This window comes from Tachypleus tridentatus, chromosome 2 (assembly GCF_004210375.1).
Source record: "Tachypleus tridentatus isolate NWPU-2018 chromosome 2, ASM421037v1, whole genome shotgun sequence".
NCBI classification, from domain to species: Eukaryota; Metazoa; Arthropoda; class Merostomata; order Xiphosura; family Limulidae; genus Tachypleus; species Tachypleus tridentatus.
The window spans coordinates 92,276,491-92,545,979 of record NC_134826.1 but is presented as its reverse complement, the minus strand read 5'-3'; the positions used below and the strand labels follow the sequence as shown (position 1 = coordinate 92,545,979).

At 33.0% G+C, this 269,489-nt stretch overlaps 3 protein-coding genes and 1 long non-coding RNA gene across 20 annotated transcripts; 2 read left to right on the top strand and 2 right to left on the bottom strand.

The window, feature by feature from the left end:
* Positions 1–1,635: 1,635 nt before the first annotated feature.
* Positions 1,636–6,915, bottom strand: LOC143244548 (uncharacterized). The gene is made up of 2 exons (XR_013025185.1): positions 6,652–6,915; positions 1,636–2,016 (listed from the first exon to the last, which is right to left on the bottom strand). It is a non-coding gene; the product is annotated as an uncharacterized LOC143244548 (long non-coding RNA).
* A 6,914-nt stretch (positions 6,916–13,829) lies between these two features.
* Positions 13,830–101,535, top strand: Vps51 (vacuolar protein sorting 51). 7 transcript variants are annotated; one of them, XM_076489456.1, is made up of 21 exons: positions 13,831–14,516; positions 20,881–21,026; positions 21,947–22,090; positions 32,083–32,238; positions 33,418–33,491; positions 47,119–47,251; positions 50,105–50,193; positions 50,898–51,021; positions 52,407–52,522; positions 53,443–53,542; positions 57,157–57,257; positions 58,602–58,821; positions 69,024–69,146; positions 69,299–69,406; positions 77,787–77,879; positions 81,819–81,866; positions 85,175–85,407; positions 90,774–90,897; positions 96,105–96,217; positions 98,940–99,018; positions 99,872–101,535. In XM_076489456.1, exons 1-21 carry the CDS (start codon positions 14,504–14,506, stop codon positions 99,899–99,901), a joined length of 2,367 nt encoding a protein of 788 aa, XP_076345571.1. In that variant the 5' UTR covers positions 13,831–14,503; the 3' UTR covers positions 99,902–101,535. The 7 variants fall into 7 exon arrangements, with proteins under 7 accessions (XP_076345576.1, XP_076345571.1, XP_076345574.1 ...); XM_076489454.1 differs by having other exon boundaries at positions 13,832–14,516; positions 50,898–51,024; XM_076489457.1 differs by lacking the exon at positions 13,831–14,516 and adding an exon at positions 15,125–18,365 and having other exon boundaries at positions 50,898–51,024.
* Positions 101,536–119,161: 17,626 nt separating this feature from the next.
* Positions 119,162–188,621, top strand: LOC143244545 (lysine-specific demethylase 2A-like). Of its 4 annotated transcripts, none has more exons than XM_076489451.1 (17): positions 119,162–119,483; positions 121,334–121,472; positions 121,890–121,968; positions 130,092–130,138; positions 139,543–139,715; positions 143,442–143,548; positions 156,159–156,252; positions 159,075–159,228; positions 162,625–162,740; positions 168,007–168,501; positions 168,827–168,919; positions 172,278–172,358; positions 177,073–177,300; positions 178,196–178,441; positions 183,785–183,982; positions 184,185–184,301; positions 186,079–188,621. In XM_076489451.1, exons 1-17 carry the CDS (start codon positions 119,430–119,432, stop codon positions 187,618–187,620), a joined length of 3,963 nt encoding a protein of 1,320 aa, XP_076345566.1. In that variant the 5' UTR covers positions 119,162–119,429; the 3' UTR covers positions 187,621–188,621. The 4 variants fall into 4 exon arrangements, with proteins under 4 accessions (XP_076345566.1, XP_076345565.1, XP_076345567.1 ...); XM_076489450.1 differs by having other exon boundaries at positions 119,325–119,483; positions 121,878–121,968; XM_076489452.1 differs by having other exon boundaries at positions 119,418–119,483; positions 121,890–121,980.
* Positions 188,622–199,621: 11,000 nt separating this feature from the next.
* Positions 199,622–263,478, bottom strand: LOC143244544 (peroxisome assembly protein 12-like). 8 transcript variants are annotated; one of them, XM_076489449.1, is made up of 5 exons: positions 262,853–263,478; positions 250,851–250,959; positions 249,734–249,877; positions 201,802–201,914; positions 199,622–200,622 (listed from the first exon to the last, which is right to left on the bottom strand). In XM_076489449.1, exons 4-5 carry the CDS (start codon positions 201,895–201,897, stop codon positions 200,548–200,550), a joined length of 171 nt encoding a protein of 56 aa, XP_076345564.1. In that variant the 5' UTR covers positions 201,898–201,914; positions 249,734–249,877; positions 250,851–250,959; positions 262,853–263,478; the 3' UTR covers positions 199,622–200,547. The 8 variants fall into 8 exon arrangements, 6 of the variants coding, with proteins under 6 accessions (XP_076345564.1, XP_076345560.1, XP_076345559.1 ...); XR_013025183.1 differs by lacking the exons at positions 199,622–200,622; positions 201,802–201,914 and adding exons at positions 241,465–242,119; positions 242,325–242,509 and having other exon boundaries at positions 249,835–249,877; positions 262,853–263,464; XM_076489445.1 differs by lacking the exons at positions 199,622–200,622; positions 201,802–201,914 and adding exons at positions 241,465–242,119; positions 242,325–242,509 and having other exon boundaries at positions 262,848–263,450.
* Between the last annotated feature and the right edge of the window lie 6,011 nt (positions 263,479–269,489).

Here is a 269,489-nt window from a genome sequence, read left to right as displayed (position 1 = left end):
TCCTAATTTCTTAAAATTGAATATTTCTTTCAATCTTCCAATACAACTGTTTATATCGTATCTGATTCAGGATGCACCAATGAATGAATTACAGTAGTATGTCAAAATTGTTGTTCGTAGATAATATTTTACTTTGCTTAATTTCTTTTGTTTCCAGATGTAATGAAAAAAGAAGATATGTTTTGATTCAGCTACTCATATGTATATCTTATAAAGTAGAAAAGGTTAATACATTGAATACAAACTCACTTATCGCCAAGAATAACTGTATTAAAAAATTGTTTTTATCATATTAAACTATGTATATTCCCAGGCCTTTGAGACAAACATGGCTCAAAATAACAAAATAAACAAAAAAAAACAAAAACATTTACCGTTAAACAGTATTCAGGTGTATGATTATATTTAAATATTTCTCCTTAAGAGTTGTGTTTCATTTAATTTTACTTTGTTGCCTAACAACATTATGTAATGTTTGATACTGCAACAAGTAATGGTTTTTTTCAATTGTATCCATGTAACAATGCTATATAAACCTAGTGAAATGATTTTTTTTAGATGTATTACTTATTTCATCCACAAACAAACTTTAATATTTTAGTCATCCTTCCAATAATCTGACTCTTGCATTATTACCAACATGTTAATATCCTTTCTGTAGAAAAGACATCAAACCATACACAGTTCTCCAGACAATATCTCCTCAGTTTTGTATAGTGCTACAAAGACTCTTTGTAGCTCTTAAGGCTCTTACGTCATTCACTGTAGCTAGGACAGATATTCCCCAATAAATAAAACAGAACCATCTATTTTTTACTCCTTTCACCATATTTAAATACCAAAACCAACAATTATTTTAATTTCCAAGGGACAATGAAAAACCACATGGTCCACACAACTTTTTTTTTTCCAGTTATCCTTTACCAAATGACAAAGTTTTAGTGTCTTATATTCCAAATTTTATTAAACTACTACTTGTTTATGTTATACTGGTTAGTTTGGCATAAAATCTTAGCTAATAATCCATATTTTAAGAGTACAAGTTTTAAGTTTCTAATTCTATGAGAAAGTATTTTTTAGAAAAATCTTGAATTTCCCCTTGTATGACACATTATATTTTCTCTAGGCATATTGTCTTCTCTCTTTTTCCCATCACACCTTAAAAAAGAGTAGGAATTTAAATGAAATTTACTCACTATGGAATCATCATTGCTAAAACAAACCAAAATTTTTATAGCCTTCAATTTTGTTTGGTTTTAGGGCTATCAACAGAAAAATCAGACCCCTCCTGCCACATCCTCTCTTTCAAGATGTATACTTAGTCCTCTCTTACATTTAATTATGCATACCTAACGGAAAGTCGAGGATTTCATCCATCAAATGACATATCACATGACATTGTGTTCTGAACAGATAACAGTCAATTTCACTTGGAGTGATGATTACAAGGTCAATCAAATCAACCAATCCCATTTTGAGTTAGGATAGAGAAAATAACAGATAAAATATAAAGTTTTACTTAAAAAAGAAACATGAAATGTATTTAGGGGTTCTTATGGATTATACAAAGGATATTTGAGATAAGAAAATGTATTTTTAATCTTCACATGAAATATTCAAAACAAATACTCAATATATTAATGGACAATTCTTTATTTTAGTTTATTACAAATACTTCACTAAAAATATGTGTTTTTATGTGAAAAGCTTATAATATTAAATGAAAGACTGACAAATTTTGTGAGGGCATGTATACTATATATTGAAAATTATAAAAACCAATACTGAAGATAGAAAGGTTGTAATCCAAAAGCATACACTCTGTGGAATGATTCCTCCCATCAATATCAGCACTACCTCAGAGGGGATTATGTCCTTTAAAGTACCTAATAATTAAAGAGGGAGATGGCAACTCGGCAATATCAGTAAGTTGAGTTCCGAATTTATAAGAAACTACAGACTTTCTTCTTGGACATCACAAACAACTATCTTGAACCAATGCTGCATTTAACATACCTAGTGACACAGAAAAAAACGATCTTTAGGATTTCTTTTACATTTGCTTTCAAATTAAGAAAGTAACTCATAAATCATACTAAAATTTCAATTGTAATATAAAATTTTATACTAACCTTACTGACAAGCATTCATAAATAGTAGTTAAATAAAATTTTGAATGCAAGTCAACAAATACAATATGACATGGCCTTTGACCTGTATAAGACTCCTGTGATCTCTTTTTTTTCCTTTTTTTTTGCTCACAGTTGCCAATGAATTTTAAGCCTACTTTTTCAACTATTATTATTGATACACTAAATTTCTATTTACTTGAATAATGCACCTAAGAGCATAGAATAACAACATGCACAAAGAACACAATGTTGTATAACTATTATAATTTTTCTGACTTTCTAACTTTAACATAAAAGCCTTTAAATATTACATTGCTTATCAATCTGAAGGCTACAATGGAAAATTTAAAACTCAAGATGAGACAATTCTATACAGTAAAAACTGTTGATGTGTGTTTATTCACTGACTACACATGTACAAAAAACCTAACTACAGGTGGCAGCACTTATTTCAATATTCTTAACACTCCTACTTAATTTGAAGTTTTACACAAACGTACAGTTACTGTCAATAATCTTACAGTTATTTTAAATGTTTTACAATTACTTTCAATCTATTATTATAATTGTCACTTTATCTGGTTCATTTATCCGTTGGTGCCAGTCCAACATTATCTCTGAACCTTTCAAATGCATTTCTAGCAAGTGACTTTGTAAGAATGTCAGCAGTCATACTGTTTGTGGGACAATATTCCAGTTTTACTGATCCGTTCTGCACACATTGACGAATGAAGTGGTAATGAATATCAATGTGTTTTGTTCTTGCATGACCCACTGGATTCTGTGCCATGGCGATTGTTCCTTGGTTATCTTCCATGATACGAACAGGGTCATCAACTTCGGAACCCATTTCTTGCAGTAGTCTTCTTAACCATACTGTTTCCTGTGCTGCAAGACTCAAGGCTATATACTCTGCCTCTAAGGTGGACAGGGCCACCGTGGATTGCTTTTTGCTAATCCAACTTACAGCTGCTCCTGTTTGAATGAAGATATTTCCCGATGTGGACTTCCTATCATCCAGGTCTCCAGCAAAATCTGCATCTGAGTAACCAGTAATGACGTCTCCTGGTACCTTTTCAAACTTAAGACTAAGATCAGCTGTTCCTTTCAAGTAACGTAGGATTCTCTTTACTGCTGTAAAATGTGCTGTGTTGAGCTGAGCACAATATTTCGATACTGCTCCCACTGCATATGCAATATCTGGTCTTGTTCCCATTACAGCACACAGAAGACTGCCTACCAACGACTGGTACAAACTGCGGTCAACCTGAGTGCTAACACCATCATCCTTTTGCAGTTTCACATTTACATCTGATGGAGTTGCAACTGCCTTACACTCAGTCTTTCCAAATTTCACCAGCATAGTTTGGATATACTGTCTTTGATTTAACCATACACAGCCATTATTTTCATCCTGAACAACACTGAGTCCAAGGATATAATGGAGCTTTCCAAGGTCTTTCATGCAGAATTTTTCCTTCAGTGCTTCCTGTATAGTGATTATTTCATCATCACTATCACCAACCAAAATAATATCATCCTCATATACTGCAACTATTGCTAGATTTTCAACCTTCTGTATGTAAACACATGGATCTGCTGAACTCTGAACAAATTCCAGTTCCATCATCTGTTCATGAAATGATTTGTTCCAACAGTGTGGTGACTGTTTTATCCATACAGTGATTTTTCCAGTTTACACACAAGGTTTTCCATTCCCTGGAACAGCGTAGCCTTCAGGTTGTTCCATGTATATCTCTTCATCCAGATTTCCATTCAGAAATGCAGTTATGACATCCATCTGGTGAATTTTCAAGTTGTTCTGCACAGCAAATGCAATCAAGGAGCGAACTGATGCATAGCGCACCACTGGGGAGAAGGTTTTCTCATAATCCAGACCATAATTCTGCAAGTAACCTTTGGCCACCAGCTTACTCTTGAACCTCTTACATTTCCAGTATTTCCATACTTAACTTTGAATACCCACTTACAACCTATAGGTTTTCTTCCAACTGGTAATTCCACCAGATCCCAGGTGTCATTTTCTTGTAAAGACTCAAATTCCAGATCTGTGGCTGACTTCCACTCCTTTGCATTGTTACTTGGCATTGCTTCACTTAATGTGCTTGGCTCTAACATACTGCATAAGCTTGCAATATGACAAACTGATTCATCTGCTGCTGCCTTATCAGCATACTCATCATATCCATAGCGGATGGGGGGTTTCCTGTTTCTTGCTGGTCGTTCAGATTTATCTTTAGCTTTAATTTCTGTTTTTTGGTCCACTATCTCCTCACTTGATGAGATATACTCATTTATCACAGGCTCTTGACCAAATTCTGTTTCATTAAAGATAACATCTTGCCGTATGAAAATCTTCCTGGATTTTTTTGTCATACAGTAGATATCCCTTGGTGCAGTTATATCCAATGAAATGTACCTTCATAGACTTCATGTCTAATTTTTTGTCTTGACGCATCTGGCACATGTGCATATGCAAGACATCCAAACACTTTCATGTGTTCTACATCTGGTTTCTTCCCATACCATCTCTCATATGGCATACTACCATCTTTTATTGCTGATGTGGATACTCTGTTACCCACATACGCTGCAGCAGCTACAGCTTCTGCCCAGTACATTCTTGGTAACTTAGCATGTAACAGCATGCTTCTTGCTGATTTCACAAGAATTCTGTTCCTTCTCTCAGCAACACCATTTTTTTCTGGATAATATGCTATTGACATCTCATGATGAATGCCTCTTGACTTCAAATATTGCTGGAACTCATTTGACATATATTATCCACCATCATCTGTGTGCAGGATTTTTATGCACTCTCCAGATTCATTTGAGTACAACTTCTCAAATTCCTTGAATTTCTCAAAGACTTCTGTTTCAAGAAATACACTCTGCAGCATCTTGAGTAATCATCAATAAATGTAACAAAGTGCTTGCTACCTCCAATAGATGGAGTTTGCATAGGACCACAGACATCACTGTGTACCAGTTGTAGTCTTCCCTTTGATCTGATTTCTCCCACTGACTTAAATGACTTCCTGTGCATTTTACCTTCAGTGCATCCCTCTAAGAAACTGGCTTCATCAGACTTCTGGAATTTGATTCCACTTAATTTCCACTCCTGACAAGTTTCTGTAACTGTGAAAAACTTACATGTCCTAGTCGTTGATGCCATACATCCAAACCATTCATGCTGCTGCTCCGGCTACTGAGGCATTCTCAATAACACTGGTCTTACAGTCCAGTTGGTATAGACCATCATTCTTTCTTGTACTCATGCCATAAAGTTGTCCTGATTTACCTCAGATGTAACAGTGAAACTGTTACTGCACAATATTTCCTTTTTCAGTAGCAGCTCCTACTGAAAATAGATTGCTAGCTAATTTTGGTATATGAAGAACACTGCATTGTGACATGCTTTAAATGTCATTTCTAGTTTACAGTTTCCAACTCTACAAGAGCTTCAACAGTTCTCCCATTACCAATCCTAACTTGCCGAGGTGTGCTAAACTTGTGATAATTTGATAATATGTTCCTCTGGTATGTCATATGCAGAGATGCACAAGAATCCACTAACCATATCCCATTTCCTATTCCTTTACCCTGGTTTGTTACAAAGGCAACACCATTGTTTCCATCAGTATAATCTTCCACCACATTAATATCCACATTCTTAGCTTTGTGGACCATTTCCTTCAGTGTTGGACAATTGTGTTTTATATGTCCCTCTCTGCAACACTTGTGGCTGTTACCCCTTTTCTTTGTTTCTTGTGTTCCATGTGGTTTGAAGTTGCTGCAAGTGGCTAATGCAGTTGATGATGTTTTATTCGATGTGGTCTTTTTCTTCTTTTGTTCTCCATTAATCAGTGCCTGTTGCACAAATTCTAATGAGATATCATCAATTTTGGTTTCCAGGGCTGTTACAGTTGTATCATAGCTAGCTGGCAGACTACCAAGTAAGGTAACAATCTGATCTTCTGCTATTTCCGCACCAACTGCAGCAAGCTGATCCGCTAATTCATTCAATTGTTTCAAATGTCCCTGGACCATCATGCTTTCTTTCATCTCACATCAAAAATACTTCTTTTTCAGGAATAGTTTATTGGCTAGTGTGTTCCTATCAAAGTGAGCACGCAGTACATTCCATGCTTCCTTAGGAGCTGTGACAAGATGAGTTGTGCACCTTGAATATTCAGAACAATTGTTGAAAATGTTCTTTCCCTTTTCCTGTTGAAATCTGCCCTTGTTTGATCATTGGCTGTCTCTGCCAACACCTCTGTTTCAGTCACATGATCCCATAGGCCTTTTCCTCTCAATAAATGTTCCATTTGAAATTTCCATGTGGCCCAATTATTATCTCCCAACTTATCAATTGATATTTTATCTTCCATTTTCAAACTATTTCAACCACAACTGTAATATTCCTTTCTTTGATCTAGATCTATTTCTCCCTTTATATGACTTGAGAAAAAAGAGTGTCAATCAATATCCTACTTACAGTTTATCTTGGTATTTCACAATGGCTTCCAGACAAAAGGATACAAATCACCCAGCGCTTTCGATAAAGTATCCATATAAATCCTGTACCATCCAACAAAAATTGTCATCCAAAACTGTTCTACAGTAATCCTCAGTGTCTCCTGGGTTACTTGTACTAACAATTTTAAAAGAGTTTCATCTGTTTAAGCACTATTAGAGCATTCCGAGTTCCATAACCTGTTAATATATATTTATTCATTGACTACACATGTACAAAAAAAAACTAACTACAGGTGGCAGCACTTATCTCAATATTCATAACAAAACTACTTCACATCACACATAATTTGATAGGTTAAAACATTGGCTTTCTATTGGCTATATATTATCATTCTTTAAACTTCAAAATTTTAATTTAACAAGCTTGTAATTTACGCAGCCATCTTGTTTGATCTTTTTTCCATTTATTGACTATTCAAAATGTGGAATATAATACTGCTTAAATCTTCATTTGTAAAAAAACAAATAAAAAGGAAAAATTAATTATCTAGTCATCTCAAAAATGTCAGACAGAAGCCTTCCTTCATAATTTCTCAAAGATCCTACCCTCCACCATAACATTCTGTTTACCCTTACTATTAACTTTTACATTTCCAGTCAACCTTTTCTCATACACCCTTTTTGGTGTCGTAATATCCTGTTTCAACAAATTTCTTGATTTTCTATAATCTTCTAAGTCTTCTGTCATACTAGTTAATTTAAATTTCTTAAACATGTGATACTTTTCTTTAGTTTTATTTCTTAAACAACTGAATAGTATGTTCAGTACACTGAGACAGGACTAACTTCAAGGTGCTGGGCTTGTCTCAGCTTTAACATGTTACACTTGAATAAATCTTCAAAAGAAAAGGAGGAGGTTGGGTGTGTAAGAACTATTATTCATAGATGTTTTTCCTGGCAGTGTAACAACATATCTGGCAACAGCTAAAGAGATATGATGTTAATGTGCTTTAATCACATTTGCAGCTCCTTTGATGATATTATCCATGTAATAATTAAGTCAGCATTTTACTAAATGCCATGAAATTAAACCTTTTTTAATTTTTATACATAAAACTAAATAAATAAATTTTAACTATGGACTTTTTGTATCAGAGTAAGTTTGAAGGATGATCATATACTTTTGTATTTTTATTTCATTATAATGTGATAATTTATTGATTCCTAAACATAAAAGGCTAAACAGCATTAATCAGGAGTTCTCTAAGTTCTTGAGTAGGTTTTAGGTAATATTTTAAAAGAAAAAAAACTAATTCCTTGTTCTACCAGCTCCATATATGCCACATATAACACATGATACTGCTCTCACAAAAATATTACCCTGTTGCTAAAAGTGAAAAGCACATCCTTCATTTCCTCCTTTCAGTAATTCCTAACTTTACCTTCTGTCAGAAAAGGGAATATTCTTTGTTTTCTTCCCTTACCTATGAGACAAAGGCTTATCCATTTTTCAACTTTTCGTTTTCAAGATCCTGGCTGCTAGCAATACAAGTTCATTCTAAATATTTAATGCTAATTAACATGAAGTAACTTATGACTATGTTACTCTCTTTAATATACACAACATGAACAACTTTGATCAATTAAGGCATGAACTCCAGCACTAATAGTAATTGTAGTAAACATTAATATCAGCCCTATTAACGTTATGTTTGATCCATTTCGACTAAAGAGTACATGAGCGTTGTTCTGTAACGTTGATATGGTTCAGCTTACCCTAATTTAGCAGTGTAAGACTAGAAAGAAGGCAACTAGTTATCACTACCCACCGCCAACTTTTGGGTTACTTTTTTACCAACGAATAGTGAGATTCACCGTACATTACAATGAGCGAGCATGTTTGGTGTGAGAGAGATTCGAACCCGTGACCCTCAAATTACGAGTCGAGTGTCTTAACCACGTGGCTGATGAAGATATTTAATGTCCTCGCAGAAGTAATTCACTGAAGTTAAATGGTTTGTTATTATTTGAAATCTATATAAGTTCCTGGTCGAATTCAGTAGTTTTCAGATTAATAGACGTTAATCACAATTTTAGCTTCATCGACTTATAACACACTGACTGTAGCTGTCCAATAATAATCTCTTTTAGTATATCAATCATCTATGTAGATGTGGTGGATAAGTTAGCAAATTGAATAGAAAAGTGGCTGGATGAAAAAAAAAGCGGAGGGTTGTCACAAATGAAATTTAGTCAAGATGGATCAATTACAAGTTCTGTACCTCAGAGCTCATCTTAGGACCTTTGCTTTTTTTTTCATTTACATCAGTGACGTAAGTGAAGGGTTAGTTAATAAATTACTTAAATTTGTATATTATATCAAGGTCTTGGATGTTTCTAGCTGTAAAGACGATGCTACAGCTTTACAAAAGGATTTAAATAAATTAGTGAGTTGAGCAAATAAATGTCAGATGGGTTTTAATTATAATAAATGCAAGACAATTCATGTGGGTTATTATAATTTCAATTATAAATATAATTTGGATGGGAATAACCTAAACAGTGGCCTGGCATGGCCAAGCGCGTAAGGCGTGCGACTCGTAATCCGAGGGTCGCGGTTCGCGCCCGCGTCGCGCCAAACATGCTCGCCCTCCCAGCCGTGGGGACGTTACAATGTACGGTCAATCCCATTATTCTTTGGTACAAGAGTAGCCCAAGAGTTGGCGGTGGGTGGTGATGACTAGCTGCCTTCCCTCTAGCTTACACTGCTAAATTAGGGACGGCTCGGTGCAGTGGGCTAACAACCTGCTCACTTAAATACTTGTTGAAGAATCCGCAAGCACTTGAGGCCCTATGTTCCTAGATGGAATCTAATGGTGATAACTAAGTAACCTGAACAGTGTCGTGAAAGAAAGGGATCGTAACGTAATGTGTGGTTTATTTCATAAACCTTTCAAGCACTGAGTTGTTGCTAAAATAGGATTTTGGGTTGAATAAACGTGTAAAGAGGTTGCTATTATAATTTCATTATGCAAGTCACTGTTTAGGACACATTTGTGTTCAGTATTGGACTTGAGCTAAGACAATTTTACTTTTCTAACAGGGTGATTGATCTTTGGATTGGGTTGCTTTCAGATGTTGCAGAGTCAGTAAAGTTAAAGAAATAGCTTGATAAATGCATAAATGATAAGGGCCAGCTTAAAGATTTTGTTGTTGTTGATTTTAAACGAATTTAGATTTCAGTGTGGAATAACCGAAATGGCTTTTCCTAGATGATAGAGCGATAATATAGCTCGACAGATCTGTTAACTTCAAAATCCACCCATAAACCTGGTCCTTAGCTAAAATCACTACGAAATAAAGATTATACAGGATCACAGAATACTAACGTCATTTATAAAATAATGTGCAATAATTTCCAGAGAAATCAGAATAAAAATGGAAATCATAATCACTAAACATAACAAAATCTCTCCCACATTTACCACACTGCAGCTTTAAGAACCACAGTGTATCTATACAAAACTCTAATTTTAAACAAAGAACCAAAGGAAAAATAAAAGAAGCTATTTTGATTGAACAAAACAGACCTTTTCCAAATCAACATCCCATGGTACCACGATACCTTTTCTTAGCTTCTATGCAATTTCCAGTCATGTGACCTCTTTCTTCCATAATATCTATGTAAACTGCTTGTACCTGATGATCGAATAAAGCTGTATATTTATATCAAAGTTTCGTTCATTATCCATTCAAGCTACCTCCAAACAGCGTATTTTATGCACCTGATAATCCTTTCTTGCAAAAGGTTTTGGATATTGTTTTCATTAACTAATAACTACGTAAGTCAAAGCAGGATCTCTTTCCCTCATGCTATTGGTACCTTCTTGAATCCAACTATTCTTGATATGGTTCAGCTTACTTAAAATCAATTTTAAGCCACGTTTTCCCATCTGGAATCATGGTGATTGCACCCAACAGCTTGGAGCATATATTGCATAGCAGATTCAGATGTAAAATAGAAACCTTCAAAATAAGCTCTGCGATAACTAGGGATAGAAAAAATAGTCATTTTGGTGAGATTTCTAATTAAATATTAATCTTGTGGTGAATCAGATAGCATTTCTATCAACAGATTATCTTAAAATATTATGATAAACATTGCTTGTACATGTATCACACATAATAGTATTAAATTACGAAATAGCTGACTGGTGCTTTCTATTAACTTCTAAACATAGTAGCATTTTCCATAGTACTTAAAGAGTGGAAGCTATGATAGTTACAACACAGATAGTAATTGTATTGCTTAAATAAACATTATGTTCATCTGCTGTGTTGATAGTGTATATCACAGGTATTCACTTTAGTAGTGGTGGGAGAAATAACAAGCACAATCCAAACAACAGTCTCATTAGGTTTTTGCCTAGATTGGGGATGTAAAGCACAAGCCACATTTATTCTAACGGTTATTCAATCGTGTGGAACTGTACAGCCTTGTGTACATCCTTATTAACTTTTTGAAAATCAATGACAAAATAACTACTTTAGTTCTGCAATATAATAAAGCAGTAGCTCAAATTGGGTTCATTTTCAACTATTTGATATGATTGTACAGAATCAAATTGAATATAAGAATACCCTACTTCTTCAATTTATCTCCTTTTTTCTTCATCCATGACCTTTGTTTTAACTCTTTTCTTCACCCAAATATTTTGGTAGTGTTTTTGATAACTTTGTATCAGGAGCTGAAGCTGCCTGTCATAAACTTTAGTTTACTTCATGGGGTTCCTGTTTGTCCTATTCTCACTTTCCACATCTGTCCCCTTTCCTTTTGTTCCTTTGTCCTGACCTATTACCTCTTTCTATACTACTTCTATTTGGCAACTCATCCACCAACCCAATTGCTGGTGACCTTCCAATTGGTTTCGTACTTGGTGAAGCAGATCTTTCTTCGTTTACAAACCTGTGGACAAATTTCTTTGCTTAGATATAAATTGTACAAGTTCTTTCCAATCGTCTTTATCTTCGCATTTTTCCCATTTTTCTTTTTCCTCAACTGGTTGCATTTGAAAACCCATCTGTTCTTGCTTACCTTCGTTGTCTAGAGAGGGATTTATTGGAAGAACAAATTATTTAGAGGGTTCATGAACTCTCTATGGACTATTACGTTTCTCTTTTGTCGAAGTACTGACCTTTCCTCCATCAGTTGTTTCTTGGTCAGCCCATATTTTTGGTTGAAGAGTGTTTTTCTGTGTCAGGGTTTTAAGGTTGTAGATGTCTGTGACTTGTTGACAATAAATTCGAACAATAAATGAACAGTAAGTAATCCACTTGCTTTTAAGATAATATATTCAAAACAAGTCAAACGTATGTACAAAAATTATTTACACAACGGAATATTACTGCTGTATCTAAAGCTGCAAACAATTCTCTTTTCTTGTCAAAAATCCACATAGGCTGATTCAAATACTCTATAACACCTTCTGACAAGACAAAGTATTCTCCTTACCTCTATTAAACTGTGAAAATCATTTTAAAATATTTCTCTTTATGGCTAGTCACTCACACACTGACTAACTTCGTATTTTCTTCTAACTTTTTTTTTTCTGGTTGAACTTTACTGGACTTATGTTCTCCTGGCCTCAAAATTTGCAAGCAATGCAATAATATAACAATACTAACTCCAGACAAGGAGTAAAACACTTGTCATGTCCATCTGTATCTCGAGAGCTGCATCCATAAGGTCTTCTTCATTCTCAAAGTACTTTTTTAACATATTGGCATGGGTGACCATGGGCATCCTGTCCACTTTCACCTTATAGTTCATTATAATTCTGTTGTCCACTTTTTCTACTGTGAAAGGTCATTTCCATTGGCAGGTGAGTTTATTGTTGGTTGTGGGTAGTAGAACTAAATCCGTCTGTTCGAATTTGAAATACTGATCCTTGGCCTTCTTATTACAAAAGCATTTCTAACTGCTTTTGATAGGTTTGGTTTCAACAGTAGAGCTGCTTTAATAGATACAGCTCGATACCCCTTTCTGCTCTTCGTTTAGTAAGTCTATTTTCATTTTGCCTTTTGCTCAATTTTCTCTGATTCACTGAGCCAAAGTTTTTTCCAGTGACAGATCCTTCTTTTTCTATTCAGAAGTCTATTTTCATTTTGCCTTTTGCTCAATTTTCTCTGATTCACTGAGCCAAAGTTTTTTCCAGTGACAGATCCTTCTTCTGTTCTTCCTTAGCTCCTGTGGAATTACAATGGGGATGTCACTTTTAGAGACTTTAAGAGGCTTGATATATTGTTTGCTCTTCTTCCCTTGAGCTCTTGTAGTAACTGTAGATGTTTCATCCGTCTTCTTTCTGACCAGTTTCTCCAAATCCCTACTATTTGATATGTTTCCAATCACCAAGTCGCATATTAGTGCTTTGATACACGCGACTTCAAGGTCCCTTACATAATATGGAATATCCATCTTTATATTTGATATCGGAAACTTTCTCACTGTCTCATCAATTAGTAAACACAGGCATTAATTGTTTCTCATCTGGTTATCAGATATTAGGCTGTTTCTCACTGTTGCACTCTGTTTCATATAACCTTCATTTACTTTTCCTCAACATAACTTTCAGCAACTGGCATGCTGTGATTTGTTGGCAATTATGAATGTTTGTCACATACTTCCATCATTAGTGGCACTGTTGAACCATTTGCTAACTTTAGCTACCCATTAGTTGTGCATTGGCCAATCAAAGAAGTGGCACTTCCTTCTTGTGGTGCGTCTAGTGTGTTTTCTTATGTAATAGATTGGCATGATCGAGGTTTGTCCTCCCGTCCTTTTTCACTTTATATCCTATTCTGTTTATTACTTTCCACACTGCAAAAGGACCTTTTAATTGCAGAATGAGTTTGTCGTTCACTGTAGGCAGTAGAATTAAGGAACTTCGATCCTTGGTCTTCTTATAATAAAGGTCTTACCACCTTTGATGTGTTTAGGTTCTTCAGTAGAGCTATTTTGATAGGTGTGTTTCAGCACTCTTTCTATTATTCTGTTTCGTCTAGTTCCTGTATACTTAATACGGGATGTCACCTTTTGATATTTGAGAAGATTGATGTATTGTATACTCTTCTTTTCTTGAGCTCTAGTAGTGACTGAAAATATTTCATTCGTCTTCTTTTTGTCTAGTTCTGCATGGCCAAGTGGTTAGGGCACTTGACTTGCAATGTCGTGGGTTTGAATCTCTCTCTCGCCAAATATGCTTGCCCTTTCAATCGTGGGGAGTGTTCTTATGCGACGGTCAGTTTCATTTTTCATTGGTAAAAAGAGTGTTTCCAGATTTAATTTTATAATATCTATTTTTTTTACCAATTTTCTGGGGGAGGACATGACCCTGGGCTCCCATAACATTAGCCCTCTGATTATCTTGCACAGTGTATGTTGGCTTGGGCTTCCATGTAGTTGGAGTTTCAGAATTAGGCATCGTGACAAACATTCTGCGACAGAATTCCGTAATTAGAAGTATGTGTGTGTTTTCTTATAGCAAAGCCACATCTGGTTATCTGCTGAAATTTGGAATAGAGCAGGACTATTGACTGGTTGATCATTCTGTATAGTATAAGTCAGTAAATCGATATTTTAATTAGTGAGGCATTGATTATCAAACTAAATTACAAACAAAATGAGTAGAAATGTGAAATTCGTGTGTGAAAATAACGGCTGTTTTCTTGAACTAATAATAAAAACTAATGAACTAACTTTAGCGTGGTATTAGAAGTAATTATAGCATTACTACTGGTCCTGCATCACTGCACGGTATATCTTACACGTTAAAATTACAGTGAACGTAGTTCAGAGTTGCTGCGTCGTTGAAATGGCCACGTCAGGTAAGAAGCAGAATATTATTTGTTATACTTATAATAAATTAAAATATGTTGAACTCTAATAACTTTTGTAATTTCATAGTGAAAACCGTAGGCCTAACAGTAACAACAGTTGAAGTTTTTACTATGTCGATGGTGATTATGGCTCCCAATCTTTCTCTGCATCGAGCCAAAGTGGATGAACTTATTGTCTTTCAGTGCTGGGTTGTTAATCCACTTCTCCAGAAACTTTTAATGCATTTTGTTATTATTATTCTAAAGGCCTTCATGAAAGGTTGTTTTGCTTTTGAGTTTTGTTCTTTCAAACGTCATTTAAAACGTTATCAGTCCATATTATCCCAATCATTCTTGCAAAACATATTTCAGTACCGTGTGATGTCTTCATAACTTCTTTCACTCATGTAGGTGCTGATATACTCTTTAGTCGAAATGGACCAAACATAACGTTAATAGGGCTGATATTAATGTTTACTACAATTACTATTAGTGCTGGAGTTCATGCCTTAATTGATCAAAGTTGTTCATGTTGTGTATATTAAAGAGAGTAACATAGTCATAAGTTACTTCATGTTAATTAGCATTAAATATTTAAAATGAACTTGTATTGCTAGCACCCAGGATCTTGAAAATGAAAAGTTGAAAAATGGATAAGCCTTTGTCTCATAGGTAAGGGTAGAAAACAAAGAATATTCCCTTTTCTGACAGAAGGTAAAGTTAGGAATTACTGAAAGGAGGAAATGAAGGATGTGCTTTTCACTTTTAGCAACAGGGTAATATTTTTGTGAGAGCAGTATCATGTGTTATATGTGGCATATATGGAGCTGGTAGAACAAGGAATTAGTTTTTTTTCTTTTAAAATATTACCTAAAACCTACTCAAGAACTTAGAGAACTCCTGATTAATGCTGTTTAGCCTTTTATGTTTAGGAATCAATAAATTATCACATTATAATGAAATAAAAATACAAAAGTATATGATCATCCTTCAAACTTACTCTGATACAAAAAGTCCATAGTTAAAATTTATTTATTTAGTTTTATGTATAAAAATTAAAAAAGGTTTAATTTCATGGCATTTAGTAAAATGCTGACTTAATTATTACATGGATAATATCATCAAAGGAGCTGCAAATGTGATTAAAGCACATTAACATCATATCTCTTTAGCTGTTGCCAGATATGTTGTTACACTGCCAGGAAAAACATCTATGAATAATAGTTCTTACACACCCAACCTCCTCCTTTTCTTTTGAAGATTTATTCAAGTGTAACATGTTAAAGCTGAGACAAGCCCAGCACCTTGAAGTTAGTCCTGTCTCAGTGTACTGAACATACTATTCAGTTGTTTAAGAAATAAAACTAAAGAAAAGTATCACAAGTTTAAGAAATTTAAATTAACTAGTATGACAGAAGACTTAGAAGATTATAGAAAATCAAGAAATTTGTTGAAACAGGAAATTACGACACCAAAAAGGGTGTATGAGAAAAGGTTGACTGGAAATGTAGAAGTTAATAGTAAGGGTAAACAGAACATTATGGTGGAGGATGATATCCTAACTCAAAATGGGATTGGTTGATTTGACTGACCTTGTAATCATCACTCCGAGTGAAATTAACTGTTATTTGTTCAGAACACAATGTTATATGATATGCCATATGATGGATGAAATCCTCGACTTTCCGTTAGGTATGCATAATTAAATGTAAGAGAGGACTAAGTATACATCTTGAAAGAAAGGATGTGGCAGGAGGGGTCTGATTTTTCTGTTGATAGCTCTAAAACCAAACAAAATTGAAGGCTATAAAAATTTTGGTTTGTTTTAGCAATGATGATTCCATAGTGAGTAAATTTCATTTAATTTCCTACTCTTTTAAGGTGTGATGGGAAAAAGAGAGAAGACAAGATGCCTAGAGAAAATATAATGTCATACAAGGGGAAATTCAAGATTTTTCTAAAAAATACTTTCTCATAGAATTAGAAACTTAAAACTTGTACTCTTAAAATATGGATTATTAGCTAAGATTTTATGCCAAACTAACCAGTATAACATAAACAAGTAGTAGTTTAATAAAATTTGGAATATAAGACACTAAAACTTTGTCATTTGGTAAAGGATAACTGGAAAAAAAAAAGTTGTGTGGACCATGTGGTTTTTCATTGTCCCTTGGAAATTAAAATAATTGTTGGTTTTGGTATTTAAATATGGTGAAAGGAGTAAAAAATAGATGGTTCTGTTTTATTTATTGGGGAATATCTGTCCTAGCTACAGTGAATGACGTAAGAGCCTTAAGAGCTACAAAGAGTCTTTGTAGCACTATACAAAACTGAGGAGATATTGTCTGGAGAACTGTGTATGGTTTGATGTCTTTTCTACAGAAAGGATATTAACATGTTGGAAATAATGCAAGAGTCAGATTATTGGAAGGATGACTAAAATATTAAAGTTTGTTTGTGGATGAAATAAGTAATACATCTAAAAAAAATCATTTCACTAGGTTTATATAGCATTGTTACATGGATACAATTGAAAAAAACCATTACTTGTTGCAGTATCAAACATTACATAATGTTGTTAGGCAACAAAGTAAAATTAAATGAAACACAACTCTTAAGGAGAAATATTTAAATATAATCATACACCTGAATACTGTTTAACAGTAAATGTTTTTTTTTTGTTTGTTTGTCTCAAAGGATAACATTCTTCTAATAACTAATAGATCCATTAGTCAGATCTGTAGAAGCTCCATCTCTCTTTCTTTCTACAATTTGACCAAAAACTCCATTCACCAATTTTGTTGAATCCAGAAGATAATAATTGCCCACTCGCATTTCTGCATTAACTTTTAATATTATTTTATAAGCCTACACTAATTAATTGCTGTCAGTATTGTAATACAACATGGATAATATTATTAAATGGATCATTGTGCATTATGTAGGGTAGCTTATAAATTTATTTGACTAACTATCAAATAATTGTGGCCAAATAACCATTGAGACCCAATCATTATAATGTTGTCTGTTGTTTATATGGAGCCTCATATTGTACTACTTGTCTGTCTATAAAGTTGTGAGCAGGGCATGGATATAATTTAATGTTTGTATGACAAGCATGACACATATACTTATTGTTCCAATGCTATTTGTTAATGTATTAGAGTTCCTACCCTTTTTGACATTATCGATTTTGGCCATGTTAGATAAATGTTGAAAATTAGTTGCAGCTAAAGTATACAACAGAAATGGGGAGGATAAAGACATATTAATATGATCAATTCATAGTTGTTAATTTATGCTTTTTCAACATTGTAGAGTGTGCAGAATGTCAATCTAAGAGGAAAGCACATTGCTTACAATTTTACTTTTTAGCGATGAAGATATTTAATGCCCTCAGAAACATTACCATCCGAAGTTATTCACTGAAGTTATACACTTTGTAATATTCAAAATCTGTAAGCGTTCCTGGTCAAATATCTGTAGTTTTCCGATTAATAAAAGTTTGTCATGATTATGGCTTCTAAGTCTGAGTGTAATGACTCAACTGTATATCAAAATGTCTCCTGGTGTGTTGATTTAGGATCTTTATACAAAGTTCTTGAAAGTTTACTTGGTAACAATACTGGCAATCACTAGTATTACATACGCACATAGTACATTGTTTATTCTTACGCTCAAAAATCTTAACCTCTGTTTGGTAGCCTCACATGAAGAATAAAATAATGAAAAGAAATGGAAATTAGGAAAGCACAATGTGCTCATGTCCACAATGTCTTTCATCTATATTACCTTTCACTGCCTGCAGAAAGTTATGGCAAGGTGGCCGTTCTCCAAAGTAAAGAAGAAGCAAATAAGGTATTACCACTTGGTATTAGTGAAATTAAATAATTACATCCAAATGAAGCCAAATATGTAAACACAATCATGAGGAAGGGCTGCATTAAAAACAACAAATACCAGTCTTTGCTTAATTGTATTATAACCATAAATGTTAAGCCCTATACATAACACATTAAAATTAAACAAAATATGCTGCATATTTTTAAAAAAAGATCCTAGGGTGCAAGTTACAACATGGTATTATAAAATGTATCCTAGGTTTTGGAGGTGACCAATGAAGTAGGACCCACATTGCAGTGGGGATACACCATCTGTCAATCTTAATCTCCAATTTGATAGTCTCACATAAGATTAGAAATTAGGGGAGCAAGATTTGGGTTCTCTAGTCCACAATGTCCCACATCTAGGACAAGGTAAAGGGCTCTTAAGCTTTCTGTTAATCCTTTAGACACTTGTTGACATTCTCCAATGTGAGAATTACCATAGTCTTTATATTTAATTTGATACAAGCATCTAGAAGTGCTTGTCAGCAAATTTGTACATGTTGATCTAATTTTGATGGTGATGTGAAGAATTTCCATCAAAATTCATGTCATATTCTTTTGTGGGTTTTTTTTTTTTTTTACTAAGTTTCTTGAATAGCATGCGAAGGCCTGGGAATATACATAGTTTAATATGATAAAAACAATTTTTTTAATCATCAGTTCAAGCTTCAAATTGTGATTCATTCTGCAGGAATCACAACATTTTATTTATAACTGTGAGAGAATACCTCTTATGAAAGTACATTGTGGTTTTAAGGCATTATTTCTCTAAAAAAATGTTACAAGAAGAGAAATTGTTTTTAGCTGTTTCAAACAAATTCTTAATGATCTCTATTTTTTGTATGGGATCATGGAAAGATTGCAATGAATATAAGTTCTTGAATGTGTATATTTATATAAAATAATGGTTTTGGACTTGCTTTTGCTGATATGCAGAAGAACTGAAGTGGGTTTATAGTTAGGTGCTAAACATTAAAGCTGCATGGTTAGTGAGATTTCATAACTGATTATTCTTTGGGCTTGGTCAGTTACATTAAAATAATTGATTATTCTTACATGATACTTGGATGTATGGAATAATTGGAATTGTTAACTTTAATTATTATATTCATGAGTCATAACACTAATTGATTTATCTTAACAAACTTAAATTAATTAAAAGTATTAATGAAAAATCATAATGCAATATTTTGATTACTTGGATATTTTTAATATTGCAAAACAGTAATAATTGGGAAACTAATTTTGATGAGTTTGTTATTTCCATGACATTAATCAATATATTCATAGTTTTAAAGTAATAAATACTTATGGGTAACCAATTATATTGGTTAACTGTTCAGCTGTAGTATCCATATAACAACTCATGAAAATAACTTTTGATACAATGTGTGAAAACAAAAGGGGTGGGTGTGGCTGAAAACACATTTTTAAAGATTGGGATGATTACTAATTTGTTAGCAGTTTTTTGTTTGTTTACAAACTTTTTTTCCAGTTTATAAGTTGTATCCCAGCTGATTTCAGTGTAGTCATTATATGCTATAAATGTTATTAAGGTATTATACTAATCGTCCTAACAGACATCTTGGAAAGTACTGAAAGTAATTCACTTGTGTAATGTGGTTTTTCTGTTTTTAAATGACTGCTTATGATTTTCATTGGTGAAATGTCAAACAATGTAAATTGCAGGGATGTTAAATAGGGAAAACTGTTATTTAGCCAAATGAACATCTGTTTCTTCAAACTTGACTGATATTATTGTCAGGATTTGATCCTGATGGTCATGTGATGTGACACCATTTCTTGTACTTTCACTGATATTGGGATGTCATGCTAGAAAGTAGTGTTCCATGATTTATATTCAGGGTTAAGCAGGTGCAAAAATTATGGTGGTGGACAGTTCAAGTTTTTTTTGTCTTCAAAGATTTACTTTTAGGACTTTATGCTTGTGAATGTTATCAGGTTCCCTATACATAAATTACAACAGGAAGCATGTGTTTATTTAAAATAATGAATTCATTGAAGTACGATGGAAAGTAGCTAAGTTTTTTACATCAATTTGAATATATCACACAAAAAATTACAAGATGACAGACACATGGTTTACTGACCTCACTGTTTGTCAGAAATCACATATAATCCGTTAAACCTGCTAATGTGTGAACTTTGTGATTTAATAGATGAAAAGTAATGATTAATTACATAAGTTACTAGTCAAGTTCCTGTTTACTGTTTAAAAGAAGAATTTTTTTTCTTGCACATTTACATAATACACAAGAATACAAAATGTTTGTAACAGCATAGGTTAGAAGCTAAAAGTTGAATTACCATGAGAGAAAAAGGTAAAACTCTCCAATGTTAATCTCCTTAGTTTTTGTTTTGTTTGTGTTATTTATTACTCTTTTCTTAGATACAAAATTATCTGTTTTAGAGGCTATTGTAGTTGGTGGTTTTGAACAAAACTTTTTTTTTCTGCCCCATTTCAGGAGATTCTGGACAAAGAAAACACAGAAGAGGACTCTTAAAGCAGTACTACAGTTTGTCCTCAGAAAAAGATAATAATGAAACTAAAGAAGTTGAAAGCTACAATATCAATGCTTCACACTTTAATCCAGAAATGTATATTAACAAAGTAATAAAAATTATATTATTTGTAGATAAATGTACTAAAGGACACTTATAAACGTAAAGAGTATATTAGATTGAACTTTGACAAAAAGGCCTGGCATGTTAGAGCACTTGACTCACAGTCTGAGTGTTGTGGATTCAAATCCCCATCACACCAAACATGCTTGCTGTGGAGGCATTATAATGTGATGGTCAATCCCAGTATTGTTTGGTAAAAGAGTAGCTCAAGAGTTGACAGTGGGTGGTGATGACTAGCTGCCTTCCCTTTAGTCTTACAATGCTAAATGAGGGATGGTTAGCATGGATAGCCCTTATGTAGCTTTGCACAAAATTCAAAAACAAAAAAACAATCTCGTCAAAAAGATTACTATATTTTTTGTTTTAACATTTACCTCTTGGTATTTGGAAGCTAGTTTATGGAAGTAATATTTGCAAATCTATATTTCTACTTGATCATGTAGTAACTCAAGAAGAGAGATGTATTAATCTAAGTGAATTTGAAGAAAAAATTACCTGAATTATTTCTTTGAGGGCCAAAGTATTTTTCACTAGTTAGGGAAAGAGGTATTAATGTTACATTTTTTTCTACTTGAAAATAAATTGTTCAATAATAAAAGAATCAAGAATAGATGTAATGGTTTTTGTAAAAGTTGATTTATCTACGACCAAATGTTTAATTTCTGTATAAAAACTGGTAATTAGACTGTACAAGTTGCTGAATAGTTTATTTTCTGATGAATGAAGTTTTAGCAATTAAAATATGTGTAAGGTTATGATTTATCTTTCTAACATGCTATTTGATTCAAATTTCTTGATTCATCAGAATATAAACTTTCTTTTCATATTATTTGTATGCTTTATTATATATACTTGTCAAATGTTGATTATTTGTTGGAAAATTATACAGCTTTTTCTACTTCATAGCTTTTAAAAGAATGCAGTCTCACAGAACTGATAGACCATGAACAGGTTGTCTACAGGCAGATTCAATCATTAGACAGTGAAATGCAGACTCTAGTGTATGAAAATTACAATAAATTTATCAGTGCAACTGACACAATTCGCAAGGTATGCTGTTTTAGATTAATTTTAATGACATGAAAATATAACTTGTGAAGAGAATGTTGATGTTGTGTAGTACATGTAATAGAAAAAAAGTCTTATCATACTGGATGGAAACAGAAAATTTGGGCCAACAATATGTTATCTATAGTGAGGACAAGTATGCAGTGACAGTTGGCCACTTTTGCAAATGAATTCACTAAGTTGTGTTGTAAAGTTATTTTTATTGATTGTATTGCAGTTTCATATAAGAAATTTGTCACAGATGTTAGTGTGTAAACTGATTATTGTACAGCTTCTTACATATAATTGAATTAGCTAATTTTATTTAAAACATGGTTTTAATCTTTTAAAGAAGTGTTTCAAAGTATCAGAATTACAACTATTGAATGTTGATATGGATGGAACATGTATCTGTACGTCAACCTACTTTATGAATCTGATACAGTCATTCTTGGCGATAAGTGAGTTTGTATTCAATGTATTAACCTTTTCTACTTTATAAGATATACACATGAGTAGCTGAATCAAAACGTATCTTCTTTTTTCATTACATCTGGAAACAAAAGAAATTAAGCAAAGTAAAATATTATCTAAGAACAACAATTTTGACATACTACTGTAATTCATTCATTGGTGCATCCTGAATCAGATACGATATAAACAGTTGTATTGGAAGATTGAAAGAAATATTCAATTTTAAGAAATTAGGAGCAGTCAATTGATATTGCAAAAGGACTTTTCACTTTTCATTATAAAAACTTAACATTTGGAATTTTCCTATTTTATTTACCTTTTGTATGTATACATGTACTATTGATTAACATATTAGTACCTTGAATAAAACTCAAACCATGGAGCATTCCAAAAAACATTGCTAACATTTGTTATGGAGAGATACATTACGTTAAGGTGTGTATCTTCCCCTTTCTTCTTTGGATGATCTTTTTTTAGGCCCTGTTTTGTCATTAAATGGTTTTTGGTGGTCATTCTGAGTCATTGAAGTCTAGAGTTGATGTGGTGAGGTTACATTCCTCTTTGTTATCCCTGGCTTGTCATTTGTTTTGTTCTACTGTTCTAGCCTTTACTGGTCCATGTTCCCAATATCCTTTTTGTCTCTCTCCATCTCTTACCCTCAGTTTTCATGTTCCCATTCTGTGAGAGATCAGTATTATAGGTGATGGAATGTTACTAACTTCTCAACTGTTTAATGACTTTTAACAACAGATCTGTGGTTTTTTATGGGTTCTGAAAGAAGGTTCATACCATCAATTCTGGTCCCTCCCTTCTCTTAGGATCATACCTCTCCAGTCATCTAAGTGTGTTTGAGACTTAGTACACAAAGGAGCTATCAAAAGGGTGGTGTCTTTGATGTTCCCAAAAAGACCTATCCTAGATCCATTCTTGCTGAATATCTGTCTGGAGACACTAACCATGGAGTCCTGCATCTTACTTTTTCCAGGAACTTTCCAAAACCAAGTTCAAGTTGTTGTATATCTTTTTCCATATTTCATTTGTTCAAGTGTCACATCGTTTCTTTGGTTCATTCACAAAGGTTCTATCTTCTAGTCCTGGGCATTGACATTTGGTCTTTCTTTAGCTCCATATGTGTTTTGCCAAGTGGTCTGATCCTTTTCATGTGATCTTCACTCACGTGGTCTTCAGACTTCGCCATTACGTGTAATGACTAGCTACTGCTTGCCTCTTCTCATGCCCAGTCAGTCACTAAAACCCACTTACTTCTTCAAGAAGCTGCTTTGGTGGGCTTTTTCATCAAGTTAGAGATGTTTTGTATTAACCATATGCAGTATCTTATTCAGTGGGGAGTGCTCTTCAATTCCCATCTAATTTGTTCCAGCCTTTTTCACTTTGGCTCAGAAATAGAGAGTTGGTAGTCACAAAGGCCCTACCTTCTCCTTATTTCACAGTGAGAGGCAAGAGGCTCTATCCTTTTTGGAGATATGGACTTCTTTGGATGCTCTCATTCTCTTGTGTCAGGTACATATGTATTCTCTTTAGTGAATGTTTCTTAACCAATGGAACTTCTCCCATGATTCTTTGGACCATATCATCACCCTTTTTCCTGGGACCAGGGCTGATCTTGCTTGGTGGCTCAACAAGGAACTGACCACAGAGAAATTTCCCATTTCTCTGCATCATTCCGAATTTCAGCTGTTTGAAGATGCATTCTTGGTGAGTTGTGGGCTTAACTTGATTCCCAAGAGATTTCTGGTTGGTGGTTACTTACTGAAATGCTGAACTTCGCTTTGGTTTCAATTTACCTATTGAGTTAGATTCATTCAATCAAGTGTGTTTGTGTGTTTTCTTATAGTAGAGCCACATCAGGCTATCTTCTGAGCCCACCGAGGGGAATCGAAACCCTGATTTTTAGCGTTGTAAGTCTGGAGATTTACCGCTGTACTGGCGGGGGGCCATTCAGTCAAGATAGGAGGGGTCTTCACCTATACGTCTACCCTCTGATCAGGCTACTCTTCATTCATCTTCCCTATTTAGACCTGCAAAGATGGTGCTAGCAAGAAACAAGACAAAAGTGGCTATCACCAGTGGATTATGCTGCTAGAAGAAACAAAATAAAGGTAACCCATCAGATTAACCACAAGAAGGGAGTACCATTTCCATGGTTAATTAGTGCACTACTGCTGATCAGCTGAAGTTAGGAAATAATCAATGGTGCCATTAGTGATCAGAGTATGTTACAAACATTGATAATAGCAATCAAACCACAATAGGTGAAGACTACATTTAGAATAAGAAAGTGCAAGTCATATGAGATGCTGGGTGCAGTAGTACAGCAGCAAGAATCAGTCTAATATCTGGCCAGATGACAAACAAGGTACTTCTGTGTGTGCTGATTGATGGAACAATGAGACAGTTTTCCACAGAAAGAATAAAGATGTCACTCCAGATTATGTCAGAGATATTGAGATCATGTGTATGAAGATACCCATTTTTGACTTGATAATTGGAAATATACCAGGCAGGAGTAGTTTGGAGGAACCAGACAAAAATCAGATGGATGAAGCATCTAAAGTTGTCATTAGTGCTTGAGAAAAGAAGAGTAAGCAAGGCATCAATCCTGTACATTATTAAAAAGAAACATCCCAAGTGTAGGTCTGCAGGAAATGAAAGAAACACAAAAGATAGACCTATCAATGCAGAAACTTTGGGACAGCACCAAGGAGAAAGTCAAGAACATCAAGAATAAGATAAAGTGGAAAGGGACTTCCACTATAGAGAACTGGAAGAGAGTGGTGTACTGGGTCTATCATGACAGTTATGCTGGAGAAATTGATGCATGAGTCAGTTGTGGAAGAATGCCGAGGAACAAAGAAGACAGTGGACAGAATTATCAGCAGTTTCCATTGTCCAGGGATCATTGAAAATGTGAACAGATTTTGCAGGTCATGTAACATCTGCCAAAGATCAGTGCTTAGAGAGAAGATATCCAAGGAAAATGCCTCTAATAGGAGTCTTTCAGATGAGTAGATGTGAATTTGATAGAACTATAGGTGTTTCTGACAAGGGCAACCAGTATGTGTTGACAGTAATTGGTTATCGACACATTAGCCAGAAGACATGCCACTATTAAAGATGAAGACAATATGAGAGGCAGAAACCCTCCTGGAAGTGTTTTACAGAGTGGGCTTTCTGAAAATGTCCTGAATGACAGAAGGACCCAGTTTATTTTAGAACTGATGCAAGAAGTGTGTAAACTCATCAGTACTAGGCAGCTCTTTACCATTCCATATAACCCTAGATGTAATGGACTTTGTGAGAAAATTAATAGAGTTTTAAAAGCATGCTGAAGATGATGAGAGAGCATGCTAAGAGAGACTACATGACTGGAACAGCTTTCTGTAAGCAATATTATTTGCTTAACAAAAGTCAGTTTTGTTTTACTGTACAGAAGAAGAGAGAGAATAGGAATCAAAAGTAAAAAATACATATTAGTAGGTATTAGACCATAGAAACCAACTAAAAGAAACGTGTCAGTTCATTCAAAAGAGCTTGTATGCAGCTCAGTGCAGTCAAAAGCATTTCTGTAACAAGAGAACCAAGGATCAGTGTTTCAAGGTCAGACAAAAAGTCTCAGTTTTGCTAACTTACAGACAACAACAAATTGATCATGTAATGAAAAGGCCCTTTTGAAGTACAGGAAATTATCTATATAATGGACTAGAAAGTGAATGAGGAAGACCAAAATATGTCATGCCAATCTGTTGAAGAAGTACTTTGAGACAGAAGAAGACCTAACAGGTACAGCTACTGAGTCAGAAATGGATGTATAGCAGGTGTGGCTGTTATAGATGCAGAACTTTGGTATAGAAGATAGACCCACTAGGCCTAAGACGTTTGAGTGGAGATGAAATGTACAAAGAAGTCAACTTAAATGAAGAATTGACTGAAAATCAAAAGAAACACTTTGGACAACACAACTTCAAAATGAAGACAAAGGATCTTTTCAAGGTGAAGTTTTATCAGATGCCCTATATGAAGAGAGACAAGCAAAGGAAGTGAAAATGTTGGTGCAAACTGTATGAGGAGACTTAGTGTATGAACTAAGAACAGTCTTTGTATATAGTACAAAACATATTCTAAATATTTTTCTTGAAGAGAGGCATGTTGTTGGATTAACAAGGCTGTTTCATGTAAGATCTATGATTTAATTTATTTAGTGATATAATGTTTAATGATTATTTAGTTTTCATAACAGATGTTGAAATTTAACTATTTATAAAGTGATAGTTATAACAAATTTTTTCATAACTTGGTAAGAGTCATATGTTGTGTGTTTTGCTCACTTGTTGCAAATTGATGTCACATTATTAATTTTCCTTAGTGACTATTGTTATAGCATAGCATAGCATCTCATAATTTGTAGAAAGTTGTAGGCCTCAGTTGGTCCGTTTGTATGTATGTGTGTGTAGGCTACCAAATGAGCACAAATTTGACTGCATAATTGTTAGTTTAGCTATAATGGGCAGCATTTGAAGTGAGTTTCCCTGTGGTATTTTAACAACAGAGATAGAGAAGAATAATTTGTCTTGTCAAAGGGTGTTCTAAAGTAATTCAACCTGCCTGTATTGACTTTCATAAAATGGAGGCAATTGCTTAAAGCTTTGGGTACACCTGTAATTAATCCATGACATAATGTAAGTAAACCTATCACATATATATGCAAAAACGGCTCGTTTGGGTTCAGAAAATATTTTACGTAGAAGAGCGAACAATGTTTCGACCTTCTTCGGTCATCATCAGGTTCACAAGAAGGTTGAAACGTTGTTCGCTGTTCTACGTAAAAGTTTTCTCAACCCAAACGAGCCGTTTTTGCATAAATATTTCTCTACAAGTGGGTTTTCTCGACATCACTGAAACCTGTCACAGATTGTACACTAAGAAATAGAGTAGAGAAAAATAACTCACTGGTTGAGTTCTAAAGAAACTGAAGCAGTCTGTATGGACTTTTGACAAGAAAGGAGAATTATGTAGAGTTTTAGATACAAGTGTGATAGCCTGTTATGCAAAGAATTTTTGTACATACATTTGACTTATTTTAAAAAAGTATTTTAAAACAAGTGGATTGTGTTCTGTCCATTTGTTGTTTGAATTTATCACCAACAAGTCACAGATACCTGCTGTAAAGAATATGGCTCAGTAAAATCCTTTCCACTCAGTTGAGAGTAAAGCAGTGGTGTTCAGCGTGTGTAGAAGATCTAAATAACTTCATGCCATTGGTCTGATGCTTTATTCCAGATGCTGCTGATCTGGACTGAATGTTTCTGTTTATTTTGCCATTTGCCCCTCTAGCTGGGAACTCTGTTTTGTCCTGCGGCCTGAATGTTGGTTTCTGGGTGATTGGTTTTTGGCTGAAGGTGAAGTCAATATAAGACCTCATATGTGAGTGGGCTGGGAACTTCCTTCTACTGCAGACTGGATATTACATATCTAATGCCAATTGTTTCTGGACTTTAATTGACCATCTATCTTGACATCATATGGATGTACATTTCTGTTTTTCCAGGTTGTTTTACATTTGCACACATGCTAATTTAAGTTTTTTTGGACAGAAGCTCTAATTCTCTACTGATTCCTAAACCGAGGTGAATTGTTGAGCTCTTCTTCCTGCCATGGGATGGTGAAGTTTTGCCTGATGTCACTTCTTTGAACTAGAATTTACCTCCTAACTATGCACTGTCATACCATATAGCCACTCTGCACACATTCCTTTTTATTTTGGATTTAGAATGGATCACTTACATTATGATATGACATAAGTTGGCTGCACTTGCACAAAAAGTATATCACCTGGTTTTGATGTGGTTTGGTCTCTCACAAATGCATTCCTTCTACATAGAGTACTCATTAGTTACTTTTACTCCAGTTCTTAATTTTATCAGGCAATATTTAAAAAAAACAAACTCCTTAATTCTCATAGTATGGAAATTATGACATTTGGTCTCTAAGTATTCCTTTCTTTTCTAATTTATTTAGTACCCCAGTAAGAAGTACTAAATTTAATGTAAGTTACTCATAACATTTTTATCCTTCAGAGAAAGCAAAATGTTTGCAGACTTCAATCTTATTTAGTTTCAGAGTATGAACTAAAAAAAAAAAAAATCATACCAAACTTTCCACACCCTCTTTCACAGATTGTCAATATTTTTCTGATGTTTAACAAAATTTAAATCTATCAAAGGACTCATTATATTTCATTGTTTTCTGTACATTTCTGTGTATTTCACTTTCAGTTCAAACTTTATTCCCATGGGAAACATATTGAAAAGCTTAGCTGAATTTTTAACAGCTTTTATTACATGGCTAGAGAGCCAAGTAAATTGACTGTCTGTCTTTTTCACGCTATTATTGTGTGTTCTATGGTATATTATTTCATTAAATAAAAATATTTAGTGCAATATTATCATTACTTTAAAAAAAAAGTGGGGTTAAGTTTCATCAACAGTAAAAAAGAAAAAGACACAGCTAAGTATAGTTCTTGTTTTTTATGTATTCTATATCACTTATTATAAAAGTAACTAAAATATAAAATTAGAAATTTACTGCATTATGTATGGTAAAATAAATAATTTTTCATAAGGTAAGTTCATGAAAAATTCATGATGAGCATGTGTATTATGTAATTTGATAAGGTAATGTGAGCTACATGTTCTTTAAATGAATTATAATTTTTATGGGAGGGGATATTGGACATGGTTCAAAGGGTAATAAAACAATAAAATTTACATATAAAAGATGAATACTGTTAGAAATTTAAAGCTGTTAAGGATAAACAAATGTAATAGTTTCATATTACAATTTGATGTCATTGTAAAAATAAAATGGATAATATACACTTTTCATATTTTTTTTATGGTGGTTATGAGGTCAGTCAAATTGACCAATCATATACAGATTTAGGGTGGACAAAACAACAGATGAAATATAAAGTTTTACTGACAATGAATGTTTTAAATTTATTTATAAGGTTTTGGAAATTATGCAAATGAAATTTAAGAATTTTCAGATGAAGGAAAAGTATTATTTGATCTTAATGTGAAAATCACTTTGCACAAGGGCAGTCAACACTTTGACTTCAGATATTCTTAGAGAAACCTTTAGCAAAAACAATTCATTAATTTTTTTTTTTCTTACAGAAGACTTAATGCTTACTGAAATCTTGAAAAATATTGAGAAGATACACAAAATATATTAGAAGTTTTATAGTGTGGAAACTATAAAGGATAATTAGGGATAAAAAAACTCTAATATCCTCTGATATTAGACTATTATCCTTAGTATGGGACTTGTGACATTTCCTCTCTAGATGTTTTCCCTCTTCTGTAATTTATTTAACACCCCTCTAAGAAGTACAAAATTTAATGCAAATTACTAATTATGATATAGATATCAGTCAAGAAAAGCAAAACTTTTATAGCTATTAATATTTGTTTTCACAGATTGTCACATCCTTCTCTTTTTCAAATTGCTAATTGTCCTCTCTGACATTTTAAACTATATTATAACTTTAGAAAGCCAGTATTTTAGTTTATCAAATAAAATATTAAATTTCATTGTTTAATGTCCAAGATTTTATCTATTTCATCATTAACTTTCAAATTTGTTCTGTCAGGAATTGCATTGATAAGAATAGCTGGATTTTTTGACTTTTTTATTGCACAATTAGAAAGTCATAAAGTTATAGGAAAAAAGTATGCTGAATTCAAAAATAACTTTAGTTTTCTAGTGTCAGGTCAGATTTTCCATCAAAAGCCAGAAAACACAATTACAAATTTAATTTATTTTTTATAATTAATTATACAATATTCATATTTTCAATATATCAATTATATTTTATAGTATTGTTTAAACTTTTATTAATAACTAATTTGTTGTTGTTTTTTTCAGACTGAATTTTGAGTTTAACTGTTAAAGTATAGTGGTATAATAGATTGTAGAAAGTGCAGGTATAGTCCAAATATATTCTGCTATATCTGTGACAGTTTTGCAATTTAAAAGCAAAGAAGTAAAATTAATGACTCTGTGAAAAGTGCCTACTATGCATATTTTGGAATGAAGCTAAGCAATCAAGACAAGGATTGGGCTCCTCATTATTGTTTGCCATTCTTGTGTTGAGAATTTGAGACAATGGACAAAAGTTTTGGAATCCCTATGATCTGGACAGAACCCTAAAATTATATCAATGATTGCTACTTTTGTATGGCCAACTTAAATGGAGTCAAAGGCAAAACAAAATCCTTAATTGAGTACCCAGATGTGTCATCAGCCATAAAACTTGTTCCTCATTCAGATTCAGTACCAGTTCCTGTATTTAAAGACTTGCATGCACTCTCAGAATCAGCTGAAGACTCAGGAAAGAATCTTGACTTTTCACTAGATATTTCAGCTGATCCTAAGACACCCAAGTTATTTACACAAGCAGAATTGAATGATCGTGTTCATAACTTAGAATTAACAAAAGAATCTGCAGAAGTTCTGGGATATAGACTAAGTGTAAAAAAACTTACTGGGTCCAGGTAAAAATTTTCATTTTTACAAGTGCAGAGAACGTGCTTTGTTGAAATACATGATGGGTTCATATTTTGCATATATGTCCCTGGCTTGATATGGGTTGTTTATATAGGCAAAATGAGTGGAGACTATTAATTTATAGCTCAAAAGCTAGTTTGAAATGCATTTTGCTTCATAATGGTAACAAGCCAAGCTCTATTCCTATTCTGTTCATTTACACGAAAATTACAAAAATTTAAAAATGATTCTAAATAAAATAAACTATAGAGAACATATTTCAACAGTCTGTGGAAGTCTAAAATTTATTTCTGTGCTACTGGATCAACAGTATGGATATACTGAATTCCCATGTTTCTTGTGCTTAAGGGACAATTGGGCCAGGAGTGAACATTGGATAAAAGAAAACTGGCCAATAAGAGAGAAAGTTAACATTTAATATGACAAAAAACCATTCAAAATTCTAGAAATAGTAATATATACAAACAGTGTAACAGGTAACTACCCTGAGCTAAAACAATGTGGGTTAGGTACAAGAAAACTAGCTTAATGCTTAATTTGAAGCATAGGCTTAATTCACGTTATTCTAATTTAACTTTTCATGAAGAAAAGAAGGTAAAAAAATCAAACTAGAGAAAAAAGTAATTGTACATCTCATCTAGAAAAGTTCATTACTTAAAATGAATTCTAAAGTGGAAAAAGCAGAACATCTGATTCCCATACATATTTTATTTAACTTGTGCTTTAAGACATTTAAGTTCACCAAGTCATCTTGAGTAACAATTTGGTTAATGTCAGTCATTGCAGTATTTGTTGAGTAATAAGAATTTTATTTAAAGTGAACAATCCAACTAAAATAACTATACATATGTTTTAAACTTAGAGTGTGTTTTTAAAAGATGAATTTATATCCTTTTTTATCAGTTTTTCATGACTTTTTATATTTTTCTCAGATGAAAAATGATTTTAAGAAGATGGAAGAAGAAATGGATGGTCTTGCCAGCAATATGGCCACCATCACAGATTTTAGTGGAAAGATTTCAGACACGCTACAAAGTAGACGTGATCAGATCACTAAGCTCACTGGAGTACATTTGCTTTTAAGAAAGGTAGATAGGGTTTCTTTTGTGTCAGATGTTATATCAAAGATGATGTAGGACCCTAGGTTTATTCTAATCATAACAACAGAACATCCTTTTACATTTTTTATTGTGTTTGGTAAATCTAAATAGACCTGTACATCATTTTAATGAGCTGTATATAAGATGTTTCATTTTGGTTTTCTAAATCTGAGTTGTGGATTTATCAGGTGGATTGGGGTTTATCACAACTTAAAATTTTAAGAAGAATATTGTTGCAAATATTATTTTAAAACATTTACTAAAGGATTGTAAAAAGGTATTTTGAAATCTGTTACTATTATAATTTTTAATAAATATTTAAAAGACTTCAGTGAAATATTAGGTCATAGTAAATCCACCAATGGGCAGTGGATAGAGTAAAAGAAAAAAAAAGGATATTTGTGTCTGTATCACCCATTACTGTATTATGTAAGTCAGTATTATTGATTTGAGTGTTGACCAACTTTTTTTGAATGAAACTATGTCACAAACATGTTTTACTCCAGTAGAACTAGAAACTTATCCTGTATTTTTCTAGTACATTTAGTTTTATAATAGTAGCCAAATCTGTGAATCATGTAGCAAGTATTATAGTGTAGGAATTATTTTCGACAATATTCTCATGACCAACTTTAAATGACACACAGAGAAAACAGAAAACTGTTACCAGCCATTAAATCTTAGGTTTTTTTAATATATTTTAGTCCTTAAGCAAATTTGGCTTTCAAACCTTCAGTTGTTTTACATATGTGAGTGGTAAGTATATACAATCTGCAAAATGTTAATTTTTTATGTGTGTGCTTCAGATGACAAATTTAGAAAAATTGTGCATGTTTTTTTTAGCTTTGTAAGTTTTTATATACTCTTTTACATTGATTTTTAATGTCATTTTTTTGGATGACCTTTGGTATAGTTAGTGGACAAGGTTGAATTAGATGTTATGTCTGTTTAAAAACACTAGGACAAATGAGTTTACATTTCCCAAAAATTTAACACAGTACTAATTAATAATGTGTAGTGATACACAAATTTCAACCAAATGATGTCATATGTATCAAATTATTTTATTTTCTGAATGTTTTGTTTTTTTGTTTTTAACATTTCAGCCTTAGCTAGTAAAATTCAATCAGTCTATTGTAATGAGGTTACTTGTCTGGTTCCTTGCAGCTGCAGTTTCTGTTTGAACTTCCGCCAAGATTGAAATCATATATCGAAGATGACGAATATGTCCAGGCAGCAAGGAAAGTTATAGTAAAAGTCATTTCTCTATATCATTTCTATACTATGGAAAGTCAGTGTGATTAATCTTAATACCAGTTTTTAAACTTCTTGTATACATTCAACCAGGTATCCATCCATAAACCTTTTCTTACTCTTAACACCCAGTGTGACTGACCTAGATATCAGTTTCTAAACAATTTCTGTACCATGAAAAGTCAGTATGCAAAGCTTTATACTGGACGATAAAGTTCTGAATTTTAGTTTATTTTTCAAATACTAGCCACATTATTTTTTTGAGCAGCCAAACCAGCTAAATTATGGTCATTAAGTTATTCATGTTTAAAGTTGTTACTCATTATAGCTTAAATCAGGGGTTGGCAAACTTTTTTTGGAAGTGGGCCAGATTATAAATGTTTTTGTCTTGCAGGCCAAGGCAAATAAAAAATGAAACCATGATCATACAAGGCTGTGGAAACAGCTTGTTTTTTGATACTTTAATGTTTTTCATTGTAGGAGTATATACCTACATAAACTTCCATGTATTATCAATCAATGAGAACTATAAAATTATTTTTTTTGGGGGGTGGGGGGACAAAATATTGTAAAATTATGGTTCATGTAATTAAAACTGACTGCGAGTGGCAACCAGTTAACACTGACCTATAAACAGATTTAATATACTTCATCTTTGAAAAAGTTTTTTTCACAAAAATAGATTGTGCCAAATGCTGAAACCCATCCCTGAGAATAGGATTTTAAAGAAGTATATCCTTCTTCTGGAAGGCATTTATAAAATTCAATCAAGTTTTCCCTTTTGTACTTATTTTTTAACGTGTCATTTGACTGCAGGTCAATAACTTCCAGTTGGAGATCTGATGGAAGTTCCTCAATAATGCAGTCAGATGGGTTTTGAAAGGTTTTTAATGCTTTCGCATTTCCATTGAGATCTAAAAAACACTGTTGAAACTGTAGCTGCAGACTAGTGAGAATGTCTTGAACAAATTCAAAAGGAAATGGAGAATTTGTTTCATGGTTGTATTTTTCACAGCAAGGAATGTGGTTGAATTTATTTATCATTAGCTGGGAGTGAAAGAAGGTAAATTTATGTTGAAAAGCTTTCACTGCAGATTATATGTCGCATACAAGCTCAGAATTGCCTTGCAATCTAAGATTGAATTAGTTAAGATGCGTCATTAAGTCAGCCGAGAATGCCAATTTCCACAACAATTCACTGTTTGCAAGTAGTGGCTGAGCACGATTTTTCTCATTCAAAAAAATTTCAGTCTCCATCTGAAGTTTGAAAAATTGTGAGGTAACTTTACCTCTACTAAGACATTTTACAGTAGTGTGGTACAGCAAATCACAATATTCAGCTTCTATTTCTTCCAAAAATGTTCGAAACTGGTAATGATTGAGTGCATGCAATTGAATAAAATTCAGTATCGATAAGACTGGTTCTATCAAACATGTCAGATCTAAATGTTTCTTGTAAAGTGCCTGCTGATGAATGATGCTGTGAAACACTATAGGTTTTGTATATCCCATACTGTCACAAGCTTTGTAGACTTGTCCAACAAAACTTATTCCTACACCACACATATTTTTTCCACCATCAGTTGTAATACACTTTAGGTGTTTCCAAACCAGATTGTACTTAGTCAATGTTTTCTCCACATCTTTGAAAATGTTTTCACCAGTAGTTTTTCCATGCATGCTGCTCACTGTTTTTCTGTTACTTAAAACTTAGCATTAATTCGCCACATTAATAATAGCAACACTGAATTACCAGACACATCTGTTGATTCATCAAGAGCCAGAGAAAACCACTGGAAATCTTGTGCTTTATTGTTTAATTGGCACAGGATGTTGTCTCCTATGTCTTTGACTCTCCTTGTTACTGTTTTTGCAGAAAGACTAATATTCTTGAATTAATCTATGTTAGCTGGACATACTTCTTCAGCTGTTGCTGTCATACAAGATTTAATTAATTCACCATCAGTAAATGGTTTTCCTTTCTTAGCTAACAAATAAGCTACTCTCAAACTAGCTTTAGTTGCAGCTTCATTGTTAGCATTTATCTTAGTGAGAATCGACTGTTGTGATAAAATATTGTGTTGTAAGGCTTCATATTTCTCATGACATAGCTTTCGTCACAGAATGGTGAGATGAATGCTTTGTTTGGAAATACCTACATATATTATATTCCTTTAGCATTGCAACAATCTCACTGCATATTACACACAATACTTTGTTGTTTGTTTCATTTACAAAATATTCCACCCTCCAATATTCTTTAAAGACGCAAGATTCAATTTTTCACCTTTTCTCTTGTGACATTATGAATGATGGGTAACTGCAAGCACAAAATATGTATAAATTAGAAAAATTATTAAAGCAGTTTTGCAAAACATTTTATGATCGAAATAACTGACCACTTTAAGAACTAGTGATTTAAAATGCTTCTTATCAGAAATAATAAAGTTTCCTATAGAAATAATTATGAAATTGTCCACAACATTAAAAAAATTGTTATCAGATAGTATTTTGAATTTACCAATACGTGCAGCCAACCAAATTTTACAAGAAGAGTACTTTATACAAGTTATGGATGTTAAAAAATTAAATATACTGTATTTTCTTTATCGAGTGCAACCATAACACATGAAAAGTATGATGAAACTGCCACCATAAGTCTGTCCACTGGTTAGCAACAAAATTAGTGCAGTTTTTAAAAAACCTACTCATTTACTAAACATGCATGAACATGTCTAGTGTTGTGATATGATGACTGAGTGAATATTATAGTATAAGACATAAGAGTATTTCTTTATTTTTTTTATAAAAAGTATGTCAGAACTCTTATTCAGCTAATAATATTGTTACTTATCGGTAAATAGTCCACAAACACATGAAAAAAGACAATATAACAGAGGTTGTTCAAGCAGCATCAACACAGACAAAATGCGGCAAACGCTGAATGAGTTCAGAACTTATTAACGTGTACGAGATGGCGTCTAACGACACTAAGCGGCTTGTTTTGCCAAATAGTGGCCGAGTATGCAGCTTACCACTGAAAACACTTTAGTTAACGCTTAATGATGTAAAAATCAGTATGTGACATGTATGACACGGCATGCAGTGAAGGATTAAAACATTTATAGCAATAAAACATTGATACATTTGAGGCCACTGCAAAAATGAGACTTTTGCTCTATTTTTTGATACTGAATTTTATTGTTTGCTAACCAGAGATGGATAAGGAAAACAAAGAATTTTTGTATGCAAAATCACATATTGAATGAAGTTGGGGGGCTGGATGAAATGAGGGTGCGGTCCGTAGTTTACCAACCCCTGGCTTAAATCATGAAAGTGCACTTTTGATCACTTCCACTCCATTTATATAAAATGGTAGTTTTGCTGTTTAGCTCTTCTCAACTCCAGGTTACTTGTCTGATTATTTCATGGTAAGCTACAATTTCAGTAATATTTACCTCATCTTGCACGTCTTGACTGCTAAGGTTTTTTATTTTGCCCATCTAAGTATTGGTGTGATGGTACTGTGTGTAAGCATCTTATTCAGATAACGTTATGACTTTTTTTTAGCAAAACATTCACTAACAGGCCTCCCCATGCTATGATTGTTAGGATAACACTAGTTACCTAGTTGATTTTCATTAAAATCCTTTGGCAAGCCAAAATATGGCATAAATTCTCAGATTATTGTTTCTTGCAAATTAGATCTCACCTATCCCACCTCTGACATCCAGCTTCACTCTCAATTTAGACTGAACCACAAAATGGTTACAAGTTGGTCCCAAGAACTGGATCTGTGTTGAAAGAATTAACAGTGAGAGGGAGACGTAGTTTCTGGAGAGGATTTAAATTTGTTTCTTCTTGTACCTTCTTTATTATGTTGCCTTCTTCACTCTCAGTTTAGACTGAAATGACAGTTACTTAATTGTATGCAAATCAATGACAAGCTATTTATAAAAACTTATAGAACTTATAGAATTGCTACTGGAATAGAAGAACAAATACCTTTTGTGTCTATAAATTATAAACATTTCTTTTAAATAGTTAACAGTAAGAACAATATTATAGGGGTACAAAAATATAAAGTTTAAAGTAGAAGCTCCTTTCACTTTAGACAACTTTGCTTTTCTAATGTGGTGATTGGCCTTTGGAATGGGCTGCCTTCAGATGTATTGATACATTAATTTAACTCAGTCATGAAAGATCATGGGTCAAAGGTCTTTTTGTCTTGTTTGTTTACTTGCATTCAAAATTTTTGAACTACTATTTCAGGAATTTGTGTCAGTAAGTTTAGTATCAAATTGTAGATTATAATTCAATTTTTAGTATTATTCATTCTTCAATTTCTTAATTTAAAAGTAAATAAAAAAAACTTGATTTTTGTGTACCACATGGTATGTTGAATACAACACTGGTTCAAGTTAGACTTTTGTGATGTCAAAAATATAAAGTCTATAGTTTTCTAAAAATTAGGACCTCAAATTACCAACGTTGACAAGCTAGAGTATAAAATAAGAACCTCCCATCTTTTATTTTTCTTGAGATATCACTTGTGTACTGAATCAAACTCAATGGCCTTTGTTCACCCCTTTCCATTTTTGGAAACAGTCCCTTAAATAAACGTATTTCAAAATATGTCATGAGAATAATCAGTCAACAGCTTTGAATATTCAACTAATGGTTTTCTCAACCATTTTAATGTGTTAGGGAGCCGTTTGTTTTATGAACCAAGATTTCAGGCAGGTAGGTTGTGTCTTTTGTCTATTCAAAATTTCATATTTTTCTTTGACCGAAATACAACATATTTAACTAAGTTTTATAAATTATAGTGTAATTCTATGGTATTGATATAATAATTTATGATTTTTAGTTATTCAACTCTGAATATATAAAACTTCAAAAACATTATTTCCTTTCGTATTTTCCATGTGCAAAAGTTTAATAGGCTTAGCAACCTACATCAAGCATCATCCAAATACAAAGATCATAGTTAGTAGAGCTAATTATTTGATTAATAACTTATTTCTAAATAGTAATAATGTAGATACATATATAATAATTGAAATGTGACTGTATGTTACAAAATACGCATCCATTACAACATGGCCAAGACAGGATCAGTTTGTAAAGATTAAAGGTCAGTTTTATTGTATTGGATGCCATAACATGAGTGTACATGTGCTGCATCATTGTAAATTGTGTTTTATTAGCCAGTGCACCTTAAAGTTCAATATAATAAAAATATATATAAATGTATAATGTCATCAAATTTAAGCTATTTAGTCTAAATATTATATTTTCATCTTATAATTTGTGATAATTGTATAATAAAATTTACTTATTAATTTTGGTGTGGTGGTCATGAGATTGGTTAAATTTACCAATTCCATACAGAGTTTCATTAGTGAAAATAACAGACAGAAGAAATATATATATCTGGGCATGACAAAAAAATGTACATGTGAAATTTGAAAATGTTATGATCATAAAACTATTTTGAATCTTAAAATTAAACTTACTTTGCATGTTGCCTATCTAACATGCAAAAAAAAGGCATGAGAAAAACATTACATAACAAACCTTGAGACTTAACTAAAACAACATCTGATATTTCGTCTATAAAAATCGTGTAATGTTTTCTAATAATCTGCCAAATTTTGCAAATATATGGTTGCCAGTTTAAAAGTAGCAGCAGGAAAACTATAATAACCACAAAATGGTTATGAATTTGGTCTCAAGGACTGAGTTTGTACTGAAAGAATTAATATTGAGATGGAGATTTGTGGTTTGATGGTGTTTGTCTGGGGTAACTTTGAGGCTGCAGTTGAGAGTTATCTTAGACATTCTGGAGAGGATTTAGATTTGTTTTTACTTATGCCTTCTTTGTTATGTTGGCTTCTCAGAAGGCAAACTTGGAATAAGCTGCTTCACACTCTTTTTGTTCAGTTGGTTTATCCAAGTGTGTCATGTTTTGGATCTTTTCTCAGTTGCTTTTGAACTTGTATCTTACTTAATGGCTAAAAAGTTTGAGAATAAATTTTTACTTTTCTCTCCATCTACTGACATCCGACTTTCTTTTTTTACTAGGATTGTGAATGTCCAAGTTCAATGTAATCAATTCCTATCTGCACATTACTATAATGATGTCACTCACTACTATAAGAATTTTTTGTGCACAAGGGTTAGGTACGACAGTTCAGGATTCTTACCTTTGGACTAGCATCAGCACCACATGGATTGTGCCAAATCATACGAGTTTTCTCTTATCACCTACATTCACTGTAGCCCTGTGCACATGCCATTCCATGGAAGAATGGTTACTGCTGGCACTATCTCGTTGATGTCAGGATGTCACGCCTGGATTCTGATTTCAGAATCAAAGAAAAGCTTTATTATAAGAGCTGAGACATCTATTCTCATTCTAACACAATGTGTTATCAGTATGGATATTTGTTTTTCATGAGATATTTCAGTTGAGCTCAGACAACTCCCATCAGGATCCCCTTAGTGTTGATTCCTGTATGTGGTGAGGGGACCTCCCAGAGAAGGTTCTGTACTTTCACTTTACCTCATCTCAGATATAAACATCCACCCACATGTTTAATGTCTGTGGCAACCCGTGAAAGGGAGGTAAGAAACCTAGTGTTTGAAGGATTCAGCTCTAACGCACCACTTTGGCCTTGAGTTCCTGTAGACGGGTGGCCTTGGGGTCCTCCAAGGTCAATCAGCCAGTCAACTTGGGCTAGTGTCAGTCAAGAATCTCTGTTGGATGTTCTCAATGGGTGTTGTGTCTGATGGGTATAGTGTTCACAAAACCCTGACATTGCTGCAGTATCCTTGTTTGGTATTTTAGTGTGTCCCCTTGTAGGGCTCCATAGTTGGTGAGGTTAGTGGGTACCAAAATATTCTTTCTTTATGATGGATCCCCCAACTCAAAAATAGAATGATAAAGAAACAGACCATGAGTAAATGACCACATTTTGAAGATTCTGAACAACAATTTTCAACTACTTCAACACCTGTACCTCATTTTCTGATATTGCATTCTTTATCAGATAAATCTTAAGGGCAAATGTCTTTCTTTTTATTTATTCAGAGGGGACTAGAGGGGCTTGCTGGTTCTCCTACGTCAGTTAAAAAATCTACGTTCTGGGGACATCTTGGGGGGAACATCCACTACCAAAACAGATTGGGGATGTATCCATGCTACTTTGAATTCATTATGAGGAGTTATTGTTGAGAGGTATTTGAAGAACATCTCTGAATCAGAGATCCTCACTTGTTTCTCCACCTAAGGAGTTTCTGCAATGAGGTGCATCTCCTCTCTCAGAAATGGAATTGTGATGCCAGCCAGTGTCCTAATTTTGATGTTTAAATTATCAAGTCTGCCTGCTACCATCAAGGCAGGTTATCTAAATCGTAAGGTGCATGCATATGTTTCAAATCCTCTCATATGTTTCTGATGTCAGCAGTTCATTCACTCGAGAGCATTATGTTGTGATGGTAGGGACCTTGACGCCTACAAGTGCAAAATGGACCCTCATTGTTTTAATTGTAATCTCTCTCACCCCTCTTATTTTCATTCTTATCTTAGGTGGGTGGAAAAAGAAGAGGTACAGCATTTGAAAACAATTCACGACATTTCTTACCTTGAGGCTTGAGAGGTTCTGTCCACCACTCTTTCTCAGATGTATACTGCTGCATTCCATTTCACTGTTACAGTGGCAGTACAAACAGATCTCTCAGTGTCTCTGACAGAGTCGTTTTCAAACCATGTGAAAAAGAATTTGCCCTCCATGGTTAAGAGAGTTGACAAGTCCTTTAGCTCTGGCTTCTGGCATTTCCTCAGGTCCCTCCTCTTATTCAGCTCCAAGATGCAGAATGATTATTCATTCATGCCCTCAGTCACTGGAATTTTTATCTACCAACAGAGATCTGCCCACTCGACTCATTCCTATACATGGAAAGGGGACCTCCTAGGGAAGGTTCTGTTCTTTCAGTTTACCTCCTCTGGGATCTAAACATACACCCACGTGTTTGCCGTGTGTGGCAACCTGTGAAGGGGAGGAGAGGATCCTGGTGGTTGAGGGGTCCAACCATAACACACCACTTTGGCCTTGAATTCCTGCAGATGGGTAGCCTTGGGGTGGTTCCCCCTTGTGTCAATCGGCTGGTCCACTTGGGCTAGGGTCAATCAAGTACCAGTGTTGGAAGTTCTCAACAGGTGTTGTGGACATTGTATCTGATGCTGGTGTTTGGGTATAGTGCTCACGAAACCCTGGTGTTGTTGCAATGTTCTTGTTTGGCACTGTAGTGCATCCTCTCATAAGGCTTTATGGTGGATGGGGTCAGTGGGCACTGAAATTTCCCTTTTTTTATTATGGATCCTCCAAATAAAAACTTAAATAGAATAGTGAAAAAACGGTCCAAAGGTAAACGACCACATTTTGAAGTTACTGAGCAGCAATCTTCAACATTTGTATCACCTGTTGTATCTCATTTTCTTATCCTACATTCTCTTTTGGACAAACCTTTAAAGCACATGTCCCCTCTTTTTATTCAGAAGGGACTGGAGGGACTTGCTGGCTCTCCAAATTCAGTAAACAAGCTTTGATTTGTTGGAAACATCCACATCTCAACACAGTGAACTCCTCTTGCATTCAAAGGCAATTGGGGATATACCTATTGAGGTTACATCTCATGCTACTTTGAATTCATCACAAGGAGTTATTGTTGAGAAGGATTTGAAAAACATCCCCGAGTCAGAGATTCTCACTGGTTTCTCCACCCAAGGAGTTTCTGCAATGAGGCATATCTCCAATTGCAAAGATGGAGTTACACTGCCGACCAATATCCTTGTTCTGACATTTACATCACCACGTGCACCTGTCATCATCAAGGCAGGTTATCTTAATTGCAGGGTACGTATGCTGCAGCACTTCATTCCACAACTACAGTGGGAGTGCAGACAGATCTCTGTGTGCCTCCGTACATTCCAAACTTTCTCCGATGTTTCCAGTGTCAGAGGTTTTGTCACTCAAAGACATCATGTCATCGTTTCCTATGAGTGTGAAACAGACCCTCATTGCATCAGTTGCAATGGCTCTCACCCGTCTTACTTTCGTTCTTGCCCTAAATGGTTGGAAGAAAAAGAGGTGCAGCATTTGAAAACGATTCATAACATTACTTATCCTGAGGCTCGAAAATTGCTGTTCATCGCTTCATCTCGGATGTATGCTGCTGTACTTTGTTCCACAACTACAGTGGAAGTGCAGACAGATCCCTCTGTGCCTCCAAAAGAATCATTTTCAAAACAAATGAAAAGCCTTTTGACCTCCATGGTTAAAAAGTTGATGAATCAACTTCAACACCCATCTCTTAACCTTACTTACACTCCAACAAACACCAAGATCCACATCCTTTGGTTCTGGTACATGCATTTCCTCAGATACTTCTTTTTCTCCCACCCCATTATGCAAAACGATCATTTGTTCGTGTCCTCAGTCACTGGAATCCGCTTTCAACAGCAAAGACCTGTTCAATCGACCCAGGGTAGGATCCATGGAGGTCGATAGACCTCACTCGAATAAGGACAGTAAGGAAAAAAAGACATCACAAACAGAAGGGTTCTCCACCCAATTCTTTAAAAGGAATTAAAAATGGCCGCCTTGATACAATGGAACTGTCGAGGTTTACGTTCTAATCTAGATAGCATCAAAACACTGATTACTTCCTACCATTCTGTATATATATCCTTACAGGAAACATTTCTGAAATCTACCGATACAGTCACCTTTTGGCAGTTTTCTTTGTGCAGAAATGAATGGGGTTTTTGATGGTTGAGTGCATGGAGGGGTGGCACTGTTGGTTGATCAGCATGTGCCCACCCTGTCTTTGCCATTCTACACACCCATGGAGGCCGTAGTCATCCATGTTTCCTTGGGTTGTACCATTACTGTTTGTTCTCTCTACCTGTCACCTGGAGAGACATATGATCAATCAGACCTTGATGCTTTCATTGAACAGTTGCTGTCTTAATTTTTAATCCTATAGGTCAAATGTACCAAAGCACTGAACATCCTCCATGTCCTCTCTTCCACCACTTGGGGAGCAGATCGATGTTCTATGCTAAAGATATATTGTGCACTTATTTGATTGAAATGCGACTGTGGATCACTGGACAATGGTTATGCCAGACCCTCGGCCTTAAAGATGCTGGACCCCATTCATCATCAAGGACTTCAGCTCTGCATTGGTGTTTTCCGTACTTCCTCAGTTCAGAGCTTATAGAACCTTCTTTGCAACTGTCTTTACTATATGCTTCAAAACTTTTTTTCCTTACCAAAGCATCCCACCTGGGATTGTGTTTTCCTTCCTTTGTGGGCCATACATTTTTCAGAGCAGATGGTCTGCCATTGCTCCCTTTGGCCTTCACATCCAGGCACATTTGGATTGCCTGGATGTTTTTTTTTCCCAGATGTTGGTAGAAGAGTTACTAACCTGTTCCAGCCCTATTTCTCTCACAATAAGTGTGGGATATAGAAACCATGACCCTGTAATTCCAACTGTGAGCAATGAAACCTTGATTGTCTGGTTTGGGTCTGGCCATAGTGATGATAAATCATGTAAGTGCCATCCATAGTACAAAAATTAAGTTCCAGGTGAAGAGGTTACTAGTTCTGTAGGTAGTGACGTTTCCCCATTAGAATGCCAGTCTTGTACAGTAAACAGTTATGGACCTATGCATGTACTTTCTGTAAGATAATTCCCTCACTGATTTTTCCACCTTATTAATGTGGGATTCTAGCTGTAGTACTTAAAGAGGTATGTTTTGAAAGTAAACATGGGAAAGTTAATGATTAGCTTGGATGAACTTGTAACAGCTCTTATTTCACAGTTAGAAAGCCAGAAAAATTTTGAGAGAGAGGGGAAATTGTCTACTTTTTTGCATATTATTAATATATATATATATATATTCTTTGCTGTATTGTTTATTTAAATAAAAATCATTTAGCACATTACTTCAAGTGATATGAAAAAAAAAAAGTAGGCTTTTGTATCTTCAACAATTGACAGCAAGAAAAAAAAGAAGATTGGGTAAGTAGTTTATTTCTTTTTCATGTTTATTCTTTATTTTTTGTTATAAAAGAAACTCAAGTCTAAAAGTAGTGATCTTTTTAGGTTAAATAAGATGAGATTCAATACAATAGATAATAACATAATAAAAATGATTTATGAGATATGGGTGAGCTGCACATTGTTTGAGTGATTTACAACTTATAATGGTGTGGAAAGTGGCTAGACACATTCAAAGGGCAATAAATCAAAATTTAATTGTAAATAAATGTATACTGTTATGAGCTTAAACAACTAAGGATACATGAATGTGGTTTCACATTGCAATTTGAAATCATTCTAGAAAGAAAAAAAGTAATTTTAGATTCTTTTTGTGGTGGTTATGAAGTTTGCCAAACTGACCAATCCTATATAGAGATAGGGTAGAAAAAATTACAGATAAAATATAAGTTTTACTAAAAAAGTATTGGAAATGTAGTTAGAGATTTTAGGGAATACACATACAAAATTTGAGATTTTTCAGATGAGGAAAGTGTTTTTAATCTTAAAATTATTTTGGACACAGACCATTCAAAACAAATACTCAATATATTCATAGATGGATCGTTATTTTAGTTTATTAAAAATAATTCACCAAAATAATTATTTTGTGTGTGGAAAATAGTTATAATGTTAACTGAAAGACTGCATACACACTATATTGAAAGTTAGAAGTATTAAATCTATAAAGACTTTAAATGAGTACAAAGAGGTCGTATGGTCATTCAAATTTACCAAGCTTGTGTGGAGAAAGTTAAGCTTATTTGAGTGTTAGTTTCTAAATCTATAGCTGTAACACAAAGTAATACATTAAGGAAAAAACTGTTTGAGCTTAAATCTACACCACTACAACCTTTTTCTTTTTTTTTTCAGAAATTAAATACGTTTTGTTTATAGACAACAACTTTTGGGAAAAAATACTTTTCTTAATAAAAACCAAAAATATACTCTTCAAAAAAAGAAATGCAAAAGGGATATTTTTGTTATTTTAAAGAGAAATATATGTAATAACGTTACAAGCTCAGAATATGTGACATTACACGTGTTAAGGCACTGATTGTCAGACCAAAATGACAATAAAAGTTGTGTACTTTGAAAACGGAGGAAAACATCGGTTTTTTCGCCAAAACGCATGCGTGTCCAATAAATTTGTTTGAGAGATCTGCATGTTCTGCAAAGGCAACATGTGCAAAATCCCTTTAAAAGTGACGGGTTCTCGGTTTCCATAGCTCAGTGTTAAGCCACCGACACGCAATACAGTTACGCCAAGACTGACTGAAGCACAATGCAACCTCGCCATTGGTCGCTTGGAAGCAGGCGAATCTCGATCAGATGTTGCCAGAGCTGTGAATGTCTACCCAAGCACCATCACAAGGCTATGGAATTGTCACCAACAACATGGATCAACTCGTGACCGTCCACGATCTGGCAGACCTCGTGTGACCACGCCTGCACAAGATCACAACATCCGGTTACGTCACCTTCGGGATAGGACCACCACTGCGATGTCTACTTCCTCAACCATACCAGGGCTGTGTAGGATTTCTGATCACACCGTACGCAACCGTCTACGAGATTCTTAGGCCCCATGTGCAACCAATCATGGTGAACGTCAACGATGTTTTTCAACATGACAACACCCGTTCTCACACAGCCCAACTCACCACTGTCTTCTTGAGACACCACAATATCAATGTTCTTCCCTGGCCCTCCAGATCACCAGATTTAAACCCCATCGAACATCTTTGGGACGAGTTGGACCAACGTCTGTGAAGGCGGCAACCTCAACCGCATACTCTACCTCAGCTTGCAGCAGCTTTGCAGGCTGAGTGGACAGCCATTCCACAGGATGTGATTCGTCATCTCATCGCTTCCATGGGCAGGAGATGCCAAGCAGTTATTGATGCTCATGGGGGGCATACTCATTATTGACGTTGAGTGACGTTAAACTTCAACTAGTGAGCGTGGACTTTGCCTCTGCAGACTTTGGATGTTCAGCAGTGAATGTGCAAAGTTTCGCACATGTCATACAGAACTACCCGGAATAAACTTGTTAACAATTTGTCTCATATTTTGCCTTTTGCGTTTCGTTTTTGAGGAGTATATTTAGATAAACTGTTTTTGAAGAAACTAATATTTAAAGCTGTAGATAGCATTTTGTGTTACTTCTAGTACAAAAATTTGTGTATAAAGAACATTTGGTAAACCAGTTTCCATGCCCTTAAAATAGTTGATAATTCATTGGTTGCTTTTAAGAATTCTGATGGTATTAAGTAAATGTATTCTGAATATACATGAGCATTGTAATCTTGTACATATAAAAATGAAATACTTGTGTAAATAACATTTGTAATCTGTAGCATTAACAATTTATCAGATTTTTTGCAATCAAGATCTTCAGTCTTTCTCAATTTATAAATATATGTTTGTTAGTTATATGGTTGACTTTTGCCTACTTCATTGACAGATGTTGAAATGTCCAATAAATCTTCTCTATAGATATTACACTAAAGCACAGAAAATTCTTCTTCAGTATAATCACATGCTTTCTTTTCGTGGGATACAAGAAGATTGTACTGTTCTTGTAAAAGAATTAAAGATCAAGCTTCGAGAAAGGTTTCATTCTCCTGAGGTATGAAATTGATTTTTACAATAAGAAAGACTGTAGTTTTGTCTCAGTATTTATGTGTGAGTTTTAACTAAATAATTGGTTTACTGAGCTAGGGTTTTCTTGGCATTTAAAAAATTGTCACTTAACTCTATATGAATAGTGTTGGTCCATTGAATCAACCCATTTCCTTTAAAACTATACAAACTATAATATCAAATTTATTACATCTATGTTCATGAAATTTGACAAGCTTTTACTAGACATTACAAGTCTTTTGCACACAAAAATCACATTTTTAATGATGTATTTTTGCTAAAAGACTGACTGTAAATTTAAGAAGCTTTTTCATGCTGAGAATATGCATTTGCATCTTAGAGTTTTAATATTTAAAAAGTACTCTCCCAGGTGAGTATAATTTTTTGTTTTTTCAGTAATATATATTACTTTCTCTACCCTAATACTACCTGTAGAGTAAATTGAAATATACAAATCAAAATCAAAAATACAATTTTTCTTTCTAGAATGACTGCAGATTGTAACAGTCAGTTACTCTTGTTTGTACAGCATAAGTAAATAGAGTGTTCACATCTAATTTCATCTAAACTTTTTGCTATACTTAGAATGACAAATAGTACAAGAAAATTGCTTATCAAAGTGCAAAAAATATTTATCAGGAGAGGGCAGTTTTAGGTAAATGATCATGTTACAATCAAACCATACTATGTACATGCAGTTAATTTGATGTATGAAAATGAGTATCAGATATTTTTGGACTTAATTCTTTTTTAAATTTCCTCATTATGGGCTGTATTGAATTGTCAAAGTTTGTGAACCCACATTAACCTTTATAGTTTCCTTACTATAATAACTTCTAATAAGTTTTGTGTACCTGCTTGAAATTTTGCAAGATTTGCAACTCACTACTGAGACCTCTTGTTGGGCATTTTTTACCCTGTTTAGGACTTCTTTTGGTGTGGTCTTAAGCTTTTTTGACCAGCTAGCATTTAGGCTAATTTCATAGTGTTTACATTTTCCATATTGAATGCCAAAAATGTTTTTTATTTTTATTTTCATCTTCCGAAGTTCTACTAAGTGGTCGTGTCTAACAATGCAAAATGGATATTTTTTCTTTACATTCATTGGCCTTAAGAATTTGGCCAGCAGTGTATATATTATGTAATGCTATTTAATAATACAGGATACTTGCTTATTGTTTGGGTTTAGTTAGAAATATTATTTTTAGCCTTGCATGTTATGTGAAAACATGTAGGACATGATTTTAAAATATTAGAAATAGACAAAATTTACATTTTATGGAATGATAGAACATTTTATAGAGATGTTTTAGAATAATGAACTAAAACATAAAGTAAATAATTCAAATGTGGAACAATCAATAGTATTTTAATTATTTCTTGGAAAAACCATTTCCTAATGTTACCTAAAATTATAAGGTAACTTAAAAACTAAATAAACCAAAATTGGAATACTTTTATTTTTTGAAACTACATACTTTAATAAAATACTGGGTTATCAAGATTAATACGTCGGAAGTAAACCTTACAATAACAATATGAAGGTTTTTTGTTGTTGTTGTTCTGTTTAGTTATTGCTGACTTACCATGTTAAAGTTTGTTTGATTTTATTTAAAATACATATACCATGGACAAGTAAAGTAACATACTTCTCATGTCTTTCAAAGCTTTTAAAGTTTTATTATTTATTTATTTTGTTAGTGTGTGAGTTTCCTTTCATTGATAAAAACTTAACTGTTGACAAAAAAAATTTCACTTTGGTTTGTGATTTACTATCCATATTCTGGTTCTGACAGTGCCCCACAATCCATAGATATGGCTATGATAAGTTTTTTCCACTTACATATGTCATATAAATTCAAAAAAAGATGGCTCTGAACAATTTACAATATCTTTGACATCAGTAGACATATTTGATGCCTAAACTGATCAAATAAAAACGTTTAGATGATTATATAAATCTATAACATTATTACATGAAAAATGCAAATTGATAAATACATTCAATTTAATTAAAAACATATAAAACTCAGTAGATATAGTGTTTTATTCACTAATGATCACAACTTACTTGCATAATAGTCGCTTAACCACTTTAAAAAATGCATGCACTTTCTGTTTTCCTAAGTTATATGTCTCAGTGGAAGATTCACTTGTACAGGAGTTACAGAAAGGTTTGCGTACTGGTTTATAATGAGCAAATCTTGTGAAATTAGGCCTTTTTTGCAATTGTAGTACTTTTCCTAAAACTGAACTTTGCTGAACATCATTACTAACTGGAAGAAAGTATGAAATTAATCTTTTTGATTATTTTTAAACACAAACTCTTAACTTTTCATAAGAAATTTTGTGGATGACCATAGGAAATTATTTTTTTAATTAGTGCAAATATTTGTAGTAAACAAACCAGCATTAACATTAGATCAAAGTTTTTAAAGAAGATTAACTAGTGATACTATATCTCAAATATATGTTTTTCTTAATTGATGAATTCCAGTAAGGTTCTTTCATTGTTTATAAATTATTTTAAGCTTTTATGATAAGTAGTAAATTAACAAACATTAATTTTCAAGCACAGTGATATCCCTATTGGGTCAGTAGTATGTTTACAGATGCCCAGTTCAAATATTTGGAATTTGATTTCCTATTATGGACATTGCATAACCCTGTACTGAAACACCAGTAAACACAGTGATATTTAAAAATATAATTTTGCTTAAAATTAATTTTGTTTGTTATTTTACTATTATATTAACATAATGTACTTCTGTATAAGTGTTTTTGTGGTTAAATGTTATTTTTCTCTTAAAATTTACAATATTCAAATCAATTTTTATAGGCTACTCCAAAGCAACTTGCAGAATGTGTTGACCTGTTGTTACAGTTAAAAGAGCCAGCAGAGAACCTTTGTGAAGAGTTTCTGTCTCAGTAGGTTTTGACATTAATATTCATAGTGATAAAGTATTAAATTCTTATCATAAAGCTTTGCTGAGTTCAAGAAGTAGAAAATTTCTAAAAAAAGTACAAATATTCTTTTTACTTCAAAAAAGAAATGTTTTAAACAATTATTCAAAAACAGAAAAGGTGCTACAAATTCCTTATAAATATTTAGAAAAATAGTATTGTGTTTTCAATAAAAAATGAATTTTTTTTTATAATTTTAGAAATCAAAAAAATAATTTCATTCTGAAGCTTTCTGACTGTTTTTATTTTCTCCTCTGTTGTTAAGTTGCAAGTGATAGAGACTGCAAGTTCTCACAAAATTGGAATCTAGAATTTGAAAATGGTTTGAATAAAATAAAATGAATATAACTTTTTATAAAACAATCATGTAAAGTCAATACCAGATTTTCAAAGTCTTGATTTTAAACTAGGGTAAACATATATTGGTAGTGGTGTATTTCACTCCATGTTGATCTTTTTATAAAGTTTGATATTTCTTTGATTTATTTTTTAATTTAGTTTCCATTGACAGGTATATTTGGTGAAATTTATAATCCTGTTTTAATAGTGCCTTGGAAGTGAAATGATACTCTTAAGATAAGCTTTTCACATTTCAATATAAATATTTTGGCAAAAGCTTCAGGATTCTCTTTTTTGTGATATAAATATTTGAATGTGTTTTTATTTAGTTCACAGGAAAGGCTTAGTGTTGACCTTTTGGAATTAGAAAGACAAGTTAAACTGCAGTGTGGAGAAAATGTTCCAAAACGTGTCGAGCAAGAACGTCCCTCGGACATATACATGAATCTTCCTGTTGTTTGTGTTATATTTCTAATTTTTCATATAATTATAAACTTATTATTTATTTTTCTTTAAGCTATGAACTTTTTTTTTTACTTGTAACTGTTAATGTTTTTATCTAGTTATTTCTAATCATACCTCTCTTAAGACTGAAGTTATTGTTCACTATTAATAGTAAACATGCAATATCAGCAAATAAGTACAACTGAAGTATTAATTTTATTTTTATAATGATAATTTTACAGTAACTTTTAAAGAAAATGTACAAAAATTGCTGATTTTAAGTATACATAATATTTATATAATATTAAAATGGGTACACAAAATACATTTTTAAATAAGGCCACTCTTTGGCCTTCCAAAAGTAAAAATCTTTGTTTTTTGACATTACAGTGTCATCATCAGTAGTGAACTGCAAAACATGATAGTGTCGTATTTATATATCTTTTTAACTGTAGTATGTTCCACCATAAATAAATCACTTAATTGTGCTTATAAATATTTTTTTGTCTACTTTTTATGACACCAGAATACAATGCTTTTTTTTAATTCAAGTACTATAATACTGTTATCAGTTTAACTGAATTCTGTGTCCTGACAATTCTTTTTTATGTGCAGCATAATTGTTTTAGTTATTTGTTTTGGATGACACTTTAACTCCTAGCTTTTCTTAAAATTCTTCTTATGAGTGTGTAATTTGGGATTTAATATTTTATGAACTAATAATAGTTAAAAATCATGTACTTTAGTTTTGAATTTTATGACAAAAATCTTATAAAATGTGTATCACTAACATTGCATTTTAAGCAACTCTCACCAACATAAGGTGTTATTTACTGTAATAGTTGATGTGCTGTAAATTCCTGATATAAATAACATTTTGACTGATACTTTGTGTTACATTCCCACTTGACCTAATAAGCTCTGTGATATTGAGTAAAATTATGAATATCTTATGAGTGTGCAGTGCAGATGATTTTATGCTTTTTTTAACATGTGAACAATAATATAGGGCCAATAATGAAAAATTTGTAGAAAACTATTTTATTGTTATGTAACCTCATGCAAACTATTAAGTAGTAGATCACACTTTGCAAGCAAAAGGTATTATGTACTGTAATAGTTGATATATTGTAAATGACTGGTCACATAGCATTGCAACCAATATTTTGTATGTTGCATCCCCATCTGACTTGTAATGCATGTAAAAGGGCTCATTGACAATGGCATGCTGCACAGAAAATGTTGTGATGAGGTATATTCTTACTAGAAACTTTTAATTTGGAGCCATTAAAACAATATTTGTAGCAAATCATTATAAGGTTTATATAGATATAATGCCAAATTAATAAACTCTAAATTTGATTTGTAAACAATAAATGTTTTGTGTGTGACAGGATATCCTTGAGTTTGTGGACTTAGGATGCAACAGTTTCCTTAGCAACATTTGTTTGGTAATTGCATCATATAATGATATGTTTCTTAACCGACTTCCTTGTGAGGAAGAGGGAACGTAAGTAGATGATTTACTGTTTTATTCTACTTCCAATGAATAAACTAAATTAAAAAAAAACTAATAGCTTTTCAAACAATAATATCCTTTAAGATGTACCATTTAAAAACTTATTTCTTTAAGAATCTAAACATAACTGAAATTACAAGAATTATGAATCTTTGTGTATTTTGCTATTAGAAAAATAATTTATGTAAGTTTACATAACATTTTGATTTGTGCAAACTGTATGGATGTATTTGTTACAAATTTTTTAAAAATAATATATTTTTAAATCTTAATTACTTGATCATGCGTAATGAAATGTAATAACATTTTCAAATTAAAAACATTCCAATAATTTGATGTCTGTTAAAGCATAAAAATATTGTTTGTATACTAATATTAGATTATTCACATTTAATTACTCTGTTTTAAGAAAATATTTTAAGCTTGAATAAATGGCTCAAAAATGAGGCAAAGTTTGTTTTAACTAAGAACTCATTTTAAAAGCAAACTACATTGTAAATAAAAAAACATGTTAAGAAGTGCAATATATACATGAAGCAAAACTTTAAAATAAGTCATAAAGTTATTTAATGATTAGTTGTATGAAAAAATTTATATTTCAAAGAAAAATGTGAATGACTGGGATTTTTTTGTAGTTTAAATGTGGTTTTGGGGATTATAAATTTAATTTGATTCTTATAAAATCATCTGATTGTGGGAATATATGGTTATAACTAACTATCAGTATATATGTGCAATTTAAGAATTATAAAATTAAAATGGAAATTTGTATTTGAAAATCAATAAACATGAATTAGAAGTCTCATGTTTACATTATAATGGGAATACCTAAAGTCAGATATCATTCAGAGAAATAAAGTCATCAATATTTTTTTTCCTATAAAAAGAAAATTTAACAATTTAAATTTTAGGGAAAAGATGGATAATATGGCCCTAACCAAACTTCATAATTTTGTTATGTCTTTGATGGAACAGTACTTTGAGTATGTGGAACAGCGAGTATTCTTGGAGGTAAAGAAATTTTCTTCATTTATTAAATTGCATGTATAGAATTATATCTCAGTGTTACAAGCATACATAGCCTACTGTTAAGTTAATTGGCTGTCCTCCCACAAACTTCCATTGAACCTTTTGTAAGTGAGGACAAAGATTGATGTTTTCTGTTGTGATGTGTATGTGCACTATTCTTGGCAATTTTGTAATCATAACTGTCAGTGCTAATGAAACACTATAATTTTGAATTGAGGCTTCACAACTGTTTACTCAGATAATAATTTTATTAGACAAGACAGTGTCTTCATGCAAGATTTGATTTCTGCTTAATCAGCTAACTCACAGAACGATGGCTTGAAGATCAAGGCATTATTGCTCTCTCATTACTAAATGTTTCAACAGATGTGAACCGTATCATGGATGTGTGATCCATTCTTGATTATCATCTGCAAAAGGGTTTAAAATAATCAACTTCTAGAAACACACTGTAGTTCTTCAGCAGAAATGACCTTGTAAATATGATGTGTAACTGTGTTTATCTTAAATATTGCAAGTTGTAGAACCATTTACCCCTCTATTCTGCACATCACAAGGTTTTACTGAGTTATGTTTACAAATTACTTAAACTACATTACTTTAAATGTAGTTTGATGAAATTAGCAATATAAACTACATCATAATTCAAAGTTTTATGTTATTTACCTTTATAAACCTTTAAAACAATACTGAAAACTTCAATTTTTTTTGTCAAACGATTCAAAAGTGCTCAAAAATATATTTATTTTATTTTCTGTTACATATGTAATACACCATCTGCAGTGTACATGTTTGTTCAGACACAAAACTATGTGTACAGGGGTGTTTACCTATCACTTGTTTCAAATTCCATCCAGTCAGTTAGCAGAAATAGTAAATATTCTTCCCCTCTTACATCAGCTATGCTTGCTTTCTGTAGTAGGAAGAGGAATTCTAAGCTAATGTAAACATATTTGAAGTAGAAGTTTATTAACAATAGAAGAATTTAATTTTAAACTACAGTCTTGATGGATTTTGTTTTAAACTGGTGAGAATTATTCATTCACAAGCTTATCAAACTGCTAAAGCATTGTTGGGGTTCATTGTCATTAGTACTTAATTTTTTTTTACCTTATGCATATTGGTTTAACAGACAATTAAATTGTATTTAAATTTTATAATTGTTTTAGTATAACTCAAATTATGTTTTGCTCCACAAAGCTTATGTAAATAAACAAGATGAAAAACATTTTGCCAGAGACTAAAGTGTGGTGAGACCATTATTTTGTTTGTGGACACTTGTTGGTGTGTGTTGACATACAGAACAAACAGTTAAGAGCAAGAAAGAAAGTAAAACATTAAAAATAAACAATAAGTGAGAAGGTAAAAATATGAAGTTGTGCATACAATCCCAACAAATATTTTAAGCTTATTCATCAAAGAGTTAAAGGGTATGTACATATTTCTGTATATGAATTTTAAACATTTCATTGCACTGTATGTTAATGACAATAACTACAGTCAGTGATATGGTAGAGAAAATTAAAAATATAAAAATTTCCATTAAAAATTTGTTATTCATTTAGGAGGTTCTAAAGTTACAGAAGTGAAAAATTTTATGCTTCTAAGATAAAAGAATTTTTTCTTTTTAGGACGAAAATGACTTTGCATATGAACAATTTTTAGAGTTTGATTGAAAACAACTACAATAAATGATGAGTTTTGAGTAGAAACAGTAGAAAAAAATCACAGTCAAAAATTTTTTTTTTCTTAAATGACATCTTTAAGAAAGGTTATATTAAATTTCAAATTATTTCATCCACAAGTTTTATTTTTGGAAGGGAATTTGAGAAAGTTACATAACCTAGTTACATTGTAAGTAGGCTCTAATGAAAGGGTTAATACAAGTAGTACTTAATAGTAGGAATTGACAATGATTTCAGATAATTTGTGTGCTGAAAACACATTCAGGGTTTTCAATAGTACCAACAGTACCAGGTTGCTGGTATCAGTACCACTGGTCCTGTTACTTAAGCAGTTAGAGATTCAACTATTCTTCCAACAAATTTGATGGTAAAAATTTTTTCACATCAAACAGTAATGTCAATTGCCTGTAAGCCCACATGGTATGATGACTATGGCAATGAATCAGTTGAAATCTAGGCTTTCTATTGGTTATAAATTTAATTGAAATAAGCCTCAGAAAAATATATTAGCAAACTGTAAATTAGAGCATTTCAGAGGTAGGCATGGTAAGTAGTTATTGAATTTTCATTGATTGCTCTTTATCCACCCAAGGTTGAAGAATATAAAAATACAACTTCAGAATATCAGTGACAAAATTAGAGAATATTTTATGCTACATTTTGTAGCTTTCTAGGGGTAGGACAAAAAAACTCTTAGAAACAGCTCAAACAAAAATATACAAATTCTTACACTAGGGAAATTTGAGGATTCTTTTTTAATATTTCATTATATGAGAACTTAACACTTGTATGAGATTAAAATTTAATTTATTATCTGTGGTTTGATGCCAAGTTTGTTCGTATACCATAATAATTAACCAGTTTAATTAAAAGTTAAATGAAGTCACTAATACATCTTGTCATGAGCAGTTTGACCTACCTGCATGCTAAGTTAATTGCTCATGCACTTACCTAGCATGCAGTCAGCCACATAGGCACATTTACATTCTCTTTCAGAGTGTCAGAGTCACCAGTTCTCCATATTTCATACTGTTAACAACTTTCACAATGATATTTGCTTATCAACAAATTTACTACCTCAAACATGTGAAAATCAAAGCTGAAATACCAGAGGAAGCTTTAATTCAGAATTCTGAAGATGGGACATTTGATAACAGATATTATTCTCAACATTGGGTATACTATAAACCAAGATATAGCTATACTGAAAGTTTATAGATGTCGTGTTCGTTCCATGGATATATAAAAACTGAAAAGATAAAGAGGGAAAAAATTAAAATTTTAACATAAAGTACAGATTGTTTGCTTTTCATAGAATTGTTATAAGAGACAATCCAAAACAAAGTAAATGCTACAATAAAAAGGTACACAAAGTAGTAAAGTGATACTAGTTGGATAGATTTTAAAATGATTCTTACTTTACCTTCAGAAAGATAGTATTGTAAACTTACTTTTTTTGGTAATGATATTGGTGTTCAAATATGCAATTTAGAATACAAATATTATTACACAAATAATATATTGCTCTAAAACTGTTATAATTTAACTGGCTTTCTAACTAATATATATTAAGTGGGTTAAAAAAGTTCTTTAACTGGTTGAAACAAACACCTCGATATAGCAAACAATGAAAATTGTACCAAATATTTTATAAATGAACTAGCCTTGTAATGATTTAGTAAGGTAGTATTTTCTCCATTGATTGATTATGAATAATGCAAAAGCTCTCATAAAAATTGTGAGGAAAGACTAAAATGGCTACCATGATGTATAAAGGGTATAGTTTGAATGAATATTTGTTGGAAACACTTAAAAGTAAGAAGTTACATTTCCAAAACCTTAAACTATAAAAAAAAAGTGATAGAAAAAATAGTTAGTTTTATTTTAGTCTTTACAAAATTTTTAATTCAGAAAGAAAGTAGTGACTTCTCTGTTCTGGTGAGAGCTTTAGATCGGTTCCACCGCAGACTTCAGGCAATGAACAAGTTACTACCTGACTCTGACTTTTCAAGGTAAGGCTAAAGTATATGAAAATATCTAATTGTAAAGTCAAATCTTGGATATAAAATATTTTGATTGATTGAAAGCAGAAGGGCACAAGGAAATATTTGGAAAACATTCAAAACCAGAATCTTCATATGTAAAGTACTTGGAAACTGTCTAGTATTATGAAAAAAACATTTATACAGTGAAATTTTAAAATGGTAATGATTATAAGAAGTGTTCTGTCAACTAATGTAAATATGTTTTTTTGTTATTTGCAATTAAATTTTGAAATAATAATCATTGTAAGAAATACTCTGTCAACTGATATAAATGTCTTATTATTCAATCTTTAGTTTCTACAGGGTATTCGGAAAGTCACTGTGCAGTTTTGTAATCATATTTTATGCAGTCTATTTCAAGCCAGCAACTGAGAGCAGTGTTTAGAAACAAAATAAGAAGGACCCAGGCCTGTATTTATGCCAACGGGGGGTCACTTTCAACATTGTTTATAATTGTCATTCATATTTATTGAAACATGTCTGTTTATAAATATATAAGTGCATAGTGACTTTCTGAACACCCTGTATAATCTCAGACAATGTTCGTATTGCCTAAAATTATGCTACACTTTCACATTTAGTTTAGTTTCACATTTTATTGATCATAACATGTTCAAGTGGTTAACATGCTTGAACTTTGTATCTAATGGCACTTGGGGAATGAAGATATAAGAGTGATGGTCAAATCCCACTATTTGGTCAGGTAAGAGTTAGCAGAAAGTGATATTGCTTACCTGCTTTTCTTGTAGTCTCTTAGTTCAGTACAAATAGCCCTTTGTGTAGTTCGTGCAAAAAATGCTGAAAGAAGTATATTTGTATGTTGTGAGTAGTTTAGTCTTTAAAGCAAGTGATATATATTTTTGTTACAAAACATTGTTAACTGTTTACATAAAAGTAAAGAGAAACTTACATATAAGTGAGTGCAATGTGATACTAATCAAGTGTAGCTGCATAATATATTATAAATGCATGACTAGCCAGTAATAAAACGTTCCTTTCTGTTGACAAGACTTGCAAAATCAACCCAGCTATTGCATTTTTTCAAAATTAACATATAAGAGCTTTGATTTGTGAATACTTTGATAATAGGAACTTTCAGTTCTTTGAAGAAGCTTTACAAACAGTTATCTTCAACTATGTTGTCTGTCAGCTAATTATGTTATTCAAATGTTTACATTTTAATGGGTTAGTGTTTACTTACATTAAGTTTATTCAGTGTTTTGTGATATAATTTCTATCAGATTTACATGTGAAACAAGTTTTTTATATTAATGTCATTTGCCCAGGTATGTCTTTTTTGATATTTTCCAGAACAGGACTAGATATTGTATCTCGTGCTGGAAAAGAGTGCTGCATGAAATGTCTTGAAGCTTTGAAACATCACTTTTCAGAGTGTCTTACCACTGTGAGACATAGTTTAGCAGCTTCTGCTATAGTAGGACATGAAGGAATTCCCCAATTAACAGAATTGTTGGCCAGTGTGGAAAACTCTACAGCAGATCAAGTTAAATCAGTTCTAGCAAACCTACAGGTAAAAAAGTTTTTAAAATTCTTTTATTATTTTAAAGTTTGTGGAAAACCTTATTATAAAAAATTTTGAAACAGATAAAAATAGCTTTATGTTTAAAAAATTAGCAGAAAGATTTTTGAAGATTAATTATTTATAATCATATTTAATAAAATTACTAGCATTATTTAAATGAATATGACGGTCAGTAGTTGTATGTCATAAAACAATACTATGTTAAAGAAGTACAGATTGACTTATTACACTCAAAATGCTTACTGTTTATACCCAGAATATATGATAATGTAGATTATTTGAATCAAGTGACTTATTGCTTTTCTGAAGAATTTGTGAAAATTTACAGAATTATTACTGTTTAGAAAATTGTCAGAATCGTGTGTTAAGAACATGATGCATAGTAATATATAAAATTTCCAATGGCATTTATTGCCTTGGAGGTAACCAAATGGATTGAAAACAAAGAACTGTGAGGGTTTTGTCTAAACTTTTTTTTTCACATAGTTTGTTAATACATTATTAGATTCTGTTAAATCAGGATGCTTGAGCAACAGAAATGTGTATATATATAGTTGTGATTTTGAATGAGTTGCTTTCATTGTACATATTAACTTAAAATCTTAAACATTTATTATACAGATTACAACTGTTTAGATTTACACAAGGAAATAATTTTGACTGCAAAACTGTACTTTTCATAAAAACTTTAACTTTTAAAAGCTGAATAAGGTTATATTGAATGCAAATTTTTATTATCCTGACATAAAGAGTTATGAGTATGTTTTTATAATATTGAAGTGTCTAATTAAATTAGAAGCTCTTACAATCAAGATATTATAAGGTAACTGTGAGACTGCCAATTTATGAGACTGTAATATGTTTTCATTGGTAATTCAATTTTGTGAATATATGAGGAGATTTGTTTATTGCTATATCTTAGGTTGAAATTTTAATCGTATTGCTTAATGCAAACAAATTGTGCTTATTAATACCTGGGTTTCTGTACAGTTTGTCAGTTTAAACACCTATGTAATAGCACTTTTTGTTGATATTCAGCTGATAAATATTAATTCCCAGTAGTCTTGTGTATTTTTTCCTTTCATTATTTTACAAGATGAATGCCTAGATATTATGAAAGCTCCAATCAATCTGAATCATAAGTTGTTTTTTTTATATATATTCTAAAGTGTTATCTTCTTAGATAACTTTGAGTTCAACTGTAAACATTCAGTTACAGTTAATAATACAATCATGTGTATGAAACTGTGGGCAGATATTAAAAGACAGCTCTTACATTAAATCACACACTTGGAAACATCACAGTAGTAACATTTATTGTTTTTGGATGCTTGATTCTGAATTTCTATTTAATGTAATAATTCCTTCCTATGAGTTTAAGTTTATCCTACATTACTTCTTTATTCAAGTAGAAGTTGTTTGATGTTATAAAGAACAAATTTGATAGACATATTGTAAAAACCACCAATATCCAAATGAAAAAATTCTCTGAACTTGTATATGTTAGATTGGTCCATTTGACTGAGCCTATCCTGGAGAATTAATGATTACTTTAATTTCAAATGTACTTCACATTTCTTCACAAAATTTGTTAAGGCTTTAGTCATTTTTAAAAGCATGTTCTTCCCAATATATCACATTTTTAAAAACAATATACTGTAGATATGGCTGAAGAATTACTGAGTAAGTCTTCATGAACGGTGTATTTCATGATAGGAATAAATATTTTCTTTTTCATATTTAATTATTTAACTGCTGAAACCTCTTAAATGAATATCAGAAGTTTTTTTTCATAATATTTTGTATCTTGATAGCTCCACACAAACAACATACTTAACTACAGGGTCTAATCATCTAATTGTAGTGAAAACAATGGTTGAAAACATGAAATAAATTGAGTGACACAGTTCTCAGGAGATCAGTCAAGAGGTAGAAGGAGAAAAATTTTAAATGGACAATTTGGCATCAAGCTGTGTCATACAGGGTGTTTGGAAAGTCACTGTGCACTTATATATTTATTAACAGACATGTTTCAATGTAGAATACAGGAGGTAAATATGAATGACAATTATAAACAATGTTGAAAGTCATCCCCATTGGTATCAATAAAGGCTTGGATTCTTCTTATTTTGTTTCTAAACACCGCTATCAGTTGCTGGCTTGAAATAGACTGAATTAATGCTGTTATCGCTGCTTTCAAGTCATCCAGCATGCTCGGATGATCTCGATACACTGCAGATTTTGCTGCTCCCCACAGATAAAAGTCTGGTGGATTAAGATCTGGTGAGCGTGGGGGCCACACGTCTCTTGAAATAATGCTGTCTCCAAAACATTCCTTTATTGCATAGATCTGTGAAATGTGTGGGCAGTAGCACCATCCTGTTGAAACCATGAGTAATTGATTTCATCACTTGTCATCTGACCGATGAAGGTGTGAAGAATCTCCGAACAATAGTGCTCGCTTTTTATTGTGTTCATAAAGAAAATAGAGCCAACAATTCGGCATCTGGAAATCGCAACCCACACACCAACCTTGAAATCATGTAGGGGTGTTTCGTGCAAACTGTAAGGATTATCGGATGACCACAATCTTGAATTTTGTGAATTAATGTAACCTGAGAGATGGAACCATGCTTCATCTGTGAAAAAGGTCACATCCAATACATTAGCTGTATTCTCTTCGATAAATCGGTTAAACCATCTGCAATAGCGTATTCGTTTTTCATTATCAGTTACTTTCAGTTCTTGTACCGCCATTATTTTGTATAGGAAGAGCTTTAATTTCTTTCTGATGGCCTTGTGAGCAGTTCCAAGACCAATATCATGCTGCTGTGCTAACTTTCGTAATAATTTTGATGGACTCTGCATCACACTGTCAGAAATATCCAACAGTTTCTCCTCCGATAGCTTTGCTGGCCTTCCACAACGTTTGGCATCGTCCACTTATCCTGTTTCCCAAAACTTATCAACAAGGTTACGAACTGCATTGCAATGTGGAACAGGTGTATCTAGGGAATTTTTCAGCAAATTGCTGTCCCATCACATCTGTGTATCTACCACCTTCTCGGAACACGTGTTCGACGAGCCATACACGTTCTTCAGTTGATAAAACCATATTGTGATCAAAATCTGAAATATAATAAAATATGATTACAAAATTGCACAGTGATTTTCCAAACACCCTGTATTAAATATTTTCTTTTGAAATTAAGAAATTAAAACATAAAATATTAAAATTTACACACAAACTTTGTTTTGATGCTAATGTTATTGCCATACACTTATAATAAAATTGTAAAAAAAATAATGAGATTGGCACTTTGCAGCTGAATAGAAGAATGATCCATGTTCAGTAGACAAGTTTATATAGTAAAACTGATCTACAAAGTGCAAATCTGTAACTTTATTGTACCAGTATTTTATGAAATGTAGTGACATTTTGATTACCAAATATATATATACTCATAATTGCTTCAGTTTTAATTATTTGTATGAAAAAATTATAACAAAATTTTAATCACTATATAAATAAATAGTAACTAATATATATATATATATATATATATATATATATATAATAAAGATCTGATTGCTTAGTTTCGAAAGGAAATATTTAATATCTCAATTTTCACCTTTCTCTTTAATATGATGCAGCTGCATGTCAAACAATATATTTCAGATTTTTTTCCTTTTATCAAGTACTCCACTGATACAGTGGTAAGTCTATGGATTTACAACACTAAACTCAGGAGTCTGATTCTCCTTGGCGTGGACTCAGCAGTTAGCCTGATATGGCTTCACTATAAAAAATGGACATATCTTTTATCGATGATTTTCTGAGTTTGGCACAAATTACTTACAGATATTGCTAAACCATACTATACATTTTCTTCAATCTGATTGCTTTACTGAGATATAAGTACCAGCTTAACATGTCACACTTATGTTGTCAGAAATAGTTTAGAGGCTTGCCCATGATTTATTGTTTCATTTTTGATATTCAAATGGCACTACTTGAAAGGTTCTAAGTCATAATTATTAAAAAAAACTGATTTATTGATACATTTAGTAAATATTAACAATAATACATAGAATAAATGAAGAAAAAAAACTTAGTAAAATTGAAGTCGTCATTCAGTGTCACAATTTATATGTCAGGATGGCTGGTATGGGTATTAACACTTTTACCAAAATAAAGCAGAAAACAACAAAGAGAGAGAATTTGCAATTGGCCATTGCCTGCCACATGTCTTATGGATGGGAATGTAAGGGGCATTGCAGTTAGATGTTCAGTTATTAATTATTATGGGTATAAAGGTGTTTCTTTAATTTTGGTTTTAGTTGTTGTATAAGTAAGGCTTCTTTGATTTTCCATTTGTTTATATTTGTTTCCCTACTTAGTATCTGAGTGTTTTCTATGGTTATGTTGTTTTTATTTGATTTACAGTGTTAAAAAATGTGTGAAGGTGTTTTTTTCTGTTCTTTGAATTTGGTTTCCATATTTCTGCTTGTTTCTCCAATTGTTGTGTTTGTCAGTGTAGTTTTTACATAGTATGGACTTTAGTTTTGAACATGGTTTTTGAATAAATTTGGTGTTTACTGGAATGTTGTATTTTGTTATAAGTTTTTTTTACAAATTTTGGTTATTTTTTTTGCTGATGTTGGGAATATATGGTATGCAGCAGTGTGGAGTTTTATAGTTTATTGTATCTTGGGATTTATTATTGTTTGTTTGTTTGTTTGTTGATTGTGTTGTTGATCTAGCTGTGTGCATATAATTTTTTCAATGGATTTTTAAGGAAATTTGTTGATGTTGATGAAGTGTTGTTTTATTTTGTTGTTTTCATCATTAATTTTATCAGGTGAGCATAGTTTTGTGGGTGTGTTTATTTGGTTTCTTAATATGTTGAGTGTTTGTTTTATTTCATGTGCTGAGTACCAGGAAATGTATAGTTTCGTGTGGGTGATTTTTCTGTGGATATCTGTTTTGAATTGTGTATCGGTTATTGTGATCTTGAGAAATGCTGTTTGGTTAGTTTTTTTCCTGCTCACAGGTGAACTTAATGTTGGGGTGTATTGAGTTAACGTGGTTGAATAAACTAACTGTATGTTCTGTAGATGTGAATACACCAGTTGTATTGTCAACATACCTATATGAGTATAGTTGTGGATGTAGGGCTGAATTGATTACTTGAGATTAAATCTGTGTCAGAAATGTTGACTGCAACTGGTGACAAGGGATTTCCCATACTTAGGCCATTTATTTGTAGATAGTTTTGGTCATTTAACATAAAGTTAGTTTGTGTTATTTTCATTCATAGCTATATATATCAAGTAACCACAAACAACTAAGTAGCATTTGAGCAGCTGCTGGTGTGCCAAAATTTTGTGCTGAACCCACTTGGGTTCTGTTTGCTTTTCTGGGATTTGTGATATGTTCTTTCAAAATAGCACCAAATTTACAATATCCACACAATTTTTTTGGATAATTCTGATACAAATAATAGAATTAGATTAGTCCAGTACAGACAACTTCTGTTTTGGTTTGTTTAAAGACACCATGAATAACTAGTTCCAGTTCAAGATTAAAACAATGTTCAACCACTAAAAAAGGGACATACCTCCTTAAGAGAGCAGCTATTCCTTTTATTGGCTCGAAGATTAATATTTTCCCCATCTGTACTTTAGTCCTACAAGTTTAGATTCAGAATTAGCACCCACATTTCCTCAATCATTGTGCAAACATCTACTTTCAGATTTTCAACAAATTCATCAGAAACATCTCGCAATAAAAACAGGATTGAAATTAAATTTCCACTGTTTCCATTGAAAATGATATAAACAGGTTTTTTCATAAGCACTAATATTAGTACTATCATACATTAGTGAGAAGAAACATCAGCTGTTTGACACAGCATTAGGAATTTGTTCAGTATATGCTGGCATATAGAGTTTGTTAATTCCCTGTATGCCATATTGTTCAGGTAAGTCCATAGTCCACTACATGAAGTCTTTTCTAGTTTGGAAATGCCAGAAAATTTTAGGAAAACTCTTTCTTAACCATGAAGTATGTGATATCAGTAAACCTATCCACCCTCTCACATTTTTTGGTATTAACATTTTTCATGAAAAGACCTGCACAAACAATAAAATCTTTTCATATACAACTTAGATTCAATTACTATGATTATCAAAATTTACTTAAGTTGACCCAAGTGCTTGGACAGTGAACTTATTTCCATACTGATCCTACCTGTTTACTAAAAAGAAAAGCAGGAAAAAATAAAGTTTTAATTATGCTTAGGCCTTACCATTAGTGATTAATAAAGAATTATCACCTCTTTGGTTGATTATATTTATTTATTTGATATTTGAAGTAATTTTTCATATTTTAGGAAATTTCGTGACTGCTTATAACAAACAAACCATAAACTGAAAATTCAATAGCACAATTATATTGTAACATTAGAAACCTATCAACTGTTTCTTTTCTAATATGCTAAACAAAACCTTCTGTGTTGAACTTGTGATGGATTTATTATTATACATCTATTATAATTTTGATGTTTGTTTCAGTTAAGTATATATTTAGAAATACATGTAACTTATACTGTTAAATGTGTATTGTGAAATTTCTGCCTATTCACTAAAAATTGTAGAAGATTCTTAAGTATAAGAATCAATGCTACATGTTATTGCACAAAAGCAGTACTGTATCTTCAGTATTGTTGTACAGACTGAAATTTGTAGAAACTCTCATGATGCTTATAAAAGTTACCCATATCTCATTTCTGAGAGTGAGAGCCACAATGTATCAGAAATGAGATGCTTACAATAGTATATACAGAAATAGATATTTCCTGGAAAACTGGATGATCTTCATGATGTCATTAGTCATTAAACTCCCTTTATATATATCACCCATTCCATTACACCACCATTCCCACTGACAGACTGTCTCCTGCAGAAATTTCCTGCTTATGTCTCATGCCAACATCATCTTTTGGAAGGAGAAATGAAGTTGCAATTCAAATAGAAGAAATAGTCCAGCACTCTGCATGAATCAATGAAGAAGGTACAAAGAAATAATGCATCATGGATTGACTACAACCACCTGCTTATCCTGATGAACACAAAAACTGAAACTTACTTGGAAAACAAACAGAAGTGAAACTGAATAAACTAATTCCACATAAAAATACCAACAGTCTTGCTTGTAAAGAGGTGATTTTTAACTTTAGTGATATATTCAGTGAATCCTATAAAAGTGCCTGAGCTGAGAGCCTAAAGTTTTAGTTACCTCTTCCTATACATAAATTCTCTGATAACCTTTTTTGCTTTATGAGCACTTATAAAATTTTGAAATCTCAATCTGTTTTCAACAGGAATGGTCCACAGAACCTATTTAACTTTGTAAAAACAAGATTAAAAATATTATTACTTCTCAAATACATTTCACCTAACAAAGAACAAAACATTAGCCTATTTCCTTTGGTTATTGATCACAATATGCATGTAGTCACACTTGGAGATTTCAGCTCAATACGTCCAAAGTTTAATTGCAGAAAAACAATCATAATGATATTTTTTACAACTTAGTAGAAAACTTATCAGTTATGAATGATAAGATGTAAACTTACTTGCATTACAACGAAACAAAAATTCTAGATTTAACTATCATTTCTCTCAACTATATTAGTGTCACATATTGACTAATTATAAGGGCATATTTTTAAAATACTGTATAACTGCATCACCTTCAGCTACTTCAATGAACAAAATACTACAAAAATCAACCTTTAACATGAAATATATCAATAATTCTTTAACAATGAAAAATGTAGAATGATTCTTTAGTATAGAAAAGTGGTAATGAAACATACATGTAAATGTAAGTACTCTTAAACAAAGAATTACATATTTTAAGATCATTTACACTCTTCAGAAGGGGACTACTGTGCAGTCCAAACATATAAGCAAAAATCGATTAACCCTCTAGTTATCCATTTCTGCACATATCACAACTTTTTTAGATTTTCATTCAAATTAAACTCCTTTATATGAATAAACTTTGCATCAAAATATAATTAATAAATCAAATTGTAATATTTATAAGTTTTAAGTTCTTAATTTTATAAGGAAATATTTTAAAAAATCCTTGATCTTTTCTAATATAACAAATATGACATGTTTTTAAATCTTCCTCATTTCTCATTTATTTACCACCTCTCCAAGAAGTATGTAATTTAACATAGCTCACTCATTATAATGTAATTATTACTTATGCAAAGCATAGAATTTAGAGCTTTCAATCTTATTTGCTTACAGAGCCATAAACTAGAAAATTAGAACCTGCTTGCCATGTGCACCTGTCTGTATTAATCTGTGAAATGACATATTTTATATTTGGTTTCTGCACAGAGAACAAGCTGTTGTGCTTCCAGTTCAGATTTTTCTTATGGGAGACAACTGAATTTTTAATTGCACTTATAGTATAGTTAGAAAGCTAGAAAAATTATGGTAGTTATAAAACATTGTTAACATTCTACATGTTACTGTTCTTTACTTCTAGGTGCATTATTTAATTAATCCTTTCTGTATTGGTTGGAATCAATGTTCACGTCATCACGTTTTGTAGACTTGCATTCCAAATTTTATTAAACTATTATTTTATGAATGTATGGCCATAAATGTGGAATCAAATTGTAGTTTGTAATTCAGTTTTAATATGCTACATTATTGTATTTTTCTGTTCAAATTTAAATATCAAAAAAGTTGAATATTAAATTTTTATGTCATACTGTACATTGTCTTCTGTGTTTTCTCACATTGTATTGTCTATTGTTTTTAGTAAATTAGAAACTTAAATTATTAATATTGACAAGATAGATTATAAAATTAGAACCTCCTATCTTTTGTATTTGATGAGATATCATTATTTAGTAAATCCATCACAGTGAGTCTTTTGAAAACTTATTTATTTATGCCCACATGCTCACAACCAAATGAAAGCATTCATTTTAAACTTTGTACTTCTGTCAGCCTTTGTAAAGTATTTATTTTGGTAAAGTCATTGCAGAGTTTGAAAAAGTAGTTCTAGTCACCCTTCACGTGATCTCATGTTCTGCCAGCCAAACTATGATCATAATCTTCCTGTGCTCATAGACATAGATAACTATGAAGACTGAGTTTTCCCAGCTTAACCTAGACATTTCATCCTTCAACTCTGTTTTGATATTTTTCTGTGTAATTCTCAGTTTCTTATGATCCTTGTTTTGTTCTCTTCTAACTTCTTCCAGGCATGGTCAGGGTTATTTTATTTTGCACCCTGACTATGAAGGTGGGTTTTTGGGGGATTCTTCAACACAAACACAGAGCAAAAGTTTACCTTGAACTTTGGATCCATTGATCCAAGCTGTGGAAAAGACCTTTCTGTAAAATATAAAAGTATAGAATTGAGTTTTAATACCCATACCAAGAGGTACTGTCCCATATAGTGTTAATATTAAAATTAAAGATAAATGTAAGTTTAAATCCATTATCATGTGAATTTAATATTATTAAAGTTATAAATTTTGCATCACTGCACCATCACAGGTTTCTTTTAAATTCAGGAACTTGCTGTTTTATCATAGTGTTGGTCTCCACAGCCTGTCAAGGAACACTGAGCCTTTACCAAATGCTGTTAATGCCACCATTATGCATTCCAACATACTCCCACCCTGCCATTTTCATTAAGCTTGAGCTACAGCCAAGTTCAATCTCTCCTTCTCTTGGATTTTTTTCATTTTTGTGTTTTGGCTTTTCCCATTTGCTGCACAATACTTAGTTAATCAGTCTGCTGGAGGTACCCACCTTAATAAGTAATAATAACAATTTGATGATTAAAAATTATCTCACCTGATTCTGACCTCATAAATATTCTTCATATTGTTACTTTCCAATAAACTGACAATGTTGTGTTTAAAGATGTGAAACTTGATTATGTTACAGCTGACATTGATTCATATAAAGCCAATTTTTTTTACTGACAGAGCAAACTGAACAAACTTAGTGAAGCTTATAAATAATGTTAAATACATGGCAGGGTATTTTGTTTATAAAACTCTTTCAAATTTAAAGATTTGTCAGTGTTTAACAGATATACGAATACAGTTAAAAATGCCATATTTTGTTATAATTCTTTTCAGGCTTTCACACGGCCAGATAACACTTTTGCTACGAAACCCAACTTCTTGGAACCATTCTGTCATGATCATGTTCGTGAAGGAGTGATAGTGGCCTTTATCTGTCACATTAACGCTGCAGCAAATGTGAGTTTTGTTGTAATGAAATATAAATTAAAAATAAAAGATATACCATATCTAATGTTTTGAAGAATATTGTTTGTTAATTTTATGTAAATATTCAGAATTAAATTTTATTCAAATTTCAAAAAAATCATGTTTGTGTTTTACCTTTTCAGGAGTTCTGCCAAAATGCTGGAGACAAAGGTGTTTGTCCTCCTCCTTCTTTACTACTATTATTATCACGACTCTGCTTTGATCTAGAAGTTTCTTCAATTGGATTCTTGGTGAGTCACATTTAGATTGAAGATGTATTTTAATCAAATATTGTTTAAAATAAGCTACAAGCCACTAAGCAGTTGTCTCGCTCTTAACTCATTTTCTGCTTTCTGCTAAAGAAGCATTTGCTGCTAATTAGAGCTTTTTAACTTTGGTTTTAAAAAACAGATTTCTATTTACTAAGAATATCAGATCAAAAGTATATGGTTTAGCTGAAGGAGGTGAGGTAACCAACCACCACACTATTCAAAAAGTCTTTAAGGTTTGCTTACCCAATGTTTTTCTAAGACATTTACAACTCAGTGGCTTATTATGTGGAAGTAAGTTAAGATTTTAATTGTTATTGTGTTGTCTTTCATTTTAAGTCTTGAATACTTTTGTTTCATGGGATTCATTTAGGCTAAGGTAAATCAATAAATTTTTTTAATGTGGAAGTAAAATGTCACATCTTGTTTGCAAGAGACCCCTCCACTCTGTAGTGTAGGCTACACTCCAGAATTGGGATATAAATATATAGATCAAATTAATTAACCCTTTCATAGTGGGTGCCATTTTAAATGCTTTTTTGTGCAAGTCACTGTGCTACATTCAAAATTTAAATAAACACCTTTACTATGAATGTTTGTGAATGAAATTAATATTATAATGTATGTTATGATTCAAGGTTTTTTTTATCTAAGTTTATGTTCTTCATTTCAAACTAAACCTTTAAAAATATTTAAAACTTGAGGTATATTGTCATGTGACAAATAAACCATGAAAATTCTCTACGTTGGCTCTCTATATCTTCAATAATACAAGTGTAATTGAGTATATGCATGTATAGACAATAAGATACATACATAATCTTTTGAATCAGACATTTCAAAGTTCTCTGAATGAATACAGTTGAGCAAGTAATACATTTTTTCAACCCCTGACAGGTGCCGTGCTCACTTTCAACAGATGTGTTTGAACTTTATAGCTTAAATGCAGATGTTACATACCTATGTATATATTCACTAGAAAGAGCCCATTTTAAACTATAATCTAACAATGGTTATTTTGGAATTAGCACCTAATTATCATCACAGAGTAAATGGAACTGACTAGTATTGTTGGTTGCTTGTCAACTATAGCACTTACAGTTGTTTCGTACCTCAAAATATTATAGTTAGAGATACAGTTGAGAGTGTATTTAGATCTTTTTATTATATTTTAGTTAATTATGTATTAGTTATGTTTTAAAATGCATAATTAAAATGGTTAAACATTTTTTAAATATGTATTATACTTTGTGACCATTCTTAAGGCTTACAGTATAACATGCTGAACAGAAATTTACCAAAGAGTTGCATGTCTCACAAAGATGTAGTAATATGCTTCAAGAGCATTTTGAGTTGTGTCAAGATGAATAATAAGTGGTAAAGGACATGAAAGGAAAATAAAACATTAAAAGTTAACTAGATCTGAAAAGGAAAAACCTGAAATTATGATTTTAACAAAAGGAGGATATTTAAAAATATCCTATAAAAAATTAAAAGGTATGTACTCTTTTTCTATTTCATAATTTTAATTATTGCATTGAACATTGATGATAATAGCTAGAGTTAGTGATATTGTACAGAAAATGAAAAAAAAAACTTAAAAAACTTTTAATATTCATGAAGGAGATTCTAGAGGTTATTCAGATGAAATATGAAAACTATTAAGATAAAATATATTTATACAGGATGTTCAGAAAGTCACTGTGCACCTATATATTTATTAACAGACATGTTTCAATATAGAACACAGGAGGTACATATGAATGACAATTATAAACAATGTTGAACGTGACCCCCGTTGGCATCAATACATGCTTGGATCCTTCTTATTTTGTTTCTAAACATCGCTCTCAGTTGCTGGCTTGAAATAGACTGAATGAATGCTGTTATCACTGCTTTCAAAACTGCACAGTGACTTTCCGAACACCCTGTACTTAAAATGAAAATCACCTTGCACTTGAACTATTCACAATTTGGGTGCAAATAATTACCATAGCTAAATAACATTTTTAATAGAAAGACATGATTAAAATAATAGCATTCTTTTTGTACTGCCCCCCAGTGCCACAGCAGTATATCTGTTGACTCACACTGCTAGACACCAGGTTTCAATATTTGTGGTGGGCAGAGCATAGATAACTCATTGTGTAGCTTTGTGTATAAGATACTTATGAACTTGAACAAAATCCTTCCGGTTTTTGTGAGAAAACATAGAATTACCATAATATTATTGCATAAATTTTCTTTCCTATTCCAGTGGATAGTAATCACATCTGTCCATGCTGAAAGGTTTAAGAGAAAAATATATGTTCATATTATTTATCAGACTTTTATCAAATATTTATGTCTGTTAGTTGTAAGGCATGATTAAACGATAGACTAATATATATGCAAAAACGGCTCGTTTGGGTTGAGAAAATATTTTACGTAGAAGAGCGAACAACATTTCGACCTTCTTCAGTCATCGTCAGGTTCACAAAGAAAGAGATAACTGACCGGAAGCTGACCACATGTTTGGAAGGGGTTGTGTAACTGAGTGTCAGAATGTAGAGGGTGGTGTTAGATGTTTGAATATATAATTTTATTTATTTTATTATATTAATATAGGTATAAAGGCATTCCTTTATATTGGTTTATTTTGGGTTTAAGTTATTGTATAAGTAATGCTTCTTTAATTTTGCGTTTGTTTATGTTTGTTTCTTTATTTAGTATTTGAGTGTTTTCTATGGTTATGTTGTGTTTATTTGACTTGCAGTGTTCGAAAACGTGTGAAGGTGACTTTTTATGTTCTTTGAATCTGGTTTCCATTTTTCTACTTGTTTCTCCAATATAGAAGTCGTGGCAGTTATCACATTGTATTTTATAAATAATGTTGGTATGGTGTTTGTCAGTGTAGTTTTTACATAGTATATACCTCAGTTTTGTGCTGAAAGTGGGATATGTTAGATGCACAGTGTTTATTTATATTCTGAAAGCCGTCCAGAGCATCACACTTTTGCAAACTATTAAAGTAACTGGACTGTGACCTAGGACATCTTATGTAGATTATGTGGAGGGGAAGATGCAGATTTTTTTATTCTTAAGCTGCTAGAGGAGATTGTTTATAATTCTTAATCATAAACCCTTTACTAATTTATAATGTTCACACATAAGCCCTTTACTGAGGTATTAATTAAAGCTGATCATTTTTTACTTCTGAAGTTTTTTATTATTTATCAGTTTAACATTTGTAACTAATCTCAATTATGAGTATCAGTTATTCCATTTAATCATTTAAAGAAAAATGTTCACAAAAAAGAATAAAAAATGTTTCATGATTAACCCTATTTTAATCTGTTATTTGGATAAATGATGATTTCAAGATTTGAAAATTTATACACGTCCCCTCAAATTACGTCTAAAACAAAATTATAACTGAAATATTGATATTATAAAATATATTTTGGTGTAAGTTATATTAACATTTGTTTTGAATGAAATAATTAAGAAAATAGTTTTTATTTTTTTGTCCGTTATCATAATTGATATTAAAATGGGGAAATTTTGAAATTTCTTGAAGCACAGATACAACTTACCAGTGAAAGAAAATATGCTGCAAGTCTGGTAAATTTTTGTGTATTTGAAGTTTATTTTTAGCTCAAACAGTTTGAAAATCTAATTTTTTAAGTTAGTAATAACAAGAATTGTAGAATTCAGCTATCTGCATATTTAATGATGAACAATATTATGAAACTAACAAATTTAATTTAATCCTTGAATTTTTCAGGATGTATATTCCATCTTAAGCAAGCTATATGGAATGAAATATGAGGTACAAAAACTACCTATTACCTACGCATTCCAGGATCGTGTGATGGCTGTAGTGCCACTTACAATGGCAAAAGTACAAGATAGTTACACCTACAAACATATGAAACTATCAAATGGAAGTGGTAAACATCTGTCAAATCCTCCAAACACTAATTTGCATATATTGTGAAAACAAGAACCACCATGTCTTGATTAAGTCATTCAGTGATTAAGTGATTCAGTCATTTCATTTGGATCCTCCAATATTGGACTTTTAATTAAAGAAGATTTATCTATTATAAATGAATTCTCAACTGTAAATAATAATGCATCACTTTGTATGCAACAATTTTCAAGCTTGTAAAACTGACACAATTATAAATACATCATATGAAATCTGAGAGTTTTCTTTCTCATAATCTATATTACTTAGAGCAGTTATCCCAGCATAATTTTACCGAATTGCAAAAATATAGAATTCCTTACAATCTTTTGGAACACTTGAGGTTAAGTGGGTCTTTTCTCCTTTATGGGAGTAATGGTTTTCTATTATTTATAAGGTATGAAAGGGTAATAAATTATGTTCCCTTCAAGAAGTAATAGAAGTAATTGTCATGGCAGTTTATTATCTATTACAAAACCTTACAAATTCTATAACTGTAGTGCATCATCATTTTGATCAATGTTATGATTATGATTGGCCCTCAGGTAAAGGTAAAGAATCATTCTGTTTTTGAATACACACTGTAATTAGTACAAGGAAAAACACAGAAAAGTTTACGGTGTAAAGTAGAGTGTGATATATACTATCTATTTATGTTTGCTTTAATGTTTTACACAGTTTTTAAAACCCGCAGCCAAGGGAGCATAGTAACCTAACACACATGACATCATTTGGCTTGCTATAGTACATGCATGAATATTGGTTTACAGATTAATGGTTAGATGGGTCAGATGTAATGGTGTAGTAAATAACTGTGTTACATAGTGGTTTTGATTGTATCATAAATTGATAAAAAGTTTGATCTTAGTGAAGATTAGTTTATGGCTATCACATCAGGTTGTGGGATATCATCAAATGCATAGAATCAAACACAAAGTTAGTCACCTGTAAAGAGAATGTGAGTTATGAGGATACTTTGGCTTTTTCAAAACATGCATGCACTATGTGACTGTAAAGTGCTAAGAGATGTTGGTGAAGTTCAAATATTTTTCTTTTGATATTTTTACTTAGTCAGCTGACCATGCATTCTGTCTCTTCAATAGAATGATGCTGTCTCAACAGAAATAAAAATACAGTGGCAACATTGTTGTTGAGTAGTACTATCACTACTGCTAGTTTTGAAAAATGACAGTTTTTGCCATGATTTTTTGTGCCAGTGGATAATGTAAGAATGGAAAATGAAAATTTAATAGCAAATGGTAGTGTTTTATTGTTATGATAACATAATACACTTCTCAGAACACCCAATTCATATTTGTGAATGATGAGAGGAAAGCAGCTATCAACTATACAACCTTCAGTACATTTACTAATAGTGTATAAAGAACACAGTGTCAAAAAATAAATGAATATGATGAAGTTTATACATAAATGGTTGAAACAAACAATGCCTCGTGCATCACATACTTTATTAATTAAACCCTCTTTTCTTCATTATTATGTCCTACATATGAATGAATGCATCATACATTAATTTCCACTATATAGCTCATGGAACAACAAAACATTGTCCAGTTCTTGTTGTATAAGTTCAGCTTCTATGGTGCTGCAGCTCTGTTTGTTCCAAAGCATCTGAGCCCTCGAAAATATCAGTCAGGGCTCTTTCTTGAACACGCCTTCTCTACATCACTGGTTGCTATGACATACTGAAGGTTAATGGGGAGAAAGGAAATCTCACTGGACTCTGTTTTACTACTGATGATATTGGAAATGCTGTGGAAATATATCTCATTTCCCATCATTTGACTCAAGTGTATTTTGCTCTGCTATCACCTGCATAACTACTTACAGATTCAACACTTGATTCAGTGAAAAATATCCTGCAAAAATAAATAGTGAAAGATAAAGTGAAATGTGTATATGATGTGTGTCATAGCACAGTCTAGGTATGGTATTACCATATTGGGATGGCATAATAATAATAATTTACTTTCATATACAGCCCTTCTCTAGTTATTACCACTCTGTCGTGGACTAGTCTCTACGTTAGTTGCAAACCAGGTGAAAGAGCTAGAAATTCAAAAGATTTTTTGAAAGACCTGGAAGACTTCAAATATTGCAGCTCAACAGTAAGAATGTTATAAAGCTTTGAAGCTTATATAGAAAAAGCATGATCACCAAAACAGAGAGAGAGAACCATGTTAATAGTTATGTGACTCGTATTTGTGGTAGTTTTCATACCTGTGCTTGAACTTTCTTTATTCTATCATTTTCACAGCATTTAAGCTTTGTTTTCTTTTAGGCATTAAGTATTAGATCCATTTATCTTTTTAATTTAAATTTATAAGGCAACATTTAAAAACATCTTGAATTCCTCAAGTGAGAGAATTATTGGAATTTCTCTCCAAACATCCTCTCTTCTATAATTTATTCTCCACATCTCCAAGAATTAAGAAATTCAGTGTAACTTACTCACTTATAATTTCATAAAACCAATGTGCTGTTTGGACTCCATCAATAAAGGCTCTTCTTATGAAATTTAGGAATTGATTGGGAAACTCATGAGGAAAGGTCTAGACAGTCACTGCAAATCAAACCAGTTGAATATGTCATGTAATATAGGCAAGACTAATTAAGTCTGAAGTAGTGTGTATAATAATTATACATATATAAAAAACTGCATAATTATACTTTTATAATTATATACAATATACAAATCATTATCATAAAAATGAAGTGACACTACTTGTAGTAGCATCTATCTTCTAGTTGCTTATAATAACATAAAGGCACTTCATAGTGTTCTATTTATAGTGGTTCTACACACACCTATATATCTCAGGAAATTTTTTTGATTTAATTTGTTTTTGGTTTTCATTTAATCAGTTAACCCAGTTTTTTTGTTCTTTAATCAATGTACTTTTTATTGTGTTCAATTAATTGAGGTTTTTATTTATTTAATCTCTACATTGTCAATACAGAGTTTGTTTTGTTTTTTATGTATCACACAAAGTCTTGGCTGTATTTTATTTGCAACAACATTTATCAGATTTAATCATTTTGTTAACTGAATACTTGAATCTCTTGTTATTGTAGTAATCAGGAGACTGCATATTTTGTATATCTATAGTCATAGAATAACAAACTTGAAATTAACCTATTCACTGCAGTTAGGGTGTGGGTTTTCCAGTACATTGGGAAATATACATTCCAGCTGCAGTGAAAGGGTTAAAGATTTAAAATATGTTGCTGGTAATAAAATATTTAACTAGTAATGCTAGCTGCATGTCTGTGATATGATATCAAAAGTTTTACATATGGTAGGCTAATGATTGATCTAAGTTTTATATGCTGTTGTTAATAGTTAGAGGTTTTAATTTGTTACTTGTAACCAGAGTTTTATATATATTGTAGGTAATGTGAGGAAACTTAGATATTTTAATTTTGCATATACACTTGTTTTTGCTACCTACAACATTCCCACTTTTTAAAGGATTAAAGCTTTAACTATACTTATGTACTCGAAGTGTGAAATATATTTTAGTTATATATACTCTTATATCTGTTACCACATCATATTTTGATGAATATCATTTTTATTACCACTTTTCATTGATAAGTAAATCTCTTAATTTGAAGAAACCTTTTTTTTTTTCTGATGAGGGGAAGGTTGGGTTTTAGATTAGGTCAGAAAAATTTGATTCTTTATCAGTGGTCAAATACATAAGAATTTTTTCCAATTTATTGATTTTATACATTTTTGAACTAGCTGTGTCAGTCTTTGCATAAACACTCAAGCAGTATTTGTGATATGTATGTGTGTGTGTGTGTGTGTGTGTGTGTGTGTGTGTGTGTGTGTGTGTATATATATATATAAAACTGGTAAATTTATATTACTACATATTCTTTAAACATTTAAAATATTGTTGTGGATTATCTGTACAATAGGCCAATAAATAAATAAATGGAAGAAAAATATGGTTGTAAAAAGTAATGAGAGGCTTCTTGAACAAAGAATAATCAGGAAATTCTTATGACTGAAAATCTAAAAATACTGTTACATGTCACTACATTTTAACTAGTTTATTACTGATAACAACAGATTTTAATTTAATTGTTTTATATGGTTCAAGTAATGTTTTAAGTTTTGTTCATTAGTAACAAATTTAATTTGAGCTTCAAACAAATTTCATACTAAGTCTTCTTACTGTTTTATGAATGTAACATTTGATTTTGGTTGCTTTTTGCAGTTTTATGTATATCCAAAATTACTTTGGTACTAAGATATTCTTGCAACACATTTCAGTCTTTATTCTCACTGAAGCATTACATGTCATCATGTTTACCTGTATAAGTTTGGCTGTCTTGTGTTGTAATATTTTATTTTTTTTCTATTTTCTGTTATGACAGCTTTCACTTACAGATGAACAGTTCACGACAGATGATCACCACAGAGTGACTTCTGTGTCTGAATTATGTCAAGAAACCAAAGAAACAGCACAGGTGAGGTTTCAGATGGCTTAAATGCACACAGCTTTATTTTGTAATCAGAGATGTGTAGTTTGGATCAAATTAATTTAAACTAATTTTTTTCTAATACTTTCATTTTGAATTTACCTGCTTCTTAAGTGCTACTTTATTGCAAGTTACAACCTTTACAGCAAGGAAAATTATTTTTGGAATAGGTATGACATTTTGATCACTGGTACTATCATTCTCAAGTACACAAGGTTTAACAGTAAAAAAGATTTTAGTATTTAATTCTTTCAACAGTCGTACAATGTTTTTAAATATTAAAATTGATAGTGCTTATTTAATGCATGTGCATATCAATCCATGTGAATTGCAGATTATTTATCTATGGCTGAACAGAAAAACAAAACTGAATAAATATAAAAAATATGAAATATGCAATATATATGCATAATATTAGAAACATCTAGGGGAATAATGATCAGAAACATAAGGAAATGTGCTTGGATATTTGTTAATTGTGATATTGTTTGATTGCATTCATGTTTTAGTACTGTGACATTCTGTTAAGAAAAGCTGTGTTTGTTTCACAATAAAAAGCTTTCAGGTTTTGTAATGTCAAATTCTTTACAGTAGATGACTTACTAGCAATAAATTTCAACTATAAGCAAACAGCAACACAGTCCACTTGTTTTAAAATAATATATTAAAAACAAATATACAAACCAGTGTTTATTAGATTATTGATTATCACAGTTGTATCCAGAACTTTAAATAATTTTCTCTTTTTTTGACAAAATACACAGAGGCTGATTTAGTTACTTTAGAACATAATTGAAAAGACAGATTATTCTTCTCCACTCTGTTGTTACAATAAAGTCTGTGATAATTTTTATTTAAAAATTGTTGCTATACATTCTTTATCACTAAGGTCATGATCATGCAATCTAAAACTAAAGGATTTTTTGACACATATTTATACTCCAAGAAAAATCTAGAATATTGTATGCTGTACCAGATATTATAATGCGATGATACTCAAATCAATGAGAAACTCAGAAAGTTCTAACAACATGACACAATTAAACTGAAATAGTTGTGTATATCTAAGAAAGACATATAGAGATGTGTCTGAGTATTTGTTGATTGTTGGGATTGTTTGATTTTATTAATAAGGCTTCTCTGATATTTGTCTGTTAATGTCATGTTCATGTTTTAATATGGTGACATGCTGTTCAGTAAAACTGTCTATGTTTTTGTTCTTATGTTCATGGACTTAAGAAGAGAGTTTTGGTCATATTTCAACCTAACTTTTCCATTACATCCTGTTTCCTCTATGTAAAAGGCTGGATAGTTATTACACTTGATTTTCTAAATGTTTCCCATTGGGGTGGTTCATTATATATTTTTCTTAACATGTTTAACTTTCATTCCAGGTGAGAAAATGAAATTTGTGTGCTTTAGAATTACCACACCAGTGATCAAAATGTCATATCTCTCTTAAAAAATAATCTTCCATAGTGTTAAACCTGTAACTTGAAATAAAATAATTTTTTCTTAACTTTGTATTCAACACTTGCCACTATAAACACCAAGTAAAAAATTGATTATTAATACAAAAGCTTATAATATTCTTCAAGCTACTGCACAATTTGGAATTTATATGTTCATTTGATAAAATCTAAATCCATCTGTTTTTCTCAGCTTATAAATGGTATAGATTTTGGTTATTAGCTAAATTAAATGTTCTTATGTTAATCAAAGTGACAGGAAAAAACATGTCTCCATGTATGCATAATGATGTTTTGTTATTAAGCTTCTATTATAATAAATTTTATTGTTTTTATTTGGAAACTGTTTGTTCTCTTTGTAAGTAACTTACTTTTGTGTGGAGTTTTGTGTTTAGACATGAAAGTTAAATTTCTCTTACTACTTCTATGTATGATATCTAGGACTAAATAATAAATACAAAGGTAAATGTGTACACAATTCACAGATAGTAAAATCACTGTCTTGTAAATTTTTCTGGTAGTAATAGTAGTTTTCCTGAAGTACATAAAATGAAGCATCATAAAGATAACAGTTTTTGGTAAAATGTTAGAGAAAAGTCAAAGTACTGGTACTGTAGAAAATTACTTCAGCAAACTTACTAGAATAAATAGAAATTTACAATTTTAAAACCAAGTTTAAAGTAACTAGTTTAACTTTTTCAGTACAGACTCAGTCCCAGAGACTGGCCATTTTGTTATAGTTTTCAGACAATAACTTTCAGTAAGCTTATTTTCAGAAATTTACAGATTATCAGTAAACATTACAAAGCTTAGGTAAGCAAAATATCACATGTTTTCATCAAGTTTTATGATCTCTTAAGTAATGTTTTTCACATATCTTTTTTCTTTTCATATATTAAGTATCCGACATGCAAGCCCCCCCAGTGGCACAGCAGTATGTCTGAGTACTCACATTTCTAGAAACCAGGTTTCAGTACCCATGGTGGGTTGAGAACAGACAGCCATTGTGTTGTTTTGTGCTTATCCCAAAAAACAACTAACATGCAAAGTAATTTTGATTTTAATTTCATGCATCAGAAAATCTTCAAATTTTACTTGTGGAATCTTTATAATCTCTATGTAATTATCAAGCATTTTTTAAGAAAACACTTTATTTTATTTGTTATTTTCCCTATAGAATTTCTATATGGACTTTGGCCAATTTTACCAACCTCATAACTACCATAAAAATTATGACTTAAATATGAAGTACTCTTATTTTGTTTAAGAATGGCTGCAAATTATTGCACAAAAACACAAATACTTAGTCTGAATAGTTAAATCTCATAACATTATACATCTATTTATACAAATATATATATATATATATATAATATTAATATTTATTATTTTTATTATATTGACCTTTCTGCTCTGTCTACTTAACCTTACAGAAGTTGCACTGATGCAGCACGTGTGTTCATGTTACCATATGCAAGAATATAAGACTGGTCTTTACAAAGTGACCTGTCTTAGCTATTTTTTAGTGGACTAGTGTTTTATAAGATAGTTACATTTCAATTATTAAATATAATACATATATATATATATGCATTATTACTATTTACAAATAAGTTCAAGTTATTTCTCTTGAAATATAAAACAGTAAATAAACAAGCAAGATAAACAATTATCTGTTATAGTTACAACTTTTGTACTCATTTGCTCCTTGTTGTAGGTTGCTAAGCCATAGTAAATTTTGTATGTGGAGGATATGAAATGAAATAATTTTTTTAGGTATATATACACTTGAAATACCCCAAAATCATAAATTACTATATAATTTGTTATATATTTCAGTTTATCCTAGACAAGCCCCCAGAAAAAATAGGAGGTTTTTGTTTTACATTATGGCTTGTGAATATCATTAATTTGAGTATCTGATTTGTACCAATGCTGCACTCAACATACCATGTACCACACAAAAGTTGATATTTAGGTGTATTTTTTTATATCTACTTTTAAATAAAGAAATTAACTAAAGTAAAATACTAAATTTTGAATTATAATCTACAATTTGATTCCAAACTTATTAATACATTCATAAAAATGGGAATAAACACAAATTAAGACATATTGGTAGAGTTAAAATTATTTCCATACCCATATTTTGTTTTGTTTTCAAATTAATGGTTGTAGATTAAAGTGAAATGTTTTTCTTTTTTTAAATCTGTTTATTACCAGCTTAGAGACAAAAGCTTGAATTAATTTTGTTGAGATCATTGTAACTGTAAGAAAGAAGTTTCTTGGAGAGTTTATTTCTTGTTATGTCACAACTCTAACAAGATGATACTATATTCCAAAGTTAAGAAATTGAATTCCGAAAGCTTTGGATAACTTTGTTTGTTTTTTAGCATGGAGTAATTTTGTTTTATTGTACTCTAATATAATACAGTTTCTAATGTTTTCTTATTTTCAGAAACTGTTAAATCATTTTGTTCGTGTACAGGGATTGAATATCTCCCAGGTATTCCTTTATATAAATTACCATTTTCTTTTAGTATTACATTGTCAAATAAAAGAAACTATTTTAAATTAGTTTATAATTTTTCAGTATGTGTATTTTTAATATGTTTTTCACCTTAGTAGTGAGTTCATGATATATGTATTTCTTATAAGCTCAGTCCTGTGCACACAGGATCCATTAAGAGAAGACTTAATGTTCTTTATAATTCTAGTCCTCCAGTGGCACAGTGTATATTTGAGACTTATACTTTGATACCATGGTGGGCAGAGTACAGATAGCCCTTTGTGTAGCTTTGTGCACAATAAGAAAACAAACAAACTATAATTCTAAATATACTCTGTGTATCTTTGTAAAAGTTATCAAGATTTTATTAAATGTGAAATTCTTTTGTAAAAAGAAATTCAGATTTTTCACTAAAGTAACTCTACTGGAGACTTGTCTGTGAATTTAACAAGTCAGTGTGACTAGTCGTAAGTGTAAAAAGTTTTCATACTTAGAATATAAATATATCTTTTTTTATCTTATAATATTCATATTTCATTTACATAATGTGTAGGAACTTCTGAATTATTATCAAAATTTTTTTCACAAAATGCAATAATACTTTATTGTATTTTCTGTTCCTGAACAAAAGTTTAGCAAAATCATGAGTAGTGAAAGTTGAAAAGCATGAAATAAAATAAAGCTTCATTTGTTTTTTCTAGAATGACTGCAGATTGTAACAGTCAGGTAGAGGTATTTATCATAACAGCTTTAGACCTTTGCACAAATGCTTTCATTAAATTTTATTTTATTACTCTTTTAGCCATGCATCAAACTAAATTATCATAATAAAACAATAGATTAGCTGAAAAAAACAGCTTAAGTTGCAATAAACAGAGTATCAAATTATATAAAGCATAAGCAGCTTGTACATGCTTTGCAGAGAAATGTTTTATCTAATTTTTTCTCACTTAAGTATTTTTTTCTATATATCTAACCTAATAATTTTCAAATTCTCACATTCTAGTTACTTTTATAACAATAAATTAAAAAGCCTGGGTAAAAACAAGAAATTTAGTGCTTGTATGTGGGATCTTGCACTCTATCACTAATGTTTCATCAAAACATAACCCCATTTTATGGTAGTTGTTTGCAGTGTGTAAACATATTTTCATTTTTAATTCAAATATGCAACTTAGAACACAAAATATGAACAAACAACAAACAAATTTCTTAAAACTTTTGTAATTTAACTGATTCTCTGACTAAGTTCTAATTGGATTAAAATAATTCTGTTACAACTTTTATAGTTGCTATCAGGGCTAGCAACTATAAAACTATTGGCCAAATGATTGAAAACTTTTCATCAGAATAAGCTAGCCTTTATACAGAAATCAGCAAATTAAAATTTTCTTCTTCTACTAGTTGTAAATATTCAGTAACAAATATCAGAGAGAATTATTAATACTAGCTGGGGTACCCATACCCTGGATGGAATTTATGTAAATTCATGATTAATGAAAGGTTATCTTCTTTCCTTTATATATTAAAAAGAAAACACCTATAAAAACAACAAAACACAAAATTTGAAACCATAAGTTTGCATGTATCTTGTCATGGACCTAACAAACTTTCATGTCAAATTTGGTAAAGATCCATCAAGAGGAGTAAAGTAGTGCTTAAAAAACACTCATAAAAACAACAAAATGCTAAATTGAAATTTTGTGTGTATTTTCCCTTGGACCTAATGAACCTTCATACCAATTTTGGTGAAGATCCAATTACACCCTGCAAAGACATGCAACAAACAGTACTATTATATTTGTATAGATGGCACCAGTGCATTAGATACACGCCCCTCGGTGGGCTCAGCAGATAGCTCTATTTGGCTTTGCTATAAGAAACACAATTAGATACATATGTAATGTATTCATGATATTATATCTGCACCCTGAGAATGGAGAAAAATAAAATTCTCCATGATAGGAAATGGAAGCAAAATGGAAAAATTGTGACCCCTAATACACACTCGCACACATGATAAAAATTTTGCAAAATTGGGGACTGTATATCGTGTAATTAAAAAGTTTTTCCAGTATCATATAATCAAGAGTTCTGTTATAGTATGATTTTTTTAACAGTAGGATTTGATAGGAGGGTGTGATATCTGAGTTTGGTTTTTTTAATCTTGTCTTAATAAAGTGAAAATAATAGAGGTGATAAATTAATAATATGTCTTAGAAATATGTATACTTTACTTCAAGTATGTAATTTATGTCAAATTCAGAAGGCCATATAAAAGTAGAAATGAGATTTGGTATGGGAAATTTCTAGTGAAAAAGTATTACTGATACAGAGAAGTGAAGATTGAGAAATTATTTAAATTCTTCTCTTTAAAATTAAGAAATTAAAACTTATAAATCATCAAAATTTGAATTACACATACACACACCTAGATCAACAACAAACAATCAATAATAAATTCCAAGAAACAACAAACTACAAAACTTTACACTGTTGCATCATACTATATGTTCCCGACATCAGCGATGAAATAACCGATATTTGTAAAAAACTTAAACAAAACACAACATTACAATAAACACCAAATTTATTCAAAAACCAGGTGCAAAACTAAACTCCTTACTGTGTAAAAACTACACTGACAAACACAACACAAACATTATTTATAAAATTCAATGCAACAGCTGCCATGACATGTATGTTGGAGAACTAAGCAGAAAAAATGGAAACCAGATTTAAAGAACACAAAAAAACACCTTCACACATTTTTTAACACTGCAAGTCAAAGAAACACAACATAACAATAGAAAACACCCAGATACAAGGTAGGAAAACAAATGCAAAATCAAAGAAGCCATACTTATTTAACAACTCATACCAAAACTGATCCAATATAAAGGAACATCTTTATACCTATACTATTTAATAACTTAACATCTAACTGCAATGCTCCCTACAATCCCGTACCCATTTACACTCTCGTTCCTAAGAAGTGCCTAGCAGTGGTCAGTTCCAACCTCTCTTTGTTAACCTGAAGATGATCTTAAAAGGTCAAAACGTTGTTATGTACTTTATTTTAATTAAAGTTTTAATACCCATACTAGCCATCTTGAGAATATATTTTTGTATTTTTATGGGAAGTTGATTAAAAAAAATTGATAATAAAGTTGTTTAAGGAAATTTTGAGAGTATTTTTTTTTAAATATCATAATATGTACTTTTATTCCTACACATAGGGTTAAGCCATTTAGCTTTCATAAAATAATGTAATATGTAAGAAATACATGCATTTGTATTCCTAGATGTTGAGAAAAAGTGTTGAGACACGTGATTGGTTAAATACCATTGAACCTCGGAATGTTCGTGCTGTCATGAAACGTGTTGTAGAAGACTTAACAGCAATTGATGCCCAAGTTGGTCACCTCTATGAAGAAGGAATTCGTAAAGAGAGAAGTAGTGACTCAAGTCGACGGACTTATCCTTACAGCACTGGAAGACAACCCCTTCGTTCTAATTGGAGTGCATATGGTCCAAGGTGTGCTTAAGTTGTCATTTATTTATAGTTATTTATTCCATATTAACATATTTTGTGCCATAAGATGCATTAAAAGTTTATTTATATGGTGTACTAGAAATAAAACACTAAAAGAATAGGATGTCTGTTAAATGTCAGTAAAATTATCTTTACTGAGAATACCTCAAAAAATAATTTTTATGAATAATACATTAACCCTTCATATCTGGGCTTGAATTTTCTGCATCTATCACATTTTATAGTGTTACATTCAAAATCTAATAAACCTTCTGCACACGGGCAGTTCAGAGTGAACATGTCACTATTTTTTATAGTTACTAGTGTAAGTGAATTCAATTATTTTATTAACAGTGTATGTCAATACAATTCAAATTGTAATATTATATAAGTTTTAATTTCTTAATTTCAAATAGAAATATTTAAACACACTCTTAATCTTTACTTATGTGGATCACATGACATTTGTTTGCTCCATAATACTCATTTTAGATATTTTTTACTCCCCTTAAAAGTTGTTCTGAATTTAATGTAAATTGTACATTTACAAGGTCTGTTCAAAAAATACGCAGACTGACGTCATAAAACAAAATGTACTTTATTTAGAAGTTACAGGTCTGGGACCCCTTCAAAGTACTCTCCTCCCCAACGTACACACTTATCCCAACGGTGTTTCCACTTGTTGAAACAGTCCTGGTATGCTTCTTTTGTAATGTCCTCCAGCTCCTTCCTCACATTTGCCTTAATCTCGGGAATCATTTCAAATCTTCTTCCTTTCAAGGGTCTTTTGAGTTTGGGGAACAAGAAAAAATCGCAAGGTGCAAGGTCAGGTGAGTAGGGGGGGTGGGGAAGAACAGTGATCGAGTGTTTGGCCAAAAACTCATGAGTTCTGAGGGCTGAAAGGGCTGGAGTGTTGTCGTGATGGAAAAACCAGTCGTCACTCCTCGACATTTCTGGCCTTTTGTGACGGATGGCGTCCCTCAGACGTTTCAGAACTTCAATGTAGTAAGTCTGGTTCACTGTGGAGCCTTCGGGGAGGTACTCGTGGTGAACAACACCCTTAGCATCGAAGAAAACTGTCAGCATCACCTTGACCTTGGATCGAACTTGGCAAGCTTTTTTGGGTCTGGGGGATGTTTCACCCATCCACTGGGACGATTGGACCTTCGTTTCAATGTCATAACCATAAACCCATGATTCATCACCTGTTATGATTCTTGACAAGAAGTTTTCATCTTCTTCTGAATGATCAAGCAGTTCCTGACAAACCTGGACGCGATGGGCTTTTTTGTTCGTCCGTCATCAGGCGTGGCACAAATTTCGCAGCAACGTGGTGCATCTTCAATTTTTCGGTCAAAATCTCGTAACAAGATCCAACTGATATCCCACACTTCAGCAAGCTACCTGACAGTTAGACGTCGATTTGCCCGCACCACGGTGTTGATTTTGTTGACGTGTGGGTCATCAGTTGACGTGGAAGGACGTCCAGGACGCTCATCATCTTCAATGGACTGTCGACCATCCTTAAAACGTTCATGCCATTTGAAACATGCCATACGCTTCATAGCAACATCACCGTAAGTCGTGTTAAGCATAGCAAAAGTTTCAGTCGCAGATTTTCCAAGTTTAACAGAAAATTTCACAGCAAGTCGTTGCTCCTTCAGGTCATTCATTCTGAAATCTGCCAAACAAAAAATTGCACTTCACTTAAAACCGCGTAGCTAATACACAAATGAAGATATCTGCAATCGGGAAATGGCGTCGTAATCAGCTTATCTGTGCGAACCTAGCGACACCAAGAGGATTCCCCTGGAACCAACTGGAGCTGCGCAATTCAAACAGTCTGCGTATTTTTTAACAGACCTCATATAGTTAAGACATAACCTAAACTAGTAACTTACAGTCTTTTTGCTCTATGAAGGTGTAAACCAGAAAGTTTAATCCACACACTGTATCCTCCTATCATGTCCTTTCTTTCAAATAATATTAGTAATTTTCTCTGGTGTATGCTATTGGGTTATTTATATAATTTTATTGATTTCTATATGAGAATAGCTCTTTCTTCTGATAAATTTTGAATAACTTGGCCTACAGATTTGTATAGCAGCTGTCCCCTAGTTACCTCGACCAGGTAAGAGAATTATTTAAAGTCACTTGTAGCTTAGTTAAAAAAGCCAGGTAAATTATAATAGTTTGAGGTGATTTTTTTTCGTGTTAATATATTGTGTTTTTAAGGCCTGCATGATGCATTTGAAAATAAAGGGCCAGTGTTATTCCAAATGGAAGTGGACTGAACTTAAAAATGCAATTCCCATGAATTCATTGGAAAAACTTTGTGAGCGCATGGGATCAAGCACATGAAGAGAGACATACATCAAATTTGGTCATTCACAAACCAAGCTGGAAAGAGGGAGAGGGGGAGAAAAAAATTCTCCATCCAAAAACTGAGACAATTAAGAAACATATGATGGATGAAAGGCTGCTAATCAGGTGCCAGTCACAAGAAAATTTGTTAAAACTCTTGATGGCCTGTTTCTAACAAAATAAATCTGACACTGGCCCCTCCAGACAAGGTAGGCTGGATCAGGTGGATGTTGAAAAGCAACATTAGAAAAGAGGGCAAAACTAGATAACAAATATCACAAGTTTCATAAGAGAGGAGATTGAGGATTTTTTTATTAATTTCCTCATAAAGTTAAGAACTTCAAACTTTAAAATTAAATTTATTAATTTTGTTTTCTTTCATTCATTTACAATCAAGCAGTTTAATTAAATTTTGATTGTACCTTTCTAAAAAGTTATGGCATGCACACTTTGAACTGCCTGTGTGCATAGTGTCGTGTTTAAAGTTTAATTGAAGGGTTGATTAAAATTATTGAACTTGTATATGGAGAGTTAAACAACTTTATTATTTATGTATGTCAGTAAATTATCAATAAAATGTAGCTTAAATTTAAAATGCTTACATCATTGTAGCTTTAACAACTTAAACATTCTCATCTTTCCTTTTTCTGTGTCATAGCATTTCTTAGTTTTGAGTTCTCGACAACAGAATTTGATAACTTCAGTAATAGGTTTCTGTGGTTTTTAAACAATTATAAACACAAACTATATGTAATTGCAGGCAGATTATTTGCTATTAAACTTTACATGGTTGATGGAGTAACCAGTTGAGTCGATTTTACTCTACATAAATCTTGGGTTGTCATTTAGTTTTCCCTCTAACTGTTAGTTAGGGGAATTTTTAGTTGATAGTGATCATATTTGTCACACCAAGTTCTTAAGGAATTTTTCTATCTATGTATTTAGCTGGATAAAGTATAGTAGCTTTTGGACATTTTGTATTGGTGACTGATATATTTCTTGTGTTCTAGAATACATTTCTGAAATCTACATGATTTTTTTTTTTTTTTCCAAACTCAAATTTTCGAGAGTTAATTGAGCTTATTGACAATTGTTTTATATTTTTGCCTGATTTAACGGGAGCTGTATGAACCAGTAAATACTGCATTCCCTTGTATTATGTATATATTTTATTCACTATTAGCCTTTTTTACACAAAAGAACTAAAATGTAAAAATGAGTAACTTCTCAGCTTAGCCTAAAAAATATCTTGAAAATGAAAACATCCAAAATTTCATAATCTCTGGTATATGTGAAACATAAAGCCCGACCACCATGCATCATTTACATTAGATCAGTGAGAAATAGGTAATGGGTTCCCACTATGACTTATTACTTTTCTTCCCCAAATACAAAGGACAGTAGTAAAACCATAAAATTCAAGGGGGAGAGAGATATGAAAAAGTTAGCAAAGCAGATAAAACTACAACTTGGAACTTTGAATTTTCAACAAATACTGCAGTAATACAGAGAAAGAAATAACATTATTTGTTGTATTTTATATTTTCTAAATTTTCATTTCACTGTACATTGATGAATTCACTGTGGTTAATGTTAAGGTTCAGAAAATGAGAAAATATAAAGTTTTCTCAAAATTTTAGGAATTTCTAGAGATTATGTAAATAAAATATGAAACCAAGAAAAATGTGTTTTGTTCTAAGCATCAGAATAATCTTTCACTCAAATTGACTTGGTAAAGTTTCATAAATCCACAGACAAAGTTTTAGTAAAAATACTTTATTAAAAATCTGATTTTATTGTATATTGACAAACTTGTAATGAATTGTAAAACCTGAAAAAATGTTTTGAAGGTACATAAAATAAATTAAGAATTATGCTAAACACTAACTACTTTACTCATCAGGAAATGACAAGCTGGAATTTTGTGAAAACCCCCATAGTGATTTTCCTAAAAATAATTATGAAGAAATAAGTGTGCAGTCAGTGCAGTGCCTTGGCTTTTAGTATGTATGCAGTGTGTTTGTTTAGTGAGCCATGTACAGCTGTTTTCTTTTGTAATTACTATGTTATTTCGCTAAGGAAAATTGCCTTTTAATCTGATGTCTTATGTTTGTTTTTAAGCAAAGAAGACTGAATACAATGTATTATTAGCCAAAATATTTGTGTCTTTTTGCAATGGGTGCATCCAGCACAATAAGAGCTCTCAGTTTTGATAAGTAGCTGTGGAGATTTTTTCCACAGCATGATTCAATTTCTTGTCATTTTACTGACTGACAAGGAAAGACTGATAATAAAGTGAGCACTATTTGACAGTTGTAATTTCTATAAGAACTGTGAAAGGGGAGACATTCAATTAAACTCAGTTTCTTCAACATGGAACAAAATCATTGTATGCATATAATACCAACATTTGTATTATAAGTGAAATCACGCTTGTTTGCTGAGAACACAATGTTATATAATTGATAGATGAAAACCTTGACTTTTTATTGGTTATAGGTAATGTATGCTTAAATGTAAGAGAGAACTATTAAATCTGAAGGAGGAGATGTGACAGAGTGGTCAAATATTCTGTTTCATAGCTCAGTAAGAAAACAAAATTGAAAACTCTAAAAGTTATGGTTTGTCTGAGCAATTACAATGTTATATTTAATATAATTTACATTTAATTTCATACGTTTTGGAGGGAGAGATGCCTAGAGAAAATGTCTCACCAGGGGAAATTCAGATTTTTTTAAATATTGCTTTGTAGAATTAAGAACTTAAAATGTATATTACCATTAAAATATAGATTATTAGCTATGATTTTATGCTATACTAATTGGTATATCATAAAAGGTAGTTTAATAAAATTTTGAACTGATCCTGTAAACAGTAGTTATGTGGTTTCTGTTCTTTATGAATGTATAAATATATAAAGCATCAGCTCATACCTTTCTGATATCAAAAATAGTTTTAGAATGAATGTCATAGTCAGTTTATTTTTGTAATCAATTTTTTTTCAGCACAATAGACACCAGTTTATTGAGTAATATTCAGAAACTTTTCTCTGAAAGAATCGAGATTTTCAGTACTGTGGAATTTTCAAAAGTATCAGTGATGACAGGAATCATAAAGATAAGTTTAAAGGTAAGTTTTATATCTTTTGAAACCAGTGAAATACTAATGTGTTATTTACATGAGAAACTAATTTTTGCATGAATATAAAAAATACTCCTGCTTTATCTAAGAAGATTGATTAGAAGAATCTGAGGTTAATTAGATGACTGAGTTTGAGCTAAGGAAATGAACATATTAGATATGTGAAACAATCTTCATTGGTTCAAAGCAAATACACAGTTGTGAGTGAACACTTGTGTAGACATTGAGCAGCTGCTTTCTAAAGGAGTGGTAACTCAGCTAATAGCTTTTGTCTCTCATAGTCTTTTCATTGACATATTCATTATGTTGACCAAGCAGAAGTGATGTGAATCCAATGCTTTGTACTTACAGGAAATGTTGGATTTACCTAGAATGTCTTCAGAACTTATTACAGACTCTGAAACATCTTGAACCTGGACTTTTATTATGGTTCAAATGATTGCTCAGCAGTATTCTTTATCCATTAACTCGTGTCAACCATTTAACCATGTGCTAAATTACAAATGTAAATGTATTCATCTGTTTTCAATAAACAGTAATAAAATCAAAAACATTGACTCAGGCTATTACAGAGGCAAAATTACAACATCTAATTTTGAAAATTTATTGGATGTATCTTTTCAAATTACCTCCAAATTAAAATTATAAGTGAAATATTGATGTTTAATATTAGTTTTGTATGAACTTAATAAAAATGGTAGTTCCACCTCTGTGACACAGCAGTATGTTTCTGGAGTTATTTTGCTAGAAACCTGGTTTTGATACCTGTAATGGACAGAACACAGGTAGCCCACTGTTTACAAATGAAAAAGGTAGAAATTATAGGATTAAGTTTTGGTCTTTGCTTTCTATTGTAATTATTATTGAGATGATGAAAGTAATTAAATATCTAGCTTGTGAAGACACAAAGCTTATTTTTCGTTCAGCTAATTTGAAAACAGTGAATTTTTAAGTTGGTGATATCAAGAACTATAAAATCCAGCTATCAACATGGTTTGTTTGTTTTTCACAATTTGCAAGTTTTTGAGGCTGACAAAATTGTAAATGTATCACCTAAACCTGGGATTATTATACTTTTGCAATCTATATTCAATAGAAATACCTTCCTTCCCTCCTTGCTTAGTTGTACTAGTTTGTAAAAAGTTAAAATTTCTGATGATATTTTTAAGCATCATAAGAAAAAGTAGAACAGTTGATTAGTTGTAAGCTATGGAAAGCAATGACATGCCCTTTTTTCTCAATCATAAAAAATTGTTCAGAACTACTACAAGGCATGCTTAATTTCACACCTTGCTTGTTGTGATTTAGAGATAAATATTTCAGATTTAAGGTGAATGGCACACATGGACTTGTAGGTCTTTACAGTAAAAACATAATTGTGATATGTTATTAAATATTAATATGCAAAACTTTACTATTTAATTTAATATTTTAAAGGTGTTTGTAAGACTGAGTGAATAAGAATAAAAGATAATCTGTTACTTATGGCTTTCTACCTTATGTGTACTGGGGTAACATACAAACCCCATAGTTGCCTCTCACACTTCCCTTCCCCCATTAAATGTCTTGTCTTACAGTGCTTGAAAGTGTCTTTTAATGTCTTCTGCATGTTATTGATGGAAAGTAATGAGATTCCCTCTTTTCTTATTTTACTGAATTAAATGTTTTAGCAGTTAATTTTTTGTTTATAAGATCTCACAAATTTGTAACTTGTGGCCATTATCAGGTTGATCAGTGCTAAAATCATATTTGCTCTTGGACATAAATAAAGAGACTTATTTTTTGAATGTGTACATAAATTAGCTTAAGGAATACATAGATAAATTTAAGTATGAAATAAACACTAGCTCTTTATACAAGTTTTTAATACCTTTCTTTGGATAAAATGGCTTAATACTTGATGTCATAAGGCCTGCTATGGTATATTATGAAAACTAACTCTGATGAGTGGTTACATGGGTCTTGCATAAGTGTATTAAATGTCTGTCATGTAGTAGTGTTTACTGTATTATAAAATGACCTAATAAAATAATATTTCAAAAGTTCACATAGGCATTATGCCATGTCTTTAAAATGTTTGTGTTTTTGACATGATGACTTTTATTAGTTATTAATGTTTATTAATGAAAGGTGAGAGATGGTATTATGTCTACCACTGGGTTTTAAAGGTCTTTATATGACATTAAATACTGCATGTATCAATTATTTTATTAGGGTAACAAATCAAAAGCATGGCATAAACAATTTCTTTTACATTGTATGGAATAGTATTTTTAAAACATTATTTATTATGTAGGGAGAGAATGTGGCTGTAGTATAGCATTCAAAGAACCTAATCGAAAAAGAAAATTGTGTTTCAGGAACTGCTCTGATTCTGGGAAAAAGGCTCAACTCCAAAAGTTTAGCACATTGTCTTTCAAAAATATCCACATGACATTTTTTCTTTGATTGGAACTAATTTAAAATTATGTTAAACAACAAAGTACCATTGTAATGAATTTTTTTAACTTTAGATTGGAAAACTTTAAGGAAAAAACTAAGAAAAGTTTCACGAGATGCATTATGATTCACAAGATTTACTGGAGTGTAGATCATGTTTGCCTTAGGAAATTAAGCTAACTACAATAAAAACATTAATAACTGTGCATAATTATGTATTGAATACTCAAGATATAGATAGGATTAACAATATTTACTGCATAATAATTTATATTTTAAATATTTGCAAGATTTTTGTTTCTTATTTTATTTTAAGTTTTTGCATATACTCTAAAATAATTTTCAAGTTCATCAGCAACAACTGTTCATTTCTCCTATGGTTTAATTAATATATACTGTATTGAATAGTATTCTCTCAAGTACAGTAGCCATTCTAAGAAGTTTGTAGTTCACTTAATGTTAAGTACGTTATTTTGCTTATAAATACTTTTTTGTTCTTTTTAACATGTATTTTCTTGTAATTATAATGATTGATTTGAAGGATGGTGAACATTTTCAGACACCTCCTTAGACAATCTAATAAAAGCATAGATCACAACAGGTAGCAGTTCAGTAACAATTTAGCTGTTTCTGTTAATAGATATTTTGGAATTTCAGAAGGAAATTTATTTTTAAAAATGTATTAAAAAGAATAATATGTAAATATATATGATGAAATTAATTTAAATAAATAAGCCATAATCAACCAGAGCATTGTATTCACACTTTAAGAAAAATGTCCTACCCTCTGCAATGGCTTGCCTCACTTGAAATAAATTATGTGGACACTAATCAATATAGATGTATAAGAATATATATATATATATATATATATTTTGTTTACTTTGATTGAACCAGTAATATTGATTTTACTTTATAAAGACTGTCACAAATTCATAAATCTTCCATTTTCTACAACTGCAAACCATTATTTCACCAGTGCTAATAAAAACAGTTGACATGCTTTTTATTTGGTGTAGTGTAAATTAATCTTAGAAACTTTGTCACTCTCCTTCTCTAAAAAATTTTACTCCTAACTTCCAGTATGACTGAAAAATAATGAGGAAAACGTTAATAAGGATATATCTTATGGAATGCAAATTAATTTAGATGTTCAGCATTACAATGGCTCAGTTGATGGTTGCAGGAGTCAATACGGATGGGTAAAATCAGTTCTATGTTCATTAAATTACTTCTCTAGGATTCCAAGTCTATGGATAGGTATGTAGTTTTCTTGAAATTCACCAGTTGCATTGGGATGGTAATTGAAGATCCTGGGTAACTTTTGATTGGCTAAGATCCTAAGGTAATCAATTCAGATCATTGTATTATGTAATGATGCACGAAGGATGAGTCCTGACCAATATGCAACACATAACCACTTTCATCTTTCACTGTCAGAACGATGCTTTTATCGTTGGATTCTTCATGGGACTGCCTTCTTAAATAGGTGCAAGATGACATCAGAAATAAAGTGAAGCATGTCTCATCTGGCTCTGTAACTCATCTCCTTATGCCTTTAGTTTTGTTGTTATTATTGTAAATTATATATATACAATTATCATGAAATGCCATTTTGTTTAATTCCCTCTTAACAACCTTCACAAATTTCAGTATTATTTTAATGTAAAATTGATTTATACAGTGATTTACGGAACTATAGTCCATCATGTTTTTTTCACAGTTTACTCAATGATCGGTGGTTCCTGTCAAATAGGATAACTGATTGGGTATGGTTGTTTTTAACTGTTATTGTTTACTTAGACAATTTTCTTGAAGATACCACTTTTACCATCTGATCTTCCAATGATTTACATTGCTTTGGTCCCTTAGTCAGATAACATTTGAAATAAGAATGCCAAAAGATTGTAGAGAGTTTTGAACAGAATGGCCACACCTTCTCCTTCATCAAAAACTCCTTGAAGAAGACCATGACAAAAAGAAAAGATCAGAAAGTCACCACTACTGCCATCATTTACCTACCATACCTGCAACATTTCAGTGAAAACCTCAAACACATAGCCAAGAAATTCAACATAGAAGTCCAGTGGAAATCCTACAATACCTTAAGGTCCATTCTGGTAAGAAAAACAAACAGCGACCTACCAAAGAGAATCTCAAAAACGTCACCTATGAAATTTTCTATTCCTGCAAGGATACATACATTAGAGAAACAGGAAGAAAACTCGCGACAAGAATAAAAAAACAAAAAGATAGTACAAGACTCATGAAAACACAAAATTCAGCCATTGCAGAGCATGTCATGTCAACTTGACACAGAATAAACTGTGAGAAAACTAGAAACATCGACACAGACAAATTCTGGAAGACAAAATAAATCAAAGAATCATTTTATACTTGCACTATTAAACCTTCACTAAACAGAGATTCTGGATTAGAGGTGAGTAACCTGTGGCTACCATTGGTTGAATCTATAGGAAGTCTCTCCTCCAATCAGAAACAGTGATAATACAACCAGTCGTAACACACTCTCCACAATCCACCAGGACACTATAAAAGACCCACAACACCTGACACACACACACACACTGACCTGAAGACGAATAGCGGAAGACTTTTGAAACGTCATTCTCCACACTTGTGTCTCCACAACAGGCAGTTGCCGTCCATTCTACAAAGTTTCATCATTTTGTTTTGTTTTTTGTCTTCTATATAACTTTAAAAGTATTTAAATGTGTGAATTTGTTTTGTTTCAGACTTTCTTAGAATGTGTTCGACTAAGGACGTTCAGTCGGTATGGACTACAACAAGTCCAAGTTGACACTCATTATTTGCAACTATACTTTTGGAGATTTGTAGCAGATGAAAAGTAAGAGTTTTACTTTATTAGTTATATAGTTTATTATTGAATGTAGTTCCAATAACAAAAATTAATGGTTTTATAGTAATCTACATTTGTTACTGGTGTTTTGGTGTTCCAATTGCCACTTACAGCATTTAGAAGTTGGTACTTTGTGAAATGGCAAGCAATTTTAGATAATGCAGTAGCTAAAGACTATATTGAGATGACTTCAAAAATAAACGTGTATGTAAGTGAAATGATACTTTATGATGAAAAAGATCTTATGTTTTTTTTTTTATTTATTTGTACATATATACTTGATTTGTTCTGTAATCCTAATCAAATTGACAATAGTTGATTCTGTAAAACATAATTTTTACTAAACATCAATATGTATGAAAAAGTCTTCCTTCCTGTTTATTTCTTGGTTTTGGTAATGTGTGTTTTGTTTTCATCAGCAAAATGTATATATCAGAATCAAACAATCCGTTAAAGTTAATAGTTAAGTGAGTCAGGTAATGATTCATGTTGTTGCATTGGGATGGTAATTGAAGATCATGGGTAACTTTTGATTGGTGGAGATCTTAAAGTAATCAATTCATTTTACTATTTAATGATGTAAGAAGGATGAGTCATGACCAATGTTCACTACAGAACCACTTTCATTTTTCACTGTTGGAATTATGCTTTTATCGTTGGCTTCTTCACAGAACCAGCCTCCATAAATAGATCCAAGATGACATAAGAAATAAAGTGAAGCATGTCTCATCTGGCTCTGTAACCCATCTCCTTATACCTTTAGTTTTGTTACAGTTATTGCAAATTATGTATGCAATTACCATGAAATGCCATTTGGTTTAATTCCTTCTTAACAATTTTCACAAATTTCAGGGAAATTTTAACGTAAATTTGGCTTATACAGTGATTTCTGTAAACTTAGTCTCTCATTTGTTTTCTCACACTTTACTCAGTGATATACATTTACTATTAATCAAGATAAGGATGGCTTGTAGAATACTTTTCAGTAGTTGCAAAATACAGACAATTTTACAAGTTCCAGTCTTGACATTAACCCTTTAGGTGTGCTTATTGCCATACGACTATTACATAATGTAGTATGAATTTCCCACTAGAAATGGGAATGAAGTAAACAAAATCAATAATCAAATTGTAATCTGTAAAAGATACATATTTTAGTGCTGATTCATATCCAACTTCCAGCTGAAATTGTTTAATTCATGTGAGAAAATGGAAACAACTCACTACAGTGTTTTCATACTTGAAATGACAGTTGACCTGTGCAAGCTGACAGTAATTCTAGCTCTGAACCTGAATTATCTGATAATAATTTTGAGTGCAATATGACTGATACTGATGCAAATAACTACAGCAGTAATACTGAATCTGGGCCTGTGAGTAAAAGTGAACTTGGTGACAGTAGTTATGAGGCTCCAGTTTATAAAAGGGCTAAATGTCAAGCCAGATCTCATGAAAATGGAGTAGGATGTAATAACAATGTATATGTTTCCATTGCTAATATGTATTTTGAAACAGTACACCCCTAAGAAACTTGATAAATGGGGATTCAAGATTTTAATATTATCTAAGTCAAAAAGTGGATATGCTCTTAAATAGTCACACTGTGTAGGTAAAAATGAAAATATTGCAAACAAGGATGGTGATGATTTATCAGTCATCCCCTATATTTGTTCAGAATATAATGGCATCATACACAGTGGTAAAGGACTTGAACTGTAATTACACTGCACTGTAAGGGCTTGGACAGTTATTACACTTATATCTTCTTGGCTGAAAAATTGTCTAATCAGACAAAGGTATCTAATCAATTACAGTAAATTTTAAAAAACCAATTCCCCAGCCGCCAGGGTTCTCCATCCTCGAGCCAAGGTCTGGCTCACTTCACTTTTCGCTGCTTTCGTCCAGTTCTCCCGTCCTTCCTCTCACTCACAAATATTTTTGAAATGTTAAAAATAAAGTAAAAATTCCATGGATATTTTAAAACATTTCTCACGTAAGGAGACGAAGAGGAACTACAAAGTTCCTGAACACCCCAGTTGGGGAGAGAACTCTTCTGATTTCTCTCTCTCTAAACTGAACCCCTGCCACGTTAGTTTAGTTTAGTTAGTTACTGTCTAATCAGGGTATGACAATGTATGGTATTGTGGAAGTGATTTGCCATAGAATGCTGCCAGTTTTGAAACCTGCTGTTTAACCTGTCAGAAAAGGTACAGATCCTCTGTTCACGAGGAAAGGAAACTGATCACATATAGTTGTTTTATTATTTCATTGTCAGTACTTACAAATAACCTCCAAAAAACTGATTTAGAGACACATAATTTGCATATTCAAAAGGGTTCTAAATAATAACTGCAACATAGCAATAGGTTAGTAGTAACTCTTAACTGCTTATATGAAATCAAGTGATTTATGTGTACCAAACCAGAAGGAAAAAGAATAAACTACAATTTTTTCAAATATGGTAACCATATTGGAAGTGATATCATCAGATATGAAAATTATATCAAATTATCTGCATAATTTGAACCTTCAGGTTGTATTATTTCCATAGGAGTCTTGAGCTGTTTCAAATGGTTGTAGAGGTACATTTGATCAAATTAAACATTTACACAAACCTATATATATTAAAATACGTTCTTAAAGGATTAAAAGCTTGGTTGTTAAATTTTAAATGGATATTTATTCTTTGATATATTTTTGTGCTTAACAGTCTCATTCATGTGTTGCTGGATGAAGTTTTGGGAAGTACACTTCATCGTTGTCTTGACCCAACATTAATGGATACTGGGGTAAGAAATACTTTACAATTTAATAATTAATAAGACTGAATAAATTTAAGAATACATTTTCATCAAACACTGTAATAGTGACTTGTTTGATGTTGGAAAATTGTGCAAGATAAGTTGTTTTTTTATCCTATATGAATGTAATATTACAGTCTAAAGGTCATTAATAGCCATCAACATACCACATGTTGTGGAATTTTATAATCAAAAATGTCTAGTACAATTTGAGATATTACTGAAGTATAAAGAAAAATACACCTGTAAAATTCAGACTTGAAACTTTAAATTCGTGCATAAGTATTGACAACCAAATTTACAATTCCTAGTTTAAATACGACACATCTAAATGTACGAGGTTTTACTTCTTTCATTGTTATAATGTTAGTGGGAGATTTATTTTGCCACAAGACATATACCCGTAAATTTACTTTTATAAGTTAATGCTTATGTCATGAGATACATTTAGCTTGGGCTGGCAGTTACAGATTCTTTATCTTGTATTTTTTATCATGCTTACTAAGCACACTGAAGTTACATTGTGAAAGTCATATTATTGGGATATTCAGAAATATGTTATACAATTTTCACTTACATAGCTGTAATTCCTTCTATTCAACTCAGTAAGAAATTCAAAATATAAAGATATTATGCTACAGTAAGAACTTATGAGAAAAATATATTAATGTTTATTATAATAAGTTCTGTTATCAGTGTAAGAAGAAATTTAAGAAAAAATTTTTATTCTATGATTTTTTCATAAGTATAATACTATAAAAAATTTAGTTAAATGAAAGTAAATTGATAGAAAATTATTACAGAATTGTTTCAATAATTATATTTATGATTTTATTGGCAGGTTGTAGAAGTCATCTGTGACCGAGGATAGTTATTCAGAAAAACAGTTCCCTATTGTAACTAATTTATAAAAAGTGTTAGTGTGGCAAGCAGAAAATTGTGAAGAAATTAGATTTAATAACTACTAGTTTCATAGAAAACCAATTGAACAACAGCAGTTTCATTTTTAAAAAATTGCATATAATCAGTAGAGTAGTTAGCAAAACTTGCCTGTAACAAATGAAATCAAGTGACAGGTCATAAACAGTGGGAGAGAAGTGTTTATGTATTTCTGGTGAATTTATTATTCATAGTACAAAATATTAAGTAGCTTCAGTGAGTTTCCAAGTGACCTGGGCTTTGTAAGGTTTTAAACACTGAGGTACTAAATATATTATGTAAAAATTTGAAAATGTATTTAGCTGTGTCTTGAAGTTAGTCAATTAAGTTTATATATATAAGTAAGGTTATATGATTCTTTAAGATTTGTTTTCACTGTTCCAGATCCAATGTATGTTTGATATTATAAGAAATTAAATCCTGAGCTGACACAAAGTGTCATGAAAAGTCTATTTAACAGTAAAGTCAGGAAGTTCCATTTTAAGTTGATTTGATACTGACTTGAGAAAAAGTTTCAGTAGTAATTAATTTATACTCTCTTCACTTCATTTCATAACTTCCTAGTATGTAAAGGTTCAGGGAAGTAGTAAAAAATAGCAGTATGCATTATATTAATTTTGTTTATTATTATAATAAATGTTTTTCTGACACTTAAGGAAGACACAACTTGTCATTCAGTTTCAAGAACTTAAGAGTGAAAGTAAAGAATACTGTATAGCAATATATGTTAGCATGACTGTATCTGAAATCTCCTGACCATCAAATAACCAATAAAAGTTTTAAATTTCTTTATAAAAATGATGTTTTTGCAAACTATGAAAGACAGTTCTTTGGACTACACTGCACTACCATTATTTCATTTTTACCTTTATTGTCTCTTCCTTATGTCATGTGTTTTGTTGTTTTTGTATGTTGCAATGAAAACATTATTTTTATCTTTTGTCAGAAGTTTGGAAAATATTGTAAGGGTAAACATTATGACCCATCAGATTGCAATCCAACATTTTTTTGCAAAATGTCATCTGGTAGGATGTAGTTTATGTACCTCATTGCATTTGTGTAAATGGTGAATGTTATCACATCTTTACTGCAAGAATGTGCTTATCTAGCATATATCTATTTCATATAGCTTATATGGAACAGTGCACGTACATATACTTCAGCCAGACTTCTGATTGTACTGGCTATAAGCAATGTGCTTATCAATCAGAAAGTAAAACTATCTTAACCACACATAAGTTTTTACACCATTTCACTGTTGCAAAAGCAAAACACTAATTGAAATGAAAGAGGAAGGGAAAACTGTAAAACATTAGCTTAAATTAGTGCGACTATGTAAGATTTGTCTGCGAATTTACTAATTCAGTTTTACACAAATTGCAACAATTTGTTTTTGTATTTAATTTGTTCAACTTCTAGAACCTCCTGAATAAATGTAAAAATGTGTTAGTAAAACTTTATATTTTATTTTGTTATTTTCTCTAACATAATGCTTACTGTAATGACATCAACAGTGTAGAATACAATAGAAGTTGAAAAACATGAAATAAATATTTATTGCATTTCTCTCTTGTCCTAAATGGCTGAATATTGTAACATATACAAGCTATTTATTTTTCCAGCCAATGCCAGTAGATTTTTTAGATCTGTGTTCATTTAGTTTTGTTACTTTACAACTGTATTTAGATCCTCTCAAAGCATTCTAAAAATATCCAAGTTGCAAGCTTTATGTGGACAAATGATTGAATTACAAGCACAATGCTGATGCTTGCACACAAATGTGTGCTGTGATATTGACTATCACATGAATTTTAACTTTTTTATCTAGTTTAATAAGTTTATAACTTTTACATTTTAGTTACTTTTATTAGTAATAAGTTAAACATAAAAACATGGTATTTAATATTTGCATTTGTGGGCCCCCTTTTTTTTTGGCACCTGACTGTGTACTACAAAATCTCATCACCTGTCCAAATTTCATCATATTGTACCAGATCTTTTACTAGATATCTGTTTTTGTTGCATTCATTCATTTCACTTTTTGTTTTAAACAAACATATTTCACAAGCATTTATTATTACAATTTGCAGCTTTTGCAGTAAGATTAATATTTAGAACAGATATGACGTTTTAATAACTGGTGCGATTATTATCAAGTGCACAACTTTTTACATTAAATACTAAAATGTTCTGTAAGTGCTATTTTGTTACAAGTTTAAGCCTTTAACCCAAGGAAATATATTTTAAAACTAGTATGATGTTTAGATCACTGGTGCGATCATTCTCAAGTGCTTGAGCATAATCACACCAGTGATTGAAATTTATTTTAGAAATATATTTCCTTATTATAAAAACCATAACTTGCAATACCAGTGTAGAACCACTAAGAGCAAAGAATAATTCAATTAAGCAATAACTCTTTCCCTATAATTTAGACTATGGTTCATGAAAAAGAGAATTACTAAAGGAGAGTGTTCCAAAGTTAAAATGCAACATAGAATAGTTAACTTTCTATGTGGAATTTGTTCCATCTGAGTTCCTATTTTGAATCCAGTTGCAAGCAGTAATAACACATTTTACTTTTGTCTTCGCCACACTGTTAAGCAACTGACAATGTTCCCTCACTGACAATCTTAAATGCTAGCCAATAACACAATGCATAAAACCAAACTGGTGCTTACACAAATAAAAATGAAAGTTAACCCTAACAGAGAACTTGAGGAGCTCTCACATACAATTTAATGTTATTCAGAAATGAAATATATACTGTGTGATTCTGTGAAAATCCCAGTAAAATATTATCCAAATCTCACAAAAAACTAGTAAAAATCGAATGTGAATATATGTAAAGTTTGTAGAAAATCTATGTGAGTTGTATTTAAACCTTATACAAATCAATGTGAAGCTAGTGACAAGGAGAGCTTTATTGAGTGATATTTTTTGCATCAGTTGTATTGCTGTATTTCCTCTCCACTCAAACTTAATAGTAGAAACCTTTTTCAATGCACAGAGGGTTCTTTTTTAAACTATTATTTTCTGGATTCTTTTGATTGTCAATGTTCTTGGGTAATGTTTGATTTCCATATTATTACATGCATACTTTGTGGGAACTCTTTGTTTGTATTACTTCTGTCTGTTATAGTCACTTAGGGTTGTAGGTGCTAACAATGTAGCACATAGCACCACATAAGACAAGGTATTTTTCCACTTCTGCAATTGTCACTTTATTTAGAATAAAGTTACCACTTTTATCACTTAGAAAACACAGTTTCTTGAGCACAAATTTATTTAGTAAATGGAAGAAAAAAGTTTGATTCTGAGTTGTTTTTTCTTAAGTAATATTTCTGCATAGTTCTCTAACATAGGCGTGTCCAGGTAGTTTCATGATTAATCTTATTCCGTTCTTATTTTTTGTAGACGAAGGTATTTTTGGTTTGATGTGTTTAGTAGAGTTACAAAGCCATAGTCTGTTGGTGCATATACAAATTGTTCTGTATGTGGATATTTTTTTTTTTAGTTTGAAGTGTATTTAGAGTTTTTAGGATATTTATTTGTGATATGGTTATGGCTTTAGCTTTGACATTTCTATTTGTTTGTTTCATGTGACTTTTGAGGTACCCACGACACCTAGAAATTTTGCAGTTTCTATGTCTTTGTTTTTTGTAAATGTTTTTAACTTCTTTTTGGCATTTTCCTTGTTTTCTTCAGCAAATTATGAATTTAGATTTTAGGGGTTGAGTATTACTCTCCATTCAGAGAACTAAATTTGTATATGATTTTGCTGTTTTTGTAATTATTTTGCTGTTTGCATTGGATGTATGTCAACCCGAAAACTGTAAGTCTTGTATGTTTGACCATAGAAAATTCACTTCCAGAATCGAAGCATGTAATTGATTGGAACCATTTATTGAAAGACGAGCAGCACAAAGAAAACTAAGACAAACAGATCTATATATGTAAATACGGTTCTTTGGCTGATGGATAGAAAAACAGAGTGATTTTTTTAAACCTTTTAAAGTAACTGGGTAAGAAATGGAGCTTAACATTTCTACAATACTTTGATAGACATTTAAAAATGACATAACTGGTAAATGGTTATTGAAGGGATAGGGCACTTGCACAACAGCCAGCACTGTAAAACAAATGTGTCAAAAAGTAGAATGCTATGCTCAAAACTCATGGAATGGAAGGAAGTATTGTTTATGCCTTCTGTTTGTAGCAAACATTTTAACATATTCCTGACATTTTAGCAGAGTTCATTTAATGTTTTTATTTTTGTTTAAATTTTCTGGGAGTTTTTCAGGGATTATTTCTCATTTCACAACAGAAGATTATTATCCCTGATAAAATCGATAATTAAATTAGCTTCAGTAAATGCTTAATATATTATTACTTCAACTGTCTAATAAATCTTAACATAAGAAGACACTTCAAAATCAATACAGGGTAACACCTGTCTTACCTTGAAATTTTCAAAGATGTTTTTTTAAATTTAGGAGCATAGTCCTCAGGCTTCTTTCCATTTGCTCATCTGATATTTATCTTTTCTATGCAAAGAATATTCGATGAATTTGAAATGACAGTACAAACTAAAAAGGTAATGTAACATAAGAAAAACCTGTTACCCTTGGCAACTATGTTTAATAAAGCTAATAATGAAACTAAGAAGATTAACATAGCGATTAAAAAAGAAAAACATAAGAATTATATTTAAAAAAAGGCTAAAACTTATTGCAAGAGTGGTAATTTATCAGTGGAAACTGTTAACAACAGAAAACAAATATCTCTAATTATTACTTATAAAATAACAATCTCAGAGAGATTGTCTCTCCAATTCAATATAATCACTTTAAATGTACTGCATCAAAATTTTGCTTCAGGTTATAAATTCAGAATTGAAATTCACGCTAGATATACAATTACAAAATTTCACTGTTCCAATGCCAATTGCACCAAAACTTGTCGATATTTTCAGAAGGTACGAGGCTTAAACTCACTAAAGTCATAAACAAAGTCTAATCATGGCTAATAGTTATACAAAAAAATCTACGATTAATATCTAGGTTTGAGATTGATACAGAAAATCTCTCTTTGAAATGGCCACTCAAATTAAATTAAAACAAACTGCACAAAAACACTCCTCTCCCTCTGTGGACTCAACAGATAGCCCGATGTGGCTTTGCTATAAGAAAACACACACACAAACCCTCTCTCTCACTTTTTGCTAACGGAAACTTGAGACCTTTTATATAAAGAATCAGAAAACAATTATAGAGAACGTGCATGCAAAAAAACCATTCATTACGTCAATGATAGTAAGCTTTTACAAAAACACAGCATTGTAACACTACCCATTGCCCAATAAGGAATTCATATCTGCCACATTGATGGCAATGTTTTTCACTGTTACAACTTTGAACTCTGGATATCCAATTTAGATTTGCCAAGGAAGAATATCTTCTCTAAATGATTTTAGTGTACTAGTAAGAACAGGTATTCAAAACAATTAATTTTCTTTTCTTTCATTCCTTGCAACTAACTGTTTTCCAGTGTTTCATCCTACTCCTCTAATGAGTCTGGAGCAACTTGTTTTCAGTGTGATATTTTAATGTGGATTATTTCTTCTTGACTTAAACCTCCAGGCATTCATTTTCAGTTTTTCAAGCTGTACACTTTATTTTGTTCCCACTTCACATGAATTGACAATCTGTGTTTCATAATGAAAAATATATATAACATAATCCTTACCTCTGAGCCTTCTAACAATAAAAGTACCTGCTTGTCCATTAAGAAATATGCGAGTTTGTTTAAGAAACATCTCTGCTAATCCCTGGAATCCTTTAGACCTGTGACATATTTCTGATTCATCACCCTGGTAGATTGGTTTTTAATTGCCTTCTTGCAAGAATGGAATAATGTCCTTTGGTACAACATAGTCTTGGAGAAAGTCAGTCTCTGCAGGATCTACCTGCATACTAGAATGTTTGTTTATTAGGATAGCCTCCAATTCCACAGCATCTTCTTAAAACTTCCCTGTGTTAATCCAACAAACAAGCATAATGAACAATAGAACACTTTTTTCAATTCACACTGATGGTGTTTCTACAGTCCAATGACACTCACCCTTTTTGTGATTTTCAGGATACTTTGTATTTATCTGCAAACACTTACTTATGAAAATGAAATTTGTTTTAATGATTATACTTGTTACCATTTCAGTTATGTTTCACTTAGATAAAGAGTGATAGTTTAATGTCATTTTTAAGTTGGTCAAAGTTGTTTTTATGGCTTATTCCACAGTTTTTACTTTGATTCAGTTTTAACTTATTCTTCCATCAGTAATTGTGATAAAAGCTAAAAGGTTGATATGTTATTCAGGATAGAAACCGTATATCTTAACTTAGATAGGCAACTCTTCACGTATGTCCAAACTGCCTTCTAGGTAAAAAAAAAACAAAAAAAACTATTTGCACATTTATAGGTGGTACTGCCTCTTCAGTATGATTGTGCGAGATACACAGATTGCCCTTATTTACCTACCTTTGAAAGGCACTGCTGTCAACCTTCATGCACAAGTTGAAAAACAAACTCCCTTCCATCAACAAGAAACAATGCTATGTGAAGCTAAAATATAAAAGTAAGCTTTAAGTTTCTGTTTAGTATCAGCCTTTCAAATGGTAAAACCAACTGAAGCAACAAAGGATTAAATTTAGCCCCAATTTCAAGGATATCACTAATTTTTAAAGAGACAATTAAGGCAAAGACATCAAAGCTGGGTTTTAAGATATGAGAACAGAAGTATCACTGTAAAACAGCAGAGTCTGAACAGTGTTTTGTTCTTGCAATTATTAAATTCATTTAAGTAATTCAAAACAGCAGAGTGCTTATTCATAATCAGAGTACAGGATAACAAACAAATTTTGTGTCTGGAAAATTATTAATACATTAAAAAAGTTGTTAAACTTTTAATTAAAACTTTGAATATTTAAATAAAAGGAATATCTGCAAATGTAAATAAACTAGGTGTAAAGGAAAGTATTCTTACCACCAACCCTAGCTTTATCTGACTATGAAGTATGGAAGAAACAATTTCATAATTAATTATCATATAGTATGTACTGGACCAAGTGTTTGTGTGGTGTATAACTTCCTCACCCCAATAATCAAAAGGTTAAATGGATATTAAAAATAAATAATTTTTTCTCTCTATTTTGAAATCATCTTTAAATGCTATTCTCCCTTCAGCCATAATTTTAATTCCAAATCAAAATTCACTTATGCGGATCTTATCTTCAGCTATTTCTCCCTTACAAAAGGTATGCAGGTTCCTTACGTAATAATTTCCAAACGTCTGCCACATTTTTTCATACAGATTGATTGTAAAATAAATGAAATCATTTTGTATTGGAGTTATAATGGTATGGTTTGTTTGAATTTTTTGAAAAGCTACACAAGGGTTATCTGCACTAGCCATCCCTAATTTAACAGTTTAAGACAACAGGGAAGGTGGCTAGTCATCACTACCAACTCTTTTATCAATGAATAGTGAGATTGGCCATCACATCAGAATGCCTCCATGACTGAAAGTGTGAGTGTGTTTGATGTGATAGGGATTCAAACCTGCAACCCTCAGATTGTGAATCAAGCACCCTAACCACCTGGCCATGCCAGGCAGAAGCTATAATGCAAAACAGGATTTTTATACCGTCTAATCAGTTTTTATAATAAATTAGAAAAATTATGGTGTTTAATTTTTTTTCCTTATCTTTGAAGTACTCTTCATATACTATAACATGAATGTGATTGTTTCTCTACACTGCTGGGCAATGGTTAGATGCAATATTAGTATAAATATAATCTTGTGTTTGCTAGCTCTATCTGTGAATGATTAAAACCACATTAATTAACAAATAATATCAATGTACAAAACTTAAAAGCAAGCTAGATGTTTTGTAGTTTCTTGTGAGAAATACTTTTGAAATCAAAATGATTAATCACAATCCTGCAAAGGTTAGGAAATGGAAACACACAACAAACATATAGCCATTCATTTTACAGCTTATGGTAAAGATAAAAGATCCATTTGTGATAATTGTTTTGAAGTATAAGGTGGCATGCAACAGTCATACAGACTTCTAAAAAAAATAGTAATTGTTATTTTAAGGTTTTTCTGTAAATCTGTTTTTGACCACCAAGACTCAAAAGCTGTTTTATCAAGGTATTATAATAAAATTTGCAAACACCTTTTCATATCAAAAACTTCATACAGCAACAAGAGTATTAACTGATTCAATTATTTTATATCATTTATAATTTTTCACAGTACATTTTACAGACAAAGTGTTTAAAACAAAACCGTAAAGTTACACATCATTCAGTGGAATAATACCAAGTTCAGTAAGTAATCTTCAATATGATCTATGACATATTCACTTCTAGGAATTTAAAGCAATGCACTTCTTCATTTTACCTCTGCAATGTAATTTACCAAATTTTATTATGAGAATTGTTTTGATATTGACTAATTATAATCCAAACATTTTGTGTGTCTTAGTATAACGCTTACTATCTGTACCACAAAATTCTCATTGCAATGGAGAAGGTTTACATTCTTTGAATAAAGTAAGTTTTTTTTCCATCTTATTCATAATAGTAATGATGATGTCCATGGCCGAGTAAATCAAATATAAACTAAAATACCGAGATAAAACACTGTATATAATAAATTCTAAACCTGGGAAAAATGGAAAATGGTTGTGCATATAATCAAGCATCAAAAAATTAGTAAATAGATATCAGTAACTAAAAGTTGAATGTAAAGGCTGTTAATTTGAAAAATAAAATTGAAGTAAGCTAAGATAAACATAATTAAGATTGATCCAATTAAATGTTACGAAGGAAATATTACCAATGCAATGAATAGCAAACTAATACAGCCATTTTTGTACCCTAAAAACATGCATGACATTCACTGTTGTCAGAGTTTAATAGAATCAATGGATTCATTATGATCAGAAGTCGAGTTCTGAATAAACATATGGTTATGTTGGAGAAACAAGTAGAAAAATGGAAACCAGATTCAAAGAACATAAAAAGTCACCTTCACACGTTTTCGAACACTGCAAGTCAAATAAACACAACATAACCATAGAAAACACTCAAATACTAAATAAAGAAACAAACGCAAAATTAAAGAAGCCTTACTTATACAACAACTTAAACCTAAAATAAACCAATATAAAGGAACGCCTTTATACCTATATTAATATAATAAAATAAATAAAATTATATATTCAAATATCTAATACCGCCCTCTACATTTCAACACACAGTTACACAACCCTTTCAAACATGTGGTCAGCTTCTGGTCAGTTACCTCTTTCTTTGTGAACCTGACGATGACCGAAGAAGGTCGAAACGTTGTTCGCTCTTCTATGTAAAATATTTTCTCAACCCAAACGAGCCGTTTTTGCATATAAAATTCAAAATCTGCTTCGCTAGTAATTCAAGTATCCCACAAAGAACTCAATATCTGGTCACCAAATGATCTCTGATTGACAGCTTAATTTATTGCAAAGTTTTCAATAGAACATAAAATTAATAAATGGTTATTACTTAAGCCTCTTCTTAAAAGTTCATATTTTCCTACATAAAAAATATATTTCTATCAGCTTTCCTTCATCTCATAAAACTTTTCTCAATTTGTACTACCCTTTATATGCATTAATTTTTGCTCTTCACTAGCCTTTATACTACCTATATATGGTCAAGTTGCATTATAACATGCAAATAATCCTTCACTAATAGGAGTGCAACACACACTACTAATTCAGATGACCTTCTATGCAGTAGAACCCAATCTTCATTACAAAAAACACACAAGAATGGGTAGGAATGGTGAGTGAAAATAAGTATCTATTCGAAATATATTTTCAGTATAAGAAAATATTAACTTCCAATATTAACTTGGTCTTAAGGAATGGCTAGAATCCACATCAACCAGATAAAGGGATTGGCATAAATGTTAACTACAGGGTGTTCGGAAAGTCACAGTACACTTATATATTTATTAACAGACATGTTTCAATATAGAATACAGGAGGTAAATAGGAATGATAATTATAAAAAATGTTGAAAGTGACCCCTGATGGCATCAATAAAGGCTTGGAACCTTCATATTTTGTTTCTGAACACCGCTATCAGTTGCTGGCTTGAATTAGACTGAATGAATGCTGTTATCACTGCTTTCAAGTCATCCAGCGTGCGCAGACGATCTCAATACACTGCAAATTTTGATGCTCCCCATAGATAAAAGTCTGGTGAGCATGGGGGGCACACGTCTTTGGAAATAATGCAGTCTCCAAAACATTCTTTTAATAACCGCATAGATCTGTGATATGTGTGGGCAGTAGCACCATCCTATTGAAACTATGAGTAATTGATTTCATCACTTTTCATCTGACCGATAAAGGTGTGAAGAATCTCCAAACAATAGTGCTCGCTGTTTATTGTGTTCATAAAGAAAATAGGGCCAACAATTTGACGTCTGGAAATCGTCACCCACACGCCAACCTTGAAATCATGTAGGGGTGTTTCGTGCAAACTGTGAGGATTATCGTATGACAATCTTGAATTTTGTGAATTAATGTATCCCGAGAGATGGAACCATGCTTCGTCTGTGAAAAAGGATACATCCAATACATTAGCTGTATTCTCTTCAATAAATCGGTTAAACCATCTGCAATAGCGTATTAGTTTTTCATTATCAGTTGCTTTCCGTTCTTGTACCACCATTATTTTGTATGGGAAGAGCTTTAATTTCTTTCTGATGGCCTTATAAGCAGTTCCAAGACCAATATCATGCTGCTGAGCTAACTTTCGTAATGATTTTGATGGACTCTGCATCACACTGTCAGAAATATCCAACAGTTTCTCCTCCGATAGCTTTGCTGGCCTTCCACAACGTTTGGCATCATCCACTAATCCTGTTTCCCGAAACTTATCAACAAGGTTACAAACTGCATTGCAATGTGGAACAGGTGTATCTAGGGAATTTGTCAGCAAGTTGCTGTTGCACCAAATCTGTGTATCTACCACCTACCTGGAATACGTGTTCGACGAGCCATACACGTTCTTCAGTTGTTAAAACCATATTGTGATCAAAATCTGAAATATAATAAAATATGATTACAAAACTGCACAGTGACTTTCTGAATACCCAGTAAAAGAGTAGTCCTCTAGAGAAAACATCTGAAGTGTATCCAAGAAATGTAACATCCAAATGTATATAAAATAGAAACCCTATAACCTGAGTGCTTTCAAAAGGTGGACCTTTCTTTCTCAGGGGCAAACTGAAGTTTTTACTCCTGAAGAAGAAAGGCCCATCTTTCGAACTCGCTCGGGTTGTAGGGTTTCTATTTCATTTTTATCAAGACTTCTTGGACCTATGTGTTTTTAGAACATCATGAATCTCAATGTGTATGAAACAGACAGGTGGGAGACTGCACCACATTTCAAACAGGTATTATCTTCACCCCTAATGATTGATTGTGTCATGAAATGGATAGAAAAAGGTACATCTAAAAAGAAAAAAAGTGCCTTTTGTGTAGAGAAGCTAGATATCATGTGATCATAAATAGGAGGTTAACTGCACTCCAAAACCAGCAGCACAAAGATTGAATCAATTAGCCCATGGTAGTAGAAGAGTTTTCCTCAAACTCAAGAACCAGAAGAGTAGAAGTACATCCGTGCTGAGAACCCAAGTTAATATGTGTGCATATCCAACACAACCAACATCGACATCCAGATATGGTAGGAAGGTTGATATGCAGAGTGATAGGTCAACTCCAGTCCAAAACCATGCAGGCATTAAGAATGGTAGTCCATGGTAGGAAAAGGGTCTCAGTCTACTTGTGTGGTAAAGCTCCAACTAATATCAGTCACCTGGGAACCAACATAGAGGTGGTAGTAGTGGGAAGGGTTCCTAGTCAAAGGGATGAAATGTATGTTAAAATGTGATGGAAAATGCAGTTTACACCATAAGGTATCAGTAATCATACACCAGATTTGTGGTAAGAGGATAGTTGTGCCACTTATACCACTACCCTACTCTCAGTTGAGTGGGATTTAGCACCTTCAGGAGGAAGCATTCATGGTCCATCATCCATCTGGAAAATTTAGACCCTCTCATAAGAGACTGACCCATGTGGGAAACTGGAGTTTGGAGATGGATGGATGAGAGAAAGAGACAACAATGGGAACAACTGAAGAGGAAGAAACAGTGGGAACTAAAGTTGAGCCTGCCAGAATGAAGCCACTAAAAGGACTTGCCCTAAGTGTTTTGGATATTGGATTCAATTCTGGAAAGAATACAGATGAGGGACAGATATAAACATCAACCACCATCACTGAATGATCCATCTGGGAAGTATCTAAATAAGATCTGTGAGAAGAATCTAGTTGGGATAAGATAATCGATCTATAACAAGATTTAGAGCACCCAGAATATGACAAGCCAGCAAGCACATTTGATGACTATGTTCCCTGTGTCTTCAAACAGGGATAATGACTGGATGGTCTCTTGCAGGGCCAGATTAAGGGCAAGTGATGCCCAAAGCACAGTCCAACAATGGTATCCCCCTCGCCCCTCCATTGCTAAACTGACAAGACACTAAGACTTAATAAGTGCTGAAAGTGAAATAAAAGTTTGAAAATTTATAACCCTTCTTCAGTTTTCTTTCAAGCCAGACCCCACAACTATATTAAATAAAAACTTCTTTATTTTATTTATTTAACAGATTGGACATGGATCAAAATCAAGCAATAACAGAGGCATTTTATTTAGAAATGATGAGGGAAATCACATCTTTGATTGACGATAATTAAAAAGAATTATTTTTATTGTATATTTGTTTTCACTCTGAGTTAACAGTTTTCACTTTGATGTTAACAAAAATGAAAAAGTTACTCAAAACACTTATTTAAAAAAATTCTCACTTTGATGTTAACAATTTCCTACTTTGAACTTAAAACCCTATAATCAAATTATTTACTTATACTTTAATATTTATCCAAATTTTAAAAAGTTTTCTTCTATATTTTTTAATTGCAAAGTCTTTGATCAAAACTAATTTGGCAAAACAAATCTACTTCTATACTTAGCAGAGACAAGGCTTCCAGCCTGTCCTGTCGCATAGTTGTTCTGTTGAGATTTTTAATATGCTTGAGTTGAGAAAATGAATGCTTAGCTGTGCAGTTTGTGACCATTAATACTAAAAATATACTCAATGCAATGTCTACGTTTGGAAAAGCACATTAAATCTGTCTTCTAGAATAATTTTATAAAGTTCAGCATGACTGAATCTGGTTTTTACACTTTTTGTTGTGCTAAACTTGTGACACACAAATGAGTGAAATTGCTGATGCTCAGCAGGAGAGATTAGTGTCCAAGTCCTCTGGATAAGCATCAATTAGCTTTTGGAACACTGAGAGTACCTTTCAATTTCAGTGGATGAAGTGACATGATTTGGCACATAATTTAGGAAAGAAAATCTGTTTGATATTTCTTTGCACACCTCTCCTCTTCTTCTCAACTTTCTAGTTTGTCAACAGTTGTGTAAAAGGTGGTGATACGAAATTTATCTCTGGCATTCAGATTTACTTCTTGTACATCTCCGTCATTGAGTACCTTCTTTCTGACACGTTTGCAAGGTTGAGCTGTATTGAAATCAACATCTGGTAGTATTTCCTTTGCAACTGCTTCAAATCTTTCAAAATCATCCCTTAAAATTTTGCATAGTTGGTCAACTAATGACCTGTACTAATCAGCACATATTTTTTTATGTTCACATCCTCATTTTGCAGAACTTGACTTGCTTTATGAAATTTTTACAAAATCTCATCCCACATGATCAACATAAAAACAAATTCAAGCTCTTACATCTTGTTTGCAATATTGTCTGCTTCTCTTCTAGTGTCTCCCTTTTGTGACTGGTCTTCAAGTAAACATTTTAAAGCTTCCAAAATCTTAAAGAAAGACTTCAAAATTGCTGTTGTTGCCATAGCATGTGCCTTCCATCTGGTAGCAGAGAGGGATTTTAACACACTTTTATTTTTAAGATAAGCTTTAAGAATTTTCCACCAGTTGATTGAGGCTAATTCTGTATAGAGCAAATGCATTGTAGAGAAAAAATTAACTGCCACTTGACAGCAGTCAACAGCAGCTATTTGGTTTACCAGAGTTAGTGAATGGGCTGCACCGGCCAAATATATGGCAAACTTATTTTCTTCTACTGCATCCCCTTATAACATCCAGACATGTTAGAACATTGTCGTAATACTGACCACTATATTTTGAAAATTTAAGTTTGCAAACTTCAAAGTACTGCAATACCTGTTTCCCATTTGCTCACCGGTATGGTTTTTCAGTTCCAGAAAGGTTAAAAAAACATTCATTTGGCTGTCCATTTTTTACGTATCGAAGTACAAAACTTAACTGATCTATATGTGATAGATCTGATGTCATGTGACACCAGAAGAATTTACTTCATCAACAATGAACGCATAGTTTAGGGCAAGTGAGAAGGATTTCCTTTTCCAGAATTTCTATATTTTGAAATGTTCCCTGCTAAAAATAAATCAAACTGACTTATGAGCTCAAGCTGTCCTAAAAAATTCCCATTCTGTAGTGAACCAAATTTTTCATCTGTTACTCAAAAAGCCAGGCCATGTTCAGCTAACATACAAATAACAGCTATTACACGCTCCAGGACGTTACCAGTAATTGCACTTTTCTTTAATTTGTTTTTCAACTCTTGTCGTAAGCCTAAATCTTGTCTGCGAGTTAAGTATGTTAACATAGAGTCTCGGTGAGTAGTACTTCTTTCATGATGATAAATTACAATAGTATTTTGCCAGTCACTTAACCCTTCTCTTCCAGCAAAACGTGAGGAAAATATAGGGACAAAAAGTTTACAAACAGAGCAGTAAACTGCCCATGTTGATGGTGAATACAATAACTACTTTCTCTTGTATTGCTCACCATCGGTTTTACCCAAAGAAAAGATTTTGCGAACAATATCTCGTTGGTTTGCCACTACTGAAAGTCTGCCAAGATTGGCCAAATGGTCCATTGTGGTGTTGACAGTCAGTGGGTCCTCAAGCAATCTAATAAGCCACATCATCAGCAGAGAAATCAAGTCACAACCCTGGATCTTTTGCTTTAATTTCTTCATCTTTTGTAGACTGAAGCATTTTATCATAGTCCGGTAGATTTTCATTTTCAGCAATTATTTCAACTTCAGACTGTCTTGTAGAGCAACTTGCATCAGCATTAACACGAGAGATATCAGGAGAATTTACAGGCAAAGTGAGTTCAGTTGTGAGACTTGTGCCAGTTGAGCCAGACTGCAACACCTCAACGTCATCATGATGTTCTGATCTTGAAGTGGACAAAGTGGTTCTTGTAGGTATGGAACTTGGTTCAACTTCAATCTTGTCAGAGTCTGATTCAGTACAAGTGACTTCTAATGGCAGAAATGGGTTTTGATTTGGAAGATCATGTTGTGTAAGTCGGCTTTTCAGTCTTGGATACTAAATTTAAAGCCTTTTGTTGGTTCTTTTTTGCCGGTTTTCTCTTTTGTGCACCACTTAATTGAACACGTTTCATCTTGCAGTCTGAAAAATGCAGAAAAAAAAAAGAATATGGATCATGCACAGTTATGATTAGAAGAACGTTGGTAAGACAGTCAAACATACTAAACTATTGGTCTACTTTTAGACAAAGATTGTCAGAAAGTTATCCAAAGCCAATTAACACATGAACATGAATTCATAAATACCTTTATTAATTTGCTGCATTCTGATTGGTTCAAAACCATTCGAATCGATTCGAGACGGGCTTGAATCCATTTTAAGAGAATTAGTTTTCAGTCATTGCTGAGGTCATTTCAATATCGTGAAAGCACGTTTGGATACATAAGTATTGGCAAGGCCCGGCATGGCCAAGCGTATTAAGGCGTGTGCTTCGTAATCTGAGGGTCGCGGGTTCGCATCCCCATCGGGCCAAACATGATCACCCTTTCAGCCGTGGGGGCGTTATAAAGTTACAGTCAATCCCACTATTCGTTGGTAAAAGAGTAGCCCAAGAGTTGGCGGTGGGTGATGATGACTAGCTGCCTTCTCTCTGGTCTTACACTGTTAAATTAGGGACGGCTAGCACAGATAGCCCTCGAGTAGCTTTGTGCGAAATTCAAAAACAAACAAACAAACTTAATTAAATATCTGAAGCAATAACTTCAACCTTGAGCTCACATGAACTCATTTAAGACCGTGCACCCTTGTATTTACCCCGTAAGTAAATTTCAGCTTCAGATCTGTTCATATTATTACATAATCAAATACTCTTATCGGTTACATGTAATCTATGAACGGTAGCATTCCTTTCTAATTTTTTTCTTGGTATGATAACTTTCAAAACATGTACTCACACACAAAGGAAACATTTTAAAGCAAGTTGTTTGAAGCCCCCCCTCCCAAAAAAATATTACGGCTTAGTAAAGCTTCAGTGAGAAACACACTTATTAAAAAATATTACAAAACGCACATGAATAATGCATTACTAACGCAAATGAAACTAAAACAAACGAGACAATAACCCAAATATAATGTACGAAAACAGAAGCCGAAAAAAAACAAACTAGCCACGTCTCTGTACACATCTGTCACCATTTCATTTGACTTGTGTTTCTGTGATATTATACTTTTATTCTTTTGTAGATGTAACTGAATAAAGCCGTAAAAAGTAAAACAAAACAGTTCCACTACCTATAATTTCTTATAAATGGCCATAACAAAAGGAATGATTGGGAAAAATATTTTATCTTCAAGGTCAGACATCATAACATACGATCATCTTTTACTTAAGTTTTATCAACATTTTTACTGCACTTAACAGTAATATTTAGCAAATCAATGACTTCTTACTTCAAATACATAGTTTAGTAGTTTCTTGAAACTTTAGTCACTCACCGAGCCAAACAAAACGTTTCTTTTAACAATGCAGCGTAAAGTCGAACACGGTAGATTAGGGCAACTACAAAAAATCGACTAAAGTTGATTGTGGCTGTGAAAGAGTTAAAAACATGATAGCTTGGAGAAAAACTCAGTGGTGCCCCCTTTCCTTGGTGCTCCAAGCACGTGCTTATTTTGCTTAATGGTTAATCCAGGGTTGGTGTCTTGCCATCAAGTTGTCGGGATGGATCATTACAGTTTTGCCTCTTAAAGCTAGTAGGAAATAAACCATAGTTCGACAAACAACTCAAGGTTCCTGAAGATTGATATGGAAACTTGACTCGACTAAAGATCAACAATACACCCATATTTGTAAAAAAAACACACCTTCAATCTTCTTGAAGGAATAGGGACACCAGCAGTTCTGTTGTCCTTGTCCTGTAACCAGACAAAATTGGTTCCACTGATCATGAAATGCCCACTGAAAAGACCTTGTGAGTAAAGCAAGATAGAATAATAGCTTAGAAGGAATTCCAAATCCTCAGAAGAGAAAGAACCCTCTCATACAAGAAGAAAAGGTGACAATTAAGCCTTCTGAATCACAAGCTTCATGGAAAGCAGTTGAAGGAGAGAAAGGCTGGGCCTGACTTAGATGGGACTTGAAGAATACTCCAAGATGAACAAGGTATTAAGTCAGTGTGAGAAGAAACTTCTCTCCAATTCACCAAGCAACGTTTTTACACATCTGATCTTTGACGTTACTTAAAACCCTGGGGAAACCTTATTTGATCATGGTGCTTTATTTCCTTTTAATATATCGTTGTTTATACATATTACAAATAAATTAATATCTCTCTGATTCAGGCAAATTTTAGTATTTCCAATATAATAATTAAAGTCATGTATATAAGTAACTAGCGTATAGCCTGTCAAAAAATGATTGGGCAAGTACTACCACCCCTCACTACATAGCATACTTTAACCCTACATTTCACAGCTAACTGAAATAAATTAATTTTGCAAAATTAAACTTGACTAACAAAAAGGCTGAAAGTGCGGTAGAGGCAGTCAATAGTCGGTAAATTCCTTTGTGAGTTAATCAAAATTAAGATCACTCCTGAAATGAATTCGTGGTGTATCCACAGAATTTTATTGGTAAAAATCAGTTAGATTAACAACTTATAATGTACAAAAATGCTAGTGTGTTTTAGTAACACCATATTCCAACAATAGTTTTTGTTTTTGAATTTCGCACAAAGCTACTCGAGGGCTATCTGTGCTGGCCGTCCCTAATTTAGTAGTGTAAGACTAGAGGGAGGCAGCTAGTCATCACCACACACCGCCAACTCTTGGGCTATTCTTTTACAAACGAATAGTGGGATTGACCGTGAAATTATAACGCCCCCACAGCTGAAAGGGTGAGCATGTTTGACGCGACGGGGATGCGAACCCGCGACCCTCAGATTACGAGTCGCACGCCTTAACACGCTTGGCCATGCCGGGCCGTCAACAATAGCATTTGTCATATCACTTAGCAACAAAAGTATAACCTTTAAAGAACAAACTAAAATGTAACGAAAACAAATGTAGAAAAATATTTGTTGATTTCTTAATTTAGTCACCGTTGACTGAAGAGGCTTGTTTTAATTTAAAACGTTGGTGATATAACATAATATAGCTTAATTCAGAAACGATTTAAGTTTAAAACTGAATCGATATTTTTATTGTGATAATAAATTTTATTCACTTGACTCTAGACTAGGTGATTCCACACTTTGTCTTTAAGCTTAGTATACGAACACTCACCATGCTTACACAGTTTCACACTCCCTTTGAAGTCTGTTGCTAAAATCGTATTGGGCAGATAGTAATTGAATTGTCCCATCTGGAGAAATGCATTTTGACTTTCACGACTCCTCCTTTCATATAGATTAGATATCCCTTGTAAATTAGAAGAGAAGAGAGCAATAAAAAGCCATTCTAACACTTTCTTTATTTTTAACACAATTGAAAACATTTTAGCTGTTACTTTTGACACTGTCATTCTGGTGTTTCTGATTATTTTTTTCAATTTTATGAACTTTCCATCCTATTTGTCGATTTAAACAACTTTTAAATATTGAACATCAAGCTTCATTGATTTCACAATATAGTATTCAAAATCAATTCGCAGTTAGCGAGCAAGACATGCAACTGCTCTTCTTCCAGCAGTTAGATCCTAAAAAAGTACTAAAGTTTGACAATAAAATATATTTTATTTCTCTCTGTGCACACTGTATTATTTGCTTCTTGGATTATTTTACTGTTGATCAGTTTCGTCTGTATATATCTCAAGACGGCTGGTATGGGTATTAAAACTTTATTAAAATAAAGCTTCGTCTATAGTGAAGTCACTAAACCAATCAAACTAAAGTTGGAAGCAAGTGTCACTAAGTGGTAGATTTTTGACTATGGCGACGAACTCTATGATGAGTGTAAGTGATGGCACTCCGTTGCACTCTAAAGTATGTACCAAAATTTAAGTTTTCAATTTTAGTAAATGATTCTGAAATGATTAGTAGATTAAAATGATTAGAATAATACATACTTCATCAGAACTATATTTCATTATGAATTTTTTAATGTAAGCACATTGTCTAACTTGTGTCAGTTCATTAATCTTTCGTTCGTTCTCTATCTCGAGCCGTAAGCCTAAATAGGTTAATTTTTTTCTTTTGGTTTTAGGCTTAGCAAAATGCATTTTAACTGTGTTATTTATATGTTTTAGAAAGTTTTTAGTAGTTTACATATTTATGAGCATTATATGCATTATGAATTATTGGAAAAATCTTTGAAATTAAAGCTTTTTTGTCTTTTAAAATTAATCGCGCTCTTTAGTTTTAACTCTAAACATTTTAAGCGTACAACTTGTGAATACTGTATGGTGAAGTGTATTGAGTAAAGTAAAACTGACATTGATTGGAACTAGTTTCAAAAATTTTAAATATCTTTCACAGGCTTGACTATATTTATTAATATTAGTTTTAAAACACTTTTTAACCTCTTAGTTTTAAGCTTGTGGAGACATTTGGGATTTGATCTTGGTTTCTCAAGGATGTACAAAAATTTAAGAATGAAAATAGTGGGCTTGATATGCTTTGTTATTACTCAGTGCTTTGGGCAGTCATTCTGTGGGTAGTATGCTGAGTGGTGGAGTGAAAATCTTTGCAATAATAATATCAACTTCAGTATCAAAATTAGGAATAATATAGATGTAATTAAGTATTGGAAGCCTACTTGTAGACTTTAATGCATTTGTTTGTTGTTACAAACTTGTGAATTGGATTAGTTGATGAGATAGTGATTTTAGTTTGAATTATTTGTTATGAATTTAAGTTTTGCTGTGTTTTATGAGAGGGATGACAGTGTGCTAAATGACTGTCACCTTGCTGTTTCTCTATTTGTGTGTTGAAACACCTAAGACTGTTTCTTCATTATGTGCTTTAGTACTTTATTAAGTTTATAAATTTGAGTTCTAGGTTGCATAACATATAATACACATTACATAAAAAACTAAAGATGGCTCTCAAAATAATAAAATATGGTAAAATTGGTCCTGTGGTTTTGCAATAAAAATTGATTTATAATTTTTAAAAATGTGCAAAATAGGTCTCCATTAGGCTGCTAATTACTATTATCAACCATTATTTATCATAATTCTATTTATTTATATATTGTGTAGCATGTTTTTGTGAATTAAACCAGAACAGATGCTACCAGCATCCAGCTGAGAAGTCCCAATTTACCAATTGGGTGGTGACAGCGTCTGATAAAATTTCTCTTTTTGCTGAAAACTAATCCACATCATTTTATTATTATTTACAGTTTATAAATATACTAGGAGTTTTATAAGGTATGATGATAATTATTAAGGCATAACAAAAATAATTCTAGCAGAATGTGCAAACAGTTTTGGGTTTAAACAATTAATAGGCTATATTTGAATATGAAATAAATGTTGTGTCACTGTAATTTTGAGAAAAAGAAATATATTTGTTGCAGGATATAAGATTTGGAAAGTAAAGGATAACCTTAGCTTCTGACAGTTGTTAACTGGGCTTTTTTCTCCAAGTCATATTGTTGAGAAATTAATTTTGGGCAGTGTTGTACTTCATATTTATATTTTTACATGCATTGTGTGCAAATACTGAAAGCAAAAACCTACTACATGATTGAGCACAATAAAACATTTTTAATAATGCATAAAATTAAAATTTTCTTTTTTCTTAGTTTCGTTTCCCTCCCTTATACTCAGGTTGTAATAGTGTAAACCTAACAAATGAAGATCTTTCTTAATGTTCTTGTAATGTATTAGAGGGTTAAAGAACGTCGGCACTATACAGATGATTGTTTGCAAGATGAAGAAATTGAAGGAAGGCGTTTGTTTTCAGTGGAAGAAAAATTGGCGAGTAATCATTTTGGGCCCTTTTTTGTTAAAGAAATGAAAGGAGAAGGTAATAGTTATTTAAATTTTGTTTTACTCTCTCTCTTTTGTAGTAAATGTAATTAATGCATGAATGAAACTAAAAAATACATTTTTTTATTGTAATATTGATTGTATACTGCCCAACAAGCAGTTTAACATTGTTAAAATTAAAAATGTTCAGAATCGCATATAATGTGCGATTATAAAACAAATTATTATACAATTGTATATTTGTCAAATAGTGATATTCTTAAACAGAAAATGAAAAAAGTATTTTCTCAATATTTGGAATGGATATTGTGATGTTAAACTTCTTAGAGAAATTAATAAGTGGTTGGGCTGGAAATAGCATTGTCAAGTACAAAGTAGTCTTTAATGTGTGAGAATTTTTTATTTTTATTTTGTTAGATTATGTAAATAAGTAATGCTTCAGGTTTAACTGCAGATTTTAGTCTGAAGTATCTTCAGGAGCGTGGTTTGGAGTTTCCTCTGCTATTTAAGGAAAAATCTGGACTGGGAATGCGGTAAATATATCTGTAAAGGCTCTCTTAATATTTTGACTGCTCTTTGTTTTCTCATTTGTTCATTTTATTAAGTGATATTCTTTTTAAAAGTGAAGGAATAAAGAGTGTTTAAACATTTTTACTTTTGTTTAGTATAAAAGTTTTAAAACTAGAATAGAGTACTAAAACCTCCAAACTTAGTGTAGAACTGAAACTTGTCCTAAATGAACTTAACTTGAACAAAACAAAATTGAACAGACAGGAAACAGATGAGAGAAGAAATGCATCAACTAAGAATAGTGGTGTGTATATTGTGATGGATTTAGTAAGACATATTTATTTTTATATCAATGTTTATGTTAAATTTATATTTAGAAATGTAAGTAACTTTACTGTTAAAACTATTTTAAAAAATTTCACCTTATCCACTAAAACTGTAGAAAATTCTCGTGGATATAAGAATTAATGATATACATGTATATAAATGCTGGTGTACTGTCTATGTTGTTGTGTAAGCTAAAATTTCAAGAAACTTTCCTCGTGCTTATAAATAAAAAAATGTGACATGCCTTGAGACAGTATACATTATTGGTTTGATATAGTTGGTGTGCTATAAATCTTGGAAGATATGGGCTTGATTGTTTTAATGCTTATTATTTGGAACTTCAGATATTTAACCAGAAGCATTTATATATTTCAAATATTTCAAACAATTTAACTTTAGTAGATTTACATTGGCCATTATTCCTCTCCGTTTTGATGCATGTACATGCTGAGGGAAACCTAGCAGAGAAGGTTTTGTCTTTTTAGTTTACCTCCTCTGAAATCTAAACATTCACCTACATTGTTGCCTTGCATTTAAACTTGAGGAGTCCAACTCCAACACATCATTTTCATCTTGAATTCGTATAGGTGGGTGGCCTTGGTGTCCTCCTTCCCCCATTGGGTGTTCTCGGCAAGTGTTGTGTTTGGGTGTAGTACTTGTGAAATCATGGCATTACTGCAAATTCCTTGTTTGGTATTGTAGTGCCTCCTCTTGTAGGATTCCATGGTAGGCAAGGTCAATTGGCACTGAATCTTTACCTTTCTATTATGGATCCCCCAAATCCCAATAAAAATAAAATATTAAAAACTGTTCATTGGTAAATGAGCACATTTTGAAGACTCTGAACAGTAGTCTCCATTCTGTGTATATATATCTCATTTTCTCATATTCCATTCTATGTTGGACAAACCTTTAGGGCAAATTTCTCCCTTTTTTTATTTAAAAGAAATTAGAGGGGCTTTATGACTTGCAGTCTGTCAAGAAGCTACATTCTGGGTTCATTTTGGTAAAAACAGCTACACTGAAACACACGAAACTCCTCAGTTCTAAGGTCCTTGCTACTTTGAATTCTTCATGAGAAGTTATTGTTGAGAGGGATTTGAAGAACATCTTAGAGTCTGAGGTTCTCACTGGTTTCTCCAGCCAAGATGTTTTTGCTGTGCACCATATCTCCACTTTCAAGGAAAGAATTATGCTATTGACCATTGTCTTAATTTTGATGTTTACATTGCAATATCCAGCTGCCTCTGCCAAGGTAGGTTATCTGAACTGTAAGGTACAGCCATACATTCAAAGGCATCATGTGATTTTTCTTTGACAGGTGCTTATTGTAGTGGCAAGGACCATGATGCCTATAAGTGCAAACTGGAACCACACTGTATTAATTGTAGTGGTTTCCACCCATCTTACTTTTGCTCTTGCTTCAAGTGGGTGAAGGAGAAGGTTTTATACAGTGTTTAAAAACCATTAATAACATTTCTTACCCCAAGACTTGGAAGTTATTATCCCCTGAGATATAAAACAGTTGTTCAGTCTTTAGAATTTACGTCTACTGACAGAGACCTATTGCCCACTTGACCAAGGGAAATATCCTTGGATGTTTATAGACCTCCTTCTAATAAAGAAAAATAGCATGGTTGTAAACCATAGTGTTCTCCTCCACTTAAGTAAAAATAGCCATTTTGATACAGTCAAACATTTGAGTTTTCCATTCTAATCTGGGTGACATTAAGGCCTCGATTGATTATTATCTTTCTTTGCATCTTTCCTTACAGGAAACATTTTTTGGAACCTGGTGATTCAGTTAACTATCAGCAGTTTTTTTTATACTGGAATGACAGGTTGTGGAATGGATGAATGCAGTGGTCAACCAGCATGTGCTCACTGTGTCTTTGCCACTCAATACACTCTTGGAAGCTGTAACTCTCCATGTTTTCTTGGGTTGTACCATCACTGTCTGTTCTTTCCATTTGTCTCCCTGAGAGACTTATGTTATCACTAAACAGTTGCTGTTTTCATTTTTAATCTTGGGAAACATTAGTGGGCACAATCCCCTTTGAGGTGGTGCTGATATTGATGGGAAAGGTTGTTCTTTAGAGTGTATGCTCTTGGATTACAGTCGTTCTGGTTCTTGTACTTATTTTTATACACCTGGTCAGTCTTTTACTGCCATTGATCTATCTATCTGCTCCCCTTTCACTTTTTTCTTGTCACTTGTGGAGGATTGACAATGGTCCATGGGACAGTGATAATTTTCCTATAGTTTTGAGAGAGATTGGCTGTGGCTAATGCTACCTGATCTATGGGCTTCAGTGAAAGTTGGAACAGGCCAACTGGGCTTCTTTCACCAGTCTCTCAGAACTTGATCCTACTCTCATCTGTCTATCATACAGGAAGCTGCTTAATCTATTCTTAAGATCTCAACATATTTTCCGTAGTATCCTTGTCCATGATAGAGTTCTGCCTACAAGGAGGCATGAAAGGCTCCAAAACAGGCCTGAAATACCTTCCTACAGTATCCCTCTCTTTCTTACTGCATCCTTTATCAGTGGACCTGTGCTCATGCTTGGAAGGTGAAAGCCAAAATTCTATGGGACAAGATTCAGAAGGTCAGAGGGAGGTATGTCTTCTGCCTACTTTTCAACTTGTTCTCAAATGGTCAGGAAGTTGCTGGTTTATAGAACATTACCTACACTCTTGGAGAGAGCTTTTCTGATGCATTTTTTGTGTATTAAAATATATTTCTATTTTTAAAAAAAATCTAAATTTAAATTATCATTTAACTCAGTTTCTGGCTTTGTGAAATTATGTAACAAATTGGGAGTCCATCTTGGATCTGAATCAGAGATAAAATTTGATCTAAATTAAAACTCAAATCATAATTCAGTTAAAATTCATCAATGCCAACAAGATTTGATCATGGCTGATTATCAATAATTCCTTGATTCACCCTCCTTGATATTGCCAGAGTATTAAAACTAGAGTTTAAAAAATCAATGAGAAAAATGAAGAGTATTATTGAGATACTACTAGTCAATGATGATTTGTTGCCTGAGGAAGCAGCAGAGGAATATCCTAAAGTCCTCACTGGCCAGTCAGAATTTGAGGGATAAAGGTAAGTTACAGATTAAGTTAAAATTCAAAAAAATCAAGTTTATACAAGCTTGTATTGAAGCTGAAAAAGAAAAAGAACAATCTCTTACCAAAACTGAAAAAACAAAAAAAATAACTCAAGACCAAAAAAAACTTGTATTGAAGCTAAAAAAGAAATTGAGCTGAAAGAAATGGAAATTAGACTCAGCACCAATAAACCAAGGCAGAATGATAGCTTTGAACTTTATCATTATGTTAAAGTATCACCATTCAATGTAAATGAAGTTGATAAATATTTCCAACATTTTGTAAAGGTTGTCTAAACCATGGAATGGCCCTCAAAAAGTTGTCATTATTATTTAACTGGTAGAGTACAAAAGCTTATGCCACTTTCTCTCTCTAGAAGATTGTATGAATTATGATAAGGTTAAAGGAGCTATTTTCAAAGCATTCAAGTTTATACCAGAGGCTTATTGCCAGATGTTTGAAGGTTATTCCTAATAAGATAATCAAACTTGTATGGAATTTGCTCATAAAAAAAAAAAAAAAGATGTTTATTTTGATTGATGGTGTAATTCTATGCACACTGGTAACAGTTTTAACAAACCAAGACAGTTGTCTAATTGTGGAATTTAAACATTGTGAACGTGAAAACCTCAAAATGTAATTGGATGAAAAGAAAGTTGAAACACTACAAGAAGCAACTGCTCTTTCCTATGAATACAATTTAAGACATGAAACTACTTATCTTTAAAAAGAAATTTCTACCATCTTGGGCAAAATTTTATATCTGTTCAGTCCACTAAAGTTGAGGATTCTTCCAAAAAAATCCCATTCCTTTAGTTGAAAATCTTTTGACAGATAATATAAAACTTCATCAAAACCATCAAAGCCTGTCTGCTATTTTTTTAACCCCCCCAAAAAAAAACTAAAATAAACTGGTAATGTTATATTTGACTGTTGGTGTTTAAAAAAGGAGGCAATGCTTAGTGCATTTGTGTCCACATATGGATGTAGCTTCACCAGGTCATTTGACATTGTTTATTTTTTGCTGATACAAAGGCTGATGTAGTCAGGGAGGGATTCAGACCTTTTGTGTCTGTTGGTTCTGTATCTTTGAAAAGTAAGACTTAATCCCATATCCATTCATATTCTACATGATAAGTGTGTGACTCATTTGTTGTTAGAAGGTATATTGCCTTTAGATTTGAGTTCTACTCTGTTATGGCTCAGGTTATTGAGTGTGGGTTTGTTAATGTTACTCTTTGTAATATTTATTTGGCATCACACCTAGTTTTGGGAACTACTTTGCCAAATACGGGTGGATCATTATTACTGGGAAATGATATTACTGGGAAGAAGTTATTGATAAATCCAAAATTGTTAGTGAGTCATTAACTGTTTAATCTAAGGATGATGATTTCATTGAGAAGAATCTGATCGTGTGCTGTGACTCGCTTATTCTAAGGAATTATGCCAAAAACAAATAGTAGACATGTATTCAAATGATGATACTATAGCTTTGTCACACTCATTTATTGGATCCACAAGGGATCTTGTGGATGAGTGTCCTACTGGTTATTCTTTTGTGAGTGACAATGATGGAAGTGAGGGATCTGGTTCACTTTGTGAATTCTTTTTGCTAAAAGTAAACTGATCACTTAGCAAGAAAAGCATCTGCAGATCTTTTCACTATTAAAGTATGCTCTCCCACAAGATGAACCGTAGAAAGTTCCAAATGGTTATTTTTTTCCAAAATAGTGTGCATATGAGGAAATGGAGACCCCCAAATGTGAGAACTTCAGAGTACTGGGATAAAGTTTACCAAATTGTTTTTCCCAAAACACATCATTATTTAGGTATTAAGAATACATAATAAAATGGTGAGATTTCTTTTTTGCAAAAAATTGGGTAAAATGTTTCTCACTTCAGTAAAACTTGTGATATACCTGTCTGTCACCAGGTCAGAAAAACTAATCAGAAAATTTATGTTGCTCCTTTGAAACCAATCCCAGCTTTGAACAACTGTTCACTCATGTGATTGTTGACTATGTTGGACCTTTGCTATAAACTCAACCAGGGAACCAGTATTTTTTGTCTATCATGGGACCATCCACTCAATTTTCTGGAGCTGTCCCTTTGAGAAACATTTCAGCTTAAAAAATTTCAAAGGCTTTGATTAATTTCTTTACTTTTTTTTTTGACTTACCCAAAAAAAATCAGTCTGATCAGGGATCAAATTTTATGTTGTTTCAACAAGATGTTTATTAGCTCAGTGCTCAATAGGGCAAATCTTGTGTGTATCATCCAGAAGTGCAAGGTGCTCTTGAGAGATTTCATTCTATATTAAAAAATATAAAGTAAACTTTCTATCTTGATAATGAAAAGGATTAGGATGAAGGAGTTAATTTATTATTATTTGCTGATGTGAGTCATTTCAGGAGTTGTTTAGCCCATTTAAGTTCGTGTTTGGCCATTCAGTGTGTGGTCCTTTGAATGTGCTGAAGGAACAGTAGTTGGAAGATAACCCAAAGGAAATGCACTTATTGGATTGCATTTCCATGTGTTAGCCCAGGTTTGTATATGCTTGTGAAAATATGAAGTCATCCCAAGCTAAAATGAAAATTGTTTATGACTGCAAGGCTGAAGAGCATAAGTGTTCTGTTCTTGTTACCCACTCTGCAACATCCATTTAGAGCTAGGTATCATGGTCCCTAATGAGCTGTTCTGAAAGTTAATGATTTGGATAATGTTTTAAAAACTTGATTATCAAAAGGCTATCCAGCTGTGTCACATCAATGTGTTGAAACCCTGTCACATCCAAGATCACAATTGCTTTGACTCATGCACTCATAAGTTTGAAAATATTAGAGATTAATGCAATATCGAATTGAGTAATTCTGACAAATTTTTATGTGAAACTCAAACACATGTGTCTTGAAGAGAAAATCCATAATATGTCAGATGTTGGAATTTATGTTGATGATATTGTGATTTCCAGTGATATCTGAGAAGATCATTTATGTGTTTTATGAGATGTTTTTGACAGGCTGAAGAAAGCCAATCTCACTGAAAATTTGGCAAAATGTGACTTTTATAAAGCCAAAATTGTTCACTTAAGGCACATAGTAGGCTACAGCCAAGTTTCTCCAATTCAAGCCAAAGTTGTTTGTATTGTGAATTATCCAACTTCTACCAACAAGAAAAGTTTGAGATTTTTGGGAATGGCTAGTTATTAAAAGAAGTTGTGTAAAAATGTTGACATCACTATTGAAGAAGGATTAAAAGCTCAAGTTTTTTCATGTTCACGAGTCAGGCCATTTTTTTGTATATAGTTCTAGTTGTTGAACATGAAGCTTGTCTTCATTGTGGTGACTTGAAAGTTCAAGTTGTTTAAAACACATTTACCTGCTATTGAAAATGTCAAATCTTTATTGTGCACTTCTCCTGTTGGTGGCACTTTGATAAGTTTTTTGCATTAGCTGTTGTTGCCTGTAATTTTGGTGCTGGTGCTGTTCTATTACAGTCAGAAAACAAAAATATTAAACACTTTTTTTTTTTAAAAGATCACAGTTTAATACACATTTCAATGTGTATGTATCTGCATCGCAACAACCTATTATCATTTACACTGATCATAACCTGTTGACATTTTTTAACCAAATGAAGGGCAAAAACATAAGATTGTTAAATTGGAGTTTATCATGACAAGAGTTTGATTTGAAGATAATCTATGTCATTTGTGCTAATACACTTTCATGCGCTATGTAATTTTATGTTCATAAGGTTATTTGTATTGATTGTGTTATATACTGTCACGGTTATTTAAGTTGTATACTTTTTTGGTAATGTATTGTATTGTTGTCAATGTATATGTTCATATCTATTAAAAATTGTCTAATAGCAAGTTTCAATCCTCTTAAGTAAATAGGTGTGATGCATTTATTGTTATACGTCTATTTTAATATGTTTAAGTTAAATTTATATTTAGAAGTATACGTAACATGCACTGTTGAATCAGTATTGCAAAATTCTTACCTATTTACTAAAATTGTAGAACATTCTTGAGTGTAAAAAGCAACAATATATGTATGTACCTAAACACTGGTGTATTATGTATATTGTTGTGCAGGCTTAAATTTCAAGAAACTTTCCTCACACCTATAAATATAATTAATATGATGCACCAAGAGACAGTATACATTATTGGTGTGCTATAAACATTGGAAGCAAAAACTGATTGTTATAACGTTTATTAATTGAGAACTTCGGGTAGTTGATAAGGAGCGTTTATAGATTTTTAATGCTATAAATCATTTATCTTCAGCAGATTCACATTGACATTGGTATTTTTATAAAAATATCATTTAACTTCAGAAGTGTGTAACTCAGCATGTGGCTGATGAAGAATGAAGAACACAGAGCTAGCTAACTCCCTATTAAATGAATTGTATCTACATCAATTTAAAATTAATATATGCATCATAAACCCTTGATTAGATATAAAAGAAGTTCCAGACCAGATAGAAGACAGGATGTGAATATTTTAAATTTGGTTTTGGCTTCTGTGACAGTTGAAAGAAAAGTATATTCTTTACTGTTCATTTTATTAAATAAGCTTATGCTTAGAACAGTATTTGTTGCAAAAACACCATTTAAATGAGAAAAAAGTGTTAAATGTAATAGAAGGTAGAATTTTTATTATACATTGTACCATGTTTTACAGAATGCCTAGTGATAACTTTACAGTCAATGATGTTCGTCAATGTGTTGGTAAGTTTTAACTTTGAAAGATTAAACAATGTGTTAAAATGTTTATAAGTGACATAATTGATGTTTTAGTTTTAAATTATTTAAAGATTTTAACTGAATATACTTCTATATAATAATAAGAGACTTTGTGTAAGTGTGTGTGTGTGTGTGTGTGTGACTGCTACAGCTTCAAGAGGAAAAAACGAAGAGATCTGAAATTTTTCTTACATAATAATGGGTTTAAGGGTGTGCATCTGGGTATAATTTTTGGGTTTGATTTAACAAATTTTGACCAATTCATTTACCCTTAAGCCTCATAATTGTGCTTTCTGAAGGTCTTTTGAAAAGTATCTTTTTCAAATTCTCACTGACTGAATAAACAATATATGTAGGTTTTCTGGCAAAAGCTGTTCAAAAAGAACAAAATGGTCAAAGAACTGGAAAAATATGGATATATTATCAAAAACTGGACTAAATTCAGTAGGGTATAGGGCTAAAACTTTTTTAACCAATTAAAGGCAACATGGAAGGAAACAGTGACATTAGGACCCATAGAACAGACTCTCAGAATACTAGAAGGGGTTTTACTAAAGTTCAGGAAATAATGTGTACCAAAACAGTTTAAGAATTCCAGTTCCCAATTTGACTAACTTTTGCCATGAGCCATCCACAGGTGCAATCACCCAATGTTATTGGTGTCAATCTGCAAAGACCATGCTTTTCTCATGACCAACATTATGGTGGATGTTCCAGGGTTTATGGTGGCAAGAACATTTTTAACATGACACCAGGTAAAAAACAACTACCAATGTCTATCTCCTGAGACCCCACAAGAATAAAACATTTGCAAAACACTGTGATAAAACGTGATGTGAAATTCTCAATGAAATGATGAAGTATTAAGATGTGAATAAACAATTCTTAACTTGCAGCAGATATACTTTATAATAAAATTGATGACTTCCATTGCTTTTTGGGCAAAATAAAATATTTTGAAAAGCTTTTTAGCTGTATCTCACAACTAAAATAGGTTCAAAATACACACAAAATCAACCAATAAAATATCATTCTAATAACCCAAGTTGAACTAGGTACTTTGGCTAGTTTAAAATATAAATGACGATTTACAATATTTCTTTTATTGTGTATAATTACAAATATTAATCTTATAACCCTTTTGCTACCAACATTTTTAAATTCTCTTGTGTGTATGGAGCTAAGTTACATTTATATTTAATTAAACCACTAGTATCAATGTATGTCAGTGAAATTAATATTGTAATGTATGTTAATTATTTTAATTCCTTTGTTTCAATGGAATTGTTTTAAAACATTACTTCTACTACAATTTTTGTGTCATATTTACATGCTATGAAATATTTTGGCTGTAGCAACAGTTCAGTCTTAGCCACATAAACTTGCAATGTAGATGAATGTGTAGATAACAGTATAGATCTGCATGTCCATTTGACATGTAAGATACTAAGTGTTACAACTGTATTCACTGGGAAAGAGAAATAAATTTTGAAACCTTGATGATTGCCACCTTTTATACTTTGCCTTGCAATCTATAACAATGTAGTTAGTAGACGAAGTGTATATAGTCATCTGAAAGAGATCAATCTACACTGTAGCAATGGTTATTTTTAAACTGGTGCACAGATTTCCTCACAGTGTGCATGTAGCTGCCTTTGGTACTGTTGTCTGTTTGATTGAGTATAGCACTTACAGTTAGGAGAAGTTGTCTGCTTTTTGCATGTTATTAGTTTATATTCTGTGGTGTATTATTTAATGCACTGCTACCATTAGTATACAATATGTAGGCTTAAATGTCTTTGTCAGTTGACAACAAGAAAAAAGAAGATTGGGTAAGTAGTTTTTTTTTTATTTATTCTTTATATATTATTTATTATAAATGTAAGAAATTTAAAAATAGGATCTTTTAGGTTACTTAAGATCAGATTAGGTAAAATAGATGTAATAAAAATGGTTGTAGCAGCATTTAAGTAATGTAACTTCATATCTTAACTAGAGCTGCCTGTGCTCTGGATTGTTTACATCTTATTGTGGTGTGGATAGCAGTTACATATTTCCAAGGGCAACAAAAGGGGGTACTAAATGAAAAGTTAATTATTAATATATGTTTAATGTTATAAGCTTAAAACTACTTAGGATAAACTAATGTTTCATATTATAATTTTTTTCTAGAAAGAAAAAAGTGTATTTTATATTTCTTTTTACTTTGGTTGTTATGGGGCTGATTAAACTGACCAATCCTGTTTTTAGTTAGGGTAGAGAAAATAACATGAAATATAGAGTTTTACTGGATTAAAGCATTTGAAATGTATTCAGGAGGTTTTGAGGATCACACAAAGGAAATTTGAGATTTTTTAGATGAGGAAAAGTATTTTTTAACCATAACAAGAAAATTACTTCACACGCACACACACTATAAAACATTCCATATATTCATGGACATATCTTTAGTTTATTAAATATACTTTTCTAAAAAAGTGTAACAGCCAAATTTTATGAAGATGTACACACTGTATTGAAAATTAGAAGTATTAAATCTATAGAGGCTTTAAAGGAGTATAAAAAAAGTCGTGATTGGTCAAATTGACTAAGTCCATGTTGATAGAATTGATCCCATATTATGTTTGTATAGATGGTTAGAGAGCAACAGTATCTGGAGTAATTAGTTTTGTTTGACACTAGGTGAGGTGCATCCTTGGTTTTTGAGAGCAGGTCTTGTGTGTTATTTGAGTGTGCTAAAATGTGATGGAATAATGACACCAAAATTGTGTGCATAAGCCAAGACAAACTTTCAAAAGCACTGCCCTGTAGTGATACTACGAGTCCTAGTGACATATCCCATTTACATTCCTCTGGTAAACCGTATAATTGTGGAATGGGGTTAGAGTGTTTAAGTTCATCTAGAAGTGTAATGAGTGGACATGTCCATCAACAGTCCAACACTGTGATGTTCAAATAATGCAATATACTTGTCACCTGTACTAGGCTAAAATTATATTACTTGGAGAACCAGTCTGTTACTTTAATAATAAAATTTAGTACTTTATATGTCAAATGTATGCTGTAGATTGGAATTTATTATTCAAACCATTTTTTAAGCTTTGTATTGTTCATTATGGTTTGTTTTAGTGGAATGCTTCTATAGAACTTTTAGTAAGTTACGGTAAAAAATTAATTGAACTATCTTTTTCTCATGGTATACCAATAAATATAAAAATTTTATATAAATATAAAATTAAGAACTTAAATCTTATAAAGAAATAAATCTAGAATATACCCTAGTATGAAAATTGACATTTGCTCTTTGGGTGCTTCGTGTTCTCTATTTTATTTCCCACACTTCCAAGAAGTACAAAATTTAGTGTAAATTACTTACTTTAATATCTTCGTAGCTCAGATAACATATTTTTAGTCCTTAATCTTGTTTGGTTACAGAATCTTGAAATAGCAACCAGAACACCCCTGCCATGCCCATCTTCTTTTTGAGAAACTGACAATAGTTCTCTTTGCAGTTCAATACTATATTATTTATAACCAACAGAAAGACAAGGTTTCACCTGTAAAATGACATATCATATATTTGTTATTATTATTATTATTATTATTTTAATAGTCATTTTCAATTTGAGTTCCAGCTTGCTTCCTGTGGGAAACACATTGACAAGTCTAGATGAAGTTTTAATGGCTCTTGTCATGTACTTAGAAAGCCAGAAAATTATGATAGTTATTGGTCATTGACTGTATTTTGCATGTTAATATTTTGTGTTCTTTGGTGTATTACTTAGATAAAAAAAATATCTGGTGTAGTTCTACCTTTAGGATAAAAAAAACAAGTAGGTTAAGTGCCATTGATAATTGATGGCAAAAACAAAAGACCCAGGTAGGTTCATAATTTCTTGTTTTTCATGTGTACTGTTTATTATTGTAAAAGTAAGTAAAATGTAAAATTGGGAAACCTTTTATGTTAAGGTTATATTAAGCAAAGTAAAATATATTTTTCAAGAGGTATGTTCACAAATAGCTCGTGTGTAATGTAATTTATTAGCATAACATGAGCTGTATGTTTGTCAAGTGATTTACAACTTGTAATGATGCACAAAGTAGTTAAACACCTTAAGGTTCAGAAAGCAATAAAACTCATAAAATTTAAGCGTATATAAATTTTAAACTGGTTTGAAAGTAAAGTTAGTTAGGCTAAACAAATGTTTCGTATCTGAAGTCTTTCTACAAAGAAAGAAGAGTAATGTAGATTTATTTCAGATTTTGTTTTTTGGTGGTTAGATATAATTCAAACTGACTGAATGCATATAGAATTTCATAAGAGAAAATGATAGATTAAAATATAACATTTTACTGAACTTGAATTTTAGAATACGTCTTGTAAGTAGTTTCTTAAAGAGTTGTAGGTACATTTGTCATTACAAAGTTTGAAAGCAAAAATTTGCTATAAAGAATTGTTTCAGAGACTATACTGGAGAAGTTTGACTTTTTTTTTTATGAAGAAAAGTATTTTTAATCAAAACATGAAAATCACTTTGCACTCAGGGCAGTGAACACTCCACTTTTAAATATTTATGGAAAACGTTTTGGTAAAAATGCCAAATTAATAAATCTGATGTTTTGTATACAAAAGCTTTGTAATGTTGACTGAAAGCTTACTAAATTGTGTGAAGATACACAAAATGTATTAAAATTTATAGCATGAAAACTCTTAAGGTCAGTAAAGCTCTATAAAGTTAGGGTAGAGAAAATAACATATGTATAATGTTTTACTGATAAAATATGTTTGAAATTGATGTGGGTGTGAGAGATTACTATGACATGAAACACATCACTCTGTGGTTACAGATTGGGATCCAATTTAATATATATAATTTAATTTTGATACATCACTGTTCTGTGCAGACACTTTCTATATGGATCACATCCTCACTAGCCTCTCCACGTTTTCAAAATGAAATTCTAGCTATATAGTCAATGCATGCAAGTTGATGGTCCAGGTTCATTTTTTGTGCCTCATGGCTTTAAGTAGTTTTTTTCTATAAATTTTGCATAATGTTTGTGCATTGATTAAAATTTTTTGATAGTTTTTCCCTTACAAAGTTAGTGGTTAGTTGTTATTTTCTACATTGTTGAATGAAATAGGTGTCATTTCAACATACTGAGAAAACAAATAAACACAATCATAAAACCATGCTCACCAGATAAGATTAACAACGAATTACACAAAATAAAACAATAGTTCATCAACATCAATAAGTTTCCTCCACAAGCCATAGAAAACATTATACGTACACACCTAGATAAAAAGCAAAATCAACTTATAAAAGTAAATATACCCCACGATTTAAAAAATCATGAAATCATATATGGATGCATACCATATATTCCCGACATCAGCAGAAAAATAACTAACATTTGGCAAAAACTAGTAACAAAATATGACATTCCAGTTAATATCAAATTTATTCAAAAAACCAGGCACAAAACTAAGGTCTATAGTATGTGAAAACTAACTATAATTCTAAAATTCTAGCTATATAGTCAGTGGATGGTAAGTATGTTTTGGAAGTTAACATTTTCCTAAACTGAAAATGTATTTCCAACAATACTTACCTCCACTTACATTTTCCCACCCTGCCTTTCCACTAAGAACTAGTGTAAGTTTCAGTAAAGTGATTACATTAGCTAAGTTAGAGGGTGCATTGATGAGGATGGAAACATTTGTAAACTAGATGTTCTTAATGACATTTAAGTGGAGTATGAAAGACTGGAACATGCAAGACCAATGCTTAGATAAGTAATGCTAATGTCAAAGAATAGCTATATTGTGAGTGGGGTTATTATTGGAAATACATTTTCATTTTTTTGGCAAATGAATTTGGCTAACAATAGTAAGTAAGGTCTTGGGTGTTGCTGGCTGTGCAGAGATTGCTTTTGCTCTACAAAAGGATTTAGATCATTTAGTGAGTTGAGCATTTAAATGACAGATGGGTTTAAGTTATAGTAATTGTAAAATAATGCATGAGGGTTATCATAATTTAAGATAAATAATTTGGATGAGGGATAATCGTAACACTAATGGGAAGGAAAGGGATATTGATATAGTGTTCATCAGTATTTTAAGCCATCCAAGCATTATACTTTTGTTAGTGGTTGGGAAAGTAGGGTTTTAGTTTATTTCTTCAGAAATATTGAATACATGTTTAAAGAGGTAATAATTTTATTTTATAGGTCATTGGTTTGGCCACATTTGGAGTATTATGTTCAGTCTTAGGCTACTTATCTTAGGAAGGACATTGTTTGAAAGAGTTGAGAGTAAGACTGCTAGAATGGTGTCTGGGATGGAGAGCCTTATGTGATGAGATGTTAAGTTCTCTGAAATTTTCTCTTGAAAAAAGAAGCTTTAAAGGAGATATGATTGAGGTACTGATTGTTAAGGGAATTGATAGTTTGATGAGTTATCTTTTTCATATTTAATGAGAAGAATGGTAGGAGTAGGGGACACAAATATAAATTTTGTCAAGGCAGTATCATCTTTAGCTAATACAGTTTTATTTTTCTAACAGAATGGTTAACCTTTGGAACTTTGCTTTTAGATGTTGTGAAGGTAGTCAATTTAAATGAGTTTAAGAGAAAGCTTGATAACTATGAATGATAAGGACAGGCTTGGAGTATTTTTTATTTTCTTATTTAATAGTTTTAGTTTCATTTAGAGGATGAAACAGCCTAGATGGACCAATAGGTCCCTTGTTGTCCCTGAACATTGTTATGAAATTAGACAACAAGCTTTCAGTTAATATTACAAGTCTTTTAAAAATTTGTCCCTTAATATATGGAGTCAGACTATTGACTACACTAAAGTACAAAGTGATTTTCATGTTCAGATGAAAAAAAGTTTCTTCATCTGAAAATTTCCTAATTTTATATGCATAAGTTTTAAAGAGCTCATAGAAAACATAATTTTAGGGTTTTGATCAGTTATTTGGACATATTTCAACTAATTTACATAGGATGTGGTGTAAAAATACTTTTCTACAGATACCATTCATTAACAAACAAAAATAATTATAAGGGGGGCCTAAATGCCACAAAAAAGCATAATTTTAAGGTTTTTTGACAATTTCTTAATTGTGTTTCAGGTAGTTTACATGGAATCTGGAACAAAGATGTTTTTTACAGGTCCTATACATTTACAAACAAAAATGTGTGATATGCCCAGTTTTAGTCATGGGGGGGGGAAGATTAAATAAATCCATAATTTTAGAGGTTCTGCCTTTTACTTGATTCTTCAGCAACCAAACTACAGTGTGGGGTTCATGTGAATCATTCGTGTATGTCAACCAACTTATATGTGTTTTGGCACAAAGATGCCTTTTTTGGGGGTCTCAGGTATTAATATAAACAGTTTTCATTTTTTCTGGTGTCAGAATTGGCCGTGTTGGGATTACGGAGTGGAGACGTATTTGTCTGTGAATGTGTGTCTCTTTTTTTTATTTTAAGTATTATAAAATTTAAAAACTTAAACCTTCTATAATATTAAAATTTGATTTATTACTACATTTTGACGTCAAGTTAATTAATTGTACACATTGATAACAAAGTAGTGAATGAAATTTTTAATGTAAATGTATAAAAGGTTGTGGTGTGCATACTTTGAACAATCCATTGTGAAAGATCTAAACATATAAAACCAAATTATATTCTATGTATTTGTTCTAGCTTGTGTGTGGTTAGAATGTGTAACACCAAGCTAAAATATATATTCAAAAAGGGCTGGTATGGGTAGAGAAATCACTAATAGAGGAGCAAACAACGTTTTGACCTTCTTCGGTCATCGTCAGGCTCACAAAGAAAGAAAGGGTTACTGACTGGTAGCTGACCACATGTTTGAAGGTGGTTGTTGTAATTGAGTGTATGAATGTAGAGGGCATGCTTAAATGCTTGATTATATTTATTAATATAGGTATAAAGGTGTTTATTTGTATTGGTTAATTTTGGGCTTGAGTTGTTGTATAAGTAAGGCTTCTTTAATTTTGCATTTGTTTGTTTCTTAATGGTTTTTAATGAAATTAATGTCTTTTGTAAGGTTGTTTTTTAGTTTTCTGTTTTGTGAAATTATGTTGATGATTTTGTAGAAAATTCTTTGAAAAAATTGTTTAAGATGTTGTTTTTAGGTGTGTGTGGAAAATGTTTTTAATTTTTCCCAGGAAGTTTGGCTGTTGGATGTCAGTAAGAATTGTTGAAGTTGTCTTCTTTCTGTTGGTTGTTTTCTTGTTTTTGTTTTCTGTGCAAGTATCACAAGTCTTCTGGCTAGGTCTTCTAAACATGCTTTAATTTCTAAGGTTGGGATGTACTTAGGTGCTGTTGCAAAGTTGAGTCCTTTGTTAAGTAGATGTATCTCGTCTGTGTTTAATTGTTGGTCAGATCTGTTAATTATGAGATTAGTCAATGGTTTGTCATGTCTTTTCTGTTGTTTGTATCTTAATTTCTCTAGTTTTTTGTTGTGGCAGGTCTTTTTGTCCCTGTCATTCTTAGTGTTGATTTAGTTGATGTTTTGTTGTATAAGTCTGTAAATCTCTGGCTTAATACAGCATGCAAGTTGATGGTCTAGGTTCATTTTTTGTTTCTGTAAGTCCTGTAGTTCTTTGTATTTCGTGTTCAATGTTTAGCAAAGCAAGAACAAGAAGATTCTGTTGAAGACTAAAGTATTTCTGACAACAGTGCCAGGGTTCAACCAGTGATCTATAGTATACAACCAGTCTATAGTATGTGAAAACTACATTGACAAACACCACATGAACATTATTTATAAAATACAATGTGATTACTGCCACAACTTCTATATTAGAGAAACAAGTAGAAAATTGAAAACCAGATTTAAAGAACACAAAAAGTAACCTTTCCACTTTTTCAAACACTGCAAATCGAATAAACAAAACACCCAAATACTAAACAAAGAAACAAACATAAATGCAAAATTAAAGAAGCCTTACTTATACAACAAGTCAAGCCCAAATTAAACTATTATAAAGGAACAACTTTTTACCTATATTAATAAATATATCCAACATCAAAACACACCCTCTACATTCTTACACTCAATTACACAACTGCCTTTAAATATGTGGTCAGCTACCCTTTCTTTCTTTGTGAACCTGACAATGACTGAAGAAGGTCAAAACGTTGTTCGCTCCTCTATTAGTGCTTTCTTTACCCATACAAGCCATTTTTAAATATATAATTTTCTCTACATGTGGGATTTTTCATCATCATGGTTTATGTGTTATATATTTTTTCCCACTAGGTTGGTTTTGAAGTTAAATGATAACTCAAATCTGTGTGCTTTGGACATTTTGATTAATACCCTCTATCTTTATTCTGTGAAGGGAGTAGAAGAATGTTAGATGTGATGGATGTGACCACACAAAAGGATGTAGAAATGTCAATGAAAGAATGGTGCAAGTATTTTGAAAATCCAAACAGAGATAAACTCTTAAATGTCATTAGCCTTGAGTTTAGCCATACGAGGCTCGAACATTACGTAGAGTCACCTACTGTGGTAAGTTTTTCCGTTCTGAATCAAAATTAATGTTTATTTTTAACTTGAATTTTAGAATACACCTTGTAACTTGTTTCTTTAAGAGTTGTATGTGATTATAATGTTTCCCATTGCATAGTTTGAAAACAAAAGTGTGCTATAAGGAGTTATGTATGTCAAAATGGTGCCCAATACTTATATTGAGTGTCAAAAATATGAATACTGTCATCTTTTGCAGTATAAATTTATTTGAAGGACTGGCATTGTCTGATGTTTCTGAATAGATATAACAGATAAAGCTTATTTTTCTTTACAGAACACAAGTCTACCTTATGTTCCAATAATGCACACATACCAGTAAGAATATGTCATTAGACATTACAGGTTACACTTCTCTGTTAAACTTTTCACCACATCTCTCCTCATAAGACACACTTCAACCTTTTGCTTCAGCAACACAAGTATATATTACGCATCAGCAGAATGTGTATAGATAGAGCTATGTTGTTTGTCTCACTTGTTCTCACTGTCAGATAAAGTGACTACATAAAATGAAATATGTTTGTAGAGGAAAACTATCATATGGCTACTACTGAAAAGTAGCACAAAAGACGTTATAGGATTTCAGTGTCATGATTCATATCTGGTTATTTTTGTTAGAATTAGTTGTTACCATTAAAAGCAACAAAATGGACAAAAAATGTTTGTAGATGAAGACTAACCCTACAGTTATAAATTTTCTTTTTTTGAGCATTCTTCCACAATTTACAAGCTTTTACTAAATTACATTTAAAATTTAATTAAGCATCTCTACTATTAATTTAACAGTGAAATTAGTATTATCATGCAATATTTTGATTTATTCAAGTTTTAATTTCTTTATTTCAAAATCACTCTTAAAATTTTTTTAAATGTCATTTTTTGTTGTCACATGATGTGCTAGCTTACTTTCCTTCAATCTGTGTGACTTGTATACTTCTTTGTGTACACTAGGTTAATTACTCTATTTACACATTTTTCTTATAAGCTCTTTGAGCTATGCTTGAAAGAAAGGAGAAATATTTTTTTTGTAACTCTTGAGAGAAGTCACACCTACTTTCTACACATAGGTGCAATTTCTCAACAAGTTATACTTATTTGAGCTAGATGTTTATAACTGACAGACAAATTACATTTTAAAATATGATCTCCCATTATTTATTTTAAAATTGGTACAAAGGATTTCTGTAGACAACTGATTAAACCACACTTATCATTGTTTCTACTTTTGTCCTCATCAGCACTTGGCATTATTTCTCATGTAGAAACATATTAGTTAGCTAGCTAGACAGTTAAAAGGTGTTTTAGTTATATTTTTAGTTCATTATGTGTCATTTATGTTTTAAGATGTGTATTTGAAAGGTTTAAGTGTTTTAATGTATCACAACTCCTTGGTTCATGAGAATGTTTAGCAAATCAAGAACAAAAAGATTGTTGAAGACTAAAGTATTTCTGACAACAGTGCCAGGGTACAACCAGTGATCTGTTGCAAGAAGTAATAACAGTGCTAAAGGACAGGAAAAGAAAATATGTGATTGTGTAAAGATATTCAGTAAAGATTATAATCAAAAGATCTTTTAACATTATTTGACAGAAAATTAAAATTTTAGAACGTTTTTTGTATGTTTTAATTTTTAAACATTTAATTGTACTGCATGTTGATGATAATAGTTACATGATAGAGAAAGTGAAAAGTAACTTAAATATGTACCTTGAAAACTTTGCATAGTCATCAAGGAATTGCTAGGAGATGTACAAATAAAGTTTAAAAACTACATGGAAACCACCTTGAATCTGAGTGCAAGTAACTACTATAAATAAATAGCAAATTTATTGGAAATGATTAAAATAATCTTTTTCTAATCTATGCAAAATACTTGCAATCTTTAACAGAATCTAAACAACTTGTATGAAGGTATGTTAAAAAACTCGTTATCATAATTATTGTTGAACTGTGTATCATTGTTCATAGGAGCAAGTGCCAGTTGGACCTACCCAAACCATAGGGTTAATACGTAATTTGTAGTGATTAGTTTACATCAGCATTTAATCAGAAATATGATTGTATGCCGAGTAAGCGTAAAAATATTGGTTAAAAAATATTGTTGATAAAAAAAATGCAAGCTGAATTATAAGATTTCATCATTTGTTATTATTGTTAGGAGGAAGTAACTTATTTTTGCTCATTTTGAAGGATAAGTATAAACAGTGGGAGTGATTAACGTACTAAACTTTTTTAGAGAAAAGATGTTAACCCTATTGCCACAGGCATCCTTTACTGTGCATGTCACAAGGTTTTAGAGACATTAATTCAAAATTTAATTAAACTACTTTTTGTTTTTCATACCAATTAGTATAGCATAAAACCATAGCTATATTTAAATATTTTATAAGTTTTAATTCCTTAATTTTGTGAGGCAATATTTTTAAAAATCTTGGATTTCTCCTAGTTTGAAAAGTGTCATATATTTTCTCTAGGCATCCCCTTTTCTCTATTTTATTCATAATTCCTCCAATAAGTAAGAAATGTAACATTTATTACTCATTACAAAATCATCATTAGTCAAACAAACCATAACTTTTAAAACCTTTAAGCTTCTTTGGGTACAGAGCTATCAAATAGAAAATCAGGCCCCTCTTGCCACACCCATCTGTCATATCCTCTCTTTCTGGATTTCTTAATAGTTTTCTCTTACTCTCAATACTATAATATGTATAACCAATTGAAAGCCAAGGTTTTCATCTGTCAAAAGATATTGTGCTGTTTTCTGAACAGAGAATTGTCATTTTCTCTATTAGTACAGGTTTCATTCCTATGGAAGAGATTACGACTAGCTTGGATAAATTTATAATGGCTCTTATTGCACAGTGAGAAAGCCAGAAAAATTGTGATACTTTAGGGGAACTTGTTTTTTTGCATATTGTTATTGTACAGATAGGGATTTCTCTAGGTTAGTAATATTGTATTTGATGAAGTAAATAATAACAAAATAATGTTTCAAAACTGCTCGTGGATAATGTAATTTGATATTGTAATATGAGTTCCATGTTCCCCAAGTGATTCACACTTAAAACGGCATGGATAGTAGTAGTTAGCTGTGGTTCAAAAAGCAATAAAACAATAAAATTTAATTGTAAATAGATATATGTTGTTATGGGTTTAAAGCTACTTAGAATAAATGAGTATAATTTTATATTACAAATTGAAGTCATTTTAGAAAGAAGAAAAGGGTAATTTAGAATTATTTAGATTTTAGTGTATGTCTAGTTATGAGGTCCCTCAAACTTATCCAATATTCTATAAAGTTATAGTAGAGAAAATAACATAAAATATAAAGTTTTACTGGAACTAAACATTTGAAATGTATGTAGGAAGTTTTAGAGATTACATGGATGAAATTTGTTAGATGGAGAAAAGTATTTTTAATCTTAACATGAAAATTATTTTGCACTTTTACTAGACAAAAATAAGGCTTTTTTAGTTTATTAAAAACACTTCAGTAAAATACAAATTTTTTTATACATGAGACTTAAAGTTTGCTGAAAGTCTGCCAAATTTTGTAAAGTTGCACACTACATTGAAAATTAGTAGCATCAAAACTGTAAAGACTTTTAAATAAGTAGAAAGACTTTGTGTGGATGATCGAGTTGACTGAGCCTTTATTGAGATAATTAATATTGTGCTGACATTTTCGTTATCTTTAATAGGTTCGACAGGTGGACTGGGTAGACTGGGTATGGCCCCAACATCTGAAAGAAAGCCAAACAGAAGCAACTAATGCTATAGAAGAAATGAAATATCCCAAAGTACAAAAGTAAGAATTGTGTTCTCTTTCTGAAAATCATAATGTTTGTAAAAGTTAATTTTGGAAAAATATAAATAATACAACTTCACTCAAGGAAACTGTTTTATTTCTTTAAAAAAAAACAACTTAAGCTCCAAAAAAAAAACATTTAATTGCTTTATCCTTTCTTTTGGTAAAAGGTATCTTACCTGAACTAATACACTACAGCTATTATAGTAATTGCAGTGCACACGTTGTTGTCAAACACTTTACATTAAGGTAAAGTTTCAAGTTGGTTTAGTAAAGAGTTGTTTTATAGTGTTCAAGTTTTTTATGTAAGTGTTTTATGTTACAGTTCTCACTTCATTACATTAAATCCAAAGCTATCTCTAAGAAAATACATTTTTTGACAAGGTAACTTACTTCTGCTCACATAGTTATTTTCATTCAGTGCTGCCTTCTATTGGTAAAATGTTTATTGCATAAAAGAAGCATTTTACTCCCATGTACCCGTTTTTTCACATAGTCTAACTGATTCACACATGCAAATTGTTATGTGATAGACATCTTCCAATAGATGCACCCCACTCGCACATGATTTATGTGACTCCTGTGCTATTCAATCTCATTATCACTTCTTGTTTAGCAGCAAGAAGTTTTATTTGGTGCTTTCTTCAAATTTTGAATTTTTATGTTGTGTTTTCCAGCTTTCTACTTATTTTTAAAGTTATTATTTATCCCTTATTTTGTGATATTTAATTTTTTATCCAGTTATGGACTTAAAGAAAGAAAACCACAGAAGAATGATTACCAGCACATCTGTGTTTAGTTTTCATTTGCATTATAAATTGTGGAGTGCAAATTACCTCATCAAAGGTTGTAAGTTCTACCGTCACACTTACTTAGGCTTTAGAAGAGAGGAATTTGACTTTAGAATTATTGGCAATTATTTGTAAAAGATTGATCATCATTTAAGACAGTGCACAGGATGACAAAGCATTTCAGTCTTTTTCCTTTGCCTTAATTTGCCATGTTTTTCCATATTGGTATCTTGAAACTTTCTGCTGTATGTCAGGCTTTGGGTCTTTTTTTTTTCCTCTTGCAGAAAATCATCTGGTTATGATACAGTTCTGTGGTGGTGGCATATATCAGTCACCAGAAAAGCACTTGTTCTCTTTCACTTTATTGCCAGATGTTGAATTTCCTTTTTTGGGCCCTGCACACATAGTATTCATCTACTTGCATGCCATGTTCCATGTGCTTTCAGTCTTGTCTTGGAATGTCTATCTCACCCAGATATAGTGATCTTGATCTCTTAATCCTTAGGTTTTCCATGGTTATGTACTTGGGTGAATTTGCCACTATTCTCAGTACCAAGTTACCTAGATTTTGGTCTCCAGTGCCTCATCCACTTGCTCTGGTTGTCAATGTGTTAGTCAGAATTGGGGTGGTCAAATTCCTTTATGTGCATCCTCTAATCCAACTCCTTCCCAGAATGATTTCTGTTACGACTCCATTCCATTTCGAGTCCTACTGATTATCAGTTACTGGCTGTCTCGGCCATGGTTTCCACAGTTGATCCAGATCCAGTCTGTTGTACAGCATTCCATCCCTACTATGGCAGTCTTGGTCCCAAGTAGTTTAACCCATCATTCCTACCTTTCGTCTTCACATATGATTTTTATTATCTAGTCCTTGGTGAGGAGATCAGTTTATCCAGGCAAGTAACTTTGTTGTTAGCATATTCAGTTCAGCTGCCTTCAGTGGAAGTTTATAAATGCAAGTGGAGCAGTTTTGCATTTGGTCTATGAATTGTGGGCTCTTTCCTGCTTGTCCAACTGTTCCTTTTATTATGGCTTTCCATACTTGGTTATTTGAGCAAGATGGCTTCAAGCTCCTCAATCATAGATTATCATGTTGCCTTACATTTTTAGTTTATTCTAGTACCATAGTTTTTGTGTCCCATATCTTGTCAGTATTGTTACATTTCTTCCAGATTAGTTGCCATTCATGGTATGTGGCTTTTCCAGAATAGGATGTCATTGTGGTTTTTCACTGCTTTATTTTGCCTCTGTTTGAACTTTGTTTTTTTTGTTTCGTGTTTCATTTATCCCTTAAGGAATACTTTCCTTCCTTTTAGCCTGTGGATGTTGTTGATTGGATTTATTTGCCACCAACGTTTCATGTACTCTGTGCCATTTCTCTTGTCTTGTCCTTTACTTTCCAAAACATTGCCAGCTTGGGAAAGTAATTCCTTCTCCTTCTTGCTGATTTCTTTTCTTTTCATTTTCCACTTTTTCTAAGTCTAATTCAGACAGACTTTTATATCCATTTCATGACCTTCATTGTTATATCACCTATGGGACTTCTTTTCATTATAACCATTCTTGTCTATTCATTCCTTGGCAACTATCCTCTATTCATGGTCTCTTTCTTTCCACCTCTACTTACTGGAATCAATCTTTAGTTTAATTGTCTTTTTCTTTTCTTTGTCTCCCTTTTTTTGTTGATTACTCTGAGTGTTTCTTTATAAAATTAGGTACGTTACTTTCTTCTTGCAGTCTCTTCTGCATTGTCATTTGGAGGAAATTCTTCAAATGGGCAGCATGAACCACTCCACATACTTTCATCTTTCACCATCTGCGTAGTATTGATGTTTCTTCCTTATCAGGTTATCTTCTTTTTGTGGCAATTTTTCAGACTTCAGTGTTACTATAACTAAGTTTTCTTTTTATTATATATTTTTTTCAAGGGCTTGTACCATACTTCAATCTGGATCCTGCTTTATGGTGAGAGGAGTTTGTCTGGAAACACTTCAGTCACTAAGATTTGTACTCAAATATGCACTTTATGGCTATGGTGATTTTATTTTCATAATTATTGTCACCACTAAATTGACACTGTTCTATAATGTAAGATTGCTTGTACATTATTCCTTCTAATATATTTGTTTTATAAATATGCCCATTCTGGACTGTACCTCAATAGACTTTATGGGTAAAACAAAAGTTGGTTGCTGCTTATCATTGCCATTTGTTAGGTTAAATAAATTTGATTCAGACTGCTTTTCAAAATAGGGTTTCATGGTCACCCATTGTACTCTCTATAGTGTGTACCTTCCTCTGAACTCCCCACTGTGTTTTCTCTTTTTGTTTCTTCCACTGGGGTAGTGGACAATTTAGGTTTCTTCTGGATGAGATATATTCCATATAAACAATGATGAATCCAGTCAGTAGAGAGTAGTTACATGGTGTAGTTGATAGAAATTCTTCTAAATTTTCACCATATCTGCACTGGCTTCTCAGAGGGAATATTGTTGCTTTGGAATGAGCTGGAATAATGACTTAGGATCCTTCATCACATCAAAATCAGTTGCCAACAGTTGAATTTTGGATTTAGAGCTGAATCATTTACCATATTGCTCACACTCATGTTGAAATGGTTGGGATCCCTCATCTGACCTCTGCATGGATGTCAGTTCCTGATGGCTATGATTTGGATTTATAGCTGAACCAAAAGTCCACACGTGTTCAGGGGGTACCTAGGGCCTCACTCATTTTGCCTCAGGTGTATTTTGTATTGTGGGTCACAGTGGGTGCACTTGTTAACTGCTCTGCTTCTTCCTCTTGTGCTAACCCCTGATGTCTTTATGTTGAGGGAGTTTTCTGCTCTTGAGGTATGTTTAGTTTGAGTGGAATATTTCCCTATTTCACTCTGAGCACATGTGCCCTGTACCTCCATTAGTGGTGGAAATCTTTCTCTCCATTTGGCCAGACTTGTGGACAAGACAGTATGATTGTCTTTACTTACCCCCCACATGAATATTGTTTCACAATGGTTGAGTTTTAGATTGTAGTCAACTTAGCAACAGTATGATCTTCGTCCTACCCCCACATGGTTGTCAGTTCCTGGCAATCAAATTTTGGATGCAGTTGACTTGCTTTGTATGGTTTGTTTCTCTCTAGCCACTCTACACCTTTGTCCATCAGGGAAATGCTTAACATTTTTAGGGTGTTATCTAAGCACATAAAACATGCAGTTTTAGGGGCCAATCACATAAATTATTGTGAAGTGTATTCAGTAGTGTAAGTTATAAAAAAAAAAAAAAAAAATCACTGATTTAAATAGTGGATATTACATCACTTGGAAGAAAACAAAAGATATTATATTTTATTTTGTTGTGAACTCATAGCCCTTGAAAAAAACAAAAAGAAGCCAAACTTTCTTTTTTTCAGACCGTTTATTTATTTATTTTTTTCCATAAATGATCTTTAATTTCTCTCTAAAGTATGGTAATAACAGTAACTTTTTGTTCCCATTTAGTTACAAGGGATGATAAGCCATGTGGCGTCCTGCTAATATTGCACTGTATATTAGCTATTGTTTTAGAAATTTGTAGAAGAGCACAAGTCAAAAGAGTGATTTGAATTTAGAATATTTCATTATTTTCCAGTAGGGTTTTTTCAGTTGTTTGAATTGCACATATCACTGTAAGAGGTGTCACCATAAGTTTGAAAGTGGTAAACAGGTATATATAAATATTTGCACAATAACTGTCCTATTGGACAGCTATGGAACATTTCATTTTTTCATTTTAATCTAATAAAAGTTACTTCAGGTGTTAAAAAGGTATGGTCAGAATAGGATTGAACATGCAGCATAAAGAAATGAAATCATAATTGGTTGCCAAATTGGTAGCTACACTTGTTAAGAATTTTGTAGCAATTATTCTTTAAATAGTTATTCAAGCCACTTTTTTTTTTTTTTATTATTCAACTTAGGCATTATGGTGGGTAAAACAAAATACACACAGTCTAACTAAGTAATGACTGAAGATTTGCTGTAAAATTCTTATAAGTGCTATATGTATAGCTACCAGTCTGGCTGCTAATGTTGATATTATTCATTTAAGTTGCATGCTTAATCCTTTTTGGTTGCATTTTTTTTCACATATAAATTACTTTTAATCAGTATGTGCCAAAAAAACCACAGCAAATAGGCCTCAAACATTAACTTTTGCAAAATAGAAAAATATCAAATTACTGTATTAGTATACTCAAAATCCCTGTAATTTGGTAGGGTCTCTAATTAAAATATACGTGGATTGTAAAAAAATCCCATTCCTATTCAGAGCACAGCTTATTGATCACACATCTACAGTTTTGGCAAAAGTCTTTCTTTTGTCTTCAAGTTACTTATAAACAACTGTCAGAATTACTTAGAGGGGTAAATTCTCTTTATATTGGTTATAAACTTGAGCTAGGTGATATTAGTTAAGAACTTTTAAATGATTGATTTGTTTGTATCTCACAAAGGTAACACATGTATCAATCATTTACAAGCCACAAGATCAGTCAGAGATTTTATGTTTCATTCTTTCAAATAAAAAATGTAAAAGAGATAGTATTTTTTTAGGGGATGTGTGTTTATTGATAACTTCAGTCACTTCAAACTTAACCCTTTTGCCACAGGTATCCTTTACTATGTATGACTGAAAGTTTTATTAAACTACTTTTTGTTTGTTATACCAATTAATATGGCTTAAACACACAACTAGTGATCCATATTTTGATAATATATAACTTTTATTTTGTCCACTATCCCTTCAAAATGTACAAAATTAAACCTTAATTGCTCTCTACAACGTTGTTTCTTAAATGATTTTTATAACCTTCAGTTTTGTTTGGTTACAGAGCTGCCACACCTACCTGACTCATCCAAAATAAATTATAATAATGTTTAACAAGGCATGTATGAGAGCAGTATGAATATAACGTAATTTGATAGCATAACATGAGCTGCATGTGCCCTAAGTGATTTACAACTTTTTTTGACACTGATGGTAGTTAGACACAGTTCAAAAGGCAATAAAGCAATAACATTCAATTATAAATATATGTATACTGTTATAAGCTTAACCCTATCGTGATGGGTTTTGAATGAAAATCCATGTCATCTCTTTTGTTGACTTGCATTCAAAATTTTATTTAACACCAACTTTATGAATTTATGTCATTACGTTTGCTATCAAAGTGTAGGTTATAAATCAAAATTTCATATTATAAATTATTTAAGTTCTTAATTTAAGAGAAAATATTTAAAAAACTTAAACATTGATTTTTTTTGTGTCATGTGGTATGTTAATTGCAGCACTGGTTCAAATTAGGTTTTTTGATGTCAAAATACAAGGTTATAGTTTTGTAGAAATTAGAAATTGAAATTACCAATATTTAATAGCTAGAATATAAAATAAACTATATTTTATATGGTTAGATATCACTAATATACTGAATCAAACACAGTAGCCCCTGCTCACCTTTGATTTTTGGAAACAGTCCCTTATATGTGAATAACCAGTTCAGAATGTTATGCAAGTGGTTTTCTCAACCATTTTCAAATTTAATGGTATTGTTTGTTTCTTTTGATACACACCTAAGTTGAGTCTTTAGCCTTTTTTGAAACTTTTTTTTTGACCCACATACAGCTCCATTACTAAACTTGATAAAGTGTAATGGATTTCTGTGGTATTGATATAATAATTTCTTATTTTTTGGTTATTGAAATGTATGTATAGAACCAAAAGAAAAACATTATTTCATTTCACATCCACCACGTGTGAAACTTTTTAAGGGTTAGTAACCTACAATGAGCAGAAACTGAGTACAAAGGTTGTAACTAGAAGAGGTAATTGTTTGCGTTATTTCTTTGTTTACTGTTCCATGTTTTAAGAAAAATAAGTTTAAAAGTGTATTTGTAAATAGTAATTATGTATGTACATAAATTTATTGTAAGCGAAATGTGATTATATTTTATGAAGTACTAGTTCACTGAAACACTTTTCTCTATAAAACAGCATCTGGGCTTGTTAAACCTCAGTTGTAAAGAATAAAGACCAGTTTTATATTCTTGTATATGCTAACTTGAGTGCATGTCTGCCTCATTATTAGAACTGTCTTAGCTAGCAGTGGCTGAATGGTCAATGTAATAAAAATATATATAAATGTTTAATGTTATAGCATTTAAGCTATTAGATTAAACATTTTAATTTTTTGAGTTATAATTTTTAGTCATTCTAGAAAGAAAAAAGCATAATTTACATTAACTTATTTTTTTATTGTGGTTATTATCAGTCAAATCTATCAAATGTTCATAGATTCCAGTTTTGTACTGAAAATAACATAAAGTGGAACATTTTTTTGTAAAAATACTTTATCTGGAGGTTATATAGATTTTAGATGTGGAATTTAAACATTTTTTTATGCATGAAAGTATTTTTGATCTTAAAGTGAAAATTATTCTGCATGTTACCTAGCAACATTCTTAAATTAAAATATCTTAAAACTTAATTTAAAAAAATTGATATTTTGTGAATGAAACCCTTGTAATATTTACTAATAACATGCAAAAGTTAGTCAGCATATGTATATATTATCAAAAATCATAGTGTAAATACTCTCATTTATACCTTTGTGGTTATGAGCTGGGTGCATTCCACCCAACCCATAATGAAGGGGTTAATACTACTTAGGACAAAGTAATGTAGTTTAATGCTATAATCTGAAGTCACTCTAGAAAGAAAAAAGGATGATTTAGTTGTTTTTTTTTCTTTGCTGTGAGGTCAGTCAAATTAGTTGATCCCATTTTGAGTTAAGGATGATATATAAAGCTTTACTGAAAAAAAAATTGAAATGTATTTATAAGGTTTTAAGGATTATACAAATCAAACTTGATGTTTTTGAGATGAGGAAAAGTATTTTTAATCTTAAAATGAAAATTACTTTGCATACAGAATATTCAGAATAAATACTCAGTATATTCATAGACAAATCTTCATTTTAATTTATTAAAATACTTGACTAAAAATGTAAATTTTTGTATGTGAAAGACTACTGCATTTTGTATCAATATACACACTATAATAAAAGTTAGAAGTGTTAAATCTATAGATTAAATGAGTACAAAGAGGTTAAGTGGTCTGTCAAATTGACCAAGTTCATATTAGGAGAGTTAATGAAGCTTCAAAGTACAATTTCTGTAGTTGTTACAGTTATTATTGTTTGTCAGTATTACACAATGACATTATCAACTTTACTGTACATAATAGGAATCTGGCTGCTGAAGTGTTGACAAAAGAAGAACTTTTATGTGGCTCTTTCAAATATGTGAGCTTTGATGTAGGCTTGGCGTGATATATAAAAAGTTAAAAAAGAATAGTATTCTGATTGAAAACAATAGTCATCTTTATGAAAGTTCAAATACTCAAATATAAATAATTTTATATGTCATTTCCATTATACAGTTTGAATAATGGACAAAGTAATGACATTCTTATTAATGAAAAAGTACATGTATTTTGAATACATGGACATTCGTGGATCATACACGACTGACAAGTGTTCATAAATTTGGTAAGGTCCATTTATGGTTTGTCACAAGCTGTACTCAGTTGAGAAATGTTTAGATAAATTTATATGAAGCCAAAATTTTAGTGGGCCATGTGGACTACCTAGCAGGCTTTTTTTACATGCACACTAGCATTTTAGGGGCTGTTGACTCCACCAAGGCCCCTACTAATTTCAAGCTTTGTATTATGGTAAGGATCACTGTCCAACTGTGTTCTCCCTGATTGGGATGTGCTCCACAGATTTGTTCACCTGGATCTGTCTCACCTTTTCCATATCTGGGCAAAGAGTATATGCTATACAGAAGTAGTGCAGTATTCCATGTATCATCCTTTTATTAGAGGGTTTCATCATGAGGATGTCCTTTAGATGTTTTCAGAGAATGCTTCTATTTTCTCCTTTACACTGGACCCTCTATCTATTCATCGTGGGATTTTAGCTATGTATGCGAGTGGAAGTAATCCCATTTCCGACTGAGGCCATTTTGTCTTCTTGTGAGAGCAGACTTGTATATGTGAATTTTTAAAGTATAAAGAACTTGTTTTTTACTGGTTTTCAGGTTTTATGTTTTTTAAATAGTAGCATAACATTCAATTATTTGTATGAAATTACATTATTTAAAGAAGTTTGAAGAGAAGTTTAATATTAAAAAATCCCAAAATATGCTAGTATAAGTAAGTGCTCTCTAAGGAAAAACATTTTTTTCAGCATTTTAAACAAATTTTTTCTTGCACTTTAATGCTGGTTCTCCCATTTGTAATTGGTATTCTAACCTCTTTTTAATCTGTTTTCTTTATAAAACAGCATCTGGGCATGTTAAACCTCAGTTGTAAAATATTTAGCCAATCCTAGTTGAAGGTGCCAATTTCAGTATGCTGTTGCTTCAGTTGCTGTATTTTATGTTTAACAAATCATAGGATGATAAGGAAAGCATATAACAAAACATTGTTCTTTGGATTTTACATTGTGAATTTTATGTAGAGGTTGTAATTAGCAGTGGTGGATGATACTTTTTTATGTATATAAGCCTTAGTGGACATTTTTCTTTTGGAACATGAAAAAACAGTATGTGACTTTTATTTTTCTATAGTAGCTTAAATCATGCTATATTTAGTTGTATTAATTACTATATTGAAAAATTTACTCAAAATAAATGTAATCTTAAGAAAGAGGTTGATTTGTAAATGTAGGGTTAAGATCTATTGAGTGGTGAGTGCATGGTCTTTATGGGGATAAGGCTTAGTTCTTTGAACAGGAGTTTATGATTCTTATATTCTTCTGAGCTCAATAATTTAGCATAATTTTATATTCACAATAAAAATATGATTTAGTATTTAGAATGATAACCCTGTTTGTTTTTATGAACTACTAGTACCACTTTCAGTTTCAGGCTCATTGTAAGTTGGATATGTCACTTAATCAACCTTGTAAACATTGTGCCATAAAAAATTAGGAAATAAATATAAGTTATGCTTTTTTGTGCTAGAATTAGTACATATTATAATATGAAAATATAAATATTTAGTCTAACTAGCTTAAGTCTCATAATGCTGTATATATATTATTTATTTTTATTATATTGACCTTCCAGTCATGTCTATCTAATATTACATGACTTGGAATTATGAGATGCATATGCACCCATGATATGTAACAACTAATATAAAAGTGACCTTTAGTTTTCCTTGTTCTGGCTGTGTTGTAGTTGACTAGTAAACAACTATCTCTTCTTGCTATGATCTCTGAACTTGGTTGCTGCTGAACATAGGTTGCAAAGCTTTTTGAAATTTTTCATGCAGAGGATAGCAAACAATTTTTTTTTTTTGTTTTACATATACAGTTGAATAACCAAAAATCATAAATAACTACTGATACCACAGAACACTGCTATAATTTATTAAGCTTAGTAATTAAGGTGTATTTAGATTTAAAAAAATATGAAACTGAATAGACTAAAGATATGATCTACCTTCTTGAAATTTTAGTTCGAAAGAATGTGTAAGTTTTTTTACAGATTAAAATGCTTGAGAAAAACATTAAGGAAACATTCTCAGCTGTCAGTTAGTTATTCACATGTCATATATTGAAGTAAGTGTATCTAAGGGACAGTTTTCAAAAATGAAAAGAAGTGAATGAGGCTACTATCTGATTCAGTACACAAGTCTTATCTCAATGAAATAAAAAGATACAAGTTTCTTATTTTATATTGTAGGTTGTTAATATTAGTAATTTTAGGTCCCAGTTTGTAAGAAACTATACTTAGTATTTATGAATGAGAATAAAGTTCCAATTGGAGATAAAATAAAACTATTTTCTGTATAAAAAACAACATATTTAACAGATTACACTTTGGCTTTTTATTGGTTATAAATGATATAATATACCATTAAATGTCAGAGGATGTGACAGGAAAGTGTTGCAAAATGATTCTAGATTATGGCTCTGTAACCAAACAAGCTATAAAAATTATGCTTTATTTGAGTAATAATATAAGTAATTTACATCAAATTTTGTGATTTTTGAAAGGATGATAAACTAGAGAAGAGGGAAGACCTAAGGTGAATGTCACAGTTCTCATATAAGGGGAAATTAATAAATTCCTAAAATATTGCCTTATAAAATTAAGAACTTAAAATTTATTTAATATTAAAGTATGGTTTATTAGTTAATTTTGATGCCAAGTTTATTTGCATGTCATGTTAACCCTTCCATGATGGGTCACAGGTCAAAGGCCATATCACGTTTGTTGAAATACATTCAATATTTTATTGAATTATTATTTTTGAATTTAAGTTAGTAAGTTTGAAATAAAACTGCAGATGATAATTTAAACTTTTAATATTATATGAGTTAATTTCATAGTTTCAAAGTAAATATTAAGAGAATACACCCAAGTATAGATTCTAGTGATATGATGAATGCAGTACTGTTTAAAATTAGATGCTTGTGATGTCAAAATACTAAGTCTGTACTTTCATACAAATTAGTAACTCAGATTATTAATATTGACAAGCTACAATATAAGATAAGAACCTTGTAACTTCTTACTTCACCGAGATATGTGTTAGGTACTGAATCAAACACAGTGACCCCATTCACCTCTTTCTGTTTTTGAAAACTGTCCCTAATGTATACTTACTTTAATATATATGACATGTGAATAACTAATCTGACAGCTCAGAATGTTCCCTTAGTGGTTTTCTCAGCCATTTTAATCTTTGAAAAGGCTTGTATGTTGTAGTGGATTTCTGATATTAGTTTAGTTATTTATGATTTTTTGGTTATTCAACTGTGTATATAAAACCTAAAAAAATTTTGTTTGATATCCTCTATGTGTGAAACTTTAAAAGGCCTAGCAACCGAATACAAAGGTCATAGCGAGAAGAGATAATTGTTTGGTATTTAGAAGAAAAAAAACATGACTTTAATTTATTTCTAAATAGTAACAATGTATATACATACATATATATATATATAATATAATAACTGAAATGTGACTGTATATTACAAAATACTAAAACACAGCCAAGATAGGAAAGACTTAAGATTAGTTTTATATTACTGGCTATGTTACATTATGAGGCTTAAGTAATTTAGAGTAAACATTTTTTTGTGTGTTATAATATGTAGTCATTCTGGAAGTTTATAAATAATTATTGAATTTTATTTTTAGGATGTGTACAAGTTTGGTCAGATAACAGACCATATGTAATTAGAGTTTAAAAAATAAAATATAGTCTTACTGAAAACAAACATTTGAAATATATTTAGGAAGTTTGAGATTATGCAGAGAATATATGAGAATTTTTTGACAATGAATAGTTTTTTTTAACCACAACATGAAATCACTTTGCTCTGAGAGTAGCTACAAAACAGATTATTTTAACAAACAAATCTTTAGTAAAAATATTTTACTTAAAAAATTAGATTTTTTGGTATACAAAATACTTCTATATTAAAAGTTTACCAAATTTTGTGAAGGTACATATGATGTATCAAAAGTTATAGTGCAGATGCTTAATATATGCAACTGTGTAGACAAACGTGTGTATATTATACCACATTCATATTCAGAAGAGTGAATAAAGTCGTTTAATTAAATTTTGAATGTAACTTGGTGAAACCTCATGATGTGCAGAAAAGGATATCTATATGGAGAATCTTAAGTAGGTTTTCTGTATATACTATCAGATGGGTGTCATAAGATGTTACACTCATTTTGTTGTTTTTTTATATAGATACTGCCTGATGAGTGTCAAAGGGTGTTACACAGACTTCCATATTGATTTTGGTGGAACATCAGTGTGGTATCATATCATTAGAGGAAAAAAGGTAAACTTATTAATTGTTTACTCATTAAAGTTGGATCTTGTGCATATTGTGTTTTATGGATTTATGCATTTAGATATTCTTCATTCATATATTCATTGACATTTGTGACAAACTCTTGTTAATACCTTTATTCAATATTTTACATACAAAAAAATCTAATGGCTTTTTTTAAATTTCCAACTAATCTATACATAGAGAATTTGTAAAATGCATATTAAATATTATGAATTTTGTTTCTTTTCCTAACTTGTGCAGAGACCACACTGTACTGTTGTATTTAGTGTCTTTTTTTTTTTCCATATATGATTCACAATGCACATTCGTAATTGTTATTTCTCTTGGTTATGTAATGTACATGGCAGATAATTGAATGTTGCTTTTTCTTCTTTTCTCGTTTTTCACGTCTTTAGATAATTTTTTGAATCGTGAACTAACTGGGAAAAACCCATTTTTCACTTACTAAACCTACTTTTCACAGTACAACATTTTTTTTCTTTATAGTTTCATTTGACATTTTCATTACACCTACTTATTTGTGTAATTGTTTGATTGAATTTGTACAGAGACTTGCAGTGAGGCTGTTAATTAAAAATGTTCTGGCACAGAAATTAAAATATTTCTTGAGATAAATTGTCACTTTTACCTGTATAGAATACAGGTATCAGCTTGAAAATACAATATAAATTAACTTATTTTTAAACACACACACACAATGGTTTCTTTAAAACCAAAAAGGCTTAAAATAACATATTGATTCACAAATTGTTTTTTCTGACAACCTGCTGAATGAACTGAACCCATTATGGATATTTTAATCAAAGATTTATGATTCAAGATGTGTTATCTCGTAATTATTGAATGTTTGTATTACTGTGTATGGAACACCCTAAAATATTAATGTCTTTGTGACTTACTCAGTCCTACAAGAAAAAAACAAACATTTAAAATTAGCAAAAAATAGGAAATTATACCTGATTTGTGTGATAAACAAAATTTGGCTACTGAGTTCATTTCAGTGTTGTTTGCTTCTCTCAAGATACCTTTAGTCATCGTATTTAATATGGGGACTGTGTTTTATGGACTTTTGTAGTCATGTCTGTTTCAACCTATGGCTGTGTTTGATATTTTTGATGCATAATTGTTTCTTTCTTTAATATGTTTTATAAGAAAACAAATACTATTTATGTTTGATAAATTCCTGATATATTAATATGTGCACTTATTTTATGAAAAATGTTATATTGAAAATCTACAATTTTATATACGTTTTTACAAAAAAGTAATGTGTTTCACTATAGAAATTTATATAACCAGAAAGTTTGGCTTTATGATTTTATATATATATATACTCTTCAAAAAAAGAAACGCAAAAGGCAAAATTTGAGACATATTGTTAACAAGTTTATTCCCGGTAGTTCAGTATGACATGTGTGAAACTTTGCACATTCACTGCTGAACATCCAAAGTCTGCAAAGGCGAAGTCCACGCTCACTAGTTGAAGTTTAACGTTACTCAGTGTCAATAACGAGTATGCCCCCCGTGAGCATCAATAACTGCTTGGCATCTCCTGCCCATGGAAGCGATGAGATGACGAATCACTTCCTGTGGAATGGCTGTCCACTCAGCCTGTAAGGCTGCTGCAAGCTGAGGTAGAGTCTGAGGTTGAGGTTGTCGCCGTTGCAGACATCGGTCCAACTCATCCCAAAGATGTTCGATGGGGCTTAAATCTGGTAATCTGGAGGACTAGGGAAGAACGTTGATGTTGTGGTGTTTCAAGAAGACAGTGGTGAGTCGGGCTGTGTGAGGACGGGCGTTGTCATGTTGAAAAACATCGTTGACGTTCACCATGATAGGTTACACATGGGGCCTAAGAATCTCGTCGACGGTTGCGTATGGTCTGATCGGAAATCCTACACAGCCCTGGTATGGTTGAGGCAGTAGACGTTGCAGCGGTGGTCCTATCCCAAAGGTGACGTAACTGGATGTAGCGATCTTGTGCGGACGTGGTCACACGAGGTCTGCCAGATTATGGACGGTCACAGGTTGATCAATGTTGTTGAAGATGATTCCATAGCCTTGTGATGGTGGTTGGGTGGACATTCACAGCTCTGGCAACATCTGATCGAGATTTGCCTGCTTAAAGGGACCAATAGCATTGTTGCGTTGTGTTTCAGTCAGTCTTGGCGTAACTGTATTGCGTGTCGGTGGTTTAACACTGAGCTATGGAAACCGAGAACCCGTCACTTTTAAAGGGATTTTGCACATGTTGCACTTGCAGAACATGCAGATCTCTCAAACAAATTTATTGGACACGAATGCATTTTGGTGAAAAATCCGATGTTTTCCTCCGTTTTCAAAGTGCACAACTTTTATTGTCATTTTGGTCTGATAATCAGTGCCTTAATACGTGTAACATCACATACTCTGAGCTTGTAACGTTATTACATATATTTCTCTTTAAAATAACAAAAATATCCCTTTTGCATTTCATTCATTTATTCATATTTGGTTATTTAATGCAGTGGTTTCCACGCTGTTGATTTCTACCCGATATGGGGTCATAGCACAGCCAAGAGGGTTGAGAGGAAACTGTTACAATTATGCATATTTTTAAGTACTGTTTTAAGCTGTGTAAACTTTTAGACCCCAAAATGGGGTCACATAAAAATTTTGGAAAGTGCTGATTTAGTGTTGTGCTTGGATGTCCACATTTAGTTACACTAATTGCTTATCCAAAAATATTTTTGTGTTGGTGAAAATATATATTATTAGGTATATACTTTATTAGATAATTTCAAACTATTTTAATATTTTATTTTCAGGTATTTTGGCTGATTCCTCCTATAGAACGAAACCTTACTCTTTATGAACAGTGGGTTTTGTCAGGCAAACAGGGAGATGTATTCTTTGGAGACACTGTTGAAAAATGTGCAAGGGTTGAACTCAAAACTGGATATACATTTTTTATTCCAACAGGTATACTGTTAGGAATGTAAAACTATTTAACACAAACAAATGTAGTTATATATTACAATTTGAGAACATTCTGGAAAGAAAAATAAGGTTTTTTTTGTTACAAGGTCAATCAGATTGACAAACCTTGTATAATGTTAGGGTTGAGAAAATAAGTAAAACAAGAATGTACTGGAGAAAAATGTTTGAAATTCATTTAGGAAATTTTATATTTTTAAAACAAGAATATTTTTAATCTTAACATGGAAATCATTTAACACTCAGGCTAGTGTGTAGAAATAACATATATAATTAGTGGACAGATCTTTAGTAAAAATACTTTAATAAAAACCTAAACTTTTGTGTATAGAAGAATTGTAATGTTTACTAATTACTAAGAGTCTGTGTGATGTTGTGAAGATACACAGTATAATAAAAGTTAACGTATGGAAATTATAATGAATACAAAATGGTTGTGAGGTCAGTAAATTCAATTGACTTCTTTGCAAGAGAATTAAGAAATGTAACACTTTCTTGTGTTGTACAATTTACATCATACATTTGTTGCTGCCTAGGGCTTCACAATAGTAAAGGCTGACTCTGTTTTGCCACTTTTCAGATCTTTCATACAGTAGACAGTCATGGTGTCTTACATATATATAGGCTCTATAATTTCCACATATGTGCGTAGTGTAAAACATAATGCCTGTGGTTTTTAACTAATCTTCCAGTTTTAGTACCATAAAATTTCCAATACTAGCTTGAGTATCCAAATAACTAATTTATGTCTAAAATAGTTCCAGCTGTTAGATTATCAAGCTGTTTAGAAATTATACATTGGTAGAACTCGTATACCAAGTAAAACTGAACAGTGTTATTATTTTTAATTAATACTGAAAATTGCATTCATTTTAGATATTGTGCATTAGGGATTCAATTTCTTACTTTCTGTATGTGCAGGTCTGCGATTTTATGCTTTATACATAGTTAAGTGGGTTGTTAGTAATATGTGACTTAGTAAATTACTGACTAATGAACTAAACTGTTATGTATCTTTATACATATTTTCAATATTCAGTTATTCAAGATAAGGAATACTAGTTAAGTCTTCATTAGTAAAAACTGAAGAAAGAAAGTAGAATTTAATAATCTGTCATTTCATAATCATCAGATGCAAGCCTTTCATTGTCATCCATCTGAGGAACTATTCCCATCCTAACATTTTGTTTACTCCTAATGTACTTAAAAAAAATCCTTATGGTTGATTTTTATGTTTTCAACTAAGTGTTTTTTTCTATGTACATGTGCTGGCCTGGCATGGCCAAGCACTTTAAAACATGAGACTCGTAATCTGAGAGTCGCGGGTTTGCATCCCTGTCTCGCCAAACATGCTCGCCCTTTCAGCCATGGGGGCTTTATAATGTGACGGTCAATTCCACTTTTCGTTGGTAAAAGAGTAGCCCAAGAGTTGGTGGTGGGTGGTTATAACTAGCTGCCTTCCCTCTAGTCTTACACTGCTAAATTAGGGACAGCTAGCACAGATAGCCCTCAAGTAGCTTTGTGCAAAATTCAAAAACAAACAAACTATGTACATGTGGATGTCCTAATTTCCTGTTTGACTAACTTTCTTGATTTTTTGAAATCTTCTGTAATATCAGCCAGTTTAAATTTCTTAAATTTGTGATGCTTTTCTTTATCTTTTATACTCTCTGGGAATGAACCTTGTTTCTTGCTTCCAGCTGTTCTTTTCTTTCTGCAAGGAATATATTTGTTTTGAATATGAAAAAATATTTCTTCAAAATTTTCCACATTTATTCAGTGTACCCCGAGGTACACTATTTGCAACATTAATTCAGTTTGATCTTCGGACCATTGTTTTGTTTTATTTACATTAATCACATAGGTGAAGAAATGGTCAATAAATTACTTAAGTTTGCTGATGATATCAAAGTCTTTGGTATTGATGACTGTGAAGAGGATGCTACTGTTTTAGAAAAGGATTTAGATCATTTAATGAGTCAGGCAAATAAATGGCAGATGACTTTAATTATGATAAATGCTGCAAGATATTGCATCTAAGTTATCATAATTTGAATTACAAGTATAATTTGGATGGGAATAACGTCATGACTGTCATGAAAGAAAAGGATCTTGGTGTAATGGTTGATCAGTCATCAACCAAGTCATCCAAGCAGTGTGCTGTTGTCAGTGGTAGAGCAAATGGGATATTAGGTTTTATCTACACAAGTATTGAATACAAGTCAAAAGAGATTATCATTCCATTGTATATGTCACTGATTAGGCCACATTTGGAGTATATTGTTTAGTCATGGGCTACTTACCTTAGGAAAGACATTGAATTTTTGGAAAGGGTTCAGAAGTGGGTTACTAAAATGGTACAGAAGGGTTGTCATTTGAGGAGGCATTAAGATCCTTAAAATTGTTTTCTCTTGAAAAAAGAAGAGTTAGAGGGAATCTGATTGAAGGGTTTAAGATTGTAAAAGGAATTGAAAATGTTGATGCATCAACATTTTTTTCACACTTAATGGTAAGAATTATAAAGCTAGGGGAAAAAATACAGAATTTAAGCAATGTAGAAATCATTTTCAGCTAAGACAACCCTATTTTTCAAATAAGGTGGTTGGTCTATGGAATGGTGTTGCCTTTGGATGTTTTGGAGGCAATAATTTTTAGTGAATTTAAAAGAAAGCTTGGCAAATATGTGAATAATAAGTTTTTTTTATTTAATAGTTTTAGAATGGCTTGGAGGATGGCACAGTTGATATGGACCAGGAGGTCCCTTGTTGTCTTTGTTTTTATTTGATAATTTGTCAGTCTTAGTGCAAGTAAATTTACTGACTTACAAACTACTGTGCTGCAGTGTGATAGAAACAGAAGATATGATTTATGTATTGATTGTTCTTGACCTAAACCTAATAAAGATGTGATTGCATGTAAAGTTCCACTTAAATGCTTATGTTAGCAAAAAACAATTTAATCTCTAAGGTTATAAGCTATAAATATATTATTGTTGAAGTTGTGTGGTAATCACGTTCTCTAGTTTTTCTTCAAAATATGGTGTTAAGCATGTTTATACTTTACTCAGTCTTGTTTTATGCCAATCAGTTCTTTCAACTGATAATTATAAAATATTTGGTGGACAAAAAGTCATTATGCACAATAGGAAACTATTAAATGATAGATTCAAAGATAAATATTTTTACTTTCTCACAAGTTACAATTGCAAATTATAATTCTTTGAAAACAATTTAGTATTTTTAGTTATAAATTGTAAAGTTTGTAAGAGTTTCAGCTTCCACACAAATGAAAAATAACAAAATACTATATTTTTTGAAATGTATCTTTTGAGGGTTCCTTTGATAGTTATTTTATTTTATTTATAATTTTTTCCCTGTACAGGCTGGATACATGCTGTATATACTCCTGAAGATACACTTGTGTTTGGAGGTAATTTCTTACATAGCTTTGCCATCGAAAGACAGCTACGAATTGCAGAAATAGAAGATGCAACACATGTAAGCTCTGAAGTTATTTTCATATTTTCTACTTTCCATACAAACATAATAACTTAGATTTACTAAGCTGTATTCAGCATTTTTGGTATACATTCAAATAGCAAAAAAGGCTTCAGCTAAAACAAGTTAATTTGAGAAAAAAATTAAACTGAAATTTTATGATATTTGATTAACCCTCTTTGTATGAGCAGATCAAAGTGTGCTTGTCATGGCTTTTTTAGAGCTACAATCTCAATTTAATTAAACTGTTTTATTATTGTGGTATATAAATAAATTTAGCATAAAAATGTAGGTAATAAATCAAATATCACTATACAAGTTTAATTTCTTAATTTGACAAGGTAATATTTAAAAAAACATCAATTCCACCCTAGTATGAGAATTGAAACATTTTCTCTCTAGGTATCCCCTCTTCTGTACTTTGTTTACCACCCCTCTCAGAAGTATGGGATTTAACATGCCACTCATTATAATATAGTTACAAGATTAGTGAAATTTTTAACTTAAAAAGGGTGAATGGAATCATCAAGAAAAAGTACAAAAACAAGTTGAATCAAAATACAAAGCCAACAGCTAGGAACTCTTAAAAACCAACTAGGCTGGAAATTGTATCTGTTTTCTCAAAGTACATATCCCTGTTTTGACTCCACTAAAATTGATAAATACTGCATAAGTGAAGTCAAAATAGGATTTCTAGCTTGAAAAAATTATCAAATTTTGCATTATATTACATTGTTTTCAGTATAGAGAAAAACAAAAAATTATTTTGTGGTTATAAAAAAAACATCAGTATGTTACTGATTTGCCAGTGTGTCACCATACTATAAACAGAAGAAGAAATATGTTATTTTATGTTCAGAGAGTTGTCTTTTTTACTATAGTTTATTGAACTTTATTCCCATAGGAAATATACTGCTGTGATTAGCCATTTTCAATGGCTCTTATTGCATAGTTATAAAGTCAGAAAAATTATGAAAGCTATAGGACATTGTCTGTTTTTTGCACGTTACTATTCTGTGTTATTAGGCACATTATTCAGTGAAGTAGTATTATTAGTATAAAAAAGTAGGGTTGATTTTCACAAACTGTTGACAGAAAAGAAAAGATTATGACCGAGGTAAGTGTTGTATTTCTTGTTTTGCATATGTATTCGTTTTTATTATTATAAAACTAAAATTTTAGTTAAGGATTCTGATTTTTTCCACTTCAAAATACTTAATGTTTACTGAAAGTTTGCCAAATTTTGTGAAGATGCATCAGATATTTTCAGTTGTAGTATGTATACTAACTACCATGGTTAAGTTGTGATTACAAAATCATGTTAAATACATGATCCCTTTGCAGTAAGGTTAGTTCATACTTGAAGGGCTTGCTCATTTTGGCCTGAAATAACCTCATGTATGTGAATTTTTTTCTGTAATTGTGCTGCTAATTTCACAGATATAAAACATACAACTGACTGTAAATAATAATTTGAATTATTTTGAATATTTTAGGAACTTTTATTAAATATTCTTGTTTTAGTTCAGTAGTTTTTGGTAAATAACATGAGGAAAAAATTATATTCAGTACATAGAAGAATGTGATATTACAAGCTGTTGTTGCACTTTGCTTATTCATCAGTTTCAGATATGTGCTGGGGGCGATGTCATTTATATTTTTCAAAATATGTGCTTATTCAACAAAGCCCCTCATTTAGATCTGTCAACAGGCATTGGAGCAGAAAATAATTGTGAATAGTGATAATTACTTATAACACCTTATTTGAATTTTTAAAAAAAGCCAACTCCCTCTGAAAGGATTTTCTATAAATCTTAATGGAGCACTACTGTGGCTGTCTACATATCTATGTATGTAGTCAAAATACAAGATCTCTGCCAAAAGTAAAATTTGGCATCATCTATTGAAGGGAACCACAAGTAAAAATCCACAAAAATTCAGTTAGAAAAATAACTATGGTATGTGCAACAACTGTTCCTTTATTGCAGAACACCCCTCGGTGTGGATTCCTGTACATGGTGAGGGGACTTTCCAGGGAAGGTTCTGTTCTATCTGGTTACCTTCTCTGGGATCTAAACATCCACCCACGTGTTTGCTGTGCGTGGCGACCTGTGAAGGGGAGGAGAGGATCCTGGTGGTTGAGGGGTCCAACCCTAACACACCACTTTGGCCTCAATTCCTGTAGACGGCGGCCTTTGGGTGGCCCCCCTTGGGTCAATCGGCTGGTCCACTTGGGCTAGAGTCAACCAAGTACCAGTGTTGGAAGTTCTCAACGGGTGTTGTGGACATTGTGCCTGATGCTGATGTTTGGGTATAGTGCTCACGAAACCCTGGCGTTGCTGCATTGTCCTTAGCGTGACTTTGTAGTGCGTCCCCTTGTAGGGCTCCATGGTGGGTGGGGTCAGTGGGTACCAAATTTTTCTTTTCCTATGGATCCTCTAAAAATTTAAATAAAATTGTAAAAAAAACAGTCAATGGGTAGCGACCACGCCTTGAATACTCAGAACAGCAATCTTCAACATCAGTAACACACGCACTCATTTTCTTATATTACATTCTCTTTGGAAAAACCTTTAGGGCAAATGTCCCCTTTTTTTATTCAAAAGGGACTAGAAGGACTTGCTGGTTCTCCAAAGTCAGTAAAGAAACTTCGATCTGGTGACATATTGGTTGAAACATCCACATTTCAACACAGTGAACTCCTCTTGAATTCAAAGGCAATTGGGGATATACCTATTGAGGTTACATCCCATGCTACCTTGAATTCTTCACGAGGAGTTATTGTTGAAAGGGATTTGAAGAACGCTCCCAGTCAGAGATTCTCGCTGGTCTCTCCACTCAAGGAGTTTCTGCAGTGAGGCATCTCCACTCGCAAAGATGGAGTTACACTGCCAACAAATACCCTCGTTTTAACATTTACTTCACCACGTGCACCTGCCACCATCAAGGCAGGTTATCTCATTTCAGGGTTTGGCCATACATACCAAACCCTCTTCGATGTTTCCAATGTCAGAGATTCGGCCACTCAAAGACATCTTGTCGTGGTTCCCTGACATGTGCTCGTTGTGGAGGCAAGGACCACGATGCCTATGACTGTGACATGAACCCACATTGCGTAAACTGCAATGGTTCTCACCCCTCTTACTTTCATTCTTGCCCAAAATGGTTGGAGGAAAAAGAGGTGCAGCATTTGAAAACGACACATAACATTAGTTATCCTGAGGCTCGGAAATTGCTGTCCACAACTCCATCTCGGACATATGCTGCTGCACTTCATTCCACAACTACAGTGGGAGTGCAGACAGATCTCTCTGTGCCTCCAAGAGAATCGTTTTCAAAACCAATGAAAAGCCTTTTGACCTCCGTGGTTAAAAAGGTTGATGAATCGACTTCCACACCCATCTCTGTTCCTCCCATACCTTCCAACAAACCTCAAGATCCACGTCCTTCAGTTTCAAATACAGGCATTTCTTCTGATACATCTTTTTCTCCCACTACAAGAGACAAAACAATTATTCGTTCGTGTCCTCAGTCACTGGATTCCCCTTCCAATAACAAAAACCTGCCCACCCGACCCAGAGCAGGATCCATGGAGGTTGATAGACCCCCTCCGACTAAAGACAGTAAAGAAAAAAGACGTGGTCATAAACCGAAGGGTTCTCCAGCCACTTCACCTACTCGTTCTTAAAAATGGCCACCTTGATACAATGGAACTGTCGAGGTTTACGTTCTAATCTGGATGATATCAAAACGCTGATTGCTTCCTACCATCCTGTTTGTCTTTCTTTACAAGAAACATTTCTCAAAACTGCTGATACTGTCTTCATTCGGCAGTTTTCTCTGTACAGAAATGACAGGTTGTGTGATGGTCGAGTACATGGAGGGGGTGACACTGTTGGTTGATCAATTGATCAACACGTACCCACCCTGTCTTTGTCACTCAACACATCCTTGGAGGCTGTAGCCATCCGTGTTTCCTTGGGTCATACCATCACTGTTTGTTCTCTGTACCTGTTCCCTCGAGAGACATATGATCAATCAGATCTTGATGCTCTCGTTGAACAATTGCCATCTCCATTTCTAATCCTAGGGGATTTTAATGGACATCATCCCCTCTGGGGAAGTGCTATTATTGATGGGAGGGGCCGATCTGTAGAGCGGATGCTCTCTGATCACAATCTTTCTCTTTTCAATACTGGTTCTTCAACTTACTTTCATGCACCTAGTCAGTCCTTTACCGCTATTGATCTCTCAGTTTGCTCCCCTTCATTATTCTCCCATTTTTCATGGAGGGTTGACAGTAATCCACTAGGCAGTGATCATTTTCTGATCCTTTTGAGAGAGACTGGCCGTGGTCGATGCCACCCTACCTGCTAAGACTACTGTGTTTTGTTTTGTTTATTTACTATTGGGTAATTTATTCAACATTGTCAAACTATAACTTTATAGTTTAAGGTCATATTTATTTTTTAATATGTTACTATGTTCTGTTTTGTGGTTTATTTTTTACTACTAAATATTTATTTATATCTTTTTTACATAAATGAAAATGTGTGTATTGGGAGTAAGCTGCATTTCTTTCTTTGAGTTGGATATGTGAGTAAGATGCTATTGTACTGTAAGGCTGCATGTCGTTTGAGTCTTGCAAGTGCATCAGATACACGTACATATATAGTGTGTTTTAATGTTGTTATTGTTAACACAACATTCAAATCTGTATGTAATGTATTTAAAGCTACACAAATATTTTATTTCATTTTTATGGATTACCTGTAAAATACTAGAATTTTCAATGCTAGTAGATAAAGTTATGTCATTGATAAATAATGCAAACTAGAACTAATGAAGGTTCGAACTTTCACTGGTCAGTGTGTTTCAAACATTCAAGTGTCAAAATTTATTCTTTGGTGCAGTCCTAGTATAGAATTTGCTTTTATTTTGACTGAAAAAAAGGTTTTTTGATCATTATTAAATTTATTTTCCTTGATTGATGACTGCTCTGGACTGTATCCACCTTAAACGTTTTTTTTTGGCAGTATTTTGAAATTCATAAAGACCTGTACTAATAGCTTGAAATGCTGCCCAAGGAAACTTCTAAGGCAAGTAAAGTCTGTACAGGTTATCTACCTAAACTTTCTTTTAATCACAAATTTATTACAAAAGTTAGTAAATAGAGTTGTACTGATGATGGACTTTGAAGTTAAGAAAGGTGTTAGTCAGTAGAAAATAACCTAATCTTTACTAATAGTTATTTCCTCTCTTTCAGGTACCTGTGAAGTTCCGTTATCCTTTTTATACAGAGATGCTGTGGTATGTGCTCCAGCGTTATGTCCATTCTATTATGGGGAAAAACCACTTAGTTTGTGATGTGGATGATGAACTTGTGAATTCTAATGGATCTCAAGCAAAAAAAAAGGAGAAAGCAGTAGTGAAGACAGAACCTATTTGTGGTCTTCACATGACTTCGAATGGCAATGAAGATACTAATGACACCAACCATTTGAGCCAGTATATGAAGTTAGTTCCCCCTCATACTTCCCAAGTGACAAGCCTCAAAGTAGATGGTGAAAAATATCCCAATGCTAATGGTAGAAAACTGAATGAAATAAGTGATACAAAGGCACTCTTGAAGCAAGAAAATTTGATAGCTTCCCCTTATGACAGCATGCCTCTGACAGAGACAGTCAATGGAGAAATTTTGGAGAAGCCGAAAGAAAATAAAAATATTCATTTAACTCAGTATGAGCTCTCTGGTTTGAAGGTAAAAGTTATACTTTGAAACTTAATTAGTTATTTTATGCATTGTGCTTGTGTCAACAGAAGTATTTAAGTTCAAATAGAATATGTAATTTGTTTTTCAAAACACTGTTTTCAATTTAGATCTCTTGTTGTTACAAGTCATAATGAAAAGTGTTTTGCCAAAACCCTTGTCACAATTTTTTTTCATGCAACATTTTTGGATATTTTTTCAGGCACTTTTCGTGCAGTACTATATTTTGTGTTAAAAATGCATCTATTAAAATTGCTATGTGTTGGTTTCTTGAAATTTAAGATGTGCATTATATTTTGTTGAACATAAATTTCAGGCTATTGTTCAGTGGCTTCAGAGACTTCCAGCTAATAAGAAGTGTGTGCCAGACTTAATTGTCAATCCCGAAGCTCTTTTGTTGGACATAAAGGTATCCTTTTTATTTTTATAAAGTCAGAATTGCTTGTTCTTATTATGCATATTTTCTTTTTTTTAAATAAATTTTTGGTGTTTTTCAGATTTTATATGTGTTAATTAAATGTGTATTTTTTGTAGTCTTAATAAGAACAATAGTAAATGATTATTATAAGAATTTGTAGAAATTGTTATACTGTTATGAGCTTGTTAATGTAAGTGTTTAGTCCTGTAATATTCACACATGCAAAATATTTTTTTAGGGTTAACTTTTTCAACTACATCCTGAAAGAAGATTAGAAATAAGGAATTGAAAAGTTAAGGTTATGAAGTTGAATAATACACAGTTCATCAATATTTACAACAACTCTTAGCTTTCTGAACATATCTCCATAACATTTGGTGAAATTTTATTAGATTACAAGTATTTTGTACACAAAAATGAGGTTGTTTTAATAGAGTATTGCAAGTAAAGATTTGTTAATTTTTTAGCATTAGGTATTTGCACTCAGTCTCTGAATATTTCAAGTATGATTAGCAACATATTGTACAGTGAAATGTTTAAAATTAAAAATATAATAATGCACCTTTGAATTTTTCATCAAATAATTTTGAATGTCTTTACCCGTTTGTAACAGGTCAAGGGTCAGAGGCCATGCCATCACAATTGTTCACTTGCACTCAAAATTTGATTGAAATACTATTTTATGAATTTTTGTCAGTAAGTTTGATATAAAATTGTAGATTATAATTCAAACTTTAATATATATGTGTCAATTTCTTAATTTAAAAGTAAATATTACAAGAACGTACCTAAATATCAACTTTTATGAGTCACTTGCAATGTTGAATATAGCACTGGTTAAGATTAGATGTTTATGATCTCAAAATACTAAATCAGTAGTTTCATACAAATTAGGAACTCAGATTTCCAATATTGACAAGCTATAATATAAAAATCTTGTATGTTTTTATTTTTCTGAGATATGTCTTATGTACTGAATGAAACACACAGAGAACCTGTTCACCTCTTTCTATATTTGGAAAAGGTCATTTATAAACATTTACTTCAATATATAGCGTGATTAACTACTTAACAACTTATAATGTTCCCCTAGTGATTTTCTCAGCCACTTTAGTCTGTGAAAAGGCTATCACACTCTTTCAAACCAAGATTTCAAGAAGGTAGGTTGTATTTTTAGCTTGCTCAAAGTTTCATATCTTGTAAAATCTAAATACATCTTAGTTACTAAGCTTCATAAATTAGAGTGGAATTCTGTGGTATTGATACAGTAATTTATGAGTTTATGATTATTCAACTGTATATATAAATCTAAAAGAAATTTTGTTTCATATCCTTCGTGTGTGAAATTTTGAAGGGCTTAGCAATCTACGTCCAGCAACAACCAAGTTCAAAGATTGTAGCTTGAAAAGATAATTGTTTACTTTACTTATTGATTAACTTTCTAGACTTTAAGAAAAATAAGTTTAATAACTTATTTCTAATTAGTAATAATCTGTATACATGTGTAATGTAAAATAAGTGAAATGTTGCAAAATATTAATCCACTAAAACAGGGTCAGTTTGTAAAAACTAAAGGTTAGTTTTATGTTATACACTAACGTAAGTTTACGTGCACTGCATCAATGCAAGTTTTGTAATGTTAGCTAAGAGTGACTGAAGGATCAATACAATAAAGAATATACGTATAAATATATAATGTTATGAGACTTGTGCTACTTAGAACTATCTTGGAAAGAATAAATATATTTTAAAAGCTAGAATATTTGGTAAATTAACATTTTCAGATTTACAGATATTGTTTTATAATGTATTTTCTACTAGAAAGAAAAGCATAATTTATATAAATGTATTTCTTAATTCTTTTATGATGGTTATGAAGTCAGATTTCACATAGGGTAGAGAAAATAACTAACAGAAATAAAGTCCTACTGAAAACAAACATTTGACATATATTCAGGAGGTTTTATGAATTACACGGATAATATTTGAGATTTTTGGGGCAAAGATTAGTTTTTTTTAAAATCATAACATGAAATAACTTGGCGTTTGGACTGATTCAGTATTTTACAAACAAATCTTTGGTAAAAATACTCCATTAAAAATCAGGTTTTTATGTACAAAAAAGTTGCAAACTATACTAAAAGCCTACCAAATTTTGTAATGGTACATGTTCTGCATCAGAAGTTATACTATTTATACTATAAATTCTTAATGTGTGCAGATGTATATTTAAAATCATATTATACAGAGCCCATTGCAAAAGAGTTAACTGTAAGTTTTTATTTTTTATGTTTTGTTTTCCTTTCATATCGTTTAGCATTACTACTTATCCTGATGTATCAACAAGCATTCTTTGGGTTTACTTGGCAGTGCTTCCTTAGCTGTTGTCAGAATGTTGAATCTTTTACCTGCTGCACTGAAACCACTGTGGCAATTTGGTTTATGTTCAACAAAATTATCAAATGTTTCTAATATGCATTTTGAAACATAGCTAACACATAATTAACAAAAATTCATAATTAAAACCTAAATAAAATTTACTCTTCTATCTAACTAACATATTTGTAGGTTTGAAATAACTCTAAGCACTAGCATGGATACAAGCCACAGTGATGCTGAAGTTATTTGACAGGTTTGCTATGGAATTCTTCATACAATTTTAAAGTGACTGTTGGGAAATAATATTTCAAAATGTGCTCTTTCTATTTGTTACAAACATCTAGGTCAACCAAGTATAATTGCTTGAGAAATTGCAGCTATCTGTAGGTGTGGCATCTATCAAGAATTCAAATTTATTTCTCTTTTCTCCCAGCATTTCATAAGTGACTTGAAAAAAGAAGAATGTGTTAATAGAGCAATTAACCTAGATTCTGTTTATATGTTGGAGTATAATATACAGAAAGAACTATTTAAGTTACAGAGACAAAAAAAATAAAATTTAACTAAAGAAATTAAAAGTTTGAACTGTAATGTAAATTTCAATTCTAATTCATTGGTGTACATTAATAGTAGGATTAATTAATTAAATTTTGAATTTAACAAAGTAAACTTGTGACATGCAAAGTACAGGGGTTCTTGTACTTATAGGATTAACATTAACTGCTTTGCTTAGGAAGAATAAATGTATTTTAAAATCTAAGAATAATTGGTAAATTAACATCTTCAGGTTTTTAGATATTTATTGTTTTAGTTTGAACTTTACAACATACCTAGTTTTATTCCTTTGTTTCCCAGAACTTACTACTAGTTTACATTATTGTTGTAGCAAATGAAAACACTTGAACCTCAGATTTGAGTATTTATGATTTATTATATTAAAGGTCCTGTTATTCATTGATTTGTGTTTCAGGTTCTGCTTAGAGACCACAAAAATGATAATCCTCACATGTCTTGTACAGGTAAACCTGTTCTGTGGTGGCCAGAATCTAAGGTAAGGTCTGAAAACTGATTTTTTTCTCTTGTATAAATTTATATAAAGATATTAGTCATTTGTTCAATAAAACACAGCATGTATAAGTTTATTAAATACTTGTGTACCCTTGTAGCTAAGCAGTAAGTGTGAAGGCTTATAACACAAAAATTTGGTTTTGATACTCAATTGGATAGAGCATTGTGAAGCTTTGGGTTAAAAGCACATTTTTTGATTTGCATTTTACTTTATACCCTTTATAGTGTTACACATGTTTGATTTAGAATAACACTTGGAAGACTTTCTTGTCATTAAAGCTGGGAATGTGATGATTGTGCTAATTAGGAATTGATGGTTGTATTAATCTATTACATTTGACTAATTGACCAATACATTGTTTTGAAACCATAGTATATATGTGTGTATATATAACCATGAATGTTTAAGCCAGAACAAAACACATTAAAATTAAACAAAATACACTGCATTTTTTAAAAAAAGATTCTAGGGTACAAGCTACAACGTGGGATTGTAAAATGTATCCCAGGTTTTGGAGGTGACTGAAGAAGTAGGACCCACACTGCAGTGGGATACATCATCGATCAGTCTTAACCTCCAATTTGCTAGTCTCGGATAAGAAGATTAGAAATTAGGAGAGTGAAATGTAGGTGCTCAAGCCCATGACGTTGCACATCTATATCACCCTTCCTGCCCACAGACAGTTGTGGGAAGATGACTGCTCTCCCATATTAAAATAAGAAAAAGATAAACATAAAAATATGGGTGAAAAAAGTGAAAATTAAAATAAAATGGAAAGTAAGGTATTACCATTTGGGGGTAAGAAAGATGAAACATCTTGAAGTAAGCATGTCTTCCCCCAGTATTGAAGAGGCACTAATTAACGTGACATTGAACAATATCAGCACACTAAGTTTACTATGACTGTTGTGCTTTTATATGTGGCTCGAGGTGTACATCTGTATAAAGTAGTGCGAAGTTCTTAAATTACCTTATTTTTAACTAATTGAAGTATTTTCAGTTTCTAATTTTACTGGATAAATGGTGTCAATAACTATATATTTCAGAATTATTTATGCTAATTAAATCATCTATATATCTGTAAGTTAAAGTAAACATATCTGGATTTGCCTATATTTATTGAAAACTTTAAAAAAAAATTTTCACATTTTATGTTTATCTGATTTTAACTTGGGAGAGCAGTCACCTTCCCACAATTGTCTGCAAGTAGTGAAGGGTGATGTATTACATTTAAATGTAATTATTTAATTTCACTAATATACATACATATAAAAAGGTGGTGGGTGCTGCTGACCAGGTGAGCTAGTTTGATGGCAGTAGATGACCCTGAAATCATGAGCCTGCTCCCACCTCTAAATCACCAAAGATTAACAAACTTGAATTAGAAAAAATTATAGCTTCAGTTGGACAGGTTATAGGTAGCCCATTATATAGGTTTTGGTTTAACAACAAACATGAAAGCAACATTTCAGATACTCTGATAGTTGGAATAATATATCCCTAATTTTGATTAAATAATTTTTGAGACATTCCATTCAATCATAATTTTGATCAATTGGTTGTTGGAATAACTGAAAACAGTAATATTTGGAAAAAATGATATCAGTTAATGGATTTAATCATAATTTTGAATAATCAGAAAGTGTGTGTCAAATCATTATAATTACTCTTCATAGGTAATTTATTTTATTGTCCAGCTTTACAAATCATCAACTTTTGAGCTAATTTTTATTCTTAATACAGCTAGCCTAATTCTGCCATGAATATTGCTGTTATGTGTTTAAATAACGTTTCAGAATAATATCAAATTTAGACCCCTTGGTGTGGATTCCTGTACGTAGTGAGGGGACCTCCCAGGGAAGTTTCTGTTCTTTCTGGTTACCTCCTCTGGGATGTAAACATCCACCCACGTGTTTGCTGTGCGTGGCGACCCGTGAAGGGGAGGAGAGGATCCTGGTGGTTGAGGGGTCCAACCCTAACACATCTCTTTGGCCTTGAATTCCTGTAGACGGGCAGCCTTTGGGTGGACCCCTTGGGTCAGTCAGCTGGTCCACTTGGGCTAGAGTCAACCAAGTACCAGTGTTGGAAGTTCGCAACGGGTGTTGTGGACATTGTGTCTGATGCTGGTGTTTGGGTATAGTGCTCATGAAACCCTGGCGTTGCTGCAATGTCCTTGCATGACATTGTAGTGCATCCCCTCGAGGGGCTCGATGGTGGGTGGTTTTAGTGGGTATTGAAATTTTCCTTTTTTCCTATGAATCCTCTTATGGAAAATTTAAATAAAATAGTGAAAAAACAGTCAATAGGTAAACGACCACGTCTCGAAGAAGGAGTTTCTGTAGTGAGGTGCATCTCCATTCACATTCACATGCCATTTACATCACCACGTGCACCAGCCACCATCAAGGCAGGTTATCTAAATTGCAGGGTATGGCCATACATTCCAAACCCTCTCCAATGTTTCCAATGTCAGAGGTTCGGCCACTCTAAGACGTCATGTCATGGTTCCCTGACATCTGCTTGTTGTGGTGGCAAGGACCACGATGCCTATGAGTGTGACACGGACCCACATTGTGCAGAACTTGCTGTCTGTCACTTCATCTCGGACATATGCTGCTGCATTTCGTTCCACAACTACAGTGGGATTGCAGACAGATCTCTCTGTGCCTCCAAGAGAATCGTTTTCAAAACATATGAAAAGCCTTTTGCCCTCAGTGGTTAAAAAGGTTGATGAATCAACTTCTACATTAATCTCTCTTCCTCCCATACATTTCAACAAACCCCAAGATCCACATCCTTTGGTTTCAAATACAGGCATTTCTTCAGATACATCTTTTTCTCCTACCCCAAGATGCAAAACAATCATTCGTTTGTCTCCTCAGTCACTGGAATCCCCTTCCAACAACAAAGACCTGCCAAATCGACCCAGGGCAGGTTCCATGGAGGTCGATAGACCTCCTCCAAATAAGGACAGTAAGGAAAAAAGACATGGTCGTAAACAGAAGGGTGCTCCAGCCACTTCGCCTACCTGTCAGTAAAAATGGCCACTTTGATACAATGGAATTGTCAAGGTTTATGTTCTAATCTGGATGACATCAAAACACTGATTCTCTACTTGCCATAGAATCGCTTCACGTTGGCTCACACCTTGTTCTCGCTGATATTCAAAACCGACTGGCCCATTTCTCATTAACATCTACTTCTATCCAGTTTTTCTGGATACCAGACCACGTTGGTATTCGCGGGAATGAGCTTGCAGACGCGGCAGCTAAATCTATCTGCTCTGGCACTATCACCACTGTGCCTAATCCGTACATGGACTGTGGTCCTGTATTCAAGGCTTGGCTGGCAGTCAACTTAGAGTGAGCAACGTGACAACAGGATTTTCCAAATAAAACCCTATATTGGGCTTTGGCCGTCTAACTTCCGTAAGTTGTTCTTCAAGTTGTTCTAACTTGACTACGCATTGGGCACAGTTTTTTAACTCACTGTTTTCTTTTATCTGGAACTGTTGCACCAGTGTGTAGTTTGTGTAACACTCAAATTACTGTAATCCACATTTCACTTTCTTGCCATCGTTACGACTCTCAACGACGGCACTATTTTAAACATGTTCTGTCCCAAGGTTTGTCCGTAACATTGGACAGTGTTATTGGTGACGGTGACACTGTCCACCTTGATAAAGTTTTTTGTTTTTTAATGGCCATTAATCTGTTTAATGCCATTTAAGTTTTTTAATTTATACATTAAACCTTTTTTATTGTGGTTCCCTTTTAAGAGTCTCAATCTCTCTAGTTCAATTTGAAATTGGAAAATGGCCGTAACATTAAATAACTCTACACCAGGACTGGAAAGGCCAACTTCAGGTGACTAATGCTGCTGTTTGAACTACCCGTTAGTCGTCCTGGCGAATTGTTATTACAATTTTGCTGCATGTTTTTTAACACTTTTATTACTTTACCTTTTGGTACTGGCCATAATGACACATAACCCGGAACCAGGACTGGAAAGACCAACTTCAAGTGACTGACGATGGTTCTTGTACTTATTTGTTAGTCTTCCTGGCGGGTTATGATCATTACCATTATGCTACAGAAAGTCCTTTACAACTTTGTGGACTGGATGTCAACATTTTGGTTTTATGCCATTTTGTTTTTAATTGCTGTTTTGTTTTTACCATCATTTCCTTTTATGAATTTTATTACTTTTACCTTTTTCTGGACATTTTGCTTCATTACTTTTAAAACTTTTCTTAATTTACCTTTTGATAATGGCTGTTATGACTGAAACCAGGACTGGAAAGGCAAACTTCGGGTGACTGACAGTGGTTTTTGTATTTACCTGTTAGTCTTCCTGGCAGGTTATGATCATTACCATTATGCTGGAGAAAATCCTTTACAACTTCTCTTACTCTGCTTTCTCTTTTAACATTGTAGACTAGGTGTCAACATTGGTTTTATGCTTTTTCTGTTTTACATTCATTTCCTTTTATGTATTTTACTACATTTAATTTATTTTTACCTTTTTACCGGACATTTGGCGCAGATAGCCAAGCTGCTTTGTGCCATAAAACACTAAATCAATCAATCAAAATTAGAAATATTTTGTAAAGTTTTATTGTAAGAATACAGCCAGAATAACTTTTTCTTAAACTGTTTTATATCAAGTAAATTGTGTTATTTTATATCCTATAAAGAAACCAAAACCGAAACCACGAACTAACATACCATCAGGAACAAAAGGAAAGTCTGGAGGGAAGAACAGTGGTAACAATAACAATGCTAGACGACGACGAACACGGTGCAAGAAGTGTGAGGCCTGTTTAAGGTCTGATTGTGGAGAATGTCACTTCTGTAAAGATATGAAAAAATTTGGTGGACCAGGCAGAATGAAGCAGTCGTGTATCAGTCGACAGTGCATGGCAGTAAGACATCTTGTATCATATATTTTAGTACCATTTTATCTGATACCAATGATTTTATTTCCTTGGGTGTTAGTCAGATGTGCTTCAATAAGAAATTATTATATTGTGGGAAGCAAGTGATTCTATGTATACGATATAGAAGCTAAAGAGTATTTGTTTTTATGCTTTTTTTATTTATTTGATTGTAATTGAAAATAATAAGTTCTTAAAATATGTGTATATTATTTCATTTTTATCAGTCTCTGTTAAGTTTTATTGTAAATATAGCCTTAAAATACAGTTCTTAAACTGTTTTTATATCAAGTAAATTGTAATATTTTAAATCTTGTAAAGAAACCAAAACTATGAACTGGCATACCATCGGGAACAAAAAGAAAGTCTATATGTGTATTTGTTGTTGAATTTTCACCAGTAAAGATAAATATTTCTAACAAGCTTGTGTTGAATCTTAAAGAGAACTTTCTTTCAGACTTAATATTTGGGGTCTCAGAGGCTAATACTTTTGCTGTATGAAGTTTATGAATTATAAATAATCCCTTTAACTCCTTAAAATGACTTGGATGCTGCTGGCATATGCCCAAAAATAATGATTTACCCATTGAAATGTGATAGCGTGTGATAAAAGTTGTCTATTTAGCTGAAACCTAATTTAAATCATACAAATTCCACCTTTTATTAATTGACTGGAAATTTTTTAAGGTATGGTAATAATTATGAGGACATCATGAAAATAATTCCACAGAACATGCAAAAAATTATGGGTTTAAAATGAAGTTTATGTTAATAAGAATCCTACACAAAATATCTGGCTGTCACTTGTGAAGTTAATCATTTTATTCATACTCATTTTAAAAGAAATATTGATATTGAAAAAAGAGTTCTTATTTTTAAACAGCCTGTACTACCTCATACAGCATGTTGCATGATCTGTGGTCGAGATGGCTGGGAAAAAGTGAGTAACCCACAAGATAATGAGTTAGCAAGTCTCATGGAGTGCTCACAGTGTTGGGAAATTGTACATCCAACGTGTCTACGGGAACGCTTTCCAGAACTTCCTCCAGAGGGCTCTTTCAACGATGATCTCCCTAACAGTTGGGAATGTCCAAAATGTTGTAGGGATGGAAAACCAGAACAAATAAAGGTACATAGCTTTTGTTTTATAAACAGATGGTTTTTGTTGTTTTCACAGCATAAAAGCAACAGGGTTTAAATTAGTTTTATTTCATTCAAAAAGCTACCTGTCAACATTCTAATACTTTTAATAAATTCTAATGAAAATGGTTCAAGCTTTATTAACAGGAAAGAATTTGCAATTTATTTAAAAATATAAAGAAATAGGATAAAAACATAGCTTCTGACCTTATGGCCACAAGTAATGATAAAACAAATTTTAGAGAACCTTAATTAATAATGTCTATTTAATTTAAAATAATATCCTTCAAATAAGCATAATATAAAGCATATTTGAGTGGTTGAAGATTTGACAGGTTTTTATTTTAAAATTGTTTAATTATTCACATACTCGATGATGTGGAACTCACTTTGAGACGAGTAAAATTTAGAAACTGGTAACAAAGAAAACTTTGTAACAAGTTTTAACATGGTAACAAATGTACAATGTTTCAACAAGATTTAGATGTTGAAGAAATGTAGTTCAAACATTAAATGTGTTATGTTAAAAATGTAATAATGTTTTCTTTGTTACCCATTAAAACCATCTCTAAACTTATCATCATGCTGGTGTGAGAAGAAAAAGCAGTATGTTATGTAAATAGAATCTACATTGCTTTAGAAATTAAGAATGAAACTACATTTATATGTGCAAGAACCAGAGGTATTCATAGTTTCACATAGGTTTCTGTGCGTTAATCTCATTTTATGTAAAAATCAAAAAAATATATTTAGTTTTCTTTGAACCCTTTACCGACAGGTTTAGTATAAAATAAATGAGTTTGTATACACATTTATACTATAACTTTTTAAAGAAGCACGTGTATCTCCAAAATTTGGTATACTTTTAGTAACGATTAAAAGTTTTGTACACAAAAAAATCAGCTATTTTAATGGAATATTTTTCTAAATATTTGTTTATGAAAATATTGAGTCTATTTTGACACTCATCCAAATGTAAAGTGATTTTCTTGTTACAATTAAAAAACTTCGTCCCAAAAATTTTGAACATTATTTGTGTAACCTTCCAAACCTCCTAGATACATTTAAACATATGTTTTCAACAAAACATATTTTGTCTGTTATTTTCTCTACCCAAACTACAGGGTGGCCCGTAAGTCCCTACCCATCCATATATCTTATGTATCCAGTGTATTTGTGTGCTGTCCCTTATTCTCGCCAGTATTCTTGTGCTCATGTACCCACGTACTTGTCACAATACGCTCTTCAAGTGTAAATGGGCTTACATCGGCCATATTTCTCTGGTAAAAAAGAAACAAATTCATAATACATGCATAATTGAATATAACATAACATATGGATGGGTAGGGCCTTACGGGCCACTCTGTATATTGGGTCTGTCAGTTTGACCAACCTTGTGATCACCATAAAAATTAGGAAATAAATATAAATTACAATTTTTTTCTTCAGTGATTACATGTAATAACATGAAAACACATATTTATTCTAAGTATCTTAATTCTCCTAAAATATCAATATATATTTATTATTTTTACCTTTCAGCCATACCTGGCTAACATTGCAGAAATTGTAGTGATGTTCACGTGCACTTGTGTTACCCCATGTCCAAGATATTAAAATTGGCCTTTACAAAGTTATCTGTTTTGGCTGTGTTTTGTAACATACAATCACATTTCAGTTATAATACATGATATACGTTATATACGTTATTACTATTTACAAATAAGTTCTTACACATATTTTCATTAAAAAACACAACAGTAAATAAAAATGTATAGCAAACAGTTATCTCTCTCAGTAAATAACTTAATACTTGTTTGATGCTTGCTTTAGGTTGCTAAGCATTTTCAAATTTTGCACTCTGGAGGATATGAAACAAAATATTTTCTTAGGTTTTATATGTATATTTGAAGTAACCAAAATTCTTAAAATTTTATATTAGAATTCTGCTATAGTGTATCAAACTTAATAACTAAGAAACTCTATTTGGATATAAAACAAATATGAAATCTTAAGCTCAGTAAAGTGTCAACATATACCTTCTCTGAATCCAAAGTAAAAAAGAAAGGATTCCCTAACATATAATTTGCAGAGGCTCAGATAACCACTGTGGGACATTCTGAGAGTTTGACTGGTTATTCATGTTTCAACAGAAAGATTTATTTGATCAAGTGTCTCAAAAAATGTAAAGAGGTGAACGAAGCCATTGTGTTTGATTTAGTGCATGAAGAAATATCTCAGCAAGTATAAAAGATTCTTATTTTATATCCTAGCTTGCCAATATAGGTAATTTGAGTTACTAATTTGTACAAAACTATAGACTTTGTATATAGATATCACAAATATAATTTGAACCAATGCTGCATTTAATAAACCACATGACACACAGAAATCAATATTTGGATATGTTCTTTTAATATTTACTTTTAAATTAAGAAATGTATAATATTAAAGTTTGACTATGATGTACAATTTCACAACAACTTATTGACAAATTCATAAAATAATAGTTAAATAAAATTTTGAATGCAAGTCAACAAATATGATGACATTGTCTTTGACCCATGGCAGTATGGGTAGTGCAGAAAAATTTTGTTTTAAATAAGTAAATGTGTGTTGAAAAGATTAAAAATGATTATTTCATAAAGATACCTGTTTTATAAGTTAATTATTCTTTAGAGAATATCTAACAGTCTCGTTTTAGTCCTAAATAAAAGTCTGATATCTTTTCTTCTTTCATGTTCTAAAATAAAATTGTTTATTTTGTTTGTTTCCGAATAACTTATTGAATTATTTGTGTATTTCCATTAAAATACAGAACTACAGAAAAAAAAATCATTTATTTAAATGAACAAAAAAAAATGGCACCATAAGCTATTGAGGAAAAAATCTTGAAATAAAATCATGCATTATAGCATTACCAGATAAAGGAAATTATACCTGTTGCAGAACACAGAAAAGGATATAATTCCAGAAAGTGAGAAACCAGTCATGAAAAAACAACAACTGCATAAGTGGAACAGACTACATGTTCAAACCCACAAGTGGCTTTGATTTTTACTACATTCTCTGTCCACAATAGAATTTAAGTGTGATAGTTACCCCTCTGTCATAGTAACTTTTCACTCAGGAATTGCAAAACTAAAGTAACATTAAAAATACTATTTGTACAAATCAGTTGCATACATTGTCATTAAAATTTCAATTGTAACTTAGTTGCAAGTTAACTAACTACTGCTAAATACAAACTAGATTAGTTACTTGGCATTTGTTTCTGGCCCTCATTACTTGCTTTAATAGGTACTAGCAGAAATAACTGCTTGTTCCTGTGGAAGGCTATTGGGCCTGCAGCTTTTTTTTGAAATTGTCTGACATTTTTACAACAATGTACTGATACTTGATATTCAGTAATGTTCACCATTCACAAGAAAAAGGAATTTATTGAAATTTTAGTTCTAAAAATGAGCTGTCTTCACAACATTATACCACAGAGTAGATTTTATTGAAGTTTTTTTTTGTAGATGCAGTTATCAGTGAATGTAGCTTTGCTTTTCTGTTACAACAATCATGAGATTTTTCACAAGTTTTTAATTAAATTTTTTAAAATGTGTTTTGATTGTTTTATATTAGAAACTTCTTTGTTTTAATTTTTATTGGTTGAATTCAAAACAAATAATTTTTGTGGAAATTTCAGTTGTTTTATTTATTGCTTAACTATAAAAATACTGCCTTTCTTTCCTTTCTGTCGCTGACACTGTGGATAACTCTGTCTGCTCTGGTGCTGTCAAAGTCGTGCCTATCCCATGTATGGACTATGGTCCTGTATTGAAGGCTTGACTTCACACCAGTTGGTAGTCAACTTGGAATGAGCAACATTGTAGCAAGTGTTTTCCAAATCAAATCTTCTGTTGTTCTTTGGTCATTTTGTTTCTATAAGGATCAGAGGGAGGAAATTGTCCTAACTAGGCTACATATTAGTCACATTCATTGTTTTCTTTTAACTGGGACTGCTCCAGCAATGTGTAACCTTTGTGACACCCAAGTTTAATTCGCTGTCTTTTACTGACATACCATTGTTACGACCACGAATGATGGCACGATTTAGACATTCTTTGGTAATGGTGACAGTGTCCAAAGTTTTACTGGCCATTGGCTTTTATAATTCTCTTTAACTGTTTTACATGAAATTTGGACATTGTTTCATTTTAACTTTATTTATTTTTAGAATAATTTTACTTTCATATTTTTTACTGGTTCTTTGGTGCAGATAGCATAGTTGCTTTGAAGCAATAAATACCAAACAACCAACCTAAAATATTTTTAAGCAATCTAAATAATTAAATGATGAAATCTTGAACACAATGAAAATTGAATTTAAAAATTAATAAAATAAATGACCCCCTATAGGTATGCCATTCTGTTGCTTAAAACATTGAATACGAGATAGTTACTGTAAATATAAAATGATTAATTTTTGTATTTATCTTAAGTAAAATTGTATTTGAGAATTGAATATCTTCCTAAAATAAACCTATTAAAAAACTGAATGGTTAAACATATTTTAGAATAGAATTGTGAAGTCAAAAGTGTGTGAAGCAGCAGCAGTAGTGTTTCATATGAAAAGTTCATATTTAATGTTGATAAATTCATAATTTTTTGTTTTATTATTCTAAGTATCCAAAATGTCATTAAGCATAAAACCAGTAGGGTGTACATATGTTTTTAAAGAATTATAAGAAACTTTTAATAGTCTTATTGTTGATTCAGAGCATTTGGAACTTTGAAGTTAAGAAACATTGCCTCTAAACATATTGGAGTAAACACAATTAAAAATCAAACTTGTTTTTGTTCTGGTGATAACGTCTTTTGCTTATGTGATTATATATCATAAAACAAATAGTATTAGGCATGTTGTAGTTTTAAACACATATATTTTTATTTGGTTCATTAAGGGTTTTCTCAGTAGAAGAGTGTATTTCAACGACACTGTCTGTCATGATAAATATTATCGATGATAATCGAGCATTGTCAGCAAAAGATGTTCAAACCATAACAACTGTTATACTCATGTTTGGCTTACAAAAATATAATGTTTCAACTATTATCATATTCGTATCCTAGTCTACCTAATGAGTGAGTATTGAGTAAAATATTTCTTTTGCAATTAAGTATGGTGAAAGTTGTGTAGTTAAAAACTATACATTCTTTTCTTTTTCTTAGAAATGGCCTGAGGGAATAATTAGTATATATAGAGTAATTAGAATATTGTATATTTTGACACTTAAGAGTGATTAAAATCAGTTTTTTATTTGGTTTTTATTTTCTTGCTTAGCCAAGACATGTGAAAGGTGGTCGTCAGAAACATCCTGAAACTCCAAGGTCTACTCAGTCTACAATCTCAGAGATGGTTTCTAATAATTACAAAGAACATGGAAACCTGAAAACAACTACCAGTATTTCCCAAGAAACAGAAGGAAACACTGAGAAAAATGCTCTTGGAACTAATGATTTCAGCCCTGTCAAAAAAAAGGTAGTAACATGATTTCAAAACTGATATGTTTAATTTTTATCACTCAGTATAGTTCATTAGCTGTGGTTACGACACAGTGGGATTAACAACCGTCTTTATAATATACAAGTTTAGAGATGTTAAGTTTATCCTTTTAAAAAGAACTATGTTGTAAAATGTGAGGTTTCATATTTTTTATAAAAGCTGTTGTTTTCCTATGAAGATAAAACTAGAGAGTACAAATCAACAAGATAGAGAAAGCTCTTCCAGTTCTGATACAGAAAGTGAGAAGAAACAAACTTCAAGAAAACTGTCACTTACTTCTGAAGATAAAATAGGGGTGAGTCAGACATCTAATATTATACTACATCTGAAACTTTAGGCAACAAGGAAAAAAAAGTGTGTTATTCCTAAGTGAACAGAATATTTCTGGTGTTTTCATGAGGAGCATGAAAAATTATAAAAAAAAACTATTACTATTTGAGACTAACTAACATGATCTTTGTAAGAACTGTTCTTATGTTCATCATGTTACTGTTTGAACAGTGAATCATTTGGCCAGTTTAGTTACCTTATCACTCTTGTGTTATTAGATATTTAAAACTTGGTAAGAGAAATATAATGGGTTTATTAGCTGCAACCACATTTCAGTGGTTTTAGTCTCATATAATTGTAATGTTTTTCAGAATGTTCCCCCTTCACCTTTTAAGTTTTTAGGCATGCAAAATTCCCTTAATATAATGCATGTTGGCATTAACAACATGAAAATATGATACTTTATTGTGATATGAATATAAAGATAAAGAGTAATTTTTTATTACTGTTACAGAAAACCTTTGTAATGTAAATAATAGGTTTATGCTGATTGCAAGGTATTAAAAGTACTTTTATTTTGTCTCAGTTACAGTGATAAGAAGGAATAACTGACCATTCAACATCCATATTATGTTTCATATTTCCTGAAAAGTGACTCAAAACTGATACTGAAATACAATAATCAGTTTTAACTATTTTAAAAGAAGCTTTCACAGTTATTTAAGTTGACGTTTTTATGTTTAGTTATTTCCATAAAATCTTTGGTTTTATGTTTGTTTGTGTCCTAGTGAACCCATAAATAATGTGTATTGGTAAGTTAAGCTTGTTTATGGAAGTTGTAAAGTAAAAGGATCTTGTATTTCTCAAGAACAAGTAATAAAACTTCTGAAAATGTTGCCATATAGTTTCACCTTTAAAAATCTACAAAGAGTGATAGAAGCTCTTGGGTTAAAAATGAATTATGATTCTTATTTTTCATATGTAAATTTACTTCATGTTTTTCTCATAATTATTGTAAATCTTTTTGATTGACCAAGATATTGTCCCTTTTGTGTGATGACAGACCTCAAAAAATTACAGGATCTGTTCTATAAATTAATTCTTGGTTTAAATATCCATTTAGTATTTCCTTAGTTTCTTACTAGGACTCAAGCTAGCTAGTAAATTCTTGTAAAATTAGAGAAGTCTGCTGATGAATCTGTAATATATTTTAAGTAGAATACGTCTTATACATAAAAATGTTTTTTGTTTATTGTATTTTTCTCTTTTTTTATACAACTGTCTGGGTGTCATGGAAATATATATTCATGAACAAATTGCACCTTCAAATGAGTAAGCTTGTTTCTTGTAGTAAAGTTACTTTTGAGAAACAATCTACAGTTGATTGTCTAATTTTTTTAGATACTTTGCTGTGGAGTAATTACACACTTTCTCTCTAAATTGCTTTAGGATATGGCTTTTTTCTTTTAAGCAGTAACTAAATATATTATCAGGCAGTCTCTAGTAACGAGTTTTTTCTTTTGTTAATCACAGTTGCATTTTGCGTGGCTTTAATTTTGTTACTTAGTGTAAGTTTAGTAATGTAATTTTTCTTCTGTTTCTCATTATTACTGATCTACAGCATAGCTTTGTCTGTGCTTTTTTTTCAACTTGTAAAGCTATTGTATAATATGTATTTATGCTTCCATTCTTGCAAGCTTTTTTAATTGGTTCTGTTAGCTCTTTTGATACTTAACATTAATCTGAAAATTCTAAAACTTGTTCATGATAAGGATTAAATAATTTAAAATTTTAACTTACAGGAAGAAATTTCTGGTCCCTCATTTCCAAAACGCAAAAGCATGTTCTCAGATCAGTACAAACACAGATGTGCAGAATTGAAGAAGCAAGCCACTCAAGCCCATGTCAGATCCTGTGCTAAGTATCCTCTTAGTATCAAAAGTAGCCAGAAGTTATCCAGTAATAAATCTGCTTTGAAAGCATCCTGTCAGTCCATGAAACAACCAAACCCAGAGATTCATCCTCGATCTCCACGCTCAGTGTCAGGTGTAGCAACTAAAAAACACGGTGAAACTGCTAGGGAGCGTCTTGTGAGGAGTTTAAAAGGGTTAAAAAAGAATTCTGAGTTTCGACGCCATACAATTATGAAAATAAAACCCCGGCCTCTAGATAATGTTAATGTTAGTAGTAGCAGTAAGCAAGATTCTCCACAGAGTCCTAGAGAGTTTGATAAATGTGAAGTGAAGGTTGAAAAAGTGGACAGTGATTCTGCTCCTAAGCGACCCAGAGCTTTTACAAGTCTCCAGGATGATAGTCAAGTAGAACAAAGAGGAACTAAAAGGTTGGTTGAAGACAGTGACCAATCCAAGATTGAGCAGACTCAAGGAGAAAGAACCTTACCACCTCATGCACCAAGAATTACAATGACCTTAAGAAACAAGCCAAATCTGCGAAAACCTAAGTATGTAGTGAGGCCAGCACCTCTTTTAGAGAACTTGATTGAAACCAGAAAAAATTTTAAAAATGGTTCCAATAACTTGGCATTGAAGAAAGATGTGATGCTACCAGTGTTTCATTACTTGTCTGCAGGAGATTTATTTACTTGTCAGTTGGTGTGTAAAACATGGAACCGATGGACAGTGGATCCTAGCCTTTGGAGTTACATGGATTTTAGCCGCAAGAAAATAACTGCAAATATTCTAATGGGCATTGTTCGAAGACAGCCTGTCTCTCTAAACCTGAGCTGGACCAACATATCTCGACGCCAGCTGTCATGGCTGATAGCTAGATTACCACAACTGAAGATTTTGGTCCTTAGTGGCTGTTCTGCAGCAGCTGTCTCATCTTTGTGTACATGTTACTGTCCTTTGCTTTCTTCTCTTGACATCAGTTGGGTGGAAGGACTGACTGATTCCTTTATTCGAGAGCTACTTTCTAGCCCATCTGATTCTCGTCCAGGCTTTGTTGAAGCAAAAACCCGTCTTCGACAGTTGCAAGAAATACGGGTAGCTGGAGCAGATATATCTGATGTTTCTGTGAGGCTATTGGCACATCATCTTTCCCTCTTGTCCCGTCTAGACCTAAGCCACTGCCATAAGGTGACAGACATGGGAATAGCTGTTCTGGGTGCTGCCAAATCAAACAGGTTAACAGCACTAGATGTCTCCTCCTGTGCAAACATTTCTAATACCAGCTTGGAAGCTCTAAGACGTTGTACTAGTCTCTTGTATCTGGATATGCGAGAGTGTTCTCAAGTTACTGAGGCTGCTTGTCAGAAATTTGTGGCTCAAAGTCGGCAGAAGCTCACAACAAGAGGAGAAAAACTAATTAAAAAGCATTGGTGATCCAATGCAATCTGTTATTCTCATTTCTTTTGAATTTCAGATAGTTAAATATTTTTTTTTCTTTTCATTATAGTTTCAAACACTTCATATATACAGATTTATTTTTTCATGTTTATGCTATTAAGATATTTGTGTGCTCATGTAAATACACACAGACACACACACACACACACACATCTTTCTTGTTCTCTCTATTTTGTCATTGTTTAAAACATAAAAAAGCCTGGATATGTACAGAAGTTAAGTTATATTAGTTTTTAGGCATTTTTCTCAGGTTAGCAGTATTCCTTGTTTTTCACTGCCTACAAATTACTATACTTACTTTATTATTATTATTCTGTATGTGACCTTTCAACATCTACAGATTTAAATTGTGATTTGGGGATTTTTCATCCAGAATTATTTTATACTGACTCTCATATATGAGATTCACAAAATTCCAAAAATTTATATAACTGAATGAACAGACAGAATGTATTCAGTGAAAGAAATTACCATTGCCTTGATAACCTTTTTACAGTATTTGTTATTTCAGAGCATTTTCCATAATTCACAGAATAATGCTTAATTGATTTTTTAAAAAACATGTTGTAAAAACTGTATTTATATTTTTATTTCAGTATTATTTTTAAGCATAATCAGATGTACTGAGAGAGCTAATAGTGTGCAAAAATATTTTGTTTTTTTAAGATACAAAAGATGGTTATAGTACTAGAATTTTTGGTGTGTTAGGTTTTGAAACGTTGCATGACAAGTTACTGTCATACATATTTTCACTCACCAGGCAAATGTAAAGTGAACACAGAAGGTTGTAAGGAAAATGGGATTATAGATTCATAACATTGTAAAACATTTATCATATAATCATTGTTCTGATATGTTAGTTTAACAACCAGATTACTTACTGTTGGAGTTACTGGCATTGCTTGCATTCATCATGTACAGTACAACCACAAAGCTTTGGTTTTAATAAATTATCCACAAGGACTTTTTAAAACAGATTTGGCTCAAGTTCTCTGTTTGTATTTGCAAATGAGGTGTGTTCAAGATATCTTAACCCTTTTTCAACAGGCTTGATATAATATACACATTTGCACATGTTAAGTATTTACACTATAACTTTTGATGCAGTATGTGTACCTACGTAAAATTTGGTAGATTTTAATAAAGATTACAAATTTACTGTTCTACATTTTAAGAAAAATAAGTTTAATAATTTATTTCTAAACAGTAATAATGAAGTGTAGCAAACAGTTATCTCTTCTAGTCACAATTTTTGTAATTGGTTGCTAAGCTTTAAGAAATTTTGCATGCAGAGGATGTGAAAGAAAACAATGTTTTTAAGGTTTATATATACATACTGTTGAATAACCACAAAATTATAAATAATTACTGATACAACAGAATTCTACTATAATTTATTAAGCTTAGTAACTAAGAGGCATTTAGGTTTTAAAAAATATGAAACTTCAAGCAGACTAAAGAGACAACCTACCATCTTGAAATCTTGGTTGGAAAGAGCATAGTAGCCTTTTCACAGATTAAAGTAACTGAGAAAACCACTAGGGAGACAGTCTAAGCTGTTGATTGATTATTCACAAGTCATATAATGAAGTCAATGTATATAAGGGACTGTTTCCCAAAAATGGAAAGAGGTGAATGGGGTAATTGTGTTTGATTCTGTACAAACTATATCTCAGTGAAATAAGATGTGAAATGCTTATTATGTATTCTAACTTATTAATATTAGTAATTTGAGTTCCTACTTTGTAAGAAACTTTAGGCTTAGTAATTTGACATCACAAACATCTAATTTTAAACAGTGCTGCATTCAACATAGCAAATTACTTACAAAAGTTGATATTTAGGTATGTCTGTAATATTTACTTTATAATTTAAACTTTGATAATACACAAACTGATTTCTTAATTTAAATCTATAATTTGATTCCAAACTTACTAACATAAGTTCATAAAATAGTATTTCAATAAAATTTTGAATGCTAGTCAACAAGCATAATATGACCTTTGACCTGTGTCCCATTGTGAAAGGGTTAATGCACAACAGTAACTTTTGCTATATAAGTAAGAGTTTGGAGTTTCTCTCATGAGTATTTTATTCTTTTCTTTTAATCAGTAGATTAACTGTAAAAGAGGACATCATATGGGCAAAAAGAAAATTTGTAGAAATTTTAACCTCTCATAAAAAAAAAAAAAAAAAATTCTTTACAGTTACATTCCTTCACAATTACATGATTGTGTGGATCTATAAGAACCGTCATTAATAACTATTTCATTCATCTTGCATGGTTTTTAAAAAGCTGTTATAAACTGTTTTGGTACTGTAACCATACTACAATGACTGTTGTTAATATGATGTACCTTCTCTTGCTTATATTGAATATGACATTGTGTCATCCAGATGTGTGTATGTATGCATGTACCATGTCACCAGCAAATATCATTTACATTAGGAAAAATCTTTAAGTGTGGCTACCTATGTACCATTATGACAGAAGGATCTCAAGCTAATGTGTTTTGCTACCTCCGAGCAGCTAAGCAATATTCTTTGGAACATCAGTATTGGTGACAAATTATCCAGTGCACACATACACCACAAGTTGAAAGTGATCTCAAATATGATATGGAAGAAATGCCTGTACAAGCTTCGAACATAAGTTATGAAAGCAATAAGATAGTTGTGCAACCACATTTGTCGACATTTTGTTTGTGCAAGCCCATATGGTGGCCACCACAACTTTGTTTTGTGTGGTCATCTAATGAAATAATTTATCCCCTATGTGCCTTGTTTTGTCAAGCCAAAATTGGGATAAGAGAGGACTATTACACTGCTATGAAATTTGTGAATAAATTAGTATCTCTACCGTTGTTTGATAGCATGTTGATGAATTGTACTGTGAACAAAACAAACAAATATTATGGTTACTGTACTCATGACTCTGATTACTAGAATAAAGTGGAAAAACAACTGCATCAATGAAATGTGTATTTTTCAAGCATTTCAATTGTTGATAGCACATGTGAAAAAGCATTTAATCATAAATCCCTGTCGACACATCCTTTGATCAGTGCAGTTGTATTTGGTAAATATATGAGTAGAGATTGCTTTTTGTTACTTTGCAGATAGTGATAATGTTTATATAAGAGACAAAATGTGTATATCATGCGTTTTCTTACGTTAGAAAAACTTGTGCAGGGTTTAATCCTTTTCAGATTATTGTACCTCTTAATTCTTTACAGTTACATTCCTTTACAATTCCATGATTGTATGGATGTGTAAGAACTGTCATTAATAACTATTTCTTTCATCTTACTGCTTCAAGCAGTCTATCCCATCAAAAAGGCATAGATTTAGAATAGAAGTCTTTTGTACTGTGTGACTGTGGAATTGGACAAGACATGACCACATATACTGGGAATGATAGACATTGAACATTGTTATTGAGGAAAGGACATATTTCGTATACAGAAAACTGGCATACAAGTCCAGAAGTGTGTCAATACCAAATGAAGAAATGACACGGGATTGCAGTCAGTTAGGTCTAAAACAAAATATACGAATATTTATCCAGCAAAACTAAAGCTAGGTGAGTATCATATCAGTCACAAACAACGTTATCGTTTTGAATTGGCATGGTAAACATGATGTTTGCATGCTTTCAACTGTACATACCAAAAATGTGATTTATTTTGGAAAGGAAGATCATCATAAACATCAAAAGATAAGGAAACTGAATGCAGAAGGTGTTTTGTGGACAAAGCAGACATGTAGATAGAATAAGTTGATGTGTCAGGAAATTGCCAAAGTGGTATTAGAAACTATTTTTCCACATGATTTATATTGCCATGCTAAACTTTTACAAAATTTATTTAATGAAAACTATTTAAAAAAAGAAAAAAGTTTTCTGGACTGTTTGAAAGGTATAGTGTTGTGACTACTCATTCATGTGTATTGGCAATATATTAGATTTTCTTAACAGACTAACAACCAGGCACTTTCTTAAAACTTTAAACTTTGCTACCACCAAAGATAACCAGATCATAACCTTTCTCTTTAACTATATTAATTTGCAATATAGTGGAAGACGATATTCTAGATAGAACTGACGTACCACTCTTCCATTATACAGAGTGGTTTAATTCCAATTTTATTAATTGTTATCTAGGCATGATTGGCAACATTAATTAACGTTAAAAGCCATATCTGATGTCTGTTTGATATCTAAAACTCTTGTTTTACTTAATTTTTATTTGTTTCATACATTGGATAGTATTTGTATACAATTTGAAAGTGCTGATAATTGTTTAAAAAATCAATAACACACGTCCTCAGTGTATAGCCAATTTGCAGTCCTGGAAGTAATGGACTTCCCATGTAAAATATTTACTTAGAAAAGGAAAGGATATTTCTAGGGCCATTGAGGAAAACTTCTTAGTATTGTGAATTTTTAATATATTAATTCTACTGTAAGATTAACTGTATCATTGAACTTTAAACTATTCTAAGAAGCTCATATCCTATGCTAAAGAAAAAAAATTGATATATTAATGTACACCACAATTCCAAAGTATGAGATCTTATTAAATAGATGTATAAATATTTATTTATATATAACTGTTTTTCTTTACTTATAGAAGTACGTTTTTTACATTAATCAGTTAAAGAATGATAGACTGTGTACATATACATTTTGCTTGTGAGTTTTACCCCCTATATTAGCTTTTAAACACTGGGTTCTATTTGAAATTGTTTCTAAACATATTTCACACTTAATAATATTTTATTTAAATCTATGGAGTTTAAGCAGATACTTCCTATTCAACAAGATGTTTACAATTTCAGTCTAAATTTTCATTGTTCTTAGGGAACTAGAGAAAATATTTTAATATTGTTTACCCTGGAAATGTTTATTGACATTTTCATAAGTGTCATCAGCTGTCTTTATAATAATAATTGAATTTTTATTCATTTTTATTTTTCCTTTTATTTCCAGTGTACATGACTTGTTTCACAAGTCACCTGGTTATATGCTTTAGTCTTGTTTTAATCTCCAGTTAGAATATTAGTTGCTTTGAGGCATTTATTCAATATGTTTACCTGAACAGCATATTTTGTTAATTAACTATATCAGAATTATTTATTTCTTAGATTGCAAATGATAGAAAAATAATTTGATCTTCAGCTGAAGAAAGAAGATGGGAAAAATAAATTTCAAAACTATAACCATAAGAACATAAATGAAAATAAAGGTATTAAAGAAACATCTAAACAGTCTATTTGGAATTTTATCAACATAATCTATAAAAAAGTTGTAAAATAAATTTATAAAAAAAGTTATATTTGTACAAATATCTAATCATTACAACTAAATTATAATACTGGTATTAACTTAATTTAATGTTTGTACTTGAAGATAGTCATGATTTTTAAATGTTGTACTGGCTTGTATGAAGTTTACCCACTTTAAAGTATTTTATTTTACATTTTCATTTATTTTTACAGTGGGATCCTCTGGATATGCATAGGTTCTAGTTACAAAAGTAACACCTAATTTCTTTTATAAAGTTGTGCAGTGTGGTTAAATAAGTCACTCAAATCAACAGCAACCTAATTAAAAATAATTTACAGGATTAAAAACTTTCTTAATGTTTCTCTCATGGGCATCTTTCCATTTGTTTTTTCTAAAAAAAAATGCAATGGAAGGTAAAAGGCTTTTGTGTCTTAGCAAATTAATTTTGAATAAACAGGAATGATCCTTTTACTTCCCAGACAAAAAGAAATATATTTTATCACTGTCAATAAATATTGCAAGTGTGTCCAAAGATCTCCAGTCAGTAAAGTGTATTTTTTTAAATCAAAATACGTTCAGGTGTTAATTGGCTGTCAGAACATAGACCCTGTTTTTTTCTCTCTATGTATATACACATCTCTTCCACTGTTCTCTGATTACAGTCACTGGCAAGAATAATTACCATATGAAAGCCATTCTTTTCATCTTGCAATTTGAAAATTAGTATTTAATTTTGTTGTTATAACAGAGAAAGATATCACACAGTATGCTTCCTTACTGTGGCATCAGCATTGCTATGGTAATATGCATTTTCTTTGTTTTTTTTACTGTAAAAGGAGACTTATATTTTAAAGCACTTTTAATTTTATTACTTGGGTAAAGTTCAAGATACAACACCAGAGCCAGCGGCAGTTGTATTTTAAGATGACATGGTTTTACCGTAATGTTTACATGGATTTTGAATGAGACATTTATGTAATATTTTCTTCTACATAACTGTAAGATATCAAATCACTTTGTTTTCTTTTAACTCTAATAAGTGACATTTTGCTTAGTGACATGACAATAGTAATTACATTAATAACAGCACAGTATTTTGTTATATTCTAAATGCTGATATGTAATGTAAAACTATTATTATTTATAGCTCTCAATTTGGTGGAGTTCAATTTGTTATAAAAACTAATTTGGTTATACAGCAAATGTTTCTCCTGCATACACTAAATATTTGGTAGATGCATATAAATGGAACTTCGTTTAATAATTGACAATACTGTCCATTTGAAGTAACTGGCAATGATGAATAACACTTCCCCTCCTAATAGTCCTTGCAGCTTTACTCAAAAATAGTATCTATAATAATAAAAGAGCATGTGTGTGTGACCACTATAACTACAAAAGGAAAGAAACTAAAATCTGAAATTTTGCACCAATATTAAATGGGCCATAATGATGTACACCTAGATATTGTTCTAATCCATGTGAACAAATCAAAGTGAACCCAACCCATGTGAAAGAATATATGGCTTCCATAACACCAAAAGCAAAGAACTTGAAATTTTGTACCCATAGTGTTCACTTGCATTCCAATCTTTTCATGTGCAAAACCAAACAGAAATGTAACAGAAATAGGTCCAAGAAGGAAAAAACCTAGAAATGTGAAAATTATCACCCATACTAAATGGACCCTGAGAGTATTACTGGGTATTACTTATCCACATGCATGCACATTTCTTTAATGAGAGAAGATTATGAAAAACCATATAGAAGAGTAGTGGTTCTTTATATTTCAAATAGAAATCACAGACAGACAAGCACATGGATGCATGCACTTGTAAATCTTTTTAATGAAGCAACATAGCAAAAATATAACTTCCTTATACAACTTTTAATAAATAAAAAATCCAGTGCATTTTGATAATTCCTTTCAACAGTGGCTTTTATATCATGTTGAATAGCAACAGAAATATATAGGTTATACTTTTAAGTTAACATTGGTTCAGGATACACACACAGCCATGGTCAACTATGATATATATCAACCAAATAATCTGAGTAAAGCTGGGTACTTTTGGTAGTCAGTGATAAAAGACAATGGAAATATCTAGCTTTAAAAAAAAATAAATTAATAAAATGATTTTGTTACCAAACTTCAGTATTTGAAAAACAACAACAAAAAACTTATGGACATAAAATAATTTTATGTTCCATTCCTAACAGTGACATAGCATCACAAAAAATTTATTTTAGTTAAAAACATTTCTACATTTGTATATAACTATTGTAAATATTAACTTTGTTCAAATATTCTCATTCTCCTGGTATGTTATTCTCTCTAAACTGGGTTGTGCTCTCTTAAAAGTTGGAACAAAAATGTTTTACAACCTACTTTATATCTGAAATAATAACAACTTCAGCATAACCCAGTCTGAAATGTAAGAGACAGTCAAGAATGCTGAAAGACTTCATATGTGACCTTGCTTTAGTGTATATAATTTTTCTTAAGGTGGGAGAAATATTTTAAGATGTTTCATTTATATGTAGCATTTGAGTGACTGGAAAATCCACATTTCCTTAAATTTAAAAAGTATTTTTAAATTACACTTGGCTGTGAGGTTCTTATACATGTATCAGCCAATGTAATACTTTTTCAAACATAATCATCAAGTTGTTGCAGAGTACTTAAACACCAGTCAAGATAACATCTAACTACAAAGTACTCCTTTAACAGCACTACATAATGCCTCATTAAGAGGTAAACAGTGAAACATCCAGTAAATAACTAATATAAAGCACTTCAATAACAGTCATATTTTCTTACAACATGAACAGTGAATTTTTAACAAATAACATTTTAGACCAAAAAAACTTAACATGAAGCTTGAGACTATATATTTGTACAACATATTAATTTTATTTGTAAATAATGGTGTGAAGCTTACTTAAAACTGTAAGCACTTAAATCAAACATGAATGTTAACATTTGAAGCAACAGAAAAGGGCAATGAACTGTAATTTAACCTTCTCACTATGGAGAAGGCAATGAGTGCATGTTACAAAGTTTTAGTTGCTTTCATTATTTAATTAGTTTTATTATCACAATGTGTGACAAAATTGGTATCAAATTGTAATTCAAATTTTAATATTTAATTTCTTAATGTGAAAGAAAATATTAAGTATTTGGCAAGCTCAAATATAAAATAAGAACATCCCACCATTCTGATTTGCTGTGATTACTAAATAGCAATCTTTCTAGAGTAGCCCTTCCCACTACTACATTCTTTAAAAACATCTTGTCTATTTCCCTTAAGTACATGTTTATAACTAACAGAAAGGACACCTTCCAAACTACGTAAATCTGAAAGTAGTTTACAATTTGTTTGAAGGAGAAAGCTGCAGTTTTACTGGAAACCTTGAAGTCTGTTGATTAAATTATTGCTCCAAACAAAAATAAGATTGTTTTTAAACCATATATAGCTTAATTAAAAAACCAGATACATTAGTGATTTTATGCATATCAGTATAGAAATTTGAGAACACTTTGTTTTCTAAAATGCATCTTTTAATCTGAAAAATTAATTTGTCTTCTCTCTCCACTTAAGAGACTAGTATGCAGAGTGCAAATCAATCTCCTCACAACAAAAGTACTAGAATTAATTTCTCGTATATAATTTTTAACGACTGTTCTGTGTGTTAAAGAAAATAATAATATATATACATGTTGATTGTGTAAGAAGGAATTGTAAAGTAGGGTGCACATAATATAATTTACAGCTGCTGTATAAATCAAATATCTAGATACGGGATAGTACAACACACCCATTTCTGACACCTCCACATGTTACAAGCACTTATACTTTTTACACCATTACAGAGATGCCATTACGATTTGAGTGTAATCATTATGATTTTGGTGTATACATTACGACTATACGTTCAAACAGACACATATTACGACTTGTTGCAACTCCCAAATTATTATATATTATATAGGCCTATACAATAAAGTGATAAATTGTTCCCCCAGGGCTTAAAAGGGGTGAAAAGAAAATTTCTAGTGAGATACAAATAAATTTTGATAATAAATAAAAGACATAGTCCAAATGGCTACTTGCGATAATCATGTTTGTGCTTGAAATAATAAAAAATATTTGTATCTCCGACGTCTACCAAGAGTTTGAGTGCGATGCTTCTCCATACTGGGTACGTGGGGGAATCCATACTTACTTCATTAGTGCTTGTCAGCCAATCAGTGCTTGCGTAGATGGGTATTTCTTGTTTTCTAAGCGGCATAGAAACACCAATGCGATCGTTCACAAGATGGAAAAAAAGGGCCTCGTTCGCTAGATTGTCTTGTTTCTGGCAAATCTAAAAGAACTAAAACTGTGAATCAAAAATTTAAGAAAGAGTATAGTGCAAAATGTCCAATTATTGCATCAAAACTCAGTGACAGTCATGCATTTGGTACAGTATGTCACATCGATTTTTCTGTGGTGCATGATGGGATAAATGATTGTTCCACACATACAAAATCAGCATCTCACCAATTAAAGGCTGAGCGGAAGACAAAAACGATACAGATAACGACATTTATGAGTAAGAATTCAGAATATGAAACCATAAATGAAGAAGTGATGTTCACGCAATTCGTCATTGCTCATAATTTACCCCTAGTTGTAGCCAATCATGCAGGACATCTATTCAGAAAAATCTTCCCAGACTCTGATATAGCGAAGAAATATGGCTGTGCTAGAACCAAAACTACAGCCATTGTACAAATGTTGGGTTGTGAAGATGATAAAAATGATTTCAAGCATACTTACAGCATTTACAGTTTAACCACAGGTGGATCCACAAACATGGATGACTCGAAACTGTATCCAGTGGTTGTATGATATCTTGACTTTTTGCTTGGAAAAATTGTTTGTTCTCTTTTGACAATGGTGGAATGGAAAGAAGCTTCAACAGGAGAGAATATTTTCAAGCTTTTGGACCACAAACTGACAAAGAGGAAAATTCCATGGGAAAACTTAGTTTTTTCTTCAGACAATGTCTCAGTTATGTCTGGTATAGGTAAAGGTGTGATGGGATTTTTCCCTAGCATTTACTTCATGGGCTATGCCTGTCACCTCATGAATATTGCTGCCCAGAAAGCTTCCAGAGAACTGCCCTGTTCAGTTTCTGATACATTGATAGGTATCTACTATTTTCTGGACAAAAATGCTAGCAGAAAACAACATTTCTAAGAGTTTCAAGGATTGTATGACAAAGAAACAAGAAAAATTCTACAACTTGTTAACACAAGATAGCTATTACTTGGGGTGTGCCTCAACAGAATATTGGGCATGTGGAAACCATTGAAGAAGTATTTTCACTGTGAAAAGGAAAAACTAGATTCAAAACAATCCAAACATGCAGCTCAGTCAGGCAGCAAGACTTTAACAGTCAGGATATCCTCTCAGCCACATAGGGACACAGTCAAGACACCCTCTCAGCCACACAGGGACACAGTCAAGACATCCTCTCAGCCACACAGGGACACAAGACAACAGTCTCCAAAAACGGACAAAGAAACATTTGATATAACTCAATATATGTTTATGCACAGACAACCCTGAACTAAAGAAGAGACAATCAATGAAAAAAGAAAAGAAAACGAAAGCTAGCAAGAAAGTAACCAACAAAAGTTATGTGCAGAGCAAGTTAGATAAGTTAACAGTTTTTTTGGACAACAAAATGAACTTGTTATTTTGTCTTTTTCTTCAGTCTGCAATTCCTCTATTTGAGCAAGCCAATTTGATATTGTAAAGAGAAGAACCTCGCATACACATTATGCACAGAACTCTGATTACACAAGTTAAAAATACACTTGTCAGATACATGAAGCCAGAATATCTTGAAGGCAGAATATCACTTAGCTTGACTACAACAATGAATCCTTACACAAATCTGATGAGGCAGTTTCTGTTGGAAATGCTGCCAAGGAATACATTGTTAAATATGAAAAGGACCTTGAACTGATCAGCTTATACATCAGTGTCAAGAAATACTATATTGCAGCTACAAATTACATGATGAACTTCTGATTCACGCAGAGGTTGCTAATTCAAAACTGAAAGTCAGCAAAGATTTCTCTTCTCTATGCTTCTTCACAGACAGGTATCCTGTCCTTGTCAATACACATGAGCACGACACTACTGATAAGTTGGAAGGGCAATATTTGAACTATCAAATTGATACTTTCTCAGAAACTGTCCTTCAGTTGAATGTTGACATGTTTTGGGTTCATCTGTCTACAGTTAAGGATGGAAATAGCAACCAGAAAAGTGACATTCTGTGTAGGTTTATGCTTGGAATTCTTACAATCTTCCATTCTAATGCTGACAGTGAAAGGATATTTAGTTTAGTGACTAAAAACAAAAGCAAGTTCAGACCAAACTAGAGCACCTCAGTTTTGAGCAGTATTATAACACACAAGATGTGTATGCAGTCAAATGGACAATGTTGTTATCACTCCCAACCATCCAGAGACATTCTCATGAAAGCAAAGGCTGCAAAACTATTACAACAAGTGTAATAAACATGATATAAACTAGTCCTTACACAAAGGCTTTTCCTGCTTACTGTTTGTGCACGTTCAGTGTTGTTTTACCATTATGTTTGTTACTCTGAACTCAATAAAAGACATAATTTCAAAAGAATTTTTTTTAATTTATTTATTAAATACACAAAACACAATCATAAATGAGCAATCTATAGCAGTAATAAATAATAATAATATAATAATAAACAGCCTAGTAGCCGCAAATGATAAAGGGCTCTGTCTACAATCATTACGCTCAGTCATTTGAAATAGTTGGCATCTGCCATTACCACAAAATTTCAACCAACCTGAAAACATAACTAACATCCAAATACCTAAGTTTATTGGATTGTTCCAAACTTTGAACACAGCCATATCATCTACATTTTTCCACATATCTATTACTTTACACAATTCTCTCTCACACAAAACACTACCATTAATTTTATTTTGCATTTTTTTAATGGTTCAATCTATCTGAATGCATAGAGAGTTGGGGTACAGAAAATAACAGATAAAATATAATATTAATTAAACAAAACATTTAATATTTATGAGGTTTTAGATATTTCACAAAAAATCTAACAATTTTCAGAATAAAACAAGTATTTCTAATCTTAAATTGAAAATTACATTGCATGCTGACTCCATACATTCATGGACAAAATTTTGGTAAAAATACCAACTTTTTTTTTATTGTTTGCCTTAGAAAAAGACTTGTAATGTCTAATATAAGGTTGCAAAAATGTATGGATATACACAAAATTTTAGAAGTTATAGTACAGAAACTAATGCTCAGTGTAATCTAACTAGGCAGTAGCAGAAGGGTTAAGACAGACAAATCTCAAATGAAGTACTTAACAGTACACTGCATTTATATCTATTACATTACAAAGTACTTGTAAAACTTTCATTATGATGACAGAAGACACATGACCAACATCTTGAAAGTGCTATTTTGTCATGTACAAATGTTTGTTCTGGTATTGATGTATTGTACTCAATATTCCAATCTCTTAATGGGAATATTTCATCACAAACTCTTTAGCAAGAAATAAATTTCTACAAGAGCAACAACTGAAGCCATTGTTGTCCCAACCAGTACTTGCTGTGAAAAACAGATAAAACATAAGCATCTGGAAACTTAAAATGCAAATTTTTAACCTGTTGTTTATTAATCCAAACATATGTAAAATGAAGTAGTTTTCCAAATTATCAAAGACATCATTCCTGCCCATAAGAACATTCTTTCCACACTAAAATGTTTACTGATGGTATAAAGGTTTTTGTAAAGAAACTTTTTAATGATGCTGATACTTTGTTATGAAGCACTATGTCTTGAGTAGCATAAATCATTCTGATACCCCTTGATATTTGCTATAGTTTATACATACATCCCTACTCTGAAAATTGTTCTCAGAAAAATTGATTTAACTGGTACACACAGCATAAGTAATTTGTTGTCAGTAATTATGACCTCTCTTCTTGTTATGATGTACTTCACTATCATAGTTTGTACAGATTACTAAATCATGTAGTGAAAGGAAGTGAATATTTGTAATAAGAAATGGCTAGATTATTGATTAAACTTTCGACTGTGAAGATTTATCCATCTAAAAAATCATTCAGATTGAGAATAATTGTTAATGTTGAGACCAAAAAGGTTATGGATACATTGTGATGCAGTATAATAAAAAATTAAAAATTAATCATTACATTATTTGCTAGCTAGTCATAATGCTATCACCTCATGGTACATCAAGCAACTTAATAGCTAGATAAGTCAGAATAGTCGCAACAAGTAATCCACTGCAAACAAACAATTTTGCTACCTAGATACCAACAGTAAGAACAATCATAACTCTAGTACTTTATGGCAGACAAACCAGCTTCTAGCTAAATACCCCTAATAGTAGGAACTCTCATAACTAGTAATTTAAAGCACCAAAATTGTATTTTAGAAAAGTTTCCCATAACTATTACCATAATATATTTTAAAATGTGACAAAGTGCCTTCTAACAGCAATGAGGTATCACATGGGTTTAAGTTTGCAAGTACAAAGGTACTTTCATAGGTTTTCATACATTAAGACAATTCAATTATTAAAGGTAACTGTTGACAATCATTTATAAAAAAATAATACAAGTACAATATAATGTTTGAATTGTTTCTTTCCTTAGTCATTTTTCTTTTCAGACTCAGATTTTTACCACACACTGGTCATTTTAGTTTGTTTTTTTTTATTAAAATTTAATTATTCAGTACCTAGTTGCAAGTGTTACTTACTAAAGGAACTGCAGGCAATTCCAAAGAGTACTCCACAGCCTTGTACCCAAAAACAAATGTTCCAGCTACACTAAGAATGAAGTTGAATACAACCATCACTTGAGCTCGTATAACTTTCACGAGAGAAAGAGGGAGAAAAATTGTCAAATAAAAATTATATAATTTTAAAACAACTAAATTTAGAAAGTAGGAGTTTGTTTGTCTCAAAATACATGGCATACCATATGTAATTTTGACATATTAGAAAAAAAAATGATATAAAATCTTGTTCCTAAAACATAACTCCAAAAAAGTTTGTTTAAAAACCATCAAATGAGTGAAGTGTGCTGCATCTACAACAGAGATTGAGTAAAAATTTTAGTTTTACAAGTGATTAAGCATACTGCTAAGTTATTCAAGGACCCAAACAAAAAATCTGTTAATAAAAATGATTAACTCGCACGTAATGACAGGAAGATAGTTATTGTATCTACTGTTGCATTTGTTAGAGATACTTTTATAATACTTTAAATCAAAATGTGCACAAGTTTGACAATGAGGACTGAGCTTACTGTTGATAAAGATATTAAATTTTCAACTTGTTGGTTTTGTTTAAACTTATTGACATAGGTTGAAAGCCATATGATCGTGTTTGTTGATTCGCATTCAAAATTTTAATGAACTACTATTTTATGGATTTATGTCAGTGAGTTTGGTATTAAATTGTAGATTATACTTCAAATTTTAGTACTGTACTTATTTCATTTCATTTAAATGCAAAATATATATAACCTTAAATATAGATTTTTGTGACATTAAAATACAAAGTCTATAAGTTCTTGTGATTTACACACTCAAATGACCAATATTGATAACTTGAACCATAAAATAAGAACCTTCTGTCTTTGTATTTTCTGAGATTTAATATATTTATTGAATCAACCAAGATGGCCCCACCCACCTAGTCAGGTTTTGACATCTGTGTAACCAATCAAAAGTTCAGAATGTCCTCCTAGTGGCTTTCTCAGCCTCTTTGGGCAGAAAATTATTTCTTTCATGCTAGATTTCAATCATTAAGGTAAGACATTAGTGAGCTTAAAATTTCATATTTTTTTAAACCCAAAAACATATGTTACTAAACTTGATAAATTATAGTAAAATTCTATAGTACTGATATAGAAATTTACAATCTTTGGTTTATTTCAATATGTATATATAAAATTAAACAAAAAAAAATTTTGTTTCTATCCTCTCTGTATGAAATTTGATAAAGTTTAATAACCAGCAGCAAACATAAACAAAGTTTGTAACTAAAAACTTACTGTTCTATGTTTTAAGAAAAATAAGTTTAAGAACTTATTTGTAAACAGTAATTATGTACACACATAACTGAAACGTGACTATTTAACAAAACACTGGTCCACTAAAACATAGCCAAGACAGGTGACTCTGTAAAGGCTAGTTTTATATTCCTTGATACAGTAAAATAAGTGCGCACGTGCTACGTCACTGCTACTTCTGAAATATTAGCCAAGCATAGTTGAAAGTTCAACATAATAAAAAAAGTAATTAATATATATAGATACATAATTTTGTAAGATTTAAGCCAACAATTCATTTTCCCAGGTATTTCTGTGGTATTTCTAGAATGAAAGAAAGCATAATGTATATTTATTTCCCTTTTTTTTTTTAATGGTGGTTAATAAGTGTGTCAGATCAACAGAACCTGTACAGAGATACAACAGTGAAAATAACAAGTGTTTTTTAAGAAAAACACTTGATAATTATCTAGAAGTTATAAAGATTTTGCATCTGAAATATGAAAACTTTCTGATGCATAACAGTATTTTTAATCTTAAAATTAAAACCAAAATTACTTTGCAAGTTGGATAGTCAACATCTGAAAAGAAGTAAGGTATGAAAAAAATATTACTTAAGAAATATTAAAATTAATAAAGTGTGATATTTTGAGTATGAAAGCCTTGTAATGTTTATTGACATTCTGCTTACTAATTTAACTATACATGCAAACTATAACAAGTACAAAATGGTTACAAGATCTGTCTATGAGATTGAGGCTGTGCTGAGAGTGGTAATAGAGAAATAAAGTTAGTGAATTATCTTAATTTATTTATGTTCCAACAGCAATTGTTAAATGTGCTGACCATACCTTACTGGCTTTGCTGTGTCTCTATATTCAGTCACAAATGTATTTCTGATCAACTGACTTATTTAACTAGTTGAAGTTTTACAACCCTTGAGTCACATTTTTCAACTTATTTGTTACCCTGTGTGTGTTGAGTAGGTTATGCAGCAAGATAATTGGTTTTTATTCTCAGAAATCGAAAGTAGTCAATAATGGAGAGTTAATAAACACATGCAAGTAATACTATTAAAATAGACATATAATATAACAGCTCCACTAAGAAGCGAGAAGTACTGCATGGTAGAGGTGCACATGCATATATGAAAGAGGGATTTTCTATTCCTGCAATAGGTATGACTCAGCAAATAAAGTTAGCATTAAGTTTTCAGGGATTATAGTGTTGTACCAGTTATAATTCATGCATGTGAAACTGTTGAAAAATGTATCAAATACAAAACTGAATGTAACAAAAAAAATCACTAATACATTAATCAATGATCTCATTTACTAATAAACAAAAATGATGATGGCTTTCTCAAAAAAAGTTTTTACTTTATATTTTAGAAAACAGTTTCTGATTGTCAGGATCAGGAATTGAAAGAAGTTTATTTAACTGGAGCTGGAAAACATGGCCTCAACTTGTACAGAAGATGCATTACAAAATGATACATTTTTCCAATGGATCATGCTGTCTACTTCTTTTTGAGAAGAACATGTAAGACAGTATGAGCTGTGTCTCTTTCATCATCTTGGTTTGTGACTGCTAAAGTTATTATTTTTTCTAATAATTTTTCTTTTCATCTCAAGTCTTAATCATTTTTGTTCTCAATTTCCTCTGCAACAAATGCCACACATAATGAAGAACATGAACAGCATTCATGCAATTTTTTAAAAGATTATTCAGGTAGGACACTACTGACATGCTATCAGTTAGAAGGAACAAATTCAACATATGCAGTGCCTTAATTCCAAAAGAGCATAATAATTATACTTGTCTTCTTTACTGTTACTCATTATGAGTAGCATAAAATTGCTTAACCTTAATGTTGGTGAAAAATTCTCCAAATTTTAATCTCAAACAATCAGCCATGCTTTCAGAGTTTTGAGTATACGTTTTACTAATCGTGTAACAACAAAAGTGCCCCAATCACTGCTCATATAGCAAACATTGAGACTTATGTAATGTATTCCAGTATATCTGTCACTTCAAACATCAATATTTTAGTTCTCCTAATTCTTTAATAACATTCAATTTTACTTTCTGATATACTTAAGTGTATTTTTCATAAAGTCACTTTCTGAAGGACATGTGCATTGTTAAAAATTCTTTGACAAAAAAGTAATTAAATTCTGACTTTTCAATTTTTATGAAGAGATTTATGTCAACATCAAGTCAAAGTTATAATTTTCCTATACTGAAAATATACTACCAATAGGTATTTCTCTCTATTCATAAGATTAGCTATTCTAGAGACAAAGAATCTGGAAAGAATGGATTAATATGGTAAGGACAGGGGAAGCAAAGAAAACTTGATAATATTGAGAAAAATGAAAGGTATAGGATAAGGCAGCCTAATAGTCTGATTGATTGATTGATTTAGTGTTTTATGGCACAAAGCAGCTGGGATATCTGCGCCAAATGTCCGTTAAAAAGGAAGAAATAAATTAAATGTAGTAAAATACAGAAAAGGGAATGAAGGTAAAACAAAACATCATTGAAAAACAGAAAAAGTATAAAATGATGACACCTAGTCTACAATATTAAGAGAGAAAGCAGAGTAAGAGAAGTTGTAAAGGACTTTCTCTAGCAAAATGGAAATGATCATCACGATCATAACCCACCAGGAAGACTAACAGGTAAGTAAGAGAACCACCATCAGTCACCTGAAGTTGGCCTTTCCAGTACTGGTTCTGGGTTATGTTGTCATTACAGCCATTATCAAAAGGTAAAATAAGAAAAGTGTTAAAAGACATAAAGCAAAATCGTAATAATGAGTAGCCAAATGTTCTGTGAAAAGGTAAAAGTAAAGTAAATGTAGAAAATTCGTAAAAGGAAATAAAGGTATAAACAAAACAGCAATTAAAACATAAAATGGCATAAAACTAATGTAGACATCCACTCTACAAAGTTGTAAAGGATTTCCTGTAACAGAATGGTAACGATCATAACCTGCCAGGAAGACTAACAGGTAAGTACAAGAACCACCGTCAGCCACCTGAAGTTGGTCTTTCCAGTCCTGGTTCCGGGTTATGTGTCATTATGGCCAGTACACAAAGGTAAAGTAATAAAAGTGTTAAAAGACATGCAGCAAAATTGGAATAACAACTCACCAGGACAACTAACTGGTAGTTCAAACGGATAGTTCAAACAGCAGCGTTAGTCACCTGAAGTTGGCCTTTCCATTCCTGGTGTTGAGTTATTTAATGTTCTGGCCATCTTACAATTTCAAGTTGAACTAGAGAGATTTAGACTTTGAAAAGGAAACCACAATTAAAAATGTGTAATAAATAAATATACAACACTTAAATGAGATTGAAAAGATTAATGGCCATTAAAAAACTAAAAACACCTATCACCTTCACCAATAACACTGTCCAATGTTACAGACAAACCCTGGGACAAAACATGTTAAAAATAGTGCCGTCATTGAGAGTCGTAAAGATGGCAAGAAAGTAAAATGTGGCTTACAGTGATTTGAGTGTTACAAAAACTACACACTGGTGCAACTGTTCCAGATAAAAAAACACAATGAGTTAAAAAACTGTGATCAATGCGTAGTCTAGTTACAACAACTTCCTCCTTTCGAACCTTACGAAAGCTGGATGGCCAAAGCCCAATATATGGTTTTATTGGAAAAAGCTTGTTGTTGCATTGTTGCTCACTCCAAGTGGACTGCCAGCTGGCACAGAGCTTAGCCTTGAATACAGGACCATAGTCCATGTACGGAATAGGCACAGCGGTGATAGTGCTGAAGCAGACAGAATTAGCTGCCGTGTCTGCAAGCTCGTTCCTGATAATGCCAACATGGCCTGGTATCCAGAAAAACTGGATAGAAGTAGCAGTTAATGAGAAATGGGCCAGTCGGTTTTGAATATGAGGGTGTGAGCCAACATGTAGTGATTCCAGGGCCAGTATAGAACTAAGCGAGTCAGTATAAATAGTGCAGTTAGAGTACTGCTCAGCTTCAATATGATCCAGGGCAAGAGATATGGCATACAGTTCAGCAGTGAACACAGAAGCTGTAGAGGGGATTCTGCACGCAACCATTGAACCGCAGCAAACCATAGCAGAGCCCACTGAATTCATTAATTTTCAACCATCTGTATAAATGGGAATGGAATGATTGTTTGAAAAATGTTCATTAAATAAAAGACGGTACTTCCAATCTGGAGTATCTGCCTTCTTCAGATGACTGAGAGAAAGGTCACATTTGGGGGCTGTAATAAGCCACGGATGAGATGGGCTGACCTGTGGAATCTGCAATGTTATACAAGAACAGACACAATTCATCCAATTGCGCCTGGATGCGAAGGCCAAACGGAGCAATGGCAGATCATCTGTTCTGAAAAAGTACGGCCCACTGAGGAAGGAAAACACATCCTCAGGTGGGATGCTTTGGTTAGGAACGAAGTTTCGAAGTATATAGTAAAGACAGTTGCAAATGGCAAAGGTGCAGAGAATGTTCATGAGATTCTATGTATAAACTTTGAACTGGGGAGGTGCGAAAAAGCCCCAGTGCAGAGTCGAAGTCCTTGATAATGAATGGGGTCCAGAATCGTTAAGGCCGAGGGTCTGGCAGAGCCATAGACCATTGATCCATGGTCGAGTTTTGATCTAATAAGAGCACGATTTTCCTTTAACATTGAACATCGATCTGCTCCGCAACTGGTAGTAGAGAGGACACGGAGGATGTTCAGTGCTCTTGTGCATTTGACCCGAAGCTGCTTTAAGTGTGGTATAAAGGTCAGCTTACGGTCAAAGATAAGCCCCATGAACTTGGTCTCCGGGACCACTGGCAGTGAAACTTCACTGATACAGAGATCAGGATCAGGGTGAATACCCATTGGCAGCAAAAGTGCATGCAGACGGTTTTAGAGAGAGAAAAATTACGTTTGCCGTAGTCCACCTCAGCACATGATTGAGGGCAGTTTGTAGTTCTCACTCAATATATCTCATGTTCAATGATTGACACGAGATGTGAAAGTCGTCGACATAGAGCATATTCACAACAGTGAGATGGAATTGTTCAGTGATGGCATTTATCTTTATACTGAAAAGTGTGACACTCAAAACACAGCTCTGAGGGACCCCAAGTTCCTGTACAAAAGAACGGGAAAGTGTAGAACCCACACGAACTTGGAATCTCCTGTCCATTAAAAATTTTTAATAAAGATTGGTAAATGGCCACGTAGCCCATATATATGGAGGTCTCGCAAAATGACATACCTCCATGTTGTGTCATAAGCCTTCTCAATGTCAAATAATATTGATACAAGATGTTGGTGTTTGAGAAAGGCTTCTCTGATTGATGTTTCAAGTCAAATTAGGTGGTCTGTGGTGGAGTGCTACCGTCGGAACCCACACTGGGTGGGCGAGAGGAGGTTGTTTGATTCGAGGAACCAAACAAGACGAGCATTAACCATCCTTTCTAAGGTCTTACAGAGACAGCTCATCAAAGCAATTGGATGGTAGTTTGATGGAATCTTGGGATCTTTCCCTGGCTTAGAGAAAGATAAAATAATAGCCTGGCGCCAGGCATCAGGAAAAACATTCTCCTGCCAGATCCGGTTAAAGACAATTGGAAGGACATCAAGAGAAGCAGGAGACAGATGGTGCAGCATGTCATAGTATACATCATCATGTCCAACAGATGTACTGCAAGACCGATGAAGGGGCATTTTCAGTTCAACCAGTGTAAAGGGACAATTGTAGTCAAAGAGACAGTCAGTTCGAAAGAAAAGAGGTGAACGCTTTGCCCGAGTCTTGATGGCCAAGAAGGTGGAGGAACAAGCAGAAGTGCTAGATACCCGGCAAAAGCTTTCACCTAGAGTATCGGCGATGCTTCGGAGAACAGCCACCTCCTGACCATCAGAGAGTAAGATTGAGAGGGGGACAGAATTGTAGTGCCCAATGACCTTTCGAATCCTGTCCCATATGACCTAGGAACTGGTGGTAGAAGATATGGTAGTTGTAAACTTAATCCAAGATTCCTTCTGGCTTTGACGTCTTACCCACCTAGCATGTGCACAGGCCCATTGGAAAGCGACGCGGTTCGAAAGTGTGGGATATCTACCAAAAGTATCCCAAGCCCGTTTTTCAGCCTTCCGTGCTAAGTGGCAAGCAGAATTCCACCAGGGACGAGGATATCGTGGAAAACGTGTCAAGGTTTTAGGAATACACTGAGCAGCTGCTTGTATAACACAGCCAGTTACTGCTGCCACACAGTCGTCTATTGATGGCTGATTCACGATGGCAGGATCACGTTCTGCGAGAGCAGTGAAAGTGGACCAGTCTGCCTGATCCAGCTTCCACCAGGGCACGAGGGTAGGGTGGCATCGACCACGGCCAGTCTCTCTCAAAAGTATAGGAAAATGATCGCTGCCTAGTGGATTATTGTCAACCCTCCATGAAAAATGGGAAAATAATGAAGGGGAGCAAACTGAGAGATCAATAGCTGTAAAGGACTGACTAGGTGCATGAAAATAAGTGGAAGAACCAGTACTGAAAAGAGAAAAATTGTGATCAGAGAGCATACGCTCTACCCTCCCATCAATAACAGCACTTCCCCAGAGGAGATGATGTCCATTAAAGTCCCCCAGGATTACAAATGGAGACGACAACTGTTCAACGAGAGCATCAAGGTCTGTTTGATCATGTCTCACCAGAGGACAGGTAGAGAGAACAAATAGTGATGGTATGACCCAAGGAAACACGGATGGCTACGGCCTCTAAGGGTGTGTTGAGTGATAAAGACAGGGTGGGCACATGCTGATCAACCAATAGTGCCACCCCTCCATGTACTCGTCCATTATACAGCCTGTCATTTCTGTACAGAGAAAACTGCCAAATGGTGACTGTATCAGCAGGTTTTAGAAATGTTTCTTGTAAGGAAAGACATACAGAATGGTAGGAAGCAATCAGTGTTTTGATGTCATCCAGATTAGAATGTAAAGGTGGTCATTTTTAACAACAGGTAGGCGACCACGTCTTTTTTCCTTACTGTCTTTAGTCGGAGGAGGTCTATCAACCTCCATGGATCCTGCCCTGGGTCGATTGGGCAGGTCTTTGTTATTGGAAGGGGATTCCAGAATGATTGTTTTGCATCTTGGGGTGGGAGAAAAAAATGTATCAGAAGAAATGCCTGTATTTGAAACCAAAGGATGTGGATCTTGAGGTTTGTTGGAATGTATGGGAGGAACAGAGATGGGTGTGGAAGTTGATTCATTGACCTTTTTAACCATGAAGGTCAAAAGGTTTTTTATTTGTTTTGAAAACGATTCTCTTGGAGGCACAAAGGGATCTGTCTGCACTCCCACTGTAGTTGTGGAATGAAGTGCAGCAGCATATGTCCGAGATGAAGTAGTGGACAGCAATTTCCGAGCCTCAGGATAACTAATGTTATGTGTCATTTTCAAACACTGCACCTCTTTTTCCTCCAACCACTTAGGGCAAGAACAAAAGTAGGAAGGGTGAGAACCATTGCAGTTGACACAATGTGGGTCTGTGTCATACTCATAGGCATCGTGGTCCTTGCCACCACAACGAGCATACGTCAGGGAACCACGACATGACATCTTACAGTTGCCGAACCTCTGACATTGGAAACATTGGAGGGGATTTAGAATGTACGGCCGTACCCTACAAATTAGATAACCTGCCTTGATGTGGTGATGTAAATGTCAAAACGAGGTTGTTTGTTGGCAGTGTAACTCCACCTTTGCGAGTGGAGATGTGCCTCACTGCAGAAACTCCTTGAGCAGAGAGACCAGCGAGAATCCCTGACTCGGGAACGTTCTTCAAATCCCTCTCAACAATAACTCTTCGTGATAAATTCAAGGTAGCATGAGGGGTAACCTCAATAAGTATATCCCCAATTGCCTTTGAATTCAAGAGGAGTTCACTGTGTTGGGTTGTGGATGTTTTAACCAATATGTCTCCAGATCGAAGCTTCTTTACGGACTTTGGAGAGCCAGCAAGACCCTCTAGTCCCTTCTGAATAAAAAAGGGGGTCATTTGCCCTTTAGGTTTTTCTGAGAGAGAATGTAATATAAGAAAATGAGGTGCGTGTGTTACAGATGTTGAAGACTGCTGCTCAGAGTCTTCAAGACATGGTCGTTTACCTATTGACTGTTTTTTCACTCTTCTATTTAAATTTTTTGAAGGAGGATCCATAGGAAAAAGGAAAATTTTGGTACCCACTGATCCCACCCACCATGGAGCCCTTTGAGGGGAAGCACTACAATGTCATGCAAGGACATTGCAGCAACACCAGGTTTTTGTGAGCACTATACCCAAACACCAGCATCAAACACAATGTCCACAACACCTGTTGAGTACTTCCAACACTGGTACTTGGTTGACTGTGGCCCAAGTGGACCAGCTGATTGACCCAAAGGGGCCACCCAAAGGCTGCCCGTGTACATGAACTCAAGGCCAAAGTGGTGTGTTAGGGTTGGACCCCTCAAGCACCAGAATGCTCTCCTCCCCTTCACGGGTCACCACGCATGGCAAACATGTGGGTGGATGTTTAGATCGCAGAGGAGGTAAACTGAAAGAATAGAACCTTCCCTGGAAGGTCCCCTCACCACGTACAAGAATCCACACCAAGGGGCTAATAATCTGAGAGTGAAGACCAAAAATTTCTGGTGGATAAGCCATGCGAGAAATTCTGCCACTTTAGCCACAGTATGTCAGTCAGCAAAGAATCCCTAAGTTGGAGAACAACTGTGAAATACCTCTTTTCACTGATACACCTCCACTGAAGAAGAATGTATGGAATACGCAAGAAGAAAAGCTACTTCTTAGGAGAAACCTGATTTCCTGAAAGGACCTAAATGGAAGAAAATACTTAAGTCTAAAAGGTATTGGTGGTCTTTCCTTTAATTTATAATAGCTTATCTCATTCTTCACTTCTAAAGTGCATAAGTCTTTAGGAATAGTCATCTTTTTAACTAACTTCTTAGATGTTTTAATTGGTAAATGTATGTCTTCATTGTAACCATTCATTTTCTCCTCACTGTTCTGATTTTAAAGAAATACTAGAAAATAATAATAGCATCAAAAGTGAAATACCTTAATTGTCATCATCTTCATTCCAAACTATAGAGTAAATAAAACTTTAAATCATTACATTAAACTCAAATTATAACTTCTCATTTGCAAACCATAACCAACTTATTTTACTATGGTACTGTTGCAGTGTATATTCTATAATGTAGCCGCTTCAAATTATCTATAGTTAAAAAAATAAAACATTTACTTGTCTGTGAGCTACTCTGTATTCTTTAGACCAATCTCACACAAACTATGTAGGATGATACACTGGACTAAGGGAAATGTCATAGAGATATTGTTACGCAGTGCCATTCACCTTGGGCAAGGCCCACAGCAAAAATATGTTTGTTTAACAATTGATTCAAGAGTCTTGGACCAATTTTCTGAGTTACTCTTAGAATATTTCAGCTATTTGATTAAAAATGTCAGTCAATCACATTTTTAATAGGAAAAATGACAACCAAAGCACAAAGTCAAACCCTAAAAGTTGCAGGACTACATAATGATAATTGTTGCTTTTCACTTGATCAATTCTGTGTTGGGTATTCAAGATCTGGGTCACCAAGAAATCTCTATTCTGACCCATGAAGAGTATTTAACATGGTCTATCAAGAAGTATTCAGAATACGAACACTGAAGCTGTAGACAAGAATTATTAAATTAAATAAGGTAAAGAAGAGTAATTATAACACCACTTTCATAATGTGGAATAAATTAGGTGTGAAATAAAGTATTTGTAAAGTGTGAATTAAATTATGCATATATATATACAAATTTTAGATTTATCGGCATTAGGGTACGTCAGCGGATATAGGATAAAAATTAAAATGTCCCAATTTTTTTGCTCAGTTGTGCCACTGCATGAGAAAAGAACATAGACAAAGTTTCATTTCAAGCTCGAAGTATTTAGGGGTCGTGCATCCCTCGCAAAGTTCACTATTTTCCTTAAATTTACCCTACATTACATTGTTAATGGTAATTAAATTATTTAAAGAAATTATTTAATATTTATTGATTATATAATTAGCAAAAACATAAAAACTTGAAAGAAAAATTTATTTCATTGAAGTTTTATCTTGCCTGCCCCCCTTCGCATTATGTTCGCCAATGTTCTTCTGCCACCTGAATCATGTACTGAAATTGATCTTCATTCATGGTAGCGGCCCTTTGCCGTAAACTGTTGAATTAAAGCTACTCCTCTTTCAGCTGCGTCATTTGTCACAAAAAGTTTCTTTACTCTGTCCTTTCCTTGTTTGTACTCTTCAGAGGTGCTCCACTCTTTCGGTGGTAATGATAAAAATGTGCTACTAATATCCAGATTGTAGAAAATTGTCTTTGTTGCCGAAGTAAAAAAATCTGGAAGTTTTCTGGAAACAGCATTGCTTGCAGCATCAACTGTTAAATGTGGAGTTGGCCTAGGAGATCATTTCACGGTATTCATATTTGAGACCATCTTGAGTTTGTCGCTATTCGTTACACGGTCATCAAAGAGCGCAAGCCCAACTGCAACCTCAGATAAATACCATAAATGCCGATTCATTGCATCGTGCATGATGTACAGCACCAGAAGTACGGAAAGAAACTGAAGAACGTCCGTGTGGAAGAGATCCAAGAAAAATGACAGCTAATTCCAAGAGCTCTTTATAATCGTCCCGTGGTTGATGAGATTGAAGGAGATTCTGACAAAATTGAATAATATCATCCTTCCAAGGCTGTATTCGGAGTGGCATTACTTCTACTGCTGTTATGTACTTAGTTTTATTAATTTTAGGCCAACAATCTCTAAAGTTTAAAAACAAAGTAATATCTGGACTTTGTGATGTCTATCACGAGAGTAGAGAATACAGCACTCAGAAAAATCTCCAAAATGTGATGTCTACAGGCAAGGTGCAAGAGCTCACGTTCAAGCAACATTTCAATCCTCAGACAGACGCCAGATTTTGATCCTGTATTGGTCGCCGTGGTGTCAAAGCAAAGCAATTTAATTCTGTCTTTTACATTCAATTCTACTAAAACTGATCCGATCTCAGAAGCTACTGAATTTGCATCCTCACTATCAATCTTGGGCACTGAAAGAATATTCTCTACACCTTCACCTGAAACTAAAATTGCCAAACGTTCGATCTTCTCTCTGCCAACCAAGTCAGGCATCAGCTTACCATCTCAATGTAATGTTAAAGGAACGTTTGGAGAAAAACTTTCCTTCAATTCAGCTGCTAGAAGAGTACGGTTAGTAATTCGTTTCCTCCTTATGGAACTGGGGCTAATAGCAAGGTCCTCGTTATTATGTCCAATATGAGCTGCAAAAGGAAGCAAAATTTGCGCGGCTTTTCGGTCACTGATCTGGGTTCTGTCTAAAGCCGAAGCTAGCCTTTCACTAATGCAAACTTTTCGTTTGGTTCCGGAAGCACGTTATTATATTGTGCGCATTGCGCAACCCCTAAATATTAATGTATTGGATTGATTTTTACGCTAGCATATTTTTTTCATTGAATGGAATCAAATTATAAGCGAGCGACTGAGTGTCACAACTTTTTGTTTTTTGACGCACCCTAATGGGCATATTCCATTCTTACACCCAATAACATAGGGCATGTACCTTGGCTGGTTAAAACTATAAAATTAAAACCTCAAAATATTTTGATAATATAGAAACAACAATACTGAACTTTATTGAGGAGTGATTTAATAACATTTTCCTATTTTTAAAAAATGCAACTCTGGCAGGAACTTAACAAAATTCTCAAATACCTGTTGTTGTGGTATAAGTATTCAAGTTATTTTTCTTACATAATTTACTACATAGAATGATTTCATACAAGTTACACTACAACTTATGATAAGTTGTACTATAGTTATTTGTAAATTGTAGTAAAGAACAAATTAAATAATTTAAACTTAGTTTCATTAACTTGTATTTTAAGTTTTAGGTTTCCTACTGCCAAAATTATTCATTTTAAATAACTTAAAATATTAGAGTCCGTAAAGGAAATATAACTTAATTTCGATTTTACACAATAATGCATATGAACTTCTCACAATCTTCTATTTTAAGTATTTATATATATTTATGAAGTACTCAAATTACAAATATCAGTTATGAAACATTTCAATAACTTATGTATATTGACTTTTCTCTCTGGTATCAGTCTATATTTGCTCATACTTTCTGACCTTTTTCCTCATGGAGACCTACTGATGATTTGTAGTTAGCAGCCAAAATTATTGTTTTTGGTCTAATTAAACATTATAAAGAGATACTTTGGATTCCAGAAAATTGTTGTTTTTTTAAATATTATACACACTGGCTAAAGAAATTACATTTTATGTAGTTGATAAATAACATCTTAAAAGGTAAATAACTCAGAAAATCTTGCTCCCTCTAGTTTTCTAGATATACAAAATGCGTTACCAGTTTCTTTCACCTTTATAAGTATACTGAAATAATGTTCCATATGATATGTTTTTCGAGATTGGTAAATAAAATGTTCTTCTTCGTTATATTTGAGTGCCTTTTTCTTTGGCTTTGTAATGTAATATATTTTAAACGTGTTTTTAAATGTAAACACGCAATTTTGTTTAACTTCAAGATATAAAATAAAGCCAATCATAAATAGACTCAAATCTACAGTTGCGACAGGTGTTCGTATCCCCGAGTAGTTTTTTGCTCATAACTTTAAAAGTATCACGATTAGGCTAATAGATGTGCATATTATAAGAATTATACTAACACAAATATTCATAAATTTTTATGTAAATGTTCTATGACTGTGTCCACAAGTTCAAAATATTGGCTTCTATAGTAATCTCTAGCTGTTACAGAATGGTGTGCTGAGCCATCACCTGTGATCCTTCTGGGGGGTCTGCGAATGCGTGGTAGTTCAATATGCACCAGATCTAGGGAAGTTACCTTTTTCTCAGCTTCATCAAATATCTTGTTGTAATTTTCCTCTGTCCGCAATACCCTCAATTGCTCAACTGTCATTGAAGATGCTTCAATCATGCCAGATACTGTCGCTGATTTTGCTTGGAATGCACCGTTTAGTTCCTCTAATGCAGCTAATGGATGCTGAGCCATCAACAATCCTAAAACTCTTTCCTTTGTCAAATCTGTCCAGCAGACCTCGTGCTTTCACTGCCACATCTGATTTTTCATTTGCTAATTCAGACAAAGAATCAACAATGTTACTGTAGTGGTCATTAGCACATGTAATTGCAGATAGGTGGCACAACCAGCATGTTGGACACAGTGGGCAGATGTATTTAACTGGACCATTGTGGCTGTCTGACGATAAAATATTTTCAAAGATTGTCTTGTATTTGTCTGACCTCTGGAGCAAGACACAAAGTCCATGTACCTACTGGATAGAATCTTGAACACATTCACAAGCTTCAACTGCATGTTGCATTATTAAATTAGCCTTGTCTGCTCTGCAGTAAAAAACAAAGCTGATGGTTACTTCTATTTTATTTTTGCCTAGCATCCACTGTATGCACCACTCATGTTAGCGGCTCCATCATAAGTTTGTGCTCTTAATCCTGACAGTGGTAAATTTAGTACATCAAGTATAGTCGAGGATATTGTTTCACCAGTTGTATTGGAAACACTGTACAAATCAAGAAATGTTTCATGAACATCAAGGTTCTCATTTACGTATCGCACACATATTGCTTCCTGTTCGACACCTGTAACATCTTGAGTGCCATCAACCATTAATGCAAAGATTTGACTTTGCTGCACTTCGTGTGCTATGTTCCTCAGTATTTGATGGCTTAACATCTCCATTATTTCATTCTGAGCCTGAGGTGATGTGAAAGTGGTTTTCTTTGACAAGTAGGCCGTCAACTCAAGATCTTCCTCTTCCAGGAGCTTCACTAACTGCAGGAAGTTCCTCTCCGTTTCAGTATGTCCATGTAATGCTAAACCTTGATGCAGTAAGAAACATAAACTTCTGAATATTTTGGCTAGACTTCTTTGGCATTCTTCCTGTATCATGTAGCTGAACAGTCATTGGAGTTACATCAAGTGAACCTTCTGGAGATATAGCAAATCTGTGTTGAGAGGATGATTGGTGTTCGTTGAATTTCTGTTTTGCCTTTTCCAGTTGCTAAGGGTCCAATTTGCACTCGAAAATACTTAAACAATCACAAATACATTATATTCCTGTAGGCATCATGGTCTTTGCCACCACAGTTGAAACCGCTCCTTTTATGTTTTAATTATACAAGCACACATAAAATATTGCTCTTTTACCATAAAGAATTACAACATGATGTCTTAAAGGGAGCGAAGGGGATGATGTAGGGTGCTGGAGTAGGAAAACTGCACAATATACACATAAGATTGATGCAGCTACAAGCTACAAATGGCCTGCCAGATCTAGATCACAGGAGATTACGCTTGGGAGTAATATTTTCAATTTCATGCTCTGTTCAATCTGTTGTGATGAAAATTTTACTTAATCTTACACTACATACAAGACGTAGGTAGATTCTGTGATAGTGCTTGCAAGCCTTGCATGTATACTTAGGCCTACTGACTGATACTACTTACTTAACTCTATGTTAAAGATGTACATTTCGCTACTGAAAAATCCACATCTAGGCCTAATTATGTAATTCGATTAGAAATGCTACACAACTTAATGTGCCGAATCTACTGTTCAAGCATAATTGCCAAGTTTAAGCTTACAGGATCAACTGCTAACCTCCCTTGTTCCGGACGTCCCACCAAAATTTCAGAGAGAACCAAGAGGAAGGTTCTCAGAGAAGTTAGTAGGAACCCTTGTTTGACACATAATGACATATATAAACTGGTAAGGGAAATTGGGGTTGAAGTAAGCACCTCTAGAGTTACGAACATGTTATGCTCTTTTGGGTTTAAAGCATGCCGTCCTCATAGAACTCCATATTTAAAGCCTGTTCATTTAGAAGCATGATTGAGATATGCAAGAAACCATGTAGATAAGCCCTTTACCTATTGGAAGAGTATTCTTTCGTCAGAGGAGACTAAAATCGAGTTTTTGGCCACAATGATGTTCGCTATATTTTCCGTAAGAAGGGGGAAGGAAATCTTCCAGAGAACACCATCCCTACAGCTAAACACAGAGGTGACTCGATCATTTTCTGCCTATTATGTGAAACCTACACATATACAAAATAAATGCTCAATTAAAATAAAAATGTATTAGTATAAGAAGATAATAGTGCTCTTTATTTTCATTTGCTTAATCACATGGTATAGGAACATAACATAACTTCCCTTTTTCTATCGTACTAAATTTATATTGAATTTATTCCTTATCTTGGATACGTGCAGGTTTTAAATAACTTGTGGTCAATAAAACCATGAAGTTGATATTTTTCTACTTAATTCTGTTCCTTTGTCATTCTCAAAGAAAAGTATTTGGTTACCACACACAGAGGTCATCACTACATGGGGTGTTTTTGGTTGGTTGTTTGGCTTTCATTGGCGCAAAGTAGCTAGGCCATCTGCGCAAGATAACTGGTTAAAAACGTAAAGGTAAAATTATTGTAAAAATAAATAGAGCTAAAACGATATAATGTCCAACATTCAGATAAAAGAGTTAAATAGAAGATAAAAAGTAAAGATGCGTAAAAGGTTAAAAACATGTTGAAAATAGTGCCGTTTTCCGTGGTCGTAACGACACCACCAAAAAAAAAGCACCAAAGCAGACAGTGATAGCTGCTGTGTCAACGACCTCATTCCCGCAAATATCGATGTGGTCAGGTATCTAGATAAAACTGGAATTGAAAGAAGATAGAGAAAATAATCTAGTCGTTTTTGAATATCGACTAAAGCCAGGGCAGGGCTAAGAAAGTTGGTGTAAATACAGGGTATTTGGAAAGTCACTGTGTAGTTTTGTCTGTTAATAAATATATAAGTGCACAGTGACTTTCCGAACACCCTGTAGTACAATCTGTGTACTGCATAGTATCTACATAATCTAGGGCAAACGATACATTGCTAGACATTCTTGTAGGGGAGAAGATCCAATGTACTGAAGAGAGAAAGATTGTGATCTGGAATGATCTTCAATATCAACACCATACCAAATGGGACTGTTTCCATTAAAGTCTCTCAGGATGAAAAAGGGAGATGGCAATTGTTCAATGAGAGCATCAGAGTCTGAGTTTAGAGAGAACAAACAGTAATGGTATGACCCAAGAACACACAGATTGTGATAGCCATTAACACAGTGAGGGTCCAATTCACACTCGTAGGCATCATGGTCTTTGCCACCACAACAAGCACACATAAAAGAATTACAACATGATGTCTTTGAGTGATCAAACTGTTAACAATGAAATGATTGGGAATATATGGCCATACCTTACAGTTCAGATAAATCACTCTGACTGCAGGGGCAGAGTGATGATGCAAACGTGAAAATTAAAACATTGATAAGCAGCATAATTCCATCCTGATAAGTGGAGATATGCCTCACTGTAGAAACTCCTTGGGTGGAGAAACCAATGAGGGTCTCTTGCTCGAGGATGTTCACTGTGTTTTGGGATAGACATTTCCACCAAGATGCTCCCACAACATTGTTTCTTGACTAACCTAAATCAAGCAGCAAACCCCTCTAATCCCTTCTGAATAAAAACTGTAGACATTTGCCCTAAATTTTTGTTTGACAAAAAATGTAGTGTGAGAAAATGAGATGCAGGTGTAGAAGGAGATGGAAACTGCTGTCCAGAGTATCTAAAGCATGGTTACTTACTGATGACCTGGGTTTGGGGGATCCATAATGAAAGAAAAAATATTCAGTGCCCAATGACCCCACCCCCCTATAGAATTCTACGATGGGATACATTACAATGTCAAATAAGGACACTGTAGCAATGTCAAGGTTTCATGTAAGCACTATCTGAACATCAGCATCAGATGTAGTGTCCACAAAACCCATTTAAAACACTTAACACTAGTACTTAGTTGACCCTAGCTCAATAGGACCAGCCAACTGACACTGGAAGATCACCTTTTTACAGGAATTTAAAGCCAAAGTGGTGTGTTGTGATTGAACCCCTCAGCAATATACCATAGATAAAATACATTAGCTACTGAAGCAAAAAGAAAGGAAAATGATTGAAATATTGAAATCTTAACTCTTCCTGGATGACATGTTGCCACCTCACCAGAAACAAAACCTAATAACCAAAATACTTTAAGACGTCTATATTATTATAGAAGATAAAAACTACATGATATGCCCATATATTACACTTTTCCTTCCCTCTGTCTCTTAAACCTATTCTCAAGGCAACAATTACATCTAACTTTAAAACCAATTATCTTAACTCACAACATGATCCAGGAGTACTTTATTTTATTTCTAACTCTTACAAACAAAGTAGAGAGAAGACACCCTTTAACAACAAAGTTCTTAAAATAACTGCTAAGTATAAGAAAACTATTTATAATATAGTTTAAAACACCATCCATAATAAAATAATGTTTTCAAGCAATAAAATAATCCACTACAAACAAAATAAAACAGTGAAATATTAAAAAACCCTTTAACAAACATACATGAAATTCTCTTAAAATCAAGCAGTGTGTGGTTACACTTTTACATATACAAAAAGTAAAACGAAATAAAAATAATAATAAGGAAATTAAAATAATGAAAGTCTAGAAATAAACTGATCACTTAGGGAGTAAATAGACTAGTTGGAATAAAAACTAAGCATTAAATAAAACAGAAAAAACATTATTAAACTAAGAACCTTACTTTTTCACATCTGCTTTGTAGGCTCTGACTAGCCTGTCCACAAGTACTAGATCTCATCCTTATATTTCGACAGAGAAGTGGCCTTTCACGCCAGCCAATCTCTCTCTCAGATTAGATAGCCAAGGCCTGTTTCCATTGGGATGTTGTTTCTTGATAATGAAGTTTTAAATATTAGACTCTCCTCTAATGGGGCCAGTTCATAACCATCTTTGATAGCCCGATATGAGCATGATATTTGGCCTCTTCTGGGTGGAATCTTTTGGCACTTCATTCCTAACTTTCTCTGTGGGCCTTGCTGGTGACGTGAATACTCTCAGATTGATGGCTAAAACTGTTAGACAAATAATCTGCCTTGTCTGCACACCACTATCATAGTTTCTTGTTAGAAACCCTTTCACACATCCTTTCATTTTCAAGACTCAGACATCCGTTGGAATACACCTAGTGCCCAAAAGCTCTTATTTGGCTTATAGATATAGAAGTCCCTCTGGAGATGTCAGCACATCTGTCAGTGACCCCAAGTGGTCACACCACAACCTACAGTGTCAACAATCGGAAAAAGTAGAGAACATCATTTTGACCTTCTTTAGTCAACTTCAGGTTAACAAAAAAGTTTGCAACTGTCCGTTACCTGACATATGTCTTAGGGACGAGAGTGTAAACAGGTAAAGGATTGTAGGGGCATTGCAGTTAGATGTTAGGTTATTAATTAGTATAGGTATAAAGGTGTTCCATTATATTGGATTAATTTTAGTTTAAGTTGTTATGTAAACAGGGATTCTTTGATTTTTGAGTTTGTTTATGTTTGTTTCCCTACTTAATATCTGGGTGTTTTTTTTGGTTATGTTGTGCCATCATGTAATTTCGTAGTTTTACAAACTGCTCGGGCTCCCGCAAGAACAACTACCCTTTATAGCAATATTAGTGTCATCTAGGAGCTGCCAAACTCTATACATGGTTATTTTAGGCTTCACTAAACGAATAATCACTGGTAAAAATTCAGACAAATTAAGGCGTTTGAACAGAATTATCTTTACTATGATTTAAAATTAGTGTTGTTATCACTGTAAATCAATACACATTCAAGAAAGGCTGGGTAAGAAACCCAGTTAGTTTTAGAACCAGCTTTTCATCCACAAATATTAATGATAAGCTAACTAGTCATACCTTCCATGGGGCAATATGCATAGGATAAAACTTTGGTAATGCCAAGGACTGGATGCTAAATCTTCTATGAAGTTCCATGACTCGGCTTGATTTTTCAGGGTAATTGATTGAAAAGTGCTTAGAAAAGTAAAGGGTAGAAAACAGGTAACTAACACTGATATCTTCAAATCACACGATTGTGCTAATTGATCATAATTAATAAGCAGCTGAAAAATGTAGTTCATACATTTTGCAAGTGCTTTCTACTCAGTGGTTTAGATCACAATGGTCTGTGATGCCCTTTCAGTCCATAAACATACAGATAAGCAGTAGCCCTAGCTTCATGGCCAAGCAGTATCCATGCATTGTAGTACATGTATGATATTATGCATCACTTCTTGGAGCTTGGAGCTTTGGCATCCATCCTTTATTGGAGTCAAATATTTTATGGTTAGTAATCACTATGACTAAAACAAGCACAATTTTGACTCCCACAGTGTCCACAAGCAGGACACTACAAATGAACAATGTCTCACTTGTAACGTGGTGATCCAAAACGATCCCTCCAAATTTTAAAAGTTTATTAAACACTTCAGCAAAGTATGGTCTGGTGGGATGGTGAACTTTCTATCAAACAACTAACAATAGTAGCTCTTGATAAAAACAACCACAGTTTTTTTCATTGTGTAGTATCTACATTAGAAGCCGTGACTAATGTATGTGATTACATGTTCCACTCCACCCTGCAACAGTGATAATGGGAGTGGAGCGCTATTATTCCACTAAAGTGGAAGTCAATGATGGTGCAGCAATCTCCTAGAACTTGGTGATAAACTGTCCATAGTAGGACATAAAACCAAGGAAACTGTGATGTTTGTTTCATCATGAGTTAAGACCAATCTCGGATTGTAGTTATTTTAGTTGGATATTTGGAGATTCCATCTCTCCCCCCATTATGTGATAAAATATACCATTTCCATTAGCATTAATGAACACTTTCAAAATTTCAGTTTTAAGCCTGCCTTTCAAATGTACTGAAATAACATCTTCAGATTCTCAGATGCAAACTTAAAAGTGTGGTAAAACACTAAAATATTGTTGACATGGACCAGATATTGCTCCCATTACAATCCATTAAGCATCATCATCTGCCTCTCGAAAGGAGCATTACAAAGACTGAATGGCATGACTCACAACCTGTACAGTTCATCTCTCGAGCTATAAGCTTTAGCCCTACTTTCATTGTCCATTTTGATTTCCCAGTATCGAGAATTCAATTCCAATGTCTATAATACATCCAGGCTATCAACTCTTCATAGTAATGCATTAACTCACATTAATGCATTTACCAAAAGTCCATACAGAACTTTGTCATTCCTGTTTTCTTTCTAACATTAATCAATGAGGATGATCAAGTACTTTTTCAAGGCTGCATAATTCCATTCTATAGAATCTGTTGTTTCTCAGTCCTTGCAACCTTCTTACTGTTCTAAGGAAGTTGGCACATTAATTGCTTTATTAGAAATGTGCTCCTTTATCTGTGTAGTGCAAAGTCAACATTGTTCATCCCAATCTGTCATCAGGTACCACAAACAGTTTGCAAATTCATCGAACATGTTACCGAGTTGTTTTTGCTGTTTTGGGTCTAGATTGTCTACACAACTGTCAATTTCTTCCCTTAGATGTATCGAGAGCCTAGTGTTTGCTCTCAGTTACATGACAGAAACATTCCTTATGTCACAATCAGCCTCAGTTGCTTCCACTTTTGTTATTGCACCAATGACTATTCCAACAACCATCAAAGTAACCAGTCATCCATAATTATAGAGTAATGCTAAGATATTACTCCTGTTTTGCTATCGCTATCTGAGTTAATCTTGCTTATTTCTTTGGCATGGTTTCTATAACAAATATTGCATGGCATCAGTAATTTATATTGTGTCTGGTTTAAACCACAGAATACCCCTTGTGTACACTTATGCAATCCACTATTTTTGGGCTTAATTTGGTCAGTATTGAATGACTCTTGCAGAACATACATTCAGCTGTTGTACTGGTAAAATTGATGGACAAACTCCATAGCACATCTATCCAAACAATGTCAATATCCAAGGGCCCAAGATGGCCACTTTTTCTATGCATGACATGTATTTGAATGAGCCAGAGATTTGTATCTCCTCTAATAATTAATCTACTGCCATTCACCAGAACAAAGTTTGAATCTACTGGCTGGAATGGTGGTCATCTCCGAAGGCTTGAAATATCACAAGATAAACTAGGGTTTCACCACTCATGTTCCTACTAGGAACGTAATCTTTCGCTATTTTACCTTTATGAACACATATCAAGCTCCTTCCAGCCCTGATAGAGCTGGGCTGACCACTAAACTCATTGGTCAATGCTGTCCACTGCACTTCCAAGTTGCAGCCATACCCGACTTGATCCCTGTTAGTTTCCTGGAACAGTTGCCATGGAATCTACCATTTTTTGCTGGTCCTCCTGAATCTGCTACATAACAGCCAACATTGCTGCTTCTACATATTTTGTCTCAGTAAAAGATTAATATCATAGGCCAGCATGTATATGCTAAGTTACCTCTTGAAGCTGATCTTACTTCTGTTTTTGCTGATCTCTAAATCATGGGTGTTTTGTCCACACTCAAAGCAGATGCTCTGCTTTTTCCATTTTGTTTGATAGAAGCATCACTTGTGGTGGCAAATAGCTCATGGTTGCACCTTTCTGTGATTGATTGTTGTTGTTGTTGTTTTGAATTAAGCACAAAGCTACACAATGGGCTATCTGTGCTCTGCCCACCACGGGTATCAGAACCTGGATTTTAGCATTGTAAGTCCGCAGACATATCACAAAGCCACTGGGGGGCTACGTAGTTGGACATACCTTAATGTAAGTACATGTTTAAAAGACAGCTCATGCTGTGGCAAATGCCTTGTGGGAGGAACTGACTAGAACTGGTCAAGAAGTGAGGAGATTGTTCTGTAACTGATACTTTAACCTGAGATTTTTAAAATGTGAACAATAAAAAGATTGAACAAAACTCACAAAAATAAAGCACAATCCTTGTTAACAACAAATAATAAAAACCTAACTTTTCTACATTGATAAACGAAAATAATGGACTTGCCCATCTTTTGTAATTATAGGGGATTAGCATGCCACACAAAGCATAAGTTTAAGGATTTTGACAATTACTCGGACGTACTAGGGTGAATTTACGTGGGATTTTTATGGGTCCTATATACAGGCATACAAGCATGCGAGTTATGTTCATTTTAGGTGGTCAATAGATTAAATAAGCTGATAACTAGGTATTTTGATACAAATATATATTCTACAGACAACACACATCGGCAAACAAATGCGTTGGATTTTTCCAGGTTTTTTTCTTTCTTTTTTCACAGTATGTTTTTTTTTTTTTACACATATCTACACATCCTTGACAGCTAGATAAGTATTTCAAATGTAAATTCGTTAAAATAAAGCCTTTTTGAAGAACTGGAAAAGATGATACTCCAGTTTACACAAAGTCATTTCTGTAAGGGACAAATCCCCCCCCCAAAGTGACCAAGCAAAATGACTGTGGACTTGTAACATAAAAAATCATGTTTTGATGCCCATATTGGGACAGCACAGATAACCTATTGTTTAGCTTTGTGCTTAAATACAATCACAAACAAAATCGGGATTAATGATTGTTTGTTTGTTTTTTGAATTTCGCACAAAGCTACTTGAGGGCTATCTGTGCTAGCCGTCCCTAATTTAGCAGTGTAAGGCTAGAGGGAAGGCAGCTAGTGATCACCACCCACTGCCAACTCTTCAGCTACTCTTTTACCAACGAATAGTGGGATTGACCGTCACATTATAATGCCCCCACGGCTGGGAGGGCGAGCATGTTTGGCGCGATAGGGTTGCAAACCCACGACCCTCAGATTACGAGTTGCATGCCTTAACACGCTTGGCCATGCCGAGCTTCGGGATTAATGAAGATTGACAATAATACATTCAAATTTTATGTTTCCACTAAGTTTCCAAAGTGGACCACTCAATAATAACTCGATCTAATTAAATAAAGTGTAAATCTGAAATATAAGGTTAAGAGAAATTTAATATACATAAGATATAAATCTGGAATTCAAAAATAAAACCAACTGTATGGAAATGGATAAAAATGAATAAATTTTGAATTTTATAAAAAGCATCAATACAATAGAAATGAAAAAATTAATTATAATAATAATGCTTTATAAAAATTATAGCTGCTTTACAAACAGTTCAATACTTTTTTCTTTTTTTTCAAAATGCATTCTTTATGCTTGAATAAAAGAACAAAACAACCATTTTAAAGGACACTTCCTGGTGAAGGTTTGAGAAAACACCCATCTTTGATGGCTTGCTCTCGTTTCATATACAAACCATAGAAGTATTTGAATCTACATTATAGTTTAAAATTAATTGCATTGATTCAGTGTTAAGATAATGTTATTAAATGGGAGATTTCAATATGTTTAATGAGTTTGGGATATTGTGTGTTTGTTTGTGTTTTCTTATAGCAAAGACACTTCGGGCTATCTGCTGAGTCCACCGAGGAGAATCTCCCCAATTTTAGTGTTTTAAAGCCATAGACTTACGGCTGTACTGGCGGGTGGCAGTTTGGGATATAAAATTTATTGTCACAGCACTATGGAATAAAAAACTTAAATGTCTATTCTGTTAGGAGAGGTAGATTTCTAAATCCAATTCTGAAACGTAACTACGCTACATATACAGCTAATACTTATACAAGTGTTATGTTGGCGAAGTTATAATAGGACATTATCCATCTATTCATGAGATATTGAAACCATTTTAGGTTATACCATTAGGTGTTTTGTAATAAAATTTCACAAATTTAACCAAACAGTAAATTTAACATTCATAAAAATTTAACATGTAAAAAAAACAAACTTGGATCTTTGGACTATCGAGCCTTCTAACTAACAGACCGTAACCATGCCCAACGCTTGAAAAAAAATAAGAATTTAGTATTGCACATTTGTTTCTTGCCTTTTGTGAGAAAGAGCATCTAGTACTTACTTTTTTTCTTAAAGGAGTATTTTAAGTATGGTAGTACTCAATTGTAGGTATTGACAATGATTCCAAACAAACCACTCGCTGAAAAACACCCAACTGAATTTCTACATACAAAACCAACGATTCATTGTATTGGTTACGATATATTATGTGCATATATACTAATAATATGCTAAAAAGGTCGCTAACATCCCAATATAACAATTCAAATTTTTCTAAAACAGCAACTTTTTCGTCTGCTACCTATACATCTACCTGACCACGTCAACGAATGTAAGGCTTAGACAGCTCGGATTATCACTACAAGATTTGGTCAGGTTACTTGTCTGACCTGTGGGCATCCGCTTTTGATATTCCAATAAAAATTCATTTATATACAGGTATAATATAAATGGTAAACATATCATACACCTACTTAAATATCTTCAATCCAACGGATGGCCCTACATACCGATGGACAGTCAGATAATAGTTTCTTAAGGTTAAGAAAATTGGTCTGTCTTCAGGCATCTTTTTTATTGAAACATGTAGTATATTCCACCATCAATAAAACTTTTTCTTATGCATATAAATTATTTTTTCCCTACCTATTATTAAGTATTCAATATTGAAGTTTTTTTTGTTTGTTGTTTTGTTTTTATAAGTTTTTTTAATAGTGTTTCTGGTTTGATTTAGAATTTTTCCTTTCAAGCAAATTTTCTGCTAATTCATTAACGATATCAGTAATGTTTGTCATTTATTTCCATGAAATGCACTCCCTTCTTACTGAACTTATAACAGTTTTATTGTGTGCATTATGTTTCAATATGTTTTTGCTCTGCAAACATGTTCCATGCATTCTTTTTTACTGTGATTATTCTTTCCAAAACTCCAACACTTATTAGATTTGTTTCCTTAGTTAAATGTTCTTTACTAAATGTACAGATTTAAATGTTTCCTTAGTTAAATGTACAGATGGTACATCAAGTTAAGATTTTCTTGTAGTTGGATCCATTTATACAACATTGTGTGCTTTAAGCTAACCCAGTCTTTAAGAAAAATATACTTTGTGATAGCTTCATTTTTAAAAATGCTGCTATATGCTTCACAACAGGCTTTCACTTCTCTTGGTTACATTTGTGAAAACAAAATTTTTCAGAAGTTATGAGAGATGTAGGGGGGAAAATAAACCTCCATAGCTTTTATCATTAGGCTTATTTGCTGTCAAATTTTGTAGACTATGTTTGACCCTCAATTACATTTTATAAAGTTTTTATGTTTGCTGTGATAAGGTATTTTATATATTTCACTGTTCAACATTTTCAAAGCTGTTTATTTGTCCAAAGATTACTGCTACCATCCTTTATTTTGTTGTGCTGCAACACTGTTATCACTCATTGGCATCAGAGTTAAATGTGGCAGATCAAATATTTCTATATGATGTCCCTTGGAGGATATAATTTAACCAACTGGTTTACAGATGATAGATAGCATGCAAGTGGACATCGACTACTTAATGTAAGGTACCAATAGATGCAGGGATAGCAGAACATAAACCTGTGACATAAAAGGTAGAAAGTTAATTAAAAACCCTTAAACCTACAAATTTTCTTATGGACCTTTAGAATCCTTTCATAAAATCACAGCATACAACTATGTCGTCTTCAGAAGAAATTTGTTACTGGTCTTCATTTACTATTTCTACATGCTTATTGGCTTTTACTTTGAATGTGAGATTACCAGTCAAATTAATGCAATTGCCTGTTGCTTTTGCTGTAGAAATCACTTCAAAATTAAGAAGCTTTCTGGAAAATTCAACAAAGGTGATTCTTCTCAAAATTTTAGTTTTTTTATATTTTAAACTCAATTTTAAAAATGTGTCTTTTGTGAGAAATTCATGCAAGTATGTGTAAAAATATCAACTTAATCTTGAGAGATCTAAAAAGGTCTACTGAGAAGGAAAACTTCTCTTCATTGTAAACACACAAACTTTATAAACCTACACATTTATACCTTTTAACTTTATATGCTTAACATTTGGCTGTATAATCTTATTGAGGAATATTAAGGGATGGTTCTGAACATTGAAACTGTTACACAAAAAATATTATAACTTATGAAAAAATTAAGTACACCTATCAATATTAGACATTACAGGTGTGAATAACAACTCTGCATCTTATAAACATCAAATTTCATATGAGTTAAAACCAGAATAATTCATGTAACTTTTTTTCACTCTCAATGTATGTTGTATCAAGTTAAGAATAATAAAATCATGACTTGCTATAAAAATTTTTGTTACATTCCTCTTTAATCCTTTATTTATGTCTGGGTAGAACACTGAGAAGTTTGTTTGGAATTTCGCACAAAGCTACTCGAGGGCTATCTGTGCTAGCCGTCCCTAATTTAGCAGTGTAAGACTAGAGGGAAGGCAGCTAGTCATCACCACCCACCGCCAACTCTTGGGCTACTCTTTTACCAACGAATAGTGGGATTGACCATCACATTATACACCCCCATGGCTGGGAGAGCGAGCATGTTTAGTGTGATGCAGGCGCGAACCCGCGGCCAGTGGTGGGATTCAGGGGGTTCGCAGGGGTTCACGCGAACCCGTTCTTAAAAATTTTTTAGCTTAGCGAACCCGTTGATGGCTTCAATTATACCGTTGAATTGTTGATGTCGTGGAGACATCTCCTTGAGAGAACCCCTTCTTAAAATTTTTGAATCCCACCACTGCCCGCGGCCCTCGGATTACGAGTCGCACGCCTTACGTGCTTGGCCATATGCGCTTGGCCATGCCGGGCCGAACACTGAGAAGGACTACAGGAAAATGTGATGAAAATACTCATGGTCAATTATGATATCAATTTAAATTTTTATGAATTACATTACTTAGAATAGGTTCAATAAGTATAATTGAAGTAGGTTTGTTCCATCTCATTACTGTGAACTCAGACCCATATACTGATTATACACTTTAAATACTCATCTAAAAACAAGAGAATTGTGATAACTGGAGCTTGATTAACTATGTTAATAAAATAGAAGAAATTTAATGTAATTAAATTAGCATTCAGTTAAAAGCAAGTTGCTAAGATGTACCTAAAGTACACAAAAAGACTGTTCACTCACACCTGTTACGCCTATTAACAACAGTACCAGATACATTTTTTAAAGTCAAACTGATGTCACCATGCTAAATGAGAAGACTGCCTCAAGCACCATCTTTAAGAACATATGGTAAAACAGGAAAGTATCATTTGGTGACCTCTAATTTTGGACATATCTTGCTAAAAACTGGCCCAGATTAATTTTCAACTAATCAAAAATTCCCAAGGTGCCCTACTACACACTAGAAAATTCAAAAGTAAAAGCCACCCTAATGAATGTTAATATTTTCTACACTGAAAATATATTTCCAGTACTTCTACTCAGAGTTATTCTTAATTTGACAACCCTCTAGTACACACATTTTCACAAGCCACTAGCCTTGAAACTTTCACTTAATTCCACATGTATACCACCTACTTCAGTTGCATTCAAGCATGTAAATTAGCATGTAAGAGTCCTCTGTCAGTAGTATCAGACAAACCCTCTTATCACAGCTAGCTTCCTCTATAAAGTTGAACCCAAACTTCACTTTCAGATTTAGCACAAAAATAACACCAGAAGTGGGAAGGATAGGCAAGTGTGAGAGTAGGCAAGTTTCTATTAGAAATATTTTTTTGTAGAAAAATATTAACTTCTGATATAATTAATTACCTCCTCTCACAATTACAATTAGAATCCTATATTAAGAAGGTGGAGGGACCTAGATCAGTACCCTTTAAAAGCACCTAAAGAGCACCCATGGAGCATTTCATTTCTATGAAGGGGAAACACACCAGTGGGAGATCACACCATTTATGAACTATGTAATCCCAGATCAGAGCTAGAGTAAATATGGAATATTGAATGAAGGGAAACAACTGGAGAGGAAAAAAAATGCAAACAAAAAGGTGATGACAGAACCACCCTATAACCTGCAATAGTTGAAAAGGACAGACCTTTGTCAAACAACCATGTAAAAAACCAAACTGAGAATGGTGAAATCTATCTGATTTACCAATGATGGAATATTCTCCACTTATGTTGATATAAAGACATGGATGAGAAATATACTATACGATAAAACATGGATGTTACACACGTGAATAGTCCCAAACCCATTGAATGAACAGGACAAAAAGACATGCTTGAAGCCAGAGTGGGGAAATTGAGGGATGAAGAAGGGAGTGTCTGCTTTTCTCAGATGACTTAAAGATAGGTCACATTTAGGGACCATAAGAAGCCATGGTGGGATGGGCTGACCAGTGGATACAGCAATGTTATCCAAGGACAGACCCAATTCATCCAAATGCACCTGGATATGAAGGCCAAAGGAGCAATGGCAGATCGTCTATTCTGATAAAGTATGGTTCACAAAGGAAGGAAAGCACAATCCCAGGTGCTTTGGTAAGGAATGAAGTTTCGAAGCATATAGTAAAGACAGTTGCAAACAGCAGAGGTGCAAAGAAGGTTCATGAAACTCTACGTATAAGCTCTGAACTGGGTAAGTACAGAGCCAAAGTCCTTGATGATGAATGGGATCCAGCATCTTTAAGGCTGAGGTCCTGGCAGAGCATAGACCAGTGATTCATAGTCAAGTTTTAATTGAATAATAGCACAATATATCTTTAGTATAAAACATTGATCTGCTTACCAGGTGGTGGAAGAGAGGACATTGAGGATGTTCAGTACTCTTGTACATTTCACCCGTAGCTGCTTAATGTGTGGTATAAAGGTAAACATACAGTCAAAGATAAAACCCCAAGAACTTTGTATTAGTGACCACAAGCAGTACAACTTAACTGATATGGAGTTCAGGATCAGGGTGGAATTCCCCATCAGCAGCAAAAGTGCAGCAAATGGTTTTAGAGAGAGAGAAGTTAAAGCCATTTGCTATGGTCCACTTCAGTAAACAATTGATGGCAGCCTGGAGCTGCCATTCAATATACTTCATGTTCGGCAACTGACAGATGTGAAAGTCGTCGACATAGAGCCCATTTGCAACAGTAAGAGGGAGTTGTTCAGTGATGGCATTAATCTTTATACTGAAAAGTAACACTTAAAACACAGCCCTGATGGACTCCAAGTTCTTGCAGAAAAGAATGGAAAAGTGTTCAACCCACACAAAATTTGAATATCCTGTCTTAAATTTTTTTTTTAAATAAACATGGGCAAATGGCCACATAACCCACATATATGGAGGTCTTGCAAAATGCCATACCTCCAACTTGTATCATAAGCCATCCCAATGTCAAACAATACTGATACTAGATGTTGTTATTTGTGAAAGGCTTTTCTGATTGACATTTCAACTCAAATCAGGTGGTCCATGGTGGAGTGCTGTCATCAGAACCCACACTAGGTGGATGAGAGGAGGTTGTTTGATTCAAGGAACCAAATGAGACAAGCATTAACCATCCTCTTTAAGGTCTTACAGAGACAAAGCTCATCAAAGCAAATGAACAGTAGTTTCAAGGAATCTTGGGATCCTTCCCAGACTTAGAGAAAGGTAGGACAATAGCCTGGCATAAGGAAAAACATTCTCCTGCCAGATTTAGTTAAAAACAAACAGAAGAATAGTAAGAGAAGTAGGAGATAGATGGCATAGCATTTTATAGTGTACATCATCAGGTCCAACCAATGTACTGCCAGACCGATGAAGAGCCAGTATGAGCTCCACCAGTGTCATACAGACAATCAGTTCAAAAGGAAAGAGGTGATCACTCTGCCTGAGTCTTGATGGCTAAGAAGGTGGAGGAAGAAGCAGAGGTGCTAGATACCTGACAAAAGCTTTAACCTAAAGTATCAGCAAAGCTCCTGGTATCAGCTACTTCCTGGCCATCAGAGAGCAAGATTGAGAGGGAGTGGAATTATACTGCCCATTGACCTTTCGAATCTTGTCCCATATGGCTTTGGAACTGGTGGTAGAAGATATGCTGGCTGTGAACTTAATTCAAGATTCCTTATAGCTTTGACATCTTACCCACTGAGCACGTGCATAGGCCTGCTGGAAAGCAATGCAGTTTGAGATTGTGGGATATCTACGGAAAGTATCGCAGGCCTGTTTTTGAGCCTTCCATGCCATGTGGCAGGCAGGAATCCATTACAAACGAGGATATCCTGGAAAACATGTCAAAGTTCCAGGAATACTTTGAGTACCTGCTTGTATAATACAGTCAGTTACTGTTACAACACAGTTGCCTATTGATGGCTTACAGATAATGGCAGGATCAAGTTCTGTGGGAGCAGTAAAAGAGGGCCAGTTTGCTTGATCAGGACATGCGGGTCAGGTGGCATCAACCACAGCTAATCTCTCTCAAAATTACAGGAAAATAATCACTGCCTCATTGATTTGTGTCAACCCTACAAAAATATGGGAGAATAGTCAAGGGGAGCCAATTGAAAGGTCAATAGCAGAAAAGGACTGACTAGGTGCATGAAAATAAGTGGAAGAACCAGTATTGAAAAGAGAAAGGTTGTGATCAGAGAGCATATGCTCCACGGAGCAACCCCTCCTGTCAACATCAGCACTTCCCCAGAGGGGATGATATCCATTATAGTCCCCCAGGATTAAAAAGGGAGACAGCAAATGTTCAATGAGAGCATCAAGGTCTGATTGATCATAGGTCTCTCCATGTGACAGGTAGAAAGAACAAACAGTGATGGTACAACCCAAGGAAAGATGGATAACTACTGCCTCCATGGGTGTGTCAAGTGGCAAAGACAGGATGGGCACATGGTGATCAACCAACAGTGTTACTCCTCCATGCACTCATCCATCACACAGCCAATCATTTCTGTACAAAGAAAACTGCCGAAAGGTTACTGTATCGGCAAGTTTCAGAAATGTTTCCTGTAAGGAGAGACATACAGGATGGTAGGAAGCAATCAGTGTTTTGATGTAATCTAGATTAGAATATTCCATTGTATTAAGATGGCCATTTTTATTTACGTGTAGGTGAATTGGGTAGAGGACATTTCTGCTTGTGACCACGTCTTTTTTCTTTACTGTCTTTATTTGAGGGAGCTCTATCAACTTCCACAGATCCCGCCCTAGGTCGATTGGGCAGGTCTTTGCTGTTGGAAGAGGATTACAGAGACTGAGGACGTGAACAAATGATCATTTTGCATCATTGGGTGGGAGAAGATGCATTCAAGGAAATGCCTGTACCAAAAACCAAAAAAGGGTTCTTGGGATTTGATGGAATGTATGAAAAGGACAGAGATGGGTGTTGAAGTTGATTCAGCCTTTTTAACCATGGAGGTCAAAAAACTTTTCATTTACTTTTAGAATGATTCGTTTGGAGGCACAGAGAGATCCACCTGCACTCCCACTGCAGTAGTAGAATGAAATGCAGCAGCTTATGTCCGAGATGAAGTGGTGAACAGCAATTTGTGAGCATCAGGATAAGTAATGTTATGAATTTTTTTCAAATGTTGCATCTCTTTTTCTTCCGAAAATTTAGGGCAAGAACAAACGTAGGAAGGGTGAGAGACATTGCATTTGATGCAATGAGGGTCCATTTCACACTCATAAACATCACAGTCCTTGCCACTGCAACAAGCACAAGGAGTTACCAAACCACTGACACTAGAAACATTGGAGAGGGTTTTGAATGTATTGTCATACTCTGCAATTAAGATAACCTGCCTTGATGATGGCAGGCGGACGTGGTGAAGTAAATGTGAGCATGAGGACATTGGTTGGCATCATAATTCCATCTTTGCAAGTGGAGATATGCCTCACTGCAGAAACTCCTTGGGTGGAGAAACCAGCGAGAATCTCTGAATCAGGAATGTTCTTCAAATCCCTCTCAATGGTAACTCCTCATGATTAATTCAAAGTAGCATGAGGTGTAACCTCAACAGATATGTCCCCAACTGCCTTTGAATACAACAGGAGTTCACTGTGTTTAGGTGTGGATGTTTCCACCAATGTCACCAGATCGAGGCTTCTTTACCGACCTTGGAGAGCCAGCAAGTCCCTCTAGTTCCTTACTGAATGAAAAAGGGAGGCATTTGCCCTAATGATTCATCTGAAAGTGAATGCAATGTAAGAAAATGAGGTACAACATGTGGTATAGATGGTGAGGATTGCTGCTCAGAATCTTCAAAACGTGGTCGTTTACCTATAGACTGTTTTTTCACTATTTTATTAAGATTTTTAATTGGAGTATCCATGGAGCCCTACAATGTCAAACAAGGACACTGCTGCAACACCAGAGTTTCATGACCACTATACCCAAACACCAGCATCAGATACAATGTCCACAACACCTGTTCAGAACATCCAACACTGGTACTTGGTTGACCCTACCTAGCCCAAGTGTACCAGCCAACTGACCCAAGGGGGGCCAACACAAGGCTGCCCATCTACAGGAACTCAAGGCGACTCCTACCCTTCATGGGTTGCCACACACGGCAAACACGTGGGTGGATGTTTTGGTCCCAAAAATTCCATAAGACTTTCTCAAACACTGTTGAAAAATTAAGTTTAATTTTGTCGTTAATACTAACATAACTCATATTACACATGATAAAAAAAACATTGAGCTTGCTTTTATGTTTGCTTTTGAATGAAGAAATTAACACATATAGTGTCTTGCACAAGTATCAACCTCACTGCAAAGTTTCCATTTTTTCTTGCCATTTGAGTTTGCAAGTTACATTTTCAAATACAAATAGAATATTGTGAATTGCGTAAGTTAGTGGTGCACAAAGTCCCGCCCACGACAAGTCGCCGAGTGGCCCTCAATGTCCAACAGGAAAGTCAAACAGAGTTTGCAGCTGCACGAAGATTAAGCGCTATAGAAGAATATGCATTAGATTAGAAACTGGATGGTTCCATATTTGTGTTCAGCAATAAAGAAAATTTAATAACCAAACCTCGTTAATGCATGGGCATTTAATCATTGGCGCAATGACGTAATATTTCCGTAATTACGAAATCTCACGCTTTCCAACTGAGGCTTCTACGTTTACACGTGTACACGATGAAGGTTACTGTTTGTGGTGTATCCGTTTAGGATATTACAAAACGTTTAATCGCTTAGGTCCTGCACTAAGTGTGAGCCAGTTGGTAACGTCATTAATTAATAAACATACGGTAGCTATTATTTGTGACAAAATATTTTCCCTACAGTCCCGAGCAGTTTTCGCTGTTTTTTACAACTTACTCACAGTTGCCATATTGGCTCCTCGGATAACCTGCACCGAGTGGTGGATAAGATTGTACAAAATATTTCTGCAAAAAGAATTATGCCATAAATGGCATTTTTTCTAAATGGCAAATGCAAAGTGTTGTTGTCTTCTACCCGAACATCACTCAAAACACACTTCAGTAAAGATCCCTGACAGCGCGCGCGTGCAGCCGTAAACATGGTCAAATCACGTGCAAACGATCTTGTAATTGTTGTCTGGTATGAATGTGAAAATTGCCACGTGGACACACCCAAACCAGCCAACGGAAGTGGTACAAAATGGATTCTGCTAGTTCTAGGCCTGCTACCGCCAAGCGTTCAAAAGTATGGGACCATTTTGAACGTAAAAATAACAACAAAGTGAAGTGTAAGTTATGTTTCACTCACCTTTCATTTTCTGGAGGTTCAACAGGAACAATGCTAAACCACCTTAAGCATAAACAAAAGTCAATCCACTGTGAAGAAACAAAAGTTCAAACTAAAATCAATGCATATAAAGCACCTGTATTATCAAAGGCTAGGTGGAATAGCTGCACACAAAAGTTAGCTTTATTGTGTGCCGTGGACCTGCGTCCGTTATCAATCTGTGAAGGACCCGGTTTCCGGGCGTTTTGTGGAGAACTAAATCCCAGTTACACTGTACCATCGAAACAAACGGTCACAAATCATCTGAAGAAAATATTTGCTACTGAGAAAGAGTTACTCATCAATGATATCCTGAATCACTGCACGGGTATTGCCATGACGTCTGATCTATGGACAAGCCAGGCAACTGAACGGTACATAACAGTTACGGGGCACTATCTTGATTCGAACTGGACACTGCACAATGTTGTTTTAACCACAAGAGAAGTCACAGACAGACATACTGGAGAAAATCTGGCTTATGAACTGAGGTCAATCACGTCAGAATTTCACAACGTATAAGCTTTGAACTGGAGAGGTGCAGAAAGCCTCAGTGCAGAGTCGAAGTCCTTGGTGATGAATGGGGTCCAGCATCTTTAAGGCTTAAAGATGCTTTAAGTGTGGTATAAAGGTCGACTTAGGTCAAATATAAGCCCCAAGAACTTGGTCTCAGGAACCACATGCAGCGAAATTCACCGATATGAAGTTCAGGATCAGGGTGAACACCCTGTTGGCAGCAAAGGTGCATGCATATGGTTTTAGAGAGAGAGAAATTAAAGCCGTTCGCCATAGTCCACTTCAGTACACGACTGAGGGCAGTTTGTAATTGCCGCTCAATATATCTCATGTTTGACGACTGACAGTAGATGTACAAGTCGTCGACATACATTCCATTCACAATAGTGAGAGGGAGTTGTTCAGTGATGGCATTTATCTTTATACTGAAGAGTGTAACACTCAATACACAGCCTTGAGGGACTTCAAGTTCCTGTACAAAAGAACGGGAAAGTGTCAAACCCACATGAACTTGGAATCTCCTGTCCATTAAAAAATTTTAATAAACATGGGTAAATGGCCACATAACCCATATGTATGGACGTCTCGCAAAACGCCATACCTCCATGTTGTGTCATAAGCCTTCTCAATGTCAAAGAATATTGATACAAGATGTTGGCGTTTGAGAAAGGCTTCTCTGATTGATGTTTCAAGACGAATTAGGTGGTCTGTGGTGAAGTGCTGTCATCGGAACCCACACTGGGTGGGCGAGAGGAGGTTGTTTGATTCAAGGAACCAAACAAGACGAGCATTAACCATCCTTTTTAAGGTCTTACAGAGACAGCTCGTCAAAGCAATTGGAAGGTAGTTTGAAGGAATCTTGGGATCTTTCCCTGGCTTAGAGAAAGATAAAATAATAGCCTGGCGCCAAACATCAGGAAAAACATTCTCCTGCCAGATCCGGTTAAAGACAATTGGAAGGACATCAAGAGAAGCAAGAGATAGATGGTGCAGCATGTCATAATGAACACCATCAACATCCAACAGATGTACTGGCAGACCGATGAAGGGCCATTTTCAGTTCCACCAGTGTAAAGGGACAATTATAGTCAAAGAATCAGTCAGTTCAAAAGGAAAGAGGTGAACGCTCTGCCCAAGTCTTGATGGCCAAGAATGTGGAAGAACAAGCAGAAGTGCTAGAAGTATCAGCGATGCTCCAGACATCAGCCACCTCCTGACCATCAGAGAGTAAGATCGAGAGGGGGACAGAATTGTAGTGCTCATTAACCTTTCGAATCCTGTCCCAAATGATCTTGGAACTGGTGGTTTGAAAGTGTGGGATATCTACGAAAAGTATCCCAGGCCCGTTTTTGAGCCTTCCGTGCTAAGTGGCAAGCAGAATTCCACCAGGGACGAGGATATCGTGGAAAACGTGTCAAGGTTTTAGGAATACACTTAGCAGCTGCTTGTATAATACAGCCAGTTACCATTGCCACACAGTCGTCTATTGATGGCTGATTTACGATGGCACGATCAAGTTCTGCGAGAGCAGTGAAAGTGGACCAGTCTGCCTGATCCAGCTTCCACCAGGGCACGCAGGTAGGGTGGCATCGACCACGGACAGTCTCTCTTAAAAGGATAGGAAAATGATCACTGCCTAGTGGATTACTGTCAATCCTCCATGAAAAATGAGAGAATAATGAAGGGGAGCAAACCGAGAGATCAATAGCGGTAAAGGACTGACTAGGTGCATGAAAATAAGTGGAAGAACCAGCACTGAAAAGAGAAAGATTGTGATCAGAGAGCATACGCTCTACAGAGCAACCCATCCCATCAATAGCAACACTTCCCCATAGGGGATGATGTTCATTGAAGTCCCCCAGGATTAGAAAAGGAGACGGCAACTGTTCAACAAAAGCATCAAGGTCTGAATGATCATATGTCTCTCCAGGGGACAGGTAGAGAGAACAAACAGTGAAGGTATGACTCAAGGAAACATGGATGGCTACGGCTTCCAAGGGTGTGTTGAGTGACAAAGACAGGGTGGGCACATGCTGATCAACCAATAGTGCCACCCCTCCATGTACTCGTCCATCACACAGCCTGTCATTTCTGTACAGAGAAAACTGCCGAATGGTGACTGTATCAGCAAGTTTGAGAAATGTTTCTTGTAAGGAAAGACAAACAGGATGGTAGGAAGCAATCAGTGTTTTGATATCATCCAGATTAGAAAGTAAACCTCGACAGTTCCATAGTATCAAGATGGCCATTTTTAATGACGGGTAGGTGAAGTGGCTGGAGAACCCTTCTGTCTACAACCACGTCTATTTTCCTTACTGTCCTTATTCGGAGGAGGTCTATCAACCTCCATGGATCCTGCCCTGGGTCGAGTGGGCAGGTCTTTGTTATTGGAAGGGGATTCCAGTGACTGAGGACACGAACGAATGATTGTTTAGCCTCTTGGGGTGGGAGAAAAAGATGTATCAGAAGAAATGCCTGTATTTGAAATTGAAGGATGTGGGTCTTGAGGTTTGTTGGAATGTATGGGAGGAACAAAGACGGGTGTGGAAGTCAATTCATTAACCTTTTTAACCATGGAGGTCAAAAGGCTTTTCCATTTGTTTTAAAAACGATTCTCTTGGAGGCACAGAGAGATCTGTCTGCATTCCCACTGTAGTTGTGGAATGAAGTGCAGCAGCATATGTCCTAGATGGAGTGGTGGGCAGCAATTTCCGAGCCTCAGGATAAGTAATGTTATGTATCATTTTCAAACGTTGCACCTCTTTTTCCACCAACCATTTTGGGCAAGAACGAAAGTAGGAGGGGTGAGAACCATTACAGTTGAAGCAATGTGGGTCCAAGTCACGTTCATAGGCATCATGGTCCTTGCCCCCACAACGAGCACATATCAGGAAACCACGACATGATGTCTTTGAGTGGCCGAATCTCTGACATTGGAAACATCAAAGATGGTTTGGAATGTATGGCCGTACCCTGCAAATGAGATAACCTGCCTTGATGGTGGCAGGTGCACGTAATGAAATAAATGTCAAAACGAGGGTATTTGTTGGCAGTGTAACTCCATGTTTGCGAGTGGAAATGCTTCTCACTGCAGAAACTTCTTGAGTGGAGAGACCAGCGAGAATCTCTGTCTCGGGAACGTTCTTCAAATCCCTTTCAACAATAACTCCTCGTGAAGAATTCAAGGTAGCATGGGGTGTAACTTCAATAGGTATATCCCCGATTGCCTTTGAATTCAAGAGGAGTTCACTGTGTTGGGATGTGGATGTTTCAACCAATATGTCTCCAGATCGAAGCTTCTTTACTGACTTTGGAGAGCCTGCAAGTCCCTCTTGTCCCTTCTGAATAAAAAAGAGGGACAATTGCCCTAAAGGTTTTTCCGAAAGAGAATGTAATATAAGAAAATGAGGTACGTGTGTTACAAATGTTGAAGATTGCTGTTCAGAGTCTTCAAGACGTGGTCGCTTACCCATTGACTGTTTTTTCACTATTTTATTTAAATTTTTTGAAGAAGGATCCATAGGAAAAAAAAATTTCGGTACCCACTGACCCCACCCACCATGGAGCCCTATGAGGGGACGCACTACAAAGTCATGGAAGGACAATGCAGCAACACCAGGGTTTTGTGAGCACTATACCCAAACACCAGCATCAGGCACAATGTCCACAACACCCGTTGAGAACTTCCAACACTGGTACTTGGTTGACTCTAGCCCAAGTGGACCAACCGATTGACCCAAGGGGGGCCACCCAAAGGCCGCCCGTCTAGAGGAATTCAAGGCCAAAGTTGTGTGTTAGGGTTGGACCACTCAAACACCAGGTTCCTCTCCTCCCCTTCACGGGTCGCCACGCATGGCAAACACGTGGGTGGATGTTTAGATCCCAGAGAAAGTAACCAGACAGAACAGAACCTTCCCTGGGAGGTCCCCTCACCACGTACAGGAATCCACACCGAGGGGGAAACAGAATTGAACCTATCAGAACTGGAACAATTTTGCCAGGAAGAATAGGCAAACATTACATCATCCCATTAAACAAAGCTGGCAGAGACCTATCAAAAACAACATAACAATAACTGCTGCCACAGATGTTTCCTCCAAGTACTGTATTCAACCCTCTAAGTCATATGCAATAAGCAAATTTAAATTTATATATTTTCTTTGCAGGTTTTGCTAACATTCACACATAACAGTGCTAACTTTTATCAGAGTTTTGAATAAAAAATGTTCATTAAAGAAATTGTTCACATTATTTGTATTTTTTCAAAATGTCACATTAATGGTAGGTGATGAATGCTTTTTCAATGCACTGCATATAATGTAAAAATTTGAGTTATAACAACTATGTTGTTATGTAAATTTTATTGTTATATAATGATAATAAAGTTATCTTCATTTTGAAAATCTAACAAAACATCATTACATGAGCCCTTTGACCTGTCTATATAAAGAGTTTCAATTATTTTACATTACCAAGAGTTACAAAGTGCAGTTATTGTTAAATGACATCAACTGTAATCATCATACTTTATCATTAACAAAGCAGTTGTGAAAAGCACACTTAGTTTTCTTGGAGGTGTTGGTGTTGGAAGAGGAGCTAGACTTGGTGGGGTGTTGTCTGATTGTATCACCATTCAAGAAACTGGAAGAAGAATGCTCCAACTGACAAACCCATAGACAGTGCACCAGCTAAACCTGCAGTGGTTATCCACAGAATGCGGTGAGGGAATTCTTCCCAACTGAAAAAAAAAAAAAAAAAATTATGATTCATAGTAGGATAGCCAACTAGTATTTACAAAATACATTTACGATTTATCAATTTGTCTCAATCTAAGCTGCTTATTTGATTTAATTATTATTATTATAAGAATCCAAAACAACTTTTCATAACAAAAAATTATGTTCAGATTGTATTTATTACTTTTAACAATAAACTGATGTCACCTCCTTATGTTTTGGTTTTCACTTGTTAAAGTCCATAGTTCTGTTTCAGAGAACTGCACAAACGGGGAGTGATAGTAACATCTTCCAACTGCATACATTATGATATAATGGGATAGCAAACACTCAAATATAAAGTAGAAAAAAGGGTAAATACAAAGGTAAAGAAACTCCACTTTTTCTTTTACCTGAAAAAAAAAGGTATATTTCAAAAATTCAGTGGAACAAACTGATATAAACTATATCACAACAATTTTAAAATTCAGAAGCAGCTTATAGTAAGGTAACTGTTAAAGCATGAATTTTGAATGATTACACAGTCCTGCAAATATTAACTTCATGAAATTGTTCTTTCAGCATGAGTTGGTTGCTTGATTTGATGTTTCATAACACAAATCAGCTAGACTATCTGCACTAAACATCCAGTAAAAAGTTAAAATTATAGTAAATTTAGTAAAATTCGTAAAAGGAAGTTAAGGTAAATCAAAACAAAGTTTAAAAAAAAAAACATAAATAGCATAATACCAATGTTTACATTTAATCTACAATGTTTAGAGAAAAACTACAGTAATACAAGTTCAAAAGGACTTTCTGTAGAATAACTTTAATTATCATAACTCACCAGGAAGACTAACAGGTAAATACAAAAACCACCATCAGACCCCTGAAGTTTGCCTTTAGAGTCCTGATTCCAAGTTATTTGACTTTATGGCCATTTTCAAAAAGTAAAGTAATAAAAGTTTTAAGACTTGTAGCAAAATTTTAATGATAACTCGCCAGGATGACTAATTGGTAGTTCAAACAGCAGCATTAGTCACCTGAAGTTGAGTATTCTCACGTTATGGCCATTTTCTAATTTCAAATCAAACTAGATGGACTGCAATTTTTAAAAGGGAGCCACATTAAAAAGGTGTAATTTATAAATTAAAAAACTTAAATAGCATTATAAAGATTAATGGCCTTTGAAAAACTAAAAAAACATTTCCAAGATGGATGGTGTCACCATCACCAATAACACTGCCTAACATTATGTCAACAAAGTAAAATGTGGTTTATTGCATCAGTTCCAGATAAAAGAAAACGATGAGTTATAAAACTGTGACCAATGCATAGTCTTGTCAGAACAACTTTCTCTTTCTGATCCTTATGGAAGCAAGACAGCTAAAGCCCAATATAGGGTTTTATTTGGAAAAGCTTGTTTTCATGTTGCTCACTCCAAATTGACTGCCAACTGGCACATAGCCAAGCCTTGAATACAGGACCATAGTCCATGTATGGAACAGGCACAGCAGTGATAGTGCCAGATTTAGCTGCAGTGTTGGTGAGCTTGTTCCCACAAATACCAACATGGCCCGGTATCCAGAAAAACTGGATAGAAGTAGATGTTAAAGAGAAATGGGGCAGTCAGTTTTGAATATCAATGAGAACAGGGAGTGAACCAACGTGAAGCAATTCCAGGGCCAGTAGAAAGCTGAGCAAGTCAGTATAAATAGTGCAGTTTGAGTACTGCTTAACTTCTATGTCATCCAGGGCAAGAGAAATGGTGTACAGTTCAGCAGTGAACACAGAAGCTGTAGAGGGGATTCTATGCACAACCACCAAACCACAAAAAACCATGGCAGAGCCCACACAGTTGTCCAATTTCGAACCATCTCTATAAATAGGAATGGAAGGATGGTTTGAAAGATGTTCAGCAAATAATAGACAGTATTTCCAATCGGGAGTGTCTGCTTTTCTCAGATGACTAAGAAACAGGTCACATTTGGGGACTGTAAGAAGCCATGGTGGGATGGGCTGACCAGTGGATACAGCAATGTTATCCAAGGACAGACCCAATTCATCCAAATGCACCTGGATATGAAGGCCAAAAGGAGCAATGGCAGATCGTCTATTCTGATAAAGTATGGCTCACAAAGGAAGGAAAGCACAATCCCAGGTGCTTTGGTAAGGAATGAAGTTTCGAAGCATATAGTAAAGACAGTTGCAAACAGCAGAGGTGCAAAAAAGGTTCATGAGACTCTACGTATAAGCTCTGAACTGGGTAAGTACAGAGCCAAAGTCCTTGATGATGAATGGGATCCAGCATCTTTAAGGCTGAGGTCCTGGCAGAGCATAAACCAGTGATTCATAGTCAAGTTTTGATCGAATAAGAGCACAATATATCTTTCGCATAGAACATCGTTCTGCTCCCCAAGTGGTGGAAGGGAGGACATGGAGGATCTTCAGTGCTCTTGTACATTTGACCCATAGCTGCTTGATATGTGGTATAAAGGTCAGCTTATGGTCAAAGATAAACCCCAGGAACTTTGTCTCAGGGACCACAAGCAGCTCAACTTTCCTGATATGGAATTCAGGATCAGGGTGAATACTCCATTAGCAGCAAAAGTGCATGCAAACAGTTTTAGAGAAAGAGAGAAGTTAAACTTGTTTGCTGTGGTACACTTCAGTAAATGATTGAGGGCAATCTGTAGCTGCTGCTCAATATACCTCATGTTCAACGATTGACATGAGATGGGAAAGTCGTCAACATAGAGCTCATTTGCAACAGTGAGAGGGAGTTCTTCAGTGATGGCATTAATCTTTATACTGAGAAGTGCAACACTTAAAACAGCCCTGAGGGACTCCAAGTTCCTGTACAAAAAAACGGGAAAGTGTCGATCCCACACGAACTTGGAATCTCCTGTCCATTAAAAATTTTTTAAATAAAAAAGGGCAAATTGCCATGTAACCCACATATATGGAGTCTTGCAAATTGCCATAACTTTATGTTGTATCATAAGCCTTCTCTATGTCAAAGAATATTGATAAAAGATGTCATTTGAGAAAGGTTTTTCTTATTGACATTTCATGTCAAATCAGGTGATCCACAGTGGATCACTGTCATCAGAACCCTCAATGGGTGGGCGAGAGGAGGTTGTTTGATTCCTTGAATCAAACAAGACAGGCATTAACCATCCTCTCTAAGGTCTTACAGAGACAGCTCAAAGCAATAGGATGGTACTATGAGGGAATCTTGGAATCCTTCCCAGGCTTAGAGTAAGGTAGGACAATAGCCTGGCACCAGGCATCAGGAAAAACATTCTCCTGCCAGATCCAGTTAAAAACAAGCCAAAGAATAGCAGGAGAAACGGGAGATAGATGGCTCAGCATTTCATAGTGTACATCATCAGGTATGAGCTATGTACTTAGAGAACAATGAAAGGGCAGTTTGAGTTCCACCAGTGTAAAGGGAACGAATATAGTCATAGACACAATCAGCTCGAAAGGAGAGAGGTGATTGCTCTGCCCGAGTCTTGATGGCTAAGAAAGTGGAGGAAGAAGCAGAAGTGCTAAATACCCAGAAAAAGCTTTCACTATAAGTATCGGCAATGCTTGAGGTATCAGCTACTTCCTGGCCATCAGAGAGTAAGATTGAGAAGAAGACAGAATTATATTACCCACTGACCTTTCAAATCTTGTCCCATATGGCTTTGGAAATGGTGGTAGAAGATATGCTGGTTGTGAACTTAATCCAAGATTCCTGAGCATGTGCATGGGCCTGCTGAAAAGCGATGCAGTTCAAGAGTGTGAGATATCTATGGAAAGTATCCCAGGCATGTTTTTGAGACTTCCATGCAATGTGGCAGGCAAGATTCCATTATGGATGAGGATATCCTGGAAAACATGTAGAAGTTCCAGGAATACTTTGAGCAGCTGCTTGTATAATACAGTCAGTTTCTGCTGCCACATAGGCATCTATTGATGGCCTACAGACAATGGCAGGATCAAGTTCTGTGAGAGCAATGAAAGAGGGCCAGTTTGCATGATCCAACTTCCATCAGGTCACATGGGTTGGGTTGCATTGACCACAGCTTAGGTTAAGATTTTTGCAAAGCTACATGAGAGCTATCTGTACTAGCCGTCCCTAATCTAACTGAAAGTCAACAAAGAAGGAAGCTGGTTATTACCACCCATCCCTAACTGTTGAGCTACTCTTTTTCAACAAATAATGTGATTGACCATCACATCATAATACCCCATGATTGAAAGGGTAAGCATATTTGGTGGGATTGGGATTTGAACTTGAAATGTTCTGATTGCGAGTCTAGTGACCAAACAAACCATTTGGCTATGCTATGCCTGGCCCCTAGGAAAAACATTTTAACCATTTTGTGCTTGTTATAGTTTATGGTATAACAAAATTTTTCAGATTATCAGTAAACATTAGAAAACTTTTATATGCAAAATATCAATTTTTTAAATTAATTCTTAAGGTTTTTGAAACAACATTTTTCTTGTGCCTTTCTTTTTTCACATTGCCTATCCAACAAGCAAATTAATTTTCATTTTAAGATAAAAAATACTTTTATGCTCAAACTGTAAAATCTTTATAACCTCCATAAAATTATCAAACACTTTTTAAAATAAAAACTATTTTATCTGTTATTTTCACTGAAAATCTCTGTACGGGATTTATTGATTTCACCAATCTCTTGGCTGTGTTTCAGTGGACTGGTATTTGGTAAAATATGGTTACATTTCAGTTATAATACATTTTATATCATATGTAATATTACTATTTACAAATATGTTCTTAAAATTATTTTTCTTAAAGTACAGAACAGTAAACAAAGAAGTTATGTAGACTTCTTCAAATGACCTTTGTACCTGTTTGGTGCTTTTTGTAGGATGCCAAGTCTTCTAAAATTTAACATGCAAAGTGTATGAAATAAAATAATTTTTTAAAATTTTATGTATACATTTGAAATATACCAAAAATCATAATTCTGCTATTATTTATTAAGTTGTATTTTGGTATAAAAAACATGGAATTTCAAGCAGACAAAAAACTCACCTTACCACCTCAAAGATTTGTACTGAAAGAACAAAATGACATTAAAATATTTGGTAATGGCTGAAAAAGCCATTAAAAGGCCATTATGAGCTTTCTATTTATTATTCACATCATATACAGAAGTGTATATAAGGAAATATTTTCAAAAATAGAAAGTGGTGAGTACATGAAAGAATCTCAGTAAATAGAAAAGACAGGATGTTCTTATTTTACATGCTAGCTTGTTAATATCAGTAATTTGAGTTCCTAATATAGACATTGTATTTTAACATCACAAACATCTAATCTGAACCAGTGCTGCATTTCAACATACCACAAAAATCAATGTTTAGGCATGTTTTTTAACATTTACTTTTAAATTAAGAAATCATATAATGTATGACAATTTGAATTATAATCCACAGTCTGATACCAAACTTACCAACATAAATTCATAAAATAGTAAAAGATTTTGAATGCGAGTCAACAAATGTAATAATGTACACTTTGACCCACTTAGAAAAAGGGTTAATGGATTTTCTATAATATAGCTACACAGATTTTTAAAATATTTTTCTTCTTTTATCACATAAGGATTTTTTACAAATTAGAAAGAAACAAAAACTCCTACTTAGGTGAAATTTACAACAAATATAACAGAATACACTTCAGTAACTTACACCAGTACTTTCCACATGCTGATCCATGGACTGTTACCAGTTCTTAACTTAATTTCTACTATTTTACGATGTTTCTTAACTGTTCAAAACACTGACATTTATATTTCATTCAACTTTTAAGGGCTAAAAGTAGCCTGAATCTACCTTTTCCCTTTTTGATATATCTTATATTCTCTCACAATACATTTCATCCAAACATCAATTTCAATAGATTTACATTTAAAAAGATAAAAATAAGTATATCCCATACATGTTGGCAGCCCTGAAAACCAACTGAAAGATTGTTCTCCTTCAGACTGTTGAGTTGCTAGTTCTTGTCATATATATTATTCTTCACCATATTTTACAACTGAGATAAATCACTTTTTTACGTGGTAAATGACAGTTACCAACATTATGATTATGACAGTGCCCATGCATAAGCTCAATGTCATTTGGCTTTTTTTTTTTTTCCCCAATTTTTGCTATTTTATTTTCTAGTCACCTCACAATTTTCTGCCACTCATATCTGGAAACCCTTGTGTCTGAGTATTTGCTAAAGAGGTATAAAGCTGTGCTACAACTACCCTGTACTAAAAATATCAAAACAAACATCCCTGAAAAGTCTTAATAAATGTGACAGGAGAGATTGTCAATTGTGTTACTGGTAGTTCCACACAAGTAAAATAAAATTATATTAAGCCCACAAGAAAAAACAACAACAAAAAAAAAAAAAAAAAAACCAGTGCACTTTCATCCAAAAATATGACAATTCATATACTGACTTTGGATTTACTAAAATGAATGGCAATGAAAATGTGCAGGCCTCAGTGCATAATATGTGAGAATGTACTTTGTAATGATACTGTGAAACCAAAGCTTAAAAGGGATTTGAATATAAAGCACAGCAATCTAAAAAAAAAATCAACCCACAGAATATTTTAAAAGTAAACTTTCCAAATTAAGAGAACAACTAAAAATTATTCATAGCATCAAAAATACAAACAAAGCAGCATTGACATCATCTTATAAAGTGTTATAAAAGGCTAAAAGCCATTTACACTTGACTGGGAATTAATTTAACCTTAGATAAAAAGACATTTGCTTCAAATTGGTTAATGATTCACTGGGAAAAAATTAGTATGATACCTTTATCAATAATACAATTGCCAAGACAGTAGAAGAAATGCGTGAAGACATGGAGACCAGTTGTTGCAGTAAATATAACTTTCAAAGTACCATGCACTCCAGATTGACAAATCAACTGACATAACAAATAATGCACTTCTTTTGGAACATTTTTAGAAATAAACAAACACAGCTGCATTTACACAAAATTGTGCAAACTGAAATGCAAGTAAAAATGTAAAATACTTTGATTCATGCAGTTATTAGATATGTGTTATTATAGAATAAATGAGTTGGTAATGATAAAAAAGGAATTAAAAAAGAAAATTTAAACATAATAAAAGAAGTGAAAATATGAAAAACTTTTTTACAGATACTTTTGATTTCAATGAAAATGATTCACTTAAGTACATATGAAGTTTTGTGAAAAATCTGTACAAGATAGAGAAAATGTGTATTTTCAGATTCAATGCACAGGAATTATTGTAAAACATAAAAAGCCCAAGACAATAAAACCATCATAGGTCTGTGCTATCTATCTCCTACAAATTACTATTAGGTTCCAATTAATGAGAACTAAATGTCCCTACAACCCATTCAGAAATTAAGCAAATACAAAACCTATTTAGATCTCTCTAAACCTGGACTCTAAAAATATTCAAGAGAGAAATCAGCAGGAGATTTTGACTGTCATAGGAAAATCATCTTCCATACCAGTTCATTTTTTTTTTTTGAGTTAACCCTCTCACTAAATTTTTGAGAAATAGTCACATTTTGGTTATAATACACTACATACATACATGAAATCCTACCTGTTCACTGGAACATAGTGCCAACTCTTTTTGAAATTCCAATTGGAATGTTGCTTGTTTTTTATATAATTCTTGGCAATTCATGTCGTGCATAATCTTACCTGCAGAAAACTTGATATTCCATACACTGCAAGACCTGTACATCTTTAAGGAGAATTTAACAACTGTTTATATCATAAACAAAATATACATGAAAGCAAACCACCTATAAAACAAAGATTACAAAAATCAATGTAATTAACAAATCAAGCATACTGAAAATTTAAAAACAGCTTTTAAAATTAAGACAGTACAGTTATTTTGCCTTAAAGTTTCATGGTTCTGTTAATATACACAACAGGTTTTCTTGTTTAACAACTCTTGATCTCTCACTTGTCTAATATAACAAATTTATTAATACAAGAGAATGTACAAATGATTATAAATCTTTCCAATTTATATTGTTTTCTACACTAAAAGCATTGTCAGTACCAACAGAAGCTGTGTAGACCAACTAGGAAAGATCTTTTAATAAAACAAAACATATTATTAAGATAATGATAGGGAAATGAAGAGGGACCCTCAAATAAGCACTATGACAATTAAAGGAAAATGAGCCTAGACTTTCAGAAATTCAGCCAATTTAGTTTACTGGTAAATTATATGTTGTATAAACAGGACTGATAACACTAGTTATAGCTCAGTAGTTTTAGACATGAGAGGTATAGGCCAAGAGCACATTGGTTTGAAAGATGACGTGTAATGCAACATTTTGCAATTTTCATACGTTTCTCAAATTACATCAGCTTTTGTTATATTAAAACTAGCCGTAGAAAGATAAATGTAATTTACTTTTTAATATCTCAAAATTCATATCATCCTTATTTTCTTCAGTTTTTTTGCTTTTTTTTACATTTATCTTAACATTTAATTGATAACTGATTTATCCATTTTGTGTTTCATACCTTGCCTAATTTCATGTATAATTATTGTAGAAATTGGTAAAACATGTTTTACTTTGCAGCAACAATCCTAAAATATACAAATATTTCATCCCCCAAAAATATATATATTACACACACAAATTGTGTGTGTGTGTCTTTACTGTTCAACCTGTACCTCCTGCTTCAGTACTCACCTCAAGTTTTTATATGCAGATACTGCACAAGTAAGTCACTGAAGAGATACAACTCTTCAAAATGGTGTAGATAAAATCCATATTTTGCAGGTTTGTTTTCTACTAGGACCTAGAAAATTTGATAAAATAAAATTATAAAAACACCTTAAATACTTAAAGCAATTTTTTTATTTATATTATATATATAGACAAAATTTAGAAATATAAGATGAGAGAAATGCTAGCAATATGAAAAGGACATTATTTTAGCAAAACCAAATGAAAGTAAAAACAAGAATTGACAAATATGCCTTCAAGTGTGAATACTGTTTCACAAAAAAATAATCTAATGTATTATTTCTATTCTATATCCACGATTCCAGACACATGCAGTCTTGAAATTTAGTTTGTAGCAAAAAACCCACAAACTAAACAAGTAATGTGAAATAATGCATTTTAATGTTTTCGCATGCAGTCTTGAAATTTAGTTTGTAGCAAAAAAAAAACAAAAAAACTAAACATGTGAAATAATACATTTTAATGTTTTCAACCAGTGAATTTATAGTTTAATTTAGCCAACAACCATGATAATATAACACATCACAATACCATTCATACAGTAAAAAATTTATAGAGCTTGAAATGATAGTGATGTTTGGTATTTAACAGATTTCAATATTATTCTAAAACATCTTGAAAAGAAAAATTAACATTGTTTACAGTATTAAAATGCAACCACAAAAGAAACTCTTACAATATACAAAATTTATATTTAGTTTAAGGTCATGCAGATCATGCTATTCTGATGTTATAAGACAACCCTTTCATGATGGGTGACAAGCCAAAGGCCACGTCACTGCATTTATCAACTTGTATTCAGAATTTTATTGCATTACTATTTTATGAATTTATGTCAGATGGTATGTTGAGTGCAGCACTGTTTAAAAACAGATATTTGTGATCTCAAAATACTAAGTCTATAGTTTAGTACAAATTAGGAACCCAAATTACTAATATTGGCCAGCTAGAATATAAAATAAGAACCCCATATCTTTTTATTTTGCTGAAATATGGCTCATGTACTGAATCAAATGCAGTGACCCTGTTCGACCCTTTCCATTTTTTAAAATGGTCCCTTATATACTGTTACTACAATTTGTGAAATTTGAATAACCAAACAACAGCATAGAATGTCATGTTTGTAGTTTTCTCAACTATTTTAATCTGTAAAAAAGCTACCACTTTCTTTCAAACCAAGATTTCACAATGTCTTTAGTATCCTCAAAGTTTCATTTTTTTTTTAAATCTAAATATATCTTAGTTACTAAACTTAATAATTTATAGTGAAATTCTATGGTATCAATATAGTTATTTATGCTTTATTAGTTATTCAACTGTGTGTGTGTGTGTGTATGTATGTGTGTAAAACCCTTAAAATAAATTTTTGATATTCTCCATGTGGAAAATTTTAAAAGGCTTAGCAATCTCCGTCAAGCAGCAAACAAGTTTAATAGGTTGTAACGAGATAACTGTGCTTTACTTCTAGATTTACTGTTTGATATTTTAAGAAAAATGTTTAATAATTTATTTCTAAATTGTAATTATCTATATACATATATACTGTATAATAATTAAAATGTAACTGTATTATGAAATACTAGTCCACAAATACAGCCAAGACAAGGAAGAGTAAAGGTCACTTTTATATTATAGGATATGTAACACAAGTGCATATGCATGACATCATCACCAGTTATTTAATGTTACCTAGGCATGATTGGAAAGTCATTGTAATAAAAAATGCATATATATGTAAATTTGGTGTTGTGACACTTAAGCTACTTAGAGAAAACCTTTGTATTATAATATGTAGTCATCCTAGCACAAAAAAAGCATAATTTACATTTATTTCCTAATTTGGTCAAATGAAAGACTCCACATAGTTAGAGTATTGAAAATAAAATATAGTCTTACTGAAAACAAATATTTGAAATGTATTTAGTAGGTTTAAGAGAACTCAAAGAATACTAGAGATTTTTGGGATGAAGAATAGTTGTTTTTTAATCATAACACGAAATCACTTTATACTTACGCTAATAATGAAACAGATTCAATATTCACAAGCAAATCTTTAATAAAAATATTTCATTAAAAAGTCCGATTTTTTTTTACAAAAAACTTGTAATATTTACTAAAAGTATACCAAATTTGGTGAAGATAAACATACTTTTTCAACCTATAGTGCAAATAGCTAGCCTTTGTAAATGTGTAGACAAACTTGTGTATATCATAGAGTCCATTGGGAAATGATTAGTATTATAAATCAGTGTTTCTCACCCTTTTTCAATAGGAGAAACTGGTTTGCTGCCTCCCTAAACTGTCACAGAATAATAAAACCATTATAAATTACATATGAATATTCTACCAGTTTCTGTGTATTACTGAACCTCATAAAATATATTTTTAAATATTTTATAATTCATACCTAATTTTAATCTATGGAAAACATATATCCAGTTATTAATATTATGATGTATGCAAGTTCCAAATAGTCTGGATGTTGGCTTGTTGTTAGGCATGACAACTTGTTTAAGTTAAATAAATGGAATAACTTCAGAGAAAACTAAATTTAAGGTGGTAATTTCAATTCTATCAATATTTCACTGGACAACTTCAAACATCAATTAAAACCTAAGAGGTTTGATAAAACATTATACTTTATTGAAATTTTTACAACAATGCTTTTAATTTATTCATTATGAATGAACCAGAGGCTTGTAAAAATATATTTTCATTTTAAAACTACCTTTTTCCAGTGGAAGATATCAATAAAGTTAGTGTGTTTGTTTGAAGTTAAGCACAAAGCTACACCATGGACTGTGTGCTCTGCCCACCACAATTACCAAAATCTGGTTTTTAGCATTGTAAGTTTGCAGACATACACTGTGGGGCAGGCTAGTATGAAAGTAGAAATATTACAGGTGTATTTGCACATATAACAACAGGTAAGCATAAGGAAGCTACTATGAGCCACGTTATTGGTCTTGGGGAAATAAATAAATCTTTTATGGGTTTGTCAGATTAAGTAGGTGCTTTTAGAGCTCAGTAGGCTGAGTAGATGTTTCAAGGGTTTGAAAACTGAAATGGATGCTTTAAGGGCTTGATAGGTTGTGAGGATGATTTAAAGGCTTGGCAGGTTGCACAAATGATTTAAAGACTTGAAATGTTGAGTAATACTTAAAAGCTTAGCAGGCAGAGAAATTTTATGGACTTGATGGGTTCAGTAAACAAAAAATTTAAAAACTTGCACAAGAAGTTTGGATATTTCAGATTTGATTTAAATGTTAACTAGCTTCCTGTACTTTATTTAGAATAGCCTTGCACATACAAAATACTAAGTGCTGATTGGCTAATAATGTCACATACATAACATCTCCCTTTTTTTTTAACAATTAAGACAATTAACTATTGTTACATAAATTTGGATTTACATATCTTATAGTTATAACATCAAAAGACATAATAAACTATGTTGTTATTAATGTATATTTTGGTAATATGATAAATGTATTTTTCTTTTAATATGATAAGTGTAAATACACAGAAAAATAAATTTTTCTTTAACATTAAAAACTGGGCCCTTTTTTTTTTTTTTTTTTTTACTAACTACACAACACATTATATCAATCAGATATAACAACATAATAATATATAAAATGAAGTAAAAAAATTCTACCAAATTACTACACAAATACAAGAGTATTTTAACTCTTACAAATACAAAAGTATTCTTTCTTTTACAATTCTTATTCTCAATCATTAAGTATTACATTTTTCTTGTAACATTCTTGCTCATTTTAACAATTCACATAACAAAATCTCTTAGTTTTGTAGGAGCTTTAGAAATTCTACCTGTTCTTGTTACAATTTCACTCTTTTGAGCAGGAGCAATATTTTGCATTTGATTTTTATTTTTAGCATGTGTAATACTTTGTTTCAATTGTGGAGATTCACATATATGGCTAGCTCTGGGTGACCCTGATTGAGACATATTTTGTCTTGGGGGGTGTTTTAGGGATATTTGGCACATTTTCTGAGACAGACTCTTCTGCAATCAAATCATCTTGTGATTTTCTTCTAAGATATCTCTGTCGAGCACTGTGATAGACATCATCTTCATTTGTTTGCAATAAATGTCTATGATTTCTACAAATCATCCTGCCTGCTGGTGTTTGTAATATGTAGCTTCGAGGTTTCTCAGCTTGCCCTAATAACTGAGCTGGCATCCACTTGTTTTCATGTCTGTATCTTACACATTTTTCAAGATCCAGTGGTGGCAGTGGTTTTGAATTCTGATCATATCTTGATTCACTTTTCTGTTTCTGAATGTCGATTTCTGACGTCACTTTATCACTTGTGGAATAAGCAACTTCTCATTTGTCGGTAACCTCGTTCTGGTTCTACGACTCATGCACCTTTGCACTGGTGATCCAATTTTTGCATCTTTTGGTGTATTTCGGTAGTATAACAATACTAAATGCATGCCTGATTTTTCTTTAAGAGATTTTATAACAAGTCTTTTCGCTGTCTGAACTGCGCGTTCCGCCAGTCCATTTGCTTGTGGATATCGGGCACTGAATGTTTGGTGTTTAAATCCCCAGATCTGACTGAAATCTTTAAACTCTTTAGCATCATACTGTGGACCATTGTCCGAATACACAATCTGAGGTATGCCATGCGTAGCGAAAAGTTTCTTCAACTTCTGAACTGTTTGTTCGGATGTGATCTCTTTTTTCATATTCATTGATCTCCAAATATCCACTGTAATGATCAACTACTACTAGATAATGTGTTCCTTGGTTTTCAAATAAGTCTGTTGAAACATATTGCCATGGCAACGTTGGTGTAGGTGTGCTGATCATTGGTTCTTTTTGTTGTGCATTTCTCATTGTTTGACATGTGGTACATTTTGAGACAGTGTCTTCAATTTGTTTGTTCATTCCTTTCCAAAATAAAATGTCTCGTGCAAGCTGCTTTAATCTCACAACTCCTTGATGGCTTTGATGTACGAGTTTCAGTATGTTATGTCTCATTGACCTTGGTATCATGACTCTCTCTCCTTTGAATAATATACCATCATATATTGTCAGCTCTTCTCGGAAATCCCAATATGGCCTTGCTTCTGGTGGTACCTCGTCTCGATTTTCGGGCCATCCTTTCACAATCTGTTCTTTGAGAATTCGATATTCTGTATCATTTTCTGTCGCGATCTTTAGCTCTTGTTGCTTTTCTTCGGTGAATGCAGACAAACTTGCAACTTCAGTTGCAAAAACCTGACAATCTCGCATATCATCTACCAGGCCAGGATATTCATCTTTCACTGGAAATCTGCTCAATGCATCTGCGATAGATATGTCTTTACCTGGTTTTCCGACTAACCTGATGTTGTACGGCTGTAGTTTTAAAAGCATTTTCTGTAGTTGTAACGGAACTTGTCCCAATGGTTTGTCTTGAATACGGACCAATGGCAAATGATCTGTCTCCACTGTGATATCATTTCGGCCATATAACAAGTGATGAAATTTTCTGCAACCAAATACAACTGCTAATAGTTCTTTCTCTATTTGTGCATACGCTCTTTCTGTTTGTGTTAGTGTTTTAGATGCATAGACAACTGGTTGATTGTTTTGTAATATCACAACACCTAGTCCACCTTGTGATGCGTCACATGACAATGTCAATGGTTCATTAAGTGCATAATATCTCAGAACTTGAACTTGGCTGAGAGCAGTCTTGAGCTTTGAAAACACCTCCTGCTGTGGTACATCAAAATAGAATCCATGCGTTTCTTCTGTCTTCTTCTTGACTACTTCTCGTAGAGGTTCAGTTAAATCAGAATAATTAGGTATGAATTTGGACAGGTACGTAGCCATTCCGAGCAGTGTTCTTACTTCGTTGCGATTGGTTGGAGTATGCATTTCATGTAATGCACGCACTTTTTCATCAGAAACTTTGATGCCGTTGCCTGTGATCACATGACTTGTGTAGTCTACCTCTGGCTGGCCAAACAAACATTTTGATAGTCGAAATGTCACATCATTTTGTCTAGCGGTTTCCAACGTGTTGCGTAGCACTTTACAATGTTCAGGTAGTGTAACAGTATCGAGTAGCATATCTTCAAAAATGTTATTCACATGATCATGCTCCTGAAATATTTCTTCCATCGCTCTTTGGTACAATTCAGGACTCGACTTAATTCCCATTGGCAAACATAAGTACATATAACGACCCCACGGAGTGTTAAAAGTGGTGAGTAACTGACTATTCTCATCAAGCTGTAGCTGATAGTAACCCATGTTCGCATCTAGGACAGTAAAATACTTGCTTCCATTAATACGGGTAAGTACATCCTCTGGTGTATTGATAGGGTGGTATTCTCTCAGTAGTGCTTTATTAAGAAACTTAGGATCAATGCAAATTCTCACTGAGTTTCCGTCTTTCTTGTGTACAACATGTAGTTGACTACACCACGGTGTCGGTATACAAACTGGTACTTTCGAAATGATCCCTTGTGACTCTAGAAAGTCTAACTGTACTTTGGTTCTGTCTCTCATCGCTACAGGAATCGGCCTAGCAGCCTGTGACACAGGGCCATCTTTGTAATCTGGGTCAATAGACAACGTACATTTTCCCCGGTATTTTGCCTACTCTGTCTGTGGGAAATCTGTCTTTATACTGAAGCAAAATTTCACGAATACTCTGTGGCACTTTGTTTATATTAGGAACCCGGGCTAGGAACTCGGAGTCTGACTGAGTCTGGGTTTTAGTACACTTATTTGATTTATCAATCGAAGGGGGGCGTACTTGTGTTGATTCATGAGGGGGGCTTTGAACAGTGGGAATCTCGGGACCTGGAGGTAGCCTATGTTGTGAACTCCGTTCATGCGAGTATTCACCTTGTACATAAGTACTAATTGCATTTACTTTTTTGTATTAACCCCAACTTAGTACTACATTCACCTCCAAGAAGATTAGGTACATCACCATAAACAACTTCACAATCAATATCATACATTTTGCTTTTGTGAATAACAGTAAATGTAGTTTTTCCAACAGGTGTGATCTTATGATTACCAAATGCTTTTATGGTTACCTGTGACTTAGACAAAGATAATGAACCATGAGGTGCCATGCGATCAAATGACTGTTTACTCAATATATTACACTCTGCCTGTGTGTCTATTTTCATACCCACTGCACCTTTACCCTGTTCATATGGGGTACTTAATATGACAGACCAATACTCAGTAGGTTTGTTTACACCAATGGAGTAAATATTCAAAGAATTCATACTTTCCTCTACATTACACATTTCATAACAATCATCATAATCATTGACATCTTGAAAATAATAATCACATGTGTTTACAAAATGTACATTTCTATTCTTATTTCTACACATGACAGCAAAGTGACCTCTTAATTTACAATAATTACAAGTTTTCTCTAATGCTGGACATCTTTGTTGACTGTGATGTGGTAGTTTTTAACACTGAGTACAGTTCCTCTTTGGCGGTCTCCGTGTCGTGGCTCCTCTGTAGACCTGTGTGCCTCGTCTTTGCTGGTTTCTGGAACCTTGACTTCTGTGTCAGCTACGACCTCTGCTTTGACCTCGACGTACATAGTTTACATCTGTTACAGTACTTGTGGATCCTTCGATTTCCTTCAGTGATTCTAGTTTCTGTTCATGGTGATGACATTTCTCTGTAATCTGTTTCAGTGTCAGATCCTCTGACCACAGTCTATCTCTTAATGCTCGATCACTGACGCCTACGCTGATTTGTTTACACAACTGTTGTTCGAGAGTATCACCATACTCACAGTTCTGTGCTATCTCTCTAAGTGCACTGATATACTGGGACACAGTCTCACCTGGTTGCTGCTTTCGGTCCTCAAACTTTTTTCATGTACAACTTTGTTACCTTGGTTGGCTGAAAATAGTTGTCGAATTCTCTGATTACATGTTTATAGTTTTTCTGTTGAGCTTCTGTCAGTCCAAAATTGTCGAAAACTGTTGCGTATTTCGACCCGAGTGTGTGCAACAATATAGACACTTTACGTTCTTCTGTTGCCTCTGATAACCCTGATGCCATGAAGAAAATCCGCAAATCTTGTTTGAGATTCTTCCATGCCGCACTAGCATTCGTCTTGTCATTAAAAACAGGTGGCTTGAAACTTGCATCCGCCATTTTTCTGGGTAGAACACGTGTGTTTCCGCGAGAATCGTATCTCGTATGATTATGTCAATTTACAGTTTGTGAATGTGAAGTTTGTATTTATCTTGACTGTGTGTCGCTTCTAAGGCACAATTTAAATAAAACTTCCACTTCTGGCAACCATGTTATGTCTTTGGATTCTCATAAAACACTTGTTATCGAGTAACAACAAAACTCATACGTGCCGCAGCTTCCTGTACTTTATTTAGAATAGCCTCGCACATACAAAATACTAAGTGCTGATTGGCTAATAATGTCACATACATAACATGCAGTTTTAAAAGCAGCGATAACAGCATTCATTCAGTCTATTTCAAGCCAGCAACTGATAGTGGTGTTTAGAAACAAAATAAGAAGGATTCAAGCATGTATTGATGCCAACAGGGGGTCACTTTTAACATTGTTTATAATTGTCATTCATATTTACCTCCTGTATTCTATATTGAAACATGTCTGTTAATAAATATATAAGTGCACAGTGACTTTCTGAACACCCTGTTGTAATGGTGATACTTTTTTATGGTTAGTACACAATGGTTTCTTCATCATGCAGAAAATTCTATTTAGAAGTTACTATTCGCTACAGTACTAATACGAGTATCATTCAGAAGATTTAAATAGAGGAATTTTAGGAGCTAGTGACAACTATTTAACTCTCTCACTAAGGGCTTGGTCTCAGGAACTTACTTCATAACCATCTGTTATAGTTTTCCTACTATAACTGATAATATATGTATCATCACAAAATTTTGTAGAATATCAATAAACATTACAAGCACGTTTAGCACATAAAATATTAACTTCTTTTTTAATTTAGTTTTAACATTTAAGTAATGATTTTCTCATGCATTTTTTTTTCTTTTCAAATGTTGACTATCAAACATTCAAAGTTAATTTTGATGTTATGATTAAAAATACTTTTAAATATCAAAAAATTGTCAAATTCACAAGCAAAATATTTATTACCTTCCAATAACCTCAAATTGTTATATTTTCTCTATTATTTTATTATTGTATCTCTGTATAAACTTGATCTTTGACCAACCTCGTAATTAACCTTAAAAATTATGAAATAAATATAAAATGCTTTTTTTTTTCATTTTAGAATGACCACAAATTATAACAAGAAACAATAAATGTTTTGTCTAAATAGTTTAAGTTTCATAACATTTTACATATATATATATTATTTGTATAATATTGGCCTGTCAGCCATGTCTAACTCACATTACATACATTACAATGATGTGGCACACATGCACAAGTTACCATATCCAAGAGTGCAAAACTGGCTTTTACAATGTGAGCAATCTTTGGTATTTCCTACTGAATTGGAATTTTGTAAAATATAGTTGGTTGGCAAATTTAGCTGACATTACTTGAGATATTAGGTCAATATATTCCAAATGATTATGTCAACACATGTAATTCAAACCTACTGTAGCATAGAATAGTAGTAAAAAAAATGTTAAATATTTTTATTTTCCTAAAAAAATAAAAAGCCATAAAGTACAATAAATTAAGAATTATTTATTATCAAATGCTTTTATCATTGTGTTAAATATTTCATGTTTATATTTAATCACAAATTTTTATGACATTTTATCAGAATTATTACAATTTTTTACCACTGCAGTGCTTCAAATTACACAATGTTAGTAGTTTTCCCAAAAAAATTACATTCATAGGTTTAATATATTGCAGAATTTCACTGTAATTTATCAGGCTTAGTAACTAAACTGTATTTGGGTCTAAAAAAAATATTGTTTTTCAGACATTTTCACTTACCTTTTCCTTTTGAGATTCAAGACAAATAAATATTCTTGGGAAATTCCCACCTTCTAGAGGCTATGAAAATCACAACTAGTATTCACATGACACAGAAGTAGATGCAAGAAAGTAACCCACGGTTTCATTTGCTAAATGTAGTGTTACCTCAGAAAATAGAAAAGATTGGAAGTTTTTATTTTATATTTTAGATTGACAGTATCATCAATTTGTATTTCTAGTTCATAAGAAATTATAGACTTAGTATTTGGACATCATAAACATCTAATTTGATATTTAAGAATTTTGTTGTAATATCAGTTCTACATTAAGAAGTATGTATTCTGAATTAAAATTTATAATGTGATACTAAACTTATTGGCATATATTCATAAAATAGATCATTAGCACTATGAACGTAAACCTACAAATATGATGGCATGCCCATTGACCTCTGACCATGGAAAGACTCAGAGAGAAGGTTAATTAGTTTTGAGAGGTTTTTTTTTGTGCTAAGATCATAGTTAATGATATTTTAATTTAAACCTGAAAGTAGTTAACTCTTATGCTATGACACTGTTTAACAATAGGATTCAGTCTTCCAATCTAAAGACCGAGTCAAATGCCCTAACCACCAGACCAGCTTTAAGAAAGGAATTATCTCAAATAAATTAGAACAGGCTATTGTGGATGTTAAAGTCTGAACCAGGGAACATTTAATAAGAAATTACTACAAATATAAAATACAGTTATGATGTGAAAGAAGAAAAAAGAAAATTAAAATGTAAGCTCAAATGCTTTAGAAAGGATATGAAATCAAAAATTAAGGAAAACATTATTATTTTTTAAAATTCAAACAAACTGCTAAAATGGAAAATTTATAGGCCAAATGTACTTGAAAACAAGTAAAAAAAATGTTAGGAATCTGAAATGGAATTGTGAGAAACAGATATTAGAAAAAGGTTACAGCAAATACTTCTTAAAATATATATATATAAAAGCAAAATTGTATATTTGTATGTCTGCTAACTCCTTGCATACTATTTGACCAATTACCACCAGAATTTTTGACTGATGATTTCTGTGATCCCAAGAAGTAATATGGAGGGGCAAAATTTCCACCAGCTTACCCAAAAACAAGTTTCTTTAGTAACATAAAGATAAATTTGGAATTTTAATTTAGTTTCTGTCTTCATGTCATGCTCTTTTTAGTAATACTCAACACTGTACATTATAGCTTTGCAACAAAACTATTACAATATTGTTGCTAAGCTAACAATGTTGTTTATGTTGAACAGGTAATGCACACCTTAATTTATGGTTTGTTTGTTTTTTTTGGTTTAACAGCTTCAGTCATCCAAGAGCAAATGGCTTAATTCAGAAACTTCTGAAGTTAGTGTTAGAAAGTTTGAAATCATTCAATGAAATAACTACTATTCCAGACAAATGTGGTAATTTAGTTACAGATGCAAAAGAGGTAAAGGAAAATGGTGTTCTCTAACATATGCCTAAATTATTGATGGTTGTGTAAAAGACCAATTCTTGATCAATTATTGCAAAAGGCTTCCAGACAGCAATTCACCTAAAGATTAATTGTCAGTGTTCCAATTGCAAACGATGTTGTAACTTAACCAAAGTTTTGTTTTGAAAAATCAGAGGTTTAGATCAAAATTAAAATGTTATGAAAACTAATTTTGAATAAATTTTCTTAAAAATGATTTTATTGCTGGGAACAGATAAGTCGGTTGATTTTTCTAAAAAAATTAGTTTGCTGCCTCTGAACTCTTTCAGTTTTATTTGGATTTCTTATCAAGTTATTAAATTTAACATCAAGAATATACTAAACCACGCACATATCTACTGTTTACATTATATTACCTAAAGTTCCTTTAAGAATGTGTATTCCATTTATCGATCAAATGTATTTTAAGGTTAAAATCAACAATAACAAAAAATAAAAAACTAAGAAAAATACCTTACACGAATAAAATATTTTGCTGCGGTTCTTAGTCCTCTTGCAAAACTGTCTTGAGCTAATAATTCAAATATGGATGGTTGTTCACCAACAAAAATTATTATATGAGCTCCAACTTCTGCCATTCTCAAGCTAATCGTAATTATGAGAAACCCACTTAAAGTTTCAATCTCCTTACGTCATCTTCAGGTAAACGTTTGTTTGTTTGTTTTGGAATTTCGCACAAAGCTACTCAAGGGCTATCTGTGCTAGCCGTCCCTAATTTAGCAGTGTAAGACTAGAAGGAAGGCAGCTAGTCATCACCACCCACCGCCAACTCTTGGGCTACTCTTTTACCAACGAAAAGTGGGATTGACCGCCACATTATAACGCCCCCACGGCTGGGAGGGCGAGCATGTTTGGCGCGACTCGGGCGTGAACCCGCGACCCTCAGATTACGAGTCGCACGTCTTAACACGCTTGGCCATGCAGGGCCCTCTTTGGCAGAAATACAGAAAGAAAAGAATGCCTTTCTGACATAAATCATGAAGAAAACGTCGAATTCCTTCTCTAAAACAAACTATGCAATTGTTTTATCTAGCTACATAGCAAATATTTAATAACGTCTTTGATTTGTAGCATTCATGTTATATATTCTTCAAATCATATATATATATATATATATATATATATATATATACAGTGCCTTGGAAAAATATTCATCCATCCCGCAAAGTTTCCACATTTTGTTGTCGTCTGAGTTTGCAATCACGAAATTTTCAAATGGCGATTTATATTTGGAATCTAAACAATTTACCCCAGGCTTAGAAATCTGAAAAAAACTGCTGATATTATGAATGTAAGTTAGATTTTAAAAGAAAAATTATAATATTCTCAATTGCATAAGTATTTACCCCCCGCCCTTTATAATGGCAATCCTAAATCAGTTCAGGTGCAAAAGATTAGTTTGAAAGGTCACAAAATTAGTGTAACTGTCTCTGTTTGTGTGTAATAAAAGTGGTTTGACTTAACTTCAGAGTAAATGCATTTCTTCCAGCCACAACTTGCATTGTGATACGCCAAACTAACTCTGAAGGCCAGCGAGCTTCTCAAACAAGTCAGGGATAAAGTGATTAAAGAAAAAATCAGATCAGGAAAAGGTTATAAGAAAATTTCAGTCACCGATTATTTCTTCATACCGTCCTTCCAAAATAAACAGCCGGGCAAGCAGGAAACTGGTTGGAGATGTCACTAGGGAGACAAAAGTGACTTTGAAAGATTTGCAAAATTCCATGTTTGAGATGATAGTCAGTTTTTACACACCGACAGCAACCTGGTCCCTACACAAAGCTGGTCCATAAGGGAGAGCTGCAGTTTGTTCTGTCAATACACCTAAAATGTACATGTAAATTTCAACAAATACTGTAAACATCTACAGGTAAAAGGTCTCATAGATCTTACAATAACTAGCGCAAATATTGCACAAACAATCTCGGCAATTGTCTCAAACATTCCCAGTTTTATTCTGCGACAACATATATAGAATTAATCTGTCAACTCGTGTAAAAATATTATTAATTTCGTGCAGTTGTTTCGAGTTTTTTACAGACTATCTCAGAAACTGTCTTAAATATTATGTGATCTACTACAGCAATTTTTTACAATATCCTTGAATTATAACTGAAAAGTGTCAAACATTGTGCAGTCTACCACAGCAGATGTTTTAAACACCACTTAAAAAAACCATGCTCCAAGATATTCATAGAACATTGTAAGAAAGGAAAATTTGTAGCCAATAAAGAGAAATGTACAACGGTCAGTAACGTGAATGGAATCCACGACCACATGTTGTGAAGTAAGCGCCCTAACCACAAGGCCACCAATCTCTGATGCAAGTGATCAGTAGAAAGAGCAATCCAGAGTTTTAAAAGCAGTAAATATAATGAAAATATATGTTAAATAGAATAGAATAGAATTTCTTTCTTCATCAATGAACACAAGGTCTGCTCCATTACACGCTCTTCTTAATTAAATTGCAAAAATTAAAACATTGTTCATATAATACCAAGATAACATTCTTTTTGTTAAGAATAAAAGCATTTAAAGCTCCATTTAAGACACATGCGATGATTGGCCGTCTCAAAGATGTGAAAGAGCACATTGGTATGTGCTCAATGTCTATATTTAATTATATTAAAACCATTATGTTGACGACTGTTCATAGTATTTTAACAAACATACTGTGACAGTGTTACTATACTTCAACATGTTACTACATCATTTATATGTATGTGTTTCTTATAGCAAAGCCGCATCGGGCTTTCTACTATGTCCACCGAGGTGAATCGAACTCCTAATTTTAGCTTTGTTAATCAATAGACTTACCGCTGTCCCAGCAGGGGACTATTACATCATCAATGCGTAGTTTTATTTATATTAAAACCATTATTTTGCATATTTTAACATATAAACTAATTCATTTTGCTAGAACTAAAAATGATAAATAAATGACCTTTTGTTTATTAATCCATTGTCCCCCGCTGGGACATCGGTAAGTCTTCGGATTTACAGCGCTAAAATCAGGGGTTCGATTTGGATTTGCTATGAGAGAAACATAAGCGTACGCATGCATCAATCTATTTTCTATAGAACATTTTATTGAAGATTAAAATTGCATATAACTTTGAGACTGTCTAATGCATGTTATTAGGCACTGGCAAACGTACCTCCAAACTTAGTTTTCTAAAAATTTCTAAACTGTTCATAACTTTTTACAGATAATGTCCTCTAGCACACTTATTATTTCGCTTTAACTAGCAGTACATACGTATTACACTATGTAACACTAATTTTGTTCCTGGATAGTATGTGTTATTTCTTTATTGCTCATGTTGTAAAAGTACGGAAAATGGCCATTATTCCCTTCAAACTTTGCCTTGTGTCCTGGATAATGAAATTTAGAAATTAACCTATTTTCTATGTAAAAACGGGCAAATTTGCATATAAGATTTGAATAAAACAACATATGAATCTAGATTTACATGTAATTGTATTAAAGTAATACAAAAATGAACAAAAATGTTTAGAAACGAGTAGTTTTTCGAGATTTGTGACTGTAATGTAAATCACTTTTATGTATCAGCCCCAAAATATAATCTCCCATCATGTTTTTGTTATACGCTTCTTTGTAGCGGTGTTCAAAGACCAATATATCTTGGTGGAAACGCTCGCCTTGCTCCTCTGAGTATACTCCCATGTTCTCCTTGAATTTGCCAAGTTGAGCGTCAAGGATATTGCGTAGTTTTTCACCAGAGCCTTAAACAGTTCCACTTAATTTTCAGCCCTGTGATTGTCCAAGAAGCCTTGAACCACTGCGACAAAGCTGCCCCAAGTTTTTTTTTCTTCCTACTCAGCCTCTTGGGGAATTCTGTGCATTCCAGGATCTTCTTTTTTTGTGGTTCAACGAAGACACCAGCTTTGCCTCAGACAGCTTAGGGAAGAAGTCTCGAAGGTACTTAAAGGCTGCAGACTCTTTATCAATAGCTGTGACGAATTGTTTCATAAGGCCTAATTTTATGTGTAATGATGGGGAAACAACACCTTCTGGAGGTCCACTAGTGGCTTACACTTGACATTGTACCTCCCCACTCGGAACTCGCTCCGTTGTGGCCCGTGAATCCTGTTGTAGTGTGCTGCTGTCCCAAAGGCAAAGATAACAGGGAAACTTGGTAAAGCTTCCTTGGAAAACCATCAGGAATGACACTGTTTTGAAGTCTCCGATAACCTCCCAGCCAAGACCTGGCATGGCCAAACGTGTTAAGGCGTGCGACTCGTAATCTGAGGGTCGCGGGTTCGCATCCCCGTCGCGCCAAACATGCTCGCCCTCTTAGCCGTGGGGGCGTTATAATATGACAGTCAATCCCACTATTCGTTGGCAAAAGAGTAGCCCAAGAGTTGGCGGTGGGTGGTGATGACTAGCTGCCTTCCCTCTAGTCTTATACTGCTAAATTAGGGACGGCTAGCACAGATAGGCCTCGAGTAAGTTTGTGCGAAATTCAAAAAACAAACAAACCGCTGTACAAGCGGAAGGCGAGCAGTGAGCTTTAATTAATTCATGATACCATTCTTTCAGGACGATTTAAAGAACTGATAAATTAGTGTTACGTTTTATTTTTTTCATATAAATGGTTAGGAAATGTATAATCTAATGAATTAATGTTTTATACCGGCTATATTAATCATAGTCATATTTATAAAATTTGATTTGACTCTACTTCATGGAACAGACGTCATGGCCACCTGTCAAGGCAGCCTGGCAACACGTCATCTAGTAACACTGTGTGTAACAAACGCAAACTAATGTGGAAGGGGTTTAGTTCAGAGAGAGAGAGAGAGAGAGAGAGATCAGAAGATTTCTCTCTCCAACTGGGGTGTTCAGGAACGTTGTAGTTCCTCTGCGTCCCCACACATGAGAAATTGTTAAAATTTCCACGGGGTTTTTTTCCTTTACTTTCGTTTTGATATTTTTTAGGTGGAATGGGGTATTTGTAAGTAATAAGAAAGACGGGAGAACTGGACGAGAGCAGCATAAGTGAAGTAAGCCAGACCTTGGCCATGGACGGAGTACTCTGGCGGCTGGCGAGTTAATTTAAAATTAACTATAACTGGATAAACTGTGGCTCTTTTCAGGATCAAGTGAGTATGTGGCTGAGACCTACAGGTCCTAAGCCAGAGATTTTGCTGTGGGGGAAACGGGAGCACCCCGAGAAAACCCACTTTCACGGCCTGGGCGCCGAAAAATCTACACAGACCGTGCTCGGAAGTAGTTGGGAAGAAAAATAGGAATAAAAAGAAAAAAGCAAAACGAAGAGAAAAGGAAAAAATATAGAAAGTAAAAATGAAAAAAAAAATGAAAAGAAAAACTGGTGGAATGTGATGGTGGTATACATGGAAACTGTTAGCTGCGGTCTTGTAGATCAGGTAGTATCTTCGTCATGAACTTGTTTTCACACTTGAAGCCCATTGGTGCAAGTGAAAAACGTGGTCTAAGTGGTGGAACAACTGGCTGTTCTTCGCTGGTCTGTGATGGTTTGTTTCTTCTTGTGATTTTGATTTGAGTTTTCTGCGTGGAGGTAGTTTGTTTTTCTGTTTGAACTGTCGCGTCGATGGTTATCTTGGTAATGGTTTGAATCTGGCTGGTTGTTGAATTCTGTGGAACTGGGATTGAAGTCTGGCATGATCTGTCCTTTTTCTTTCTTGAACTACTGAAACTTGGCCTGTTGCTAACAGAGGGAGTTGACGTCTTCTCGGTCGAGTTATCTGTATCTGTCTTCGTGTTTCTTCTGCTTTGATCTGGACTGGGCGGTATTTTTGTAGTTTTGCGTTGGAAGTTGTCTGTTGGTTGTTTATGATGTCTGGGTGCTTTGTTTGACCAAGTATTGAATGGTCGTCGATACATAAATGCATGCTACTTTTATGGCATCAACAAGTCAATGGGATGTTTGAAATCCCATATTAATTTCATTCTAAATATTATTTTCCAACTCTAGATGCTTCCAAGTGGTACAGCGTGATATCTACAGGCTTACAACACTAGAAACCTAGTTTCGATACCCATGATGGGCAAACCACAGATAGCCATTTGTGTAGCGCTGTGCTTAACTAAAAGCAAACCAACACTAGATGCAATGTAAAAATTGAAATTTTAAAAGAACAAGAAGAACAAAAGAATACCAAGTAAGAGATACATTAGGGCATAAATGAAACTGAAGGAAACTACAACACATGGGGCAGCTTATTTTCAAGCTGATCATAAGCAGATGCACTAGCATCATACACCTTTCTAATTCCTTTATTAGTTTAGTAGAACATGCTTGTACAAATAAGGCTGGTTAGTAGTCAAATGCAGAACTCAACTATCAGTCTTGATATTCCTAGTAATTTGGTAAATGATACGGTAAACCTTACTTTAGTGTAGGAAAACTGGTTTAAACGGTGCCGCGAAAAGCGTTATAGAACTGGTAGAAGAGCCAAAAGTTGCTCCAAGACTACCAGGAACGTGCAGCAATGATTGCCTTATCTTCAAATATTCAACTAGCAAGGCACTTCTTTCATCTGATAGAAGTCCCTGTCATTGTGTTCTATGTAGGAATAACAAATGATCAGAAAGATGTAAACAAAAATAATCAATAAGTAAAATGATAACAGAATTGATTTAATGGTTGAATTTCAATATCTAGCTACAGCTCTACAAAAGACATTTGATGTTCTTGGAACACAATATTTTATCCATAAAATAGATTAAGCAGCAGTAAATAGGACTGTGTAAAGTGTTTTCACTTAAATCACATCGATAGAAATATGTCAACCTGCTCTGATGTCATATGAGTCGAAATATTTGAAGCTGCTTTGATGCTAAATAAACTAAAATAGGCCATTCTGCTGTGACGCTACAAAGTTGAAAAATAAGTTAAGCTGTTTTTGCCATCCGAGTAATTTATATAATGAATTGTAATAACTTTTAAAATGAATTTAACTAACATAAATAGACAGTGCTTAATTACACAATATTTATTTTGAATATATTTAATATTAATCGAAATATGAATAATAAAAAGAAATTCAGAGATTTGGTCATACATCTAGGTGTTTCTAAAAAATACG

Bases quoted from the DNA above. Each gene is read 5' to 3' on its own strand.
- Vps51 (XM_076489454.1), top strand. The intron at 69,407-77,786 runs GTGAGTCACATT...CTGTTATGACAG, and splicing joins TTTCTTCAATTGGATTCTTG to CTTTCACTTACAGATGAACA. The intron at 90,898-96,104 runs GTAAGTTTTATA...GTTTTGTTTCAG, and splicing joins TCATAAAGATAAGTTTAAAG to ACTTTCTTAGAATGTGTTCG.
- LOC143244545 (XM_076489450.1), top strand. From the start codon at position 119,430: ATGGCGACGAACTCTATGATGAGTGTAAGTGATGGCACTCCGTTGCAC. The intron at 168,920-172,277 runs GTATCCTTTTTA...TTTGTGTTTCAG, and splicing joins CTCTTTTGTTGGACATAAAG to GTTCTGCTTAGAGACCACAA. The intron at 172,359-177,072 runs GTAAGGTCTGAA...TATCCTATAAAG, and splicing joins TGTGGTGGCCAGAATCTAAG to AAACCAAAACCGAAACCACG.
- LOC143244544 (XM_076489445.1), bottom strand. From the start codon at position 249,877: ATGTACAGGTCTTGCAGTGTATGGAATATCAAGTTTTCTGCAGGTAAG. The intron at 242,510-249,733 runs GTAGGATTTCAT...TTTTTTTTTCAG, and splicing joins CACTATGTTCCAGTGAACAG to GTAAAAGAAAAAGTGGAGTT. The intron at 242,120-242,324 runs GTGACATCAGTT...TTTTTTTTTCAG, and splicing joins GAAAACCAAAACATAAGGAG to TTGGGAAGAATTCCCTCACC.